The sequence below is a fragment of the Leopardus geoffroyi genome, chromosome E2, assembly GCF_018350155.1.
Source record: "Leopardus geoffroyi isolate Oge1 chromosome E2, O.geoffroyi_Oge1_pat1.0, whole genome shotgun sequence".
Taxonomy (NCBI): Eukaryota; Metazoa; Chordata; class Mammalia; order Carnivora; family Felidae; genus Leopardus; species Leopardus geoffroyi.
The window spans coordinates 18121498-18390743 of record NC_059335.1 but is presented as its reverse complement, the minus strand read 5'-3'; the positions used below and the strand labels follow the sequence as shown (position 1 = coordinate 18390743).

The 269246-nt window shown below is 50.2% G+C and overlaps 13 protein-coding genes, 4 long non-coding RNA genes and 1 pseudogene across 37 annotated transcripts; 10 read left to right on the top strand and 8 right to left on the bottom strand.

Moving 5' to 3' along the window:
- The first annotated feature begins 22434 nt into the window (after nt 1–22434).
- Nucleotides 22435–25031, top strand: LOC123578312. The gene is made up of 2 exons (XR_006702300.1): nt 22435–24114; nt 24822–25031. It is a non-coding gene; the product is annotated as an uncharacterized LOC123578312 (long non-coding RNA).
- Nucleotides 25032–35996: 10965 nt separating this feature from the next.
- LOC123578261 (protein FAM187B-like) lies at nt 35997–40418 on the bottom strand. The gene is made up of 2 exons (XM_045441196.1): nt 39169–40418; nt 35997–36406 (listed from the first exon to the last, which is right to left on the bottom strand). The coding sequence occupies exons 1-2, from the start codon at nt 39936–39938 to the stop codon at nt 36019–36021; spliced, it is 1158 nt and encodes a 385-aa protein (XP_045297152.1). The 5' UTR covers nt 39939–40418; the 3' UTR covers nt 35997–36018.
- A 15701-nt stretch (nt 40419–56119) lies between these two features.
- LOC123578285 (protein FAM187B-like) lies at nt 56120–57409 on the bottom strand. The gene has a single exon (XM_045441236.1). It carries the CDS (start codon nt 56761–56763, stop codon nt 56230–56232), a length of 534 nt encoding a protein of 177 aa, XP_045297192.1. The 5' UTR covers nt 56764–57409; the 3' UTR covers nt 56120–56229.
- Nucleotides 57410–66906: 9497 nt separating this feature from the next.
- LSR (lipolysis stimulated lipoprotein receptor) lies at nt 66907–80719 on the top strand. Of its 3 annotated transcripts, XM_045441060.1 has the most exons (10): nt 66910–67283; nt 68472–68816; nt 74067–74186; nt 75896–75952; nt 76523–76669; nt 78946–79107; nt 79269–79328; nt 79428–79559; nt 79858–80483; nt 80574–80719. In XM_045441060.1, the coding sequence occupies exons 1-10, from the start codon at nt 67175–67177 to the stop codon at nt 80607–80609; spliced, it is 1794 nt and encodes a 597-aa protein (XP_045297016.1). In that variant the 5' UTR covers nt 66910–67174; the 3' UTR covers nt 80610–80719. The 3 variants fall into 3 exon arrangements, with proteins under 3 accessions (XP_045297018.1, XP_045297016.1, XP_045297017.1); XM_045441061.1 differs by lacking the exon at nt 75896–75952 and having other exon boundaries at nt 66913–67283; XM_045441062.1 differs by lacking the exons at nt 75896–75952; nt 76523–76669 and having other exon boundaries at nt 66907–67283.
- Nucleotides 80720–81796: 1077 nt separating this feature from the next.
- USF2 (upstream transcription factor 2, c-fos interacting) lies at nt 81797–91126 on the top strand. Of its 2 annotated transcripts, none has more exons than XM_045441205.1 (10): nt 81797–81957; nt 82222–82268; nt 82379–82497; nt 82633–82752; nt 83255–83405; nt 83529–83616; nt 83908–83966; nt 90002–90096; nt 90250–90378; nt 90473–91126. In XM_045441205.1, the coding sequence occupies exons 1-10, from the start codon at nt 81896–81898 to the stop codon at nt 90560–90562; spliced, it is 960 nt and encodes a 319-aa protein (XP_045297161.1). In that variant the 5' UTR covers nt 81797–81895; the 3' UTR covers nt 90563–91126. The 2 variants fall into 2 exon arrangements, with proteins under 2 accessions (XP_045297161.1, XP_045297160.1); XM_045441204.1 differs by having other exon boundaries at nt 81849–81957; nt 82633–82833.
- Nucleotides 91127–93202: 2076 nt separating this feature from the next.
- Nucleotides 93203–94877, top strand: LOC123578298 (hepcidin antimicrobial peptide). Its single transcript, XM_045441256.1, has 3 exons — nt 93203–93461; nt 94515–94574; nt 94659–94877. Exons 1-3 carry the CDS (start codon nt 93375–93377, stop codon nt 94761–94763), a joined length of 252 nt encoding a protein of 83 aa, XP_045297212.1. The 5' UTR covers nt 93203–93374; the 3' UTR covers nt 94764–94877.
- A 3776-nt stretch (nt 94878–98653) lies between these two features.
- MAG (myelin associated glycoprotein) lies at nt 98654–112606 on the top strand. Of its 3 annotated transcripts, XM_045441054.1 has the most exons (12): nt 98654–98765; nt 100638–100697; nt 101156–101224; nt 101389–101757; nt 103251–103547; nt 103653–103910; nt 105040–105300; nt 109521–109808; nt 110146–110242; nt 111047–111146; nt 111403–111441; nt 112089–112200. In XM_045441054.1, exons 3-11 carry the CDS (start codon nt 101179–101181, stop codon nt 111427–111429), a joined length of 1743 nt encoding a protein of 580 aa, XP_045297010.1. In that variant the 5' UTR covers nt 98654–98765; nt 100638–100697; nt 101156–101178; the 3' UTR covers nt 111430–111441; nt 112089–112200. The 3 variants fall into 3 exon arrangements, with proteins under 3 accessions (XP_045297010.1, XP_045297008.1, XP_045297009.1); XM_045441052.1 differs by lacking the exon at nt 111403–111441 and having other exon boundaries at nt 112089–112606; XM_045441053.1 differs by lacking the exons at nt 98654–98765; nt 111403–111441 and adding an exon at nt 98787–98910 and having other exon boundaries at nt 112089–112606.
- A 15299-nt stretch (nt 112607–127905) lies between these two features.
- Nucleotides 127906–139526, top strand: CD22 (CD22 molecule). Of its 5 annotated transcripts, none has more exons than XM_045440927.1 (15): nt 127910–128097; nt 128273–128314; nt 130563–130693; nt 130839–131216; nt 132163–132456; nt 133566–133832; nt 133961–134224; nt 135250–135507; nt 135717–135980; nt 136058–136321; nt 137594–137690; nt 137835–137910; nt 138081–138205; nt 138384–138468; nt 138749–139526. In XM_045440927.1, exons 3-15 carry the CDS (start codon nt 130585–130587, stop codon nt 138878–138880), a joined length of 2613 nt encoding a protein of 870 aa, XP_045296883.1. In that variant the 5' UTR covers nt 127910–128097; nt 128273–128314; nt 130563–130584; the 3' UTR covers nt 138881–139526. The 5 variants fall into 5 exon arrangements, with proteins under 5 accessions (XP_045296886.1, XP_045296885.1, XP_045296883.1 ...); XM_045440928.1 differs by having other exon boundaries at nt 127916–128097; nt 130563–130618; XM_045440929.1 differs by lacking the exon at nt 133566–133832 and having other exon boundaries at nt 127907–128097.
- Nucleotides 139527–141406: 1880 nt separating this feature from the next.
- FFAR1 (free fatty acid receptor 1) lies at nt 141407–146450 on the top strand. The gene has a single exon (XM_045441210.1). The coding sequence runs from the start codon at nt 143584–143586 to the stop codon at nt 144544–144546; it is 963 nt and encodes a 320-aa protein (XP_045297166.1). The 5' UTR covers nt 141407–143583; the 3' UTR covers nt 144547–146450.
- Nucleotides 146447–149678, top strand: FFAR3 (free fatty acid receptor 3). The gene is given in 3 exon segments (XM_045441206.1): nt 146447–147979; nt 148222–149162; nt 149165–149678. Coding segments are annotated over 2 exon segments (1008 nt in total). The 5' UTR covers nt 146447–147979; nt 148222–148232; the 3' UTR covers nt 149243–149678.
- A 19213-nt stretch (nt 149679–168891) lies between these two features.
- On the bottom strand, nt 168892–176200 carry LOC123578322. The gene is made up of 3 exons (XR_006702311.1): nt 175850–176200; nt 172912–172998; nt 168892–170890 (listed from the first exon to the last, which is right to left on the bottom strand). It is a non-coding gene; the product is annotated as an uncharacterized LOC123578322 (long non-coding RNA).
- Nucleotides 173436–174946, top strand: LOC123578269 (free fatty acid receptor 2-like). Its single transcript, XM_045441209.1, has one exon. It carries the CDS (start codon nt 173633–173635, stop codon nt 174617–174619), a length of 987 nt encoding a protein of 328 aa, XP_045297165.1. The 5' UTR covers nt 173436–173632; the 3' UTR covers nt 174620–174946.
- Nucleotides 176201–199750: 23550 nt separating the features above from the next.
- On the bottom strand, nt 199751–202068 carry LOC123578521 (annotated as a pseudogene).
- A 6173-nt stretch (nt 202069–208241) lies between these two features.
- FFAR2 (free fatty acid receptor 2) lies at nt 208242–211259 on the top strand. 2 transcript variants are annotated; one of them, XM_045441207.1, is made up of 3 exons: nt 208242–208529; nt 208939–209014; nt 209520–211259. In XM_045441207.1, the coding sequence occupies exons 2-3, from the start codon at nt 209010–209012 to the stop codon at nt 210514–210516; spliced, it is 1002 nt and encodes a 333-aa protein (XP_045297163.1). In that variant the 5' UTR covers nt 208242–208529; nt 208939–209009; the 3' UTR covers nt 210517–211259. The 2 variants fall into 2 exon arrangements, with proteins under 2 accessions (XP_045297163.1, XP_045297164.1); XM_045441208.1 differs by lacking the exon at nt 208939–209014 and having other exon boundaries at nt 208392–208529.
- Nucleotides 211260–224961: 13702 nt separating this feature from the next.
- On the bottom strand, nt 224962–228635 carry LOC123578323. The gene is made up of 3 exons (XR_006702312.1): nt 228452–228635; nt 227691–227796; nt 224962–225933 (listed from the first exon to the last, which is right to left on the bottom strand). It is a non-coding gene; the product is annotated as an uncharacterized LOC123578323 (long non-coding RNA).
- A 7952-nt stretch (nt 228636–236587) lies between these two features.
- On the bottom strand, nt 236588–239473 carry LOC123578325. The gene is made up of 2 exons (XR_006702314.1): nt 238969–239473; nt 236588–236905 (listed from the first exon to the last, which is right to left on the bottom strand). It is a non-coding gene; the product is annotated as an uncharacterized LOC123578325 (long non-coding RNA).
- Nucleotides 239474–239907: 434 nt separating this feature from the next.
- LOC123578296 (keratinocyte differentiation associated protein) lies at nt 239908–243007 on the bottom strand. Of its 2 annotated transcripts, XM_045441250.1 has the most exons (6): nt 242873–243007; nt 241444–241482; nt 241302–241343; nt 241092–241136; nt 240352–240399; nt 239908–240072 (listed from the first exon to the last, which is right to left on the bottom strand). In XM_045441250.1, exons 1-6 carry the CDS (start codon nt 242957–242959, stop codon nt 240034–240036), a joined length of 300 nt encoding a protein of 99 aa, XP_045297206.1. In that variant the 5' UTR covers nt 242960–243007; the 3' UTR covers nt 239908–240033. The 2 variants fall into 2 exon arrangements, with proteins under 2 accessions (XP_045297206.1, XP_045297207.1); XM_045441251.1 differs by lacking the exon at nt 241302–241343.
- A 10624-nt stretch (nt 243008–253631) lies between these two features.
- DMKN (dermokine) lies at nt 253632–268354 on the bottom strand. 10 transcript variants are annotated; one of them, XM_045441090.1, is made up of 22 exons: nt 267876–268353; nt 267403–267618; nt 267219–267278; nt 266865–266915; nt 266522–266683; nt 265783–265839; nt 265354–265419; nt 265036–265086; nt 263442–263489; nt 262767–262820; nt 261763–261807; nt 261569–261616; nt 261320–261367; nt 258832–258888; nt 258490–258537; nt 256557–256604; nt 256399–256440; nt 256002–256070; nt 254550–254573; nt 254394–254441; nt 254069–254105; nt 253632–253959 (listed from the first exon to the last, which is right to left on the bottom strand). In XM_045441090.1, the coding sequence occupies exons 1-20, from the start codon at nt 268251–268253 to the stop codon at nt 254394–254396; spliced, it is 1620 nt and encodes a 539-aa protein (XP_045297046.1). In that variant the 5' UTR covers nt 268254–268353; the 3' UTR covers nt 253632–253959; nt 254069–254105. The 10 variants fall into 10 exon arrangements, 9 of the variants coding, with proteins under 9 accessions (XP_045297046.1, XP_045297052.1, XP_045297047.1 ...); XM_045441096.1 differs by lacking the exon at nt 254550–254573 and having other exon boundaries at nt 267876–268354; XM_045441091.1 differs by lacking the exon at nt 254069–254105.
- Between the last annotated feature and the right edge of the window lie 892 nt (nt 268355–269246).

Sequence of the window (269246 nt, the reverse complement as noted above, 5' to 3'; positions counted from 1 at the left end):
AGAAATGCAGAGGAGCAGAGGCAAATTCTTCCTTATCGTCAGGTTCTTGGAATCATTTGCAAAGTCTTAGCCTAGAGTCCACTCCACTAGCCTTTCCAAAAAAGGCTCCTCATTCCCTACATCAAGCTAACCCAGTTTTGCTTGAAACTGACGGTAACAATCTCAGAATCTGGGTAGTTCACGACAGCAAAGGTTTGTTTGCACCCACACCGCGTGTCTATCGTGGGTCGGCTGAGAGCCATGATGTGACCTCAGCTGGTGGAGAAGCCATCAGAAGTAGTTCTGGTTATCAGTGACAGAAAGAAGAGAGAATAAGGTGAGTCACACACTGTCTCTTGTAGCCTCTGCCAGAAAGGACACACATCACTCCTCCTCGCATTCCATCGGCCAGAGCAAATCGCATAGCCACATTTGAGTTCAAGAGGGCAGGAAGCTACAATCTTCTTAGAGAAGGAAGCTGGGTATTGCCGCAAAGGAAATTTATTATCTCACATACCAAGAATTCTGGAAGCAGAAACCATATTCAATGTCAAGAGGCACAAGCCAGAAACAATAGTAGCTTTGAAACAGAGATTTATTTCTCTCTCCCATCGCGGAACTCTGAAGTATGTAGTCCGGTGCTGAAGAAGGGGTTCCTTGGTGTCATAAGGGACTAGGCTTCTCCTGACATAATGCTCTGCCATGCTTAGCATGTGGCTCTAATCCTCAAGATCACAAAATGGCTGCAGGAACCTCACCAAGCATGTCATATTCCCGGGGGAAAAGCAAGAGGAAAAGAAAAAGGTGGGGTTTGGGGAAGGCACCGCTAAGTGAGTTTATGTCTTTTCAAAAGACTTCCCAGGATCTCCTCCCAAAGACTTCTACTTACTTCGCATTGGCCACCTTCTATTTGCAAAAAGTTGGGAAATGTAGTCTTTTAGCGGAGTCCACGACACCCTAAATATCATCATGGAAAACAGTAGCCCCAAGGAATTGGGCGATGTAGTGAGGAGGTTGCTGGGCTTGTCCCAAATTAAGGGTGGGGACTCAAGCTGTTTTTATTCAAATATGAAAGGAAAAGGTAAATCTTTTTTTAAATTTTTAATGTTTATTCATTTTTGAGAGGAAGAGAGAGACAGAGTGCAAGTGGGGGTGGGGCAGAGAGAGAGAGGCAGACAGAATCTGAAGCAGGCTCCAGGCTCCGAGCTCTCAGCACAGAGCCCGAGGTGCGGCTTGAACTCATGAACCTCAAGATCATGACCTAAGCCGAAGTTGGACACTTAACCTACTCACCACCCAGGCGCCCCAGGAAAAGGTAATTCTTAAGACTGGAGTCTGTTGAGACCTCCAGGGGACAGAACACTGAATCTCTGGCTTGGAAAACATATCCCGAAATCTCTCCAACAGCTCTCAAAAAGCTGTTCATCTGCTGCCCCAACCCTTCCTGGCAAAAGACCCCTTTTTCTGTTGTGTGATATCTTAGCTGCAGCCTTCTCCTCCACTCTTACATCAGGGGAGAGACGGCTTGCCAAGAGCTAATGGAATTGCCCTTGTAATGCGGCCAGGCTCCTGAGTACAATATTGACAAGATTCTCGTTCTGGAAGAATTAAGGCCGAATCATGCTAACTGGAAGGAATCTGCTTTCTTCACATGGGACCACATTGTGCTTTTTGGGGGGTGTTGGGAGGGACTTCCAAGGCTTGCTTCAGTGAGGTGTTGCTTCTACTGAGGTTGGTGAGTCGGTGAGCTCCTGCCGGTGGGGAGATTAGACAGGATTTAAAACATCTTGTGAGGTGGCTTTGTGATGTGTCCTTGTTAAATGACGTTTCCTAGCATTCCCCTCCTTGCACGCTTCTGCTTAGGGTGGCCTGCAAGAGAAGTTCTCATCAGAGATTGCTGGGTCGGGGTTGGAGCAGCGGTCATTTTACGGCTTACACTGGCTGTGGCTTATCTGCGACTCGTCTCGTTGGCAGAAGGCAGCCAGGCCTGTCCCGTCTCCCCCTCTGTCAGCTCCCCCAACTCCTGGGCCAGATGGGAGCCTCGCCCTGTGATGGGGTGTCCCGGTGTTGGCAGCACATTGCACCACCAAGATCACAGGCAACGAGGACGGCGTGGGGTTCAGTCCACCCTCATGAACTCCAACTTGCGTTGGTGGGTTCCAGACTGTTCTCGCTCTTCTTGACCTTACACTTCTCTTCCCTTCCTGACTGCCTGCCCAGTGGACTTCTAGTCCAGCGTCAAGCACAGAGACAGCAGCCTTACAGAGACAGCTTAACTAGCTCCCACCATTGTGAAAGGTCAAGTTCCTGGGACAAATTGTGTGTGTGTGTGTGTGTGTGTGTGTGTGTGTGTGTTTTAGTGGTTCTGCTCTGCTGATAACAGAATGTGGTCTAGGAGTGGTTCCAGAAAAGCCGAATCTTAAGGATGAGTTCTGGCTTTTTCTGGAATTGTTTTCCTGATCTAATTAGATTGAAAGGCATCGGTGAGCCTGTTTCCAGTGGTACAGGGGGCACTGAGAGTCCATTGTACGAAGCAGTAAGCAGTCACTCAGATCAGTGCGAGTGGCTTCCGGTATCTGTGGGCAAGCCTCGGGGTGGCCAAGTATTTGCTCCCATAGAACATTTTAGTAAAAATCAGGCGTGTAGTAGTTTCTTGGTTGCCTCTAATGATGCTGGAAAACTCTGGGAAAGAAAATGGGGAGCTCAGACTTTTACATTTTGCCATCTCAAGAGCTGTACAGGGACTTAACAGTTTCTGCGACTGCATGGAAAGAAACTCTTATTTCCCACTGACACAGGGCCAAGAGTTCTAAACGCCAAATCAACGTGAAATCCTGTGGGTGGCCAAATTACAACTCAAATCAAACTTCCAACCCCACGGGGTCTTTTTGTTAATGTTAGAGCATCACACGGGAAGAAACAGGGGCCTGAAAATTGGGATTGAGATATATGAGCAGATTCTTTATATTTTTTATTTTATTTTTTAAAGTTTCTTTTTGAAAGAGAGAGAAAGAGAGCGAGAGCAAGTGTGTGCAAGGGAGGGACAGAGAGAGAGAGAGAGAGAGAGAATCCCAAGCAGGCTCTGTGCTGTCAGTGCAGAGCCTGATGCGGGGCTCAAACTCATGGACGGCGAGTCAAGAAATCAAGAGTCAGATGCTTAACTGACTGAGCCACCAGGGAGCCCTGAGCAAATCCTAATAAGGCTGTCGAGTCTTCTTTGCCCACAGAGTGAGCCTGCACCCCTGCCTGAGGAGGTTAGTCTCCTCCTGCTTGAAGAAACGGTAATGGCCTTCCCTAAGGTAGCTGCCTTCCAAGGGGCCGCTTATCCTCCTACAACCTTTTCTTGCCTCTGAAACCTATACCTAGACTCAAGTCTCAACAGAACCCAAAGGGTGAAGTACAAAATATGACCCATGAGGAGGTCACCAAAACAATTGCCAATTTCCGTTTGCCAATGTGTATCAACAGAAAACCGCAGAATGGGTATGGAAATGATGGGTCATAGGTGTGCTGAATCAAGGTGGTGGCAGAAAATAAAGTTGGATCAGGCCAAATTTATTGATTGCGTCCACTGAGCAGAGATTCTGGATTCCGTGTTTGAACGTACGGGTCTAAGAATATCTCTGCCGGTTTGCTTGGTTTTTTGACTGACATATGTACCCAAAGGTTGCCTGTACTGGGTTAGAATGTCAGAGGTTCTTTGGAGTACCACAGAGCATGAATCAGCAAACCTTTTCTGCAAAAAGCCAGACAGTGTATGTTTTAGGTTTTATAGGTCAGTGTCAGCTTCAACTCTGCCATTATGGCAGAAACGCAGCCAAAGACAATTTGCAAATGAATAAGCAAAAGCATGGCCGTGTCCCAATAAAAGTTTACTTAGGAACACTGAAATCTGAACTTCATATCGTTTGCATGGACCACAAGATATTATTCTTCTTTTGATTTTATTTGAATTAAAAATGTACAAACCATTTTCAGTAGCCTGCGGGCCATACGAAAACACCCTGTACAGTAGGTTCGGTCCCTAGGTTAGAGTTTGCTGACTTCTGTTATAGAGGAAGGTATCCAAAAAGCTTGAGACCTAGAGGACCCTGTGCTAAGTAAAATAAGCCAGACACAGAGAAATAAATATTGCATGACATCACTTATAAGTGGAATCTATAAAAATCAAACTAATAAAAGCAGAGAGTGGAGTGGGGGTTGCCCGAGACAGGGGGATGCGGGAAATGGGGAGAAGTGGGTCAAAGGGCACGAAGTTCCAGTTATACAAGTAAATTCCAGAGATCTAATTGTACAGCTTGGTGACCATAGTTAATAATAGTGTTCTCGGGGCGCCTGGGTGGCGCAGTCGGTTAAGCGTCCGACTTCGGCCAGGTCACGATCTCGCGGTCCGTGAGTTCGAGCCCCGCGTCGGGCTCTGGGCTGATGGCTCAGAGCCTGGAGCCTGTTTCCGATTCTGTGTCTCCCTCTCTCTCTGCCCCTCCCCCGTTCATGCTCTCTCTCTCTGTCCCAAAAATAAATAAACGTTGAAAAACAAAAAAAAAAAAAATTAAAAAAAATAAAATAAAAAAATAATAGTGTTCTCATTACAGTGATACTGGATTTTGCTAAGAGAACAGATCTTAGGTGTTCTTACCACACACACACACACACACACACACACAACTATATGAGGTGATGGAAATGTTAATTAGCTTGATTGTGGAAATCATTTCACGATGTGTACATATATCAAAACAACACACTGTACACCTTAAATATATATAATTTTTATTTATCAATTATACCTCAGTAAAGCCGGGGGAAAACCCACCCAGGCTTAGAAAGATTGGAACACTGAATGGCTTTGTCATTTAAGAGTTGCTTATACACGCACAGTGGGGAGTTAAGGGACCACAGTGACATCACTACCATTAGCTGTCACGTGGCTGTCAAATAAATTTATAAGAAGGAGTCCTAGCATCCTGGAAGAGCTTTATGGCGGCTCTTCTTTGTAAAAAATTCTAGTGGAAATGGCTGTCGTTGAACTGGGATCTTTAAATGCAATAGGCATGATGGAACCCACAGGTGGCAGGGACCCCTGGTGGCACTTGCACACCAAAGATAAGACAGCATGGCTTCCACAGCGGGTAGTGAAGCCAAACCAGTAATGGGAATAGTCTGACTTGCAGAGACCATTGGCATTTACCAGTTTGTCATTGGCTGCCCTAGAAATGAAGCAGGAGGGCAGCCTACTAAAGTCTTGCTCAGTTTGAATCAGTGGATGAGTTCTGGGTCTAGTGAACGAAGTCTAATCCGAATGACCAAAACCTAGGCATGGTGTCTCACTTACTTCCTACACTTGAGCCTTTGATTAAAGGAGAGGCCAGGTTCCTTTGAGCAAGGACCCTGTTCCACTGCCAAAAGTGTATGCTGTTAATCTTTCTCCTAGACTTCTCCAAAGAGACCTGTGGCCGTTTACCAGGCAGCTGTACGCTGGGGAAAAGGAAATAAGCAGATTTTCTAAGGATTACTGGACCCTGGGTGGCCACTGACTCTAGTTCCTGGAATCCCAGGAAGTAGTGTTTCACTAGTCAGAGGGGGGCTATGGAGGTCAGGTGATCAATGGAGTTTGGGGGAAGGCCTAGCTGGTCACTGAACCCACCCTGTGGATACCCAAGTAAATTTGTTCAATGCTTAGCTGCAAAAATTGAATAGACATATTGAGCAATTAGAAGAATTCCAACACTGGTGCCTTGAACCATGGAGTGAGGGATACAATGGTTAGAAAAGCCAAGTGGGAGCCACTAGAGCTCTCTCTACCTATGCAAATACTAAGCCCAAAGCAACACCACATTCCCAGAGAGACTGCAGAGATTGGTGCCTTTGTTAACACTTGGAGGATGCGAGGGTGGTGATTCCCACCACATCCCCATCAACTTGCCTATCTGGCCTGTGCAGAAGACAGAGGGATCAGGGAGAATGACAGTGGATCATCATAAACTTAATCAGGCGGTGGCTCCAATTGCTGCTGTCCCAAATGGGGTTTTGTTGCCGGAGCAATCAATACATCTCCCGGGACCTGTTATACAGGTATTGATCTAGAAAATGCCTTTTTATCCACTATACCTGATTTTAAAAACCATCAGAAGTTTGTTTTCAGCTGGCAAAGCCAGACACGCCTTTACTGTCCCAGCTTAGAGGTAGACCAATGCTCCAGCTCTACATCATAATATGGTCTGGACTGATCTTTGTCACCTTCCTTTTTACACAAGACACCATGCTGGCCCATTACATGGATGATCCTATGAGGATGGGATCTGATGAACAAGAAGTAGCAGCCACTTTAGACACATTGGTAAGACGCTTGCATGCCAAAGAGTGGGAAATAAATCCCACCCACGAAAATTTGTGGCCTATAACTTCAATGAATGCTTTTAGGGTCCAATGATTTGAGGGATGTTGAGATATTCCTTCCTATGTGAAGGAGAAGTTGCTGCCCGTGGCCCCTCCTGACACCGAAAGAGACACACGATGCCTGGGGAGCCTCTGTGGATTTTGGAGTCAACGTATACCTCATTTGGGAATGCTGCTGCAACTCACGTATTGAGTAACCCGAAAAGCCGCCATTTTTGAGTGGGATCCAGAATAAGGGAATGCTCTGCAACGGATTCAGGCTATGATGGTGCTTGAAGTGTCAGTGGTAGATAGGGATGCTGTTTGGCCACTGGCAGCCCCCCTCTAGGTGAGTCACAGTGTAGACCTCTAGGATGTTGGAGCAAAGTCATATCCTTCTCTGAAAATAATTATTCTACCTTTGAGAAATGGCTCTTGGCTTTCTACTGGGCTTTAGTAGAGTCTATCTACTTGAACGCAGACCGCTAAGACACTATGCAAACTGAGCTATGTATCGTGACCTGTTGTATGACCCAAGGAGTCACAAAGTTAGGCATGCGCCACAGCAGCAATCTGCGGGAGTGATTTATACAAGATGGCTCTAGCAGGAGGTGAAGGCACAGGTACTTTGCGTGAGGGAGTTGACCCGATGTCCACATCCCTGCTTCCTGCTTCAATGCCTTCTCTCTCCCAAACCTCAGCTATCGCTAATGGAGAGTTCTCGATGACCAGCTGACTGAGGAAGAAAAAAAATTGTTTTACAAATTGTAAAACTCCGGTTACATAAAACCCTGGTTCACATATAGTTCTGCAGGACATGGAGGCACCGCCCAAAAGTGGGCAGCTGCATTCAATCACTGTAGCCTCCTTCTGGGACACCCTTGAAGGATAAGGGTAATGGAAATTTTCCTAATGGGCAGAAATTTGAGCAGTGCACCTGGTTGCCCATTTTGACCAGAAGGAGAGATGCCCAGAAATATGGATTGATATCAATTCATCAGTTGTGACTAATGGTTTGGCCAGACGGTCAAAGACTGGTTGAAAATGGTTTGTCTAGGGGCGCCTGGGTGGCTCAGTCGGTTAAGTGGCCGACTTCGGCTCAGGTCATGATCTCACGGTCCGTGAGTTCGAGCCCCGCGTCAGGCTCTGTGCTGACAGCTCAGAGCCTGGAGCCTGTTTCGGGTTCTGTGTCTCCCTCTGTCTGACCCTCCCCTGTTCATGCTCTGTCTCTCCCTGCCTCAAAAATAAATAAAAAGTTAAAAAAATTAAAAAAAGAAAATGGTGTGTCTAGATGGTCAGAGACTGCTACAAAGAGGTCTGGGGAAGAGATAAGTAGATAGACCTCTCCAGAGGAGGAAAATAATTGATTCCATGTGAATGCTCGTCAAAGAGTGACCTTAGAAAATAAGATTTTAGGAATATAAGATAACCCATTTGTGTACACCAATCAACCACTTTCCCCAGCCACTCCTGTCATCGCCCAGCCAGTTCATCGACAAGGTAGCCAGGGTGGTAGTCATGGGAGCTGTGCATGAAGCAACAAGAACTTCCACTCACAAAGGCTGATCTGGCTACTGCCACCAATAAGTGCCCAATCTGCCAGCAGCAAAGACCCGCACTGAATCCTGTGACATATCGGGGTATGCCGTGTGCACCACTCCTCAGCAGGATCAGTCAGCTGGACGATGGCAGGTTGGTTTCATTAAAACGCTTCCCTAGGGGCGCCTGGGTGGCGCCGTGGGTTAAGCGTCCGACTTCAGCCAGGTCACGATCTCGCGGTCCGTGAGTTCGAGCCCCGCGTCGGGCTCTGGGCTGATGGCTCAGAGCCTGGAGCCTGTTTCCGATTCTGTGTCTCCCTCTCTCTCTGCCCCTCCCCCGTTCATGCTCTGTCTCTCTCTGTCCCAAAAATAAATAAACGTTGAAAAAAAAAAAATTTAAAACGCTTCCCTCATGGAAAGACAAGCACTTTTTAAAATAACCACATTCTTTTTTTTTTTTTTTTTTTAATTTTTTTTTCAATGTTTATTTATTTTTGGGACAGAGAGAGACAGAGCATGAACGGGGGAGGGGCAGAGAGAGAGGGAGACACAGAATCGGAAACAGGCTCCAGGCTCTGAGCCATCAGCCCAGAGCCTGACGCGGGGCTCGAACTCCCGGACCGCGAGATCGTGACCTGGCTGAAGTCGGACGCTTAACCGACTGCGCCACCCAGGCGCCCCTAAAATAACCACATTCTTGTAATATAATTTACATACCACATCTTTATAGCGTATAAGCTAATGGTTTTTAGTATATTCATAGATACGCCCAACAATCAGTTTTAGAACATTTTCATTGCCCCACAAGGAAACCCCCGGAGAATTCTGGGAAGATGGAAGAGTAGGATCCGCGAGGGATCTGTCTCCCCACCTGGACAACAACTGGACTGGCGGACTCATTTTGGAACTCTGGAGTCTATTGAAAGCTAACAACTTCCAGAGGAAGGCTTGGATACTAGATTGTGGTTGATTTTAGTCAATTTCAGCTCTTAGCAGAGTAGCAGTTCTCCATCAGCCAACCCCAGCCTTGTGGCAGGCAGCCATGAACATGTTCCTGCAGCAGCTTGCATACACCCTGTAGGACCAAAGTGGGCAAAAAGCATCTTGTCCTCCGTTATAGAGGATCAGTGGTCTGATTGCTGATTGCTGCTTCTGATCACAGGGGTGCAGATAAAGAGGCAGGTAGCCATTGGTGTTGCACCTCCCCTCATTGTTCCAGCCTCTTCCTCTTCAGCTGAAGTGACTTCCCAGGAACTTAAAGAGCTGGTGACTTTTTATCCCCACCTTCATTTTTCGTTTTCCCCTTCTGGGAGCTAGATAGTAAAGACTAGGACATTAAAACAACTGCATATACAGGGGAAGGTGCAAGGTCAGAAAAAAACCTCAGAAGACCTTAGGTTTACACCCCAGTCTGATCCTCAACACAGAAACAGCTTACAACAATTAGGAAGAAAGAAAGAAAGAAAGAAAGAAAGAAAGAAAGAAAGAAAGAGAAAGAGGAGAGCCTGGGTGGCTCAGTCAGTTAAGTATCCGACTCTTGGTTTCTGCTCAGATCATGACCTCGTGGCTTCATGGGTTCGAGCCCTGCATCGGGCTCTGCACTGGCAATGCAGAGCCTGCTTGGGATTCTCTCTCTCTCCCTCTCTCTATCCCTCTCTCTCTCCCTCTCTCCCATTTGCACTGTCTCTGTCTCTCTCAAAATGAATAAATAAGCTTTAAAAAAAATAATAAAAGGTATTGGAGGCCTTGTTATTAAGAAAGAAAGAAAGAAAGAAAGAAAGGGAAAGAAACACCAATAAGCAAAAACAATAACAAAAAACAGCAAACCCTGGGGATGAAGAGAATCTGATTTCTAGAGTTACCACATTATTAGTTTTATATGGCCATTTTTCCAAAAAAAAAAAAAAAAATCACAAGGCATACAAAGAAACAAGAATACATGACCCATTCAGAGGAAAAAAATAAAGTAACCAAAACTGTCCCTGAAAATTGTCTGACAGACAGACCTAATAAACACTTTAAGACAACTGCCTTAAAAAAACTCAAACAGCTAAAAGAATATATGGGGAAAGTCAACAAAATGATGTGTGAACAAAATGGAAATATCAATAAGGACAGAAAACCCGAAGAGGAACTTAAAAAAAACTTCTGGAACTAAAATGTGTAAAAGCTGAAATGAAAAACTCACTAGAGGGATTCAATGGCAGATTTGAGCAGACAGAAGAAAGAATCAGTGAATTCAAAGATAGGACGATGGAAATTATTGAGTCTGAGGAATAGAAAGAAAAAAAAATTGAAAGGCAAACAGAACCTAAGTGACCCATGGAACACCATCAGGTGGGCCAATATACATATTGTGGGAGTGTCAGAAGAAGAGAGAAAGGGGTAGAGAGCATATTTGAAGAAATAATGGCTGAAAACTTCCCAACTTTGATGAAAGACATGAATATAAACATCTAAGAATCTCAACTCTAAGTAAAATGAACACTGGAACCCATTATAATCAAACTTTCAAAAGCCAATGAAATGTGCATTGGTGGTATAGTGGTGAGCATAGCTGCCTTCCAGAACCGCAAGGAACAAAAGATGGAATCTTGAAAGCAGCAAGAGAGAAGTGACTTTTCACCTCCTCAATGTGATTATCAGCCGATTTCTCATCAGATACTTAGGAAGACAGAAGGCAGTTGGCTGATATATTCAAAGATATAAAAGAAAAAAAAAAAAACCTGTTAACCAAGAATTCCATATCCAGCAACTGTCTTTCAAAAGTGACAGAAAAATTAAAACATTCTCCTATTAAAATGTAAGCTGAAGGAGTTTATTCCATCACAAGACATGTGTAAGGTCGTCCTGCAGGGTGAAATGAAGACACTAGACAGTGGCTGGAAGCCATATAAGGAAATGAAGATCTCAATAGGTGATAATAAAGATCTCACATGGTGAGATTCTATGCCCAATTCTGACATGTGGGTGTTTTTCCCCCTCACCAAGCAATTCTCCAACAGCAGCTGGGTGTCTTACAATTTCACAATTTTGACACCATCTACTCTGAGATAGTATCAGATTCCACAGCTCAAAGGCTCAGTTTTACCAGACTGCCTTCCTTTCAGATGTCACTCGTAAGCCCAGACTGTTGTCTGTGCTTCTGGCTGACTGGTTATAAATCAGAGGCTCCCATGACCCCCTCCTTGGGTTCAATTAGCTTGCTAGAGTGGCTCGCAGAACTCAGGGAAACAGTTTACTTACTAGATTACTGGTTTATTATAAAAGGATATAACTCAGGAACAGCCAGATAGAAGAGATGCATAGGGCAAGGTATGGGGTAGGGGTGCGATGCTTCCGTGTCCTCTCTGAGTGTGTCAGTCTCCCCAGATGTCCATGCCTCCACCCACCCAGAAGCTCTACGAACCTCATCTTTTGGGGGTTTTATGGAGGCTTCATTACACAGGCAAGTGTGATTAAATCATTGACCGCTGGTGATTAAACTCAACCTTCAGCCTCTTCCCTTCTAAGGAGGTGGGGTGGTAAGACTGAAAGTTCCAAATCTCTAGTCACGTGATTGGCTCCTCTGGCATCATCTCCCATTTCCAAGAATCACCTTATTAACATAACAAAAGACATCTTGATTACTCTGATGCAAGGGTTTTAGGAGTTCTGTGCCAGGAATGGGGATGGAGACCACACATATATTTCTTATTATAAATCCCAATAATGCACATGGGCAATTAAAAAGCTAATATTATTTTCATAATGATTTATAACTGCACTTTTTGTTTTCTATATTATCGGAGAGACATTTTTAAAATTATTATTCTAAAAGCTAGTAGTACGGTGACTTTGGTTTGTAACATCACACTTTGTCTTCTAAATAATTTGAGACTAATTTAAATATTTCATTACAAAAACAGTTAACTAAACATAAAAGAAGACGGTAATGGAGGAAATGAGAGACTAAAAGCTGTAAAACGTGGAAATCAAATAGGAAAGCAGCAGAAGGTAAGTCCCTCCTTACCAAGAATTACTTTAAATGGAAATGAATTAAACTCTCCAATCAAAAGACAGAGAGACAGACAGAATGGATACAAAAAACCATACACCATCTACAAGAGACTCATTTTAGATCCAAAGAAACTTCTCTCTGTGTGGCTGTCAGGTCATGATCTCACAATTCATGGGTTCCAGCCCTGCATCAGGTTCTGTGTTGACAGCCTGGAGCCTGCTTCAGATTCTGTGTCTCCCTCTCTCTCTCTCTTCCCCCATCCCCTGCCCACTCTCTGTCTCTCTGTCTCTCTCTTTCAAAAATAAATAAATGTTAAAAAATTAAAAAAACAAACAAACAAACAAACAAGAAAAATTGCAAATCAACAACCTAACCCTATAACCCAAGGCACTAGAAGGAGAAGAACAAATGAAACCCAAAGCTAGCACAAGGAAGGAAAAATAAAGATTAGGGTAGAGATTAACAAAATAGAGAATAGAAAAGCAATAGTGAAAAACAATGAGATAAAAAGCTGATTCTTTGAACTATAGAGAACAAACTGATGGGTACTAGAGGGAGGTGGGTGGGGGGATGGGTGAAACGGGTGAAGGGGATTAAGAGTACATTTAGAGGGGCCCCTGGGTGGCTCAGTCAGTTAAGCATCCGACTTTAGCTCAGGTCATGATCTCGCGGTTTGTGAGTTCGAGCCCCGCGTCGGGTTCTGTGCTGACCGCTCAGAGCCTGGAGCCTGCTTCGGATTCTGTGTCTCCCTCTCTCTCTGCCACTCCCCTGCTCATGCTCTGTCTCTCTCTGTCTCAAAAATAAATAAAACATTTAGAAAAAAAGTTACACTTAGAGCACTGGGTAATGTATAGAATTGTTGAATCACGATGTTGTACACCTGAAACTAAAATAACGCGGTATTTAACCGTACCGGAATTAAAATTTTTAAAAACTTTTTTTAAAAACCTGATTCTTTGAAAAGACGAATGAAACTGCCAAGACTTTGGCTCAATGGACTAAGAAAAAAAGAGAAAAGACCCAAATTACAAAAACCAGAAATGAAAGTGGTGACATTGCTACTAATTCTACATAAATAAAAAGGATCATGAAAGTGCTGTGGACAATTATATGCCAACAAATTGGATAAGCTGGATGAAATGGACAAATTCCTTGAGACACAAAACTTAACAAAACTAAATCACGAAGAAACAGAAAATCCAAACAGACCTGTAACTAGTATGGAGATTGAATCAGTAATCAAGAAGCTCCCAACAAAGAAAAGTCCCAGATATGATGGCATCACTGGTTAATCCTACCAAATATTTATAGGAAAACTATTACCAACTCTTCTCAAACTTTTCCAAAAAAAAATTGAAGAGAAAAGAGCATGTCCTTACGCATCCTGTGAAGCCAGCATAACCCTGATACCGAAGCCAGACAAAGACACTATAAAAAAAACTAAAGACCAATATTCCTATCAACATGAATGCAAAAATTCTCGACAAAATACGAGCAAACCAAATTCAATACTATATTAAAAGGTTTATAAACGATGACCAGGTGAGATTTATTCCTGGGATGCAAGGATGGTTCAATATATGGAAAATCAATCATGTAATAGATCACATCAACAGAATGATCATCTTAACTGATGCAGAAAAAGCTCTGACAAACTTCAACACTCTTTCACGATTTGAGGAAAAAACACACTCAATAAACTAGGAACACAGGGTAACTTCAGCAGAATAAAGGCCATCGTGAAAAACCCATAGCAGAAATCATATGCAATAGTGAAGACTGGGAGTTTTGCCTGTAAGATCAGGAACAAGGCAAGGCTTTCACCACTTCTGTTCAACACAGTCCTGGAAGTTCTAGCCAGAACAATTAGGCACGAAAAAGAAATTTAAGGCATCCGAATTCAAGATTTCTCTCTGTCTGTACCACAGGCGCTCTGTGTTTTAGACTGTGTTTTAGACCGTGTTGAGTTCAGGTCAGGGGATACATAAGAAAAATAAAATGGTAAACTCACCATTGATTCAGCTGCTTTGGGGGGGGGGGGTTGCTTTTCCTGCCCTCTCCCCCTGTCTCTGTCCTCTCTCCGCAAGCAAAAACAGCTCCCTGCCCTCCGTGGCTTCTCTCTCCCCCATTTCACCTCTCTGCACCACGTAGCTGCCGAGTTCTGTAGTTCGAGTTATATACATTGCGGTGTCAATCCTCGGATCAGTTTTCTAGGTGTGCTAGATGGCTTGGTGTTGGTCTAGCAGCATTTCAGGGACCAGAGAGGCAAAAGAACTTCCATGCTGTTCCGCCATCTTGGCCCCCTCCTCCACTAACCGTTGATTCAAAGCTCACCAGAGATTCATGACCAGACAAGGTGGCTGCTGAGGGCAAATGAATATGGAATGGCATCTTAGTCCATCCAGCTGCTGCAACAAAATACCACAGACAAGGTAGCTTATAAACAATGGAGATTTATTTCTCAAACTTCTAAAGGCTAGACATCCAAGATCAGGGTGCCAGCATTGTTGAGAATGGGTCCTTTTCTGGGTCCAGACTTCTCATTATATCCTCACGTAGTGGAAGGGCCTAGGGAGCTCTCTGGGGTCTCTTTTGTAAGAGTCCCATTCATAAGGGTTCTATCCCTATGACCCTATCTATCACCCTATCCCTATCTGTCAACTCCCAAAGGCCCCACCTCCTAATATCATCATATTGGTCATTCGAATTTCAACATATGAATGGGGGGACCCCAAACTTTCAGGACATAGCAAACGGGTAATGGGAAAGGTAGTTATAAATATAATTATAAATGCCAGAGATGACCAGGTGCAGACATAAGAACTGTAGTAGCTATAAGTATTTCTTTCTTTTTTAAATGTTTATTTATTTCTTTTGAGAGAGAGAGACAGAGAGCAAACAGGGGAGGATCAAAGAGAGAAGGAGACAGACTCCTGTCAGTACAGAGCCCGTTGCGGGGCTTGAACCCACAAACTGTGAGATCATGACCTGAGCTGAAATCAAGAGTCGGATGCTTAACTGACTGAGCCACTGAGCTTTTTCTTCCTTTTTTGAAATGAATATGTTTGTGTGTTTTTTGAAATGAATGTTTGGTGTGTGTGTGTGTGTGTGTGTGTGTGTGTGTGTATCACATATTTTTCTTTTCTTTTCCTCTTTCCCCTTGTTAGCAAGCAGAAGACATGTTCATAGTAGCTAGCTTTATTTCTCAATATGTAAACTGTAAGATATCAAAGGTGTAGAATCGGCTACGAGAAGAATGAACATCGTCCAACAATGAAAAAAAAAGATATTATATCTTTTCCTTAGGAAAAGTTTAGCAAATTTTGAGTTGTAGCTGGCGTAGATGTATACTTTAGTTACAGCGTGACTCTGCTATTCTCTTTATTTGGAGATTAAGTATGGTTTAAGGAGATATGTATGCGCAAGTCGACAAGGAGTAGACTGTGGTGGCTTTGTAATGTATCAACTTGCTTACATTGAACTACATTTTCCAGAATGTCGTCTTTGGAGTGCCAATAAGGCTGAACCCACAGGAGGGATTCTTAAATTTTTTTTTTTTTGATGTTTATTTATTTTTGAGAGAGACAGAGACAGGGTGCGAGTGGGTTAGGGGCAGAGAGAGAGAGGGAGACACAGAATCCGAAGCAGGCTGCAGGCGCTGAGCTGTCAGCACAGAGCCCGATGCGGGGCTCGAACCCACGAACAGCGAGATCATGACCTGAGCCGAAGTCGGATGCTCAACCGACTGAGCCACCCAGGTGCCCAGCAAAGGAGGGATTCTTATGGGAGATTTGGGGCAGGGGGAAGTAGAGGCCACTTAGAGGCTCACACATGCTCTCCTTTATCTGCTGACTCACTCCATTGGTCCTGAAACTTCTCCACCTTCCCCTAGACCCTTCTTCAGCTTCCTAGTTCCTGAGCCAGGTGTGTGTTTAGCTCCAGGACGAAGGGCCCCGGCTCCAGCAGGACACGCGCATCCCCAAGGTCGTCAGAGGCAACAAGACCCAACATGTGCTGAGTCCATCCTCGTGGACTCCAGCTTGTGCCGCCTGCCTCTCTCTGACCTTACATCTGTCTTCCCTTCCTGACTGCCTGCCCGGTGGACTCCAAGTTCCCGTATGAGACTGCTTCACTAGCTCCCCAGATTGCATAAGATCCAGGAACAAGTGCCTTCATAGCTATTTATACATATATCCTGGTGGTTCTGTTTCTCTGGTTGAATCCTGACTGATACACCCACCAAATTCTTGTGACTTCAGAACCAGAGCCTGGAACGTGGGCGTGGACCCTCGGGAGTAGGAGATCTGGCCAGAAGAGAGCTTCTATTAGCCTCTGACTGAAGCTCCCCCTCCCACCCCCGTCCTGCAAAAAGAGATGGCAGGATGGAATTTCACAGGGAAGAGGGGAGGAATGCTAGATTCCATGGCCGGAAGGAAGGGCAATAGCGGGGAGGTTGAGAAGAGAACAGGAGAAAAGATTTCCCTGCAGGCACAGCGGTGCACTCCTAATGTCGTCCTTGGAGCGCCTGGATCCAACTCTGCCTGAAGCTAAGTACATTTGAGTGCACCAATAAGATCCACCTCCTCTGTTGGTGTTCTGTTTAAGTCCGTTCGCAACTGGGGTTCTGACACTTGCCGCAGACTCAACACTAATAAACCGACCCCTCAGTGAAAGAACTTATGCATACTTGCCTCACATCTAACGTGTGTTTGATTTGGGGGAAAATTAAGGAGGCTGGAGACACCATTAACAATGGCAGCTAGGGGCGCCTGGGTGGCTCAGTCGGTTAAACAATGGCAGCTAACCTTACGGAGCGCTTATTATGCACCAGGTACCCTTTAAACGCCACATGTATCTCAATGTCCCCATGAGGAGGCTACCAAAATTGCCCCCAGGTTTCAGATGTGGCGCCGACGGCTTAGGCAGCCACCTCCGGGTTACGCAACAGGCAAGAAGCATCCGTGGGAAAGGGAATGTCAATCCCTTCCTGACAGCAGCGACTGGGAGGACTCCCCAAGAGTGGGAGAGGGAAAGGTTGTATCCTGATTGCACCGGTCCAGGCTAGTTGACCTCTTCTAAGTGCCCCTGTATGGTTGTTTTCATCGTTATCACGATAATGTTATGAATAACGTGACTCACTCGGCCCCGGACCCTCCCAGGTAAGCTGATTCTGTCTGTCCCACGCCAAGACCAGCGGCGCTAAAGCAGCTCCCCGGGCCCTGTGTCTTCTCTGTCATCAACCCCTGGTTTCTTCCACCAGTGCCTGTGGGCTGTTCCAGCTGCTCTCAAAATATATTCCGTGTGTGGGCTGATGAACTCCTTGCTTCATGGTTTGTAAGGAACATCAGTCCAGGGAAATGCTGAGTTCTCCAGGTCTGTTTTTTCTTATCGTGGTCGCATCTGACCCACCAGGGGTTGTGGTGGTGGTTGTTGTTTTTAAGCTTATTTGTTTATTTTGAGAGAGACAGAGAGACCATGAGCAGGGGAGGGGCAGAGAGAGAGAGGAAGAGAGAGAATCCCACGCAAGCTCCATGCTCAATGCAGATCTTGTTTCCAGGCTCAATCTCGTGACTGTGAGATCATGACCTGAGCCGAAATCAAGAATCAGAGGCCTGGGGCGCCTGAGTGGCTCAGTTGGTTAAGTGTCTGACTCTTGATTTCAGGTCAGGTCATGATCTCACGGCGTTCGTGAGTTCCAGCCCTGTGTCAGTCTCTGCTGATGGTGCGGAGCCTGCTTGGGATTCTCTCTCTCTCCCTCACTCTCTCGCTCTCTCTGACCGTCCCCAACTTGCACTGTCTCTGTCTCTCTCAAAAATAAATAAATAAACTTAAAAAAAAAAAAAAAAAAGAGTCAGAGGCTTAACTGACTGAGCCACCCAGCCACCCCCAGAAGTTGACTTTTAAACCCAGTCTATGGGGTGCCTGGGTGGCTTAGTTGGCTAAGCATTTAAGTCTCAGACTTGGCTCAGGTCATGATCTCATAGTTTGTGGGTTCGAGCCCCATGTAGGGTTCTGTGCTGACAGCTCAGAGCCTGGAGCTGCTTCAGATTCTGTGTCTCCCTCTCTCTCTCAAAAATAAGCACTAAAAAAATTAAAAAAAAACCAACAGTCTTCATTAACAAAAGGCACTTCCGGAAGGGGCGGAGTCCTCTTCTGTGCCCCGCAGCTGTGTGCAATCTGTATCCTAAACCTAGTTGCCAGGATCTGAGGGGAGAAAGTGTGAAAGAGGTCATTTACAAGAACATCTCCCTTGCACCGGGGTAGTAGCCTTGTGTGACTCGTGCTTAGGATAAAACCCAAACGCCCCGCCCTGCTGCAGGCCCTGCCTGGCCTGGGCGCCGCACCCGCGGCCCCGTGTCCGTGGCTCCCGCCCTGCTTCCACTTGCCCTGCACTCCAGCTTCAGGCTCGGACTCACCTTCTCTCTCCGCACAAGGCTTTTGCACATGCTCTGCCTTCTCCCTGAAACACTCTTCCCTGCATTCTTTATCTAGTTGAATCCTCACATCCTTCAAGTTTCTGCTCAAATTTCATGTCCCCAGAAAAGCCTTCTGGGAGCCCCTATATGATGTGCTCTCGTGAATTCCTGTACTTTTCCTTCACAGCATTTACATGTTTATATGTGTGTGTGGTTATTTCGGTAAACTGTTCACTCCCTTTGAGAACGTAAGCTCGAAGCACCTGGGTGGTTCAGTGAGTTGAGCATCTGACTTGATTTCAGCTCAGGTCATGATCCCAGGGTCGTGGGATTGAGCCCCACGTTGGGCTCTGCACTGAGCATGGAGCCTGCTTAAGATTTTCTCTCTCTCTCTCTCTCTCTCCCCCCATCCCTCATCTACCCCCTCCCCCGCTCATGGTCTCTCTCTCTCTCTCTCTCTCTGTCCCCCCACCCCTCACCTACCCCTCCCCCGCTCATGGTCTCTCTCTCTCTCTCTCTCTCTCTCTCTAAAAAAAAAAAAAAAAAAGAACGTAAGCTCTGTCCATGCGGGGAACTGACCAGTAGTGTGCTCACAAATGTTTAACGAGCAGCTATATAGGGTGTTCACCTTAAAAGTCAATTATTTTGCCAGCAAAATTGGATTTCTTTGGGAATGGCATAGATTGCAATTTGGAACGTGCAAACAATGGCAGGACCATAGGCAAGTCCAGAGAACAAAGGAGAGGAGTATTATTTTATGGAGAAAAAGGAGGAAGTCGGGAGCCGGTGTTCTGAATGGAAGTCCATCGGAGAAAAGCAAGAGTGATAGTGGTTTCTCATTGGTTGAGCTTCCGAGCGGTCCGTTTTTTAGGGCCTTTAGTTGATCATTCTTTCCTGTTGGGGATTCTTCCATGCGGTCTGTAGGAATTGACAATTCTTCCTGCAATCGACATAGAGCAGTACACCCCCTTCCAGCCTCCCACTGGACTTTAGTAAGGTTTCCTTTTATTGATTTCCAAAGGGGTAAGGTGTGTGTGTAGGGGGGCACTGATTGATAGCTTTTGATGACTGGTGTGGCCTGTCTCAAGCCACCCGTGTGATTTCAACCAAAATTCCTGAAAATTTTAACGATTCCTGCCAACTTGTATCAACCAGCTCCAGCACGCCACTGCAGCTGAAACCCCAGCACCCAGCACACGTTTGTAGAATGAGTGAGTGAATGAATGAATGAATGAATGAATGAATTTAATCCCACAGAAATAGCTTGCCCTATTTGTACCTATCCATGGCACATTCTCATCTGTCCACTGTAGATTTTTTAAAAAGGAAAACTGTGATGTTTTTATCAAGCAAAGTGTATTCAGCATAAAGGAATATTCTTTGGGTACAATCTTCCCATTTTTTCCTGGTGTTAAAACATCCTTTCTTGCACGTAATTAAAGCTTTGCAGACTGTGAGTAGTGACTCATTAGTGGTTCATGAGATCAATTTAGAAGGTCATGACAAGCATTTTTAAAATGAAATTGAGTAGAAGAGAAGAGAAATTCCAAAGTATCAGAATTTGTCTTGGGCTATTAGGAAGTATTGTTTTGGGAAACTTCCGTTGTGAGCATATGTTCATCCTGACTTGTGATGTAAAGTGACTTTTTAGAGTCAAGAAAGTTTGAAAGCCACTGGGATTGAGAGCAATACTTTTTAAAAAAAAAAAAATTGGTAAACTTTACTTTTAAAGCAATTTTAGGTTTGCAGCAAAACTGGGTGAAAAGTACAGAGATTTCCCATAAAACTCCTATGCCCACAGCCCATGCAGGCACAGCCTCCTTCCTGTTATTAACACCTCCCGCCAGAGTGGTCCATTTGTTACGATCAAACCCACAATGACACATCATCACCCAAAGTACATAGTTAACATTACAATTCACTCTTGGTTGTGTACATTCTATGGGTTTGGTCAAATGTATGACACGCCAATCATTGTCTTATCCTACAGAGGAGTTTGACTGCCCTAAAAATCCCCTGTGTTCTGCCATTTCTTTTTATTTTTTTATTTTTTATTTAAAAAAATTTTTTTAACGTTTATTTATTTTTGAGACAGAGAGAGACAGAGCATGAACGGGGGAGGGGCAGAGAGAGAGGGAGACACAGAATCGGAAGCAGGCTCCAGGCTCTGAGCCATCAGCCCAGAGCCTGACGCGGGGCTCGAACCACGGACCGCGAGATCGTGACCTGAGCTGAGGTCGGACACCCAACCGACTGAGCCACCCAGGCGCCCCTGCCATTTCTTTTTAGTGCTGCTCGATGTTTCATTGTCTGGATGGATATACCACAGTTTACTGATCCATTCACCTGCTTAACAACATCTTAGTCATTCCCAAGTTTGGGTAATTGCAAATAGAGCTGTGATAAACATTGGCTGCAGGTGTTTGTGTGGACCCAAGTTTTGACCTCCTTGGGTTAATCACCAAGAAGTGCTCTTCATGGGTCACATGGGAAGAGTAGGTTTAGATTTGTTAGAAACTGAAAAACTGTCTTCCAAAGTGGCTGGACCATTTTGCACTCCCGCCAGCAATGAGTGACAGTTCCTGGTGCTCACATCTTCGCCAGTATTTAGTGATGTCAGTGTTTTGGATTTTGGCCATTCTGATAGGTATGTAGTGGTATCTTGTTTGGATTTACATTTCCCTGATGACACACAATGGTGCACATGTTTTTATACGCTTATTTGCCATCTGTGTATTTTCTTTGCAGAAGTGTCTGTTCAGATCTTTTGCCCATTTTTTTTTATCAGAGCAGTGCTTTTAATTTAGTAGTTTTGTTTTATTTTCCATGTCCTTACTTGCAAAATTTTTCAAAAGCAAGAACACTATATCAATATATCTATATCTATCGATAGATAGATTGATATATATATCAATATCGGACTTCATATTTTTGTGGCACATTTTACCAGTGTCTAAAAAAAAAAAAACAACCCACCGAAGTCTAAACAAAACAAAACAAAACCACCCAGCTTTCCCGAGACCCTGTCTCCCATCCCCCAGTGACCTAAAGGGTTAAGCCCACTGAGCTCTGAGAGATGATAGAGATAGATACTAGATAATTGGTAGATAGATAACCTGTTGATAGATGAGAGAGAGAGAGAGAGGAAGGTGTCTGGCTTGGGGGCCAGGGAACTTCCTGTTCTAGGCTACCCCCCTCCCACTCTTCCCCAATGCCCCTAGTTATAAGTGTTCATCCCAGAGTCGTGGGACCCTTTTTAGTCTAGCTGCCCCCACCTGGTGACAGCATGAGCAGGGCGGGGAGCATCATGGGGCTGACGCTTGCTGTTCCCATCCATCCTACATGCAGGGGACGGCCCTTAGCTGGCCCTTAAGAGCTAAGGTAAGGGTTGGAGGAGGGTTGGAGGTGAAGCTTGACCCAGGCCACTGGCAGTCACATGTCCTGCCAAGAAACCCCTCTAGATTGTAGCTGGCTGAACAAATGACCTTATGAATCAGTTTTCCATCTGCTGCCTGGAGCCCTGCACTAGACACTTTTATCTGCGTGAGTTCATTACGTCTGCACCCCTGCTGTGTGAGCTGCGCCAGCACGCGCATCCCTGATGGGGAGGAGTGATGGGGGGGGGGGAGAAGCGTGGAGGTACTACGGTGAGCCTCAGTTTTCAGAGAACAAGGTCGCACAGCCAGGAAGCCATCGTCACGGCTGGAATCTGAGCACTGGGGAGTCACGTACAGGTAACCGCCGTGCCAGCCCTCTCCCAGAGATTTCACGACAGCCCTAAGGTGCTAATGATAGTCCTATAGTGGCTGACCCTTAGGGGGCACCTGTATGAGCCAAGCTCCATGCCCTCCGAGTGCCTCAGATAGGTTGTCTTCAGAGGACGTGTCTACTGTTACGCCCGCTTTACCGAAGAGGAAATTGAGGCACAGAGAAGGCACAATCACCTTGAAAAGAGCAGACAAGGAGTGCAGCTGAACCTTGAGCCCTCTGAGCACCTAGCCTGTGCCAGGGTGTGTGCTGGGCACCGGGGTGACAGCTGTGACCGCAGCAGCCCCACCAACATGAAAGCCTCAGGGAAAAGGAAGTAAAGCAGGTCCCCGTGACTGGGAAGGAGCTGTGGGGCAGGGGGCTGGTCCCTCAGTTGGGGTGGTCAGGGAGGGCTGCTCGGAGGAGGGGACCTGGCTGAGACCTGAGGGCTAAGAAGGAGCCAGCCTCGCAAAGTTCTTGGGGAAGGGTGTCTCAGGCAGAGGGAACAGCAAGCACAAACAAATGTCTCGAGACGGGAACAAAAATTTGGTGTGTTTGAGGAACAGAAAAAAAGGAAGTGAGAATGAGAAGGGAGAGCAGGAGGGAAGGGTGGGAGGGTGGGGAGGGGAGGGGCAGGGAGAGGGAGAGGAAAACAAGCTTTGGACAGGGGGAGGGTTTCTGGGTGGCCCCAGCAGCCTCAGAAGGGGAGGGAGGGCTGTGGGACGTGGTCTCCAAGGTAGGGTTCACTGTCACCCTCTCCTCCTGGCTCTTGAGGAGTGCATACACCTCTCCCCCTTCCCCACTCAGGCTGTCTGCCCTGTCCTCTTCCCCTGCAGCGTCTACAGTCTGACCCCAGCTCCCCCGTTGCTACAGAGCTCATGGCTTCCTTCTGAGCGGGAAGACAGGGCTCTTGTATATAGTTCCTGCCTGTAGGCGTTCATTCATTAATTCATTTATCCACTCACCCATAAAGTGTTGATTTGTCTCAGCTCTTTTGCTTTTGCAGGTCCCTGTGCCTGGCACATTGTCTTGTATTCCTCAGGGCTCTGCTTCCCATATGGTGCCTCTTCCAAGATGCCTTCCCTGACTACCCCCAGCTAATTTAGCCCGTTATACCCTGTTAGCAACTGTGCTGCTCTTCACGATAAAACAGGATAGGCTGGTGCTCCCAGGGGCTCTCTCTATACGTAAGAGATATATTAGCCCAATGGGCATTCATTTCCCTTCTCGTTTTCTTTTGGGAACCATCCTTTCCTTCTCTCTGTGCAATTTGTTGATGTCAGCCCCATTCCCCAGCTCCACAAATGAGCACATCACCCAGGGAAAGCCAATGAGAGACGGCTGTAGGACTTTTGCTGGAGCTACTGGAACGCTGAGTTTTGTGCTGCCGTGGTTGCTTACCTGGTAGGCTGGCAGGCTGGCACTGCCGGGGGAGGAGAGGGCCTGCCTGAAAACGAAATCCATATCGAGGGAAGAAAAGGTGAAAGAAGGAGAGATGTACAGTCCGGAGATTGTTGGAGCACCTGGATCCAGCCATACCTGAAATCCAAACTCCCTCCCGCTGGACTTTTTCACTGTAAGAATCAGTAAGTTCCCTTGGTGCTTAAGCTAGTTTGGGTTTCCGTAGCCTCCAAGGTAACAAAGCCTCAAAGATATGCAGGCAGCCAAGCTTAGGTACTTTCCCCTTGAGGGATGTGGGCAGGTGTTTCCCTCACTCAGAAGTCACGTCCCCTCTAGAGGCTCCTTTTCTACAAGACCTGAATGTTTGGGGTTCGCTCCACCTGAGGCAAAAAAGCAGAAGCAAAGTGCGAGGCCAGAGGTGGGGTGCCTACAGAAACAGCCATGCGACCAGCAGCAGGAAGTGGGAATCTGCATTATTACTGTGCTAACCCATTTCCCCGCTTCTTGGTGGGCTGAGCCCTGATTGTCTTAGCTTGTTTATTAGCTCTGTCCATGTGTTTCGGGGAGGTGTCTAAGCCAGTCATAGTTCCCCAGTCTCCCGGTCAGTGACTGGTTCTGGAAGGAGCCGTGACTCACTCCTAGACAAGAACATGTGAGGGTAAGTCTGCTGCGAAGTGGTTAGGGGAGGTTTCTGGAGGAAAACGGTTTTGCTCTTAAAAAGTAATGCAAGGGAAAGACGCTTCCCTTTTCTGCCTCCCCCAGAAAGTACGGCGGCGTGGGGAGACACCAACTGATGGTGGGATTTCGTTTTCTCGAACTCTTAGTCTAAAGCAGAATCACAACAGAGTCTGTGTTTGGTTTTGCCCTCCAACCACGTGGGAGAAAAAGGGGGGGGGGCGGTGCTAATAACACTCCCCTGGTTTAACAACAACAAAAAAACACCTCACAAATATTTAGCCTTTTCAAAATCTACACGCCCACTTAAGTATTATTCCCAGGGCAATAAGTTATTAAGTAAGACAAATCAGAATTACAGATTTTGGAAGGTTGGAGCTGCCTTTCACAAGATGTAGCAATCTCTGAAGTCTGTATGGCCTACGAAAAGTATTTGCAAGGGGAGTTTTACGTTGCCGAGGAGTGTCTGATTTTCCGCAGCTGCAAAGAAAGATCATTTTTCTGTTTCTCTTTCTGCAATTTCTTTCACCAGCACTTTGAAGAGCCTATAATCCTCAAAGTCAAGAGCAGGATTTACACGAAGACCCAAGAGCAAACCCGGAGAGGCTAAACACTTAAAATGTAGGGGGGAGACGGGCAGAGTAGGATTTTAGCAAAAGGAAGTATAAGGCTGTTGTGTTCTGCCTCTAGAGGAAATGAAGGCTGGCGCTGTGGCAGCTATGTTGCCACCTTAAGGGAAGACACTGCCCACGTGCCGAGGAATCTTCATCCGACACCGTTGAACGTGAACACCGTTCACAAGAACACCGTTCAACGGGTGGGCTGACCCCTGTACAACCTCCCTACCTTGGTGAGATTAGCTGTTTGGGAAAATAATAAAGGCCTTTAGTTTGGAAGGTATTTGGAATCTCTTGTTCCCTTACCTGCAGCCAGCAGCAGCCTACGTGATACACCCAGTGTGCGTGGTGCACAGGGGGTGGCATGGGAACATCAACAGTATGGCCCGTTCAGTGCCCAGAGCGCTGCCCTCACCAGACACGGTCCTGGCTGTCAGCGTGAGAGCCCCCCCATTCCCTCCCGGCCCAGCCACTGCTGGCATCATAGTGTTGATTATGCTTTCCATATTCTTCAGAGGGGAACAGTCGTTATGTTTTAAACTCTAGCCACCAACCCATAAAGTTTGGTGAAGGTCACTCCCAGAACGTACGTGTCATCGACCCTGATAATTTGACAGTGAAGGTAAAAAAGTATCAGAGCCATGACTGCCTTTGGGGGTGGGGTGAGGATGACCCAAGCAGGTAACTTTGTGGGGTGATGGAACTGTCCTTTGTGTCAATGGGGGTTGGTATGACCCGTCTATGTGCCAGTCAAAACCCAGTAACCTGCGTTGAAGATTTGCACATTTCATTGTATGCAAATTTCACCTCACAAAAGAACCGTGGGGAGCCTGGGTGGGGTGGCTCAGTGGGTTAAGCAGCTGACTTCAGCTCAGGTCATGATCTGAGCCAGTTCAAGCCCCTCGTTGGGCTCTGGGCTGACAGCTCAGAACCTGGAGCCTACTTTACATTCTGTGTCTCCCTCTCTCTGCCCCTCCCCTGCTCATGCTCTGTCTCTCTTTCTCTCCCAAAAATAAATAAACATTAAAAAAAATTTTTTTTAAAGAACCGTAAGGATTGAATTCTAATTAGTGATATGGACGCTGAGCTATTTAGAAGTTAAAAGTGCAGATGTCTGCTTGAAAATACTTCACTTTAACTCATTTAAAAATCCAGCAAAGAAATCATGTGGTTGAATAAATAGAGGATGGACAGATAGGTATGTGATAAAGCACATGTAGAAAATTGTTAACAAGGGGCGCCTGGGTGGCTCAGTCAGTTAAGCGTCCGATTTCGGCTCAGGTCACGATCTCGCAGTTTGTGGGTTGGAGCCCCACGTCGGGATCTGTGCTGACAGCTCGGAGCCTGGAGCTTGCTTCAGATTCTCTCTCTCTACCTCTCCCCCACTCGTGTTCTGTCCCTCTCTCTCTCTCTCAAAAATAAATAACATTAAAAAAAATTTTTTTTAACGTTAACAAGTGTCGAATACAGATGATAGGTGCATGGGAGTCATGGTAAAATTCATTCACCTTCTCTGTAGGTTTGAAAATTCTCATAATTCAATGTTGGGGGGGGGCAGGGAAAGCCTATGGAGAGTCAGGAAATTGAGTCCACTGCTGTGGAAGATGATCAAATCAATGGTGGCTCAGGGCATCTGGGTGGCCCAGTCCGTCAAGAGTCCCATTCTTGTTACTGGCTCAGGTCATGATCTTGCCGTTCTGTGTCAGGCTCTTGATTTCAGCTCAGGTCATGATCTCAGGGTTCCTGAGATCGAGTCCCATAGCGGCTCTCAGCTGACAAGTGCGGAGCCTGCTTGGGATTCTCTCTCGTCCTCTCGCTCTGCCCCTGCCCCACCTCAAAATAAAGAAGTAAACATTTAAAAAAATAATGTCGGCTCAAATCGGGCAGAAGCCTGGATCTTTCTTGGTGACGGCGCCCTTCTCTCCTGCTGGGGGGCCAGCCGAGGGTGTTGTCCTCAGTGGCTCACAGTGGCCAGGTCCAGGGAGGAAAGGCAGGAAGGGGAAATGGAGATCTGTCTGTGGTTGGGACTTACAAAGCTAACAGAGAAACCAAAAGGGATGACAATTATAATAACGACAATAGCCAGCATATACCCTTACGGGAGGCGCGGCCCTCTTCCAAGGGCGTTACGGGGTTCATCCCTGTGACCCTCACGACCTTGTGAGGTAGGTACCTGCTGCTGTTCTCATTTCCGGATGTGGAAGCTGAGGCCCAGGGACGTTGAGCCGAGTCATTATGTCAGGAAGGACATGGCATGAAACGAATCCTCATCCCCCGGGGCAGGAAGTCAATGGCTTTGCGGGTGACACTGACGAATCGAAACCCAGAGGCATAAACATCTTAAGAGATGGGGAGATGGTGACGGAAGGGTGACAGGCCGCCGTGACTACTGCTTGTGTCTGGAGGGAGGAAGTGGAGGAGGGTGGGTGAGGGAGGGGGTGGCAGGCACGGAGGCCACAGCTGCTATGTCAGGAAATGAGGGCTGGGGGCGACTGGGTGGCTCAGTCGGTTGCACATTCCAACTTGGTCTCAGGTCATGATCTCACGGCTCGTGAGTTCGAGCCCCGCGTCGGGCTCTGTGCTGACAGCTCGGAGCCTGGAGCCTGCTTCGGATTCTGTGTCTCCCTCTCTCTCTGCCCCTCCCCTGCTTGCGCTCTGTCTCTCTCTCTGTCTCTCTCAAATATAAACATTAAGTAAATAAATAAATATTTTACAATTTAAAAAAAAAAAGGAAATGAGGCCCGAAGGCGTGAATCTGGGAGTCGGGCAGGTTCTGCGCGTGAGCTCCCCAGTGTCTGCCCGGCTCATTCCCGGGAGCATCCACACCCACTGTTGGTATCCGGGATCGGGGTCATCAAAATCAGCGCCGATGAGCGAGGCCGGTGGAGCCGGACAGCCTGCCTGCAGGGAAGACCCCGGCTGGACGCACCAGACGAGGAGCGGCCCACAGGGGCACAGCCACAGGGGCCTCTCCCAGCATCAGGCCAGTTCTGCAAAAACCACCATCGAAGACAGCAGCACCAGCTGCCGCCACCAACATTCGGAAGCACTTTTCTAGCCAGGCGCTGCTCTATGTGTTACAGGGCCGAGAACTGATTCCAAACTCGGGTTCGGCTGCTCGCCGCTCTAAAGCCAGCACTCGAGACACAAGTGAGGGTGGGAAGGCAAGGTTGCTTTATTCAGGAAGCGGGCAACCCGGGAAGATGGTGGACGATGTCTCAAAACCACCTGCCCTGTCCAGGGGGAGCCGGAGGGTTTTAACGCGGAAGGCACAGGAAGAGGGCAGGGGCTTGCGTGCGGGAGAAGCTGGCGGCCAGGCCATTCGTCGGAGGTCCACGCGGCCCTGAACAGACTCGGCATCAGGGACGGCTGTTTTCAAATGTGGTCATGCCTTCTCTTCTGGGGAGGTGTGGGCCTTCACTTCCCAAGGCCAGCGGTCTGCAAATCTCGAGGAAAGTTCTTAGTTCTTCTACGGAACAAGGGACTTAGGTCCGCCAGCCAGGGGCTCGTGGACTTGAAGCAGGTCACCCCTTAAGACCTGCTGGAGCGCTGTTACGTAAGCACTACACATGCATTGAGTCACTCGATCCTCCCGGCGACAGGGACGGGGAGGGGACCCGGAGGCACAGGGCGGGATCCCATGAAAGGCCGTGGCACCGGGGATCCCCCGGGGGAACCTGCGGCCACGAAGGGTCACTGCAGCGTAACGTTGGTCAAACATCGGCTTGCCCGAACGTGGACAGTTACGTGGCTCACTTCCAGTGCCCTCGGCTTGAATCTCAGCCGCAGGAGCCACATCGGCGCACAAGTGCAGAGCGAGCCACCGTGGAGGAGCCACCGGGCACGCGCCTGCATCGGTAAAATGGCAATAGTAGGAGCACTTTGCAGAGAGTCCACTGAGGCCGGCGAGCTCCTCGTGTGGGGAACTCAGGGCCCCGCTGGCCCTCTCTAAGGCCAGTTAGCGTTAGCGCTGTGATTCTTGCCTTGATAGAAGGTCAGCGAAGGAAGAAGGAAGGAGGGGAAGAAGGCAGGAAAGAGACACGAGAGAAGAGCACATCTTCACATTGAAGGGGAAAGAAGGCAGTGAGGAGGGAGGGGTGGGATGAGGGACAGAAGAAGAAACGTAAAGCGGGTGGAATGTTCCCGAAGGTTCCCACGAACAGCTAAGCTTTGTCCTCAGTGGGGTAGATGGGTCCCGACCACACAGCCGAGCAGGTTTTCTGAGCGGGTTAAGAGTCTTCCTGGGTCCATTTCCAGCTCTGCCATGTCCCAGCTGAGGCGACGAGCAAGTGACCTTCTCTCTCTGCGCCTCAGTTTCCCCGTGCCAGCAGGTTGGGAACCCGAGGAGCCCATGTAGCCAAGCATGCTTGCTGTCTTTGTTAAGGGGCGGGCGGTGACGCCCGGATGCTGCTCATGAGATGTCATTACATTCACCCAGTTCTCAGTCGGCTGACAAATCAAAAGCATATAAATAGCCACGTTCGGTTTCTCATAAATGCATTAAAAAATGACTTGGCGTGACTGTTTTGCAGAGATCTAACGGGTGTCAAGGTCACGGGCTCAGAAGGAACTGCAGCTGCCCGGTGGCACCAGGTGTCATCCCTCTCAGCCCATGCCCTCCTTGGCACAGGCTCACGCCACCACTCCCGGCCCTGGCAAGCCCTGCCCGGTGACTCAGGCCCGGCCACTGCCCGTTTGCCAGGACTCAGCCCTCTGGCCCGGCCTGCATTAGGTCAGTCTGTTCACAAGCGGGTTCCGGGAAGGCTGTGCCAGGCCGTGGGTGGAGGGGAGAGCAGGGAGACACAGACACGGTGAGGGGAAAGACGGGGCTGTCCTGGGGCCCCCCCTCCACCTCCCTTCCTAAAGTTCTCGGAGGCTGACCTCAGCCCTGGCTCAGAAGAGGGACGCTGGGGACAGCAGATACAGCTTCGGGACTCCACTGTCTGGATTCAGTTCCTCGCTGCCCCACACGTGACCTCAGGCTTATTCACCCTATCAGTGCCTCACCTTCCCCATCTGCAAAATGCACATAATAGCAGTGCTACCCCATAGGGTTGCTGGATCTTAATCTCTGTGCCTCAGTTCCCTCATCTGTAAACTGGAGATGATGATGATAACCTCATGGGGTGTGAGGACTAAATAAGTTACCACCTGCCAAGTGCTTAGAACAGTGCCTGGCACACAGTGGGCACTCTGCCGTTGTTTCTGTCGTCGTGAGAGGTATGCTCTCCTTCCACTGCGGTGTAATCCCGGAGCTGCCCTCATCTCTTGGGAAGCATCTGCCTGAGGATTAAGGCAAGGCAGAAAAAAGTGGAGTGAAGACAACGTGGGAGGACATTGTCTGAGCACCTGGATCTAACTGTGCCTGAAGCCGAACTGCTCTTGGACTTCTCCACTCCAAGAGCCAATACACTCCTTCTGAGCTTGAACCACTTTGCCTGGATCTCTGGTACTTGCAGCCAAAGGTGTTCTGACTGATACAGAAGGCTATTGGAGGCTCAAACAACACAGAGGGGAAACACATGGGGTGGTGGGGAAGCTAAGGAAAGGAACACGAGTGATACAGCTGGGAAGAGTTAGTTTCCTCCTCCTGGGTTAGAAGCCCAGCCGTGTTCCTTGCTGCCTACATAAAGCGATTACAGAAAGGATGCAGCCCATCACTCCTCCCTGTATGCATTCTGCCAGTGTGACTTTGCTCCTCTTCCCGTCAAAAGATGGAGTCTGTTTTCTCACGCTTACCATCTGGGCTGACCTTGTAACTTGCCGTGGCCAATAGAACACAGAGAAAGGGATGCTGTGCTACTTCTGAGCTTAGCCTGTGCAGCTTCCGCTCGCTCTCTTGCAGCCTTGCCATGACCTCGTGAACGTGTCCAGGCTAGCCTGCTGCGGGTAGGAGACCGAAGGCTCCCCAGCCAACTGCCACCCAGCCCCCTGAAGCAGAGCCATCTCGCTTCCGGTAGACCGGAAGAACTACCCAGCTGAGCCCAGCCTGCTACCGACCTACAGAATGGAGAGGTAAAGAAATCATCGTTGTATCAAACCGCTGCATTTTGGATGGTTTCTCCTGCAGCAGTAGATAACAGATCTTATTTAATCCAGCCTCGCCCAGGGGTCTTCCCCAAGCCTAACCTTCAAGGCACATGGATGGCAAGCCAAGGCCACTCTGCCCAAGTCCCTGGTCAAATGCTATCTCTGAGCTTGGGCCTCAAAAGGCCCTGCAGCTTCTGTTCACTTTCTCGGACCCTTCCCACCGCCTTGTGGACAAGCCTGGCTCTCTGCCTGCTGGAGGATGAGACCACGTGGAGAGCCCAGCTGCCCCAGCCCACTGTCGGCACCTGGTCCAGCCTGGACGGCCGACTCCTGCACACGTAAGGCACCTCGGCCAAGACTGGAGGGCCAACCCCAGGCCGCTGTTGATCAGAGAAGCACGAATAATCCCCGCTGAGACCCGAACTACCCAGCTGGTCGCTAGACTTGTAAGCAATCATAGACTCTTACTATTTTAAATCCCTGATTTGGGAGGATGTTTTTATTTTGCAGCCGTAATTGATACACTAAGTGTGTATCCGTAGGCAAGTAGATTTACCCTTCTAGCCCTCAGTTTTCTCCTGTGGGGGAAAAAAAATCACTTGGGATGGTCGTGAGGATGCTGTGCGTTCATGATCCTAAAGCTTTTGGCACAGTGCCTGGCAGAGACTAAGCACTCAACTAAGGGAAGTTGTTTTAAAAAGAGGTAAAACGAAGGGCAGACCGCTGACAAACACCCCCTCACTTTGCATCTCCCCGCCTTGTCTGGCCAGCTGTGGCTCATTCCAGAGATGACCAGTGGTCCATAGATTCCCAAGCCTTTTGTCCTTTTTTTTTTTAAATTTTTTTTAACATTTATTTATTTTTGAGACAGAGACAGAGCATGAATGGGGGAGGGGCAGAGAGAGAGGGAGACACAGAATCCGAAACAGGCTCCAGGCTCTGAGCGGTCAGCCCAGAGCCCGATGCGGGGCTCGAACTCACCGACCGCGAGATCATGACCTGAGCCGAAGTCGGCTGCTTAACCGACGGAGCCACCCAGGCGCCCCAAGCCTTTTGTCCTTTAATGTCACCAATGCAGAGATATTGGAGGTAGGGCTGAAAACCTTTGAGAAGGTAGTTTAACACCTAGCACCCCAAGGCCTTCCTGTCCAGGAAAGGTAGCCACACAGTACTCAGAACAAGTTTTGAACGGAGACCTAGGTTCTGATCCAATCGGTGCCATTTTCCTGCCATGTGTCATTGAGCAACCAATGCAACCATTCTGAGCCTCCATTTCATCCCTGTAAAATAGCGATAATTATACTGACCTCCTAGGATTATGGCTCATTGATTTCTTCCTTCAGTCAATTGACACTCTTGCTGTGTTCCAGCTGTTTCAGGAGTAGGAGATACAGTGGGGAAACAACAACAAAAAATATCCCTGACCTCATGGAGCTCTCAGTTCAGTGGGTAAAGAAAAATATTAGCCCAACGGCGACAAAAGCAAGTGAAAAATCGCAGAAGTGACAAGTGTTTTGGAAGGAGAGTGTGTCAGTCAGGATAGGCTGCTTATGCTGTGGTAACAAACATCCCCCAAGCCTTACGGCTTATAATAACAAAAGTTTATTTCTAACTTATGTGCCATGTGTATTGTGGGTCAGCTGGAACTCTGCTCATACCTCGACCCAGGCTGGCAGAACACCCTCCATCTCAAGGGCTATGGGTTCTGCACAGAGGAAAGAGGACTCCAGAGTATTTTGCTCTGGAATTAAGTGCTCTAGCTTAGAAGTGACTTGGATTACTTCTGCCATGATCTCATGGTTCGTGGGTTCGAGCCCCACGTCGGGCTCTGTACTGACAGCTTGGAGTCTGGAGCCTGCTTCAATTCTCTGTCTCCCTCTCTCTCTCTGCCCCTCCCCTGCTCATGCTCTGTCTCTCTCTCAAAAGCAAACATTAAAAAAGAAATTCTTGTTAAAAAGAAAGTATCTGGGGCGCCTGGGTGGCGCAGTTGGTTAAGCGTCCGACTTCAGCCAGGTCACGATCTCGCGGTCCGTGAGTTCGAGCCCCGTATCGGGCTCTGGGCTGATGGCTCAGAGCCTGGAGCCTGTTTCCGATTCTGTGTCTCCCTCTCTCTCTGCCCCTCCCCCGTTCATGCTCTGTCTCTCTCTGTCCCAAAAATAAATAAACGTTGAAAAAAATAAATAAATAAAAAATAAAATTAAAAAGAAAGTATCAGCAAGGAGCTAGGGGGTCTGAACAACTAGATGGAAATTTGAGAACCAAAAAATACTTTAGCCAAAGGAAAAGGCTCACTGGACGGACGGAAGAACCCAGCAGAGAGGACCCAGGTAGGTGACAGCAAACTTGATCAACAGACGTTCTCTGACCTGAAGAGAAGATGGGGGTGGGGGGGGGGGAGGCGGGGAATCAACAGCCTCAGGGACCTGTGGGACAGCAGCAGGTCTAACATCCATGTCCCAGGAGACAAGAGGGGACCATGTGGCTGAGAAAATACTTGCTGAATCTAATCTGGGGACGCGGAAGTGAGGGAGAGCAAGGCCCGAGAGGGGCTCACCTGATGAACGGGCATGGATGGGCCGGTTGCCGCTGTGCCCACCTGAAGGTCAGTGTCACTGAAGAGCCTGAGGGAAGGTGTTGGATGCGCCCCAGACTTGTGGCTCCCACCGCCATCCCTCTTGGGTAAGGATTGCTCCCGGGGGCACCAGCTGCCCAGCTGCCGGCCCGGCTCCTGAGGGGAGGCAACTGTCTGCGTCACCGCTGAAGCTGCAGGGGACCTCAGGGGGACCGGGGGTTATGGGGGGGGCGGGGTGTTTGTTGCCTACCGCTGCGTAACAAATGGCAGTACACTAAGTGGCTTAAAACCACACACGTGCATGACAGCCCAGTGTCCAGGGGTCGGGAGTCCGGACGTGGCTGCCTGGGGTCCTCTGCTCAGTCCAAGTGTCGGTCAGGCTGTGTTCTCATCCGGATGCTCAACGGAAGAACCTGCCTCCGGCCTTACTCAAATTGTTGGCAGAGTTTATTTCCTGGGGACCATGTGACTGAGGCCCGGGCTGTCACCTCAGGTCCTAAAGACTACTTGTGGCTCCTAGAGGCCGCTCACGGTTCGCACCAAGCGGGCTTCCGCGCCATGGCTGCTGACCTCACCTGGCCAGCGAGCCTCTCTCTGCATCCGGGAGGCTAAGACAGGGTCTCATACAACATAACCTCCTCCAGGGGTGACTTTCTGACCCCTTAACAGTAAGAATATGAATGTGGTTAGAAGCAAGTCACCGGTGCCATCCACACTGGACAGGAAGGGGAGCCCCACAAAGCATGGACACCAGGAGGTGAAAATCACTGGGGTCACCTTAGTGTCTGCCTGCTGCCAGGGGACACGGACTGCCTTGGCTGCGGACTGTGGTCCTCAGGCCTGGGGGCAGCCTGTGCTTGGGTCTGGCTGTTCCACCCCCGGCTACCGCGCCATGTGCCACCGCGGGTGCAGGAAACCGGGGGTTCTGGGGAGCTGGTCGGAGGGCCCCAAGGTCTTCCTTCACTCTCCCGTTGCTGGCCCCATCTCAAGTTTGCTGTGTGACCTCAGGCAGGGTGCTTGAGCCCTCTGTGCCTTGATGTCTTCAACTACAAAACGAGGTTTGGAGGCGCCTGGGTGGCTCCGTCGGTTAAGCGTCCGACTTCGGCTCAGGTCACGCTCTCACGGTTCGTGGGTTCGAGCCCCGCGTGGGGCTCTGTGCCGACAGCTCGGGGCCTGGAGCCTGCCTCGGATTCTGGGTCTCCCTCTCTCTCTGCCCCTCCCCCGCTCAAACTCGGTCTCTGTCTCTCAAAAATAAATAAACGTTAAAAAACTATTTCAGGGGCGCCTGGGTGGCGCAGTCGGTTAAGCGTCCGACTTCAGCCAGGTCACGATCTCACGGTCCGTGAGTTCGAGCCCCACGTCAGGCTCTGGGCTGATGTCTCAGAGCCTGGAGCCTGTTTCCGATTCTGTGTCTCCCTCTCTCTCTGCCCCTCCCCCGTTCATGCTCTGTCTCTCTCTGTCCCAAAAATAAATAAACGTTGAAAAAAAAATTAAAAAAACAAAAACAAACAAACAAAAAAAAACTATTTCAAAACAAGGTTCGGAGGAACCCCAGCCTCATGGGTGGCTGGCTGTGAGGACATAAAGTTCATGAAGGGTGTGAGTTCTGATCATGCCAGGAAGTTCACAAATATTTGCCATTACTGTCATCATTATTCTCTGCCTCTGTTTCCCAACGGACCCTGTTTAGTTCTCCACGAATGTCCTCCCGATTCTGCAGGAACCTTTGCGTCTGTGGGCACCGTGTGAAGCCTTAAGTGTTTTGGCAACAGTGTCTGGTAAGCAAGGAGTGAGCTCTGCCCTCTGCTCCGGGGCAGAAGCTCTGTTCTGGAAGTTTCAGATCTGTCCAGTGGGATATCAGGGCAACGAGTTTTACAAGGCATTAATATTTTATTTCTCACTCTAGCACTCTGCGGAACAGTGTATATAATTTCTGGGAACAACTAGGCTTGGTGACTCCCGTGGGTCAGCTGGGCCAGGCCTGGCGCCTTGTCCTGGTAGAACGGGTCTGTCTCTCCTTCTTGGGGCTCTCTCTCCACTGCAAGAGCCAGGAGGGGTGACACAGGTCCGGCGGCCCGGGGCTACGACACTGGGAACACCCTCTGCCTCGGACAGATATGGCTAAGCCTGAAAGCCCTCAGCACATCTGAGGGAGTGCGGGGCAAGGACGACCAAGGAAAGGCAGAGCCCAGTGCGGATCTGCAGGTCGGGGTGTGACCCCCCCCCCCCCGCTACCCCCTCCCATCCTGTCTCAGCCCTTGTCCTCGGGAGAATGCAGTAAGCTGCCTAAGGTGGCTACAGTTTACCAACTCCCAGAGACTCGCCCTGAAAATGGGGAGTTCCATCTCTCCCGTCCTCCCCGTGAAGAACACAAGACTTGAGCCAGGCAACCTGAGCTCAAACTGGAGCGCCCCCACCCCCCACCTTCCAATTACTGGACAGTAGTTGCCTCAGTTTCCTCATCTGTGGGACGGGGATTGCTAAGGGGTTAACAGAGCAGGACCTGGAACAGGGAAGAGCTCATCAGCCTTCGCTGCGGCCACGGGCCTGTTCTGCACCTGCGGGCACCGCCTCTGCCGCCCCCCACCCCCCCGGAAGTGCCTCGGGAAGGACAGTTAAAGTGATGGAGACACAGGAGGCCAAGTGTCCTGGGCACAGAGGGCTTGCTTCATTTCACCAGCAGCACCTGGTCACTGCTTTTGCCCTGGGAAGGGTGGAAGATCTTGAGCAGCACCCCCAGCAGGCCCAGGACCGTGCCCAGCAGCAGCAGCAACTTGAGCCCCTTGAGGATGGAGCTGGCCTTCCCCTCCTGGGTCTTCCCTTTCCCCCGGTGTGGCCCGCCTTCCTCTTCCCTGAGAGTCTCTGCCGTGCCTGGAAAGGGCACGGGGTTGAACCGGGCCACGAGCTCCTGCTGCACGAAGCACTTGTAAATGGCCGGCTGGAAGACCCGCAGTTGCTTGCCGCCGTTGGAAGGTTCCAGGATGGTGTCCAAGTCCTGGCTGGAGAGCTGGCTCTGCCAGGTCAGGGGGATGTTGTCGGCTTCCCAGAGGATGGGCCTGCAAAGGAGGACAAGGTCAGCTGCCGTGGCCCCGGGGGGTACGTGGGGGACTGGTGTCTGAGAGGAGATGGGGACAGCGGCGCCCTCCTCCCTGGGGAACAGCGCACAGGGAGTGCCCTCCAAGAGTGCTACAGAGCAGGGGGAAGGTGGGGACAGGTGTCGGGGAGCTCAGAGCCCACCCCCACTCAATCTGTGACAGGAAAATGCCTCTAGCTCTTCAAGCCTCCCATTGCTCATCTGAAAACCGGGGGGTGTGACTATACCTGCCTCTGAGGGTTACTTGGAGGAATCAGCAAGAACACACCCCCCCACTCCCCCTCCCCCCCGCTTTCCTGGCCGGGCCTCGTTTTCCCCACTCTGTCTCTCACTTAGGCTGCCCCAGCCACATTGGCCTCCTAGGTGGTCCTCCAGCATGCACCTTCCTGCCTCAGGGCCATTGCCCTGGCTGTTCCCTCTGCCTCGAGGGCTGTGCCTCAGCACACAGGGCTGGCTCCCTCATCTCCTTTCAGTGCTGGCAACTTCTCAGCCCGTCGTGACAGAGGAACAGAAAGGAGACCCAACAGACGGCATTGACAGGGCCAGTCATCATGCAAGCGAAAACGAACACCCACTAGAGGGTGGGGCTTTGCATCTGGACAGGCATTTGCCCCTTAGACATCACAATGAGCCCGAGAGGCCGGGGCCACCAAGACCTCTGCACTGAGTTGGATCGTGTCCTCCCCAAATTCGTGTTCTAAACCTCAGGACGTGACCTTCTTTGGAAATTGGGGTATTGCAGATGTAATTAGTGAAGACGAGGTCAGACTGGCGTAAATCCCTGGACCCTAAATGCAATACGACCCGTGTCCTTTTGAGAAAGGGAGAAGAGGGGCGCCTGGGTGGCTCAGTGGGGTAAGCGTCCGACTTTGGCTCAGGTCATGATCTTGCAGTTCATGAGTTCGAGCCCCGCGCTGGGCTCTCTGCCGACTGACAGCCTGGAGCCTGCTTCGGATTCTGCGTCCCCCTCTCTCTCTTTCTCTCCCCCATTCATGCTCTGTCTCTCTGTCTCAAAAATAAACATTAAATAAATTTTAAAAAAAGAAAGGGAGAAGAGACACAGACCCAAACACACAGGGAAAATGCCGAGTGATGACAGGGACAGATGGGGGGCGGGGGGATGCAGCTACAAGCCAGGGAGGGCCAAGGATTGCCTGCCACTCCCAGGAGCTAGGCAGAGGCAGGACAGATTCCACCCAGCATCTCACAGGGCACGTGGCCCTGGTGACGCCTTGGCTTTGGACTTCTGGCCTCCGGAACTGCAAGAGAATACATTTACACTGTTGTAAGCCACCCAGTGTGTGGTACTGTGTTGTGACAGCCTTAGGAAATGAATGCAACCCGCACTCTACAGACAGGGAGACTGAGGCCCAGAGCGACACCACAGGCCCAAAGTCACACAGCTGGAAAAGCGGCAGAGCTGGGATTGGAGCCCAGGTCTGGATGAATCCAGAGTCCAAGATATAAACCTCACAGGAAATGCCACTCTACTCGGCTCCCTTGAGACCCGGCAACTCCAAAAGCCTCTGGGGACCTCCCTTGATTCTTATCTCAGGTTCCCAGTGACTGGCAGCCAGGGACTCCTTGTCTGGCAAGCGGCGTGGAGTGGGTGGCCCAGTCCAGGTAAGAGGAGAGGCTCGTGTGCCCTTTCCTGCACTTCTGAACTGGGTGGCGGGGGAGGGTTATAGGGAGTAGCTGTTACTTTTATACTTAAAGGAGGAAGGGAAAAGGAGGAAGGGACACCATGGAGAGAGGGTGAGAAGGAGAAGAGGTCAGAGGTCACAGCTGGAACAAGGGAAAGCAAACCAGATGGAGGTGGCAGGTTCACACTGACAGAGCCTGTGGCTACAGAGGCCCCAAGGGGTTGCTGGGGCCCCCACCTTGCAAGGGAGGGGCCATCCCTGGCACGCGGGCTGGAGGGCACGGGGACTCTGCAGCCAAGCTTTCAGGATTTAGGGCCACCGTGGATCCCGCCCCCCACCCCCACCCCCGCCCCCAGGCAAGGACTGTGCCTTCTGAGAGCTGCAGCTTCTTCATCTGTAAATGGCCCCCCTGGGGCCCACGGCTCTGGCTCTGGGGCTGGGATGCAGCCCATGGCCAAAGTGCAGGGCTGTGAGTGGTTGTCATTCTTCTCACCAGGGTCATCAGTGCGGGAGGCTTAGGGAAGACAGGCCAAGGGGAGATTTCCCAGGGGCTCCAGGCAGGAATACAAGAACATGAGTGTGCGTTCTGCGAGGCAGACCCTGATGGGTACCCTCCCGGGGCAGCCTCCTCTCCTCGGGGCTCTCTGATCCTCCCCAATGAGCAGAGGTCTCAGGGTCCCACAGCGTTCTGAGCTTCCCCCGGCATAGCCTCATTACTCACGTGGGCTTCTCCCATCCCAGCCCTGACCACCCCGGGCTGTCCACCCCCCACCCCACCCCCAGGCTGGGGGCTTCCGCAGGGGTGTCTGATGAGCGCCACATCCACAGCATGGCCGACCACAGGAGCGGCCACAGAATCGGCCAAGCCCTCCAGAAGGGCCAGCGGTCCTGTTCTACCTGTGTGACTCAATTGTGTGTGGGCGCCAGGGGGCCATTTACCAAAGGCACATCTGAAGAGGCCAGCAGAGAGCAAGCTGACCATGTGGGCCCCCTCCCCTCTGCAGGAATTCATCACGAAGGCTCCCAGCCTGGGGGACCCTGGCTAGGATCCAAGGGCAGGGCTGGTGCCTGTCTCCATCACCTGTAGACAGATCCCAGGGGGCAGGTGAGCCACACGGATCCCGACTCCTCAGTGATCTCAAAGTTGTCAAAGGGGACGTAATCCGACGTCAGTGCCGTGCACGGGACGTGGCAGGCGTCCACCTGCATCTCGGGCCGCATGCGGCTGGACCACACCTTCCTACCTCCCAGATACAGCCAGCAGGGCATGGGTTCCTGCAGGGGCTCCTCGATGTAGCAGTACCCCAGGCGTTTCCGCTCGCCCAGCCCCCCACAGCGGTTACAGTCCTGCCAGGGCTCCCAGCGGGTGAAGACGATCCCTTTGCCACCCAGACTCAGGCTCTCGTTCCTCAGGGGCTTCTGACCCAGTCCCTTGTGTGTTACGTGCAGGGTGCTGACATCCTGGAAGTCAATCTCATACTGTACCACTTGGAGGCCGTCCTTGTCCTGGCAGTGGTAGAAACCCGTCTGGGAGGGCAACGGACTCCGAATGAGAACGCCGCTGTCAGGTATGATTTCTATGTTGGAAGCACGGGAGAGTGTGTGGGACCAGCTGGTCCCGTCTTGCAGGAAGAAGTACCACTGTGACCCAGAAGAGTTGCAGGGCAAGAAGACGTCATTGTCCGAGAGGAGGGCTCTTTGGCATTGTTTCTCGTTGGGACAGCTGAAGGAGACATAGAACCCTGGCAAGGGGACAGCAAAGCTGAGCAGCAGCCACAGGGTGGTTAGCATGGTGGACTGGGACTGTGGCGGTGGGCAGGGCACCCCGCTGGCCATTGTGAAGTCACCCATGAAACCCAGGCCGGCCCTGGGCAGCAGGCTGAATTGTAGCTCACCTCATGGCTATGTGAGGTCACAATCCCCATTTGACTGGTGACAGTTTAACAACTCTATCTAATATCTATTCCAAGCTCTCCACTCTGCTGGGATAGGAGGAAACTTAATTTGTCTATTCAGGATTTTCTCTACCATTCCCTGCTCTGGCATTAACGTGTCACACGTGAACGTTCAACACATTTTTCCTGAACACCTACTATGTTCTGTACGCAATTCTTAGTGCAGGGGGTGGAGAGGTGAATAAATTCTGTCTGGTTACCATTCTTATTTCCTACCCCTCTCCCCCAGCCTCTCCTCCCCAGACATGCTGGCCTCCCTGCCGCCTTCTGAAAACATCAGGCAAGCAAAGGGCTCCTGCCCCAGGATCTTTGCATGTGCTGGTCCCAGACTCTTGCCACAGATATCTGCATGATTCAACTCATCTTCAACAAGCAAATGTTTTTCCCAGTGGTCTCCTTTCCAAACCCTTTCCTAAACTCCTTCTCAGTACTGAAATTAAAAACAATTATTGTGCAGGCTTGATATGCCATTGCTCACTCATTTCACAAGTTTCCTGGATGCCTACCATGTGCCTTATTCTAATCACAGCCCCAAACAGGTTAGACAAAGCCTCTTCCCTCTTGGACTTACCTTCTAGTGGAACAGACAGATAATAAACAAATATATAATACACAACACCAGATACAGTAGATTCTCCTTACTCATGGCGGTTATGTTCTATAAAGTTGCTGAATTAGCAATACTGAACATTGTTTGTAGGAGACATACAGACTTAAGCAAGGTCCTACGAGCCTTTGGCCATAACATTTTCTGGCAACTGCTCAACATATAACTTTGCTATACGTATATTTTTGTTTAAAGGCCTCTTAGTTAATATATATCGTTAATTAATTAACAATGAACTTGTACACAACAGCGCTATTAACTCATGCCTGAACAATGCTTCTCTAACACACGTGTTTTCTTGACAAGACATGTCACAGCCTTCTTGTGCTTAGGGACACTGGCTAACATGTCAGCACTGCCTGGGAGCCATTTTAAATAGTGAGATCATCAACAAAAAGTACAAAAATGCAACAACAAAAAAAGTGGCACTAAGCAGACCATGAAAAGGATACTTGTTAATAGTATGATAGCTGAAACCAGAAGGCAGTGTCTCCCTGTTCAACCTCAGCTGGGAATGTGCATTAAGTGATTCGACTGTTTCACTCCTCTTTGCATGTCCACAAATGACGTTGGAACCACTGTGGGGGTTGACCCAGGGCTACAAATAAATTTTAGCGAGCAGGTGAATTCACAATTATGGAACCCTCAGATGATGAGGAGTAAAGCAGGGGATCGCTTCTCGGCCTTTTGGCTGAGATCAAGTGAAGAGTAAAGCAGGGAAATGGGCATAGAAAGTGAAGAGATGGACGTGAGCGCGAGCTGAGGGAGGTTGGTCAGGCCTGTCTGAACACTCACCGAGGAGGTGAAGTGGCACAAACACCTGAATAAATTGACATAAAGGGCCATGTGGGTATCTGGAGGAAGAATATTCCCAAGAGATGGCTAGACCCTGACATGGCTGCCATATTTAAAGGGTGTAGAGGCCAGAGCGGCTAAGGAGTAGTGGACAAGGAGGAGAGTGGTGAGTGGGTGAGGTCAAAGTTTCATCCAAGTCTTTGCTAAGACATCCTGCCTTCCTCTACCTGGCTCCTTATGACCGGGGGCTCTCTCAGTCGTGTCCCTGTCCCATGTGGAGACCCCTACAGGCTGTGTTTGGCATAAGCTGTACGCGTCGACTCTGGAACTGCTGCTTCCATACCATCTCACCACCACCACCTTCACCACAGGAGTGGGCCACACATCTCCTCTGTTCTCAGATCTATAAAACCATTCAGAGTTTTTGTCTGCTCCCCAGGACCTTCTAAAATCCCTCTGAGACACATTAACAGTCATACTTGTGTTGTTTCCCCTCCAGCTCTCTCCCTCTCTGTCTCCTCAGCCCAGGGGATCTTTTCTAAACACGTAAGCGGGGATATGGGGCCACTGTGAGATAGCCCACTTCCGATTTTCACACGGTCTAGGTGAGAAGTAACAGACTGGCTGGATACAGCCTGAATAAATGTTTTAATTGGCCTCCCTGGTGGAGGGGGTTGGGTATTTAAATCAGTGGCCAACATGTAAAAGCCAAGAGATTTCACATGAGAATCCAGATTCCCTGCTATTCTTTAATAATGTGGGTGGGGTTTCCGCTTACTACTACAACCGAGAAGCTTAGATCAACGCTCTTGCTAATAACAACTGTAGATTTTAAGATAACCATGATTAATATGTTCAGGAGAGGACAAGAAGAGGATTTTGAACCGGTAGAAAAGAATCAAATGGAAATATTAGAACTAAAAAATGAAATTTGTGAAACTGAGGATTCTCTAGAAAGGATAGCAATCTATTAAACACAACAGAAAAGAAGATCAGGGAAATGAAAGATGGGACCACAGAAAAATATCTACACTGAAGTATAAAAAAAAAAAGTGCAAGACACATATAAGACATAGCGAAAAGTTCTAACATTCATGTAAATGGAGACTCAGAAGCAAAGGAGTGACAGGCACATAAGTAATATTTTAAGGTACTGAATGAAAACTTTCCAAAACTGACAAAAAACATCAAGCAACAAATGCAAGATGGCCTTCAAATCCCATACAGGGTAAATATAAATGGAGCCACACCCAGGAACTTTATAGGAAGACACTGCTGAGAAGCAAAGAAGAAATAATAAAGATGGCCAGAGAAAGGGCGCCTGGGTGGCTCAGTCGGCCGGGCGTCTGATTTCAGCTCAGGTCATGATCTCACAGCTCATGAGTTCGAGCCCCACGTTGGGCTCTGTGCTGACAGCCCGGAGCCTGGAGCCTGGAGCCTGCTTCAGATTCTGTGTCTCTGTCTCTCTCTCTGCCCCTCCCTGGCTCATGCTCTCTCTCTCTCTCTCTCTCTCTCTCTCAAAAATAAATATAAAAAATTAAAAAAAAAATGTTTTTAAATGTCCAGAGAAGAAAAAGATACAAACTTTGAAAGTGATAATCCTAAGACCCTACACGGACTTTTAAAAAGAAATGATGGGGAAAAAAAAAAAAAGAAATGATGGAAGCTAGAGGACAATGCAATGCCACCTTCAAAGCACTAGAAGTAAACGACTGCCAATCTAGAATATTCTATATATAGATTTCTATAGACCACAATTAAAATATCTTCTAAAGACGGAGGCAAAAAATAATATTTTCAGATGAAAACTGACAGGATTTACCACAGCAGAGCACACTAAAAGTAATACCAAAGAGAATTCTTCAGGCAGCAGGAAACTGGTCCCAAATGAAAGCAAGGCAACACAGGAATAAAAGCTACCAGAAGAGTAAATATATGGGCAAAATTGAATTAATATTTAGAGTATTTAAAAATAATGTCTTATGGGGTTTAAAATATATTTAAAATAAAAAAATACTACGCACAACAGACGGAAGCATAAATGGAGCTAAAAAGTTATAAGGTCTCCACATTGTCGAGGTAATGGTACAAGTACAAATTTATATTATAATATATTCTAATGAGTGAGAATTAATTTTGTAATCTCTAGCGAAATCATAAAAGAATGCATATCTAATAAGCTAATAGACGGGGAAATGGAATAATTAAAAAATACTGGGCAAAAAAAAATACTTGGTGAATCCAGTACTACGTTGAATAAAAGTGGCAAGAATGGACATCCTTATCTTTCTCTTGACCTTAAGGGGAAAGCTCTCAATTTTTCCCCACTGAATATAATGTTCACTGTGGGTTTTTCATATGTGGCCTTTGTTGAGGGCTTTTATCATGATTGGATGTTGTACTTTGTCAAATGCTTTTTCTGCATCTATTGAAAAGATCATATGGTTTTTATTATTTCTCCAATTAATGTAATGTATCATGTTGATTGATTTACAAATATTGAGCCACCTCTGTATACAAGGAATAAATCCCACCTGATTGTGGCGAACAGGATAGAAAACCCAGAAAAACCCCCACAATTATATGATCACTTGATCATCAAAAAAACAGGAAAGAATATCCAATAGGAAAAAGACACTCTCTTCGATAAATGGTGTTGGGAAAACTGGTCAGCGACATGCAAAAGAATAAAACTGGACCACTTTCTTACACCATACACAAAAATAAACTCAAAATGGATTAAAGACCTGTGTAAGACTGAAACCATAAAAATCTGAGAAGAGAGAATAGGCAATAGTGCCTCTGACATTGGCCTTAGAACGTTTTTCTAGATATGTCTCCTAAAGCAAGGGAAATAAAAGCAAAAATAAACTATTGAGACTACATCAAAACAAAAAGCTTCTACACAACAAAGGAAACAGTCAACAAAACTGAAAGGCAACCTACTGAATAGAAGATATTTGCAAATGACATATCCAATAAAGGGTTAGTATCCAAAATATATAAATAACTGATACAACTCAACACCCAAAAACAAATAATCCAATTAAAAATGGCAAAAAGACATGAACGGACATTTCTCCAAAAGAAGTCATCCGGATAACCAACAGACACATGAAAAGATGCTAATATCACTCATCATCAGGGAAATGCAAATCAAAACTGCAATAAGATATCACCTCACACCTATCAGAATGGCTAAAATAAAAAACCCAAGAAACAGCAAGTGTTGGCAAGGATATGGAGAAAATGAACACCCTTGCACTGTTGGTAGGAATACAAACTGGTGCAGCCACTGTGGAATATGGTATGGAGGTTCCTCAAAATGTTAAAAATAGAACTTCCCTATGATCCAGTAATTGCACTATTGGGTATTCACCCTCAAAATACAAAAATCCTCATTCAAAAAGGTATATGCACCCATATGTTTATAACAGCATTGTTTAAAATAGTCAAATTATGGAAGCAGCCCAAGTGTCCACCAATAGATGAATGCATAAGGAAGATATGATATCTATACAATGGGATGTTATTCAGCCATAAAGAAGAATGAAAGTTTGCCATTTGCAACAACCTGGATGGAGCTAGACAGTATAATGCTAAATGAAATAAGTCAGAGAAAGACAAATTATTTCATTCATATGTGAAATTTAAGAAACAAAACAAATGAGTAAAGGAAAAAAAAAAAAGGAGAGAAAGAGAGAGGAAAACCAAGAAACAGAATCTTAACTATAGAGAACTGATGGTTACCAGACGGGAGGTAGGTGGGGGGATGAGTTAAATAGGTGATGGAGATTAAGGAATGCATTTGTTGTGATAAGCACTGGGTGATGTATAGAACTGTTGAATCACGATATTGTACACCCGAAACTAATATAACATTGTATGTTAACTATATTGGAATGAAAATTTTTAAAAATACTTGGTAAATCCAAAAGTAAAACAAGACAAAAGAGCCAAAGAAGGGACAGAACATGTAACAAGCAAAGAGGAAGATGGTAAACTTAAACCCAACTATATCAGTAATTACATTAAATGTAAATGAACTAAATACTGCAATTAAAAGACAAAGATTTTCACACTGAATACCAAAACAAAAATCTAAATATATACTTTTTTTTAATGTTTATTTTTTTTTAGAGAGAGAGAGAGGCAGAGCACAAGCTGTCGGCGGGTGGTGGGTAGAGAGAGAGGGAGACACAGAATCCGAAGCAGGCTCCAGTCTCTGAGCTGTCAGCACATCACCTGATGCAGGGCTCGAACTCATGAGCCGTGAGATCATACCCGAGCCAAAGTCAGATGCTCAACCAACTGAGTCACCCAGGTGCCCCTAGGTATTTACTTCTTAAGAGATTCATTTTAAGTAAAAAGATATAGAAAAGTTGAAAGTAAAGACATGGAAAAATATCATGCAAACACTAAATAACAGAAAACTGGTATAGTGGCTATACTAATAACAGAAAGTAGACATTAAGGCCAAAAGTATTAATAGAGATTACAAGAGCCATTGTATAAGATGGTCAGTTTGATAGGAAGTTATAATGATCCTAAATTTGTGTGAAACTAAAAATATATGAAGCAAAATCTTATAGCACTAAATGCTGAAATAGACAAATCCACAAGGCAATATGCAAACAAAAATTTAGTAACAATAAAGAATATTTGAGCTATATGATATAAACTTGACTTAATCATATATGTAATGTAGAACACTGCACTCAACTTCAGATCACATATTTTTTCTAATTACATGAAATATTTGGCAAAATCGACCATATTTTGGATCATAAAACAAGTCTCAATAAATGTTAAAGGAACAGAATCACATTTTTGGTCAGTAGAATTAAGTTAGACTCAAATGACAAAAAGATAACAAGAACATCACTAGATATTCGAAATTTGTACAGTGAAATGTCTAAATAACTAATGGATCAAAAGAGAAACCACAATTGAAAATATAAAGTATTTTTAACTGAATGAAGATAAAAATATAACATTAAAACTTGTAAGATGCAAGTAAGTTATACCTAGGGGGAAATTTCCAGCCTAAATACATATTTTGAGGGGGTGGGGGATAAAAACTAGAGATCTAGGCAAGTATCTCAAACACCAGAAATCAATTAGATAGAAAACAAAACCAACACACCAAAGGTTGGTTCTTTAAAAGATGAATGAGATTGATAAAGCCCTAGCAAGATTGATCAAGAAAAAAACAGGAAGAAGGCCTAAATAACAAATACTAGTAATGAAAAAAGAGATATTACTACTTTCAGGCATAAAAAGATAATCAGATGATATTAAAAACAACTTTTGGCCAAAACTTACACAAAAATTTAGGTAAAATGGATAAATTCATTGAAAAGCTTAACGACACTGTCACAAGAAAAATTCTGAACTGTTCTATGTTTACTATGAAAGAAATTGAATTTGTAATTAAAAACCTATGCACAAAATCCTTCTAATCTCAGAAAGATTTATCACTGAATTCTTGCAAACATTTCTTAATGATTAAGAAATGGCATCAATCTTTCAAAATCCCTCCAAAAATATAAAAAGATGAAACACTTCCAAACTTCTATGAGGCCTGCATCACCTTGACACCAAAACCTTATGAGGATATCACCACTAAGGAAAATATCAGGCCAATCTCTTTCATGAACAAGGACACAATATCCTAAACAAAACATTAGCAAATTTCTTCCAATGATAAGTAAAAAGAATAAACATCATGACCACACTGGGTTTATCCCAGGAAGGCAAGCTTGGGTTTACATATGAACATCAATCAATGTAATTCACCATAATAACACAACAAAGGAGAAAACCATATTATCCCCTTATTAGATGCAGAAAAATCATTTGATAAAATTCAACACTCATTCATGGCTCAAAACTCTTGGAAAACTAGGAATAAAAGGGAATTTTACTAATTTGATAGTATTTCTACTAAAAACCTAGAGCACTATTATATTTAATAGTGATAAGCATGTCTGCCATCAACCTCTCCACTCAGCATTTTACTAGAGGTAAGTGAATTTAGCAAAATAATTTGATACAAAGTCATATACAAATACCAAGTATATTTTTACATACCAACAACAGACAATTAGAAGATGAAACTTGGAAGATATAATTTGTCTCTTTAGCTGCCCCTCCAAAGTTGACAGGCACGTGTTTCAGCCCTCCACTCACCCGCACCCCTGCCAAAGCTAATGGATGCACCCAGGCCCTGTGCTCTCCTTCTGTCTCATGAAAGCTGGCCAGTATGCCAACAAACCAGTTGACACAGGGGATTCCCCTTAATTGCCTGGTTCTGGTAGTTGGTTGTGGGGAGGGGGCGTAGGGCTTGTGTTTCTAGGCCCCAGTGGGACTGAAACAATTAGAGAGAGAGTGCGGGTAGGCTACTATCCCTAGGGCACTCTACAGAAGACTGAAACACATCCCAGTCTTCCTGTGAAAAAGACCTATCTACCCATCCTAGAGTTTTGCCACACATCTAGAGGCTATGAAGGAGCTCTCAGAGAATGTAGGCCACGGGGCACCATCTTTGTGTTCTCCCTTGGCCTTACTACAGTTCACTGTCACCTTCCAGAATGGAGCTTATAAACTCATCTGGAGCCCTAATTTTCACATCTGTCACACAAGGGACACCTACAGATCAACTAGTTTAGAAGCCAGCAGGGTTTATAACTGTCATCTCAAAGGACTGTATAAATTGGCAAAATTTAAAAGCTGCTGCCAATCAGCCTGAAACTAGGTGTTGACTGAGATTCCTCCCTTTGAAACACTGAAAATTCTTGGCACACCCTCACCAAATGGGACCAAGCAAGAATAAGTCAGGCTGCTTGGACAATCAAAAAGGTATGAGAGAAAATCAAGAACTAGGGCACAGTTGAATGATAAAGGTTCAGGGGCGCCTGGGTGGCACAGTCAGTTAAGCATCCGACTTCAGCCAGGTCACAATCTCGCGGTCTGTGAGTTTGAGCCCCGCGTCAGGCTCTGGGCTGATGGCTCAGAGCCTGGAGCCTGTTTCCGATTCTGTGTCTTTCTCTCTCTCTGCCCCTCCCCCGTTCATGCTCTGTCTCTCTCTGTCCCAAAAATAAATAAACGTTGAAAAAAAAATTAAAAAAAAAAAAAGAATGATAAAGGTTCATCTCCTACACAAAGTCACAAAGTCATTTCTTCAAGACTGGGAGAGGTAGCTATTTCACCTAAGATCTAGAAACAAACACATAAAGTTGAGCAAGTTGAGGAAACAGAGGAGTTTTTTTCCAAATGAAGGAACAAGATAAAATTTAGAAAAAAAATTAATAAAATGGAGATAAGTAACTTACCCAAGAGAGTAAGAGTTCAAAGTAAGGGTCACAAAACAATACTCAGGAGAAAAATGAATGAACACAGTGAGAACTTCAACAAAAACAAATAAATAAAATCTAAGAAAGTACCAAACAGAAGCCACAGAACTGTAAACAATAACTGAGCTGAAAATGCACAACAGGAGTTCAACAGCAGACTAGATGAAACAGAATAAAGGATCACTGATCTGGAAGACAGGGCAGTGGAACTCACACAAACAGAGCAGCAAAAAGAGGAAAAAAGAATTTTAAAAAGTAAAGATAGCTTAAGGGACCTAGAATACAACATCAAGCAGGATAACATTCACATTATAGGAGACTCAGAAGGAGAAGAGAGAGAGAGAAGGGAGAAGAAAACTTATTTGAATAAATAATGGCTGAAAAATTCCCTAAACTGAAGAAGGAAACATACATTCAGATCCAGGAATCCCAGAGGGTTCCAAAAAAGATGAACTCAAAGAGATCCGTACACCAAGACACATATATAACTAAAATGTCAAGAGATAGAGATAAAGATAACGAGTAAAAGCAGTGAGAGAAAAGCAACTTATTACATACAAGGGAACCCCCATAAGACTATCAGTAGAGTTTTCAGCAGACATGTTGCAGGAAGAAGGAAGTTGGCATAATATATTCAAAATGCTGAAATGAAAAACTTCCAAGCAAAATACTCTACCTGGAAAGGTTATCATTTAGAATTGAAAGAGAAAAAGAATTTTCCAGGCAAACAGAAGCCAAAGAAGTTCATCATCACTAAACCAGCCTTATGAGAAATGTTAAAGGAACTTACATATGCCAAAAACAAAGGACACTAATTAGTAACAAGAAATGTATGAAAGTAAAAATATCACTGGTAAAGATAAATATACAGTAAAGATAATGGATTAATCACAAAGCTAGTGTGAAGGTTAAAAGACAAAATTAGGGGCACCTGGGTACTCAGTCTGTTAAGCATCTGATTCTGGATTTTGGCCCAGGTCATGATCTCACAGTCATGAGATCAGCCCTGTGTTGGGCTCTGCACTGGCTGTGGAGCCTGCTTGGGATTCTCTCCCTCCCTCTCCCTCCACTCCTGGTGCTGCTGCTCGTGCACATGCTTGCAATCAATCAATCAATCAATCAATCAAAACTATACCCACAATAATTAGTTAAGGGATACACAAAAATAAAAAGATGTAAAATGTGACATCAAAAACATAAAACAGAAGGGTGGAAGTAAAAATGTAGAGTTTTAGAATGTGCTCAAACTCAGCTGGCTATCAATTTAAAATAGACTATTATGTATAAGGCCATTATATGTGAGACTCATGGTAACCACAAAACAAAAACCTATAGCAGATACACAAAAGATGAGAAAGGAATCTAATCATAAAACTAAAGAAAGTCACCAAACAACAAGGGAAGAGAGCAAGAGAAGAATAAAGGAATAAAGAGAAACTACAAAACAGCCAGAAACCAATTAATAAAATGGGAATAAGTATATGCCTATTAATAATTACTTTAAATGTAAATTAACTAAATTCTCCAATCAAAAGACATAGAGTGGCTGCATGGATTTAAAAACAAAAAACAAAAAACAAAACCCAGGTCCATTAATATGCTGCCTAAAAGAAACTCACTTCAGATGCAAAATTACACAGAAACTGAAAGTGCTAGAAAAAGATGTTTCATGCAAATGAAAACAAACAAACAAAAGGCTGAAACCTTACTTATATCAGGTAAAATAGACTTTAAAATAAATTCTGTAATTAAAGACAAAGATGGGCATTACATAAAGAATTCAACCCAACAAGCTATAACATCTGTAAACATTAATGCACCCAACACAGAAGCACCTAAATATGTAAAGGAAATATTAACAGGGAGAAACTGATAGCAAAACAATAGTAGGGGACTTTAGTACACTACTTACATCAATGGATAGATCATCCAAACAGAAAATCAATAAGGAAATAACAGCATTAAATGACACATTAGGTAAGATGGACTTAATAGGTATACACAGAACATCCTATCCAAAGCAGTAGATGCACATTATTCTCAAGTGCACATGGAACATTCTCTAAGATAGATCATACATTAGGCCACAAAACAAGTCTCAATAAATTAAAGAAGATTGAAATCATATCAGGCATCTTTTCCAACCCCAATAGTATGAAACTAGAAATCAATTACAAGAAGAAAACTGGAAAAATCACAAATATGTGGAGATTAAACAACATGCTCCTGGACAGCCAATGTGTCAGTAAAGAAATGAAAGGAGAAATCAAAGGATACCTGAGACAAATGAAAATGGAAATACAACATACCATATTCTATGATATAGAAAACGTAGTTCTAAGAGGGAAGTCCATAGTGACACAGACCTCAAGAAACCAGAAAATCTCAAATAAGGAATCTAACTTTACACCCAAAGAAACTAAAATAGAAGAACAAACAAAACCCAAAGTTAGTAGAAGGAAAGAAATAATAAAGGTCAGAGCAGAAATAAATGAAATGGAAACTAAAATGACAATGGAAAAGATCAACATAACTAAGAGTTGGTTCCTTGAAAAGATAAACAAAGTTGGCAAACCTTTAGCTAGACTCACTAAAGGAGAAAGAGAGAGAGGTGGGGAGAAAGGGTCCAAATAAATAAAATCAGACATGAGTGAGGAGAAGTTACAATCAATATCACAAAAATATAAAGGATCATAAGAGGCTACTGTGAATAATTATACATCAACAAATTGGACAACCAAAAAGAAATAGATAAACTTCTAGAAATATAAAATCTTCCAAGACTGAATCATAAAGAAACAGAAAACCCCAAAAGACATTACTAGTATAGAGATTGAATCAGTAATCTAAAACCTCCCAACAAACAAAAGTCCAGGACCAGACAGTTTCACAGGTGAATTCCACCAAACATTCAAAGAAGATTTAATACTTATCCTTCTCAAACTCTTCCAAAAAAATTCAAGAGGAGGCAAACTCATCTTTTTAGACCAGCATCACCCTGATGCCAAAACTAGACAAGGATGCAGAAGAAGAAGAAGGGGAAGAGGAAGAGGAAGAGGAAGGAGGAAGAGAAGGAAGAGAAGGGGGAAGAGGAGGAGGAGGGGGAAGAGGGAAGGAAGGGAGGGAGAAAGAAAGAAGGAAGGAAGGAAGGAAGGAAGGAAGGAAGGAGGGAGGAGAGAGAAGGAAAAAGGAAAGGAAAGAAGGAAGGAAGGTGGAGAGGGAGGGAGGGATGAAAAGAGGAAGGGAGGGAGGGAGGGAGGAAGGGAGGGAGAGAAAGGAAGAAAGGAAAGGAAAGGAAAGGAAAGGAAGGAAAATAATTACAGGCCAACATCCCCAATGAACACAGATGCAGAAATCCTCAAGAAAATATTAGCAAACCAAATTCAACCATACATTAAAAGGCTCATAAGCCATGACCAAGTGAGATTTATTCCAGGAATGCAAGAATGATTCAACATCCACAAATCAGCCAATGAATGTGATACACCGTGTCAACAAAATGAAGGATGAAAGTCATATGATTATCTCAGTAGATATAGAAAAAGCATTTGACAAAATTCAACATCCATTTATAATAAAAATTCTCAAAAGTAGTTATAGAGGGAATGTACATCAACATAACAAAGACCATATATGACAAGCCCACAGTTAACGTTACACTTAATGGTGAAAACCTGGAAGCTTTTCATCTCATGTCAGGAACAAGACAAAGATGCCCACTCTCACCACTTTTATTCAACATAGTACTGGAAATCCTAGACATAGCAATTAGACAAGACAAAGAAATAAGACATCCAACTTGGAAAGGAAGTAGTAAAACGATCACTATTTGTGGACAATATGGTTTTATATGTAGAAAACCCTAAGGACTTCACCAAAAAATTGTTTAAATAAACAAATCCAATAAAGTGGTAGGGTACAAAATCAATGTACAAAAATAAGTTGCCTTTCCATACATCAACTATAGTTAGAAAGAGAAATTAAGATAATGATCTCATTTACAATTACATCAAAAAGAATAAAATACCTAGGAATAAATTTAACCCACAAGGTGAAAGACTTATATACTGAAAACTGTAGTCAATGATGAAAGAAATTGAAGGAGACACCAATACATAGAAAGATATTCTGTGCTCATGAATTGGAAGAATTAATATTATTAAAGTGTCCATATTACCCATATTACCTATAGATTCAAGACAATCCCTATCAAAACTCTGATAGCATACTTTACAGAAATAGAACAAATAATCCTAAAATTTGTATGGAACCCCAAAGACTCCAAATAACCAAAGCAATTTTGAGAAATAACAAAGCTGGAGGCATCACACCCCAAGATTTCAAACTATATTACACAGCTATAATAATCAAAATAGTGTGGAATTAGCATAAAAATAGACACATAGATCAATAGAACAGAACAGAGAACCCAGAAGTAAATTCACACATATATGGTCAATTTATGACAAAGTATCCAAGAATATATAATTAGGAAAGGACAGTCTCTTTAATAAATGGTGTTGGGGGGCGCCTGGGTGGCGCAGTCGGTTAGGCGTCCGACTTCAGCCAGGTCACGATCTCGCGGTCCGTGGGTTCGAGCCCCGCATCAGGCTCTGGGCTGATGGCTCAGAGCCTGGAGCCTGTTTCCGATTCTGTGTCTCCCTCTCTCTCTGCCCCTCCCCCGTTCATGCTCTGTCTCTCTCTGTCCCAAAAATGAATAAACGTTGAAAAAAAAAAATTTAATAAATGGTGTTGGGAAAAACTGGACGCTACACGCAAAGGAATGAAACTAGACCTTCACGTTACATTATACACAAAAATTAACTCAAATGGATTAAATGCTTAAATATAAGACCTGAAACCATAAAACTCCTAGAAGAAAACATAAGCAGTCAGCTCTTTGACATTGGTCTTGGCAACATATCTTTGGATCTGACCCCAAAAGCAATGCCAACAAAAGTAAAAATAAAAAAATGGGACATTAAACTAAAAAGATTCTACACAGCAAAGAAAATCATCAACAAAATGAAAAGGAAACCTACTGAATGGGAGAAAACATTTGAAAATTATTTTTCCAGGAAGGGGTTAATATCCAAAATACATGAAGAACTTATACAACTCAATAGCAAAAACCCAAATCATCAAATTTAAAAATGGACAGAGCATCTGAACACATATTTTTCCAAAGAAGACATATAGCTAACAGGCACATGAACAGGCACAGGCTCAACATCACTCATCATCAGGGAAATTTAAATCAAAACCACAATGAGATATCACATCACACCTGTTAGAACGGCTATTATTTAAAAGATAAGAAATAACAAGTGTTGGTGAGAATGTGGAGAAAAATGAACCCTCAGGTACTGATGGTGGGAATGTAAATTTGTACAGCCACAATGGAAAACGGTTTGGAGGTTCCTCCAAAAATTAAAAATAGAACTACTACATGATCCAGCAAGTCCATTTCTGGGAACTTACCTCAAGAAAATGCAAACGCTGATTTGAAATGATATACACACCCTTATGTTCACTGAAGCATTATTTACAATGACCAAGATACAGAAACAATCTAAATGTCCATCAGTGGATGAATCTTCTTTAGAAGATGGAGTGTAAATTCACGGTGGAATACTACTCAGCCATAAAAAAGAATGGAATATTGACATTTACGACAATATGGGTGGACCTTGAAGGCATTATACTAGGTGAAATAAGTCAGACAGAGAAAGGCAAATACCATGATTTTACTTGTATGTGGAATCTAAAAAACTCAACAAACTAAAATTTATAGAAATAAAAAACAGATTGGTTGCTAGAGGGGAGGAACGTTGAGGAGTGGGTGGAATTAGTGATGGGAGTCAAGAAGTACAAACTTCCAGTTATAAAATAAATAAATCATGGAGATGTAATGTACAACATGGTGACAATGGTCAATAATATTTTATTGCATATTTGAAAGTTATTAAGAGAATAAATCTTAAAAATTCTTATTACAAGAAAAAAATTTTGTAATTTTGTATGATGATGGATGGTAATTAGATTTATCATGGTGATTATTTCACAGTGTATACAAATATCGAATCACTATGTTGTACACCTGAAACTAATATAACATTATATTTCAGTTATACCTCTGTATAGAGGGATGATAATTGAAGAGGGGTTTGAAGAGGGATAATTAAAATAGAAGGTTGTATTAGTTTCAGGTGTACAGCATAATATAATACTGTATATAACATATATTTTATGTATGTTGTACATTATAATAATATGTATAATGTATTTGTTATGTGTATGTATATATATAATATATACCTGTGACTTGAATCAGATCTTAATATCAGGTATATTAAAATTTTGTCAATAGTCAAAACACTGTTTACAACCTTGGATTATTTTATTTCATGTACCAACTTATTAAATCATGCCTTATAAATCCATAAAAAAGACACATTTGTAATTGCATGAAAATCAAGTATTTAGAAATAAATATAATAAAACATGTAAAATCTCTACATTAATAACTGCACATTACTGGGAGAAATTTAACAAACCCTAAATAAAAGAAATATTTATGATGTTAATGGATCAGAAGTCTAAATATTGTAATATATTGATTCTACCCAAATTTATCTTTCAATTCAATGAAGTCCCCATTTATTAAAACATAGGGTTTTGGCGGGGATGGAAACTACAAGCTGATTCCAAAATTTTTATACAAATGGCTAAGACTAATCAAGACAGTCTTGAAGGACGAAGTTGGAAAATCTATACTACCAGATATCATGACTTATTACAAAGGGATAGTGATAAAAATACCACGGCATTGATGCAAGGATGCGTAAACAAATTGTATTCATCAGAGTTCAGTGAGGAGACAGAAACAACACTAGTGATGATGTTGACATGAATATGGGCCAAAGTGCTTGGTCTCTAGGTTTTACATTTGGTCACTCCTGAATATCAGGAGCCTATGAAGGCAGGGACTAAACTTTTTTGGTCACCCCTGTGTCCCCAGTAGCACCCTACCCAGGGCCTGGCTCAGAAGGGGCAAAAGTAGTTCCTAATGAATGAACATCTACCTGAACAAGCCAGTGAAGAGACCCCTTCCTGGACAGACTGACCATGAAGGCTTATGGGTGGGAGACAGAGCCTGCTTTTCCACTGGAAGGCAAACCCCTGGCCCAGGTGGGCTTAGGAAACAAAGCCTAGGTGAGGGTCAGATGCAGGGCTGATGCCCTGGTCCAGTCACCTGTAGATGGAGGCCATGGGGCAGGTAAGCCACATGTTGTTGGTCAACTTGCCCAACTGATATATGTCAAAGATGAAGTATGGCTGGTTGATTTCCTTAACGTGGTCACAGGGTACAAGACAGGCTTCCACCTGCAAATCGGGCCGCATACGGCTGTGTTGTGCCTTCTCCGCTCTCAGAGCCAACAGGGCATGGGTTTTTCCTGGGGCTCCCCAATGTAGCAATACCCCAGGCGTTTCCGCTCACCAGGCCCCCCACAGCGGTTACAGTCCTGCCAGGGCTCCCAGTGGGTGAAGACGAGTACGTGGCCACCCAGTCTCAGGGTCTCATTTTGCAGGGGCTCTTGGCCCAGGCTTTCGTGCGTAACATGCAAGGCGGTGGCATCTTGGAAATCAATCTCATACTCTACCACAAGGGTGTTGTCATTGTCCTGGCAGTGATAGAGGCCTGTCTGGGAGGGCTGAGGGTTGGTCAGTTGAAGGCTGCCCCCAGGCAGTTTCTTTATGTGAGGCATTGAGGAGAGCAGGAAGCGATCTTCCCCTAGAATGGAAGAGAAGTACCAGAGTGCTTTGGGATAGTCACACTGCAGGACGACATCATTGCCTGAGACTAGGGCCTGCTGGCAGAGTCTCTTATAGGCACAACTGATTAATATCTGGGCCCACAGAGTGGGGAGAGAAAGGCTAAGCAGCCACAGGGTGGCCAACATGGTAGCCTGAGACTACAAAAGGATCCTGGGAACCATCTTGGGCATTGTGAAGTCACCCACAGAACTCGGGCATCAGCCCTGGGCAGTAGAATGAAACTTGGTCTGCTGCACTTCTAGGAGTATACAGAAATCACTGGTCTGTACCATTTCTAAAACCCACTGAGTAAACACTGCAAGGGCCTCCTGTCTTATAACTGGGGACGACTGCTTAATTAGCACCAGATCTGCTAATTGAGGTGGGGTGGGGGTGCTTTCTAAATCTTTGTTCCCTGGGCTCCTGTCTCCACTTTCCAGAGAAATATCTTCTTTGCCATTATCATCCTTGGTTACATCTGAGGTGACACTGAAAGAGGTGCCCTCCTTTCCACATGAACAGTTTCCTTGGCCTGCTTCCTGCCTTCCAAAGTTTGGGACCTAAGGATTCTAAAAGGCTCCAGCCAACTCCATTTGCAAAAAAACCCACACCCACAGTTCTGTGCAAGGTGTGCCCCATTTCTTTCCCACTCTCTCCCTCTCTGTCTGTCACTGCAGAGGCACCATATCAGGCATGCATTGGAGCCATAGTCTTCATTTCTCTTTCACTGAGCACTTTTGCCTACCTGGGGGTATCTTAAGGATTTTCTGGGAGTATCTGAATTCATTCAGAGTCTTTTTTTTTTTTTTTTTTTTTTTTTTCAACGTTTATTTATTTTTGGGACAGAGAGAGACAGAGCATGAACGGGGGAGGGGCAGAGAGAGAGGGAGACACAGAATCGGAAACAGGCTCCAGGCTCTGAGCCATCAGCCCAGAGCCCGACGCGGGGCTCGAACTCACGGACCGCGAGATCGTGACCTGGCTGAAGTCGGACGCTTAACCTACTGCGCCACCCAGGCGCCCCTCATTCAGAGTCTTTAACAACGGGTAATAAAGATTTAACTAGCTAATTGGATTTTGCCTCTCAAAGGCCTTCCCAAATTTTGGCCAATTTCAGTGAACTTTCACGCATACTCTTCTGTATTCCAGCTGCTTCCACTAAAGCTGCAAGTTCATGAAGTATATCATTTGCCTTTAAAAGTATCTCAGGCAGGGGTGCCTGGGTGGCTCAGTCTGTTAAGCATCCGACTTCTGGTTTCGGCTCAGGTCATGCTCTCAAGGTTCATGAGTTTGATCCCTGCCTTGGGCTCTACGCTGACAGTGCGGAGCCTTCTTGGGATTCTTTCTCTCCCTCTCTCTGCCCCTCCCATGTGCTCTCTCTCTCTCAAAATAAATAAATAAACCTAAAAAAAAAAAAGTAGCTCAGCCAACAGCCTCCATCCTGCTGGTTTCAAATACATTTCTTGTTCCTTTTGTTGTGTTTGAAGCCAGTGCCATGTGTTTTTATTTTTGGTTACAGCAACACCTCACTCCTGATACTAATTTCTGTATCACTCAAGATAGGCTAGTTGCTTGTACAGCAAATGTAGCAATACCTCAGGCTTACACATCTCAATGACTTACAAAAACAAAGCTTTATTTCTCACTCAAGCTCCACATCCATTGTGGGTTGGTATTATAATCACTCAGGGACCCAGGATGATGGAGCAAAGCCACCTCAAACATTTCCAGTTTCATACCGGAGGAGGAAAAAAGAGGGCTCTGTAGGATTTCACATCCATAATTAAATGCTCTGGACTGAAATGACACCTGTCACTTGCTCACAAACCACTGGCCAGAAACGGTTACATGGTACCACCAGTTCACCAATCCAACAAAGGAAATGGAATTCTACTATGCCCAGAAAACATTTAGTAGAAGGAAGTCAGTTTAGTAGAAGGAAGTCAGTTAAAACATTCAGTAGAAGGAAGTCAGATGACCACAGTTGATAGTTGCCACAAGGAGTGTTCTTTTACATCAGAAAGTTAAAATCATTTGCAAAATCATCCCATCAGATCTCCTAAGGTTCCATTAGCCAAGATTAGGTCCCATGTGCAGACCCAAACCAATCCCTGAGAGAAAAGAGAATTCCCGTGATTGGCTTAAGACAATCAGAATTTGTTTTCTAGGACTGGGGAAGTATAACCCTCTCTGACTACAGAAGTCATTGAAGACAAACAAAATCCGGGCGTTGTATACAGAAGAGATGTAGAAGAGAATGCTTATTTGGGGGGAGTAATTCTATACTATCTAGAAGATCAGAAGAATGCAGTGTAGCTAAAGTGGCAGTCACTCATATGACCTGGGAGAGGCGGAGGACATTTGGTATTTTGTGGCTTGGACAATGTTCCTGTCATGTCTGTTCAAACATGATTATAGCGTGATCTTGTTTTTGTCTTGGTTCATCACAGTCACAGAGAGGCTTTGTGTGATACTAGTATTCTGTTAGATTGTTTCTGTTCAATAGCATACCATGACTTAGCTGTGAGTTACAGGCCACCTCCTAGTGACACCAACACTGTGATTAGTGTCAGGTCAGCGACCAGCTATCAGGGGCTGCTTTTTCTCTTTCTTACAATTTAAGGAACTGCAATGAAGTCTCTTCCTGCAATGGAGGCCTGATCAAATGGCTTTCTCTTTGCAAACCTGTTTCCTCATTTTCAAACAGGGATTTTAATGGTACTGGCAATAAAGGGCACTTATGAAGATTTGATGAGATGTTGTAAATAAAGCGCTCAGCCACTGTTGTTATTGGGGAATGTGCAACAAGGACTTTGCCCTCTAAATATCAAGGTTCTGTGTTCTGACTGCAGATGACTGCTTCTGATCACAGAAGTACAGACACAGAGGCAGGCCACCATTGTTTCGACCCCCGCTGGCTGAAGCAGCTTCCGGGAAATTTAAAAGGGCAGCCTCTGGGCTTTCTCCCCTTTTACCCCTTTTGGAAGCCAGACATTTATGGATTAGGACATTTGCAAGCAACCATACACACAGAATGTAGGGGAATTTAGAAAGTCATTGCATAAATCCAGGGGAAAATGCAAACTCAGAAAAGATCTGAGATGACCCTAAACTTACACTTTGGGCTGATCCCCAGCACAGAGATACCTTAAAACGACAACAACTACCAGCAAGCCCTGGGGAGAGGGGGATATATGATATCCAGAGTTACCACATTATAAGATTCAAATGTCCATTTGAAACAAAAAAAAGTCATAAGGCATTAAAGAAACAGAAAAGTATAGGCCATTCAAAGAAAAAATTATCCCCAAGGAAGCCCAGGTGGCAGACTACTAGACAAAGACTTAAACAATAGTCTTAAAATGTTAAAAGAGCTTAAGAAGACATGGTGAAAAACAGGACAATGATGTATGAACAAAATGAGAATATCAATAGGGAGATCGAAAATATTAAAAATAGAAATTCTGGAGCTGAATAATACAATTACTGAGATGAAAAATTCATTCGAGGAGTTCAAAACAGATGTGAGGAGGCAGAAGACAAAATCAGTGAACTTGAAGATAGGACAACTGACAGTATTGAGTCTGAGGAATAGAAGGGAAGAAGATTGAAGAAGAGTGAACAGAACCTCAGGGACCTATGAAACACCATCAGGCAGACCAACATACGTATTGTTGGACTCCCAGAAGAAGACAGAGAGAAAGCTACTACAAAACTACATTTGAAGAAATATTGGCCAGAAACCTCCCAAGTTTTAAGAAAGACATGAATCTATAAATCAAAGAAGCTCACCAAACTTCAACAGCATTAACCTCAAAAGAGGCATGCCAAGACACATTGTAACCAAACTGGTAAAAGCCAAAGAGAAAGAGACAATCTTGAAAGCAGCAAAAGAGAAGCAACTTGTTACATAAAGTGGTTCCCAGTAAGAGTTTCAGCTGATTTCTTGTCAGAAACCCTGGAGGCCAGAAGGCGATTGGTTGAAATATTCAAAGTTCTGAGAGAAAAGAATTTTTTTCAACCAGGAATTCTATAAGTGGCAAAATCATCCTTCAACAATGAGAGGAAAATTAAAGCATGCCCAGATAAGCAAAAGCTGAGAGATTTTGTTGCCATTAGATCTGCCCTGAAAGAAATGATAAAGGGAGTCCTCCTCATGGAAATGAAAGGATGCTGGACAGTAACCAGAAGCTATAGGAAGAAATAGAGCTCTGCAGCAGAGGTAAATACATGGGCAATTATTAAAGCTAATATTATTATATTAAAATCCACTTTTAATTGTCTACATGACTTAGAAGAAAATCCATAAAAATAATTATTAATCTTTGCTATTGGGAAAACACTTTATGAAGATGTAATTTGAGACACCAATAATGGAAGGAGGTGATAGAGATGTACAGGAGCACAGTTTTTATATGATATTGAAGTTAATTAAGCTGGTATAAATTCAAACTGAAGTGTTATAACTTCAGGAGATTTTATATGCAATGTAGTTCCCAGGGTTACCACAAAGAAAATTGCCATAGGATATATATATATAATTGGAAATGAGAAGGGAGTCAAAACATTTTACTGTAAAAACATGAACTAAACACAGAATAAGGTAGTCATGGAGTAAATGAAAGGCACAAAGAGAAGGCTTTGAGGCATACAGAAAATAAATAGCAAAGTGGCAAAAATAAGTCCCTCCTCATCAGTAATTACTTTAAGTCAAAAGATGGAGATTGGTGGAATAGATAAAGAAAACATGATCCAACCATAGGCTGTCTACAAGAGACTCACTTTAGACTCAAAGACACAAACAGGATGAAAGTGAAAGGATAGAAAAGAATATTCCATGCAAATCATAACCAAAAGAGAGCTGGAATGGCTATGTTAATATCAGACAAATTGAAAGTAGGTTTCAAGAGACAAAGAAAGACAGTACCTATTAATAACAGTTTCAGCACAGCAAGAAACCATAACCTATACATTTATGTACCTTAAAATATGAAGCAAATGTGAACAGAACTGCGCAGAGAAATAGACAGTTCTACAATAATTGTTGGAGGCTTCAATATTCCACTTTCAATAATGGATAGAACAAACAAGTAGTAAGTAAGGAATACAAGACTCGAACAACACAATAAAACAACTAGCACTGACAGACATATACAGAACACTCTACCCAACAACAAATACAAGTATGCATGAGTCATTTTCCAGGATATACCATGTGTTAGGCCACCAACTAAATCTCAGCAGATTTAAAAAAAAAAAAAAAATAGGTATCATACAAACCATCTTCTCTGGTCACAGTGAGCTTAAGTAAGAAATCAATAACAGAAAGAAAAACAGAAAATTTACAACTGTGGAAAATAAACACTCTAAAACAGTGAGTCAAAAGAAATCACAAGGGAAATTAGAAAATACTTAGAGATAAATTAAAATGCAATATACCAAAACTTAAACTAGCAGAAGGAAGGAAATAATGAAAAGTAGACCAGAATGAAATAAAATAGAGACGTGGGGGGAAGAGAAACAATGAAACCAAAAGGTTTTTTTTTAATATCAACAAAAATGACAAACCTTTGGCTAGACTGATAAAACAAAAGATAGAAGACACAAATAACTAAAATCAGAAATGAAAGTGAGGACACTACTACTGGCCTTACAGAAATAAAAAGAATTACAAGAGAATACTAGGAATAACTATCTGCCAAGAAATTAGGTAACCTAGAAGAAATGGACAAATTCCTTGAAACATACATCTACCTAAACTAACTCAAAAAGAAACAGAAAATCTCAACAGACCTATAATAAGTAAAGAGACTGAATCAGTGATCTAAAACCTCCCAGCAAAGAAAAGCCAGGGACAGATGATTTCACAGATTAACAAAACATTTAAAGAAGAATTAACATCAATCCTTCTCAAATTCTTGGGGAAACACTTCATAACTCCTTCTATGTAGCCAACATTACCCTGATACCAAAGCCAGACAAAGACATGGTAAGAAAAGAAAATTACAGTTCATTGTCCCTTATGAATATAGATGCAAAAATCACAAGAAAATATTAGCAATGCAAAACCAACAGCATATTAAAAGATACTAACTAGAATTTATCCAAGAATGTAAGGGGGGTGGTTCAACATAAGAAAACTAATCAAAGTAATACATCACATTAATAGAATGAAAGGAAAAGAAACACATGATTATCTCGATGGAGAAAAGGCATTTGACAAAATCAAATAAACTCCATTGACAAAAACCCTCTGAAAACTAAGAATAGAGGGAAAATTCTCAACCTGATAAAGAGATTTATGGAAATCCACAGCTACATCATACTCAATGGTGAAAGATTGAATATTTTCCTTCTAAGGTCAAGAACAAGACAAGCATGCCTACTTTCACTGCTTCTATTCAATACTAGAAATCCTAACATAGCAATCAGACAAGAAAAAGAAGTAAAAAGGATTCAAATTGGAGAGACATAAAATTACCCCTACTCACAAATGACATGATCCTGTATAGAAAAAGTCCAAGAGAATGCACAAGAAAGCCACCAGAGTTAATAAATAAATGAATTCAAGAAACTTTCAAGGTATAAGACTAACACAAAAGTCAGTTGTGTTTCAATACAACAGCATTAAACAACCAAAGAGGAAATTAAAAAAAAAAACAATTCCATTTAATTTACAGTAGCATCTAAAAGAATTGAATACTTAAGATAAATCTAATCAAGGAAGTGAGAGGTACCTGGGTGGCTTACTTAGTTGAGCGTCTGACTCTTGATTTCAGTTCAGGTCATGACCCCAGGGTCGTGGGATCGAGCCCCATGTTGGGCTCTGCACCGAACATGGAGCCTGCTTAAGATCCTCTCTCTCTCTCTTCTCTCTCTGCTCCTCTCCTCCACTTGTGTGCGGCACACCTGTTCTATCAGATTAAAAAAAAAAAAAAAAAAAAAAAGGAGGTGAAAGACTTGGAAGCTGAAACTATAAAAGATTGTTGGAAGAAGTTAAAGAATATCTAAAGAAATGGAAAGACATTCAGTGTTCATAGATGGGAAGACTTAACATGTCAATACTACCCAGAATGATCTACAGATTCAATGCAATGTCTATCGAAGTTCCAACAGCCTATTTCAAAGAAATAGAAGCAAATCTTCACATTCATATGGAATTTCCCTGAACCTGAATAGCCAAAACAACCTTGGGGAAAAAAAGAACAAAGTCAGAGGAGTAACACTTCAAATCTTACTACAAAGCTACAGAAATTGAAACAGTATGGTACTGTCATAAGGGCAGATATAGAGACCAATGGAATAGAACAGAGAACCCAGAAATAAACCCTCATATATGTGGTCAATTGAGTTTTGACAAAGGTGCCCAAGTCATTCAACGGTTAAAGGACAGTCTTTTCCACAAATGGTGCTGGGAAAACTGGATGACCACATGCAGAAGAATGAAGTTGGGACTCTTACCTTGTACCATGTACAAAAATTAATTCAAAATACATCAAAGATCTAACTTAAGAGCCAAAACTATAAAACTCTTAGAAGAAAATATTGGGAAAAATATTCATGACCTTGGATTTGGCAACAATTTCATGGATGTGACACCAAAAGCGTAAGCAACAAAAGAAAAAAAAAAAACAGATAAACAGAACTGCATCAAATTAAGAACCTTTGTTAAGAACTTAATAGTGTCGGGGCGCCTGGGTGGCGCAGTCGGTTAAACGTCCGACTTCAGCCAGGTCACGATCTCGCAGTCCGTGAGTTCGAGCCCCGCATCAGGCTCTGGGCTGATGGCTCAGAGCCTGGAGCCTGTTTCCGATTCTGTGTCTCCCTCTCTCTCTGCCCCTCCCCCGTTCATACTCTGTCTCTCTCTGTCCCAAAAAAATAAATAAAAACGTTGAAAAAAAAAATTAAAAAAAAAAAAAAAGAACTTAATAGTGTCAAAGACCACTGTTAAGAAAGTGAAAAGACAACCTACAGAATGGGGAAAATACTTGCAGGTTATATATCTGACGAGAGATTGATACTTAGAATGTAGAAAGAGTTTCAACTCAACAACAACACAACCCAATTCAAAAATGGGTAAATATTTGAACAGACATTTCTCCAAAGAAGATGTACAAATGGCCAATAAGTACACGAAAAGGTGCTCACCATCCCTAGTCATTAGGGAAATGGAAAACAAAACTATGATGAGATGCTACTTCACACCAACTAGTATGGCGATAATCGGGAAGATGGGAAATAATAAATGTCAGTGAGGCCGTGGAGAGGTTGGAACCATCCTGGGTTAGTGGTGGGAATGTAAAAGGTGCAGCTGATGTGATCTTGGCAGTTACTCAAGATTAGGAACTACCATATGACCTAGCAATCCTACTCCTGGATATATATCCTAATGAACTGAAAGCAGGTATCTATACACCAATGTTCACAGCAGCATTAGGTACAATAATCAAAAGGTGGAAAAGAACACAAGGGTCGAGCAATAGATAAGTGGACACACAAAATGTGGCATACATTGGATACTTTAAATGGAAGCCATAAAATGGAAGGAAATTTTCGGTGTGATATATCCTATGACATCGACAGACCTTGAAAACATTATGCTTAGTGAATAAGCCAGACATAGAAGGACAAATGTTGTATGATTCCACTTATATGGGTTACTCAGAATAGGCGAGTTTGACAAAGAAAGTAGAGAAAAGGTTACCAGGGGTTGGGGGCAGGTAGGAATGGGGAGTTATGGTTGAATTGATAGAGTTTATTGGGGATGATGAAAAAAGGGTATAGATAGTGGCGATGAGAAGGTAACGCTATGAATGTAATTAATGCCACTGAACTGGACACTTACAAATAGGTTGGGGCACCTCGGTGGCTCTTGATTTTGGCTCAGGTCATGGTCTCTCCATTGGTGGGATCGAGGCCTATGTCAGGCTCCTTGCTGACAGCAAAGGAGCCTGCTTGGGATTCTCTCCCTCTCTCTCTCTCTCTCTCAAAATAAACAACTACACTTTAAAAAATAAATGCAAATGGCTAAAATGGTATGTATATTTTATCACAGATACACAAAAAATAAAGAGGCGAGGGAGGGTTGAAATTTTGTAAGAAATGACCTTTCTGTAGAGCCGTAAAGGAGGCGGAAAGTCAAGTGGCCATCTGCAGGAAGGGGGTTCGGCCAGAGGGAGTAGTACAACAGGTCTGAGTGGGAGTGGGAGAGACACATTCCAGTACCGGGCGGGAGCCCGCGTGGCTGGAGTTGAGTGAGCCTAGAGGAGAGTGGAAGGAGGGGAGGCCAGAGAGAGCTCAGGCCGCGGTAAGTATTTTGGTTTCTTCTGGGAAGGGGAGCCACAGCAAGTTTTTGAACAGCTGTACGTGATCCGACTTGAATTTTAACAGGATGCAGTGGAACAAAACATCCGAGGCCACTGCACCGGCCACCGGCCAGCCAGTGGCCAGTTCGCTACCTTCAGGGAGTCTGTCAGAGTAAGTGCCTAATGCTCCCCAGGAGGCGCTTCCCCGAGCCGCCTTCGGGGGGCAGAAGAGCCGCGCTGAACGCCTCGCGTTCGGGTGCCTCGACACACCCCACCCTCGGGCGCAGGTGGCCCAGACCCTGGGAATCCTTACGCCGAAACCTATCCGTAGTTGCGCGCTTCCGCTCGGCCCTTTAAGAGCGAGCGTGTCCGGAGGCCTAACCTGGGGCGATGGCTGCCCGGGGACTGAACCGCGACTTGGGAAGGGAGGCGGAGAAAACTTCCCAAAAAGAATTCCAACTTTTCCTGGGCCTGATTCCCCTCGGGCGTCCCTAAGAGCGCAGAGCTTCCTTTCCGGAAACTTCACTCGGTTCTTTCAATTATCTAAGTGGAGGGCACAACAGGCCTGCAACGCCTCCGTTCTCCCTGGACGGGAGCCTCCCCCAGCCCAAAGCTCGCTAAGACTCGCCCCTCCCCGCAGGGTGTACCTAGGCGGGTCCATCGCCAGCCGGGCAGAGGGGTGTGGGCAGAGAGGGAACAGGTGCAGGGAGGGACCCGCCCCCCTCAACAGGTGAATCACCCCAGTTAAGCGTCGGTTCTCGTGAGTTACACTCTGCGCGGCTTCGCCAGGGCAGGAGAGGGCCGGACAGGACCCCCAGTCCGCAGGCGCCCTCCCGGCGGGCTGGTCACTTGGTTCCGACCCTCGGGGCCGGAGCGTACCTGGGTCAGCCCACTTCCGGGGAGGGAGGTGGAGGAGCCCCTCCCCACCGCCCACCCCCTGGCCCAGCCCTCTGCTCTCACCCAGTGTACCTGGGCTGATCCATTCCCCAGAGCGCGCAGGGGGTGGAGTGGCTCGGGGAGCCACAGTGGGTCCGGCGAGTTTCTCCCCGAAAGCTGAAGCGTGCTCCTCATCCACGTTATTTCCGCTAATTAAAGTCCTGGAACAGGGCAGGGTGGGCTTGAAATAGAGACAAGGAACGGAAGCGGGAAGGGGAGGAGCAAGCACCCCTCCCAGGCTTGGTGCGCGCCGCGCCCCCTACCCTCTCGGTACCAAGTAGGGGACGCGCGGGCCAGACGCGCCCAGACGGCCGCGATGGCGCCAGTGGCTCGCGGGCTCTCCTGGGGGATGGGCCCTCACCTAGCCTTTCGGGGCTGGGGCGCGGTCGTCTTCGTGTGGCTTTTTCTCAGCACCTTGTACACAGGTATGGAGAGCGGGGCCTCTGGTCGGCGGAGCGGCGGGACGGCACTGTAGAAGGGGGATGGATGGAGTTCTACACAGCCGAGCGGGCTGGAGAGCTGGGGGAGGGGGAGCGCCGAGACTAGGATCTCTGGATCCCCAGGGTCTCGGGAAATCTGGGTGCCAGGGTGAAGGGAATTCCCCATTCGAGCCAAGGAACGCTCCCCCGCCCTAGTTCAGAGATAGCAGGAAGTGAAACTCCCCGGACCGCGAATCCTGGAGCGGCAAGGAGAAGAGGACCTTTTGTGATGTCGGGGTGAAGGACCACCCGATGACTGGCAAAGGCCGGTATGGGGATTTGGGCGCACCCCGAGATTTCTAATTGGGGTAACGGAGAGCGGACACTCGAGGGCTGGATCAGACGCCGCCTGGAGAAAGAGTTCAAGAAACAGAGCCCAGGCTTTGGGTGGATGTAGGACTAGGGACTCCCCAGGCCCCAGCCCCATCCATGTTGCGAAGTATCTGCTTAAGGGTCTGGTGGGATGGACTTACGGACTTGGTGTGAAACCATCTTCTGCTGGCAAGCTTTCACCTGGATCAGATGTTTGGGTGGGGATGTGGAGGGGACTTTATCTTTACCCAAGCACTTTTGGTGTGTTCGTTTGAGATGGATTAGGGTCGGGTGAGGTGGGAGGCTGATGGAGACACTATGGGGGCTTTAGCTACTCCGTGGCAAAAGCGTTCAGTGAAACAACTCCAAAATTCCACTCCCCTCCCTCGCCCCCCAGTCACAAGACCCCATGGAACTTGGAACCTTTAGTGGTTGTTTTTGCAGTAGGGCCTTGAGTGCAGTGGCCTTGGGGTGGTCTTTACGCCTTCCTGCTTAGGCCACAGAGAGAGGTCCTTCCCATGAGAGAATGGCTAAGGGAAGAGGGAGCCAAGGCCACACTCTAGGAAGAGGGATGGACAGGACGTTCCAAGAAATCTGGCTGTGTGACCTTGCACTTGCCACTTTAGCCCCACGGGTCTAGGAAATGGGCATGATTATCTGAGCAGCCTCTCCGGTCCCAGGGATTAAGGAACAATGTGTGCTAGGCATTCTGTAAAACCATTACACTTGCAAGTGTCCCACTGGTGACCAGTGATGTTGCTCAGTCCTGAGGCACTTCCCTGAGCTCACAGAAGCCCTTGCTGACTCTCCCCTTGCCCTCAGCTCCTGCCAGCGCCATCCAGGTGACTGTGTCAGACCCCTACCACGTGGTGATCCTCTTCCAGCCCGTGACCCTGCCCTGCACCTACCAAGCCACCACGACTCCCACGGCACCCATTGTGATCTGGAAGTACAAGTCTTTCTGCCGGGACCGCATCGCCGATGCCTTCTCCCCAGCCAGTGTGGACAACCAGCTCAATGCCCAACTGGCAGCCGGCAACCCAGGCTACAATCCCTACGTGGAGTGCCAGGACAGCATGCGCACTGTCAGGGTTGTAGCCACCAAGCAGGGCAATGCCGTGACCCTGGGAGACTACTACCAGGGCCGAAGGATCACCATCACAGGAAGTATGTTGGGCTGGGCAGGGAAGGGGACGGGGCGGGGCTTGCTTGGGTGGCGGTGTTGGCTCCCTTGTGCCCAACCTGGTGTCGCCCCCCCGGAAGCTCTTGAGCACCAGTGTCTAAAAGGCTTGATGAAGGGAGGGATCCTTCCTTCCATCCATCCATTCATCTGTCTGTGCTTTATTTAACAACAAAGATTTATTGAGCACCTAACGTATACAGGTGCCGTTTGATGCTGGAAGTTCATCAAATCCTTTCCCTTGTGGAGACCACATTCCAGTGAGGGAGACCAATGAGATAACATGTAGTGTCAAGTGCTTGGAACATAAAATTGGGTAATGAAGAGAAGCAGCGGTTCTAGAATGATACTAATACCAGCAACAGTATGTAAAAATGTATATAAGTATGTGCCAAGGCCCTCATCCGGGTTTGTATGGATTAACTCATTTAGACCACACAGTAATTGTGTGAGATTCTATTGTCATTGTATAGAGGTCCAGAGAGGTAAAGCAGCTTACACGGGATCACAGAGCTATGATTCTGAGGCGGCCACTTTGGGTCTCATCTCCAAGCTTGTAATCCCTTTACTTGCCCAGGGTGGTCAGCAAAGGGCTCACCAAGGCGGTAACATGAGTAAGCCGACGGGGTGAGAGATTTTCATGGATAAAGCCTATGACTTGCCAGGCACCTTACATACTTTCTCCTATGCAGTCCTCGTGACCACATTTTACACTCTTGGCTTTGAGGCTCAGAGAGGTTAGAGTGGCTGTCTAGACACACAGCTAAGAAGGAGCTGGAGCTGGGATTTGAACCCAGGCAGACTTCAGAAGCCTGGTCTTTAACCATAATGCTGCCAGCTAATAGGAAATCCCTTTTGGGACTAAGTAAGGAGCAGGTAGGAAGTCATCCATTCATTCTTTCGGTATTTATCGAGCATCTGCTAAATGTTAGGTGCTGATGTAGGTGCTGTGGATGTAAGTGGCGATCAGGACAGCCAAGGTCTCTGTGCTCAAGGAGGTGACATTCTAGTGGGGTGAGACTGGCAGTAAAGCAGAGAAAGAGAATTTCAGGGAGTACTAAGTGCTACAGAGGAAGCCAGCTAGGGCCACCTACTATATGGAATGAGTCAAGGGCGCACCCCTTAAGACGTTTAGTGAGTGTGTTTTTCGAAGGACCAGACCCTAAGGGTGCCTGGGTGGCTCAGTCGGTTAAGCGTCCAACTTGGCCAGGTCATGATCTCACAGTTTGTGAGTTGGAGCCCCCCGCGTCGGGCTCTGTGCTGACAGCTTAGAGCCTGGAGCCTGCTTCGCATTCTGTCTCCCTCTCTCTCTGCCCCTCCCCAGCTCGCACTCTGTCTCTGTCTCTCTCTCTCAAAAATAAATAAACATTAAAATAAGAGATAGAAGGACCAGACCCTAAAGAATCTAGGGGAAGGTGATGGGGCTGTAGTGGGCGAGGGATGAATGCTCAACCCATGTAATGGATTTACCCTTTCACTGTCTTAAATAAGGATTAGAGGTTTAATCTTGGGCATGGGGACAGAGCAGGGAAGGGAGCGTCCCTTTGCAGACCCCGAGAGACCAGGCAGGTCGTGGAGCACACTCCCTCGCTCTGTCTAGACCATGGACAGAAGGCAGGGTTCCAGAGACCCAGTCTGTCAGTCGTGCTTGGGGGAGGGACCCGAACAGCTTGCCCTGACTTTTCATGAGCAGCTCAGCCCAAAGCATCCTGCTGTTCTTGAGGTCAGAGAGCTTCTTGGGGGTTCAACCTGTACAGGCCCCTCCCCTATAACCCAGGGCCGTCTCTGGCCTGGACCAGGCGTGACTACCCAGCAGCCCTGTCCGGATACCGCCAAACTGAGAGTGTCCTTGAAGGCTGGCTGGAATCACGCCTCCTCTGCTGAGGCTGAAACTCCAGAGTGACCCTCAGGCTCTCCTGGGGTAGACACTTCTTGTTCCAGAGGCCTAAGGTGCCTTGACGCGCTCTGTGTCATGTTTGATACAGGCAGTAATGTGTAAATATCCATTGTGTGTATGTCCTCTCAGGAAATCTGGGAGCCGCGGGAGCTTCCTCCATTTCAGCTTTGAGGATGGAGAAAAGCGGACCCCCTTTTGGTGTTCCTAGGGCCACCAGCTGTCCAGGTTTTAACTGGAAGTTGTCCTTGGCAAACCATAATGGTGTGTCCCTCAGCTCAGGGTGCCTCTGGCTACCCCTCCATTCCTCCTTGCTTTGGGTGATGTGGAGCACCGGGATGGGAGCCTTGTTTCTACCTCGCCAGGCTGCCTGGGCACGTGTGCCCCCCCACCACCCCTACCCAGTAGCACTAGAAAGCCCATGGGACCCCTGGGGTGAGGGCTCCTTCTGCCTGATGCAGATAAGGAACCAGAGGCCCAGAGATGTGGAAGAGGTCCTGCTCTGTTCTCAACTGGGAGACCCAGCACCTCCTCCTGGCACCTAAAACAATGAGGGCAATGCCCAGCCCGAGTGATGTCAGGACCACACATAGACCGGGAACAGGGTGCGCCCTGCAGGAAGGAGGTGGGCCTGGGCCTTAGAATTGATCAAAAGCAGCTGGAAAGCCATATTTTGTGTGGGTTTTGAAAACGTTATACAGCCTCAAAGAAAACATTGAGCCTGGGATCCGGCCCAGAGGAGCCAGGGGATTTCAACTCCTGGCCTGTGAACTTTTGCTGTAGCCGGGGGTTCCCATCCACCTCTGCAGCACAGGGTAGGGACCCGCCCCTCAGCTCTGGTTTTGGAGACTTGGTTGGAGTCTGATTTAAGGACACAGGTGGAAAAATGATGGGCCAAGAGGGTGTTCCAGAGAATCAGGAAGATTGGGGAGCACGTACTTCAGCGTTTTATGAGGATTCAGTGAGAATACATGGAAAGGGACCCAGCACAGGAAGAGCTCAATAATCAGTGGCTAGATGTGTGATTGTGGAGGGGAGTTGTGTCCTCTACTCCCTCACAGCTGCTTGGAAGGTCACCTTACGTGTAAGGCTTCCCTGGGCACCCCTTAAATTTACACAACTCCCACCTCTGGCACTTTCCGTCTGCCTTCTCTGGTTGGGTTTCTCCATACTCCTTATCACTATCTGATACGTGGTATATTTAAGTTTATTTGTCTTTCTTTCCCAGTTAGGATCTGAGCTCCTTTAGAGCAGGGATTTATATCTGCTGTAGGTAGTAGTGGTTCTCAAACTTGTCGGTTGTAGGGCCTCTCCACTCTTAAATACTTCAGAGGACTTTGCTTTTATGACTAGCAAACAGAGGAGTTTAAAAACTATTTAAAATATTTAAAACAATAACCAATTTGTTACAGGTTAATATAAATAACGTGCTTTTTTATGGAAAAAGAACCATATTTTCCAAACCCAAGCAAAAACCTTTAACGAAGAGTATGGCATTGTTTTAGTTTTATATTTTTGCACATCTCCTGCAAGTCTGCCCGATGCCCGAGCAGGAGAAGCTGGCTTCTCAGAGCTGCTGCTGCATTCAGTATACTGTGACAGCACAGGCTTTATAGCCTCTGGAAAACTTCCTGGCAACGCACGAGAGATCGAGTGAGAAAGGCAGATAACACCTTAGTATTATTATGATGATAACTTTGACCTCAAGGACACCTCTGAAAAGATCTGGGGGAACCCCGGGGTCTGTAGATCACACTTGGAGGACTACTGCCTTTCTAGCACGCCAGTTGCCTCAGGTGTGTCCGGAACATAGGGTGCATTTGGTGATTATGTGTTGAATATTGAATGAGTGTATCAAGTGCCTATTTGAATACAGCCATGTGCCCAGAATGCTGGAACAGACAGCAGGTGCTAAGGAAGGTGGGCATGAAGAGGGAGGGGGTTCATTTCCAGGTCCTGGCCAAGGCCCCGTGCCAAGCACTGGGGACTCAGTAGTGGCCGAGACAGGCCGGGTTCTGCCTGCATGGAGCCCACATTCCCTTGGGCATGGGGTCACGGAGGGTCGGCCCCTGAGCTGGCTGATACAATTCAGCAGTCAGGTGGAGGTTACGCTTGCAGGATGGACCCGGCCCTGTGAGCGTCTGGGAACCCAGTGCCAGGCAGGTATGGGCCCAGCATCTTGGGGGATGGTGAGGAGGCCAGTGTGTCTGGAGTCTAGTGAGCAAAGGAGAACAGTGGGTTTGAGGCTGGTGTGGTAACCAGTGGCCAGATCTTGCCAAGGGCCTCGTGGGCTGGGGTAAGGTGCTTGGAGGGGCGTAGGAGGACCTCGGCAGGAGGGTTTCCTATAGGCGCCAGGCCTTTTGAAAAAGGAAGAGGGATCAGCTCTTTCATTACTTCATCAGTGGACTGATGCCCTGCTGGGTCCCAGGTGGTGCAGACTGGGGCACACACTTCGTGCCCTCGGGGCCCACATGGGGAAGGGCATTGGGTGTGCGGGTCAGGGAGGTAGGCAGGTCAGCAGGAGCCAGAGAGCCAGAGCAGCTGCGGAGAAAGCGGCCTGGACTCCTGGGGTGGGAGAGGGGGGTGCTCATTTCTGGCCTGTTCCTGTCTCCCATCCTCCAAGGGCCTCCTGGGGAGTCACCCGGGGTCCCACCCCATCCCACGTGGGTGAATGGCCGAAGGGGTTTAACTAATTAGGGCCTGAGGAGTAGGGAGGAAACCGGATGTGCTGAAAGACTTTCATTACCGCTGTAATTGACAGGCTCCTGGCCCGTGTGAGCGTCCCAAGCCCTGGGCCTGACCTGGAATGTGGGGCTGGTGACTCGGGAACTGGGGGCGGCCCTAGTGTCTCTCACAGCCACTCTTTCCCAGGCCTGGGCGGCTCCCAATTCCTGGAATCTGGCCTATTTCTCTGCCTCGCCACCCCAGCCCCCTGCCTCTGGGTCTATCCCAGGCACTATGGTGGTTCTTGTCGGGGGAGTTCCCTTTGCTGTGAGAGGTGGTAAGACAATGGCTATAAATCTGCAGCCCAGGCTCTGGAGTCAGACCATCCAGCTCCACCGCTGACGACTCTTATGACCTGGGTCAGATTAGGTGATCTCGCCAGACCTCTTTTCTCATCTACCGAACAGGAAAGGTTAACAGGACCCACCTCACAGACTAGTTGAAATACCCCGTGTTAAGTAGTTACAACAGAGCCTAAAAAGTAGCACACCCTTGGTACGAGTCATTTACTGTTCCTGTGGTCTGTGTGTAGGCCTGCTGTCTTACCCTCTTTCTGACATGCTCTCGGGGAGGCCCCGATGCCCTCCCCCAAAGCTCCCTCACCTGTCTCCTGTTGCAGATGCTGACCTGACCTTTGACCAGACGGGTTGGGGGGACAGTGGTGTATATTACTGCTCCGTGGTCTCAGCGCAGGACCTCCAGGGGAACAACGAGGCCTATGCAGAGCTCATCGTTCTGGGTGAGTGGGCTTGGGCCCTGCGGGCCCGGGAAGGGGGTGGGAACCGGGACCGGGGCCCCTTCTTCAGCCACTTGTGTATGTCTGCCGTCTGCCCTCCGCCCTCCAGCTCGCTCTCTGGACTCTGTCGCCTGCTTCGCTCTCCCCTCATGGCACCACCAGTCACTGGGGCTTCTCTTTGCCCTGCACCCCAGGCAGGGACCCCTCCCCCCAACAATTCAGATAAGCCAGAGCCACACTGAGAGTGGAGAGCGCTGGGGATTCTACCTCTTCCTGGTCTCCGTTTTTAAAAATCTCGAAATTCTCAGAGTTAATTGGCAGTGAGTGAGGAGGGAAGGCGGTGTGTCTAACTGAGGGAAGGCTGGATCCTGCTGCCATGCGTGGAAGGGACGCTGCCATTAGCCAGATGCTTTGTTACCGGCCAACACATATAGTCATGTGTGGCGCGTGCTATATGTGAGGCGTGTGCTGTACGTGTGGCGCTGCTGGGCTGGACGTTGCCGTCATCACACGTGTGATGCAAGGAAACGCATGTGTGAATGAGCACACACATGATGGGGGACGTGCTCCAGGGTGTTCAGATCACAGCAGAGCTCATGTGTGGGTGACCCAGAGAACGCTGGCCTTTGGTCAAATGCACATTCTACATCAGCATTTCCCAAAATGTAGTGTTAGGACCTGCTTAACGCATTAAACAACTATCGAGGCTCGCAAAGAGTTTTCGTGGACGGTTTTGTGGATTATTACAAATTGAAAGCAGGAGGTTTTTTTAAGCACGAGGCACGTGGGCACCCGATCCATTATCCTCAAAGCGATGAGGTCATCGTCCGGCACGGAGCCTCTGGAAAACCCCTGCGCACCTGCCGGAGATGGGGTGCGAAAAAGGCGAATGATGGCGTGGTGTCATTCTGAGAGTTGTAGCCTCGAGGACAGGACCACTCTTTGGGAACCGCTGGCTTGCGTGCTAGAACCTCCTTGTCGGGGCAGGTGGCACAGAGTATGTGAAGTCTGTTGGGGAGAGTTTGTTGACGCAGAGCTGGTGTGTGGGTGCCCCGGCGGTACGATGCTAGTGGGACACAGAGCAACCGGTGGCACCAGCTGGGCCATGGAATGTGCGTATGGGACAGAGTGTGAAATGAGACGGAACTCAGGGCCACGCTACGATTTTGATGGCCTGTTGGCACTTTTGCCTTCATGGGGCTCTTCCTTCGTATTAAAAATACGTGTTTTATGATTGCATTGCTGTAAATTCATTATTATATATTCAGTGTTACTATATTTTTTTCTTCAGATTTTAAAATAAAATTAAAACATTTTCATGGGCCCTCGGGCACTGTGCCTCCTCTGCCTGATGGAACAGGACTGTCCCTGTCACATGACATGGAGCCCTTTGGGGCGATAGGACCCGTGTATGTGGAAAAGATGGAGTGCCCACACGGAGGTTAAACCTTCAGAACCACGGGACCCTTTGGGGCAAGAGAATTCCCCATGGCATGAGAGAGTGGGTAAATTATGTGGTGGAAGCCTTCTGGAAAATAGCACTCAACTGGTGGGGGGCGCGCGGCAGGAACTGTGTGCCAGGACCCTCCTGGGCTACCAGCCCGTCTGCTTCAGGACACCTTCACCCTGATGAGCCTGGAGCTTGGCTTCAGGGTAGGGGCGGGCTGGGCTGGCCCCTGCCAGCATAATCTGTCTTTCTTTTGTCCCTCCAGGCAGGACCTCGGGGGTGGCAGAGCTCTTACCTGGTTTTCAGGCGGGGCCCATGGAAGGTACGGGGTGGCGCCCCCCCCTCCCCGCCCCCGACACCACTTACCGCTGCTAAGTATTCTCCCCCACCCTAAACACTGCTCTCTGTGGACCCCCACTAACCTCACCTGACTCCAACTCCGTGGCATCAGGTGACCTGGCCCTGGGATTTGGGGTGGGCTGGGCTGGCTGAGCAGGGGCCTGGGGTGCAGGCAGGGGGCTCCTGTTGACTGGTGCCTGCCTAACTCTTCTAGAGACGAGGATCTGGGCAGCTGGCTCTCTGTCCCTTCTCTGAGGCTCCATCCTGTTCTTGCTCCAGCCAGGTCACCCCTCATTATCTGCCTTCCCTGATGAGCCCAGTGCAAGCTCCCTAAATTCAGGACTGGCCTGGGTCGTAGAGGGCGGGCATCCCTCTGCTGCTGCGCCCCGGCGTCTGGCACGGAGAATCCAGCAGGGGGCTGCAACGTCCCCAGCAAGTTTCACAAACAGCTTCGCCCCACCCGTGACTCTGCACTGCCCCGCTGTGCCTGTGTCCGCGTGTCCCCGTGTCCTCCCAGGCCTCCCGCTCATGGCCTTTTCTCCTCCCTCCGCAGACTGGCTATTTGTGGTCGTGGTCTGCTTGGCTGCCTTCCTCGTCTTCCTCCTCCTGGGCATCTGCTGGTGTCAGTGCTGCCCCCACACGTGCTGCTGTTATGTCAGGTGTCCCTGCTGCCCGGAGAAGTGCTGCTGTCCGGAGGCCTGTAAGTGCCCCTCACACGCCCACCCCTGCAGGCCTCTCTCCTGGCTTCCAGGGGAGGAGGTAGCCCTCTGGCCGCTTCCCAGGACACTGTCACTGTTCTGGAGGGTTTGAGCAATCTGGGACAAAGTGGGCCAAGGAGGATCTGCTGTCTTCAATGCTCATTTAGATTTTCACTTATTTGGAGTTGTTTGTTTTGAAAGCATAATTTATGCACATGGTTAAAAAAAAAAAAGGATTCAAATCGTGCAAAATGCCATTCACTGGGAAGAAAAGCTGCCTTGAAAAACAAAATCTGCAATGAAAAAGTAAGACACCAGACAAGGTTTACAGCACTGTATAATTTACAAAATTTTAAAAGCCTACGTCCACAAAAGCACTCTGGGATCGAGGCGGATGCTGTGTTTAAGGCCATCTCTAGCACATCAGAGTAGGTATGGCTGGGGACGGAAGGGGAAAGAGCAAGCGAAATAGGAAGGGGGAAGCAAAGAGAGGGAGTCTCCCTCTTGCCACTGGCCCAGCTCCTCTCCTCAGAGACGTGAGCGCTGCCAGTTCCTTCTAGAGCGTCCAGGTACGGCGGTGCCCCTCCGCACTTCGTGGTGAAGTGGCAGGCGGCTGTTGTGGGCTTAGGCAGGTGGAGATATAAGGCCTGGCTGGACAGGTCACCTGCTTGGAAGCCTAATGAGCCACCTCCCCTTGTGTGTCCGGTACTTAGCGCGGGGCTCAGCCTACAGAAAATGTTCCTCACCCACTAGCTGTCGGACATGTTGCTGTCAGCACTGGTAATGACTAAGGGCCAGGGAGCACCTTGGAGCCCTGGCAGTGAAACTGTGTGACCTCACACAAGCAGCACCGACTCTCCCGGATGGTTTCCTTCTTTGCCAGGTCCCCGCAGAAGGTGTTTGAACATGAAGGGAAGAGTGCGTGTGAGCACCCAGCACAGGGCTGCGGCTCAATCCACACTGGCTAATTTTATGACATTGAACTCGGCAGTGAGCAACCCGGTTCCTCAAAGTATTGCTGCCCTGAGGAAAATCCGCTGCTCTCTGGAGGCTGCTGGCCATCCTGTTTCTCTTGTCATTTTTAGTTGAGAGCTTCGTATTCGGGCAGGGGGTGTTAGCCCACATCACAGGTGATGAGAGATGCCCCCAAACCCCCCTGCCGGGGCTGCATCCAGGTTTGCAATTACCCCACTAACTAAGGCTGGGGCCACAATGGCAAATGCCTGTCCCCAGGCCATGTTCTTTCCATCCTGAGACCCTGATACCTCAGAGAACCCATGAACTCACTGCCAGGGGCCCCGTTCCTTTGGTCCACAACTCCCAGCTAGTAAGAAGTCGGTCCAGTTCCCACGGTTAGTTAGGGAACTGCCAGATCACCTGAGCTACCGAGGGGCTTCTCCTGGGGGTGCTGAGTGCTGAGCTTTCTGTTTCCAAACTGAATCAGAGGAGGGAGCTTTCTGTGCCTCCCATTTCCCTGTCCCAATCCCAGGGAGGAAGCAGCCTCCTGGGGCCCAGTGACTCTGACACAAGAGCAGCCACCAGAACTCAGCCTCTTGCCTGGGGAGGAAGGCAGCAAAGAGGACGTGCCCTTGGGCTGTCCAGCCTAGAATCAGGCGGGGGTAGGGTGGGAGTGGATGTAGCCCTCAGCCACCGGAGGAGGTACTTGGTTCGCTGCTTGGCTCAGGCAAGTGAACGCTGAGGCTCCCACGCTCTTGCCTCAGACTGATTCCCATTGCAGGTGGGCCTGGAGGACCCAGCAGCCATGTGAGGGGAGTGGGCATGGGATTCTTCCCCAGACGATGCATTTTCTGGAATGGTCAAGGGAATACTTGAATCCAGCTAGAGAATCTAGCACATGGGCTTTACCTACAGGGGCTCCTTTGCGCCCTACTGCTCTGTAAGGACACAGGCCCAGGGTGGCCACATCTCCTGACAAGGTGGTTAGAGAGCTGGGATTTTATGTAAAACCTTGTCAAGTGTTGGCAAAGCATCATACAAACGTGCTGGCTTGCCAGATGGGGGCCCCCCATCTGGTAGCACATGCTACCAGTGCACACCCCCTGCCCAAAACCTGTGTGAAGAAACACAAAGGTGGCATGGATTCGACGATGATGTCCTGAGTCTCAGGGACGCTGCAGAAACCAATCCAAGTGCCTAGGGAAGCCCCATGGCTGGGGGATCAGGAAGAAGGTCCAGGCATATGTTCCTCCAGACCCTCTAACACAGCAAAAAGCGGCGTGGCTCCTGGCCACCTTCTCATCTTGTGTGTCCTTCCCAGTGTATGCTGCCGGCAAAGCCGCCACCTCAGGCGTCCCAAGCATCTACGCCCCAAGCACCTATGCTCACCTCTCCCCTGCCAAGACCCCGCCCCCACCAGCCATGATTCCCATGGGCCCCATCTACAATGGGTACCCTGGAGACTTCGACAGGAATAGCTCAGGTGAGGCCTGGGGGAGCCAGGAGCAGCTGGGCAGGGGGTAGGCTGGACATTTGGGTCCTAAGAGGTCTGGGGCTGGAAGAAAGAGGGGATTGGAGGCAGGGGAGAGGAGGCTGGATATGGGTTGCTCCAGGTAGACAGCCACTGACAGTCATCTCCCTCAGTTGGTGGCCACAGCTCCCAGGTACCCCTGCTTCGTGACACAGACAGCAGTGTGACCTCTGGTAAGAACCAACTGTTAAAAGATCGGACATGCCTTTAGGGGAGGGAGCTGGGTCTACATCTGCTCTTCTAAACTGATCACCTCCATCTCCTGCCCTTAGAAGTCCGCAGTGGCTACAGAATTCAGGCCAGCCAGCAGGACGACTCCATGCGGGTCCTGTACTACATGGAAAAAGAGCTGGCCAACTTTGACCCTTCTCGACCTGGTGCCCCCAATGGCCGCGTAGAGCGGGGTGAGTGGGAGCCTTGGGGTTTGAGGGGTTCCTGAGTGGGGAGGGAGAACCAAGTCTCCCTGACACCTGCCCTGTGTATGCTTGTGGCAAATCCTGGGCACAGTCCCTCCTTCCCTGCCACAGCCACAGCCACAGCCACAGCGAGAAGTGTACGGGACCCTGTATGTCAATACTTAAAAAGATGAGAAGTTTAGGGTCTTCTAGAAAGTATATGAGCCAAGTGGGTGACACTGCTGGGCCCTGGAGTTCCTGACCTCCCAGCAGTCAGTGACACACCCCCATCCCCCCTTCCCTACAGCCATGAGTGAAGTCACCTCCCTCCATGAGGACGACTGGAGATCCCGGCCATCCCGGGGTCCTGCCCTTACCCCAATCCGAGATGAAGAATGGAGTCACCACTCCCCTCAGAGTCCCAGGCGGTGGGAGCAAGAGGCCCCCACGGAGCGGCCAGGGAGTGGCTGGGGGGCCGGGCGGCCCCGTGCACGATCTGTGGATGCTCTGGATGACCTTACCCGGCCAAGCTCTGCTGAATCTGGGAGGAGGTCTCCCCCAAGTAGGGGGAGGAGAGGCCAAGCATATGGACCTCCCAGAAGCCGAAGCCGGGATGATCTCTATGACCAAGATGACCCAAGGGAATTTCCACACTCCCGGGATCCCCACTATGATGACTTCAGGTCTAGAGACCGCCCTTATGCTGACCCTAGGTCCCGCTACCACCGCTCCCGGGACCCTCGGGAAGATAGCTCCAGGTCTGGGGACCCCCAATATGATGGGCGGCTATTGGAAGAGGCCTTGAGGAAAAAGGGGCCAGCTGAGAGGAGGAGACCTTACAGGGAGGAAGATGAGGAGGCCTACTACCCTCCAGCGCCTCCCCCTTACTCTGAGACCGACTCCCAGGCTTCACGAGAGAGGAGGCTTAAGAAGGTGAGTGAACAGCCCTCCCTGGCTTTAAGACCCTTCCTGGACTCTCCTCCAGAGTCCCCAGCTCACACCCTCTTTTTTTCTCCCTTGCAGAACTTGGCCCTGAGTCGAGAAAGTTTAGTCGTCTGATCTCACGTTTTGTATGTACCTTTTGTACTGTTTTTGTTTTTTGTTTTTTAATTTGAGGGACTATTGATTATCTTGCCCTCCTAAGTCTAATAAAACTTATCATTACAAGGCCTGTGTCTAGAGGGAAGTGTTTGTTTTGCTGCACGAAGTGGGTAGCCGGGGAGCTGCTGCGTCTGTGTGTGCGTGCCTGCGAGTGTGCAAAAGGCCAAGTGTCCAGTTTTCTCTCAGGACTTGCCTCCTGGGCCGGGAGGAAAGAACCGGGTCTGCCTTCCTCCCCAGGCCAGGAGTACGTGCCCCACGCAGGCTCCGCCTGGCCTTGCGTGCGCGCCCCGGCCCCGCCCAGGCGTGCGCATGCGCCCCAGTCCTCCGCCTTCGCGCACCTCCGCCCGGCCGCCGGGAGCGCGCGTGCGCGCTCCTCTCCCCTTCAACCCCGTTCACCTCCCCGCCCCCCCCCCCCCCCGACCTACTTTACTTCTCCAAACCCCGCAGCCTGCCTCGTCCCGGGCGACCAGAGCCCCTCCTCCGGGTCCCCTGGCGTTCCATCTGGGCCCGCGTTCCACCGGGCGGCCTGTCGGCGGGTGCCAGGCGGAGGCGGCGACGGCGACCTCGCGCCCCGCCGAGACCCGGGCCCGCGCGCGCCCGCCCGCCATCCGAGACACACAGCGCGCGCGCTCCCCGGGGGCTGCCCTCCCCCCGCGCGCGTCGGCCCCGGGCTCGCGCCGCCGCCGCCGCCGCCGCTGCCGCCGCCGCCGCGCGCGCGCAGCTCAAGTAAAGGAGGAAAAAAAGGGGGAAAAAATAGAAAGCAGCGGCGGCTGCAGCAGCGATCCGCCGCCGGACTGGGCCAGGCCGGGCGGCGGACGCGCGAGCCGGCGATCCAGGGGAGAGGCGGCAGCCATCCAGGGCGGGCCGGGTTAAAAAAAAAGTCGCGGCGGCGGCGGCGGCTGCTCAGGGAAGGAGGCCTGAGGGCCGCGTGCAGCGGGCGGGGGGCGGCCGCGCTGCGTCCCGGAGCCGGGAGCCGCCGGGAGCCGGAGGGCGGGCGGGCGGAGGCGGCGGCGGCGGCTGCAGGAGCAGCGGCGGCGGCGGCGGCGGCGGCATCTCCTCCTCACATGACCCCACTGTTTGTCCCCGTGATCAGCGCGAGCGGCTCCCGTGTCTCCTCCGTCCCCTCCTGCCGCGCGGCGTGAGCGCCGGCTCGGGGCCCCCCCGGCCGCCCGCCCCCTCCCCTCCCTCCCCTCCCCTCCCCTCCCCCCCCCGGGCCCCGCGCCCCCCCCGCCCCCACCCCCCCCATGGACATGCTGGACCCGGGTCTGGATCCCGCTGCCTCGGCCACCGCTGCTGCCGCCGCCAGGTAAGAATGCCGGACCGGTCCGTGCCCCCGCGCGCCCCGGTCCCGGCCCTTCGGCCTGGCGACCGGGCCGCCATGATCCCGAGCGGCCGCCGGGCCCAGCTCAAAATGGAGGCCGCGAGGGAGGGGGGCCCCGCGCTAATACCCTGGGTTCCGGGTCCTAGCGGTATCCCAGCTCCAGACCGGGCTGGGCGGGACGGGGGCCGTGCACCTGGGCAAAGGGGCGGGGGCGGCCCTGACCCCCTCTCCTTCCCGTCCTCCTTGCAGTCACGACAAGGGACCCGAGGCAGAGGAGGGCGTCGAGCTGCAGGAAGGTGAGTACTCGAGGGGCCCACCGGGTCTGCGGCCTGAGCCCGGGGAGGGGACTGGGGGCGCCTAGGCCGCGTGACCACTGACCATCCCCCCCCCCCCTCCCCGACCGCAGGCGGGGACGGCCCTGGGGCGGAGGAGCAGACGGCGGTGGCCATCGCCAGCGTCCAGCAGGCGGCGTTTGGCGACCACAACATCCAGTACCAGTTCCGCACAGAGAATAATGGAGGACAGGTGAGGCTCCGGGCCGGGAGCCCGCGGGCAAGTGGAGTGCTGAGCTGAGGGTCCAGAGGGCGAGCTGGGAGGGGCTCGGACCTGGCCCCTGCCGGGACCCTAGAACCCATCTCGCCGCTTTGCTGCCCCCTGCAGGTGACGTACCGCGTAGTCCAGGTGACTGATGGTCAGCTGGATGGCCAGGGCGACACGGCTGGCGCCGTCAGCGTTGTGTCTACGGCTGCCTTCGCTGGGGGTCAGCAGGCTGTGACCCAGGTGGGTGTGGATGGGGCAGCCCAACGTCCTGGCCCCACTGCTGCATCTGTGCCCCCAGGTCCCGCAGCACCCTTCCCACTGGTAGGTGCCCACAACCCCTGGGGGGATGGAGAGGGGACAGTAACTCTCTTCTTGGGGATCCCCAGGGAGTGGGGCAGGTGGGACACAGATGCTGCCTTTAGACCCATTGCGTTGTGTGGGTCATATCCCTGTTCTGCAAGGTGAAATTTGGGTCAGGAGTTTTGAAATGTCATTTTTTGTTGTTGTTTTCTGTAAAAGGGGGATGAGAGTAACAGGAAAGACTCTTAGAGGTAAAAATGAATCAACCCATCAGGTGATCACTGAGTATCTGCTGAGTTCCGGGGCTAGGAGACAGAGTGGAGTGGCACACAGGGGTTTTCCGTTCGCCATAGAATGCAGTGAATGTCAGACACAGCAACACGGAAGCGGGTTGGGGAACAAAGATGGCTAAGGGTGGCCTCTGTGTCCTCCTACTCCCCAGGCCGTAATCCAAAATCCCTTCAGCAATGGCGGCAGCCCTGCAGCTGAGGCTGTCAGTGGGGAGGCACGCTTTGCCTATTTCCCAGCATCCAGTGTGGGAGATACCACAGCTGTATCCGTACAGACCACAGACCAGAGCTTGCAGGCCGGAGGTAAAGGGAGGAAGGGGCCAGGGCGGAAGGCAGGGGAGGCAGCAGGCCTAGCAGGGAGGGAAGCCCCCTAACCAGTTCTCACTGCCCCCCCAGTTTTTGCACTAACCCCTGCTTTCGCTGCAGGCCAGTTCTATGTCATGATGACGCCACAGGACGTGCTTCAGACAGGAACACAGAGGACAATTGCACCTCGGACACACCCCTACTCCCCGTACGTGCAGGAGACCTGTTCCCAGGAGCAGGGGACCCTGGGAGGGCCTGGTGTGAGAGGGCCAAAGGAAGGGAAGGTTTTCTGGAATGGGAGCCAGGCAGTTGAGCACACGGCAGGCAGTCAGTATGTGTTTTTGGTCTGTTTCTGCTTCTTGAGTATAAGGGAATTACCGTTTTTCTATTTCTGCATAAGAGTTTATTTTACACAGCTGATTCTCAAGTCTGTCTCTTTAGTAGATGTTTAGGCAAACGGTACCTGAGATAATACGTGCCCGTCTTTTTCCTTTTCTAGGAAAATTGACGGAACCAGAACACCACGGGATGAAAGAAGGAGGGCCCAGCACAACGAAGGTAAGGCCGGGGTGGAGTTTCTGGGTCTCACGGGCACGGCCAGGCCTGGTGCTTGGTGTCACAGATCAGCGACGTGCTAGAAGTGCACAAAAGGTGTTCGTTGAATGCCGGAAGAGTAGAAACGGGTGGAAGTTCGTTGTCAGGAACAGACAGGCAGGAGGTGTGAATTGGAATGTGTTTTGTCATCTTGGTTAGTGATCTCAAATTAATGGTCAGCATCTGAAATGGCGTGTTTCACATTCACATACGGATTTCCTGCCTGTTGAAAACTCGAGTTGATTTGATGCCCCTAGAACTATCTTTCCATTGGTGGCTGTCATTGACCTCAAGTCCCTCATTCCCCTGCCTACCTGACTTCCAGAAGCTGTGCCTCTGGCTGGCCAAGGCTGGGGCATCGTGTCTTTTGTAAACACCAAAGCCCACCCTACGGTCATTTTGGCCCTTCATGATGTCCCCTAGTTCCCCACCCCGAGCCCTGCCTGCCCCCAGTCCGTAGCCACTGTCGTGGACGTGGTCACATGCAAGTCCAGGGGAACATTTATGTCTTGACGGTTGTCTCTCAGCAAATGTTTCCTGAAGGTGGATTCTGGGCTGGGTGGCAAGCACGCCCCCCCCCCCCCCCCCCCCCCCCCCCCCCCCCGCCCCGTGCCAGATCTGGAGCCCGGTCTGCAGTGTCAAGGAGGCTGGACGGAGTTCGGGCTGGTTTCTTCCCCAGAGAGATGGCCTTTAGGAGTGCGTGTCAGGCAGAGGGCAACGCAGGCTGGAGGGCAGGCAGAGTGGTGTGCAGCTGCTTCGGGGAGTGTTGGTGTGGTCATAGCAGAGGTTCCATGCGGAGTGCTTGGGGGTGGGGGACCGGGGAGGACTAAGGAGGGCCTTGAATGTCAGGCGAGGCCCTGAGAGTCCCCATGGTGTTCAGCTGGGTTTGGACCTTTGTACCTGTGATCAGAGCAGCTCATTGAGCTTGGTGTTGAGCATATCTGTACCACGTATGTGCCTGTGTTTTAGGCCCTCGGGTACAGTGGATGATAGAACAGATGAGGTCTTGGCTCTCCCGGTGTCCGTTCTGGTGGGAGAGACAGAAGTCACCCAAAGCTGCGGTGTGCCGTGAGGTAGTGCAAATCACGACAAGGAACATGAAGCTGCATGGGAGGTTGGAGGGTAACGGAGACAGCGTGCTCCGTAGGCCCCTCTGAGAGGTGACATTTGAGCAGAGGCCTGAATGGGCCGGCCAGGTGCCTGAGGATGCTTAAGAGCAGACGCCCAGGCCGAAGCCAGAACAGACTTGGTGTGTTTGAAGAACAGCAGGAGGCCGAGAAGGAAAGAGGAAGTTGGAGTTTCAGGAGGGCCGTCCGGGACCGGGGTCACGCAGGGCCTTGTAAGAGGCCCTCCCAGCATCCCTGCTTCCGGGTTTTTATTCCAGCCAGCAGAGGGGTTTGTGTATGGACACTGGATGGCAAGGGTGATGGGACACCGGGGGCTGGGAGCATAGGAGGTAATTGCAGATGTGGACTCGGGATAGGACAGGGTATGAGGTAGGGGAGCGCGTTGGGGAGATGATTTTAAGGCTGGAGAGTCAGGGCTTCACGGTGGCATCAGGTCACTTTGTAGAGAAGGGGCAGGTCTGAGCTTGGTTTGGGCTGCGGTGTGTCTGAGGGGCCTCCAGTAGGATCCCAGGCAGTCGTGGCCCTGCTACTTACTGGCTGCCTGACGCGAGGCTGCTTCTCAGTGTCTGTGCCTATTCGGTGTTGTGTAGAATGGTGCCCGCGCGGCTCCCCCGGACACTCATGGTGACTTCAGCCAGTACAGACACATGAGCCCCCCCCCCCCAGCAGCGCGGTGTGCCGCCTGGTAAGGCTGCACCAGTGACTCGGGGATACCATCCAGCCACCCTCCACCCCACTCGTCACTCTCTGCCTCTCACTAGGTTGGTCTAGCTGCAAAGTCGTGAATCTTTCTCGTCCTACGAAAAACCGTCTCTCTCATAACCCTGTCTTTCTCCAGCTGCATCCTGTTCTCTCCTGACCTGCACAGTATTTGACCCACCCTCTGCCCATCCTCCCTGTACCCTTGGCAGTCTGGCTCATTTCTCTACCAAAAGACGTCCATCTAAGGTCACTCAGGATGACCTCATTGCCAAATCCACTGGCTTCCTTTCCTGTCTGTGCTCCAAGCATCTGACCCTGCCTGTTCTCCTACTTTCGGGAATGTTCCCTTCTGCTCTACCCGCTCTGGTTTTTCTGCACTCTCTGCTTTTCCTTCCCAGCCTGTTCCTCAGAGCACAGCATCCCAATAGCTCTGGGAAGCATGTTTACGGTCTCTATCTCCAGGGCTGTCCTCTCAAGGTTCTGAACAAGTGGGTCAGAGGGAGGCCCAGGAATCTGTATTTCAACAAGTTACCCAGGTGATTCTTCCCATTGGGCAGGGTTGGGAAACTGCTTTGACTGATGGTTTCCCTTGAGGTCTCGCCCCTCTTCTGTTGGCCTCAGGAGAGTTGAAACATAAGACCCAGGGATGGTCAATATCCCCAAAGCCTTATCCCCTATTGTAGGTGTCGATCGTTTCGCCAGAAAAGAGTATGTGACTTGGACAAGATGAGAACCACTCTTCAGTGTCCTCCCAGCACCCCCGCCAACGCCCCAGCCCTGGCTGTGTGCCAAGCTGTCTCTATTCCATTCTTCTCTCTTGATCTCCAGACCCATAGTTTGAGCTGCCCATTCAAAATCTTCATTTCTGGATGTCCTAGAGACCCCCTCGTACTCAACTTGTCCAAAACAGAGCCTGCCGTCTCCCCTCCCCAAAGGCTCCCAGGCAGCATTTCTCTTTCCAGAGCGGCACAAAGCTCCCCTGTGCTAATTACCCAAGCTGGAACCGAATGCCAGGGCCACTGTCCACTCTGCCCCCTTCTCCTTCCCTCATGTCTGCGAACCCTGAGATCCTGTGCCAAAGCGGACTTCAAATCAGATTCTCTTTCTCCTTTTTCCCTCTTTTCCCCCGTTTCTTGGAACCACAGGAGCCTGTCTCCAGGCCCCACGGGAAACTGGGTCCTGCGGGTCCTGCCTGAGGGTGGCCCGTGCAGCGCCAGCCCACTGCAGCCATGTCAGACTTTGGGTCCCCTGTTGCCCGGATCCTCTGAGGAGCCAGAAATCCAGATCTCTGTGTGAAATCTGGTTTTTAAATGCCGGATGGGATTGATTTTTTTTATTTCATTAGTTCCTACTCTTAATGTTGTTAATTCGTTCCATCTATTTACTTTGGATTTAATTTGTTTGGGGGTTTTTCCCTAGCCTTTTAAGATGATTTAAACCTTTCTTTTTTCCTAGCATAGGCCCTTCTGGTTGCAAATTTCACTCCACTGCTGCTTCGGCTGCATCCCATTTGGATACATTGGTTTTCATTATCGTTCAGTTTAAAATATTTTCCAGTTTTCCTTACGATTTCTTCTTAACTTACAATCGTGTGCGTTTTCTGGGTAATTTGTTTGTTTCTGATTTCTAGTTTAGTTCTGTTCTCATTAGAAACATACTCTTATTATATAATTTCAGTGCCCTGAAATTTGTCGAGCCTTACTTTATGGTCCTGAACGTGGTCTGTCTTGTGAAAGTTTGCATGTGCACTTGAAGAGAATGTATCTGCTGCTGTTGTGTGGAGTGTTTCCTCGGTCAGCAAGGTCAAGTTGGCTGACACTGCTCAGGTTTTCTGTGCTGACTTTTTTGTCTATGTGTTGTGTCAGTTACTGAGAGAGGAGCGTTAGCGTCTCCAATTGTATCTGTGAATTTGCCCATTTCTGCCCCCAGTCCTGGCAGGTTTTTCTCCTGAATTGTTTTCAACGTTGTATGGGCGTAACTTCCGTAGAACGGATGTGGCCTTGGTGTTAACGGTCTTCCACCATTTTAAATGTGCCAAGATGGTCTTCCTGAGCCACAGGCCTGACCACCTCACCACCTGCTTGATGAAGGGGCCTACACTCAAGGGCCTGGGCCCATAAACAGGGCATTCAAGGCCTTACAACCTGGCCTTTCCTACACCCTGCCCCACCGTATCTGCCCCCGCCCCCCCAAGTATTGCCATGTCGCCATTTCTGAATTTTTCACACCTGTCTGCCTAATGCCCCTGTCCTCAGAAACCAGCCCAAATGTTCCCTCTCCAAGTCTTTTCTCTAAAGGACCACCACGCCCCACCCCCATGCAGAGATCGTTGCCTCACGCTGGCATTCCCCAGGCCCTCGGTACGATCCTCGATGCCAGCACATCCACGGTGTCAGTACCCCCCGCTGACACACATCTCAGGGATGCTGTGGGCACCAGCAGGGCAGAGATGGAGTCCACCGTAGACTCTGGCCTCGCAGGGCACCCCGCACACGGTAGGGCAAGCAGGACGATTTAAAGAAGGAAACGCAAACTGGAAAAGCTGTGCCTGGCCCCCCATCCCTGCCCCCTGGTGGCTGGAAGGGAGGAGTCCACGTGAGGTAGGGCCGCTGCACGGTGCCCAGGCTCGAGCTCGGGCTCGAGCTCGCCAGGCTGCGCGAGGGGAGACAAGGAAGCGGAGGAGCCACCTGCTGTGGAGTGGAGCGCGCTGCGGGGGGCGGGGGGCGGGGGGCGGGGGCGGCGCCGCCAGGCCCGGGCTGGACTCTGGGCTCCGCTGTGGTCCTTTGGCCACAGAGTTCCCAGACCATGGGACACGGCCGTCCTCTCCCTGGGACCCAGCTATTGTGCACTCACGCCAGAGCCAGGGTGGGGCAAAGCGCGGTGCCGGGCACGTTCTCAGCAAGGCGTTGGGGAACTCTCGTGGAAAGACGGGAGAGTCCATGTAGGAGGGCGTCCTCACCCAGGCTACGGTGGGGAGCACTCGGACATGGAGAAAGGCTGGTTGGCAGTGAGCAGACAAAGCCAAGAGCCGGCGGTGGGATTTGCCTGTTCGTGGCCGGGCGTGTTCTTTGAGAGAACAGCAGGGTCAAGGGGAGGAACCAGCCTCAGAGGCTGTGAGGAGTAAGGGGCGTGATTCCGGCCCACCCTCCTTTCTCACTCCCCCCCCCCCCCCCGACCCCCTCTGTAAACTCCTGTCAGCACCGCCCAGCCTGGAGACCATACTCCTTTGCCTTCCTCTCCAAATCCCTCCTCCAGGCTTCATCTCCTCAGCAAACACCGACTGCTTTTGTCTGTGGTCTGTCCTGGCAGGAGGGATGAGGGTGTGTGATAGTTGTGGGTTGACGGAGGCTTTCTTGTGTGTCCACACCAGTGCCTAGTATTGTGCTTGGAAAGTAAGGAAGATTCTGGCACAGCTTTGCTTCGGGAGGCCCTGAAGTGGGGTCTCGGGCTTCAGCGCAGGCCACCCCCAGGCAGCTGTTAGAAGGCCCTGAAGTGAGCCAGAGGGAGGAACTGGAGAGAAGGCGCGGGCCCCAGCTGAATGGGGTAGCTGCCACTCAAGTCAGCTGACAGCTTGGGTGAGGTTGCCCAGTTTGATAGAGTAAAAATCACGAATCTGGAGTTTTTCAGGTGAAACCTTCCATTAGTTTGCCAGCCCTGGCCTTCGAGGTAGGGTTCACATCCTTTGCAGGCCCCTGCGAGCCGCTCATGCCAGCTGGGGGGGCTTGGGACTCGCTGCCAGGGCTCTGGAGAAGGATTTTAGCCGGGGGTGGGATATGGTCGGACTGATTGCAGAGATGAAGAGAAAACAAAATTACAGAGCCCAAAGCTCTAGGGAGTATGGAAAAATCAAACGCCCCTGCTCTGGGGGACCCGCGAGGGGTACTTGGGTCCCGTGTAAAGGAGCTCTGGCCCATTCTTGCCTCCCAGGCACACAAGCCACAACTCCATTTCTCAAGATGCCAACTATTACGTGAAATTTCTGAATTTGAATCTTGGCTCAGATTTTTAGAATCTGCCGGGCGGGGGGGCGGGTGGGTAGAGGGGAGACTCTGTTCCTCTTGAGAAGCGGGGCGCGGGTGCCTGCGTTCGGGTCTCGGAACATCAGCGTCAGGGAGTGAGCCGCCCGAAGCTCCGCTGGCACGGCCGTGGACACTGCTGTTGCTCTTACAGTGGAGCGGAGGCGGAGGGACAAGATCAACAACTGGATCGTCCAGCTTTCAAAAATCATTCCAGATTGTAATGCGGACAACAGCAAGACGGGAGCGGTGAGTGCCCCCCGGCCCTCCAGCTCCCCGCGCTGCCGTGGGCCAGGCCCCCAGCCCCTGCCACGAAGTCTGCCTGACCTGGCCCCCGGGCACAGGCCCTGTCCCGGGTGAGCCGGGGGGCGGCGCTCACCGGCGCTCTCGCCCACCCCCCAGAGTAAAGGAGGGATCCTGTCAAAGGCCTGTGACTACATCCGGGAGCTGCGCCAGACCAACCAGCGCATGCAGGAGACCTTCAAGGAGGCCGAGAGGCTGCAGATGGACAATGAGCTCCTGAGGCAGCAGGTGAGGGCCGGGCCGGGCCGGGGCCGGCGGGGGGGAGCCGGGGCAGGGGCGGGGAGCCAGCCCCTGGCTCCTCGTGCCCTGTCGTGTGTGCCAGATCGAGGAGCTGAAGAACGAGAACGCCGTGCTTCGTGCCCAGCTGCAGCAGCACAACCTGGAGATGGTGGGCGAGAGCACGCGGCAGTGACACCCGCCCCGCCGCGCGGCGGGGGCTCCTCCGGCCGCCGCCGCCCCTTCCCCAGCCCTTAGCACAGAGAGGGACAGACGCCCCTCCCCCAGCTGCGTTTTTTTATAGTAGATTTTTAACAAAACGGGGAGAAATAATGCATTTCTGTGGATAAGCGCCCACCGCTCTCCTCAACTTGGGAAATGATCTCCTCCCTCCCCCTCCTGTCTGTCTCCCTCCTCCGGCCCCCACGGAGCCCCAGCACTTCTAGTGGTCTCGTCTGGAGGCAAGAGGGAGGAGGACGGAGCCCTGCCGTATCCCGCTGCCTCCTTGGTCTCTAGAGGTACTGAGACAGGGTGCTTTCGGGAAGGAGGGGAGACTTTAGGGGGGGCCAGCCCCGGGGCCTGGACCTAAGCAGGGAGGCCATGTCCCACCCCACCTCTTGTTTCTGGATCCCTGCTCCCCTTTGAGTGTGTGTGTGTGTTTTAATTTTCTTTATGGAAAAGTGGACAAAAAAATAGAGAGAGAGAGAGAGAGAGAGGTATTTAACTGCAATAAACTGGCCCCATGTGGCCCCGCCTTGTCTGTTTGTGTATGTGTCCATCTCGGGTTTGGGGAGGGGGGCCTGGGGTCTGCAGAACTCCATGTTGTGTTCGTGGCTGTGTGCCCATCCCTGCCATCCTGTACCCCCTGGTACCCAGTCTGTCGGCTGGATGGTGGAGAAATTAAGGAACGGATATCCTCTTTGAGGCCCCAGGTGTGCATATGTGGTGTGAAGGCAGGAGGTGCCAGGGTCAAGGACACGTCCCATGTTTTTGGAGGACAGGCTGGGGTCTCTCCTGTCATCCGTTCTAAAAATAGGACTGGCTCCTGACCCTGCCCTTAGGGGTTGAAGCCCTCCCCTCTGCACCAGCCAATGGTGGGGCCTGGCCTTGAGCCCCCCACCCCCAGGAAGGGCAGATGGCCAGGAAGCCAGGCTTGGCCCGTCAGCCTGTCGCCTCACACTGTGGCTCTGGCGCCTGTACTGTGACCCCTGCCCCGGCTGATGACGAAACCTGGCCTGAGCGGAGACGCGGCGATGCCTGGCGGTGCCGGGGGACGCTGCCATGTCTCCCTGTGGGTGGCCGCGCAGCCCTTGACTCCGCTTCGGCCCCACCCCCCACGCCGCTCCAGGGAGCCGGGCCTGCCAGCCTCGTCACCTCGCCGAGCTCTCCGGTCCCATCCTGAATGTTCCTACCCGGTGTTCCCTCTGACAACCCCGTCCCCTCCACCGAGTGAAGGCGTGTGGGACAGGAAGAGCCTAACGTGGACCGAATCGGGGGGCAGGTGGCAGGGAGCAGCCTTCGCCTCCCGGCCCCCACACGCCCCACTTTTGTGGTTTTGAGTGGACCTCAGCGGCAGCTCAGACCCGGAAAGGGTGTCCGTTCCTTGGCAGCGTCGTCTGTAGGCTCTTCTGCCGGAGTTGACCCTGAACGGTCCTAGAGTGAGTCAGGGAGGCGGCATGGCTAAAGGCCTGTCTGCCGAGTCAAGGTTGGTAGTTCCCAGGGCCGTATGCCCGCAAAGACGGCCCAAGTGAGTAGGAGGAAGGTGGCCCCAGGCAGGCAGCCCAGGCTCATCTCCATCCGGTGACATGCTGGAGGACCAGCTCGCCCAAAAAAGGCCCAGCTGTGCAGCATCGGCCACCGTCTGTGGTTTGGCTGCTCCCACCGCAGCCGGTTTCAAGGTGCCAGGGTGATGTCCCGCGGCAGAGCTGGGATGAGATGCGCACCCTTCGCTCCGTGGAGCCGGTGTGAGCCGGGTCTAGCACGTCCCACCGTGGCCTGTGCTCGTGGGGAGGCAGGAAGGCCAAATGGTGAGAGCACGGGCCCCAGAGTCCGGCCGCTCAGGCTGGCCTAGCTCTTCTGACCAGGTGCGCTTGGGCACTGCCCCGAGTCCGCCCTCGGTTCCCCCTACAGAATGAAGAAAAGCAGCCTTGGGGTGGCCGTGGGCTCCTAGGAGGGAGCAGGGCCTGGGAAGCTAGGCCGCCGGGACCGGTGGCTAAGAAGGCAACGAGGGCCCCAAAGCACAGAGCAGAGCCCGACATGGGGCAGGCGGGAGCTGCGGGGGGCGGGCGGCAGAGGCTGAATGCAAAAGTGGGTCAGTACATCTGCTGGCGCATAGGATGCAGGCGTCTGATGGCAGCCGTTACTATCACTGCTGTCTCGTGGCCCAAAATTCTCGGGGACGTTCTGCAGATACATTTCCCAAGATTCAGAAAACCACATGCCTGCTGGGGGCTGGAGCCGACACAGATTCTGCCTGCGTCTGGCCACCCCAGCGTTTCCTGCCAGAACCCGTGCACGTGTGAAGACCGCCTGAAGCGGTAGGAATTCTGCTGGACACCCAAGGGGACCATAGTGACAGCCGGCCTCCCTGTGGATGAGGATATCGGGAAAGGGTGGAGAATAAGAGGTCACCTTCCTCCTACTCATCGAACTGTTCAACTTTGGGGGCAAAAGGAATTTTTTCTGAAGTCAACAGGGTGATGATGCTGTGTCAGGGAAAGTGTCTCCTAGGTGGCTGGCTAGAGGCGTGGGTCTGTGGCCCCGTCTGCCCCACCCCCTGGACACACCTCCGCTGGCTCAGGGTGACATAACACTGTTCCCTGTCGCTCTGTTCCCGCTTATCTCCCGTCTTGTCGGCGCCACCACCTTCTTGGAAATGAGTTGGGACAAAGGGGAGGGGGCTTAGTACCCCCGCCTCCCCCAGAAGGGCCCATAAAAGGAGCTGAAACGGGACCCCAGACACCACAGCAAGTCCCAAACCCGACAGCGGGACACAGCCAGACAACACGATGGCACTGAGCACACAGGTCCAGGCCGCCTGCCTCCTGCTCCTCCTCCTGGCCAGCCTGGCCAGTGGCTCAGCTCTCCGGCAAGAGGTGAGAGCCCAGGGGGCCTGGGCCCGGCACGGTGGCCGGGACCGGAGAGCCAGGCCCTGGGTGGTGGGGGGACTGCTGAGGGCAGCTGGTCCCCTTAGCACTGGGCAGAGCTCGGGGCAGGGACCAGGGTGGGGACGGCCGGCCGCCTGAAGTACAGAGATCGTGGCCTGAGGATCGGACTGGGGGCCCGAACTAGTTCCACACAGAGCACCTGCTCTGTGACATGTCCTTTTCTAGTCAGTGGGGATCACGCAGTGAACAAGGTAGATGAGAGAAGAGTTTTGCTCTCGTGGAGCTTACGTCCCGGCCGGGGAATTCATCTGTGAACAATTAAAACATAACCAGGATAACTGTCTTGTCAATGGGATCCTGAATAACAGAAGATGGTGATGGCAGCAGAGTGGCCACGAGGGGTGAGGGGAGGACTTCCGACGGACCAGGGGCCGGGAGTCGAGCGGGATGGTTTGTGAGAAATGAAATTCGACCTGGGACTGGGTGACCCGGACCCTAAGAGAAGGGGGCGGTAAGCGAAGCCCCGGGCAGAGGGCAGACGGGTGTCCGAGGATCGGAGGCTGTAGTAAGTGGAGAGGACGCTGCTTGGAGAGGAGACTGAGGGGCGGACTCCAAGTACTGACTTTCCTCCGCCTGTGAGCGCAGCTCTGCAGGCTAGTTTCTTTTAGCACACGCGCAGGCACTGGGGAGAGGGGCGGAGGGAGAGACTCTCGAGCGGGCGCCACGCTTTTAATCCGACCGATAAGGCGTGAGGAACGAACGGGATGGACGGGGCGAGACGCAGGGAGACTTGCTACAGGCGGGGGTGGCATCCAGGCCAGGGAGGGTGATGTCCCCAAGAAGAGAGAGAGGGAGACGGATCCGGGATGTCTGCAGGAAGAGCTGCCCGAGGGCGGGGGAGAAAAGGCCAGACAGCAAGGCCACTCCTGGGATACCAGCTGAGCCCCAGGACACTGACCACGCGGGGAGAAGCTGGTCTTTGGGGGCGAGTCTGAGAGCTCCACGTCCCCACCACCCTCACCACCCCTTCTGCTCTCACAGACGGGCCAGCTCACAGACCTCCAACCCCAGGACACAGCAGCAGCCGAGGCGGGCTTGAAGGTGAGAGCACCTGCGAGTCCCTTCGGAGCCTCCCCGTCCCTTCCCTGCGCCCAAGCTCCGCTCACTCTCCCTTCCTCCCCGCAGCCCGCGCTCCAGAGGCTAAGGAGGCGAGACACCCACTTCCCCATCTGCATGTTCTGCTGCGGCTGCTGTAAAAAAGCCAAGTGTGGGTTGTGCTGCAAGACGTAGAGCCTCCCCAGCCTGCCCCCGGACCTCCCTCCCCCCCGTATTTATTCCTGCTGCCCCCTGACTCTCAGTGAATGGACTTGGAATAAAATGGCCCGTTCTGTCTGTTGTTTTCCATCCCAGAGTGTCTGTTGCCCTTTCTCCCTGCCCAAGGCCAATGCCAGAGGCTGGTTCTGGCCCCTGTCTCGTAAGGGCCGGTACTCTGTGGGGTGTACGGGGTTCGTGCGTGCTGGGTTTGGCAAGGAGGCTTGGTGAAGGAAGTTTCTTCCCTGTTCTTCCCTCCCTTCCCCTCTTCAGAGGACCTAGAATTTACATTGCTACAGCAGGGGCTGGAAGTGAAGCCAAGTTCTTCTCCATGAAGTCTTCTTGAAACAGGGGTTACAACTTCAGATTCCCCACAAGGGTTCTCAGAGCAAGGTCTGGGGACTCCTCGCAGGGCTCCACAAGGTGGAAACTACGAAAACGTCACTTGTTTCTTTCTTTCACCTTCTTTGCGTCCCGGGCGCACAAGCTCTGTGACATGGGATGACCCCATGGCTCTGACGATAATGAGCTGTGCACTCGTGTGCCCCCGTGCTTTAAAAGCGCCCCAGTCTCGATTTCTCATACATTGAGCAGCCATAGATACCACCCATGTAAACAAGAGTTGTTTTGGAGTCCTCGGAGATTTTGCAGAGTAGAAAGGGATTCTGACACCAAAGAGTTTGAGAAAAACCGACGACCTTGCGGACAGGCACGGCGAACAAGTGAGGGGTGGTGGGTTTGTCTCAGAGGAGCACGTGGGAGGCTCTGTGATCTCAGTAAGGACACACGGCATGTGACCCACGTGGGAGAACGCCGTCCACCTCCATGAGGAACTGAGTTCCCTCCCGTTGTTCTTGGGACCATATCCCCCTCGCTTTATCCCATTTCCCCACTGATAGAAACAGAGAAGATGCATTTCACTATCTTCCCAGCCTCTGAGAAAACATCAGCGCTAGCATGGTGATAAGGGGCCGTGGCCATTTGGGCCCAATGTTTCGTATCCATGGGGAGGCCCAGGTATCCAACAGGGGACCGGGAGATGGCTGTTGCGCCCAAAGATGGGCCAAACATGGCGAAATCTTCTTTTCGAGAGAAGGTGGCCATGCTTATTTTTATGTGAAATTTCCTGATTTTTTAAATATTGGCAGCTGATGAAAGGGATTTTATTTTTTGTAGACAACACTCTGTGAGCCCAACTAAATCCAGCCAGGGAGCCAGATCGGTCCTGTACATCGCCACCCTCTACCTTCTGCCTTGGAAGCCGTGAGAGGCTCGCCCTCTGGGAGTGATTTCCCTGAATGGAGACCGAAGGGTGGGAAGAGGAAGGTGAGGTAGACAGCTTAGTCTCCCATTAGCTGCAGGATCTCACAGGCGTCTTCTCTCCACGGAAACCCCGCCTCCTCCTCTGAAAAAGGAGAAGCGTCTCTAGGCTTCGGTTCATCGGGTGATTTAGCTGCTCACGAGTCATGAGTTGAACTGTGTCCACCCCCCGCCACATTTAATTTTTTTTTAATGTTTATTTATTTTTGAGAGAGAGAGAGAGAGAGAGAGAGAGAGAGAGAGAAACTGAGCGCAAGCGTGGGAGGGGCAGAGAGAGAGGGAGGCACAGAATGGGAAGCAGGCTCTAGGTTCTGAGCTGTCAGCACAGAGCCCGACTCAGGGCTCCAACTCACGAATCACGAGATGATGACCTGAGCCGAAGTCGGACACTTAACCGACTGAGCCACCCAGGCACCACCCCCCCCACCCCCACATTTAAATGTTGAAGTCCTAAGTCCCAGGATTGTGACCCGATTTGGAAATAGGGTCTCTTTAGAGATAATCAAGTTAAAATGAGGTCAGTAGGGTGGACCCTAATCCAATAGGGCTAGTGTCCTTATGAAAAGCAGGGATTTGGACACAGAGGCCTGTACACAGGAAGAACGCCATGCGAACATGAAGACCGTCACCTAGGAGCCAAGGAGAGAAGCCTCGAGCAGATCCTTCCCCCCAGCGCCCAGGGTCGAGCCTGCCAACATCTTGACGTCAGACTGCAGCCTCCAGCCCCGGGAGACAATCAATTTCTGTTTTTTGAGCCACCCGGCATGCGGTGCTCTGTCACAGTAGCCCTACCACACCTGCCTGGTTTGGAAGGCTCGGCCGGATCAGAGCGGCGGCTCCCCCTTTAGACACTCTCAGGCTCCCCAGCGCCCCACCCTCCTGTGGCCTGGGGACCCAGGACTGCAGATCTCAGCCTAGTGGCCAGGGCTCTCTGTGGAGGCACCTGCCTATGCATCCTACCCGCCCCATGAGACAGCCTCCGGTGCACGCCTAAAGAGGAGCTGAACCCCCAAACGGCACAGGCACGCGACCCCAACGGGGTTGGTGTTGAGGCTGAAGGCTGTGACATACGAGTAGCCCAGGATCTCAGTGTCCCCCTCCGAAGCCCAGGCACCGGGCCCCTCTCTTCTCCGGGACCCAGGCGTTCAAGCCCCACCCCACTCTCAATGGGCCTTTGTCCCTGTCTGGGAAAGGCACGGGCAGAGTCTGACATCATGAAGCCTGAGGTGGGGGTGGGACTCCCCCTCCCCCTCTATCCAGCTTTCTCTGACTCCACACGCCTGGGTCTGAGGGATTTCCCTGCCCCTCACCCTCCCCACCCTGGCCGAGTTCTCCCTTGGGAGAAAGGACCTCCCCTCTCCCCACAAACTGCTCTGGCCTGAATGAGGACTGAGGATGCGCCAGTGTGACTGAACAGCTCCTGGTCAAACCATCACTACGCTTAATCGCAGCATCACCAGCTCCCTCCGCCCGTCCCTCCCCGTACAAGCACCTTGCAGAGGTCATGACCAAGGAGGAGGATCGCTGTGGAATCTGGAATCTGCACACAGAGGGTCCTCACCCAGCTCATAGAGTAAACAGAGCCCCCGATAAGCCCCTTTGTGCACCAGGCGCTGTTCTATGGGACAGAGGATGAACTAGACAGACAGGTAGAAACCCTGCCCTCTGGGAGCTCCTGTGCCGGCGCGGGAGGAGCGCACCCAGAGCGCGGCGGGCAAGGGTGCGGAGGGCTCTGGAAGGACAGGGCAGCGTTTGAATGGAGGGGCCCGGCTTGGTGAGACGGGCAGGGCAGGCTTCCAGAGGAAGTGGTGTCCGAGCCGGGAGCCGACAGAGGGCACAGGCTGCGGCCAGTGGCCGAGTGGGGAGCGGGATGGGGTGGGGAGACCTGTCCGGGAGGAAGGAACAGGTAAGTGCAAAGGTCTCCGGGCAGAAGGTGCCGCTGGGTATTTGAGCAACACATTCGTGCACCTGCTCTGTGGTTAGGAAGCTTAACTCTGTGCCAGGAGCCATTCTACAAACAGGACAGACGGAATAAGCAGGCAAAGCCCTCGTCGTTCTGGAGGCCAAGTTCTCATGAGAGGAGACAGTCAAACCATACGGTAATTTGTGATAGCAAGAAGAGCCTGGAAGACAGACCAGGATGTGGGCACCCAACCTGACCCTGGGAAGTGATTCAAGAGAGGGTGGAGGTGACGCTGAAGCCAAGAGCGGGCAGGTCCCGCCTGCTCCTGCTCACACCCTCTGTGGCCTCTTGGGACTGAGGTTATACCTGTTCTTGCCACGGACGTTCCCTAGACACTGAGGACAAGGCCTCCTGTTAGCCTGAGACTTCCAGGGATATCAGAAGGCCCTCTCAGGGACCCAGAACCAGGGTGATGGAGGAGGGGGGACAAGTGAGGCCGCTGCCCCCCCCCGCCCCGTCCCCTCCAGGAAGGAGCTAGTAGAACCCAGGCGTCAGGCTGCCCAGTTCCAGCGGTGGTGACAAGGGCCCCTTTGTGCCCCCCTCCCTCGGGGGCAGGGAGGAGCTGGGCCCTGGAGGCAGGCGGCCCCTGGCACCCGGGGGGAGGGGACGGGCTGGCAAGTGGGGGCCCGGACCCTGGGAGGCCAGGGGACTGTGAGCTGGGCCGGTGGAGCCGAGGGCGCAGAAGCAAGAGCATCCAAGTGAGTACCGCCGCCAAGAGGGGCCAGCGATGAGGTGGAGGGCAGAGGACCGGGACTGAGGGGGCGGCGAGGGGCGCCCAGAAGCACGCGCCAAGGCCAGGTGCTCCGGGCCGTGGATGGTCACCGGCAACTGCCGCCAGTTTAGGTTGGAGCAGGGTGCGGGTCAGAACTGCTTTGGGGAGGGGCTGGGACCGCAGCAGGGACAGTGACCGGGCTTAGGGAAGAAACCAGAGAGAAAGAACAAAGGGCCCCCTCAGCATCCCCACGGTGGACGTTGTGCAGGAACGGCCGCCCGAGGGCTCCTAAGGTGCGGTGGGAGTGTCTGAGGCTGGATGAGGAACAGAAGGATGGGCGGGAGATCAGACACCTGCATCCCGCTGTCTGCGAGGGCGTGAGGGCGGTGGGCCGTGAGCGAGCAAGTTCTAGCACCCGGCACCTGACAGGTGCGTGTGTGTGTGTGTGTGTGTGTGTGTGTGTGTGCACGTGCACGCACACACACGCTGCCCCTGGGTCCGCCTGGATCTGCATCAGCCTTCCTCAGCCTTGTTTTCGTTACACCCCACTAAGGAAAAATTGTAGACCTGGTTTTCCTAATCCCACTCCCACCAAGCAGATACACCATATGCATGTTTATGCACTGCGGCCCTTTCGAGACTCACACTGCATCGGAACCTCTAAGACTTTTCTGGCCCACACCCCAGGAACCAAGTTTTACCCCCCGTGTAAAATAGGTGGCCTACAAGCTTGTTTCACAAGTCGGCCCGGGGCCTGGGGCTGGGCCTCACCTGTGTCTATCTCCTGTGCCTTCCTGTCGCATGTGCAGCGGTGGCATCAGCCACGTGGCCATCAGCGCGCGTCTGGGCGGGTCTGTCCTCAGCCACACCTCATCGTGTGCGCAGGTCTGTGGGTCTTTGTGAGCCTGGCCCGCAGGCGGGTCCACGCGCGTGCCTGAATGCCGTGCCCACGCCAGCCCAGGTGGACACGTGCAGCGGACACGAGGCGGGGCAATGCAGCATGCTTCTGTGACTGTGTGTGTGCCGGCGCGTTCTGCGGGCGCGGGGGTCTCGGTGCCTGTCTGCGGGTGCAGGGCCCTGACCGGGGTGCGCCCGAGTCCCCGCTGTGTGAGCCTGCTCCTTCTGGTCGGGTCTGGATCTGTCACTTTTCATACCGGCCCTTGCATGTGTCTGACTGTGCATGCGTCTGTGTCCGTGGGAAGAAGGGCGGTGGAGGCCAGGAAAGGCAGCCACTTGGAAACCTTGGCTTCGACCCTGAGGCAACCCACAGAGCCGCCGGGTGCCAGGGACTCACTGACTCCCAACCCCTGGTCCCGCCTGGTCCTGCTCAGAGCCCAGCCAGGAGTGCCGGACTCTTCTCCCATCCCACCTACCCGAGAAGCCCCCCGGGATGAGGCACCCTCACCCTGAGCGAACAGGGCTCTTTTGTAACCGGTCCTGGCCTCTGTTGAGGGTGGGGGACACCAGGGGCCGTCTGTGGGGTGGGAGAGGGCGGCAGGAATTCCCGCGGCATGCCGGGAATGCTGATGCCGTGAAACCCAGTCATTGATGGGCCAGGTCCCTGCCTGCCACCCCCAGGCCTCAGCCGTGGGACATCTGCTCCCTCACCCTACTCACCACCCTGCCTGCCTCCCCCCCCCCACCCCAATGCTCTGCCGCTCCCCCTTTCCTCCCCAGAGTTCTTTGCCATCACAGCTTGGGGTGGGCCGTGGCCACAGAGTAGCTGCCGGGCCGTGTGGGAGGGTCCCAAGCATCCACAGGCCACAGAGCCCACAAGGGCAGCCTTACGGCGGGTCGCCACTCAGAGCGGACCCTGAAAGAGGGTGGCAGGGGGACACTTGTCTGACTCTCGTTCCAGGTTGGCTGGCTGACCGCTTCAAGTGAGACCCGAAGACATTCCCAACTCAGGGAGACGGAGGTGAGGGGCGGGGTTCCAACTTCTCTTTCCCCCTGGCTTCCCCCGCTTCCCGCCGCTGGCCCAGCCCTGGCTCTGTCCTTACTTTCTCGAGGTGCCCACGGGCACGAGGACAAGGAGGCTAATTATCAGGGCGGTTCGGTGGTGAAGTCTGCAGACCCAGAGCTAGGCAGACAGGGCTTGAATCCTAACTCTGCCACTTGCCGGGCTGTGTGGCCTTGGGCAGGTTACTTAACCTCTCTGGACCTCAGCTATAAAGTGTGGGTTATAATCGCACCTCCCTCAAAGAGATCACATGAATTAATATCACGGAGTAAAGCGCTGAAGCCTCGTACGCGGTCAATGCCATAGAAATGTTTGCAACTACAGACCATAATAATACCAGCAGCAGCTAACACCTGAACAGGCCCCTTCCTGAAGCCTTAATAGAAGCAACCCTCACCACCACCTCCCCTTTCCAGCTGTTGCTCGCTTGCCGTACAAAATGATATTCCTCACGACACTGCCTCTGTTTTGGATTATGATTTCAGGTACGAGGTAGGGGTGCTGGGGGTCCTGGGGCCCTGAGCAGGCTGGCGTTGTCTCTGTGGGCCCCTGGAGCCCTCAGGGCGGTGGAAGGCGACGGGAGTGGGGGCGGGGGCGGGGAGTCAGGGAGGACGTGTCCCTCGGCCTCAGTGGTCCCGCTTGCCTGCAGCCTCCCGAGGGGGTCACTGGGGTGCCTGGATGCCCTCGTCCATCTCTGCCTTCGAGGGTACGTGCGTCTCCATCCCCTGCCGCTTCGACTTCCCCGACGAGCTGCGGCCGGCGGTCGTGCATGGCGTCTGGTACTTCAACAGCCCCTACCCGAAAAACTACCCCCCCGTGGTCTTCAAGTCTCGAACCCAAGTCGTGCACGAGAGCTTCCAGGGCCGCAGCCGCCTCCTGGGGGACCTGGGCATGCGCAACTGCACCCTGCTGCTCAGCAGCCTCAGCCCGGAGCTGGGCGGCAAGTACTACTTCCGCGGGGACCTCGGGGGCTACAACCAGTACACCTTCTCTGAGCACAGTGTTCTGGACATCATCAGTGAGTCCCCGGAGGGTGCGCGGGTGCTGCGGGCTGGGGCGGTGCACAAAGTCTTCCCCGGGACCTCTCCAGGGAGGTCCGGGCTGGCAGGTCCAGGGACTTCTCGGTCTGGCTGGGGGAAGGGGTGCAAACCCCAACGCCCACACAGGCCAGGCGGACGACAGCAGACTAAGGCCCCGGATAGTCTTATTGCCGTCAGAGGAATATGAGCACTCTTCCTCTTCTGGAGACAACTCGGAGAAAAGCAGCGGGGCCCAGGGGTTCGGGGTGAGGCCTCTGGATGGATCCCTGTGTCAGCTGGGTGACGGGGGGCAAATTACTTAACTTCTCTGGGCTGTGCTTTCCTCTTCTGTAAGACGGGGATGGCAACAGCACTTAGAGCTCAACGAGTGAAGAGTTATGGGTGCTCAGAGCAGCGCCTGGCACAGGGGACCCTGCTCTGGGTAGCTGGTGATCCGGGAGAATGCACAGATACCGCTCCCAGACGATCTGAATTGTAAGAGAAACCAGAACTGTGTGTTTTTTCCGTGTAATCTCCCGATTCCTAAACATTGGCTGCTGATTCAGATTTTTTTTTTTTTTTTTTAATCCTAAATTTAGGCCAAATAAAATGCAGTTCTGGGCCAGATTTGGCAATCAGAGTAGGGCACGCTGCCTAATGTCTGAGAGGCCCTGTAGCATGGAGCCCTTAGATTCGGATTTCCCATCAGCACGGAGCTAAATGAGCCAGATCACAGCCGTGATGCAGAAAGAGACCCCACTGGCACAGCCAGACACGGACACACCTGCAGGACATACAACACACACAGACGCACACACGGAAAATAAACCAAAGAAAACACGGGAAAGGAGAGAAGGGTTTTTTTTTTTTTATGTTTATTATTTATTTTTGAGAGAGAGACAGAGTGGGAGTGGGAGAGGGTCAGAGAGAGGGAGACAGAATCCCAAGCAGGCTCCAGGCTCTGAGCTGTCAACACAGAGCCCGACGCAGGGCTGGAACCCACGAACGGGGAGATCATGACCTGAGCTGAAGTCAGATGCTTAATGGACTGAGCCACCCAGAGAGAAGTTTCTTAGGGGATACAATGTCATAGCCGGAGCATAGATTATGAAGCCAGAGTGACAGGGTCTGAAGTTCAGTTTCACTCCACACTAGCTGTGGTCTCAGTAGAATTCCTCATCTCAAAAATCAGCAAACTAATATTACTCACTTAACTAGCATGGCTGGGAGGACTGGCAAGTCAAACTGGTGTCATGTACTCAGGACATTATAGCATTCTTTTCATTATTGCACACCTGTGGTTCATTGTGGAGGACCTCTGGGTGACAGGTAACCGGGAGGAGAGAGGGTCGTAGGGAATTCCGTCTCCAAGGATGGGGAGGCAACCAGGTACCGAGAATGAAGCGGGACAAGGTAGAGGTGGCCCGTGGCCCGATGCTGCCTCCTCAGCCCTCCCTCCTGCCCCGGCCCCCACCACCCCTGTCTCATCTAGACACCCCCAACATCGTGGTCCCCCCGGAGGTGGTGGCAGGCGCGGAAGTCGAGGTCAGCTGCGTGGTGCCTGACAACTGCCCAGAGCTGCGCCCGGAGCTGAGCTGGCTGGGCCACGAAGGGCTGGGGGAGCCCACCGTGCTGGGTCGGCTGCGCGAGGACGAGGGCACGTGGGTGCAGGTGTCGCTGCTACACTTCGTGCCCACTAGGGAGGCCAACGGCCACCGGCTGGGCTGCCAGGCCTCCTTCCCCAACACCACTCTGCAGTTCGAGGGCTACGCCAGCCTGGACGTCAAGTGTGAGCCTGGGGGCGGGGCTGGGGCGGGGGGGGGGGGGTGGTCAGGGCCGGGGGTGGGGTCTGCGGCCCCAGCCCCCTGACCCCACACTGTGTCCCCGGCCTCAGACCCCCCGGTGATCGTGGAGATGAATGCCTCGGTGGAGGCCATCGAGGGCTCGCATGTCAGCCTGCTCTGTGGGGCTGACAGCAACCCGCTGCCGCTGCTGACGTGGATGCGGGACGGCACGGTGCTCCGGGAAGCCGTGGCCGAGAGCCTGTTCCTGGATCTGGAAGAGGTGACCCCCGCGGAGGACGGCGTCTACGCCTGCCTGGCAGAGAACGCCTATGGCCAGGAGAACCGCACCGTGGGGCTCAGCGTCATGTGTGAGTCTCCTGCACGCGCCAGCACCGGCCCCGGGGGCAGAGAGGTTAGGGGAAACCGGCCTCACGCAGGGCCGCAGGGCCGCTGGAGTCGGGGGGCCGGGCCTGGCCCCCTCCAGGCCATAAACAAGGTGGAGGTGGAGATGGAGAGGAGGGCATCAGGTCGAGGCGTTCCCGCCTGCTTCCCAAAGTATCTGGCGAACACCTACTGTGACCACTCTCATCCCTGGGACAAGGTGGGGGACAGATGGAGCCCCGCCCCCCGGGGAAGCCTGTTAAACTCAGCTTCCTGCCCACAGCCTTGGCTGCTCTGGGAGTAGATCTTGGCCCTGGAAATCTGCATTTCAAGATGAGCCCCATTGCAGTTCTAGTGGGAGGGATGAGGGGATCCCCGACCTCACCCAGCCCCTTGCCTACACCGTGTGTATTGTGGAGTCCATGGGGAGGGGCTGGTCAGATGAGGTTCTTTGTTAGGAACCAAGGAGAGGTCATTCATTCATTCACAAATATTTATTGAGGCAACATGCCCAGGGCTGTGGATAATAATAATGACAGCTACAGCCAAGATTTACTCAGAGTGCTTCACACAAATACTCTGCCCCCAGGCATCCCCACGGCTGGCTCTGACCTACCTCTTCTAGACCCAGGGAGGCCCTCCCTCACCATCCCAGTTAAAACTGTAACTCCCTGATTTCCCATTACATTAATTTTTCTCCAAAGCAGTTATCCCCATCTTGCCTCCTATATGTTTATTTACTTACATAGGGTCTACTCACGTGGTTGGAAATCTTCATTTTCCCTTGTTCAGGTTACAGGAGTGCCTGCCACTTAGGTTCCCAGTGGCTCCTGCGAGGTTGGGACTCTCATTAAGCTCCTTTTCCAGAGGCTTGGAGATGTTAGGAGATGGGTCCACTCACAGCTGGGAAGGGGCAGAGCTGAGGTTCAAACACAAGTACTCTGGCTGCAGAGCCCGTGTTGATGCAAACAGGACAAACCAGGACAGGGGTCACCCGAGCCACCCTGAGCTGGTGCGCTCAGGTCAGGGTGGATGGGGTCACGTTGGGGCTGGGAGTTGGCTGGCAGAAGAGGCACCCTTGGCTTCTGACCATCGGCCCCCTGTCCTGCCCCCCAGATGCACCCCGGAAGCCGATGGTGAACGGGACAATGGTGGCCGTGGAGGGGGAGACGGTCTCCATCTTGTGCTCCACACAGAGCAACCCGGATCCTATTCTCACCATCTTCAAGGAGAAGCAGATTCTGGCCACGGTCATCTACGAGAGCGAGCTGCAGCTGGAACTACCTGCCGTCACGCCTGAGGATGACGGAGAGTACTGGTGTGTGGCTGAGAACCAGTACGGCCAGAGGGCCACCACCTTCAACCTATCCGTGGAGTGTGAGTACCCGCCCCCCCCCCCTTCCCCTGCTGACTTGATCTTGACTTCCGGCTGGACTTGACCTCCTTCACCTTCCCTGCCTTGGTGGATGGTTCGGTGGGGGTACCTGGATTACTGGAAAGCATCCGTGCCTCCCAACCCGGGGTCAGCTTTGCACCAGCAGGTGAGAATGGGGAAGGTAGGGAAGCCGAATCCACAGCAAGAAATTAAAAGTCCCCCCTGAGAGTACTGTGTTCTCACATCCTGGGGCGTGCTTGTCACCAAAGAGATTTCTGGATCGTGTGGCCTTTTGCGTTCAACAGTAATCACGGCCTCTGACCCCTGTGTTGCATTGCTGGGTACCAGGCGTTGCTGGAAGCTCTGTACAGGGATCCGCTCGTTTCATCCACATGACATTCCCATGAGGGAGGTTCTAGTCCTGTCTCCAGTTTCTGGAGAAGCAAACTGAAGCCCAGAGAGGTTATGCCACTTCCCCAAAGTCACACAGCCAGAAAACGGTGCAAATCCAGGCAGACTGGCTCCACTTTTCCGTCCTGCCATAGTTGACTTCATCCTCTGTTATTACATCAGAATACATTGATCAGACAGTTGTGCTGTGCAAAGGGCAGCGTGGCTCTGTGGGATGTGGGGGAGGGGACCAAGAGGGCACCAAGCTTTATTATCAGATACAGTGTAGCCAGAGAGGTGGGGTGGATGCACATAGAAAGCTAACTGTCTTCGAAATGAAACTCCTCATTCCACTGGCAAGCAGCACCTCTCCCGACATCACCACCAACAGCCCTACCCCCACCCTGGCACGGGGCCGCCATTCAGGGCCGAGGCTCCCAAGTCAACGTTTCCGCTCCCTCTCCTGCCGCGACTACCTCTGGAGTGTCATCTCCATATTTCCATCTGCTTCGTTTTTAGCTCCGGCCTGGCCCTCTGACACTAGTCTCCAGACTTTTCCGCTCCTGGCCTCCGTGACTCCCCCTACCGTGGTCCCCACCACACAGGTTTGCCGGAAGGCACTGAGCACAATCCATCCTCAATCAGTACGTGGTAGATACAGATTAGTTCTGGAGGGCCACCTTCTGTGGCAGAGGGGCGGCCACACAGGCTCGGCTGGCCTTTCACCTCTGCGCACATTCTCTGCCCGCAGCGTCCGAGGTGATCGCGTGTTGTGGGGTCCTCTGCTTTCTCCACGCTTGCCCTCCTGGGCCCAGCTTCCTCCTGCTGCTACGCCCCCTTTCCCTGTCACACCCCAAGCCAGCGGATCTTAGGTTTTAGAGGCGGAGAGCCCCCTGAGAATCTGAAGGAAGCCGCGGAACGTGCACACCACCCCATCTCACATACGTTTGTAGTCACAGACCCCTGTGCAGTAAGAGTGGCCAGCGGTCATGAACGGTCTGCTCTGGGCAGGATTCTAACTTCCGCGGTGTTACTTTGCTGAGCCTTTGTGGCCACCCTGTGAAGCACGTATGTGCTATCATCATCTCCTCTTTGAGGGAGGAGAAAACCAAGGTCAGCATCCCCCAAGACCATGCAGCTAGGAAGGTTGTGTAGAGCCAGGATCCTTCTGGACTCTCGTCTGCCTCTGCTCTCAAACCCGTGGCGGCTTCGCGTCCCCACAGCCCTGGGGACCCAAGGACTTGCTTAATCTGGCTCGTTCTGATAACAAACACATTGGGAGTGGAAGGCCTTCAATCTGCTGGAGTTGAGAAGCAGCTGTGCCCCCCCCCCCACCTGCCCCCACCACACCTACTGAGCCCTTTAGGCTTCCCCGAGGCCCCTTTCTGTTCCCGAAGGCTTTGTCCTGTAGCACCGGGGGTTTCGTGCTCACTGACAATGGCGGGTGCTCCTAGTGCGGGTTTCCTGGGGTTTCCCGCTGGCCTGCTGATCCCAGGGCCAGCTCGGCGTGGGACACGCCGGCGGTGCTCGCCTCCCCTGAGTGTTTGTGGGCGGGGACCAGTCTGAGCCGTCGGCACACATTGACCTATTTTGGTGTCACAACAACACGTGATGGTGAGGGACTGTTCCTCACCCCGGTTTCACAGAAGGAGACTGAAGTGTGAGCTGGTCGGCGTCCCAGCTCTGTCCCCACCTTGCTGCATGGTCCCGGCCAAGGGACTCCACCTTTGCTGCGCCCCTCCGCTGAAAACTGGGTATGAGGGCAGTAGCTGAGCCCAGAGAAGGTTGTGAAGACTGTGGAGGTTAGTGAGCCCCCCACAGTGCCCCTCGCCTGACATGTCATGTGCTCCGGAAGGCCGAGGCATCGCTTCCGGCTAATCTCTCCCTCGGACTCCAGGCTGGATGCCCGCCCGGCCTTTCCTGCCACCAAGGCTTTGCTCATACGCTCCCTCTGCCGGGATGGTTCTGTTGATCTCCTCCTAAATCCTCGGGAGCATCGCGCTCGTGAGCCCGCCTTCAGAGTTCTCGTAGCTCCTTTCGAATAAGGACCAATACTCCTGTTTGCACAGATGAAAACTCCATCCTGGAGACCCAGGGAGGCTGAATGGCCTGATTGGGGCAGAGCTGGGCTTCCGGCTGGGCTTCCAGAACTCCCCGCTCTTTGTGGAACTTGGGGTCTGCGTAAGGTCAGTCAGGGTTTTCTAGGCGTCCCGGGCTGCCCGCAAAGCTGCGGAGACGCTGAGCACGTACGGGCAGAGTGGCGGGAGGCTGGCGTCGAGCACAGCGGCGCAGTCGTGCATGAAACGTTTTTTTAAAAAATGTGATAGTTCAGGTTTGTCATTGTTAATGTACCCTGTGGTGTATTAACTCGTTAACGCTGCGGCAAGCACAGTGCCTGTCTGCCTGGGCAAAATTTGGGCCATACGTGTTTAATTTACTAGATTTAGATGCATGAACACATTGAGGTTCCAGCTGGAATCATCTCTAGTTTGAGTCCGGTCACGTGACACCTGGTCCATCACTGTGACTTGCTTTTTTTTTTTTTTTTTTTTCCTGGAAATTGAAACTAAGTGGGGGAATTGATGGGCGAAGAGTCTTTTGCCCACGTGTAAGCGGGTTTTGGTCGGGACTGAGACCCAGAGCTCAGTCTAGAGTGAGCGGACTCTGGTGCCGGATTCTTCAGGAGGGAAAAAGAACTTGGCAACATTCAGGGGCCCCTGGGTGGCTCAGTCAGTTAAGCATCCGACTTCGGCTCAGGTCATGGTCTCACGGTTTGTGAGTTCAAGCCCCGTGTCGGGCTCTGGGCTGTCAATGCAGAGCCTGCTTCAGATCCTCTGTCTCCCTCTCTCTACTCCTCCTCCAGCCTCTCTCTCCCTCTCTCTCTCTGTCTCTCAAAAATAAATAAACATAAAAAAATAAAATAAAAAGCAACATTCAAGTTAACTAACTTGGATTTAAATTTTAAAAAAGCAACATTTGAGATCCTATTATAAGATCATATTTTGGAAAATGAAAGAAACAACAACAAAAAAACCGGACCAGTCCCATTTTTGTAATACAAATGGCAGCAACGGGAAGCTCAACACAATGATCTTGGGGGGAGGATGGGGGCCGGTGCCAGTGGCAGTGGGGGGCCCCCAAGGGAGGGATGGTCAGGATGCGAGGGGTTTCTAGCGATCAGCAGGGGCATCTATAGTTCCTGCCAGTGTTCACAGAGCTCGGCTGCGTGAAAGGCACGGTCTAAGTGTGGGGACAGAGTGGAGGCCAAGCGAGAGACTGTCCTGATGGAAGTAAGAGACCAGCCAAATTGATCATCTAACATGGGTAGGGGTAAGTGCCAGGGAGCAGACCCAAACTTGCCGGCAATGCATAGTCAGGGAGGTGAGGTGCGGTTTCCGTGAGTGGTAGGAGAGAGAGGCGTCGTCATCTGAGCAGAGCAGGGGACTGAGTTCAGCCGACGTCAGGGAAGTGTTCCAGGCTGAGGGGGAAACGCAAAGACCCTGAGGTGGGAAAAAGCTCCATGAACTTTAAAAAACAGCGAGGAGGCCGGTGCGACTGGGAAGGAGCCATGGCGAGAGAAGATTAGTGCGGCTGGGTCCTGCGGGGGCCTTGCAAGACCCGGAAATGAATTTGGATGTCACTGTAAGTGACATGGGGGAGGGGGGTTCATCATGATCTCATTTGTGTTTTGCAAGGTGAACGAAGAGAGGGTGCAAGTGGTTCTGCAAAGGGGGAAATACAGCTCATCTCTGACGCGGCCGCCGCTCTCCTTGGCCCTCAGCCTCTGGGGGGCCTCTGGTCCCCTGAGTCCTGGTCTTTCTTGCCCCCGCAGTCGCCCCTGTGATCCTGCTGGAGTCCCACTGTGCAGCGGCCCGGGACACGGTGCAGTGCCTGTGCGTGGTGAAATCCAACCCCGAACCGTCCGTGGCCTTCGAGCTGCCCTCACGCAACGTGACCGTGAACGAGACCGAGCGAGAGTTCGTGTACTCGGAGCGCAGCGGCCTCCTGCTCACCAGCATCCTCACGCTGCGGGGACAGGCCCAGGCCCCGCCCCGGGTCATCTGCACCTCCCGCAACCTCTACGGCACCAAGAGCCTGGAGCTGCCCTTCCAGGGAGCCCGTGAGTGGTGCGGGCCGGGGCCGGGAGCCACGGGGGTGGAGGGGGCTCCTCTTGGATCCACACTGCCCTCCCCAAGGCCGACCGAGCACGCGGCTTGATCAGGTGGTAAGGGTGCCCTTCCCGGGTGATACAGAGGGGCTGTCCTGAGTCTGCCTGTGCTCTCCTGGGTCCGCTCCTGGGCCCTCCGGCAGCTAAGCCCTCCAGGCCAGTCAGGGCGAGGACACCCCAGCTGTATAAATGTTTTCACTATCACCTCTGCCCCAGCCTGGCTCCTAAGAACCCGGGTGTCCTCACTACCACCAGCAACCCTGAGGGGGCCTGGGTCTTCTGTCCTCAGACCGCCTGATGTGGGCCAAGATCGGCCCCGTGGGAGCCGTGGTCGCCTTTGCCATCCTAATCGCCATCGTCTGCTACATCACCCAGACGCGGAGAAAGTGAGTGGCCTGCCGGGGCTCATCTGGGCGTGGGGAGTCTTCCCCGGGCTAGGGAGGTAGGGAGGTCAGTTAGAGGCTGCGGGGGGGCGGGGGGAGGGGGGCGAGGGAGGCCTCCCTGTCTGTGTGTGGGAGGGCAGTTCTGCTCTGAGAATGTTCCGAAGGATGGAGGAGAGAGACTCCCGCCAACACGAGCCACCACCATTCAGGGCGCGCCGGTGCCTGGGAGGGCACTTTCCCCTGATGCGTCCCTGTCCCCTGCGTTCTCTGCTATGGCCTCCTGCCCTCTAGGAGCCCTCCTCCTCCTGAGCAAGCCTCAGCGTGATGGGGGAATGCCAGCTACCCCTGGCTCGCAACCATGGGGTCGGCCCCAGGTGGTTCCAGGGCCCTGGCGATCCCACACCTCATTTCTGGCAACAGAAACACTCCCGGCCCCAAACCACGCCCCCCTGCCACAACGGTGCTGTTTCTCTCTGCCTTGTGGCACACGCACGTCAGCTCCCCTGAGAGCAGACTAATCTTTCTGCACCACATCCTGGCAGCAAGAGGGTGTGACGGGGCCAGGGAAGAACCCCTAGAAGCCAGACCGGGGTCCTGAAAAGTGGCAGGGACCAGGTGGAGGGATGGGCAGTGGGGGACAGGAAGAGGCTGGTCATTCTGAAGAGGCTGTCTGCCCCATCTCAGAGAGAAGGCTGGAAACAACTCTGGGGTCCCTTGAGTGAAACTCCTAAGGTGGATGGGGTGCAGAAATGGAAGGGAGAGGGAGGCCTGGGACTCCCCCTGGGGCTGACATGTCCTGCCCTGCAGAAAGAACGTGACAGAGAGCCCCAGCTTCTCGGCGGGGGACAACCCCCCGGTCCTGTTCAGCAGCGACTTCCGCATCTCTGGGGCACCAGAGAAGTATGAGGTGAGGGCCTGTGGCTCCAGCTTAGCTGGAGTACCTGGGTGCCAGGGACACGGAGGGTCTGGGAGAGCCTGGGGGGCCGAGGGGCAGCAGGGAGGCTGGCCCCTCAGAAGGGGCAGGGAGAAAGTGAGGAGGGCTGGCTGCACCTGGGCTGGGCAGGGCGCTCGGGCTGAGGCCGTGAAGGGGGCCGAGGGGCTCCGCTGAGGGCAGCCCCCATCCTCCCCACCCGGGTCTGTGACTGCATTTCCTTCTCCAATAGTCCAGAGAGGTCTCTACCCTGGAATGAGCGCCCCAGGAGGTAGGTTCCGGGGGCCTCAGTGTGCCCGCCTCTGGGCCCTTGTCGGGCCGTGGGGTTGGCGTGCATGTGTGTGCGTTCTCGTCAGGCATCCAGGACGGCTCCTGGTCAAGTCCGGCCCTGCCCGGCACTCCTGGCCTCGTCTATTCTGTCCTGTTGCTGCTCCCTTCTGTCTGTGGCCGCTGTCCCGTGTCTGTGTCCAACGGGTGGGGGCGGGGACGGGGCACACGACAGGGAAGCCGAAGTCACACCTGCAGGATCTCGCAGACTGCGGTGGGGAGCCTCACCAGACCCACACATAGGGGAAGGACGCACTGAGCCAGGCATTTGCAAATATTTGGAAAGGTGGGATCCCGACCAGGTGGCTTTGATCTGGGCAGATGCTATGGGTTGACTTGCATGCCCCTCAAATCCCTACGTTGAAGAGGGCTTCCCGGAGACACTGAATTTGTAGGTGACTTTCGGGCTCAGCAAGGAGGAGGTGGTTGTGCGTCAGGGCACCTGTGGGGGCGAAGGCCCCAGGGTGGGACGAGAAAGGAGGTTCACGTGGGGCTTTGGGACTCAACTCTGGGGCCGTGCAGGCGCAAGTAACCGCAGCCTCTGGAAAAGGCGGAACGAGGGCCTCCTAAACGGGCTGGTTCTATTCCTAGAGCGAGAGGCGACTGGGATCTGAGAGGAGGCTGCTGGGCCTTCGGGGGGAACCCCCAGAGCTGGACCTGAGCTATTCTCACTCGGACCTGGGAAAACGGCCCACCAAGGACAGCTACACCCTGACGGAGGAGCTGGCCGAGTATGCTGAAATCCGTGTCAAGTGAGGGGGTGGGGGCAGCCCGTGTGGCCACCCCTCCCTCGGGACCCTCACCGGCCCCTACTGGCTATGGGCTCCCTTGCTCCCCAGAGCGGTGAGGGCTGGGGCAGGAAAGGGATGGGGCAGGTGACGGTGAGGTCCTGGGGGCCCGGCCTCCCCTCCTTCCCAGCTGCCCCCACCCTGCCAGCACCCACCCCGCACTGTGGCTCCTCTCTAACCTCCTTTAACCTCATCTGTCCAGAGGGGAGCTCCGTCTGTCTGTCCGTGTTATTTATTGCTGCCCCTTGCCTGGTCTCCTGCCCCCACACCCGGCCCCAGGGCCTGTACAGAGGGACATGAAATAAATGCCCTGAATCCAAATACCTATCTAGATACTGATGACTCTTTTAAAAATTTCTTTTTAAACTTTATTTATTTATGTTGAGAGAGAGAGAGACATTGTGAGTGGGGGAGGGGTGGGGGGGGAGGAGAGAGAGAATCCCAAGCAGGCACTGCACTGTCAGCACAGAGCCCCACACGGGGCTCGAACTCACAGAACTGCGATATGGTGCCCTGAACAGAAACCGAGATTTGGACACTTAACCGACTGAGCCACCCGGGCCCCCCGATCCTGATGATTTCTGATCCACCCTAGGCGAGCCTACCATGGCCCTCCTTGCCCTCTGCAAGGCCCCGTGTGGCAACGTGGGCCCAGGAATTCTAGCCCTGAGCCCAGGCCAACTGCCCTGAAGCCGCTCCCACTCGGGGCTGGCAGCTGTGAGCTGAGTCTGGCCCCTTCACTCACTCCCATTCCCTCCTGTGCTCTGCTGGGCAGGGTGACCGCAGGTCGGGGTGACCGCAGATCTTACCGTCTCGTAAGCCTGTGTTGGTTTGACTGCCTTCCCCCCACATTCGTGCCACAGTCTGTAGCTTCAGCCTCTCCCACCCCACTCATTTGGTTCAAGAAACATTAATTAGGCACCAGCTGTGTACCAAGCCCTGTCAAGAAGCTCAGGCTATCGTGGGAAGGGATAGGACAACCCTGTGAAGGTAAGAACGCTGCGGCTCCGAGAAGCCAGGTGATTTCCCCAGGGTCCCAGGGCTAGGAAATGGAGTGGCCAGGCCCTGGACTCAGTTCTTCGTTTTCCATAACCCCTGTTGGGAACGTGAAGAGGTTAATTGATCTCCACTTACCTTCCCTAACAAGTAGGACAGTGGCTCTCACAATGGTCCCTGTACCAGCGGCATAAGCGTCCCCTGGGAACCTGTCAGAAAGGCACATTCTCAACGTTTATTTATTTTTGGGACAGAGAGAGACAGAGCATGAACGGGGGAGGGGCAGAGAGAGAGGGAGACACAGAATCGGAAACAGGCTCCAGGCTCTGAGCCATCAGCCCAGAGCCCGACGCGGGGCTCGAACTCACGGACCGCGAGATGGTGACCTGGCTGAAGTCGGACGCTTAACCGACTGCGCCACCCAGGCGCCCCTAGAAAGGCACATTCTCAAGGCCCCTTGTCAGTCTGCAGGAACTAAAAGCTCGGGGGTAGGGGGCGGCAGTCTGTGTTTTGACGAGTCCTCCGGGTGATTCTGAGGCATCGATGTTTGGGAGCCTAGGGGAGCCGAGGCACGAAGGTTAAATCACGTCCTTGAGGTCCCCCAGCTGGTGACTGCACAGCCCCAACCTGAGCCCAGAGCCGGGCTCCCGCCACTGTGCGCTCCGCCATCTTGAAGCAACGGGGGCTCACGGGACGGAAGGTGCTGAGGGAGCGGGGAGGACAGGGCCGCAATTGGGCCGCGGGCCCTGGGCCGGACTGTTCTCCCTGCTCTTTGAAGAAGGCAGAGGGTACCACAGAGGCCAAAGTCAAGGCTGAGAGGCGGGACTAACCAAACCGTGTCGGGAGGGAAAGTGATGAGGCCGCCTCCGGCTAGGATGGCGAGTCCACTTGCGGGAGCAAGAAGGGGCTGTGGGTGGTCGCGGGGCTGTGAGCAGTGGGGAGGGGACGGACCCCAGGCCTAGCCCGAGCCCCTTCCTCCCGGAGCCCTCTTGGTCCGGTAGAGAGAAGGACGTTGAACAAATGACCTCACACGTGATGCCCGACTGCCACCGATGACGCCTGCTCCCAAGGGAAGTGCAAGGGGGGCTTTTAGAGCCCGGGACGGAAGTGTGCCTCGGGGTCTCAGGGGTCGGGGGAAGCGTCCCGATGACAGGAAAGTCTCACAGGAACAAGGCGTGTGAAGGCCCCCCAAGTGGGAACATATTTGGCAAGATCCCGGGAGCCGAGAGGAAGGACGGAGAGCGGCGGAGGATGAGGCAGAGAATCGTGGGGACTTCACAGGAGCCACGGGGGAAGTTCCGAGCAGATCTCCTGCGCAACGCAGGGACCCCACCCTGACGCACCTGTCCTCTGACGACAGACTCTGGCTCCGGCAGGTCTGGGCTGATAGGAAGGCCCCTAAGGACTTCGCCCCGAGGAGCAGAGCAGTGTCAATAATGAGGGACTCCGGTAACCCTGTGCTGCCCAAAGGGCCGCCCGAGTGCCATGTTGGGGAGCAACTTCTACATTAATACTGATGTTTCATTCGGCATGGATCGGAACAAAAGGAAAGCGACACGCCAAACTGGTGATTGGGTTGTTTTTTTGTTTTTCGTCTGTTTTTTAACAAAAGCTTAGGATGAGGCTGTTTAAAAAATAGTCAAGTGGGGGTGCCTGGGTAGCTCAGTCAATTTAAGCATCCAACTCTTTCTTGATTTTGGTTCAGGTCATGATCTCACAGTTTCGTGAGATCAAGTCCCGCATCAGGCTCTGTGCTGAGGGTGGAGCCTGCTTAAGATTCTCTCTCTCTCTCTCTCTCTCTCTCTCTCTCTCTCCCTCTGCTTCTCTCCCCCACTCATGCTGCTCGTTCTCTCTCTTTCTAAAATAACTTAAAACAGTCAAGTGAATTGATTTAAAGAGATGTATGAAATAAAGGACAGACAGAACAAAAGTCCTGAAGGTCATAGGCAGACCTCTAAAGTTTACGGAAAACGAAGTGATCTGATACAAAGACCGTCTCTTAGGAAGGACTAACATTCAGTGATGACACACAAGGACTGGAATTCGGGATATCACACTCCACCCCTCTCCTAGACTCCCCCCAGAATTCATCTCCTCCATTGACACGTGGTTCCTGAGCACCTATTATGTGTCTACTAAGCATCTACTAAGCACCTATGCTGGGCTCCAGGGATATCACAGTGACCAAGAAGAAACTCCCTCTGACCTCACGAGGCTGACACTCCGTGGAAGAGACAGATGACAATCAGTCAAACAAGTGCTGGTTGGGGAGTGGGTGTGCTAAGAAGGAAAGCAAGCACGATTGGACAGAATATGCTGTGTAGGGCTGCCATCTTGGAAAGAGGTCATTTGAGTAGAGAGAAGGAAGTGAGGGAGGGGATTCTGGTCATTTGTGGAGGATGTGGATCCAGGGAAAAGCCAAGATCAGGTGCAAAGGCTCAGGGTGGGAATGTACGCGTTATGTTTAGGAACCAGAAGGAAACCAGCATGCCTGGGGGCGGGGGGTGGTTGGTGAGCTGGAACAGTTCCCCAAGGAAGCCTGATCACAGGCTTTATAGGACGGTTAGGACTTGGTCTTTTACTCAGAGTGATCTGGGTTGTCACTGGAGGATTATACACAGAAGCATATTAAGGAGGGGCTGAGGTTTCTAAGACCCCACTGTGGGAACAATGAACCCAGCTGATGGGCAGCTGTGGGCAGAGGGCTCAGGAGGCCAAGAGAGAGGAAGTGGAGACAGTGAGAGGGGACAGGTCAAGACCTCTGTTGTAAAAGGAAATGATGGAGCTTGCTAGTGCTGGAGGAGACGGAGAGAGAGGGGTTCCAGACAGCCTCTTCCTCAGCCACCGAAGACGGTGGAAGGAACAAGCTTGTGGAGAACACAAGTGTGCCCTACTCCAGCCGCATCAATAGGAAAGGCTGATGGCAGCCCTCCCTTGGGAAATTACAAGCCGAGGAAGAGTCAGAACCTATGACATGGTGACTTAGAGACATGGGGACAGAGGCACAGGATGACGTCTGGCTAGGCCAGCGTAGAGGTGAGCAGGTCTCATGTTGGCAGGGACAGCCACCGCGTGTAGGAAGGAAGACGCCCAGGCACCGGGCCAGGGTCATGACAACAGGCATCTCCTTTTCCTCTTCTCCTACCAACTCCCAGGTTCCTCCTGGCTGAAAACAACCCATCCCTGGCAGCCCCCAGTCCTATCCTGAGGACAGTGCCTGTGGCAGGCAGCTTGTCATCCTCATCAGTGAAAGGGCTCCAGGCCAGAGCCTCCTTCCCTGGGTTTTCTTCCCCACCCTCCACGCTGTCAACTCCAGCCTGTTCCCCGGACAGGAGGAGACAACCTCAGCCTCACAGGCCTCCCGGGCAGGGCAGCAGGCAAGCAGAAGACCCACCCCCAGAGTCTGGTCTGCCTGGAGTAGCTCCCCTGGGGAATGGGAGGAAAAAAAATAGTTTGGTCTCAAAGGGTCTCTCTGTCAAGCCCCATCTCCAGGTCACCCATGGAGTGTTGGTCAAGCAGAGCGAGTGACAATATCCATAATAATAACAGCTCACTTTTACAGCACATTCATTTCATGACAGCCACTGTGTGAAGCACTAGATGTGCCTGTGATTTCTCACAGCACACCCATGAGGTCAGTTCTGCCAATATCATCATCTCCTTTAGAAGGGAAACTGCGGGATGTCACAACTGATAATTGACAGCACTTGGATTTGAAACCAGGTCTGTTTACCACATGCTTGTCATAAGGCGCTCACACAGCTGAGTCCATCACACGGGTGACCTCACTAAACCTGTGAGGAAGGCGCGATCACTATCCTCATCTTATGGTCCTGGGGAGGGGGCTCCGAGGGGGCACATGGCCAGGTGGGGAGTGGTAGCCCAGGGCTCACGGTAGCACCTAGTTGCCTGGCTCCACTGCTTTCCCAGAGGGGATGTGACCCAAAGTGCTGGCCATCCACCATAAAAGGAGAGGCACATCACCCAATGTCAATTACAGGAAGAATTGTCAATTACAAGCCCCATTGGAAGAATCATCAACAGGAAGGAATCACTGATAAATACAGAAAGTATTTAGAACACTTGGCCACCCAAAATGGAGACTATCTACCTCTTTGGAAGGAAAGTTGGAAAGAAGAGTAAAGGCACCAAAGTCATAGAGTTCTGCTTCCACCCTGGCCTTCTCCATAAGCCTTTGGTCTCCAGAAACCGAGGCACATCTGTGAGTCTACTGCCCAGTTTCCTCCTGTTACAAGACTGTGAGCGATGCCTGGAGTTAGGCCAGCAGAGGTCTCAGGCACTCCTTCTTTCTAGGTGATGATTAGGGATTTAAGTCCCCAGTGGGTCCCTGCCAGAGACCTTTGGGACCCTGTTCCCCAGCTGGAGCCCCCATTGAGATTGCTGGGGACTTTAATTTTTATTCTGAAATAATTATAGAATCACAGGAAGTTGCAAAAATAGAACTTTTTATTTTGAAATAATTATAGATTCACAGGAAGTTGCACAGATAAAACAGAGGTCTTGTGTGCCCATATTTTACACAATTATGGTACAGTATCAAAACCAAGAGTGTGACATTAGTAGAGTGTGTGTATACAGTTCCGAGTCCTTTTATCACATGTCTAGATGTATGTGGCTATCGCTGCAATCAAGATCCAGAATTACTCCCTTACCACAAGGCTTTCCCTTGTAGTCATGCCCACTTCCCTTTGCCCCTGGCAACCAGTAATCTGTTTTCCATCTCTATCATTTTGTCATTTTATTTGGTCTGTTACATAAAAGGAATCATATGGTACATGACCTGTTGAGGTTGAGGTTTCCTTTTTTTCTTAGTACGATGTCCTTCAGAATCATCCAAACTGTGTGTGTCAATACCTTGTTCTCTGCTATTACTACTCCATGGTATGGATGGATCACAATTTAAGCATTCACCTACATGACCTGCTGGTTCTTGCCAGTTTTTGGCTATTATAAAGAAAGCTGCCATGAACAACTGTGTTAAGGTTTTTGTGTGGACATAAGTTTTCATTTCTTGGGGATAAACACCTAGGAATGCAATTGCTAAGTCATATGGTGGTGCGTTTTGTTCATTTTTCCAAGAAACTCACCACCTATTTCCCAGAGTGGCTTCACCATTTTACATTCCCACCAGCAATGTGTGAATGATCCAGTTTCACTGTATCATCACCCGCACATGGTATTGTTATTATTTTTTATTTTGGCTGTTCTAATAGGTATGTAGTGATATCTTACCAGGGTCTTGATTTACATTTCACTGATGGCCAGTGATGTTGAACATCTTTTTATGCGCTTATTTGCCATCTGTGAAATGTTTCCCTTCAGTGAAACATCTCTTCATGACTTTTGCCCGTTTTCTAGTTGCCTGTTTGATCCACTTACTTAAAGTGTATACTTCAGCGGTTTTATGCATATTCACAGAGGTGTGCAACCTTCACCACAATCAATTTTAAAATGTTTTATTTTAAGTAAACTCCACACCACATGTGGGGCTCAAACTCATGACCGAGATATCAAGAGTTGTATGCTTTACCAACTGAGCCAACCAGGCACCCCCAACCACAATCAATATTAGAACATTTCATCAACCCCCAAATAAACCCATGTCTATTAGCAGTCACCCCCCATTTCCTCTCAGCCCTAGGCAATCACTAAATACTTTACATCTCTATAGATTTTCCTTTTCTAGACACTCCATATAAATGGAATCATACAACATGTGGTCTTTTGTGATCAGCTTTTTTCACTTAATGTTTCCATCTTCACCCATGTGGTAGCATCTATCAGTACTTTATTTCTTTTTATTGCCAAATATGTCATTGTATGGATACACCATATTTTCTTTATTCATTCATCACTTGATGGACACCTGGGTTGTTCCTACTTTTTGGCTCTGATGAATAATGTCGCTACAAATATTTGTGTTCAAATTTCTGGATGGATATGTTTTACTCTTGGGTATACACCAAGGAGTAGAAGTGCAGAATTATATGGTAATTCTATGTTTAACATGAGGAACTGTTTTGAGATTGTTTTCCAAAGTGGCTGGACAATTTTATACTCCTACTAGAAATATATAAAAGATTCAGTTACTGCACATCCCTTCTAGCATTTGATATTGCCACTATGTTTAATTTCAGCTAAGAGATGTGTGGTAGTATTACCTCATTGTGATCTTAATTTGCATTTCTCTAAAGGTCAGTGATTGCTGACCATTTTTTATACGATTGTCTTTGGTGAAATGTCTCCTCGTGTCTTTTGCCCGTTGTGAAAATTAATAGAAGGAAGCCTCACTAAAATGGAGCAGGCTAGAAAGGGGAGCCATACCACTCAATTACAGGAAGAACTGTCAATTACAGACCCCAAAAGAAGAATCATCAACAGGAAAGAATCCTCAAGTACAGGGCCCAACAGGGGAAAGAAGCACATTGCATCTCCTGCAAGAAATCAATCACCCCTGCAACTCAGCCAGTGAGAAACTGTCATCACCCTGGACTTGGGCTTTTCTCCAATGGACTTGCATTCCAAACAACACCTTTTAACTTCCTCCTTGTCCATAAAATAATGTTCCTTTCCTTTGCTGGACTTGCCTATACAATTGCATGTCCCAAATTGCAATTTTCTGTTATTCCTGAATAAACTAATTTTTGCTGGTAAAATAACTTCCTGGTTTATTTTGAGGATTAACACCATCTTCTAATTTGATTGAGTTTTTTTTTTATTGAGTTTTTTAATGTTGAGCTTTTATATGTGTGTGTGTGTGTAATTATATACATATATATATATATTCTAGATATGCAAATATTTTCTTCTAGTCTGTAGTTGGTCTTTTCCTTGTCTTAACAAGGTCTTTCACAGAGCAAAACAAAAGCAAAAACAAACACAAATTTTTAATTTTGATGAAATCCAATTTATAGATCATGACCTGAGCTGAAATCGAGAGTCAGATACCTGGGCGGTTCTGTTGGTTAAGTGTTCAACTTCGACACAGGTCATGATGTCATGGCTCATGTGTCTCCCTCTATCAGCCCTTCCCCTGCATGCTTGCTCTCTCTCTCTCTCTCTCTCACTCAAAAATAAACATTAAAAAAAAAAAAGGTCAGACGCTTAACCAAATGAGCCACTCAGGTGCCCCTCCATGTTACCTTCTAAAAGTGTTTTAGTTTTATGTTTCACATACAAATCTATAATCCACTTTAATTTTTGTACAAAGTGTGAAGTTTGGGTTGAGGTTCATGTTTTGCTTATGGATGTAACCAATCTCTCCACCAACATTTGTTGAAAGACTATGTTTCTTCCATTGGATTGCTTTTGCTCCTTTATAAAAAAATTAGTTGGCCATCCTTGTTTGGGGTCATTTCCGGGTTCTTTAGTCCATTTATCTATGTATTTATTCCCCCCACCAATACCACACAGTTTTGATTACTGCACATTACTTTATAATAAGCTTTGAAATCGGGGTAGAGTGACCACCCCTTTATTCTTTTTTTTCAGAAATGTTTCCTATTCTAGTTCTCTGTCTTTCTACATAAACTTTAGAATAATCTTGTCTAGGAGCACCTGGATGGCTCAGTCGGTTAAGTGTCCAACTCTTGATTTTGGCTCAGGTCATGATCTCACAGTTTGTGAGATCGAACCCTGCATTGGGCTCTGCACTGACAGCACGGAGCCTGCTTGGGATTCTCTCCCTCTCTCTCTGTTCCCCTACCCTGCTCATGCTTTCTCTCTCTCTCTCAAAATAAACAAACATTAGAAAAAAGAATAATTTTGTCTATAGCTACAAAAATTTTTTCTGGGATTTTGAAAGTAATTGCATTGAATCTGTTTAATCAATTTGAGGAGAATTGACATCTTTATCATGTTTAATCTTCTGATTCATGAATATAGTATTTACTTTGGTCTTCTTTTATTTTTTTCAGCAGTGTTTTGTCATTTTCAGTATACAAGTCTTATATATGTCTTGTTAGATTTATTACATCTAGTTATGTCTTTTTAAAAAGCCATTATAAATGGAATTGTATTTTACATTTCAGTTTCCACATGATTATTGTCAGTATTAAAAAAGTGAGTAAATGACTAATATTTGTGTTAATTTTGTATTCTGCAACCTTGCTGAATTTCCAGTACTGTATTCAGTAGAGTGGTGATTGTAGACACCTTAGGGTGGAAATATTCAGTCTTATAGTGTTGATAGGCCAATTTTAGTTTTTTTAAGTTAGTTGCAGATTATCAAGTGGAGGAATTTCCTGTCTATTCCTAGTTCTCAGAGAGTTTTTATTGTGAATGGGTGTTGGATCTTGTCAAAATTTTCCGCAACAATTTATATGATCATGTGATTTTTCTTCTTTATCCTGTTAATATAAGATTACATTGTTTGATTCTCAAATACTGAACCAGCCTTGCATCCCTCAGATAATCTCCATTTGGTCATAGTATATAGTTCTTTTTACATATTGCTGAATTCTATCTGCTAATATTCTGATAAAATGTTTTGCCTCTATATTCATGAGGAATATTGGTCTGTAGTTTTTCTTTGCATTGTCTTTGTCTTTTTGTTTGTTTGTTTCAGGGTAATACTGGCTTCTCAGAATAAGCTGAGAAGTGTTCCCTCTACTGTTTTCTGGATATTATGTAGAATTGGTGTTACTTCTTTACACATTGGGTAGAATTCTCCAGTAAAGCCATGTGTGCCTGGAGATTTCTTTTTCATGTTTTAAATTATCTCAGTAGTTATAGGGCTCTACAAATTACCTAACTGACATCTGGAGGGGTGTGGTAGTTTTTACTTTTTGAGGAATTGATCCACTTAATCTAAGTTTTGAAATTTATGTGCATAGAGTTGTTCATAGTATTCTCTTATTACCTTTTTGATGTCTGCAGGACCTGTAGTGGTATCCCATTTCATTATTTTTTTTAAGTTTATTTCTTTATTTTGAGAGAGAGAGAGAGAGAGAGAGAGAGAGAGAGAGAGAGAGGGAGAGCACGCTTGTGTGAGCACTTAAAGCAAGGTAGGGACACAGAGAGGAAGAGAGAATCCCAAGCAACCCAGGGCTTGATCCCACGAACCATGAGATCATGACCTGAGCCAAAATCAAGATTCAGCCACTTAACCGACTGAGCCACCCAGGTGCCCCCATGCCCCATTCATTCTTAATGTTAGCAATTTGTCGTCTCTCTCTTTTTTTGTCAGCCTTGCTAGAGATTTGTCAATTTTATTGGTCTTTTCAGTGAAACAGATATTTAATTTTCTCTATTATTTCTGTGTTTTCAGTCTCATTGATTTCTGCCTTTATGTATATTATTTCCTTCCTTATGCTTGCTTTGGGCTTATTTTTCTCTTATTTTCTAGCTTCTGGAGATGGAGAGTTTTATTACTGATTTGAGACTTTTCTTCTTTTAATGTAACCCTTTAGTTCTATAAATTTACCTCCTGTGCTTAGCTGTGTACCACAGAATTTGATAAGTTTTATTTTCGTTTTCTTTCAGTTCAATGTATTTTTTATATTTCCCTTGAGATTTCCTCCTTGACACATATATTATTTAGAAGTGTGCTGTTTAGTTTCCAAGTCTTCAGAGATTTTTCTGTTATTAATTTTTAGTTTGATTCTATTATGGTTAGAGAATGTACTCTACAAGATTTCAATTATTTCAAAGTTTCTAAGTCTTGTTGTATAGCTCTAAATTTAGTTTATCTTGGCATACGTTCCATGGATCCTTGAAAAGAATGTGTATTACATCATTTGAGCATCAACTAGATCCTGTTGGTTGATGGTGTTCTTGAGTTCTTATATATCCTTGCTGATTCTAATGTCTAGTTGCTCTATCATTTGTTGAGGGAGGGATGCTAAAGTTTCTAACTATAACTGTGGCTTTGTCTATTTCTCCTTTCATTTCTATTGGTTTTTGTTTCATGTATTTTTTAGCTGTGTTGTTTGGTACACACACATTTAGCATTGTTATGTCTTCTTGGTGGATTGACCCTTTCCTTATAACATCCCTCCCTAGCTTTGGTCATTTTCTTTGTTCTGAAGTCTACTTTTCTTAAATTAAGATATAACTGACATACAACATTAGTTTCAAGTGTACAACATGATTTAATATTTATATATATTGTGAAATGATCACCACAATAAGTCTAGTTAACATCCATCATCACCACACACAGTTATAATTTTTTTCTTTTAAGATCTACTCTCTTAGAAATTTTCAAATATAGCAGTATTATTAACTATAGTCACTATGCCATATATTACACCCCAAGACTTATTTTATAACTGGAAGTCGGCACCTTTTGACCACCTTCACCCCTTTTGACCACCTCCCCATCCTCTGCCTCTGGCAACCACCAATCTGTTCTCTGTATCTACAAGTTCATTTTGTTTGTTTTTTAGATTCCACATATAAGGGAGTTAAGGCAGTGTTTGTCTTTCTGTTTGACTTATTTCACTTAGCATAGTGCCTTTAAGGTCCATCCATGTTGTCACAAATGGCAAAATTTCCTTCTTTCTTATGGCCGAGTAATATTCCATTGTATATACACACATCACATTTTCCTTATCCATTCATTCACTGATGCACACTTAGGAGGCTTCTATGTCTTAGGTATTGTAAATAATACTGCAGTGAACTTGGAGGTGCCATATCTTTTTGAATTAGTGTTTTCATTTCCTTCAGATAAATACCCCAGAAGTGGAATTGCTCATACATAATGGTAGTTCTATTTTTAATTGTTTTGAAGAACTCTACTTTCTTTTGATTAATTTACATCATTTTATTTTCAACTTGCCTGTCTAATTACATTTGAAGTTATTTTCTTATGACAGCATATAGTTGGGTCATTTTTTTAACTCATTCTGTCAATCTCTGTCTTCATTTGTGTATTTACACCACTTACATTTATTTATTTTTTTTTTTAAAGACTTTTACTTCTTTTTTTTTTTTTTTTCGTTTTTATTTATTTTTGAGACAGAGAGAGACAGAGCATGAACGGGGGAGGGGCAGAGAGAGAGGGAGACACAGAATCGGAAACAGGCTCCAGGCTCTGAGCCATCAGCCCAGAGCCCAACGCGGGGCTCGAACTCACGGACCGCGAGATCGTGACCTGGCTGAAGTCGGACGCTTAACCGACTGCGCCACCCAGGCACCCCTACACCACTTACATTTAATGTAATTACTTACATGGTAAGGCCTAAGCCTGTCATTTTATTTTTATTTTATTTTTGTTCTCTCAATTTTTAATTTCTTTGTTTTCTTTTTTCCTACCTTCATGTAGGTCTCTTGAACAATTTTTAAAATTCCATTTTGATTTATCTATAGTGTTTTAAAAAAAATTTTTTTTTTCAATGTTTATTTATTTTTGGGACAGAGAGAGACAGAGCATGAACGGGGGAGGGGCAGAGAGAGAGGGAGACACAGAATCGGAAACAGGCTCCAGGCTCTGAGCCATCAGCCCAGAGCCTGACGCGGGGCTCGAACTCACGGACCGCGAGATCGTGACCTGGCTGAAGTCGGACGCTCAACCGACTGCGCCACCCAGGCGCCCCATCTATAGTGTTTTTTAATATATCACTTTGTATAGTGTTTTAGTGGTTGATCTAAGCATTACATTATATAGAACTTATCAAAGTCTACTGGTTTCAAAATTTTACCAGCTCAAGTGAAGTATAGAAACTTTACCTCCTTTACATCCTTTTACCCTTTCCCATTTATAATTATCTTAAATATTTCTTCTACAGACACTGAGAACGGCATTACACAGTGTTATAGATTTTGCTTTGCCAGACATAATTTAGAAAACTCAAGAAGAGAAGGAAAGTCCTTTGTATTTACCCATAGGTTTGCTCTTTCCATTTTCTTTCCTCCTTTCTGGTGTTCCAAAATTTCTTTAAAAAAAAATTCATTTTCTTTCAAGGGCGCCTGGGTGGCTCAGTCAGGTGAGCGTCCAACTTCGGCTCAGGTCATGATCTCATGGTTCATGAGTTTGAGCCCCGCGTTGGTCTCTGGAACCTGCTTCAGATTCTGTGTCTCCCCATCTCTGCCTCTTCCCTGTTCGTGCTCTGTCTCTCTCTCTCTCTCTCTCAAAAAAAAAAAAAGTTAAAAAAATGTTTAAATAATTTTCTTTCTGTTTAGAAGATTCCCTTATAGCCACTCTTCTAGGGTCTCTGTTGGTTAAAAATTGTTAGTTTTCCTTCATCTGAGAATGTCTTGATTTCCCCTTCATTCCTGAAGGATAGATATACATTTCTGGGTTGATAGTTCTTTCCTTTCAGTATCTAAGAGATGCTGTTTCACTTTCGTAACACCTTTCTTATCACCTTATCACCTTTTTGATACAAAATCTACTGTCATTTGGATCGGTTTTCTCCCTGTAGGTAATGCGTCATTTCTCTGTGGTTGCTTTCAAGATTTTTTCTTTGTCTAATTTTTGTAAGTTTGACTAGTGTGTGTCTTGACATGGATTTCTTTGGGATAATCTTGTTTGGGATTCACTCAGCTTCTTGAATCTGTAGATAATATGGTTTTTGTTTGTTTTGTCAAATTAGGAACATTTCAGCCATTATTTCTTCAAATATTTTCTCAGGCTCACCCTCTTTCTCCTCTCCTGAGACTACAATGACATGAATGTTAGATCTTTTGTTATACTAGCCACACATGTCCTTGAGGCTCTGTTCTTCTTCTTTTTTTTTTTTTTTTTCTTCAGTTTGTTCTGTTTTTCAAATTGGGTAATTTCTAATGTTCCATGTTCCATTCTGTTGTTGAGCTCATTCATTAGGGCTTTTAATTTCAGTTATTGTATTTTTTAGTTCTAAAATTTCCTTTTGATTCTTTATTATTTCTTTGCTGACACTCTATTTTTTTCAATAGGTTTCAAACATGTTTGTAATTGCTCACTGAAGCATTTTTATGATGGCTGTTTTAAAATCCTTGTTAGATAATTCCAACATCTGTGTCATCTTGGTGTTTGTGTCTGTTGATTATCTTTTTGCATTCAGTTTGAGAACTTCCTGGTTCTTAGTAGGCTGAGTGATTTTCAAATGAAACCAGGACATTTTGGGTATTATTTATAGGACTGGATCTTATTTAAATCAGTGTTTTAGCAAGCTTCCCCTGACACTGTTCCAGTGAAGTGAACAGGGGCACTGCTTCATTATTGCCAAATGGGGGTAGAAGTTCAGGTTCTCCACTCAGCCTCTCTTGACAGCTGGTGTGTGTGTGTGTGTGTGTGTGTGTGTGTGTGTGTGTGGTTTTCTCACTGCTGGGCAGGGGTGAAAGATCAGGTTCCCCATTATGCATCCATTAATACCATCTTGACTGGGACAGGGAGGGGGTACATCATTATTGCTCTCCACATGGCTTTCATGCAGATTCCACAGAAGTTGGGCTTATGATCACTGAGTGATGGTGAAAGTCCTGATTCTCCCCTAGACCTCCTCTTACACCACTCCAATGAGGAGTATGATGTCTCATCACAGGGTGGGGTTGGATGTTCAGGCTGCCCATGTGGTTTCTACTGACACTGTGGGGAGAAAGAGCCCAGAGGGGCTGGAGGGCCCAGCCCCACACTCAGCCTCCTCTGGCACCACTCAGATGTGGTATGGGGGCGTGGCCTGGCAAGCGTGAAAGTCTAGGGTCCCACTCAGCCTTTGCTGTCAGGGGTAGAAGTGAAGCAGCAGGTTTTTCTGTGACATTTCGCTGGAGTAGAGCAGTTACTGCATGAAAGATTTCTGTCTTTCTGGGCTGCCCCTTTCTTGGTTCTTTAGCTAGAAGAGCAGAGTTTTGCTGGAACTTTTTTTTTTTTTTTTTTTTTTTTTGTCTGTGCTCATTGTCATTTCCAGTTGCTTGCTTCTTCAGTATTCAGTCTGGTATAGATGAAGCGAAGAGAAAACTCAGAGAATTCATGGTCATATCATTCCTCAGGTCCCAAGGTCCCTAACCAGTGTGCCTTCTCTCAATCTTTCAGTGTCTTCTTATGCTTATTTTATAATATCCAGAGTTTTTAATTGTTCTTAGCAGAAGAAATAGGGAAGAATATACCTTCCCATAACATTACTGTCTTTTGAATAAGTTGTTCCTTTTCTGTTTCTTTTTTTGTTTGTTTTTTAAATGTTTATTTATTTTGGGGAGAGAGAGGGACACAGAATCCAAAGCAGGTTCCAGGCTCTGAGCTGTCAGCACAGAGCCCAACTCGGGGCTCAAATTCATGAACCATGAGATCATGACCTGAGCCAAAGTCAGATGCTTAACCGACTGAGCCACCCAGAAGCCCCTCCCCTTTTCTGTTCCTTTCTCAGTGGCTGGTAGTCAGTACAGTTTGATGATACCAGGGTGAAGATTTCTCAGAGACTTCCCTGACCATCTGCAGGATTTGAATGGCTTTGCCTGATGTCTGGGTCTGGTCTCCAGACACAGACTAGAAGCCTGATGAAAGTGGTAAGTTTCTAGTCTCAAGACTTGCCCATTCAAGAACACTCCATGAAAGTTATCTTTTTTCCTTTTGATACTGTGAGCTCTTCCCTCAACCCTCGGGAGCTGCTGGAGCATCGGTGTAAGTGATCAGATTTCCCGACCATTCTGGCCTTTGGAGAGAAACTAATAGGAATGAGAATAACTGGATGGTGTCACTAAACTACCAACACTTTCATATTGCCTTGTGCCTTTTTCAGCAGGCTGGCGGTTCTAATCTGCTTGGCTTAAATTATCAGCATTTCCTGAGAGCTGGATAGAGAGGAAGTTGTGGAGGGACTAGCTCTGAAACTATCTGATGTAGAAACTCCATACACCGAACCTAAAAACTGACCGTAGGTACTCGAGTGTTCCTTTCAAGCTGATTCCAAGCCCAAGTTGCCCTCATGGCCTCTTTTCCCCGCTCCCCACTTCACCATGCCTCTTGGTTGCCCTGAGAGTCACACAGGGGCAGGGGGTGGGGCCAAGGAGGGTGAAAATCCTTCGCTGTGCTTCCCCTTTCACTCTCAGATGCTGCCAAGGTCCCTGAAGAGGGAAGACACGAGGAAACAGGTAAAAATTATTTTGCTCTCTTTTGCATTCAGCATGCCGGCACGGAGCAGCTGCTGTGTGCCAGGCACAGTTCTTGGGGCTGGGAGCACAGCGGGGACCCCCCCCTTACCCATGTATCAACAGGATGTAGACCCCCATCTTTGAGCATGCCCTCTGATGGGCTTGTGGAGTCTTCTGAGAATAGGATGGGTCACCAGATGCCCAGGAGGGAAGAATGGACTCAGGGAGGCGGGCTCTGAGATCCTGCAAGGCCCTCAGCAGGCCTATGTCGAGCAGGCCACCATGGGTCTGGGTAGCATGGCCTTGTCCTGAGCCTTTGTGCCTATTGTCCCCAGCCTCCACGCCCCACCCTGTCTCAGCAGCCTTCCGATTCCAGGTCTAAGGTCCCACTTCTTATGTCCCAGCGACTGCCTGGAGCTGCCGGGGGCAAGCACGTAGCTCTGCTCTGAGAAGTGCCCTCTCCCCCTCATCCTGGTGTTCTCAAGGCATTCCCCCATGAAGGTGCGGCTGGCGGCTGGCGGCAGAAGGGGCACAATGGTCCGGCTACTGGAGGCTGGTCTTTGCCCCAGAGAATGGAATCTAGCCCTTGCCACAGCTCTTGTGGAAACCCAAAGGGGACCCGCAGCGCATCCCTCAAAACGCTGACCCTGCAGCCCTGCCGAATTTCTCACGGGAAATGTAAAATCGGTTCCATGGCTAAAGAAGCGTGGGCGACGTACTGCACCGTACTGTGCTCTGGCCCCCGTGTCGGCAGATGTGTGATGCACACACAGCTGATTATAAGGGACCAAAAAGACCCACGGTAAAGAATTCTGTTTACCTTCTTCGCCCAGCTTTTCTCAAGTGGACGTGGCCTTGAAGGTGTTTTTGCGTGTAGCTCTGTTAGCACCTGCAGAGCTGGTGTCACTTCTACCTGGAGAGTCTGTCCCAGTTCAGACCCCTCACCCCTAACCCGAGCCCGAGCCCCGGCCAGGCCAGCACAGATACTACGCCTGGGGACAGACCCCTTCTTCCTGCTCAGCAAGCAGCCTAGCTTCCCCCACGCCTCCGGGTACCAACCACCCAACAGCATTTGGCATGAGCCATGCAGCCTGAGGAGATAAACAGCCCCAGGGGGTGAGGGGTGTTTGATGCGTGGGAAATGTTGGCAGGGCAGGTGGGAGGGGTGCAGGTCTGCCCTGAGACCGGAGACACACTCTGTCACACATCCTGCTAACCCCAGAGGGACCAGCACGGAGGGGCCTAGTCATGCAAATTGGGGCTTAAATTTAACTCTATGTAAATGTAACTCTATGTAAAAGTCTAATAAGGTGGCACACAAACTCACTGATCAGAGAGGGACAGATGCGCAGGGCTGCAAACTGGGGGCCCTTGGACTGCCTTCAGCCCGCAGACTGGCCAGCACCGTGTTTGCTTGTTTGTTTGTTGATGAAAGCAGGACATTTCACAGGAAAATCCAGCTTATTTCTCTTAAAGCACTGGAAGATCAGGCAGTGCTGAGCTCACATTCCCACTTGGCCAACAATTGGTTGGGACCGGGACAGTCATTGTCTTTACCCAAGGCATGACCTTTGTTCCCACCTGGTTGATTTATGTTTTCTACCCAGCCCCCAGGGGTATCTGAGTGGGACCCTTGGACCACATTCTCCAAAGTCCTTCCAGACCCCTCTAAATGCTCTCCTGGCATCACACTTAATTATTAGTTTTAGAGTTATTTTGCTCCTGGTCTTTAAAAATCAAGTTTTGATCATGGCTCTCCCCCATATAAGAACCTTCACTAGTTGCCTCAAGGTGAGCTTCAAGTTACCCCACGCCTGGAATTCAAGGCACTCAGGAGTCTGGTGCCACTCAAAGCCTGAGAGCTGGGCAGGAAGTTTGTAAAATTATGGATGGATGGATGGATGGATGGATGGATGGATGGATAGAAGGATAAACGGATGGATGGATGGATAGAAGGATGGATGGATGGATGGATGGATAGAAGGATGGATGGAAGGATGGATGGAAGAAAGGAAGGAGGGCTAGAAAGAGAGACAGGCTAGTCTTATAGAGTTCTTAGGCTGAGAGAATAGACATGACATACCCACAAAAGGCCCCATGAACATCCAGAATTCACATCCTGCAAGGCAAGCAGACATGGTTCTCCTGGGATCAGGGAAGAGGGGTTGGAGTTTGGTGGGTGAGTAAGAAAAGCCATCTGAAAGAAGCAAGTGACCAGATGGCTCAAAGACAACTCTTCCCGGCCCAGGCTCCTGCCCAGACACAGCACCATGCATCTCCTCGGCCCCTCGTTCCTGCTCCTTGGTAAGGACTGTGGCCTAGGCTTGGGTTCTGGGAGTCTGTGGGAGCTAGAGGAGGAGGAAAGCTCTGGAACAAAGAGTAAGTGTTGGGGAGGAGGGGACAGGCAGGGTATGTGTGTGTTTACCTTCCTCTCTCCCTCTGTCTTTAGAGGGGATTCTTTATTCATTTGAAAGCTCTTTATGCCCCCTCAATAATGTTTTTTGATCACTGTGGTGGGTTCCAGAATACTTGGCCTTCTCTGACTCATCTCAATGGAGGTTTGAGCACCCCCACACCCTCTACACCTGGGATGGGGCCTGCGTCTGGATTCCCTGTGACTACAAAATTCCAGGGAGTAGACAAATGCTGGAAAACCTGACCCTGTACCACAACTATCACTATGACGAGACCCGCAAGGCCTTCAGTGGGACCATCCTGTACGATACCGCGAAGGCTGGGAAGACTCTGCCTCACCGGGAGAGGGTTCAATTCCTGGGAGACAAAAAGTCCAACTGCACCATACACATCCACCCTGTGTCCGTCAATGACAGTGGCTGGCTTGGGCTGAGAGTGACAACGAAGAATGACAAATGGATGGAGAAAATAGACCTCAACGTCTCTGGTAAGGCCCTGGGGGATGGGGTTCTCTGCCTCGGTTTCGGGCAAGAAGGGAGGTGGAAAACACCCAGCCCCTGGGACAGGGGTGGCAAGCCAGGCTGGAGGTGCCAGTGAGTGAGCGGGCAGCACAAGATAATGGGGCTGGGGTTGGGGCTGGGGCCAGAGCTCTGGTCTCCCCTCGGGCCTCCCACCTGCCACTCAACGCCCGCCCATTCCGGAATCCGGGTTCCAGGTGGCCTGATTTTTGACAAGAAGATGGAAATGTGGATTTTCAAGCAAAATCTCCCAATGCCTTAATGTTGCTGATTAATTCTAATTAGGCCTTCGTGGCTAAATGAGACACATGTAGGGGATGAATCAAGCACGGGCCCGGGGCCTCCACCCCACAGCCTGTGTCTTCCGTGGTGGTGGGGGAGGTGGGGGGGGGGGTCTAAGCAGCTACACGGGGGTGAGAGCTGTGGTTTCAGACCTGTCGTCTCAGGGTGGCCCAGCCCCGGGGAGAGCCGGAGACACACAGGCCCACTAACGGCACCCACTGAAGGAACGCCACGCTGGAGGTCTCCAGTGTGGAGGCCATTACAAACGCAGGCTTGTTGGCAAAGCCAAGAAAGGCGTGGGGACCTAAACCGGTTAACATTCATTTGGGATGGGGGAGCCATGTCAAAAATGTTTAGTGAGCAAACATCAGGGAGGGGGCACGAGGTACGTATGAAATAGAATACGGGATTCCTCAGGCGCGGCGGCATTCACAAGAGAGAGTGCTTCCGCCGAGCAAAAGTGATTCAAAGCACAGAAAGGCGGCCGGGAGAGAGGTGCAGAGGCCGAAGGGACCGGCGAGGGGCTCCTGAGGGGTTACCTGGGGCTGGGGGTGTGTAAAGGCAGGTGTGCGAGGTTGGCACACGGGCCCTCGCTCTCCCAGGCCCCCAGCATGGCCCCCTACTCTTTTGCAGAGACGCCTCTCTCACCTCACATCCAGCTCCCTCCAGAAATCCAGGAGTTCCAGGAAGTCACTCTGACCTGCTCGCTGAATTTCTCCTGTCCTGGGTACCAGATCCAGCTGAAGTGGTCCCTGGAGGAGCATGCTGTCACCTCCACCCTCCTGACCACCAAGACCGTGTCCACACAGAGCAAGCTCACCTTCCAGCCGCAGTGGACTCACCACGGCAAGAATCTTTCCTGCCAGCTCTGGGACCCCCGAGCAGGGCGGATACTCTCCGAGGAAAGCGTGGGGCTGGATGTGAAGCGTGAGTGTCCCCCAGGGCCCCCCGGGGAAGGACGAGGGTCTTGTCTCTTCTCTTCCGGCCCTCGAGGGCACCAAGGGTGCCAGGCACCTACACAGAAGGAAACAGGCATCAGGGCTGCATGCTCTCCACACCCCCCTCCAGCCCCCGACACCTCCCCCCCCCCCCCCCCCCCGTTATCAAGCCCCAGTGTTTCAGGGAACGGATTCATCTTAGCATCTGCTTTGGTCTATCTAACAGAATAAAATACTTGAATATCCTCGAGCCATGACAGGAAGTTGAGATCACGTGGTTACACGGGAGGGGGAGGTGGTGGGCGGGGTAAGAGGCGGTTTCACATCATTGTTCGTGCCTCATTCATTCATTCATCCAATAAATATTTACTGGGTGCCTCCCAGGTGCCAGGCCCTGTTCTGGCGGTGAGCAAACTTCTTGCCCACTTGGAGCTAGCATGGCAGTGGGGAAGACAAACAGGAAACAGAGTAACAAAGAAACAGAGAACTTAACTGTAGGCAGGGATGAGTGTAGTGGGGGAAAATAAAGCCAGGCAAGGGCAGAGGGAGGGAGGGATAGAGGCTTCTCTGAGGAAGGTGAACCTGAGGGAAGGGAAAGACTGGGGCACGCAGATGTTTATTTGCGAGAAGATTCCAGAAAGAGGAAAGAGCGAGGACGAGGGCCTCGAGGTAGGAGCTCGGTGGGCCTGCGACAGAGCAGGGGGCCCAGCGGGAAGAAAGGAGGGCCAAGGGCAGATCTCACGGGCTGCCGCAGGGTTTGGGGTTGTATTCTGAGCGTGGAATCCACGCAATGGTTTCAAGCAGGGGAGTAACAAAGTCCGAGCGACAGTGTTAGGAAGGCTGCTGGTTGCCCGGTGACTAGAACTTTGGAGAGCCGGGGGCGTGCATAAAGCAGAGACAAGTTAGGAGTCTGTGAGAGTCACCTGGATGCTGGGGCCAGCCCACCCCCCGTGGACGAGGGTCACGCGAGTGGCCGCACACACGCACATACTACGTTTAACTGCCGCTTTATCAGAATCAAAGCCCTGCAACTTCCCACCACGATACACCCTCTGAGAGGTCCCACCCCCTCTCCCACTGCGCCCCCTGCTCCTCTAGATGCCCCAAAGTTGAAGATTGAGGCCACCCCCAGAGAAGCCATCGTAACAGAGGGAGAGTCTGTGACCATGACGTGCCAGGTCCTCAGCAGCAACCCCAGCTACCACAATATAGCCTGGCTCAAGGATGGGACCCCGCTGAGGGAGCAGGAGACACTCACGCTGAATCTGTCCACTGTGACCAAGGAGATGAGTGGAAAGTACCAGTGTGAGGCCTCCAATGAAATAGGCTCAAGACAGTCGGAAGAAGTGGACCTTCAAGTATATTGTGAGCCTCCTGGGAGCTGGGAGGGGGGCAGGCAGGGAGTTAGCAGGGGGTGGAACCAAGGCCCTCGAGAGGTGAGCAAGGGAGGCCCTGGCTCACCTCCCTCCTCTGCCTCTGCGGGCTTTTTCCAGATGCTCCGGAATCTTCCAGGGTTGAGATCCTCCCCTCACCAGCTAAGGAGGGAAATAAAGTACAGATGACTTGTGTGTCACCGGCCAATCCTCCTCCAACAAATTACACCTGGTATCACGATAAGAAACAAGTACCCGGAAGGACAAGCAAGACCTTCCAGATCCCAGCGGTCCTCCTCGGGCACGCTGGGTATTATTCCTGCTTGGCCGAAAACAGCCTTGGTACTGGACAAGTTGGCGGGGAAGCTGAGTTAGATGTCCAGTGTGAGTAGTCATAGGGCTTCTGGGTTCTAGAGGGAGAAGGAGGAAGGGAAATGGAGCACAGGGGATTCCTGGGTCCTCGAACGGGCAGCAAGCAGAGGCCGGGGTCTCTCAATGTGTAAGCCCCTGGGGTGGGTGCCTCGCTGTCGTCCCCGGTGGTACACGCAGCACCAGAACAGGGTCTGGCTCGCGGTAGGTGCTCGGTAGATGTTTGTCGAATGAACGAAAGCAAGATGCCGGGGCCCCATGTGGGACGCGGAGACTCGGCATCACGAGGCAGTGGCTGAGCCCCAGGAGGGGCCTGATGTGTCGGAGGAGAACTGGAGCAAAATGTCTCGTTACCTCCCCATCGGAGGTCGGACCCTGTTTAACACAGTGAATCGTGTCAGTGAGTCGAGCCCAGGACAGAGAGGATCCATAGGTTTGATCCTCGGACCCTGGGATGTCAGAGTCTGAGCCAGATACTCTGATGGGGATGCTCCAATCCCAAACATCTAGACAGCGTGTGACCCAGCGGCAGCGGTGTTTACTAACCATTTGCTCTGCCCTGGCTGCTTCAGCTCATTTCGTCCTCGCCATGATCCTACAAGGTTACGTACTCTTAGGACCCCACCTGATGGATAAGCAAACTGAGTCCCACGGCCCACGATCACTCAGCTCTAAGTCACGGCGTCTGCCAGTCTGGCTCCAGAGCTGTGCTTCTCCCCCAGTGAACGCCCGCACCGCAGCGAACTGACTCTGTGCCCCCGGCCCACGCGGAGGCCCGCAAACGGCGCGCCTCTGTCTCCCACGCACCACGCGTTCTCTGCTGGAGCTCTGCTCTGAACATCATCCTGCCTCAAACCGGGGCCAGGCCAAATGGCCGGGGTTTCTGTCCTCACACAGATGCAAGAGGGAAGCACAAGGCTTCCTTTGGTTAATTTAGGAACTGTGTGAATGCGGGGGAGGGGTGGGGGAGAGGGAGGCGCCGGGAAAGGTAGTGACGGACCGCTGACTTTCCCTCGCCCATCTCTCTGGCTTTCTCCCAGATCCTCCCAAGGAGGTAACCACAGTGATTCAAAACCCCACACCGATTCGAGAAGGAGACAATGTGACCCTGTCCTGTAACTACAATTCCAGTAATCCCGAAGTTACCCGATACGAATGGAACTTCCAAGGCTCCTGGAAAAAACCATTACGCGAGGTGCTGATAATCGAGAAAGTTTCCTGGGACGCCAGACCAATCTCCTGTGCAGCCTGCAACCAGTGGTGTTCGTGGGCTCCCTCTGTCAGCCTGGATGTCCTGTGTGAGTGAGCGGGCAAGGGGATCGGAGAGGTGGGCCAGCTGGGGTATGGGCTCTAAGGGGGAGGGGACTGGGGCCCGGGCCAGAACCTTCACAGAGAACTGAGGGCTGAACGTCTGGCCTCAGGGCCCAGGGGAGAGGAAGTCCTGGGGACAAGAAGAAGGAAAGGGGCCCAAGAGGTCAGCCTGACCCTTGAGGCCCTTGCTCTCCAGATGCCCCAAGAGATGTCAGGGTCCAGCAGATCAGCCCCCCTTCTGACATTCACTCCGGGCACCGAGTCCTCCTTGGATGTAACTTCTCAAGTAGCCGCCCCAGAGACGTCCGCTTCTTCTGGAAGAAAAACGGAATCTTTCTGAAGGAGGGAAGAGAACTGACCTTTGACGCCATCTCTCCAGAAGACGCTGGCAATTACAACTGCTTGGTCAACAACTCCGTAGGACAGACCATGTCGGAGGCCAGGATCCTCCAAGTGCTGTGTGAGTGGCTGGAGCTGGCGACAGACAGAACAGCAGGTGGCCGGTTACCTGGATCCTGATTTCGCTTCTCCTTATAGATGCACCGAGGAGGCTGCGTGTGTCCATCGGCCCAAAGGACGAAGTGATGGAGGGGAAGAAGGCAGTCCTGACATGTGAGGGCGACGCCAACCCTCCCATCTTCCAGTATAGCTGGTTTGACTGGAAAAACCAAAACCTCCAGCATTATGATCAGATGCTGAGATTGGATCCCGTGAAGGTCCAGCACTCAGGAGCCTATCGGTGCCAGGCCATCAACCGGCTGGGCATGGGCCAGTCGACCCCCAGCACCCTCACTGTCTACTGTAAGGCTCCTTCCCTCTTCTTCTCTGACCCCTCTTTCTCCTTCCTTCCCCCGCCCCCGTCCTGGGGGGCAGTCTGGTGCGTCACTCCCAGGCACCCCCCTTGCCCCCCCCCCACACTCACCTTTCTTCCCCCCTTCTCCCCGTCACTCCTGACTCTCTCTAGGAGGGCTCCCTCTCAGGCTGCCCCCCGCCTTCCAGACACCCTGAGCTCTTACTGGGTCCCTCTCTGTCTCTCTCTGTCTCCCCCTTGATAGGCTGCTTCTTTTTATCTTTTGGGATTTTAGCTTTTTTTTTTTTTTTTTTAAGACAAGGTAAAACTAAAACAGCACGAGGGGGTAAATGGTAGCAAGACCCCTCTCCCTTCTTTCTCCCTGAGAACTCGACCCTCTCCCTGAAGGCCCTCACTCCCGGCGGCTGGTTGCTTCTCTTCACAGGGCTGTTCTACACGCGCAAGACGCTTAAGTAGATCTAGGCCTATACACCCTTCGTCACGCAAATCGTGAGAGAGCCCACACATTGCCCTGGATGTTCTTTTGTTTCCCCACGTAACAATACCACTTGGAGACTGTTCTCTACCCGCGCATGTACAGGGTGTCTGAAGGGTCTGGAAACAATAGGGAAGATATTTAATTTGTTTGTTGTGCTTTTGCAGATTAAACTTGGAGCCATGGTTTTAAATTTAGAGGATCATGCCCTGCAAAGCTGGATGCTGAAGGGAGACAGCCTGAGCAGTGTTATTTGGAAATGCAGCGTACTGTATAAAAACCTGTTTCTGGGGTCTCCGCTTTGCAGACACCCCGGAGACCTGCCTCTTTCCTTCAGGGCTGCCTTGTCAGTGTATTCCCATGCATGGAAGCGCTCAGTGCCTTCCCTACGGCCTTGTGTCGTCTCCGGCTCTGGGCTCCCAGGAAGGACAGTGGCAGGATAAATTTCTACATGGCGTTGCTACGTCAAAGAACAAGTGATTTTACGTTCTGATAAGTAAGGCCAAGCGGTAGCCTTTACTGCGTACTCTGTGTGTGCACCTGTGTCTGTCACAAGACAGGTGTTTCCCAGGAGAGTCAGCCCTTTCCTCCTCATGGGGCCCAGAAGGCAGGGACTGGCTTCTCCCTTCCTCTGCATCACGTCCCCTGCGTGTGGAAGGGGAGTCTGGAAGGCAAGGACAGTGGCCATGCAGAGAGGTTGAGGATTCCTTCCAGGCGGATGCTGCAGGCCAGAGGTTATCTGAGAGATGCAGTGTCACCAACTCATGGTCGCCCTTCCCCCCACCAGACAGCCCAGAGACCATCGGCAGGCGAGTGGCCGTGGGAGTGGGGTTCTGCCTGGCCGCCCTCCTCCTGGCCTTCTGGGGAGTCAAGCTTCAGAAAAGGTGAGCAACTCCCAAGGCCCGTCTCTCCCTGATTCCTTCCCTGGAGTGACTCCCGTTAGCCATCCTGTCGACCCCGCATGCCCGACTCCACGGGGTCCTGTTCCCATCCCCCTGAGCCTCACCGAGCGGGATTTTGTTTCTTAGCTGGAAGAAGATACGGAGCCAGCAGGGGCTCCAGGAAAATTCCAGTGGGCAGAGCTTCTTTGTGAGGAATAAAAAGGTAGGACATGGGAGAAAGATGAAATGGAGGGCAGACCTGAAATTCAAGCGGAGACAAAGTGAAGATGGGATGCAAGGAGCACCGTGGGGAGGTGTGGGGGTCAGAGGTCAGGGGAGGGGGTCTTGGTGGAGAATGGAGTGGTGAGAGCCGAGGCCCCGTCTCTCTCCCAGGTTCGAAGGGCCCCGCTCTCCGAAGACCCTCACTCCCTGGGGTGCTACAATCCGGTGATGGAAGATGCCATCAGTTACGCGACTTTGCGCTTTCCTGTCGGTGATGCTGACGCACCAATAACTGGGTACTGAGTGAGGGTCCTGGGAGGGAGGAATGGCTCGTGTCCTTTCTGCCCTCTTTGTGCCCGGCGCGGGAGCCGGGCCCTCCTCCGGGGTGCTCTCAGGGTCTAAGGGAGCTGGAAGTAGGAGGGGAGTTCGTGCAAAATACTTCATCTGCGGCCATCCACCTGCCCTCCCTCTCAGAGATGCAGGGACCCCAGAGACAGAGGGACCTTCCCCAAACAGGGACGACACGGTCACTTACTCCGTGGTGCAGAAGCATCGAGTGGTAAGAGGGCGGGGCTGTGGAAGGTGAGGGTGGGGGAGGGCGGGGGACCTGGCCTCAGCTGTGACTCCCAGGAGGGAGGGACTCAGTGGCCTCAGTGGGGGCCAGGGCTGCTGGTGGGAGGGGTGCTCAGGCACAGGTGTCAGAGCCAGGGCAGCGCCTCCCAGTCGGAGACGTGTGGACAGGAGGACCCCCAGGTGGAGCCAAGGAGAGGACAGGCAGGGAATGCAGACCGGGGGGCTGGCGACCGGGAGGCCACCCTTACACCCCATGGCTTTTGCAGGGAGACTATGAGAACGTGGTTCCAGAGAGTCCGGAAGACGAGGGGATACATTACTCCGAGCTGGTTCATCTTGGGATTGGGGAGCGGCCTCTGGCCCAGGAAATGGTGGAATACGTGACCCTCAAGCACTGAGGAGCCAAACCCGCCGAAGCAGAGGCACCAGGGGACTGCAGGGGCCAGGCCCCACCCCTGCTGCTCAGCAGGCCCCAGCCTCCCCTCCACACACACGCGCAGGCACACTCGCAGGGTTACTGAAACCCCAGCCAGTGCACAGAACCTCGTGCGTCGCCCAGAGAAAGCCTTCCTTCTCAACGCTGGGGACCCTGGCCCTCCCAAAGGCCTGCTCCTGGCCCACTCTCCTTTCCACCCAGAAAGTCATCTAAACACCTAGCCTGCACCGTACAGCGCCCCCCCCCCACCCCTCCCCCGCCGTCTGCCACCACCCATCCCCGGCTGGCTGTGTCCCTGCTGGGGTCGGCTTGTTACTATAATTTTTTCTTCCCCTCTCCATCCCTTTGGCCCCCTTACCCTTGCTCTGAAATTCCCCTCACTAATTCTATGCCTCTGGGGCAAAGCCCAGGGAAGGAGGGACAGAAATGAGGGAGAAAGACTTGCCGGCCTGCTGGTTGCTCCTCCACGTGTCAGCGAGGCATTCCACGTGGAGAGGATTACGCTGCTGAGCCCCACGCCTCAGGGGTCTTGTGGTCTGAGACACACGCTGGTGTGGACAGACGTGTCACAAACACAGAGCTGCACAATAAAAACAGCTCGGATACCACTTCAAAGAACCCGTGCCTGTGGAGTCAGGGCGAGGATGAGGAGATGAAGAGGGCGTCACGGGGCCTGGGGAGAAGGCAAAGGAGTCAAGGTAACCTCAGGACCGAATCAGCGGATTGGGGAGTCTGTTGTCTTGTTGCAAACGGTACACTGGCCCAGCCGGCAGACAAGTGCGAGTCTGAGTCTTGACTCTTCTGCTTGCCCAGCTGAGTGATCTTGGGCAAGTTCACCAAGTTTATCTGAGTCTCAGTTTCCTCATCTGTAAAATGGAGGTGCCACTACCTACCGTGCAGGCGGTTCAAGGGAGGAAGTGAAAGGGGCACCTGGGTGGCTCGGTCGGTTAAGGGTCCAACTTCGGCTCAGGTCACGATCTCTCGGTTCGTGGGTCCAAGCCCCGCATAGGGCTCCGTGCTGCTGGATTGGACCCTGGAGCCTGCTTCAGATTCTGTGTCTCCCTCTCTCTCGGCCCCTCCCCCAGTCGTGCGCACGCTCTCTCTCTCTCTCTCTCTCCAAAATAAACAAACTTAAAAAAAAGAGAGAGAGAGGAAGTGAGGTACAATCATACGTATGCTGGAGTCACATTATAAGAAACTTACCACAATAGCCAAAAGTCCCTAAAAAACCAAATTCCCATCTTGTTTGCATCTCTTGAAGAATGTAAGAAGGGGAAGCCAATTCATCACTCACAGCTGTTCTCAAAAGTGACCCTGCCAAGTTCGGTCAACAGCCACAGTTGCCCAAGAACTTCTCGAAGGCCAGTCGCCTTGAGAAACCTCACGACGTTTCTTTCACCTAGCGTCACTGCCGCCAGTTCCCTATTATGTTCCCGAATTCTGACTTTTCCAGTTAGGTCCTTCCAGCTTCCCCTCCGCTTCTCACTTCCGACCTTTCTCTGCCTGTTCTTCTAGAAGCAGAACCAGGTGTCTAATCAGTCAGCAAGAAGATGCAAACTCCTGGCCTGTGGTGGGTGCTCCAAAAGTTCCACCTTCCTTCCCTGCCCTGCCTTCCCATCCGCTCAATACCAGAATGTTCTCTGAGGAGATGTTCTTTTTTTTTTTTTTTAATGTTTATTTATTTTTAAATTTTTTTTTTCAACATTTTTTATTATTTATTTTTGGGACAGAGAGAGACAGAGCATGAACGGGGGAGGGGCAGAGAGAGAGGGAGACACAGAATCGGAAACAGGCTCCAGGCTCTGAGCCATCAGCCCAGAGCCCTACGCGGGGCTCGAACTCACGGACCGCGAGATCGTGACCTGGCTGAAGTCGGACGCTTAAACGACTGCGCCACCCAGGCGCCCCTAATGTTTATTTATTTTGAAAGAGCGAGCGAGAGAGAAAGTGTGAATGGGGGGGAGGGGCACAGAGAGAGAGAGAGAGAGAGAGAGAGAGAGAGAATCCCAAGCAGGATCAATCTCACGACCTTGAGATCATGACCTGAGGGGAAATCAAGAGTCAGATGCTTAACTGAGCCACCCAGGTGCCCCTGAGAAAGACCACGTTCTGGTCATCCTTGAAGTTACGGCACAATGAGGCACTGATTTCCCCCATCAACTCACTTTGTCCCCAGTGTGATTTCTCGTGAGCCCCGTTAGCATTTCTGGAGGAAGGAGAGACTGCAAGAATTATTTAAGTGAGAGGGTTTCTGTATCAAGAATGAGGTCCGGTATCATTCAACCATTCAACCATTTATTCAGCAAATATTTACTGAGCACCTGTCAATGCATCCAACACAGACCAGTTATTGGGGGACAAAAAAGATACGACATCACCCTAATCTTGGGATCTCTAATCTAGGGTGCCCAACAGGTTTTAGGGCAGGGTCCCCTCAAAGGACTAAAGGTGGCCCTGAACCTGAGGAGGCCTGTACAGGCTCCCTGGCAACCAGCGGGTGTCTCCTCATTCCGTCCGAGTCCGGCGGCTGACGGAAACCTACTTCGTGGCCAGCTGACTGAGAGACGTGGCTGTCACCAGGCGGTGCTGAGGTGTGCATGGCAGGTGACCAGGAAGCTCTGAAGCCGGGACTCCAGGATCCAGGCGGCCCTCCACCCAGCCCCGGGCCTCACTGTCCTCCCAGGGCCCAGACAACTGGTCACTCGTTCAGTTACCGAGCCCCTACTATGTACGGGTCAAGCAGTGGACGAGGCAGACAGACATCTTGACCCTCACTGACCGACGTGCCAGCAGAGGAGCTAGCGAATCTGATGTCGCAGGGTCTTGAGTGCTAGAATTAACACAAGATGAAGGCAGAGAGCCTGGAGCAGGGGAGGGGCCCATGTGGAGAGGGTCCGAGGAATGCCCTCCTCAGAGGCGATGCGGGCAGAGACCCGAACCGCCAGGTGGGCAGGGCCGGAGTAGAGCTCTTGATAATCCCACGTCTCCCTTCACGCCCTGCTTTCCTCCTCTCCAAAGGCTTGTCACGGGAGAGGAAATGGCCCTCCTTCTGATTTTTCCTTGGTTCTGTCAGCTCCCCAAAGACAAAATAATAAACAACAGGTGGCAAATTCTTCTACACCCCCAGGGAGGTGCTGGACCACATATGTAGGACGCGGATGGGAGGCGTTAGTGACTGAAGTCCGGAAAGGGAATCCGATCATTTCTGTGGAGGCGATTGCCAGGGGGAGGCTCACGCCATCCAGGCCTTAGTGAGTGCCGCCCAGGGTCCCTCCCAGTGCCCCAGAGACAGGCAGTGTGGGGACCGCAGTCCAGCACTTCAGCACCACCAAATGAGGCTCGTCCCTTGCCTGTCCTCCTCCCCGCTCCTGCCAACGTCAGAAGAAAGGGTCAGAAACTACAGTCATCAAGCCAGAAGGGAAAGGAGAGGGAAAACAGAGAAGCTCTCTCCTCCCAAAATGTGCCCACGGCCTGTGTGGGTCCAGGGAGGGCAGAGGAAACACCTTGAAATAATTACTTCATTTTCCCGCATATCAGTCCCCAGACACGGTGTGGGCCACCAAAGTTTTTATCTACGAGTGAGCCCAAAAGGCTGGGGCCTGCCCACGGGCTCACCCAGGAGGAGAGAAGCCAGCGCCCACAGCGGGTCTGAACAAGCCGTGGTCTGGTCGTACCTCAACAACCCTGCTCCTTTAAGGGACTAGCTACACACTCCTCACACTGCCTAGAAAAAGCCCTCATTGCTGTCCCCTTCCTGTGTCTGCATCAGCTGTTTGGACCCTCACCTCCTGGCTTCAGCTCCTGCCTGAGATGCCCCATTAGCTGCTCAGCCAGGCTGCTGGTGCCTCAGGCTAATGGCCCTGCCACCCCGCCCTCCTCTCCCTTCCGGCTCACTGCCCATCCTGGACACCCTCCCTCAGGCCATCGAGGGGGACTCCTGAGCCTCAGAGACATCTGGCAGCACCAAGAGGTGAGTCCCTCTTTCTGTGGCTCCTCTCCCCACGGCGGTTATTCCCCAGACCCCCCAGTTTACCTGCTTAGGATGCTCCCTGAGGTTGGTCAAGGTCATTCTCTGTGGCACTCATGGGACCCGACTTGCCCTGGCTCTGCCCTGGCGCCCCGCCTCGCCTGCCCTTTACCACAGGCTTCACCTTACCCAAATCCTGACACCCCCCCCCCCCCACTCCACTGTCTGCAGGGCAGGCTCTCCACGGTCCTGGGGGGTGTGGGGGGCAGCTGCTTCTCTTCCCAGGGAATTAGGGGAGAGGGGTGGACTCAGGAGACTTAGTCCTAGGAAAAACACACACACACGGTGGGACCCGGCTCTAATTTTCTACCCTTTCTCTCCCCAGTCTCAGAAATCAGGAGGCTCTCCCTCCGATGGGACCTGCACGCTTCCATGGTGTTTTAAGAGAGGATACGGTGGGAAGAAAGCAGAGGACTGAGGGCTAGTGGGCCTTGCTCCTCACTCGGGCTCACCTGCTAACTGGAGCCGCTTCTCTCCGTGGGCCTCCCTCATTGAGACAGTTGATATCTCACAGGACGGCTTCTAATACCCTAGCAGTCTGTGATCCCAGGAGCCCCCGATCCCCCCACCCCTCCACGGGCCTAGCCGAGGCTGGGGAGCGAGTGGAGGTCAGGAGCGTGGAGGCCAGCCCCGGCCCCATGGACCTGCCCCCGCAGCTCTCCTTCGCCCTCTACGTGGCCGCCTTTGCACTGGGCTTCCCACTCAACGCCCTGGCCATTGGGGGCGCCGTGTCCCATGCCCGGCTCCGCCTCACCCCCAGCCTTGTCTATGCCCTCCACCTAGGCTGCTCTGACCTCCTGCTGGCAGCCTCTCTGCCCCTGAAGGCGGTGGAGGCCCTGGCCTTGGGCGCCTGGCCTCTGCCGGCCTCGCTCTGTCCTGCCTTTGCCCTGGCCCACTTTGCTCCGCTCTATGCTGGCGGGGGCTTCCTGGCTGCCTTGAGTGTCGGCCGCTACCTGGGGGCTGCCTTCCCCTTGGGGTACCAAGCTGCCCGGAGGCCGCGTTATTCCTGGGGTGTGTGTGTGGCCATATGGGCCCTTGTCCTCTGTCACCTGGGGCTGGTCTTTGGGTTGGAGGCTCCAGGAGGCTGGACGGACGATACCAACAGCTCCCTGGGCATCAACACGCCAGTGAACGGCTCTCCGGTCTGCCTGGAGGCCTGGGACCCGGCCTCAGCGGGCCCTGCTCGCCTCAGCCTTTCTCTCCTTCTCTTCTTCCTCCCCCTGACCATCACAGCCTTCTGTTACGTGGGCTGCCTCCGGGCACTGGCCCGGTCAGGCCTGAGCCACAGACGGAAGCTGAGGGCAGCCTGGGTGGCCGGCGGGGCTCTGCTCACACTGCTGCTCTGCTTAGGGCCTTACAACGCCTCCAACGTGGCTGCCTTCCTGCACCCCGACACGGGGGGCCGCTGGCGGAAACTGGGGCTCATCACGGGCGCCTGGAGTGTGGTGCTCAACCCGTTGGTGACTGGCTACCTGGGAGGGGGTGCCGGCCGGGCGACAAGTGTGGCAAGAACGAAAGGAGGGACATCCCAGAAGCAGCAGCCGCCGCTGGAGAGAAGGGGCATGGAGCAGGGGAGGCCGGCTGCTTCCGCAGGCCCCTGATGGGGACTGCGCCGAAGGAACTGCAGGGCGGCCTTGCCTGGAAGCACCCTTGGAACCGCTTATGGGAAGAACTGAGCCTGGCCGAAGACCACATCCCAGTGGAGGGAAGACGGAGGCCAGGGACCAGGTCACAGGAGGAAGGTAGGCTTGCCTCCGCATACATCGGCGTGACTCCCCACCTCTGCCTGTCCCTCTCCTCCTCGCGCCCACCTGCCAATGCTGTAGAAATTCTCTTCCAGTCTAGAGGAAATGCCACACTGATGATACGTTCGGGGGGATGCTGTTCCCCAAACATCTCCTAGGAAAGAATATTTTAATTTCTGAACAAGAGAAGAGGCAGGAGGCAAGATACTGACACTGTTATGCCGTTTGGCACTCACAAGAGGGCAGCACTGGAACTGTGAACAGGAAGTTGGTAGGAAAAGACGCCTCCGCAGGGAGAGAAAATACTAGAGAAAATACACACCACGAAGAGTCCCTAACAAATAGAGTCTCTGATATGGGACAGTCACCACGGCGAGTGCTTTACAAGTGTTGTCCCATTTCATACTCACACAATCCTTTGATTTGGCTACGCAGCTGCCGTACAGATGGGCAGGTTGTTCACTGCACGAGAGTGCCAGGCAGACGGACAAACATCGACTAAAGTCTAGCCTGTGCTGTGCTCACCGATCCATGTGCCCGGCATGGGACTACTTCCACCCAGAGGAAGGAGCACGTTATTCTAATTTGAACAAAGATATCACCCACTCCTCAAGCAGGGCGCCTCGGTGGAGGGCGCTACCGCCTGGAGTGGGGTGCCTTTTCCTAATTTGTACAAAGGCGTCCCTTAAGTTAGCTATGGTCCCGGAGCCAAGTATTATTATCATCTTCATTTTTGCAGCATTAAGGAATTTTCCCGAGGCTCTACAGCAAGGAAGGGGTGGACGCGTGATGCGATCCTTCAAGGCAGGACCCCCGAGGGTCAGGGGACATATGAAAGAACTTGAGGTATCGGTGTGAACGCCCGTCCTTGTGGTCCGCTTCGCAAAGGCAAACGGTGGCACCCTGAACCCGTGAGAGCAGGGAGAGGAGAGTGGTCATGGAGGAGACAAACATCTGGGCACCTGCTCTGATGAGGCAAGATGCGGGAAGCAGACTTGTTCCTCTAAAGGCGATCACGCCGTGAGCATAGCCTATGCCACAGAACGGGTAGCTACATGCCTGGTGTGCACGCGCTGGTTTATACAAGCTACCTCTTTTTATGCTTCGGTGTCGACAAGGGCAAGGGATTTCATTTGCTCATCTGCCCCCAGCACCTTAGAAGGGAGCTTGGCACGTAGTAGCAGGTTCTCAGGAAGTGTTTGCCGAACGAATGAATGCTCGCAAGAGCCTTCCAAAGAAAATTTCATTATCTGTTTTACGTGAAAACAGACCAGAGAAGTTACATAACTTGCCCGGGGCTCCGCAGAAGCAAGAAACAAGTTTATTCCCTGCACAGCGGTGACAGCAGAGAATTTCAGTAAAAGCCCGAACTCCTGAGCACAAGCGGCCTCACTGCCCCTTCCCATAAAGCCAGGGACGCTCTCTCCCACCGCTATGGAGCTCCAGCTGGTGCTGGGCCATTTGTTCCAGAGAATTGTGCCTCCTCCATTTGGCGGTGGAATTTAGTTCCTCCCGAGGGTCCATGACGCCCCACGTGATCCGCCCCCCAGCACCCTCGTGACCCCCACCCCGTCAGCCCTAAGCCTTCTAGAGGCCCCCCCCCAGCAGATTAGCCTGTGCACCCGCCTTTCTGTTTGCCTGAAGGGCCTCCCCAGTGGTTCTCTGCCTCTGTTAGTCTGTCCTACCCTCCTACCACTCAATCCCCTTAGACCTCACCACCACCAGACCCACGGCAGCAACATCTTTGTTTTGCTCACCATTTTTAACGACTTACTTGAGATAAAATTTACGTATCATAAAATTCACCCATTTCAAGTGTACACGTCAAGGGTTTTTAGTACACTGACTAAGGCTTGCAACCATCACTATAATCCAGGTTAGAACACGGTCGTCACCCCAGTAAGAGCCCTCCTGCTCGTTTACAGCTGATTCCATTTCCCCCTACGTCCCCAGGCAACCGGCAATCTACTTTCTACCTTCTGTCTCCATAAAGTCGCCTATCTTGGACAATTCATATAAATGGAAACATACGATATATGGTCTTTTATGTCTGGCTTGTTTCACGTGGCATAATGTTTTTGAGCTTCACCCATATTCTGGGCGTTTCATTCCCTCCTATTGCCAAAGAGTATTCCATCGCGTGGATATGCCACATGGTGGATCCGTTCGCCAGCTGATGGGCCCCCAGGGGATGTTTCTACTTTGGGGCCATTATGAACATTGCTTAAGTAGATACCTATTAGTGGAGCTGGGTCACTTGGTAGATTTCCGCGAACTGTTTCAAGAAACTGCTTCCCAAAGGCACCCTACAATTTTATATTTTTACCAGCAAAGTATGAGGACTCTCATTCCTCCACATCCTCCCCACCACTTGGTATTATCTAATTTTTTGCTTATGGCCATCCCAGCGGGTACAGAATGGTATCTCATTATGTTCCATAAATATTTGAATGAATACATAAAGAAGAAGTCTCTGAAGCTGGACAGAGCTTCAGTTTGAACCCTGCTGGTGATGCTTAACAGGCTGCAGCAGTGAGTCACCTCCCCACTGTGAGGCGAAGGGCAGGTTGGCGATGCCCTCAGAAGCAGAGTGCCTGCCACGGATTACGTGCCCCCTCAATCATCATTATCATTATTAGTGCTGTTGTTATTCCCATCACCCCAGAGACAAGCCCACACCCATGACTGCGATGTTGGCAGCTAACATCTGTTAGTACTTACCATAACATGCCCGCTTCCCTTCTCAGCACTCGACAGGCAGTAGCGATGCCTTAGTCTAACAAAACCCTACGAAATTGGTACTGTGATTATCCCTGCTTTGCAGACGAGAAAGCAGAGATCGAGAGTTTGGGTCACTTGCCCCAAATCCCAGAGTTAGTGACGGAGCCGGCATCGCACCCGGGCTCTGGCTCCGGAGCACGGGCCCTCCATCACTGCGTCGTGCTTCCTGCCCTTACAAGGCAAGTTGGACGACCGCCATTCCAGAGAAGCAGATACAATTCAAGTGGAGGATCAGGGAGGGGAAGATGAGGTCGGCTCGGGGCTGGGTAGCGCATCCCCTCCGAGGCAGCCGGAGAGCACGGAGAGCACGCCGCGGTGGAATTTGCTCCTCATTTTGCATACTCACGCGGCGCTGGTGATGGAGCAAAAGGCATCTTTTGTGCGATTGCCCAACGGTGAATGAGATCATCTGTCTTTATCAGTTCTGCCAGATAAATAGCTAACTATATTTCTCTAGAGGAGCCGGCGAGGTGCTGGGGCAAAAGCAGTTGGGTTCTCAAATAAGCAGGTGAGCACGGGGCTCTGGGGGGTCTGGAGGGGGAGCCTCGGCGCTTGCTTTTCTCGGGGAAGGGACAGGCGACAGGGTATGACCGGGAAGACAGGCAGGCTGACGCTGCTGAGGAAAGCATCAGGGGGGCGATGAGGGAGTTGGGGCGGTGGCAGTGTTCCCTGCCAACGGTCGAGATGCCGTCGGCATGGGGCACCAAGGTCCCCACCCAGACTGCCACCTCCGTCCGCCTCTTTCTCCAGTGGCCATCACCATGGACCCCAGCCCGGACCGGTCCTTCTCCCCCGGCAATCACTGGCTCTACTTCTCCGTGTACCTCTTCACCTTCCTCGTGGGGCTCCCCCTCAACCTGGCGGCCCTGGTGATCTTCGTGGGCAAGCTGCGGCGCCGCCCGGTGGCTGTGGACGTGCTCTTGCTCAACCTGACGCTCTCAGACCTGCTCCTGCTGCTCTTCCTGCCCTTCCGCATGGTGGAGGCGGCCAACGGCATGCGCTGGCCCCTGCCCTTCCTCTTCTGCCCCCTCTCCGGATCCCTCTTCTTCACCACCATCTACCTCACCTCCCTCTTCCTGGCAGCCGTGAGCGTCGAACGCTTCCTCAGCGTGGCCTACCCGCTGTGGTACAAGGCCCGGCCGAGGCCGGGGCAGGCCGGCCTGGTCAGCGGGGCCTGCTGGCTCCTGGCTGCCGCTCACTGCAGCGTGGTCTACGTGATGGAATTCTCCGGGGAGGCCACCAACGGCACCTGCTACCTGGAGTTCCAGAAGGACCAGCTGGCGATTCTCCTGCCCGTCAGGCTGGAGATGGCTGTGGTCCTTTTCGGGGTGCCCCTGCTCATCACCATCTACTGCTACAGCCACCTGGTGTGGGTGCTCAGCAGAGGCACCAACCACCGGCGGCGGAGGAGGGTGGTTGGGCTCGTGGTGGCCACTCTGCTCAACTTCCTCGTCTGCTTTGGGCCCTACAACGTGTCCCACGTCGTGGGCTACATCCAGGGTGAAAGCCCGGCGTGGAGAAGTTACGTGCTGCTCCTCAGCACCTTGAACTCCTGCGTCGACCCGCTTGTCTATTACTTTTCATCCTCTGGGTTTCAGGCTGACTTTCAGGGGCTGCTGAGGAGGCTGACGGGGGCCTGGGGCCCTTGGAGGCAGGAGGACAGCATGCAACTGAAGGACAAGAATGAGGAGGGGGGCAGCCGGGGGAGCTGTCCAACGTAGAGAACAGGAGGGAGACTCCTGGAGGGCTGCGGAGCAGGCTGGGCTGCTGAGGGGCCTGGCGGGGGCTCTCGTAGCTCAAGTCGGGCAGGACCGGGGAGCAGGGGGCTGGGGACTGACGTGACTGAGCACCAGGCTGTGCTCACCCAAGCCCGGCTCTCGGTCTCACCCAACTGCCCTCGCTTCCCATCCCCTGACCCCTAGGGATTCAGCCCTGGGAATCAGGCACCAGAGGCAGGCACCAGAGAAGCGGGAGACCCCACGGCCAGCTCCTGGGCTTTCCTTAAGGTGACGGAGGAGGAATCGACAGCAGTGACGAAGGCCTGAGAGACGTGCCAGGCAGTGGAAGAAGCCACCCTTCAGAGCTGTTCCTACCCAGCAGGGTGAGAGTGGGGACACAGGCCAGGCTTCAGGGAGCATCCTGCTCTCACAGAAGGTTCCCATTGTTCAGTAAATTCAGACTTTTAGGGACATTTATGAAAAATTACAGTAGAAAAATTACCAATAAATTTGGTAGCAAGCAAAAAAGAACGGTCTTTCTTTATTCTTTTTTTTTTTTTTGCTTATGCTGTATCTGCATCAGGTGGGATTGATGGACGGAAGGATAAAACACCCAGACTCCGGAGGGAAAGGGCTAAACCATAGGATGCCTAGATGTCGGGAGAGGATCCAGGTTGGAGGCATAAAAATACCAGCTCACTTAGGGGAAGGACTTGGCCTGACCCATTATCTTCTTCGATAACTCTGTGGCAGGTACTGTTATTAAATGAGCAAGTGAGAATAACTCACTTTACACACGAGGGAATGGGCCCAGGCAGGTGAAGCCTTCTACCTGAGATCCTACAGCCAGTAAGTGACTGAAGCAGGACTGGAGGCTGGAATTAGCCGACTCGGAGTCCCGTGCCCCTCACCCACTCTGCTCTCCTGACTCCAGCTGCGTATCATCCGTATGATGCCATATGGATGATGCCTAGTCTGGCTTCCAGAGCCAGTGAGCCAGTGTGGCCGGGACAAATGTAAACAGGCCACGAGGAAAACTGGAACTACATGCAAAGCAGCTCAGCTCTCTGCGTCGCTAAGTCCTCTTCCCCTATTCTTTATTAGAAACCCACTTGAAAAAATAAATTAGTCAGCACAGTTGACTTCAAAGATAGATGCATACTCTTAGCTATTTTTAGCGAGATGTGACCATTTAGTAAGTTTGCCTTTCTCCCTGAGGAGTGGTGCATGAGAAACAGTCGGTTAGAGCCTCCTCGCCCAGCAAGGCAACCAGAGACACGTGAGCACGTGTTGGCGCTCACTTGGCCTTAATTCAGAAACATTTGTTGTGCCCACAGTGTGCAGGTGGCTGGGCTGAGAACCGTGTGCAGGTGGCTGGGCTGAGAACGGCAAGGACTTTTAATATTAGCGTCTGCTCTCTTGCTGGGGTTAAGGTCGCTGGAGAATGAGGGCTGGCTGTGGGTGAGGGATTGGGTTTCGGGTGGAAGGAGAGAGCCATCATCTCGGGGCAGAGATGAAGGCCTGAGCTGTCTCTCTGACCTGTGACTCATCTTCTGTCCCAAGGAACTCAGTCCCTGGTGGAAGCTAAAAAGTTAATATAAATATGAGTCTACGTGGTTCAGAAAGGGAACAAGGGTGACAGGGAGTCCTGCGACTCCAAAACTGGTAACAAGGACCCAACTGGGGACAAAAAGGAGTTGGAAACTCCACATTCTAGAGAGAGCCGTGGACAATAGGAGCCGGACCATTTTCTCAGGGTTTATCATGAAGAATAAGAGGCAGCTTAGAGGGCTTTGCTGCTTCCAACCATCACCCAGCACTACCCCCTCCCCAGGCCGTATAAGCAAAAGGCTAGGGGTGGGTGGGGAGGGTGAAAAGTCATCAGACGCTGGGGCCATTGTCTGGGTGGTGGTGAGGGGACTGCGGTAGTGTTTTCCAGATTTTGCAGAAGCCAAGGGAAAGGGCTGTTCAGGGAAGAATGGAAGGTGTATCCTGGGACTAAAGCAGAGAAACGAGACTGGCAGACAGAGGGCGTGGGAGCACGTGTGTGAGTGACGAGCATCGTGCCCTCTCACCGGTTGGCAGAGCAAGCATGTGGGGGGCCGCCGGGGGAGGTGGAAATTCTGGGGATGCCAGAAGAGGTCAAGCCAGCTTGGATCTCCCAAGACAGCGGTCAGAAGAACACAGTTCTAGCTGCAAAAGAGAGCCAGTAATTGGGCACCTGACTCACAATGGACACCAAAAGCTACTCAATATTTAGCTACAGCACTGTTTCTCAAACTTCTTTGTATCTCTGTCTTCTCAAGGAGCCTTTTTGGATATTTTTTCCTATTCAGCACCTTACTCTTCCCTGCCAGTGAAACTTTAATACAACAGACACACTCTATACCTACTCCTGTGTGTGCATGGCCCTTTGGAAAGCCACAAACCATTGCTTCCTTGGAACTAATTTTCGCCTCTCTGGGGGGCAATGTTGGCCCTGCTGAGAATCCATGAGCTAGAGGACCCATCCCACAGAGTGATAAAGCCTGTCTCACTCAACTGTAGCCCCGTAGCCCCACGAGGTGAAGTTTATTATCCTTCTGGAGCAAAGGAGACCCCATTCCAGAGGAAGCATGGGCGTCTCACAAGAGAAGAGACAGGGCTAGTGTAGAATTTGGGGTAAGGGGACTGTTTAGGTGAAGTTTCAGTGAAGCAGTGCTTGCCAGGCTCTGAGCTAAGCAGGCCTGTATGCAAAGAGGTCAATTTCAGGCCTGGGCTGAGAAGCGGACTCAGGGTCCTGTTCCTTTGGAAAATATGAGTAAACAATAAAGGTAGGATTTTTGTCTGAAAACTCGTTGTCTGAAGCTCTGGGGGTTGAAAAGCTTTTGCTGCTCAGATCCTCCTAGCAGCAGAGGGATACTCCATTCTCACTGAAAGGATTTCAAACAGCCAAGTTTCTGACAGTCTGTGATTTTAGAGAACAAGGTTTCTCAGCAATATAACTTGGCTAGTTAACAAAACAAATTTTTAGGGGCTTCTGGTAGCTCAGTCAGTTAAGTGTCTCACTCTTGATTTCAGCTCAGGTCACGATCTTACGGCTTATGAGTTCGAGCCCTACATTGGGCTCTGTGCTGACAGTGCAAAGCCTGTTTGGGACTCTCTCTTTCTCCCTCTCTCTCTCTCTCTGCCCCTCCCTTGCTTGTGCTCTCTCTCTCAAAATAAATAAATAAACTTAAAAAACAAACAAACAGGTTTTTAAAGGTTTACAAAAGGAACTCATTGATGGCCATGATGGAGGAGGAGATTTTCCCTTTTAGAAGGAAGGGTTCCCCCTTCAGCAAGCCCTAGGGCAGCACAACCCAGAAGGGTAGGAGGAAGGGTAGACTTGCCTCATCCCTGCCACAGGTTCCCAAGGCCATAGGTTAAGGCTTAGCTTATAGGACAGAGAGAGGAGGCCAGAAGTTTTAAATCTCCAAGTGTGGCCAGAAACCTACTCACAAAATCATTAAGAAACTGGCAGGGACAGGTCAATACAGGCAGGACAGTTCAATACAAAGCAGTGAGTAGTTCACCTGCTACAGGCTTGTGCCACAACAAGTCAGACTATTTATAAACCAATTCCCCATCAGAGGAGGGCAGAGGGGCAAGCAGGAAGCAGAGAGGAAGCTGGGTATACGGGAAGGCAGGCTGACTTGATGCCTTTTCCTGAGTTAAATACATCACCGGTGACCAGAGTCTTTGGGTATTTTAGCAAGTGACCTCTCAGCCTGTGAATGCGCCCAGCAGGGCAAGGGAAGCTGTGATACAAAGCAGGAGAGGTAAATCTGCTTCATGTGGATGCTGGGAGGGGGTGCAAAAAGTAGGCCAGGTCCGGGTTGGGAGGGAGGAATAGATGGGGTGAGCAAGAATCCTGGGATTCTGGAAAATTAGTTGCAACAATCATCCAAAAGCAGGAAGCAGAGTGGCAATAAAAGAAAGAATGTGAAAGAAGCCAGGTTGTAAATTCTGGGAGAGGAGAATTAGAAGTGGGACGCAGAGTTTGCAATGGAGGAAACAAGTAAAGTGAAATAGTGTGAGAAAGCGCTCAACTCTTTACCTTCCTCTCTCTGATATGACCTCTCTGGTAAAAAAAAAAAAAAAAAAAAAAAAAAAAAAAAAAAAAAAAAAAAAAACCAAGTTATTACAGGCATCTGTGGCCCCTAAAACTCTGCAAAGTCTTCTGACTTCCTTTTAAAGTCAGTTCTGAAAAACCATCCAGATGGAGGGAGATCACGGCACCAAGATGGCAGCCTGTGATCTCGGAAGAGGATACTGAGATCACACTCCAGAAAAAGAATGGGATAGAAGAAATGAAGTCTGAGAAACCTGGTGGTGGTGGGATGGTGCGCAGAGTTCACCCCCCATGGAAGCGTGGAGCGAGGGAAGAGTAAATATTGCGGAAGACGGAATGGGGTATTTTTGGAAGGGAGGTGATTTTAACTGAATTTAGACTCATTTCACTGAATTTGGACAACCAAATCAAGGATCTCCTGTTGCAGATCCCCCAGCCCCAGGGGTCAATTTGTAAATGGCACTGACCACACCATTCTTGTTCCCATTTATTGGTGACTGCTCTCAGGCAGAACACACAATGACCCAATTCTAGCCAGAAAAATTCTAGCTCTCAGGAAGAACACACAATGACCCAATTTTAGCCAGTAAGAGGTCTGCTGGGGGGTCTTCGGGAAACCATATTGAAAGAGATAGATGGGTGAAGAGCTACCCTCTCGCTTCCTGGTTTGGAAACTTTTATGTGAGGATGTGATACTTGGAATTGCAGCAGCCATTTGGGGGCCATCATGCCACAAACTTGAGGAAGAATGCTAACAAGCTAAAGGTGGTGGAGGAGAAGGACAAAAAGGCCTTGCTGAATTGGGACCCCCACATCCACACTCACTGTTAATAAACATTCCTATAGCTGACTCACCATTAGCCAGATAGCCGCTAACTTGCAGCCAAATGCATCTTAACTGTAATGGATAAGCCTCTGTCTAAGCATCCTATATCCTATATCCTGTCACCACTTGGTGACATCTTCTCTTCCTCTACATTATTTTATGATGCTGGAATCTCTAAATTCTATTTGCTTTGAAGGAGCTATGAAATCCTAGTGTTTATCCTACCTATTCTAGCTGGGCTCAAAGGAGATTTCTCCAGTCAGTAGCTCTGGCACCAAGATGTCAGGACTCACCTCATTCGAAGGCTCTAAACAGCTAACAGGCTGGGGCTGTATGGACATATTACAAAATGAAAAACACACCTACTGGATGGGACCCTTTTTGAGGTTGAGGAGCATCTGACTGATGGTCTGGGCTGTAAGCTCCTCTCCTTTTATTGATAAAAATTCCCATGCTTGGATGTAAGACCTAAATATGAGACAGAAAACCATGAAAACCCTAGAGGAGAAAGCAGGCAAAAACCTCTTTGACCTCGGGTGCAGCAACTTCTTACTAGACAGGTCTCCAGAGGCAAGGGAAACAAAAGCAAAAATGAACTATTGGGACCTCATCAAGATCAAAACCTTCTGCACAGCAAAGGAAACAATCAACAAAACTAAAAGGCAACTGATGGAATGGGAGAAGATATTTGCAAATGACATATTAAATAAATAAAAGGCTAGTAGCCAAAATCTATAAAGAACTTGTCAAACTCAACACCCAAAAAACAAATAATCCAGTGAAGAAATGGCCAAAAGACATGAACAGACACTTTTCCAAAGAAGACATCCAGATAGCTAACAGACACATGAGAAGATGTTCAACATCACTCATCATCAGGGAAATACAAATCAAAACCAAAATGAGTTACCACCTCTCACTTGTCAGAATGGCTAAAATGAACAACTCAGGAAACAACAGATGTTGGCAAGGATATGGAGAAAGGGGAACACTTTTGCACTGTTGGTGGGAACGCAAACTGGTGCAGCTGCTCTGGAAAACAGTGTGGGGGTTCCTCAAAAAATTAAAAATAGAACTACCCTATGACCCAGCAATAGCACTACTAGGAATTTATCCAAAGGATACAGGAGTGCTGACTCATAGGGGCACGTGTACTCCAATGTTTATAGCAGCACTTTCAACAACAGCCAAATTATGGAAAGAGCCCAAATGTCCATCACCTGATGAATGGATAAAGAAGATGTGGTTTATATATACAATGGAATACTACTTGGCAATGAGAAAGAATGTAATTCTGCCATTTGCAACAACATGGATGGAACTGGAGGGTATTATGCTAAGTGACATAAGTCAGTGAGAGAAAAAGATAGCCTATGTTTTCACTCATATGTGGAATTTGAGAAACTTAACAGAAGACCATGGGGGAAAGGAAGGGGAAAAAATAGTTTCAAACAGAGAGGGAGGCAAACCATAAGAGACTCTTAAATACAGAGAACAAACTGAAGGTTGATGGGGGGGAGTGCGGGGCAGAGGGGAAAATGGGTGATGGGCATTGAGGAGGGCACGTCTTGGGATGAGCACTGGGTGTTGTATGTAAGCGATGAATCACGGGAATCTACTCCCGAAGCCAAGAGCACACTGTTGCACACTCTATATTCGCTAACTTGACAATAAATTATATAAAAATAAATAAATAAAATAACCAAGAAAAAAATTCCCGTGCTTATTATGGGACATAGATTGCCATGGAAACAAGAGAGTGTTGAATGAATGGGGATGGGGATCGTGAGCGATGTCCTGTGGAAGGACACTTGGCCCCGATCGGTGTTCTTAGAAACAGGAGAGCTACCCAGTCTTCCTGCCTGTGGAGTCACTGTACCACAGGTAATGGCTACATGAAGATGAGGAGATGATTTCCTGGATATCTAATTCACCACTTAACCATTTATGCCCACAATTAGGGGCTTGCTGCTTACCGTGTCCCTGCACCCCCCTCCCCTTTCTGGTAATTGTTTCCTAGTGGTTCTTGGTGCGTAGAGCACAAACCTCCTCTTCCCAACACCCTAGAAACCGCCTTCAAAATAACTCATTGTTTGTTTATCCTTCGGAAAACAATCAAATTATATGCTGTGAATCAAAAGGTCAGCTGGAAAAGATGTAAACAGGAAAGTTCACTGCAGAGCGAACTGAACAAACAGGCCAGCAAGCTTGGGCCCCGGGTGGGGGTAGTGGCAGCGCTCGCTGCTGTTGTTGCACGCCAACCGGACCCCAGCCAGCCTGGTGAGGCATCCGGCCCGGCTCCGGGACCAGAGAGACGCACAAGGGCTTTGGAGGCATCACTTCTGACCTCACAACCCGGCGATGTCTTCCTAGGTGTCACTCAGGAGGATGAGAGCAACCCCATGAACGCAGACTGTACAGAAATATTCACGGCAGCTTTGATCATAATAGCCCCATTCGGGAAATGGTGCAGGTGACCATCAAAAGCGAAAGGATGCGGGGCCACCTGGGTGGCTCAGTCGGTTAAGCGTCTGACTTCGGCTCAGGTCATGATCTTGTGGTTCACGGGTTCAAGCCCCCGCGTTGGGGTCTGTGCCAACAGCTCAGAGCCTGGAGCTTGCTTCCAATTCTGTGCCTCCGTCTCTCTCTGCCCCTCCCCTGCTCGTGCTCTGTCTCTCTCTCTCTCTCAAAAATAAACATTAAAAAAAAATTTGTTTTAAAAACAGAATGGATGTAAAAAACTGTGATGAAGCCATGCAACGGCATACCCCTAGGCAATAAAAGTTAACACACTGCTGGCAAAGGTGACCACACAGCCTCTGACTCTGACACTGTGATTTATCATAAAAAATGTATTTGGTCTTCAGCCAAGGATTATAGTTGTCCAGCGGTGGCCCATTCCTGCCACAGAGCTCCTAAAAGCTTTGGGATTTCCTGAGCGATGAGAACAACGAAGCTGTCTTTTGTTATGTGGCGGTGACTCTTGGACCCCCACCTAAAAAGTGGGGGCTAGGTGCCAGAGGAACCAACTGAGGGCTTAGAGGGTTGGTATTTTCAGTCCTGACCTTCTGACTTCTGGAGACAGGGGGAGGCGCTGGAGGTTGAATCAGTCCCAATGGCCTATGTAATCAATGAATCAATTGCGCCCGTGTAATGAAGCCTCCATACGAACTCAAACGAGCGGGGCTCAGAATGCTTCCACTTGGTGAACATGTGGAGATTTGGGGAGAGCGGAGCACTAGGAGAGGGTATGGAAGCTTCACACGCCTCCCCCATCTCATGCTTCGCTCTATGTGTCTCTTCCATCTGGCTGTCCCTGGGTCATGGCCTTTTAGAACTGATGGGCGATCTCGTATGTAAAATGTATCTGTGAGTTCTGTGAACCGCTCCAGCAAATTCACTGAACCCAAAAAGGGGCTCATGGTTACCTCGAACTGTAGCCAGTGTGTCAGAAGCACAGGTGACAGCTTGGACCAGCAATTGGTGTCTGACATGGCGGGGGAGGGCGTGGGGGTAGGGTAGTCTTGTAGGACCGAGCCCCTTGAGCTGTGGAATGTGACACTAACTCTAGGGAGAGTTAAGTTGCATCGCAAGACACCCAGCTGGTATCTAGAGAATTGCTTGGTGGTGTGGGGGAAGCCACCCCCCCCACCTGGTTCAGAATTGGTCCCAGAACCCCTGTACTGAGAGAAAGCAGATCAGTGGTTGCCAGGAGCCATGGAGGAGAAGGGGGAAGGATGAATGGGGAAGATGCCAGAGGGACATTTGAGAGTGATGGAAGTGTTCTAGAATTTGACTGGGGTAGGGGGTTACAGAGATTTCTACGTTTGTCAAAACCTCTTGAACTGTGTGCTTAAAATGGCTGCATTTTTATTGCGTGTAAATTTAGCCTCTCTAAAAATAGTTGATTAAAAAAAGTCACGTCACCTCGCCTCTCTGTGTCACCTCATATTATAGGTGTACACAACGTCGGCGATAAACCTTCCCACATTTCAAAAAGCCACGCAGGTCTCTGCTTTTGCTGTGCCCTTCTGCAGACGTGACTGCTGTAATACGGGCACCCAGGTTACAGGAAAGGGCAGAAACCATGGTGCAAGCATGTGATCGGTGGCAACCAGCTCTTATCTGGGTGCTGGAGACCCACACGGTCTATGGCCAACTGGGGAATGCACAGCTCGTCAGAACTCAACTTCTGTCTTGTCACCAAGAAGGGCTGTGGGCTCAGGGCTGCCATACCTTCCGCTTCTCCCAGCTGAAAACCCAGCTGTTACTGCTGTTTTGTGAAATCTTACCCTTTTTTTTAAGCTGATGAAACGTTAAAGTGTTGTGTGTGGTGAAAAAGAGGCGGGCCTGAGGGCTGTGATCTGGTTCTCAGGCTTCCAGTGTGGCCCCTGCAGCGGTGGACACCGAGGAGGGTTCAGATACTGGGAATGGGTGACGGAAGAAGCAGGAGGAAGTGTCATTTTGCCACAAGTGCAGCTCAGAGATAACTTTGCCCGGATCCGATGGCAAACAGCTGCAGAGATCTGCTGACTTTCTCAAATCGGTCTTAGCATTTCCAAGTCCCTGCCCCGGCCAGCAGCCCTGCTCTAAAGCTACCCGCCACCCCGCCCTCTCAAGGGAGGTCTCTGGCGGACACAGGCAGGGCAGAGCAGAGGCGCCCACGGAGGAGCTCCCACAATCCCTGGGGGCCTCTATCTCAACCCTGGCTCCTCCTCCCGCTCCCATGCTCTGGTAGGCATTGTTCTGGAAGGCTGTCCCCTTTTGCTCTGGCTCGCCACCCTCTCTCCCCAGGTGTTCTAATCCAAGACGACGGCTTTAACCATTGATGACTCCCAAATTTCCATCTCCAGCCCCAGACTCTTGTGCGCCCAACTCTGAACATCTCAACTTCACACGTCCGAACTGAGCTCTTCATTCCCTTCCCCACATCCGAACCCCCACCCCAGCCTAGGCCACCCCGGGGAGTGGCAACACCATCCACCTACCTGCCCCTGCCAGAAACCCAGGAATCTTTTTTTTTTTTTAAAGGTTTCTTTTTTTTTTTTTTTTTTTTTTTTTTTAAATGATCATACAATAAAAAGGAACTTTTTCAGGGAGGACTAAACAGTTCTGTGAATTTTAACACTCATGGATTCCTGTAACCACCACCACGATCAAGATAAACAACAGTTATAGTCACTTCTTCCCCTGGCTCCTAACCACCGACAACCACAGGTCTATCGTATTTATCTCTTCAAAAACGACACCTAAATGGAAGCATCCAGTCTTTACCCTTTTGACACTTTCTTCTTCCACTCAGCAAAAGGTCTCTGAAATTCACCCCGGTTACCGTGAGCATCACGGTTTGTTTCCTTTTAGTGCTAAGTGGTTCGTTCCACTGTCTGGCTACATCACCATTTGCTTATCTGTGCACCCACTGAAGGACACTTGGCTTCTTTCAGTTCAGGACAGTCATGGATAGAGCTGCGCTAAACATTCACGCACTGGTTTTCTGTGTGGACTCGAGTTTTCACTTCTCTGGGTCAAATATCCAGGAGAGGGATGGCTGAGTCATCTGGTAGTTGAATGTTTCACTTTTAAAGATACCTTCCACCTGTTTGCTGTCGGTTGTACCGCTCTGCATTCCTTCCAGCCATAGAAGAGACTCAGCGCTCCGCCTCCTTGTGGCACCTGGTGGCCCTGGTGGCCGTTTGGACAGGGGTACAGTGGTCAGAAAGCCATTCTTAGAAGGCAACTATGCGCACCACTATCCCACCAACGCCCAACAGCCATTCTTGACGCCCACTCTCTTACTGCCCACACGCAATTCATCATCGAGTCCTACTGCGTCTATCTCCAGAATGTGTCTGGCACCAACCTGCTTCTCTCCAATGCATAGCAACTAGGATCTCTCACCTGGACTCCAAAAGCTTCCAACCTGGCTTTTCTACTTGTCCTCATCCTCGTTGGTTCATATCACAGCCCGGGGGGGCCTTTGAAGAACATAATTGGATCGTGTCATTGTCCACTGTCCATTCCTATCCTCTCTTCCTGGCTTCCAGGCCCTGTGCCATCTGTCCCTGCCTCTCCCGGTCTCTAAGCCCTTGGGGACTCATCCTACTTTCATCGACATCACTCTGCTGGCCTGGCCTCGAGCAGCCAAGCTCTCAGTCTCTGCACACAGTTTCTCCTCTGCTTGACCTGGCTGGGTCACCTCTTCTTTCAGGTTTTCTTGCCAACGTCACTTTAGAGAGGCCTTCCCTGATCACCCAATCTCACGTAACCCTCACCACTTGACATTATCCCACACTGCGCCATGACAGTTTGATTTGCGTATTTGGCTGTTCATTTTTTTAGTATGTGGCTCCTCCCTGTACACTGGGAAGCCCTTGTCAGCAGTCACCATGTCTGTTTCATTTGTTCTGTATACCCAAGTGCCTAAGACAGTATCTAACACAGAATAGGCATTTGGTATTTGATAAATAAATGAATGAATAAGAAAAAGTATCTCTAATTTTCCACTGTTATAAATAATGCTACAAGGAACATCCTTTTCCATAAATGTCAGTGCATTTATACATTTTGTAAGAGGTGCCGCTGTATTACATGGTACATGCATTTGATATTTTAAATATTGACAAATTACCTTCCCCAGATGAATCAACTCTGTCGCCAACCGTCTGTAGGAGGCTCCATACCTCTGCAACAAGGGGAAAGATCACATTGTAGCTTTTTTTTAAGTTGGCATTTAAAATTCAGTAACTCGGTGTATTAGGGTCCTCCAGAGAAAGAGCCCATAGGATGTGTGTATGCGTGGAAAGAGATTTATCTAAGAAATTGGCTCATGTGACTGTGGTGGTTTGTGAGCCCAAAATCTGATGGAGGAGGCTGGCAGGCTGCAGACTCAGGTCCAAAAAGTTGCAGTTCAAGTCCAAAGGTAGTCTGGTGCTGGGAGACAAGGAGGAGTCAATGTGGCAAATGAAATATGAAGGCAGTCTGCTGGAGAACTCCCTCCTGCTCAGGGAAGGCCAGCCTTCTATTCAGGTCTTCAACTGATTGGAGGGAAATCTGCTTCACTCAAAGTCTACCAATGTAAATGTAAGTCTCATCCAAAAGTATCCTCACAGAAACATCTAGAATAACATTTGACCAAATACATGGGCACTGTGGCCCAGCCACGCTCATACATAAAATTAAGCATCCCCTCTGTACTATTTTACCTTTAATTTCTCTTATAAAAAGTGAGGTAGTAGGGGCGCCTGGGTGGCGCAGTCGGTTAAGCGTCCGACTTCAGCCAGGTCACGATCTCGCGGTCCGTGAGTTTGAGCCCCGCGTCGGGCTCTGGGCTGATGGCTCAGAGCCTGGAGCCTGTTTCCGATTCTGTGTCTCCCTCTCTCTCTGCCCCTCCCCCGTTCATGCTCTGTCTCTCTCTGTCCCAAAAAAAAATAAATAAACATTGAAAAAAAAAAAATGCCTCTAAAAAGTGAGGTAGCAGGGTGCCTGGGTGGCTCAGTTGGTTAAGCATCTGACTTTTGATTTGGGCTCAGGTCATGATCTCACAGTTAATGATTTTGAGCCCCATGTCAGGCTCCATGCTGACCTGTTTGGGATTCTCTCTCTCTGCCCCATTCTGGCTTGCGCGTGTGCATGCATGCATGCTCTCTCTCTCGAAATAAGTAAATAAACTTAAAAAAAATGAGGTAGCAAATATTTGCATATTGAATATAGTCATTTATCTTTTTTCCTATAGTTGCCTTTTTCTTATTAGTTTGCAGGATATTTGCATATCTCTGAATGTTTGCATTTACAAATGCTTTTTCAGTTTTATATGTAGAAAGATGGGGTCTTTTACTTTGTTAGTAACTTTTCCCATAGCTTTATATTTTTATGTACTAAAGTTTATCATTACTTCCATGACTTCTACATTTATGTCATGCTAGAAAAAAAGCCTTCTCAATTGCAAGGCTTAAAAACGATCTTATATAATACCTATACAACTTCTATAGTTTTAAAAGATATATCTGATCTTCAGCATAGCTGGATTTTACTTTTATTGTCAAGTTGTAACTCTTTCAAACGTATGCTCAACTATCCCAACATGATTTACTGAATAGCCCATTCCCTCCCACTGATGCGAAATGGGTTTGGATCACTTAATTAGAAAGAATCCTTCACATGTAATCAGTACAATACATCACATTGTAATCAACTGCAATACATCGTAAACAATAAGACGTCATCATTTTTACCCATCCTATTAGCAAAAAATATTAAAGATTCAAAATATCCACTATTGGAGAAGGTGCACAGAAATGGGTACCCTCATACATGGTTGGTAGGAACGTAAATTACTGAACATTTTCAGGAAGGTAATACATAAATAGCTATCAAAAATTTTAAAGAACATCTCTTTGACCCAGGAGTTCTATCAATTATATATCTAAAAATCCATCTAACCAGGGGCGCCTGGGTGGCTCAGTTGATTAAGTGTCCGACTTTGGTGCAGGTCATGATCTCGTGTTTCAAGCCTGGTTCAAAATCCGTCTCCCTCTCTCCATGCCCCTCCCCCGCTTGCACTCTGTCTCTCTGTCTCTCTCTCTTTCTCTCTCTCAAAAGTAAATAAACATTGGGGCGCCTGGGTGGTGCAGTCGGTTAAGCGTCCGACTTCAGCCAGGTCACGATCTCGCGGTCCGTGAGTTCGAGCCCCGCGTCGGGCTCTGGGCTGACGGCTCAGAGCCTGGAGCCTGTTTCCGATTCTGTGTCTCCCTCTCTCTCTGCCCCTCCCCCGTTCATGCTCTGTCTCTCTCTCTCCCAAAAATAAATAAAAACGTTGAAAAAAAAATTTTTTAAAGTAAATAAACATTAAAAAAAATTTTAATACATGTAACGAAAATACATGTATTTAGATAGATAGATAGACAGCCAGACACACATTTACTGAAGCACTGTTTGTCATTACAAAAGAACTGAAAACTTCAATAATGTGACAGTTCATCAGACATATTAAATAGTGAAAAATGAAGTTTCAAAGCAATATGCATGGTATTACTCCATCTATGCAATTTTTAAAACTTTACATTTCTATATGTACATATATGGATATAAACAGATTGCCCCTAGAAAGGAAGAAGTGCATTGGAGAAGTGAAGTAGCAATTTCACATTTCACTTCTGTATTGTTGAATCCTTTGACAAGAAGGATATATTCTTGCATGATTATGTAAGCTTTTAAAATTTAAAAAAAAAAAAAAAATAGTGGAGGAACATTCACCACCTTGATTCTGACCAAGCTGGAACACAGAATAGGGCACAGAAGTTTCAGGTGCTTGCAAAAACAGACACATAGATCAGTGGCACAGAATACAAAACCCAGAAATGGACCTGCAAATGTATGGCCAACTAATCTTCAACAAAGGAGGAAAGAATATCCAAGACAGTCTCTTCAGCAAACGGTGTTGGAGAAACTGGACAGTGACAGGCAGAAGAATGAACCTGCACCACTTTCTTACTTACACAAAAAATAAACTTTTAATTTTAATTAGGCTTACACCATGCACAAAAAATAAACTCAAAATGGATGAAAGACCTAAATGTGAGACAGGAAACCATCAAAACCCTAGAGGAGAAAGCAGGCAACAACCTCTTTGACCTCGGGTGCAGCAACTTCTTACTAGACAGGTCTCCAGAGGCAAGGGAAACAAAAGCAAAAATGAACTATTGGGACCTCATCAAGATCAAAACCTTCTGCACAGCAAAGGAAACAATCAACAAAACTAAAAGGCAACTGATGGAATGGGAGAAGATATTTGCAAATGACATATTAAATAAATAAAAGGCTAGTAGCCAAAATCTATAAAGAACTTGTCAAACTCAACACCCAAAAAACAAATAATCCAGTGAAGAAATGGCCAAAAGACATGAACAGACACTTTTCCAAAGAAGACATCCAGATAGCTAACAGACACATGAGAAGATGTTCAACATCACTCATCATCAGGGAAATACAAATCAAAACCAAAATGAGTTACCACCTCTCACTTGTCAGAATGGCTAAAATGAACAACTCAGGAAACAACAGATGTTGGTGAGGATGTGGAGAAAGGGGAACACTTTTGCACTGCTGGTGGGAACGCAAACTGGCGCAGCTGTTTTGGAAAGCAGTGTGGGGGTTCCTCAAAATATTAAAAATAGAGTTACCTTACAACCCAGCAATGGCATGACTAGGTATTTATCCATAGGATATGAAAATGTTGATTCGAAGGGGCACATGCGCCCAAATGTTCACAGCAGCGTTATCAACAATAGCCAAATTATGGAAAAAGCCCAAATGTCCATCACCTGATGAATGGATACAGAAGATGTGGTGTGTGTGTGTGCATTGTGTGTGTATATATATGTGTGTGTGTGTGTGTGTGTGTGTGTGTGTGTGTGTATTTATTTGAAAGATATATATATATTTGACATATATATATTTGATAAATATACACATATATATACATACATACACACACACACACACATTTATAGTGATCAAAAAGAATGAAATCTTGCCATTTGCAACAATGTGGATGGAGCTAGAGTGTATTATTCTACGCAAAGTCAGTCAGCCAGAGAAAGATAAATATCATATGATTTCACTCTTAAGTGGAACTTAAGAAATAAAACAGATGAACATAGGGGAAGGGAAGGAAAAATAAGATAAAAACAGGGAGCGGGAGAAAATATAGGAGACTCTGAAATATAGAGAACAAACAGAGGGTTACTGGAGGGGTTGTGGGGGGGGGGATGGGCTAAATGGGCAAGGGGCATTAAGGAATCTACTCCTGAAACCATTGTTGCACTATATGCTAACTTGGATGTAAATTTAAAATTAATTAATTAATTAAAAACATAATAAAAAAATAAAATCCAGAATGGAGGGGCCTGTACTCAAAAGTATCTGACCCCCTACCCTGGTTAGTCCTGGTATATACTAATATATTCAGTGAATTACTTTAAAAAAAAGTTAGCTTAGGGGTGGGGGGATGGGCAAAATGGGTGAAGGGGAATGGGAGGGACAGGATTCCAGCTAAGGAATCAATAAGTCGTGGGGATAAAAGCCACAGCACAAGGAACAGAGTCAATGATATCATACTAGCGATGCATTGGGATAGACCGAAGCTATACTTGTGGTGAACACAGAATAATATACAAACTTGGGGAATCGCTACGTTGTACATCCGAAAGTAATGTAACGTTGTGTGTCAACCATATGCAACTAAAATACATAGTAAAATGAAAATTAACGCGGTAACTTAGAAAAAAGATCAACAGATACCAAGTGCCACCACATCCCCATCTAATGGAAGGTGTTAGACCATCCACACAGACTCTGGAAACCGGTTTTATCAGCCCTGGTTCAAGGCCCACGTCTAGACCAGATACAAGGAACTGGGACGTGGAAGAGGAGACTCTGAAAACTTTCTGGAAAGCTGTGAGTGTACCGTGTTCTGACTCCAGTGGGAAGACAACGGGGAGCTTCCTGCTCGCACATAATGCACAACAGATGGGCTTGAAGACAGCCACCGGCAGGGCTTGACATGTCCCTGAAGTTTAGAGGACGCGAAGGCTGGTGCCAGAAGCTTGCTGGGAAAAATCAAACCAGGACAAGCGGCCACACTGGCGGTGAGCTGCTGTCCTACTGACAATGGTACGGTCCACGGTCCCCTTGGACCAAAGGGGGACCCTCTGCTGGCGAGCCAGTCTAGTCATTTCATGAATGACCCCACCCAAGAGTCAGCCCGGAGGCCCAGTGAGGTCCCACAGAGAGGAGGCCCAGGAGCAGAGACCGGACTGAGTGACCGGGCGGAGGAGGCACTCACATCCAAAGGAAACGCAGAGAAAGGTTCCAGCTGGGAGGTCCAAGAACCCGCAAAGGGTCTCCACTGGAGACCGAGTCAGCACTAGACACGTCCCGCCCAGAGGGCATCAGCCCCAGCTCATAACCGTACCAGGCCAGCTAGACATTCCCGGCCCCTCCTGCATCCTCTCTGCCCACGGGGAGCGGCCGAAAGCTGTAGCTAACGAGTAGGAGAGCACAGGAGACCAGACGGAGCCAAGAAAGAGAAATCCCACCGCGCCAGGCCCTTCCTCTGCAGGCTGTCAGTCGGCGACATTGCAGAGCCGGGAGGGAGAAGTGCTCCCCGGAACAGAATTGGGAACTTCGATATTACACCGGGCTGGAGCTACGTGATCATTCCACAGACCGGACTCTTACCGTCTAAGAGTACCCACAGGAGCCAGGGCCCTCGAGAAGTCGTGCTACCACAGGACGAAGGGTTGTGGGGGAAGAAACGAAGTTAGGGTTTACTGGCATCTGTCAAGTCCCGCTCTCTCCATAATGCGGCTATATCCCATTTGAGATGGCCTCAGGGTGCAGAATTCACCTCCTCGGAATTCTGCATCAGCACAACAGGTAGGGTAGTTCTTGCCTCTTGTAGAAGCAGATTTCTCTTCAGTGCAGGGAGGGGCTGCTGCCCGAGGGCAGCACCTGTGCTCTGAGCCAGGCAGGCCCGCCCATCCGCTGGTACCAGGCTCACCCCGGTGCCTGCCTGCAGGGCATCTGGCCCCGGGCCCATTTACTCTTAGGACATGATCCCCAGGTGAGGTTAAACACACAGTCACACAAATATCTTGACAGGACCTAGCTTTTAAACCCATGGCTCATTTCTGGTTCTACACTTCACCCACACTGTCAAAAAGCAGGCAGAGAAAATCCTACAACTATTTTGTGAATAGTACAGTCCCGTTTCTTATTTCATGGTAAGAGGCTGCTCTACCATTACAACCCCATTTGAGAATATCGTCACTTTTTTTTTTCTTCATATACTGGGAACTTCAAAAATGGAAGTGGTCTAGGCTGTCCTGACCGCTGAGGGGCCCTGCTGTAAGAACACTGAGCATCCTTCAGTTCCCCAGCACCTGACTCCCTTCCCGTGTTTAGGGAACTGCCCATGTCTGAATCTTTAGTCTTGGTGGGAAGCAGAGCCTGGCTCCCACCAGAGAAGCTGATAACGCTGGGACCTTGTTTTCTGGGCATCTCTCCTGTGTTTAGCTAATCAGGTTCAGCTGCCCAAACTCAGAATCTGAGGCTACAAAGTGGTACAAAGAAGGAAGGCGGCAGGGAATTGCTCCCGGCGGTGGCAGCAGTGATGGCAAATAGAATGTGACTCTAGGGCCACAGCGTGTGCGGGTTTGAAGGGGAGGGGCTCCTGTGCCCTCACTGGACTGGGTTGGGTGGCATAACTTTTAACGTGGTCCTGACTGCACAGCTCCCTTTATTCTCCAAGCTTCATTCTCCAGCCTTCCTGGCAGATCTCTGAGCTACCCAACATGTTATCATATCATCTCTAAATTAGCAGAGTTGGCTTCTGTTGCTGCAATTAAGAGCCATCACTGAGACACTGTCCAGAACGGTGATTATGGGCTAAGAGAGCCTGCATCCTATTGAGTGATGTGAAACCCATTAGTAATCAGTAAAATGGGAATGCATTAAAACAGCAAACAGACACTGCTTGATAGCCATTCAACTGGCAAAAATCCAGAAGCTGGATAATGCCAAGTATGGGTGGGGACGGGTGGGGATCCAATGGCCAGGAGGCCCGTAGCTCTGTCCTCTTCCTTTTTTATGTCTACCTTGGTCCTATCCACTCTCCCACCTGGGGCAGCCCAACAGAAGAGAAGGCTCTGGCTGGGTGGTGTGGGATGTACTCTATCACGTACAGGACCGTCTCTGCTTAATCACAGGTGTTTGTGTGACACACAGCACAGCTCGTGAAGAATGCTCAGTAAATGTTAGCTGTGGATGTTTTCTCTTGCTTTTAATTTTTTTTTTTTTTTAAGATCACACACACCCAGAAAAAAGTTTTTTGGTTTTTTTAAATGTTTTTATTTTGAGAGAGACAGAGAGTGTGTGCATATGCGCGCGCGCGCACACACACACACACGCGCGTGCATGCGAGTGGGGGAGGGGCAGAGAGAGGGGGAGAGTGAGAATCCCAAGCAGGCTCCACGCTGTCTGTGCAGAGCCCAATATGGGGCTCGATCTCATGATCTAACAGCACAAAAGGATCTACACAGAAAAGTCTCCCTCCCATCCCAACACCCAGTTCTCCTTTCCAGAGACAAACCACGGCTCATGCGTGTCCCGTCCCCCATCTACACTCACCCGGCATCCAGAAGGATCCCTCTCCCAGTCCCCTTGCTGCCGCTCCGGCCTGCCTGGCCTCTCCCAACACACTGGCTTCCCTCGGGGCTTGCCGTCCCTGTGTCCGGAACACCACGACAGTCTCACACCTCATTCTCCTCTTCCTTGTGGGTCTCTGCTCAAACATGACCTCCTCTGAGAGGTCTTCGCAGACTCGCCCTCTGTCTTCCTTCTCGACAGACTCGAGTCTGTCTTCCTTCTTAGCCCCAGTCCAACCCCCGGCTTATGCTACGATCCATCTGCAGACTGCCTTGCACCAACGGAATGTCAGCTCCGCGAAGCAAGGCCTGTTCGCTGCTGATTCCCCAGCACTGGCGAGGGTGGTAGCATGGGGGCTGCTCAGGAAACCCTCGCTCAGTGAATGTGTGGGCGTGTGTCCCCTTCTCTCGTGCAACTCGCCATTCCTACGACATGCTTTTTCCTTTTAACAATATATCTCGCAGTTTGATCTACGCTGGCATATGCAGATCTGCCTGGTTACCTGTAGCAGGTGCATGGCAGGTCTACCGACTGGGTGCTCCATGGCTTTTACTCGATCAGATCCCTACTGACGGATACAAGTTGTTCCCAGTCTTTTATTATCACAGAACAAACAGACAAAGAACACTGTGAGGATGTGCTTCATGCACACGGGAAAGTACATCCATTTAATAAACTCATAGATGTCAGCGTGTTGGACCAGATGGTATGGGGTTTTTCATTCTGAAAGGCATCAGCAAATCGCACCCTCCAGAGAAGTGTCCCAAGTAACGAGGGGAGAGAGAGGAGCAGGAGATGAGGTCAGAGAGTGACAGGGACAGGAAGCCAACACAGTAGAGCCTGCAGGCCACGGTAAGGACTGTGGCATCGACAAGAGATGGGGAGGTCACGGGGTTTTGAGTAGAGGAGGGATGTGACTACTTAGGTTCTAACAGGACCATTCTGGTCGCCGTGTGGAGAACAGACTGAAGGGGCAACAGGAGTGGCAGGGGGATCAGACAGGAGGAGATCGTTCAGGGACACAGGCGAGCGATGGGGATGACAGCATGAACCAGGGTGGCAGCGGAGGGTGTGGTCAGTGGTGAGACTGGGGATATATTGTGAAGAGACAGCGGAAGACGTCTGCTCACAGAATAAATGGCAGAGGAAGAGAAGAATCACAGCTCTGTCTCGGGGTTTTGGTCTGAGTCACTGGAAGGATGGGGTGGCAAACCTGTGTACCCTGGGGCCCCACTCCCGAGACGTGGGAAGCCAGGGCACGCAGAGGCAGCAGCCGGCGGAGGGGGTGGCGGCCGGAAAACCTTAATTTCCTAACAGATGGAGGTTTCTCCATCTTCGACTGTGGCTCCAAGGGGTGCAGCTGAACGGCAGTGGGCTGAGCTGTCCAGGGGGCTGGCTCAAGAGCAAGTACGGCAGTGACTACCTTGAACCCTGCTCCCTGGATGGGCCCATGTCCCTCCCTTCCCTTCCCTCCCCTTCCCCTGGTGGCGCATGCCACTGAGCGTGTGACTGGACACCACTGTTCCTTAGCCTCTTAAAATGTTTCCCAGAGACTTCATGTTCAGCGCCCCCCTCTCTGGCCTTTCCCCAATCTGTTGGTGCTGATGCTGAAGAGGACAGTGATGAAGACACAGTGATGTGTGTTAGGAGGAACAAGAAGGGGGCTGTCAGCTTCTGCCTGGCTAGGGCAGCTTATCGGGACACACCAAAGAGCAAGAGAGGGAGATAAGATCAACGGATGCAGATGTGACAGCTGTCTGTCCTCTGAGGTCGAACAACTCCAGATGACAGTCAGCACTCTCTAACTCCCTCCTGGGCCCTCTCACCGCCGCCCACAGGCTGAGCGGCCTGACCTGGCTTCTGCACCCAGCCACCCTGGCCTCCTTTCGGTTCCTCTGACACAGCAAGTCTGTTCCCGCTGCAGGGCTCTGGTGCTTGCTGTCCCCTCTACCTGCAACGCTCTACCCATGGCTGGCTCCTCTCCTCCGTGTGAACATCCCTGCTTAGCCCAGGCCTTTCCTGACAGCTCTCTCCCCCAAAAGCCCCACACCAGCCTCCCTCTTGATTTCCCTTTCTGCTTCCTTCCTTCACTTGAAATTCCCTGGATGGTTTCCCTGATTACTGTCTGTCCCATTCGCCCGTGTCCGCAGCGTCTAGAGCAGGGTCTGCACGGAGCAAGGGCTCAGGGCGTCTGACGACTGGGGGTGTGGTGATGTGAAAGGTGAGGCACGTGGAGGAAGCCCACGTGCCAATCAGCCGTGAGCAGCCTGGGCAACGCTTCACTGAAGGAAAGTAGGGATGCTGCGTGGCCCGCCTCCGTGACGTGGCTGTGTGTGAGGTCCACGGAGCCTGCTGGTTCTCTCAAACAGTTTGGTCTGCACTCCCCTTTCTACCCCGGTGACCCTGGGACCTGAGCACCAAGGACGTCCCAACACTGCTGGCTTGGGTGACAGAACGGAGATAAAAGGGAAGACAAAAAGTGCAGGTTCTGACCTCCTTGTCGCTTGTGTCGGCAGCTGGCAAGCTCTTATGGGCACCCCCAGCTCTTGTCCTTTCACTCCACAGTTACGCAAGTGCCTGTGACATGCAAGGAATTGTACATTGGTTTTTTTTCTATGGACAAACTTCAAAACAGTCCCTTGCGGAAGAGCCAATCTTACCTAGACGCCACCCCAACATCCCATGGGAAGGCCAACATCCCAAGGGTGGGCTAACAGACTCCCGTGGTCTCCCGTGGTGCTAGCACCTGCTAATAGATTCTTCAGCTCTGTTCTGACTGGGGAATCAGCTCCTTGGGGACAGGGGTGGAGAAAGGAGGACCCTCCCCTGGCATTTTAGGATGAGAGCAGCCTTATGTGGCAGCACTCTTCACCTTTCCAGTAAGTTTCTGTCGCTCAATCAAATGCAGACAGCAACATGGTACAAATTAATTTGGTAGAGAGTAAAAGATAATTATGTTCCCTTTGCCCATGTGTATCAAGCATCAAAACCAATTCCTGAATGCCCATTTTAGGACAGGTACAGTGTAGGTTAGGGAAGGCCAGCCTACAGGAACATAGAGAGATCACTTGGGGACCAACGTGGGGAGTGATAGGCAATAAGAGATGCTTTCTGGGGGGCGCCTGGGTGGCTCAGTCATTTAAGCATCCAACTTCGGCTCAGGTCACGATCTCACAGTTTGTGAGTTCTAGCCCTGCATCGGGCTCTGTGCTGACAGCTCGGAGCCTAGAGCCTGCTTTGGATTCTGTGTCTCCCTCTCTCTCTCTCTCTGCCCCTCCCCCACTTGCAGTCTGCCTTTCTCTCTCTCTCTCTCTCTCTCAAAAATAAATAAATATTTTAAAAAATTAAAAGGATAAAAAAAGGAAGGGACCTGATGGGCCAGAGGAAGTCAGACAATGCTTAGGACACTAATGAGTTTCAGAAGAGCCTCCTAGAAAGAGAACAGGAAACTGATTATGTCAGGGGCCTTGAGAGAAAAGATGGGGAAGGAAAGGGTGCAGAAAGAGTGGAAGGAGCAGGAAGAGGCCACGTGTTCAAAACTGGAATAATTTCCCAAGCAAAGGAAAACAGAATTGATTACTTGAAACGGGGAAAGAGGAGGAAGCCCAAAAGAAGAGGTGTGATCTGGATTCTGGGAGAAATAAGTTTGGTGGGGACAGAATTTGGTGGGGGATCCAGAGGGTCAAACTGCCTTGGGAAGAGCTCGGCTACTGACCTTCCTCTCTTTGACCATGTGACTCATCCAGGTATAAAAGTCTCGTGTTTGTGGAAGAGAAAAAGGTGGTCCAGTTAGACAAAGTTCTTCCTGCTCCTGAGACCCGACAAATTTGAAAAGCCATCCGACTGTCTCCAGGAAAAGGCAAGACACCCAACTTTGCTTGTGCTCAGGGAAGAGGTCATTGGGATCACAAGCCCACAAAGGGATGGGACAGAAGGAAGGAGTGAGTGTAGATAAACTTATGAAGGGGGGGGGCAGAGTATGGAGTTTACTCTCCGAGGAGACAGGACGAGAGGTCAGAGAGATGGGAAAGGGGCCAGGACAAGTCAAATGGCGAGCTGGTGGTGCTGGTGGGGGCCGGGTGCAGGTGAGAGGGGTGGGAAAACGAAAAGTGAGCTCAGCCCCAACTAGATGGCAATGACCCTGTTCACCTGGCCCTCTACCTCAGATGCTCTGATCTGGGAACGTGATACCTAGATGGGACACCAGTAACATGCTAGCAGTAACAGGTTGAGGACTCAAGTTTTATTTTAAATGTCTCCCTTCTAGTGATAAATAAGAGATTAAACGTTATACTCGATCGACATAAAACTCACATACATGTGCTTTCTTCAGGCAGTGAGAAAGGGTGCATTTGCAGGTAGCAGGCTGGGAATTGTGGTACTTCTAGAGAAATCATGGTTATCTGTGATACGAGGACCTAAGTGATTTTCCCAGTCATGTGACTGACAGGAGGCATGGCCGGGGCTGGGATCCTGCCGACCTGGCCCAGCTCAGATCCCTCCCATCCCTAGCCCTTCCCCCCACCCCGCCCCAAAACCTACAGGTTTTCTTTGAAGGGCTCAGCGTGGAATCAAGAAGCTGGGTGTCTGGGACTCACCTCGGGCTCAACATGCCCATCCCTCAGGCCTGACCAAATTCTCATTTGCAGGGGTGAAGCTGAGAGTCTTCTGTTCAAGCCCAAAGACTTGGGGAGGGAAAAGAAAGAGAAAAGAGGCAAATATAAAGAAAGAAACCACAACCAGGCTGAGCAAAATTTGGAGAAACTCGGAGACAGCCTCAGGCTTAGTCCCTCCAGGTAATGAAGCAGCTGTTTCCTTCCCCTCTGTTCATACAGACATTCATTTATCAACAGATAGTGTTGAGCACCTACTATGCACCAGGCACAGTCCCAGGTCCTAGGACACAGTGGTGAACAAGACAGATGAGCTCACTGCCCTCACAAAGGGGCCTTTCTAGTGGGGACCTGGAGACCTCAGAACTTTTCCTGTGGGAACTTCTAAGACATCACAACGTTTAGGAGACTAATCATGCTTCCTTTCTTCCGTCCTGTCCTCCCTCCCTCCCCTCCCCACCTCTCCTCTCCTTTCTTTTCCTCTTCTTCCTTCCAGAAGTAATTGTGCAAGGGAGCAAGGAGGCCTTCTTTCTCCCTGATGCACAGGAAGCAGAGCAGTGCTCAGTTTTGAAGGGTCAGCCACAACCACTCAGCAAGGCAGGGAGAGGAGACGCACTGAGGCTGACAATGGAGTCACCTTGGTTTGGGGCTGGGAAGCCCATGGTCAGAGAGGATTCTGACTTCATTTTCTGTCTCTTCAGGAAGGATGGCCCCGAGTCCCCACAGCCTGGGACTTCTCTTTGTCTACCTAATGTATTTTCTCATTGGTCTCCCTGCCAACCTCCCGGCCCTGCGGGCCTTCGTGGGGCGGGTCCGCCAGCCTCACCCTGCGCCCGTCCACATCCTCCTGCTCAGCCTGACGCTGGCGGACCTCCTGCTGCTGCTGCTGCTGCCCTTCAAGATGATTGAGGCCGCCTACGATTTCTGGCCCTTGGGGGATGTCCTCTGCGCCCTCACTGCTTACGGCTTCTACAGCAGCATCTACTACAGCACGTGGCTCCTGGCGGGCATCAGCATCGAGTGCTACCGCAGCGTGGCTTTCCCCGTGCAGTACAAGCAGTCCCGTCAACCCGTGTATGGAGTGATCGCCTCTCTGGTCTCCTGCCTCTTGTCCTTCGGACGCTGCAGCATTGTGATCATCGTCCATTACTTACCAGCCAACAAGGTTGGGGGTGAGGCCAACGGCCTCCCTCTCTGCTATGACAACTTCACCCAAGAGCAACTGGCCATATTGCTTCCTGTGCGGCTAGAGCTGTGTCTCACCCTCTTCCTCATCCCCATGCTGGTCACCATCTTCTGCTACTGGCGCTTTGTGCGTATCATGCTCTCCAGACCCCAAGTGGGGACGCGGAAGCGCTGGAGGGCGGTGGCGCTGGCCGCCGTGACCCTCTTCAACTTCCTGGTCTGCTTTGGGCCCTACAATGTGTCTCACGTGGTGGGGTTCTTAGAGGGAAAAAGTGAACAATGGCGGGTGTACGCTGTGTTGCTCAGTGCTCTCAATGCTTGCATCGACCCCTTGGTTTTCTATTTCTCCTCCTCAGTTATGCGCAAAGCCTTGGATAGGAGGCTACGGAGTCTGCAGAGCTGGGCTGCCTCGTTGGCAGGGCGCTGCAGGAGAAAAGCTGGAGAAGCCGCCGCAGAGAGAGGAGATGAGAGTTTGGGTATGGCCAATGTCGGCTTCACAGGAGACTAACTCTGCCAGCTCGGGGAAACATTTTGCGGGGAGGGCTCCAAACGGGGAACAGTGAAACAGAACTGGGGTGAGTTCACCTGTGCCTAGCTTAAGAGGCACAGAAGAGCAGTAGACCTCTCAAATCCAACTCATCCACTGGGTCGGTGCTTTTGTTTTGTTTCCTGGCAGTTATGACATTTCCTTATTTGTGGCCGGCACTGCCTCCTGGTCAGCCACAGCCCTTTTATCCTTGGAATTCTCTCCCCATTCAGTAGCTATATGATGGTAGCATTCCTTCAGCCGGTGCAAAGCTTTTTGCTCGATCCTTGGCCCTGACTCGGCGGGGCGGGAGGGTGCTCCACGCTCCAGGTCTGAACGTCTAGCACAGGCAGGAGTCTGGAGAGTCAGACAGGATCCTGCCATGGGAGCCCGGAGGTCTAGCCCCCCAGCCAAAGCGGTTGCTGGCTCAAGTCTATGAAATGGGCAAGAAAAGAAACAGGCCTTGAGGGAAGAGTCAGCTCTGGTGTGAAGAAACTCGGGTCAGGATACTCTTCAGTAGTTCTGCCCTATTTTCAGTCTCCAACACTGTGTATGTGTGTCTTCTTTTTTGCGTCATCTATCTTGCCAGAAGTCTGTTGAAACTCATCTTTTCAAAAGCCCAAGGCCTTCTCTGGTATTTATCTATGCTTTCTATTTCATCAGTGTTGGGTTGTTCCCTTCCTCCTACTTTATGGAGTCTTTTCAGTTGCTCACTTGCTAACGTATTTCAAGTTGACATTCATTCATCTTTAACCTCTGTTCTTTGCTATCGCAAGCATGTAAGACTATGAAGTACAGTGTCAGTGGGATGCTACAAGTCTGCATTTGCATAATTTTCACTATTTTAAGTTCTAATAGGCCCTAATTTCCACAGGATTTTTTCCCTTGGACTCAAGTTTAGACATTTTCTTTATTTTCACAAATTCTTCTTGATCCTTCTGTTATTTGTTCCTACCCAAATGGCACTGTGGCCAGAGAATACGCTTTGAATGGTTCCAACTCTTTGAAATTTGTTGAGAACTGCTTTTGGGCCTGGAATATTGTCAATCTAACGTTCCAGGTGTGACAAGAACATAGATCCTGCAATCGTCAGGCGCATGTTGTCTCTGCACACCTTAGCTCAAATTTGTTCATCTGTGATGTTTGAATCCTTACAACCATTATTTACTTTTGCTCTATTTGATCTACCAGTTACATGGAGAGGTGTGTTACCTGCTCCTCCGTGATGGTGAACTTGTCTACTTCTCCTCGTAGTTCTGTCTTCCTGCTAAAATGAAATGTTGGTCATTCCTTTTGCCTTAAAATTTATTTGGTCTGATATAAATATAGCCACACCAACTTGTTTTCGTGGTTAGTATTTTCCCAGTACATCACTGTCCATCCTTTTACTTTCCGACTTTCTATATCCTTAGGTCAGGTGCATCTTTTACAAGCAATATATACGGTGGCTGGATGTTTTGTATGTAATATGGCCTGACAATTCAACCGTATTGGTCTTTTACCTGTATTGTTTTATTCATTTATACTTATATAAAAATAATTTCCAATATGCTCGGATTTATTTCTGCCCCATCTTATTTTTTTTTAATTAAAAAAAAATTTTATGTTTATTTATTTTTGAGAGAGAGAGAGATAAGAGTGCAAGCAGGGAAGGGGCAGAGAGAGAAGGAGACACAGAATCTGAAGTAAGATCCAGGCTCTGAGCTGTCAGCACAGAGCCTGATGTGGGGCTCAAACCCACCAGCTGTGAGATCATGGCCTGAGCCAAAGTCGGATGCTTAACTGACTGACCATCCCAGGTGCCCCTGCCCCATCTTATTTTTAAACACTTGCATGGAAGTGTACCCACATACTGAAATATACACTCATACTGCGAATGGCCTAATAGTAATTGTAATAGTCAGATGAATTATCACAGTGAACACAGACATTTAAGAAAAAAAAAAAAAATGAAACGCCTACCATCTTGTTTTGTGCTATTTTCTTCACCTTCTAATATTTCCTTTTTCTCTCTTCTTGCCTTCCTTTGGGATTAAGTTTTTTTTATTTCTTTTCATTTCTCATATCATTCTCATATTTGTTTCTCATATCACTGAATTGGAAATCATATACTCTGTGTTTAGTATTTTAGTGGTTATTTTAGATGTTTTAACATGTTAAGGGTTCCTTAGTTGGTTCCTCTCTCCCCTTCTTCCTTCTTCCCTTGGTGTTCTAGACAGCATTCAACTATGTGACTCCTATACAGCAGTTTTCAAAGTGTGGCCTATAGACCCCTGGGGTCCCAGAACTTCTCTGGGATCTGAGGAGTCCAAACTACTTTCATAATTATATTAAGATGCTAATTGCCTTTTTCGCTCCCATCCTTCCACGAATGAATGCACAGTGGAGTTTTTCAGCAGCTACCTGACATGTGATAGGATAACAGCTTTGCGAATAGAGCTGCCTTCTGTGAAGCTTGAGGTCTAAAGAGGTCTGCAAAAATGTAAAACAGTGCCACTCTTCTCCCTAGGATTTTTTCTTTTGAGAATATAGTTATTTTCATGAAAGTATGTCTTTATATTAACATGTAATGGTTTTCTGATTATTTTTAAATAAATTAATACATATTTAAAATGTTGTGTTTTGGGGCACCCAGGTGGCTCAGTCACTGAAGCGTCTGACCAGCTCAGGTCATGATCTCGCGGTTTGTGAGTTTGAGCTCCATATCGGGCTCTGTGCTGACAGCTGAGAGCCTGAAGACTGCTTCAAATTCTGTGTCTCCCTCTCTCTCTGCCCCTCCCCTGCTCACACTCTCTCTCAAAAATAAACAAACATTAAAAAAGTAAAATGTCCTCTGTTTTAACTTCTAATGTGGTATATGTCAATGGCTGGAACATAACACTTTAAAAAGCTCTTTGGGGTCCCTAGTAATTTTAAAGAGTATAAAGGGATCCTGCGATGAACAAGTTTGAGAACTGCTGATCTAGTGTGCCAAGGAGGCCTCCGCGGGTTCTGCTGGATGCCACTGCACGTCTAGAAAAACAGTGTGCTTCCTGGTGTATCGGCACTGAATGATTCACAACTTCATAAAGTTTCATGCCACTTAAACTTTTGGAGATGTGAGTTTAAAGTCTGCCTGGCCAAATGCAAAGCTTTTTGATGTTTTAAATGGGAGATGCAAAAACCAGAACCACCCTGTCATGAGCTAAAAGAGTAAAAGACCGGCCTAGATGGGTCGGATACAGCTGCCCTGCACAGAACTGTGCGCTCGCCACTTTATGCTAGTCAAGAGTCTTGTTCCAAAGGTCCTTTGAACTGGCGTTTTCTTCTTGTTCCGTGGATGAGGATCACTTCATCTGCACTTAGGTGGTGGTATGCTGATCCAAACTACAGGTAGGGTTCCTTCTCTTGAAAGTTGGACATGGGGCGCCTGGGTGGCGCAGTCGGTTAAGCGTCCAACTTCAGCCAGGTCACGATCTCGCGGTCCGTGAGTTCGAGCCCCGCGTCAGGCTCTGGGCTGATGGCTCAGAGCCTGGAGCCTGTTTCCGATTCTGTGTCTCCCTCTCTCTCTGCCCCTCCCCCGTTCATGCTCTGTCTCTCTCTGTCCCAAAAATAAATAAACGTTGAAAAAAAAAAAAAAAGAAAGTTGGACAAACCGGAAATCTCCATACTAATTATATTTGGCCTACGGCATCCTGAAAAAACCTGCACGTTTGATTTTCATCAGCAGAGATCAAAGACAGCTTGTTGGGACAAAAGTTATGAACATACTGAGTGTGCTTTATTTTTGGCGGGGGGGGGGGGGGTGCTTCACAAAGCCCCAGTAACAGCCCCAGTTTGGCCGCCGGGGTCCTCGGTAACAGGTAGTTCATACAGCCTAAGTTCAGGGCTACTCCCGTCGCACCTCCTGGGAAATCCATGGTTCCTGGAGCGTGGTGTTAAGGAGGAAAAACAAAGGCTGGAAGATACCATTAGCAGAGTCTCCTCGGCCCTCTCTGGTTTCCAAGTTGAGGGTGGTGAGGGCAAACTTCCACTGGAAAGGGACTTTGGCATGAAATCAGGTCACTTGGTTTATGTAAATGTAGGGGACAGCTTTCTCTTCGAGCTGGGCTCAAGAAACCACACCCCTAGTGAGCACCTCACAATCGCTGAAGGCATGACTTTTTGACAGTAACAACAATAAACTGCACACTGTTTGTAGTTTACGTTACATTAAGTAAGTATTATTTGGCAAAGACAAAATGATATTAAACGTGCTTTCAATCCATCTACTCCATCCTATTTGCAAAACACCTGCGATGCTCCCAGCTCACTTGGCAACGTCTACGCCCCCGCCCCGACTTGGGTGGGGAGCTGATGGCTTACGGGACGTCTACTGAGAGCCCTACTCAGGCATTTCCAGTATCACTCCCACGAGGAAGCCCCATTACCCGGGAAAGGGTGCAGAGTGATAAGAGGCAAGTGGCGAAGGGCAAACTGTTTGTTGGACTCGAAGATTCCAGCTTTATCACAACACGCTCTGCAATCCCTTTTCAAAAGTGAGCTGGCAATTCAAGGTGGACATTTGTTGCTCTGGCCTTCTTGGCTTCCCCCTTCAGTGGCGACAGCACCGCTCCCACGCCACCCCCAACCGTGATGTCTGGTGGAGCTCGCTTCACCCCCTCCTTCATACTCTGGGGTAGAGGTGTGACCCAGGGCCAGGGCGAGCCATCAGCAGAGCCCATCTGACCACAGTGATGGTTCACACCCGAGCATGTGACTCAACCCGGGCCAAGGAAAGCTAGCCGGGCCCTTCTCTTTTAACCATTTAGGAGAAAGAACCCCTTCTTCCACTGAACTCACCTTGGGAGAATGCTGGCTTCAGGGGCCACTTTGAGGAGAGATGCTGAGGTCAACTAGAAAGAAAGCAGTCCACGCATTTGAAATCCCAAAGCAAGACATACTCTGGGGTTATTCAGATCTGAAAACCAAAAATTCTCCCTCTTTAAGAGCTTAAGCCAGTTTGAACTGGGTTGTCAGTCGCTCGCAACCAAAAGACATATCATTCCTCAATTGCTCACAGTGGCGATCAGTCTTTCTTCAATTGTTTTAAAAATTCAAATCAAAAGTTTAAGTGTGAAAACTTAAAAACATAACAAATATGCATATACCCATCATGCAGAGTAAATGCTTGTTACCAATCATATTTCTTCATATTTTAAAACATTTTGTTTTCAAGCAATCTCTATGCCCAATGTGGGGCTCGAACTTACAACCCCAAGATCAACAGTCCCATGTTCTGACTGAGCCAGCCAGGTGCACCAATATTTCTTCAGATTTTTTTTTAATGTTTATTTATTTTGGAGAGAGAGAGAGACAGAGAGACAGAGAGAGAGAGAGAGAGAGAGAGAGAGAGAGAGAGGGAATGAGAGTGTGCGTGCATGGGGAAGGGGCAGAGAGAGAGCAGGTTCCAGACTCTGATCTCTCAGCACAGAGCCAGATGCAGGGCTCAAACCCACAAACCATGAGATTAGGACCCATGAGATTATAACCTGAGCCAAAGTTGGACATTCAACTGACTGCAACACCCAGGCACCCCACATTTCTTCAGATTTTTTAAGTTGATGTTCCCATTATGTTTCTCTCTCACTGAATTTCCTCTCTTCTTCGCCAGAAGCAGTATTATTTTGGAATTGAAGTGTATCTTTCTGGTCCACGGACATGTCCATGAAATGTACCTGAGCCCACAAACATAGTTTAGTATTCTCTTCTGTGTGTGTGTGTTTTTTTTTATGTCCACAAATATCATATGGTCATCCTGTGACTTGCTATTTTCCTTCCAAATCATGTCTTTGATACCCACGCCTCTGACATTCATCACTGAAGCTTAGGGCTCTCATTCATTTCTTTGTCTGCTGAGTAAAATGCCATCCTGTTTAAAAGCGGTTTCAGGGGCGCCTGGGTGGCGCAGTCGGTTAAGCGTCCGACTTCAGCCAGGTCACGATCTCGCAGTCCGTGAGTTCGAGCCCCGCGTCGGGCTCTGGGCTGATGGCTCAGAGCCTGGAGCCTGTTTCCGATTCTGTGTCTCCCTCTCTCTCTGCCCCTCCCCCGTTCATGCTCTGTCTCTCTCTGTCCCAAAAAAATAAATAAACGTTGAAAAAAAAATTAAAAAAAAAAATAATAAAAGCGGTTTCATGTTTTCCATTCCACTAGTTATAAACATTTGGATAATCTATTTTTCACCAGCATAACAATGCTGCTTTGGACATCCCTGTGCATGCCTCCTCGTACACATGTGGGAAAATTCCTCGAAGCAGAGAACCACTGGGTGGCATGGAATGTGCATTTTCAGTTTTAGCAGAAGCCACCGAGACCAGCCCTGCAGCGAGTCTGGCCCTGGAGTGGACACAAGGTGATGAGTGGGAGGGAAAGGGCTAGGCACGTGCTACCTGCCAACAGAGAAAGGGGTTCCGGTGAGGCCCGAGACCTGCAAAGCAACCTCATGGACATACACACGGACCCTGTGGGGCCCTGTGGGGCAGACAGCCTCTCCAGGACTCTAGGGATAAAAGAGTGGCCCGTCTCCCCATTCCTCACCTTTCCTAACCCAATCCGGACTCTTGTGACCATTCAACAAAAGCATAAAGGTAAAACGACACAACTAACGCAGCCGAGAGGGGTTTTCCCCCACTGTGTAGTTTATGCAGAAAGCGCACCCGGCCTGCGGAGAAAAGGGGGCTGGAGGCGAGCGCAGATGGACAATGGAGCGAAGGGAAGATAGATAAGACGCTGGAATCCTGAGGATGAGAATGCAGCCCCTGCTGGCCCTGGGCCCTGGGCCAAGACCAGATGCAGCTCCTGTGGAGTGGGAAAGCACAACCTGCCACTCATTCATGTGTCTGTGTCCAATGGCTTCCAAGCAAACCGGGGCTGCCCCGGATCTATATGGCTTATGCAGACGAGAGGTGAGAAGGCAGAGGTGGTGCAGAGGAAGGGCACGGGGACACGGGGAGACACGATCAGAGGTGCTGCCTGCAGACGTGATGGGCTGTGTAAGGCCCCACTTTCTTCTTGGGTGCTCATGTGTCCGGGGACTCTAGAGAGGTTTTGTGAGGCAGGGCTGAAGACTAACCGATTCAACAAGATCCTCACTAGGGGCAACTGACCAAACAAGGAACACAGCCAGGGGCAGGGATGGGAGTACGTGAGAAAGCTGGCCACACGCAAGTTCATTTGGCATAAGCAGCCCAGAGACAGGGATGTAAAACAGGTTTCCTGAACTATGAAAGCAGAACAAAATCTGAAAGAATAATCAACGCTTGAGATCTAGAGATGGCCAACGAGAGTTTTGGGGAAAACAATGAGGGCTGAGTGGCCTGATAGCTCAACTCCTGACCTTCCTCTTCCTGACCCACAGCAAGTTCAAGTTCAAATGCTCTTGGCTCCTAGGGGACCCTGAGATGACAGAAGTACCTGCCTCTGCACCTTCTCCCATGAGTTGGTAAACGTCCATGGCAGCCTGATCTCCAAGATCAGTCTGCCTGGGAACGGGCTCAGGTTAGTTCAAAGTACCTAGCAATCCTAGGAGAAGGCACCCTGAAATCTGACCCAGAAAAGGAAATGTATAGAGGCCCAAGTGACCACAGGGTCACAGCCAGGGAGTAAGGTGAGGAGTTCATTCCCAAAGTAGGGGTGAGGCCAGAATGATAAGAGACCAAGAAAACTGAGCAGGGACTCGAGGTAAGGTGGCAGAGGGATCATGTAAGTTGAGGTGGGGGGAGTGGGGGGGGACACCAAGCAGAACCGGTCTTCCTCTTCAGACTAGAAAAAGGCCTGTATTCGATCGGCCTAGGCTGTACCAGGCCTCCCCTCTGTGCTGGCCCCACTTCCTGGGTGGTGACCTGGGGTTTTGCCAGCATCCATTCTTCCTTCTTCTGGTAGCAGTATTCCAATTTTCCCTTAGTCAACCACTTCTTTTCCACTGTCAGTCCATGTGGCATGGGGCAAGAGGCAAAAGGCCAGCCCCGACCCAACCGCAAGGGGAGGACACATTACCCAGACAGGTCCGTGTCCAGATCAGTCCGTCCAGAGTCAGTCATTTCTAGTCTCTTCTAGAGTGTCAAATCTAGAATGATTTGGAAAGAAGCATACTGTTTCCACGGGGTGGTTAGGCTGGTAAAATGTAATCCTGGAGCTTGTGGGAGCCATCTTCACCAGCGCTCTCAGGCCAGAGAGGGCCTGCCTGAGAAAGAAGCTGGTGTAGGAATCCAGAACTGAGACACGGAGACAGATGACGACAGTTTCATTTACGCACCTGGATCTGGCCGTTCCCAAAGCCACTTTGCCCCAGACTCTTTAATTACATAGCAAATAAATTCTCTTTTTTGCTTCATCAGCTGGGACAACGTTCTGTCCCCTAGAAGCAAGACATTAGGACAAACAGTTGATACACGATTTGTCGTTAACAATAAAGAATAGGTGCTTCTGAATTGTATCTTTTACGATATTTTAAAAACAAATCAGAACAGATTCAAGGCTACCTGTACAATTTCACCAATTCGTTTGCATTCTGACATGCAAAGATGAGAGTCAGGGCCCCCGGGATGGGGATGGGACATAGCTCTGGGCATGCCGGTGACTGCCTTCTCTGTTCCAATAAGTCAGACGCCTAGTTAACAATCCCTTAAATCAGGAGAAGTGTGGTCTACATTTGCAAAAGTGCTTCCACACGTATCATCACACGAGTTAGAAGACAGTGAAGCTGGTTTCTTATGCCCCCTTCAAAAGCAAGGACCCTAAGAGAGTCCGGAGAGGCTAAATGCCTTCCTCAGAGATACACGGCCGGTCAGTGGCGACGCCTGGACCAGAATCTATGTTGGTCCCCTGGTTCCAGCGCTCCTTCGCTTCCACCAGCTTCCTCAAAAGCCAGTATCTGGTGTGTGGGACTCAGGGACAGCAGTTGGGAGGAAAGTCCCGGCTCGCTCCCTGGGGGACGCTCTCACAAGGGCTTTGAGGGAACAGAGAACAGAAACCGCGTGGTTGAGGCTGGGAAGACTCGGCTCTAGGAAGATTCCCGACTACATCTTTTCCGTCAGGGGTTTATATCCCTCTTTCTGGCCATCTAACACCACCGAACGCCCTTCCTGGGGGTCCGTGCCCGCCCAAGGTAGAAGCGGAAACTTGCTCTGCAGGAGCCTTCTCGCATCTAGGGCGCAGGCACGTGGCCTATTCACACGCACAGGAGGGCACGGCGCTGCCAAGCTGTGGGGTGAAGGTGCGGGTGTGGTGTGCACGCAGCCGTTCCGGGGAGGGTGGCGGCACACACGGGCGGCTCCGAGGGCATAATCCGGCACGACCTCCACGTCTGCTTCTCCGGCTCCCCGGGGGATTCCAAGAGCCGCCTCCTGTCCTTGAAAAAGAAGGTTCCTTTCTGCCTCAACTAGCGAGAGGGCTGTCTGCTGTCTGCACCGAGAAGGCCGACCGTCCTCTTCGTCTACATCTTGTCCGTGCCATCGGTCCCTCTGCCAACGTCCTGGCCACGTGTGACCTCCCGGGAAGAACGAGGCCCTGCCCTGCTCCACCCACGGCCTCCTGCAGTGGCAACTGCCACTACTCGACACGGTCAGGCTGTGGCCAGCGGTCCACGCCTTCGTCGGTTCTGGCTTCGTGGCATGTGGCACGTGGGAGCGGGGCTGTCCCTGTGGGAGATGGGCTGCTGTGCCAGCCCACATCTTGCCCCTACAACTGGGCTGCCCTGTGCTCCTAGGGCCGCAACAAATGAATGTGACGGCCTCCATTTCTCTGTGAGAATTTTGTCCAACAGCAGCTGGGTGTGGTGCAAGAACGCCGAAGGACTAAATGCCAGGATCTTGGGACTCTACCTGCATTTCCGGGGTGGTGGTGGGGTTGGGGGGGGACAGGAAACATTATCGAGTACTTCCTGCTCTAAATGTTTCCTATGCTCTAAACCGCTATGCCAGCTCTCCCAAAAGGCTCTCATTGCAGGGCCTCAGGAAGGCTTGTCCAGGGAGACAGACACGGGCCTGCACCCTCACTTGTCCGTCATTCATTCCTTCACTCAACTGCATCGATGGGGTACCTACTCCAGGGCAGGCCTTGCTCAAGCTGTAGAAAACACGACGGTGAACAAGACAGAGAAGCTACCAGCTCTCACGAAGGGCATCTTCCGGAAGGCACTTGAGTTGAGGAACACCGGTATGCCCCCTCGGGCCGGGCATTTGGGCTCCCCGGAAACAACACGGTACTTCAGACTGATTACTCTGTGACCAAACTAATAAAAGACCTGAGGCAGCTAACAATGTCATTTTGACAAGTGTGGCTTCCTCCTCCCTGTTTCTGGGCCAAGCAGTGGTAAGAGGTAGCAAATAAAAAAATAGTTGTTTGTTTAACCTGCAAGTGTGTCTAATTATTAAGCAAACGAGAAGTTCTTACTGGAACAATGTAAAACCAAGCCTGTGACCTGTGCACCAGGAACTATTGATGAACAAAGGGTAAATAAAGACCTTCCCGTCTGGGTAAAGCACAGTGAAGACAGACTACCGTAATAAGGAGGAGAGGGGCCTTCTGTAGGTGGAGTTGCCATGCAAGGAACCTGTGAGGAGGAAGGAAGTGATCAGTCATTGATTCTCTGCTGTTGACACGGCCCATCTTGGTGACAGCCTGACCCCGGAGCAGAACCAGAGGAGGCCGAGGCAGCTCCAATCCTGCCCCTTCATTAAGGAGCCTGAAGGCTTCCTTTTGGAGGCTGTCAGTCCCCTGCCCAACAAAAAATCAGAATAAGGCAAGGTCCCCAGGTGGCTGAATGTGCTCTGGGAAAGGACTGTGGGTGGCATGGGACGGAAGGAATCAGGACAGCGCCACACTGCTGGGGACAGGGCGAGAGCTTCCCCTCCAGGGCACAGACAGACAGGGAAGGGAGAGATCACAGAGAGAGTGCAGGGGTAGAGAGACAGCAGCATGCTGAACTGGGCTGGAATGGGGGCGGGTGGCCGGAACAGATCAGGTCACGGCCACAATACTGCCCGCTGGAACTTCTGACTCAGATGCTGTCGACATTCTCTCTCATGGGCAAGAGAGGGATTGGCAGCAGTCACGGCTGGAATGTTTTGGGGAGTCTGTTTAGCATGTCAGCATAATCAGTCCCATGTGTGGCCACTGGAAAAAAGTTGAGAATTGTTCCCACAAAGAGTTTAGTTGTCTGGTGACAATTTACAGTAGAGAAATAGCTGCAGTTCTGCAAAGTGTCTTCACCTAAGTAACCTCGTTTCTTCCCCCCAAACAATCCTGCTCTATTCACGGAGGGCTACGACCACAACAAAGCCCAGAGAGGTGACGTGACTCCCCAGAGCCATGCAGCTGATCAGGACACAGCCCTCGTGGGAATCCAGGCTGCCTTCCGAGCTGCCTGGCTGACATCCCCTTTTGGGAGGTTTTGGAGGGGACGAGGCCAGAAGGCATTCAGAGTGGTCAGCCGGCTCCCCTCCTGCCTGTGGTCCCTGTCTCCACAACGGAGCCTTATAGTTCCGTGTGAACGCCAGCTGTCCAGAACAGAACTGTGAACTTGAACAACCCCAAAACGGCCACTGGACCCACTCCTCCTATGTGACAGCAGCTCTCAAACCCTGGCATGCACCAAAATCTCCTGACAGACTGGTTAAAACACAGATCACAGGGTCCCATCCCCGCAGTCTCTGACAGAGCAGGTCTGGGGTAGGTGGTCAAGAACGTGCATTTCTAACAAGTTCCCAGGTGCATTTCTAACAAGTTCCTGCTGGCATAGGGGCCACACTTTGAGGACCACTGATCTGGGATGTAACGGGCATCTTCCCCTCCTGGAGGTGGAGAGAGGTTATGAGACTCTGGAATCCTTATGAGGAGACTTCTTCAGGTAGAGAAGAAGAAAGGATGAGCGGGCGAGGTGGAGACCTCAGCAGAGACCTAAGGAGCTGCTCTGCCAAGAGGCACACGATAGGAAACCCAGTGAAGAGGGAAGCAGCAAGATGAGGTCAAAGCAAGTCGGGAGGAGCTTGTGAGACACGGAGCAGAGGACAGAAGGCTGGGACCAGGCTAACATTCACTTTAGTTACCAAAGAGCACTATCACAACCGTCCTGCAGTAGGACTTACTTACGGGATTTTTAAAAAACTGGGGCGCCTGGGTGGCTCAGTCGGTTAAACATCCGACTTCAGCTCAGGTCACGATCTCGCGGTCCGTGAGTTCGAGCCCCACGTCGGGCTCTGGGCTGATGGCTCAGAGCCTGGAGCCTGCTTCCGATTCTGTGTCTCCCTCTCTCTCTGCCCCTCCCCCGTTCATGCTCTGTCTCTTTGTCTCAAAAATAAATAAACGTTAAAAAAAATTTTTTTTTAATTAAAAGAAAAAATCAACATTTTTCAGGGTGCGCCTGGGTGGCTCAGTCAGTGAAACATCTAACTCTTGGTTTCGGCTCAGGTCACGATCTTGGCAGTTCGTGAGTTCTAGCCCTGCGTCGGGCTCTGTGCTCAAAGTGTGGAGCCTGCTGGGGATTCTGCCTTCCTCTCTCTCTGCACCTCCCCTACTTGCTCTCTCTCTCTTTCAAAAATAAATAAATAAATATTTTAAAAAACTCTTTTAAAAAATTGACATTTTTCTCACATATCATTTAGCCTAACCCTAACCAAAAACAAAATAATGATAGTAACAGCAGCCAACACTTACAAGTGCTTGCCACGTGCCAAACGTGCTCATACACGCATACGTTTACACACGTGCACACACGCATGTGCACGCATACACACACACAGCCCTTCCAATCCTCACGACATCCCTAAAAGGTCAATATATCATTATCCCCATTCTACAAATGAAGAAACTGAGGCCTGGATAAGGTAACCCTGCCCAATGTTACACACACGACGCACAGCGGGGCCAGGATTCCAACCCGCGTGGCTGGGTCCACAGTCCACGCTCCTAACCCCCGAAATGAGGGCTTCAGGGGTGTAACTAAAGGCTAGGTAACTTGCCAAAGGACACAGAGCAAGCAATGGGATGGACACCGACACACGACTATGAATACGACTCTCACACCTGAGTGTTAAACACTGGCACACGTGGGCTGTGGCTGGTGACGGTCACCAGGGGGTGCTAGGCTGGGATGGCACCAGGGAGAGGAACCTGGAATTAGCCTGAATGAATCCTGGAGACGACCCCTGCTGCGAGTTGGGCGTGAGATGCCCATCCTGACTTCTCCGTACCCCTCAGCCCTTAGTAAAAATAACCCCAAAGCTGACTTTCACTGGTATCATGAAAACAACTGTTTCTGATTTTGTCTTTCAAATGCAAAAGTGTATGAAATAAGCTTTTTCAAAGTACTTACTCCATCCCATCCCGCACCCTGTCTCCCCAAACAGCCCCCAACCAAAACCTTTGCTCTTCAGAGAGACTGAGGGCGCAGGTCAGCCACACGGTATCAGACGGATGGCTGGGACAGAGGAAGGAAGTGAGGCCAGCGGGTGGAAAGCAGGGAAACTCAGCTTTGCCCCACTTGGTTCCTCCCACACCAGAAACTCTCCCTCCTCTTCCTGCTTATCCAGGCTTAACACCTGGAGAGGAATGGTCTAGGAAGCCCCCCATCCCCACTCAACCCGCCCCCCCCCCCGACACACACACACATACACACAACCACAGACAGCAAGGAGGTACCAGCAGGGATCTGAGGATCATGGGAACCACTGTGGCCTGATACTTGACTTCTGCTCCAGAATTGAGATTCCTCGGTAACATTCAGAGGCTGTGGCCTGTTCTGCGTGGGCCAGGGCGGGCAGGAATGAAGGCGAGACAACTCAGGGAGGGGCATCTGGTTGTGGCTCAGTCAGCTGAACATCCGACTCTTGATTTTGGCTCAGGTCATGATCTCACACTTCATGAGTTCAAGCCCGGCATCAGGCTCTGCATGGACAGTGTGGAGCCTGCTTGGGATTCTCTCTCCATCTCTCTCTGCGCCTCCCCTGCTCATGTGTGCTCTCTCTCTCAAAATAAATAAATAAATAAACATTAAGAAAAAGTTAAAGAAAAAAGACTCAGGGGGAAAAGCAGCACTCTCCCTTCCCAACACTTTCTTGCAGGGGAAGTTTGTGTCATTCACACAAATCTAGAAAAGTCAGAGTTTAGAGTTTTAGAAAACTCTAAAAGTGGGCATCTGGGTGGCTCAGTCAGTTAAGCATCTGACTCTTGATTTCAGCTCAGGTCATGATCCCATGGTTCATAGGGTCAAGCCCCACATCTGGCTCTGTGCTGACAGTGCAGAGTCTGCTTAGGATTCTCTCTCCCTCTCTCCCTGCCCCTCCCCCCCCCACTCTCTCTCTCAAAATAAATAAATAAACATTAAAAAAATTCTAAAAGTAAAATGATGCAAAGGAAGTGAGGCAACAGACACAGCGAGCAGTCTCTTCCCTTCTGCTCCTACTATCTGGAAAGTGGGCCCGTGTGGGAGGACAGTGAAGCCTGCACAGAGAGAACGGAGGGGTAAGAGAGAGATGTGAGGTCCCTACAGAGGATCCTGCATCAGGAGGCCTCCCCGACCTCCCCGAAAGCCAGGGGAAGAGTGAAGCTTTGACAGACAGGAGCAAGACACTCTTGCACTCCAACAGGTAACCAGAGGGGGTCTTCAAAAACCATAAATCAGATTTCACTTCTCTGCCCAAAACCCTTCCATGGTTTCCTATTACTTTGAACATAAAGTCTGACTCTGCCCGTTGGGACTACAGACCCCTGCACGATGGGCTTGTCCTGCCCCAGCCATGCTGTTCTCCTTTCAGTTCCTCCACCACACCGTGCTCTGCGCTGCCCCTGGGCCTTTGCACAAACTGTCTTGTCTACCCAGAGTGCTCTTCCTCCGGCTCTTCACCTGGAGAGCTCCTTCAGGCCTCTCCTCAATGCCACTCCTTCAGGGAACACTTCCTTGCCACTCCCAGCACCTCCCTCTCATCCCAGGTAATTCTATTACATCATCCTGTTTTATCTCCTTCAAGGAAAGTGCCATGACAAAAAATACCTTCGATGTTTATGGATATACTCTTCTGTCCTCCTTGCCCCCACTACCAGGTAAAGTCCACGAAGGCAAGGGCCGTGTCTGTCTTGTTTGCTCCTCTATCCCCGTCTGTTCGTGGGGAGATGGGATGCATGACCTGGTCGTCACCCTGCCCTCACTTGCCTAATCCAAGAGACTTTTGGGACTTTCCGAGGAGCCTAGGGCTGTCCTGGGCCTGCAAAGTTCAGAGGGAGATGACTGGAGAGAAGACAGGAGGTGGCAGAGAACATGTGTGGGAGCAAGAGCGGAGCTGGATTCCCCCAAACAGCGGTGGGCTCTGTGAGGCCACGTGGCCGCGGAACACTTTTCTGGGCAGGCGGGGGGCCCTTGGACCTGAAAACCAGTGGTTCCCAATTTCTACAAAATGTGCTCTGCTGACCAGGGAATGCCGAGTGATGCAAAACCAGAGAGGAAACTGCTCTGGCTGGACCGTGCCAGGAAGGGAACAGGAACTTGACAAACTTGACATTGTCCAGGGTGGGGGTGGAGAGGAAGGGAGGTGAAGAAAGACCAGGAGGAAAAGGTCAGCTGGCGACCTGAAAGAGGCCTCCAAAAGAGAAAGTATGGGCTGCGTGGATCCTGGATGTAAAAAGGGGCCTGGGAGAACAGTCAGAACGTAGATTTGGAGAGATCGATCAGATTCGCAGGGGCAGAGATGTGGAGAGAAGCAAAGAGGGCCCCACCGCCTCAGCAAGGCCCCGCGAGGGCTCTTCCCCTCTGACACCTGACGCCTTGGATGGGAGGGCTCTGCGGCCCAGTAGAGAACAGCCATGGAGGTGTTTGCAGGCCTGCGCCCTCCGCCCGAAGCCCCGACACCTTCCTGGGGGGGTGGGGGGGCACCGTGGGAGCTACCCCACTGTTTGCGTCTGGGGAGGGGAGGGGGGTGCTGGAGCACACGCCACAGAAGCACCGAGACTGCTGGAGGACTCAGTGGAGGGTGCCTCTCTTGGGACCAGTGTGATGAGCATCAGCAGGGCAGAAAAGCAAACGGGGTCTGGAGGTGAACGCGGGCAGATGCTTACACAGGGGCCAGGCCGCACAGGAGCCCCAGGTGGGTTGGTCCATCCCTAGCCAGGCCAGGAGCGTCTTGGCCCATCCGGTCCTCTAACTCAGCGGTTCTCAAAAAAGTGTTGAGACACACTGGTGTGTGGCAACCAGAGGCAAGAAATGCAGGTCAACGGTTCATAGTAATATTGAAAGGACCAGGGTTTGTGGGTTTAAGTAAACAAAGAAATGAGCGGATACAAGGTAAGCCGCTCTAATGTCACTGCCAGTTACAAGTGCTCCATCACTTTCTGGAGTAAGCAAAAAGGGGGAACATCACGGTGCAGGCTGGAAATTGCACTGGACCTGAGCACAGCGGTCCTGACACAGAACTCCTTCCTTCGGGGCTCTGGGAACGTGCCTTTCCCACCTCACTTCCTGGGGTTGAGCAGGGCTGACCCAAGCCCTCGGCTACAGCGGCAGGCGTGTGCGGCCGGCCAAACCACTCTGAGCCTGCAGGCCCGGCCGAGAGATCTCTCGGCCGGGGCCTCTGGACGAGAGACGCTCTCCGCACAGGCTGTAACCCTATGCTGCCAAAGGCCACTGTGCAGAACGGTCCCACTGAGGCAAGAGTCACCCACCCCCTCTCTTCCCGAGTTCACCCTTCTCAGGGGAGCCCAAGAGGCCTCTGGGGGAGAAAGACAGAACGGGGCGCAGGTACAACTCACAGATAGTTGTGCCCGTTAGCTCCCGACTTCACGTGGCGGGAGGGCACTTCTGAAACTTCAAAATCCTGCAAGAACACATCTTATCCATCAAGAGTAGAAGTGGAAAGTCGGAAGCGTCGAGGAGAGGAATCAGGGAGAGTGAAGAGTCAGTCCCTCCTGAGACACAGGATGGGGAATTGGACAAGTAGAATCTTTACCCCATCAAGGAACTCCACTAATGGTTCTACTAGGGAGTGGGAGAGGAGGCACCAACAGATGTTTCAAAAAAGCAAATGGGAGACTAATAAACAAAAAGCAGAAGCGGATCCATGAATCCGGAGAACAAACTGATGGCTGCCAGAGGGAAGGGGGGGGGGGGACGGGCAAAATGGGTGAAAGGGAGTGGGAGATACAGGCTTCCGGATGCGGGATGAGTAAGTCATGGGGACGAAAGGTGCGGCAGAGAGAATACAGTCAGTGGGCTTGTAACAGCGCTGTGTGGTGACAGAAGGTAGCTGCATCTGTGGTGAGCACAGCAGAACATCTAGACTTGTCCGATCACTACGCTCTACACCCAAAACTAATGTAACGCTGTGTGTCAACAATACTTCAATTATAAACAAACAAACAAACAAACAAGGCAAATGGTTCAAGTTCAGTCGGTTAAATGTGAGGAAAGGGAACATAAAATCAGGGAGGTGCCTTATCCTAATTTTTTTTCTTTAACTCAAGCAGGACTTTCTCAGAGAGCCTCACCTGATTCCACAATTCTCGTCATCTATGATGAGTCTGGCAACTTCATTCACATCCCTGGCCGAATGCTGCCGGACCTGCCGCTTCCACCCTTTCAAGGCAGCTGAGGCCTTGCCTCCTGGCCCAGTTCAGATGCCTCTGACAAAGGAAAGCTTTGCCTTTGCCTGGTCTTGCCTCTGTTTCCAGAGCAGCATGCTCTGTGGCCCACAGATCTTGGCTGGACTCACATGGAAGGATATGGCAGGGCAGCTTTCCCGGCCAACTGGTCTCCCTCTGTCCGCCATGTGGGCAGCTGGGCTCCCTGCTCCTGTCTCCCAGTGCTGTGGTTGAGTTCTTTCACTGGGAGATGAATGGCACTTGTGTCAAAGCAAATGCAAATATAGATAATGTAAGACTTGCCCACAGATAGCTGCCTGGGATGCTAATAGAATGCCCGCATCTGATTTTGTGTTCCCAGGACAAAACTGACCTCTGCAACTGGTCTGAATTATATTGATCCAACCCCAGGGACCGTGGAACGAGACAGTAGTGTGGCTAATGGCAATTCTCTGCGTGGTACATTCTTTCCCATGTGCTGAGGTCTTCCCTGAGAACAAGGCCCGACGGGATGGCGTAAGTGGAGATGTGCTCTTCTTTAGGCATCTGTCAGGCCTTTGGGGACGTGATGCAAAGGCTGCAGAATTGGGGGAGAGAGGGCTCATCTGCAAAAGCTGTACAACTCCAATTTGGAAAAGATTACTGGTTTCTTCATTTAGTAAAAAAGTCTGATTTTTACCAGTGCACTCAACCCAGCTGAAAGGCTGCTTCCCAGCCTTCTTTACGGTCAGGTGTGGTCATTAGACTAAGTGCTTGCCAGTGAGTTATTAGCAGAAGTGTTGTGTGGAACTTCTAAGAAGTCTAAGAAATTGAGAAGAAGTGAATGTTTCTTCTTCCCTTCCTCTTATTCTGCTTCCAGGAACACAGATGTGATGGCTGGGGCTTCAGCTTCCATTATGGACCATGAAGACAAAGGCTACTACTCTAGGATTAGTAGGGCAGACAGCTAGAAGAGAATGGGTCTTTTTGAAGTCTTCCTGAGGCTGTCAAAGACAATCCTGGGTGCCCTGGACTACAAATCTCCAGGCTGCTTTTATATGACAGAGGAATATAATTCTGTCTTATTTACAAGCTATTACTTAGAGTTATTCTATTACACACAGTATAATCCAGTCCCAACTGACTGGAGTTTCAGCTTACATCAACTTCACACAAACTAAAAATTCTGTGTTCAGTTTTGGATGACGTTTTAAGAGGAAGGTTTTCAAAATGGAATCAGAACAATTTAAGAGGCAAAGGAGAGCAGTAATATTACAAAAGCAACCATTAATTTGGCCTTCTTCTCCCTCCCTTTTGTTCCTCTGTATCCATCGTGTTTTCCTTCCAAGATTTATGATGGTTAATATCCCTCTCTTAGCGGTAGAAATTGGAGTAGTGGTTATCTCAGAGACGGGAGGCTTGCTCTCTGAGCAGGGGCACAAAGGGGTCTTATAGGACATTGAAAATGTTCTGTATCTTGACCTACGTGATAGTTATACAAACACATACATAAGTTGATGGTTATCAGTTGCATCTTTAAGATTAGTAGGCTTTATTGTATATAAATTACACTTCCATAAAAGCAATTTATAAAAGTCCTTTCTCAACTCCCACACCTTTTTTTTGGAGCTTTTAAGAAATATTTACTATTGAGATATAGTTGACATACAGTGTTATATTAGTCGCAGGTGTACAACATAGCGACTTCATAACTATACACTAGTCAGTGCTTCCCACGGTAAGGGTAGTTACCACCCGTCACTGCACAACATTTTTACCATATTATTAACTATATTCCCTGTGCTGTACTTTTCATCTCCGTGACTTGTTTATGAGGGGAAGTTTGTACCTCTTAATCCTTTTATCTATTTCACCGACCCACCCCCACACCTCACTCCCCTCTGGCAACCCCCGTTTGTCCTCTGCACGAGTCTGTATCTGTTTGGTTGGTTGTTTTAGATTCTACGTATAAGTGACATCATGTGGCATTTCCTTTTCTCTGTCTGACTTATTTCACTTAGCATAACACCCTCTAGGTCCATTCTTTTCTATGCCTGAGTAACATTTCATTGCACATGTATACCACGTCTTTATCCATTCATCTATCATTGGATACTCGGGTTGCTTCCTTATCTTGGCTATTATAAATAATGCTTCAGTAAACACAGGGGATGCATATATCTGTCTGAACTAGTGTTTTCATTTTCTTCGGGTAAATACCCAGTAGTGGAAATACTAGATCATAGGATATTTCTATTTATAATTTCTTGAGGAATCTCCACAGTTTTCCACAGTGGTGGCACCAATGTGCACTCCCACCAACGTGCACGGGGGATCCTTTTTCTCCACATCCTCCCCCAACGCTTCCTTGTCTTTTTAACACCAGCCGTTCTAACTGGTGTGAAGTGATATCTCATTGTGGTTGTGTTTTGAATCTCCCTGATGATTAGTGATATTGAGCATCTTTTTATGTACCTGTTGGTCTTCTGTATGCCTTCTTTGGAAAAGTGTCTATTCAGGTATCTGCCCATTTTTTTTTTTTAATTTTTTTTTTCAACGTTTATTTACTTTTGGGACAGAGAGAGACAGAGCATGAACGGGGGAGGGGCAGAGAGAGAGGAAGACACAGAATCGGAAACAGGCTCCAGGCTCTGAGCCATCAGCTTGACGCGGGGCTCGAACTCACAGACCGCGAGATCGTGACCTGGCTGAAGTTGGACGCTTAACCGACTGCGCCACCCAGGCGCCCCGGTATCTGCCCATTTTTTAATTAGATTGTTGGTTGGTTGGTTGGTTGGTTGGTTGGTGGTGAGTTGTCTAAGTTCTTTATGTATCGTGGATATTAATCTTTTATCAAATACATCATTTGCAAATATCTTCACCCATGCAGTAAGTTGCCTTTTTGTTTTGTTGATGGTTTCCTTTGTTGTGCAAAAGCTTTTTATTTTGGTGTATTTCTAATATTCTAATAGTTTATTTTTGCTTTTCTCTCCCTCACCTGAAGAGACATATCCATAAATATGTTGCTAAGAGTGATGTCCAAGAGATTACTGCCTAGATTTTACTTTAGGATTTTTATGGTTCCAGGTCTCACATTGAGATCTTTAATCCATTTTGAGTTTATTTTTGTGTATGCTGTACAAAAGTGGTCCAGTTTCATTCTTTTGCATGTAGCTGTCCAGTTTTCCCAGCACCTCTTGTTGAAGAAACTATCTTTTACTCATTGTATATTTTTGCCTCCTCTGTTGTAGGGGGATTGACCATATAAGTATAGATATATTTCTGGACACTCTATCCTATTCCACTGATCTATGTGTCTATTTTTGTGGCAGTGTCATGCTGTTTTGATTAGTATAGCTTTGTAGTCTATTGTGAAATATGGGATCGTGGTACCTCCAGCTTTGTTCTTTCTCAAGGTTGCTTTGGCTCTTCGGGGTCTTTTGTGGTTCCATACAGATTTTAGGATCATTTGTTCTAGTTCTGTGAAAAATACTATCGGTATTTTGATAGAGATTGCATTGAATCTGTAAAATCATATGCCTCTGTATGTCATCACAGATATTTTAGTCTTAGAAGTATTTTTCCTCCCTATTATGTACTATTCAAGATTTCTATAATTTTGACATTCTCCCCTTCCTCTTTACCCAGTTTTGTCAGATCGGGAAAAGGCCCAGTTAATATTCACTTTCCCAGAAACCCTTGCAGCCAGGGGTTGTCATGAGATACAGCGCTAGCCAATGAGAAATAAGAAGTCTGCTAAGGAGGGCTTCTAGAGAAGCTATCATTTTCTTGGTTACAAAAAGGGATAGATTTGGGCGATGATGATATGTCAACGTAGGTTCATCATTGTAACAAATGGAACACAGGTCGGGGATGTGGATAATGGGGGAGGCTGTGCATGTGTCAGGGATACGGGGACTCTCCATGGCTTCTGCTCAGTCTTGCTGTGGACCTGTTTTACAGAATAAAGTCACTCAGTCATTCAGCTCACATGTCCTTTACTCCTTATACTCTCCACCTCCTATTTGCTCAAAATGTAGATGCTTTTCTTAAGGTCATGAAGCAAAAAGTCAAATCTAGGGATGGTGAAGCAGAAAGCTAAAGCCCGGGTTGTTGAGGACTGCGTCTGAGAAGCTGCACCAGCCTCGTGGCCTTCATGCACCCCTGTTTCCTTCATGCGACAGGAGAAGGAGAAAATGTATGTGTTTAAGCCTCTGTGGTTTGGGTTTCCAGGTTCATTAGAGATCTAAGGCTTTTAGCTTTGTCCGTGGCAAGGACACAGGGGAGTCTTAGGTGCTGATTCGCTGTGGCTTCCTATTCCAGCAGAGCAAGGGCCCAGGGGGGAAAGAGGGAAGCACTGAACACGAAGACCCGGTCTGTGTGCTCCTCGCCCTACCTCTCTTCACAAAAGCCTCACTGGGGGCGCCTGGGGGGCGCAGTCGGTTAAGCGTCCGACTTCAGCCAGGTCACGATCTCGCGGTCCGTGAGTTCGAGCCCCGCGTCGGGCTCTGGGCTGATGGCTCAGAGCCTGGAGCCTGTTTCCGATTCTGTGTCTCCCTCTCTCTCTGCCCCTCCCCCGTTCATGCTCTGTCTCTCTCTGTCCCAAAAATAAATAAACGTTGAAAAAAAAAAAAATTAAAAAAAAACAAAAAAAACACAAAAGCCTCACTGCTCGCTGAGGGATCTGAATTCCTCTGGCCACCGAAGGAGCTGGCGGCGGGGGGGGGGGGGGGGGGGGGGGGGGGTGACTCAACATGTAGATTTTAGTTCATATAAACTTTTCGGAGAGCTGGTAGTAAAGTATTACGTCAACTGCACTGCTGTTTCTCAATCTATTTTTAACCAATTTCCGTTTCTGATAAACACAAACTGTACTTTCTATAGTCTGTGTTAAGAAAATCAGGGCTTTCCCTTCTGGAAAACTACAATTTTCAAACCACATGTACTACCGCTTTCCCCACCCAGGAATTTCTGACACTTTCCCCCATGCCTCTTGAGATTCTCTGGTGAAATCTGAGTTTCCTAAGATTCTGCAAACTGGACAGAAACCCTGGCAGTTCCCATGATGCCACACCTGGTGGGGCCAGGGGGTGGGGGGACAAGGTGCATACGGGACAGAAGCAGGTAAAGGGGAGGAAAGCAGAGGAAAGGCTGGGCTGGAAAAGGAACAGAGCACCGGTTTCACCCTGAGCTGGCTTGACTCCTGCAGGATCAGCCAGCACCTGACTGCAACCACATCACAGCTTCACTGAGGAAACCTGTAACACTTCCACCGCTAAAGACTCTCTGCCCTTCCTCCTTGGCTCATGGTCAACACTGAAAGGCAGTCCAAGCTAACAGCCAGCTGCCTTCTGCTGTTTCAAAGGAGGCCTAAGCCGCTGAAAGCTACCTGGAGGTCTGGGCTGGAAGCTGCATGTAGCCAAGGGGACCGAGGGTGGGGAGATTATTAGTCCTGTTCTTGGTCTGAAGGTCAGTTTTACAGGGACAGCAGACAGAGAAGTGGGGTGGGGGAGAAAGGTCAGACAGCCTCTTCAAGATTCTATAAATAAAGGAACAGTCTCCTCCCAAGTTCCTAGTCCTGTTTCACTATCAAATCCAGATCCTTATAAACATGCATGCTCATAAATACTAAATGCCAGTGAATTCCATAGAGAGCAACAGTAGACGATATTTCCCCCTATTCTCTGTGTATCCAAAGTGGTTAAATACAGGGAGGAAGGGAGGGGTTAAACATGACAGCCCCTGGGATCTGGGGTTAGAGCATGAACTAGAACACGTGGAAGGGATCCCAGGGAACTAGGGTGGAAGGTCATTCCGTCATGGGTTCAGGGAAAGAGTGAAGGCCCAATGGCAGGAAGCCTGGTGACCATGCAGACACTTTAAGGGAAGCAGATGACATGATCTTATACCCTTGCCTATGCCCTCGTACCCTCCTGTGTGGGATTTCTACGACTTCTACAGGCTGCTGGGAGAGATAGATGGTTCTAACCTGGATCCTCCTAGCACAGGGGGAGCAGAGTCCAGCAGTGAAGACCATGGACTCCTGAGCCAGACTGTCCGGCTCCCAAGCTCAGAGTTCAGCTCTTCCATTTACCAGCTGTCTGACTTTAGGCAAATTTTTTAACCCCCACCCCCATACCTCAGTTTTCTCATCTATAAAATGCGGATGAGTGTGCCAAACTCATAGAATTTTTTTATTGCCTATATTCCCTATGCTGTACTTTTCACCCCCGTGGCTTATTTATTTTATAACTGGATGCTGTACCTCTTAATCCCCTTCAACCTATTTCGTCCGTCCCCACACTTCCTCTCCTCTCTGGCAACCACCAGTTTATTCTGTTTATGAGTCTGTTTCACAGAACGTTTTCAGGATTAATGAGTTCATCTTTACAAAGCTCTTAGCATAGTGCCTGACACACAGTATCAGAATGGGCAGTAAATGCTGGGGATGGTGTACTCATTTCCTGTGTCTGCTATAACAAATTGTCACAAACACAGTGGCTTAACACCACAGAAATTTAGTCTCTGATAGTTCTGGAGGTCAGAAATCCAAAACCAGTATGGTGGTCTAAGGAAAACCTATTCCCTGCCTCTTCCATCACCTGGTGGCACTGGCATTCCTTGGCTTGTGGTCTCATCACTCCAGTCTCTGCCTTGGTGATCCTGTCATCTTCCCCTCTTCTGTCTGTCTGAAATCTCCCTCTGCCTCCTTCTCATAAGAATATCTGTGATCGGGGCGCCTGAGTGGCTTAGTTGATTAAATGTCTGACTTCGGCTCAGGTCATGATCCCGTGGTTCATGAGTTTGAGCCCTGCGTCAGGCTCTGTGCTGACAGCGTGGAGCCTGGAGCCTGCTTCGGATTCTGTGTCTCCCTCTCTCTCTCTGCCCCTCCCCTGCTCGTGCTCGCTCGCTCTCTCTCCTCTCTCTAAAAAAATAAATAAACATTAAAAAAAAAAAAAGAGTATCCCTGATGACCTTTGAGGACCACACAGGTTATGCAGCATAACCTCCCCACCATAAGATTCTTCGTCATACCCGCAAAGTTCTTTCTCCCCATGTAAGGTGACATTCATAGGTTCCAGGGATTAAGACACGCATATCTTTTAGGGGGACCGTTATTCAGCCACCACAGCTGGTATTATTGGCCAGAGGCCTGGAGTCTGATTAACAGCAAGCAGGTGGACCGAGTAAAGGAAGGAGAGGTCTCTGCAGAGGGAGGTCAGGGTATGGTTACCAGCAGTGGGTGGCAAAATCCACGATGCCCACTAAGGAATCCAAAAGGGGCAGGACTGAAGAATACTCCTGAGATGCTAGTTCTGGGCTGCACCTTCTTGTTCCTCCCCTTCAGTGGAGCACCGGCACTGGGGATGTGGGGGGCAAGGCTGCAGAACCGGAGGACACTGCTTTTCTTTTTTAACTTTTTTAAAATTTACTTTGAGAGAGAGGCAGATCGTAAGTGGGGGAGGGACAGAGAGAGGGGGAAACACAGAATCTGAAGCAGGCTCCGGGCTCCCAGCTGTCAGCACAGAGGCCGACGTGGGTCTTGAACTCATGACCCATAGATCACGACCTGAGCCGAAGTCGGATGCTTAACCAACTGAGCCACCCAGGCACTCCCTCATAGGCACACATTTTCAATTTTCAGGTGTTTATTTTATAAAAGTTTATATGGCAATACCAGAGACAGCACCAGAACAGGCACTTAATACACACTCACCGACAAGATTAAATACGTTAACAGAGAAATACAAACAAAACTGGATCAGCAATCAAGTTTAGAAGGCAATGAACTCTCCCAAAAGAAGGAAGACATTCAGTGTAAGAGTACAGAACGCTTAGGGCAGGGAAAATCAAATCTACAGACTTAAAACCCATGGTAGAGTTAATGTTTGGGAGAAACTTAGAATTACAACTCCTTTCGTGATCTCCAACAGGATAGTGCAGATTCTCAGGATAACTAAGAAAACATCACTGATATCCTTTCCATTCACAATTGGGAGAGAAACCACTGTGCGCACGACAGGGTCACCTCCCAGGCTTCATGTATCACAAGAATTATTGTGTCTAGTGTGTGGGCGGCCGCTAATTCTTCTGTTTTAGCCACGCTCCCTGAAAAACTCTTATTAAACTTCCTGCTAAAAGAGCAGCAACATCAACAGCTAGAGCCATTCCACGATAGAAAATCAGTTGCTTCACTGTCAAAACATCCCCAACGGTGGCCACCGCATACCGGTTGTTTTCTTCTATTACCCTTAGCTGGGTCTGGCTCTCTGATCTGACGATATGATATCAGGTAAAATCGCTCCATCGGTGACTTCTTTTTCCAACACAGGCAGATCTGTTGGTGTGGCGTGGTCTCTTTGATCCCTTTCACCCCAGCTCGAACCTGTGCCTGCTCTGCGACTCTCTTCCAGTTTGTCCTCCAGACGAGCACCAGACAGAAAAGGGCTTGAAAGAAGACACAGACTATCAATCCAGACCAGAGACCTATTATCCCAAGTTTTGCGGCAAACACCAGAGATACTCCGATGGGAAAACCAAACACATGATAACCGATGGCGTTCACGATAGCACCAATCTTCTGTTTTCCTATACCTCGTAGGATTCCACCACAGGTGCCTGCAAGGGCATCAAATAGATGAAAAGGGAGCAAAAATAGGCATCACTTGGCTCACAAGGTAAAATAATAGCTCTGTCTCTGGTAAATATATAGGCAATCACATCCTTCATCGCCGAAAGTAAAATGCCCACGACGAGAGTACAGACACCCGCACACAGGAGAACGGTGATGCTAGAGTCCCGAGCCTGCTCGGCATTCCCTGCCCCCAGAGCCTTGCCCACTCGGACACTGGCCACCACACCAAAGCCAAGGGGCACCCTGTAGGCTACAGAGGCCAGTTCGTAAATGATGGCCTGGGCCCCGAGCTCTGTCACGCTAATCAGTCCTGCAAGGAAAGTTCCGATCTCAAAGGTCCACTATTCAGTGCACACCATGAACATACTGGGGACAGCCAGCTGGATGTAGGAGCCCCATTCTTGGAAACAGTCCCAAGTCCACCCTCTCCAGGTACTGATGTGGATTTTTTCCCACCACATGTACAGGAGAAGGAGAGCACACAAGAGGAACTGGGAAGTGCCGTCTGCCCAGGCAGATCCTACCACTCCAAGGTCCAGGGCATAGAGCAGGAGGGCATTCATGCCCACATTGATCACATTTGCTGCAATCCCAGTGATCACCTGAGGCATGATGATGCCCTGACTTTGCAAATATCTTGTCTGCAGCTGAAACAGGAACGCTGCAGGAAGAGCACGAATGAAAATCATCACATAAATCTGGGCTATCCTGGAGACTTCGGGTTCTTGTTTTAAGAGCAGGAGGATACGGTCCGTATTGATGAAGATGGCCCAGCAAGGAAAGCAACACAGCATCAAGATGAGGATTCCTCTTTGGAGTGTGATTCCCCACGCGTTTTAGGTTCTTGCCTCTGAAGGACTGAGACATCAGCCTGTCACAAGCGGAGGCCAAGCCAGTCCCAACTGAAATCCCAATAACATTCACCACCGATACCGCAAGAGTAACGGCATCCAGCTTGACTTTGCCCAGATGCCCACAGAAGATGGAACTGACGACGCTCATCAGGAAGATCATCAACTGGGCCAGGAACAACCGAGCCCGCGAGGGCCACCAGAGCGGCTGCCTCCTGCCGCACGTCGGCTCCACAGGCAGCCGTGCCAGCGAGGGGCGTCGGGGCGGCACGGTGCCTTCCCGGGGCACGGCGGCGACGGCGGCTGCAGGGTGGAGGACACTGCTCTTGACCTGAATCACGGGAAAGGCCGGACAAGCAGCATCTAAAAGACGATAGGGGCATCTGGGCGGCTGAGTCAGTCAAACATCTGACTCTTGATCTCAGTTCAGGTCATGATCTCATGGTACATGAGTTTGAGCCCCACGTCAGGTTCTGTGCTGACAGTGAGGAGCCTGCTTGGGATTCTCTCTCCCTCCCTCTCTCTGCCCCTCCCCCACTCACGCTCGCGCTGTCTCTCTCTCTCTCTCTCTCAAAATAAATAAATAAATAAACATTAAAAAAAGAGATATTTAAAAGAGGGTGCAAGCGGGGAAGGGCAATACGCAAACCAATGGGGGGGTGAAATGTGCCAGCACAGGACAGCAATGAGATCTCAAAGTCTACTTGGATATACTGGTCTAGAATCATCTTCTTTCTCACTCCCCCGGAGAGCTCCATTTCTCTCTGGTGTCCTGTAGCTCTTCCCACAGTGTTATTTTATCTTAAGTTGCAGACCCCAAATCCACTGATCTCTGCCTGCACTGCCACATTCTCCTGAATGCCTGCCATCACCGGTCCTCCCCTGGATGGCCCCGACCACTTCTATTCTCTCTCCACTTCCGACGTCATCCCTCTGGAGACCATGCAGATCATTCCTCACACAGCAGCGCACACATCCTACATCTCATCACATCACTCTCCTCTCACGGCCCACAAGTGACTTCCTACTGCTTACGGATGGAATCCCAAGTCCTTACTAACACCCGTCTGGTCTTCCACGGTCACGGCTCTAGCTTACCATGCTCCAGTCACACCAACCTCTCTGCCTCCCTCCTCCACTGCCCATGAACGTGCGCGTACGTGCGCGCGCGCACGCACGCGCGCACACACACACACACGTGCTTTCTGCCTTCCTGCACCATCTGCCAGCTCCCCCGCCCAGACCCCTCCTCTGCTGGAGTCTCACAGTGGCCAGCCCCAGAATCCGGCTCAACCTCTCAGGTGTCGGCTAACAGTAACTGCAGAGATGGCCTCCCCGAAGCCTCTGGCCAAGGGAGTCCCTGCCACGCGGTGACCACTGCCATCGCCCCGTTTCACTTCCTTCACAGTGTCTCTCTCTGCATAAAGACTCCCGTGGCACATATGCTCACAATCTCTATGCTCTAGCATGTAACCACCCTCCGGGAGTGTGGGACCGTGTTTATCTTTTTGACCCTGTGCTTGGCACAGATCCCACCACATCCTAGAGAGCAGGCACATTTTCATTGAACGAATGAATGAAACAACAGCTCTTCATTTACCGTTAGTGCCTTCCCCTTCCCTTTTGAATATTTTATACCCATACCTCCCTCATATTTGCTAAGCAGGATCTATGTCATAAAGACACATTAGCTTGAATTATCAATACTGGTGATGAGGAAAGATCCAGGCACCTGCCCGCAAAAGTAACGGGAGTGCCTTAATCTACAAAAGAGCTCGCAAGTGATTCCCGGCTGGGATTTCTTATGACGGTCCCAGAAGAAGCTAAAATGAGGCAACTGCAAACAAGTAACTCAGAGCTTGTGAAAATGGATTTCTCTCCATTCCAATTCTTCCGCTTATCCATCCACACATCATCCAAGAAATAATTATCAAGTGTCCAATATGTGCCAGGCTCTATGCCAGACCCTGGGGATACAATGGTGACAAAAACAGCCATGTTCCCTGCCTTCACAGATAGTTTCACAAGGGAGATGGACACTAAGCAAATCCTCACATGATAAACGTATTATAACAAACTGAGATACACACGTGCTGTGAAGGAATTGTAAAAGATGCTACGAGGGCAACAAATAATTAGAAAATAAAGTCTTAAAAATTCAACTTGTAAGAGCACCAAAAATAGCTAAGAATCAATGCAAGAAATGACGTGTAAAACCTCTCTGCTGAATATGAGGAAACACTGCTGAGAGAAATTCGACACCTAAAGAAATGGAGATATGTCATGTTTCCTGGATTGACAGGCCCGGTGTGATTCCAATGTCGACAGTTCCAAATTGATCTATGCCTTCAACACAGTCCCAGTCAGAACTCCAGCAGGCTTTTTCGTAGAAACTGATTTCTCTGGAAATGCAAATGACCTGGAAGAGCCCAAGCAATCTTAGAAAACAACATGAAGTTAGAGGATTTACACTTCCTGATTCCAAGGCTTCTTATAAAACTACAGTCATCGAGACGGTGGGAGATGGTAAAAGGAAAGACATTAAGGATTGCTAGAACAGAAGAAAGGTTTAAGAAACAGACCCACTCAGATACAATCAATTCGTTCTCAGTAAAGATACCGAGGAAATTCAACAGGATGTGGCGCTGGATAGGTAGGTAAGGATTTCTTAGAACATGAGAGCACAAAACGTAAGAGGAAAACAAAGTAAGCTAGACTTTGTCAAAATTCAAAATTGTTTTGTTCTTCAAGAGACCATTAAGAAAATGGAAACACAAGGCATACAGTGGGAAAAAATATAATACCCATAATCTAACAGATGACCAGTACCCGGAACATCAAAAAGAGGCACAACGTCAACAGTCATCAGGGAAAAGCGAATTAAAACCACAACGAGATACCAGGGCCTGTAATCAGAATGCCTAAAACTTAAGACCAACACCTATCAAGGGGCTGGTGATGCTGTGGAACAGCTGGAATGCCCGTACATTGCTGGCAGGGATAACAATGGTACAGCCACTTTGGAAAACTGGCAGTTTCTTAAGAAGTTGAACAAGAAGTTGACCATACAGCCTAGCCAATATACTTCTAGGTATCTGCCCAAGAGAACTGAAAGTACATATTTGCACCAAGATCTAAACAACAATGTACATATAGCAGCTTTATTCACACTAGCCAAACACTGAAAAACAAAAAAATACTCAAATGTCTAGCAACAGGTGAATGGATAAATAAAATATGAAATATCCATGAAACAGAATACTATTCAGCAACAGTGCTCTGAGAACATGTACTAAGAGAATCTAACTGCACCTAGGAGGTCAGGGAGGGCTTTCTTAAGAAGGAAGCGGGCATCTGAAAGAAGGCTGGGGACTGACTGGGAAGGAGGACTGGGTCATAAGAAATAGAGCGCTGCAGGCAAAGGCTGGGTCATGAGCCCCCGGCAGAGGGAAGGTGGCACGTTTATGGAAACAAGAGACCGTCTTGCAGAGATAGCAAGGAGAGAGAAGAGACATATGAGTTTAGGCTGGAAGTTGGCAAGGGCCATGCCGAGCAGGCCTTATAGGCCTTGTTAAGGGTTTTGACGTTGGGGCGCTTAAGTGGCTCAGCTGGTTGAGTGCCAGACTTCAGCTTAGGTCATGATCTTGCAGTTCGTGAGTTTGAGCCCCGGGTCAGGCTCTGTGCTGACAGCCCAGAGCCTGGAGGCTGCTTAGGATTCTGTGTCTCCCTCTCTCTCTCTCTCTGCCCTCCCCTGTTTGTGCTTTGTCTCTTTCTCTCTCTCAAAAACAAATAAACATTAAAGACATTTGTTTTAAAGAGTTTTGATGTTTATCCTCAAGGCAATAAGAAACCTCAGAAAGGATTTTAAACAAGAGGGTGATATAAGTGGCTTGATATTTTTAAAATATCCCACTAACTACAGTATGGAGAACTGTCAGGATGTGAGCGGCAGGGAAGGAGCTGGTCATGGCCCCTGCCAACCTCCTGGTAATAGACTCCGGCTTACACTGACGATGGAGACGGAGAGAGACGGACGCCTTCAATGGGCTCCGAGAAGTGTGGGACTGCATTCAGGGGATAAGGAAGAAGACGGTGTTGAGACGGACTCCAAGATTATGGCTCAGGGGATGGAATGGGAAGAGATCCCATGCCCCAACAGGGAGAATGCTGGAAGAAGGCCTAACTTGTTGGGGAAGGTCAGCTCTGGACACACTCAATTTGAGATGCCCGGGAGACATTTGAATGACAGTGTCTCTCAGGCATTTGGACATGTGGATGTGAAGGCTCACAGAAGCCCTGGATAGAGATTTAAAACGGGCTTTTGTGAAGATCGTAACCGACACTACAGAAATGCATGCAACAGGCCGAAGAGCTACACAGGACCAGGATGAGAGAGCGCCTGAAGCCAAGTCTTAAGGGACTCGAACATTTAGAGGACAATCAGGGAATGGTGGGCCGGTGAAGGAAAGTAAGAAGTGACCTGAGCAAAGTCAGGGAAACCAGAAGAGCATAACATATGAGAATTCACGGAAAGAGAATGTTTCAAGAAGGCTATGGAAACTGTGTGGAAGGCTAATAAAATAGGAAGAAAATGTCCACTGAATTTAGTTGCATGGAGGTCACTGCCAATCGTAGGATGAGCAGGTCCTATGGAACAACAGAGGTATAACCCAGATTCGAGGGGATGGGGGAGGGCGCTGATTGAGGAATAAGGAAGTAGAGAAAGTGATTATACATAAATTTTAGATACCGGGCCCAACTTCCTATTCTGACAAGCTGGGCTGTAATAATGATGAAAGAAAGATGAACTTGGGAGACATTGTGAAAGACATGGTTTTTGTGAAAGCAGTCCTTGAATTCGGCCTCAGAGGTTGCATTTCCTTTTCATGTGACATAGATGGGTGTTGTGAGTCATGAGCCCCAAGTTTCCTTTATTTTGTTACCTTCATAACTACCCCAAACGTGGAGGAGGGGGTTCAGTGGGGCCTCGCCAACACAGGTGACAGGGTGCAGTGACATGAGAACAGGCACAGGCAGGGGACGGACGGGCCAAGGTAAAGCGGCAGTCCTACTCAACATCTGTGTTCAGGAAGTCTCTGCTTTGCCATTAAATCCAGATCCTCATGAATATTTATAGAAAATCATAAAAGCAAAATGATACAAATAAATTTGGGAGCAAGCACAGATGGCAAAACAGAGGCCCCTTCCCTACCTCAAGAGGAAAATAAGTTCGGGCTTGGTTTCCTCCGTGTGTGTATCTGGACAGGGCTTTGAAGAGCTTCTAGAGGGGCTACACAGACAGGGGGGTAGGGGATGAGGAAAGGACAAGGGTGGCGCAGAGGTCAGGTGCAGCCCACAGGGAGAGGGAACACGTGGGGGGAAAGACACCGAGCCTGGGCACGGCTTCCCTGTAAAAGGGACATCAGGCCTCCTGAATCCCTGACACTCCCCCAAGTCAGACGGCATGTCGGTGGCCTCAGCCTCCGGATATTTTACCAAGTGGCTCAGTCGCTCGGACGCTGCCAGCAGGCTTCCACTCATGGGTACCCATTAAGTGCTAAGCACTGGCTCCTCTGCTTTATATATGCTAGCTCATCCACGCCTCACGGAAATCCTGAGATGGAAGTATTCCCATCCACACTTGACTGAAAAGGAAGTTAAAGTTCAGAAATTTATCTGCCCCACCGGCACCCTGATGTTTATAGCAGCACTATCAACAATAGCCAAAGTATGGAAAGAGCCCAACTGTCCATCGATGCATGAATGGATAAAGAAGATGTGGGGTGTGTGTGTGTGTGTGTGTGTGTGTGTGTACACATATACACACAATGGAGTATTACTCGGCAATCCAAAAGAATGAAATCTTGCATTTGCAACTACATGGATGGAACTAGAGGGTATTATGCTAAGCGAAATTAGTCAGAAAGACAAATGTCGTATGACTTCACTCATAGGAGGACTCTAAGATACCAAACAGATGAACATCAGGGAAGGGAAGCAAAAATAATATAAAAACAGGGAGGGAGACAAAACATAAGAGACTCTTAAATACAGAGAACAGCGTTGCTGGAGGGGTTGAGGGAGGGGGGATGGGCTAAATGGGTGAGGGGCGCTAAGGAATCTACTCCTGAAATCATTGTTGCACTATATGCTAACTAACTCGGATGTAAATTAAAAAACAAATTAACTATTAAAAAAAAAAAAAGAAATTTACCTGCCCCAAGGTCACAGCGGAGGGACTTGGGTTTGAGCCCACATCTGCATGACTCTATATCCCACACTATTTCCACGAGAGTAAGACGCAGGCTAGGCGAAACCAATCTGTCTCAATCAAGAGGGCAAGAGAGACCTGTTGTGGGCAGAGGACAGGAGACCATACAGGGGGAAAAAAAAATTGAAGAATGAAAGAACGTAGGAAACTTCTTTTCTGAAAATGAGAAGAATCACAGAAGAAATTGCCTAGAAAAGAGAAGATAAGATCATCTGACTTGAGAAATGGGAAAAATGCCTGGGATTGAAAAAAGAATTCAGGACCTAGGGACAGAGAATCTGGGTTTGGCAGGCAGAGTGAGGGTCTCTGGGGGGCGGGGAACGAAGATGCTGGCGGCGGGTGCCCATCCTTCAGGTTTGAGAGGAGACAGTGCTCAATTATTGACCTTCCCCTCTCCAGTCACATGACTCACGCTAGTATAAAAGCTTTCTACCAGCAGGTTCCTTACAATTTTTTTTTCCTGTGTGAAATGGGCAGTAGCAGTGGCTAAAGCCCTGTTCCTCTTTCCCAGAAGCTTTCAGACTTTCCTTCAGGACTAATCCCAAGAAGCCACCTATCTGGACTGCAGACAAGGCAAGCAGCTAACCCAGTGCTTGTGCTATGGGCAGTAATGCCAGGATCTGGATTGGAGGGGGAGATGCTGGGGGGCTGATGCAAGTCTGTGAGGAACTGGGAGACAGGAGCCAGTGTAGGTGGGATCAAGGAAACAGGCCGGGACATCAAGCCCAGAGAGGGAGGATGGAGGGGCCGGGCTGCATATGGGCAGCGAGGGTTACAAGCCAAATGGAAACTGAGTTGACCCCGTTAAGAGTTCTTCTGTTTATAGTCAAAACACCGGGCTCTGAAGCCAGTTGCTACCTGTGGGCTTTCCTGAATGTTCTCTAGAGTCTTTTAGGGGGCAAGCCCCAAAAGACAGCACTGGCTCACCCTTCCTCCCCTCTGTCCCTCCCTACATATCACTAGCTTCCTTTTTCCAATGCAGTCCCAGAGTCCGGTATAGGTCAGGAGAGGAAAAGGTGGAGGAGAATCTGTGTTCTGCAAAAGGAGAGGAAAATGAGGTAGGGAGATGGGCTGGGGCCGGGCACCTGCTTCCTGGGCATGTGGCAGGGTCCTGTGGCAAGCCGGCACTGGGTCTCAAGGCCTGGGTTTGTTTTCCTGGCATGGGTGCTCCTGACAGACGGCTCACAGCTCTCTCCCGTGAGATGCCTTTGTGAGATGCCTTTCCCTCCGCAGGCCTCTGATTAAGGGACCGAAGGAAAGTTACGAACTGATAACAGTAACTTCCTGTATCTGTGAGGAGAGGAGAAAGCCAAGGGTTGGTCCCCCCCCAGAGACACATGATGGCGAACGTAATAACTCCTGCTTAATATCCCGCCCCAGGCAAAGTCAATAATTGCTCTGGGCTGTCCTGGCAGGTGGTGTAAGCAAAGCAGTGGTGGCAACAGAAAGGTCTGGCCTGGGAGGCAGAGTGCGGCAGGGAGGATGTCCGCGGCCTGAACCAGGCGAGGGTCCGTGGGCTGTGAGTGGCACCTCCTGACCCTGCCTTTTTCCGTCCTCTTCCAGAGCAACCATGACAAACTGGCGCAGCTCCGTCATCCTCACGGCCTACATCGTCATCTTCCTCACCGGTCTCCCTGCCAACCTCCTGGCCCTGCGGGCCTTCGTGGGGCGGGTCCGCCAGCCTCACCCTGCGCCCGTCCACATCCTCCTGCTCAGCCTGACGCTGGCGGACCTCCTGCTGCTGCTGCTGCTGCCCTTCAAGATGGTTGAGGCCGCCTATAACTTCCGCTGGCATCTGTCCGAGCTGCTCTGCGCCCTCACGGGTTTCGGCTTCTACAGCAGCATCTACTGCAGCACGTGGCTCCTGGCGGGCATCAGCATCGAGCGCTACCTGGGAGTGGCTTTCCCCGTGCAGTACAAGCTGTCCCGCAAGCCTGTGTACGGAGTGATTGCTGCCGTGGTCGCCTGGGTCATGTCCTTTGGTCACTGCACCATCGTGATCATTGGTCAGTACCTGAACTCAACCCAGCAGACCGCAAACACGAATGGAATCACTTGCTATGAGAACTTCACCGAAGCGCAGCTGAACGTGGTGCTTCCGGTGCGGCTGGAGCTGTGCCTCTTCCTCTTCTTCGTCCCCATGGTGATCACCATCTTCTGCTACTGGCGCTTTGTGTGGATCATGCTCACCCAGCCCCACGTGGGGGCCCAGAGGCGGCGCAGAGCTGTGGGGCTGGCTGTTGTGACCCTCCTTAATTTCCTGGTGTGCTTCGGGCCTTACAACATATCCCACCTGGTGGGGTATTACACGAAGAAAAGCCCCCCGTGGCGGGTCGAAGCCGTGGTGTTCAGTTCCCTCAATGCCAGTCTGGACCCCCTGCTCTTCTACTTCTCTTCATCGGCTGTGCGCAGAGCCTTTGGGAAAGGGCTGCAGATACTGCGACATCAGGGCTCCTCCCTGTTGGGACGCAAAGGCAGAGAGACAGCGGAGGGGGCGAGTGGGGACAGGGGTGTGAGTCAAGCCGAGGGAGCGCCGAGTTCCGACTTCACTACAGACTAGGGGGATCCTGGACCTTTGGAGGCACTCTGGGTTACCTAAGAATTGAGCAGGCTGGGAGAGTGGGAGCACGGGTCAGGAATCCTCAGCCCCGATCCACTACTGGGGCTGTGAAAACCTCTCTCAGCAGCTTGCTGTCCCCTCCTGACTGAAGTTTCCAGCCCAAAGGAGCGCAGCTCTGTGACAAAAAGAAGAAATGGTTAGGCACAGAAGCACCATCAGACCAGGGTTTCGGAAGCAACGTAGCTAATACAAATCCAGTCCCTGTGACGTAGCCGGCAGCTGGGGATGACCGGGCTCAAACGGAGTCCTTAAAGCAATCTTGCTATAAGCTTTGAACAACACCTAGACGCCCGTCTAGCTGTGGATACTGGAAAGAAGCCAACGGGAAAGAGGTGGATGAGAATACCAAATGAGGTCAAAGAAGACTCAGGAAGGTTATAAGCCAAGGGGGGGCGGGGATTAAGAGGGAGGACTGGAGACTCAGGACTCTGATGATCTAGGTTTGCACTGTATCTATCGCTTCCACTTGCTGCTTTGTAAGTATGCTCCAGTCGCCTTCGTGTGTGTATCTTGTCTCCCTGCGTCAAACCTGCCGGAGGTCTGGGTCTTGTCTTCCCCGCCCGTGGCACCCCACACGGGTCAGGACGCAGCCTGGCACCCATCAGTCAGAGGTCAACACTGGCGAGCCCAGGAGCAGACAACCTGGCCTGGCAGACTGAAAATAAAGACGGTAAAACTCTGCAGCGAGTGTCCACAGTTTTTGTACTTTTCTGCAAGGCTGGGGTGGGCGAAAATGCGATGAAGAAGCACAGTCAGCAGCACGGGGGGAAGGGGATGCATGGGAAACCACAGAAATGGCTGAAGGTCAGGATGTAATGAGCAGAGTGACTGTCGGGGCGGGTGGGATCCCGTTTTAGATTTGGTGAATGGAGACGGGACCTAGAAAGAGGATGTGAGGTGAATCCTGACTTCATGTTATCAGCTGCATCTCAGGGGCCTAAAACACATAACCCTCCGGCTTAGAAGCCTGCAGAGTTTTCCTACTGTCACGAGTTCTCCTCCAGCAACTCCTATCCTATCATTCTATTACCTACTTTGTATCCTCTCTCCCTGCCCAATCCCACCTTCCTAACTCATCTCTCCCCAAGAAGGAGCCCTGGCCCACTGTCTCTGGTTAACTGATCCCAGCCCCAGCCTGGCGGACGGCAACAGAGGCTCTACATCAGAACTGTACGAAGAGGTACAAAAATAGTACACGCCCCCCCAGTCCCCCACCCCATGCCAATCTCCTGACTCTTTGAGGGTGGGGCAGCAGATGAGCCTTTAAAAGCCCCCCAGTTGGGGCGCCTGGGTGGCGCAGTCGGTTAAGCGTCCGACTTCAGCCAGGTCACGATCTCGCGGTCGGTGAGTTTGAGCCCCGCGTCAGGCTCTGGGCTGATGGCTCAGAGCCTGGAGCCTGTTTCCGATTCTGTGTCTCCCTCTCTCTCTGCCTCTCCCCCGTTCATGCTCTGTCTCTCTCTGTCCCAAAAAAATAAATAAACGTTGAAAAAAAAAAATTAAAGAAAAAAAATTAAAAAAAAATAAAAATAAAAAAAATAAAAGCCCCCCAGTGATTACTCTAGGCAGCTCGGGAAAGGAATCCCTGGCCTCACTCAGGGGCCCAATCTGTCCAAGAAAATATTCTTCAGAGAGACCCTTCCTATTTGTAAGTCCCTCTCGCCACAACTCCATACTCCCTTATCTTCTGATTGCTTACTTTTCCCACTGTTATAAAACCCCACTCAAAATTCACTTTCTCCAGAAAGACTTCCCTTCTAATTCCCACCCAACTGAGCTCCATTTCTGTTTTCCTTCCTCAAACACCACTGGACTGCTGTAAAAGCCCCAGCTTCACGGTCGCTTCTACTTACTAAGCTGTCCTTGGGCAAGTCCTGACCTCTAGCCTCCCTTTCCAAACCATAATCATGAGGATGATGTATGCCTGCCAGGGTTATTCTGAAATTCCAGTGAGACTGTGTCTATAAAGTTGCTGAGAAATTTTACAGTATCACTTAGCTCTAAGAGACCAAACAAAACAAAACACCAATATGCCCCAACTTAAAAGAAATAAGGTAAGTAAAAATTAGAAATGATGGAAATCGTATATTAGGTAGGTAACCATATAGGATGGTTTAACAGTAATGTGTGAGAAAAAAAATCTGGGATTTTTCTGCTGACTGTACATCTGGGATGTATTACACCTTCCGAAAAAGCTTATTTGATTTGGGGTGGCATTAAAAGAAATAGAGTCGAAACAAGCCAAGACTAATCCCATTTCACTGAGGTCTTAATCAGTAGCATGTTCAGCACCTGAGCTACACATTATTTTTTTAAGACATTAACTCAGGAGTGCCTGGCTGGCTCAGTCAGTAGAGCATGAGACTCTTGATCTCGGGGTCGTGAGTTTGAGCCCCATGTTGGGTATAGAGATTACTTAAAAATAAAATCTTAAAAAAAAAAAAAAAAAAGACACTAACTCAGGGAATCAAGCCCAGAAGAACTAGCCAAAATGTTTTGGAGAGTTGAAACCATATGACGTTGATGATTGAATAAATGCCAGCCACTATTCCAGAGAAGTAGCCTAAGATGATGGAGGGAATTTTCGAAGGTCAACAAGTGAAAGAGAGTTTAAGTCCAGGTCTGCCTTTCTCCAAAGCACCTGCTTTTTCGTTGACTCAAGAGAAGCAAGTAAGAGAATGTTAGATATGTGGCTGAACCAAGGTGAGGTCCAGCTCATGGAAGACACATTCTGTGTAGCTCACGGGGGAAGAACAAGGATCACAGGCAGAAGAAGCAGGGAGCTGCATCTCAAACAGTCAGGGCTGTTTAAAATGGAACTGAGCTAGGGGTGCCTGGGTGGCTCAGTTGGTTAAGCATCAGCTCAGGTTATGATCTCACAGTTCATTAAGTTCAAGCCCCACGTCAGGCTCTGTGCTGACAGCTCAGAGCCTGGAGCCTGCTTTGGATTCTGTGTCTTCCTCTCTCTCTGCTCCTTCCTCATTCATGTGCTTGTGCTCTCTCTCTCTCTCTCAAAAATAAACACTTCAAAAAAAATTTTTTTAATGGAACTGAGCTAACTCAACAAGGTAGTCACCCCCCAGTTCCAGAAATACTGAAGTGGAAAACAGAAAATACCTATCCTGGAACATTGAGGAAACGGACACATCTGGTAAGAGCTGAACCAGTTAACTGTCAAACCCTTTCCTGCTCAGAGATTCCCAGGGTTTCAGACACAGGCTGCTCTCGCCAATCACAGAAGCGCAAGAAAATCTCTGGTCTGAGATTTTCGGGGTGAACCTTTTGCTGCTCACTAACACGTCTTTGATCTGCATGAAGTCATATGATATATAGCACATTTCTTCCCTGGGAAATTAATAGCTCATTTGTCCAACAAATATGTATGGGTTACCTAGTAGAAGCCAGATACTTTTCCAAGGGCTGGAGATGCAGAGTGTATAAGAGACAAGGTACCTGACCTCTCGGGGCTTCCATTCCAGTGGGGAAAGACAGTCAATAAGCAAGTAAACAAATAAGCAAGGAAATTTCAAAATGTGCAACTGGTTTTTACAACTGGACTAAAATAGAAACGTGGGGGAAAGTACAATGAGAGGTTAAGGGAGTTTCGAAGATTCTCCTGAGTCAGTGATATTCAGCTGAGAACTGAATGATGAGAAGGAGTTGCCATACAAAGGCCCATGGAAAGAACATTCTAGAAATAGGAACTGCTGATGCAAAGGGAGGGAGGCGGGAGAAAACCTTAGCTTCTCAAAGGCTGAAAGAGGGTCAGTGTGGGGCTAGAGCAATGTTCTGCAAATGTAGGCATGGAGAGTTTGCTAAAGCACAGATTACTGTCCTCCCTCCCCACAGTTGCAGAATCAGTAGGTCTGGGATGGGACCCAAGAATCTACCTCGAACAGTCCCAGGTGATACTGACGCTGGTGGTCAGTGACCACTTTTTGAGAACCACTGGGCTGGCATACAGCGACCTGGGGAGAGAGCCATACAAGATGAAGCCGAGGAGGTCAGCAGGGACCAGACCACGCCAATCTTTTAGGCCACAAATAGTCTGAATTTATTCTAAGAGCTTTGGAGACCATTCAAAGGTTCTAAACAAAAAAGCAGAATGGTCTGATTTCCATTTTAAGACAATCACTCTGATATCTGTGCCTACCACTGAAGGGAGATGGTTGTTAGGAACAAGGAGATAACGCACAGGACAGATCTAAGAACCATAACATACTACAGCGAGCATGCGGGGTTTTCACCCGACTGGTAGCTCCCTGAAAGTGGGGGCTGTGCCTTCTACCATTAGAACTGTCCAAGGACCAAATAGCCAGGAGGAGGCCCCCATAAGTTATCACGCATCCACCTGACAAATGCGTGCGCCTCATGTGTGCTAGAAAATTTTTAAAACAACTAGGTTGGGGGATTTGTTGGCAGTGGAGTGGGTAAGAGCAGGGTGGAGGACGGTGAAGCCCTGATTTGTAGCACTTGCCAACTTCTGTTGGGCCGATTTCTACCAACATGGAGATGCCGAACACAGGTCTGGCAAGTGATGTTAATGAGCAGTTCTTGCAAGCACATCACTGGATATACCTCCCGGCACATATGCTCAACTGGCAGACAGATCACGTCCTATTTGAGAAAACAATCTCTCTCCCTGGCTACATATAGTACAGGGCTCTGGCACAGGGACTTCTCAATAATAAACACTAGCTGAATGTGGCTGGCTGGACCCGATCCAAGAGGATCTGGGTGGCTGGTTAGATTGTGAGACTCCCGAGTCCCCTGTAGGATGACAGATGGGTAAACAGAAATATTAGTGCCTGGTTAATGAATAACACAGACAGCAGCCTAGAGCCGCTACCAGGAAACCAGGGTGGAGGGAGCTGGCTCAGCCTGACCAGGGGGCCCGACCAGCAGGAAAAGGGAACCTGGCATCAACTATTTCACTTCCTCTTTCTGGAAAAGACGCCGTTGTGCCCCTTCCTCAGAAATTCTCATCTGACCAGAGCCAGAGCTGTAGGATTCTGTGGTGATCACCGTGGTCCAAGGGAGCAGGGGAGCGCGGCTGGGAGGGTCTGAAGGAAAACACAGCCAAGATGCCACAACTGCCTTCAATTCGCCTGCCCCTTGGCTCCAGGTTGTTGTCAGTTCTCCTTTTTATCAGCTTTCTCTACCTCCTGTGGTTAAGTACTTCTGCCCCATTTTTTTTCTTTTCATTATTTTTCTCTAGTCACAGGAAATGAGGACATTTCTCATCTACAAATTGCACATTCAACCAGGAAATTGGGCCAAAGATCTCTAAGTCCGCCACAGTGCCTGCCCAGTAACCCACTTGGCAAAAATTTGAAGGTCTGCGGAGATAGGAGACGGGAGGTCCTGTGGGGGGGGGGGGGGGCCGGGGGGGGCCGGGGGCCATAGTGAGCCGTCCACCAGCAGCTTACCCAAGCCCTGGTGTAGTCTCAGGCTCCTTCTCTCCAGCCACTCTCCCCTGGCATCTGGCAGGCCGAACTACAATCAGCCTCAAGGAGACGGTGTTAGGAAAGTAAATATACTACTTTCAAATCTAGATGTTTGAAAAAGCCGATATGCAGGTACAATAGTCTAGAGTCTCTAAAGTGCCACAGCAGACATTACATCATTCGGCTTTCCGTGGGTGTAGGCATTTGTTGATCCACAAGCGTTTACCGAGGCTTACTATGTGCTCGGGCCCTGTTCCAGGTGCTAAAAACACAGCAGTGAATGAGGATGAGATCCCTGACCTCATGCAGCTCATATTCCAGTGGGAGAGCAGACAAGAAAACCAATAAACAGACACTTGGGGGCAGTGCTAAGATCTGTGAAGACACTAAGAGTCAGGGGACTAGGTGGCTACTTTTGAATGAGTGGCTTGGAAAGGCCTCTTGAAAGTGACATCTGAGGGACACCTGAGTGGCTCAGCTGGTTAAGTGTCTGACTCTTGATTTTGGTTCAGGTCATGGCTCACGGTTTATGAGATCGAGCCCCACATCAAGCTCCATGCTGGGTATGGAGCCTGCTTAAGATTCATTCTCTTTCTCCCTCTCTCACTCTCTCCCTCTGCCTCTACCCCACTCACACACTAGCATGCATGCTCTCTCAAAATAAAATAAAATTAAGTTGGGGCGCCTGGGTGGCGCAGTCGGTTAAGCGTCCGACTTCAGCCAGGTCACGATCTCGCGGTCCGTGAGTTCGAACCCCGCGTCGGGCTCTGGGCTGATGACTCAGAGCCTGGAGCCTGTTTCCGATTCTGTGTCTCCCTCTCTCTCTGCCCCTCCCCCGTTCATGCTCTGTCTCTCTCTGTCCCAAAAATAAATAAACGTTGAAAAAAAAAAATAAATTAAAAAAATAAAAAATAAAAAATAAAAATAATAAAATTAAATAAAATTAAGTTAAATTAAAAAAAAGGAGAGAGACATTTGAGTTGCAACCAGAATGGAAAGAAGGAATCATGCATACCAAGAATTGGCAGGGGAAACGGGGAGGGGGCAACAGAGGGGGAACCTTCCAAGCAAAGGGTTCAAAGCAGGTACAAGCCTTGAACAAGCCAAACTTGCACAAAAGAAAAGGCCAGGGTTGGGGCGCCTGGGTGGCTCAGTCAGTTAAGCGGCCGACTTCAGCTCAGGTCATGATCTCGCGGTCCGTTAGTTCGAGCCCCGCGTCGGGCTCTGGGCTGATGGCTCAGAGCCTGCAGCCTGCTTCCGATTCTGTGTCTCCCTCTCTCTCTGCCCCTCCCCCGTTCATGCTCTGTCTCTCTCTGTCTCAAAAATAAATAAAACGTTAAAAAAAAAAAATTTTTTTTTAAATAAAGGAAAGGCCAGGGTGACTGGAGCTCAGTGGTGGCTGGAAGATCGAGAAAGGGTCAGATCATAGGCGTTCTCAAAGGTTTAGGATAAGAAGCACAGCAGATACCTTCCACCTACTTAACAACAAGAAAAGCCGAGGCCCAGAGCTTTTTAAAGTGCCATGTGCCAATCCTCATCAGAATGGTTTTCTGACCCCAGACTCCCTCTCAAAAGGAGCCGCACACGCTCTTCACTCTCTCAACCTGACACCTCATTGCAGAAGAGAAAGGTGGGCAGAAACGTGATTCGTGCTGTGGGCAGCTTTGGGGTACAGAAAGTTGGGGAGGGAGGGAGAGATTGGCAAGGTGCTGCGGAAAGAAAGGAACCAGAGGTGGAACAAGACACCCCAGGGTGACAGCACAGCACAGACCGGTGTGGAAGAGGCTTCCAGGAGGGAGCCGTGGCCGAGCAGAGGTGGGCTGCCCAGCAGGAGGTGGAGGTAACCATGAGCCGTCCCACGCTGTCCCCGTGTCCACTGACCTAGAGCAGAAATGGCGTGAGGACAAAATCATGGCACTTTGGGGCATCATAGAAAGCCTCAGGTCCAACGATTCTCAACCCAGGCTGCACTCTGAGCCACCCGAGAAGCTTCTGAAAAATGCCAGTGCATCTGAGTATTTTATTTTGTTAAAGCCCCCCAGGTGCTTGAGAAGCTGGGAGGGTTGAGAAGTGATGTCTGGTCCTGATCCTCTGCTGGGCCAGTCAGAGGGGGTTCTGGGAAGGCAGCAGGGAGGGCACAGTGACTGGTTTTGAACCCAGGCTTCCGCTGTGCATCTGGACTCCTCCGGGCTTTAGTTTTCTAACTGAAAAACAATGGGGGGTGGGGCGCCTGGGTGGCGCAGTCGGTTAAGCGTCCGACTTCAGCCAGGTCACGATCTCGCGGTCCGTGGGTTCGAGCCCCGCGTCAGGCTCTGGGCTGATGGCTCAGGGCCTGGAGCCTGTTTCCGATTCTGTGTCTCCCTCTCTCTCTGCCCCTCCCCCGTTCATGCTCTGTCTCTCTCTGTCCCAAAAATAAATAAACGTTGAAAAAAAAAAAAAAAAAAAAAAAGAAAAACAATGGGGCTAACACACTTAAATCATCACACTACTGTGAGGACTGAATGAGTTTAACACTGTACATGCAAACACTTCGAACGGCGTCTCACACCTGTGGATGTTCACGCACGTTTACACAAGGCCGTCTTTCTATAAAATTTTTTTTTTTCAACCTTTATTTATTTTTGGGACAGAGAGAGACAGAGCATGAACGGGGGAGGGGCAGAGAGAGAGGGAGACACAGAATCGGAAACAGGCTCCAGGCTCTGAGCCATCAGCCCAGAGCCCGATACGGGGCTCGAACTCACGGACCGCGAGATCGTGACCTGGCTGAAGTCGGACGCTTAACCGACTGCGGCACCCAGGCGCCCCTCTATACTTCTTTTTTTAATATCAGGTTTGATCTGTTAACTTCCCCCGATAGCAGATGAAGATTTAACTCTCTCCAATACATGAACACACACACACCTCCCCACTCAGTATCCCAATTACATCATAACTGTGTTACAATACTCAACGCTCACATTATTGTGACTATGTAAATAGTGGAGTTCTATAGTACACTATCATTATTCTTCTACTCTGAACACATTTTCCCATCCTGTAGAATTAATAATTGCCTTATTTTTCATTTGCTTGCTTTTCTATATACCCCAACTCTTTGCCAATGGTCTTCTTTCTCCCCTTCCGAGACCTTCGGTGGTATTAGCAAGATATGGATTTCATTTTCTTGAAGAAATCTCTCCCAGAACTTTCTGACCTGCTCCCGTCTGGATGGGTGGCATTTTTTGCCAGGTGTACAGCCGGCCCCTGGATGCTCTTGAGAGGCTTTTTGCTTCTCTGCTCTAGTTTCTCTTCCTTGGTTTATGTCCTCTAACAGCTTCTGAGAAAGTAAATGTTTTGAGGGGAGCCTGGGTGGCTCAGTTGGTTAAGCGTCCAACTTTGGCTCAGGTCATGATCTCACGATTTATGAGTTTGAGCCCCGTGTCAGGCTCAGTGCTGACAGCTCGGAGCCTGGAGCCCTGCTTCGGATTCTGTGTCTCCCTCTCTTGCTGCCCTTCCCCCGCTCGTGCTCTGTCCCTCTCAAAAATAAATAAAACGTTAAAAAAAAATTTTTTTAAGGAAGTAAATATTTTGGGACTCTGCACGTCAGAAATTATTCTATCTTTGTGCTTCATTGGTAAGGATGACGTGGGAATTCTAGATTGGAAATAATTTTTGTTCAGAATTTTCAAGGCATCACGATACTGCCTTCTAGCTTCTGGTCTTATTGAAAATTCCTGATTCCTTGATCCCTTGTTTGTGGCCTTTGTCTCATTGGAAACCTCTAGGGCCTTATGCTTCTCACAAGTGTTTTAAAATTTCATTCTTTTGTGCAGGCACTCAATGGGCTCTTTTCATCTGCAAAATAATATCCTTCCGTTGGGGAATTTCTCTTAACACATTTTGTGATTATTTCCTTGCCTTCATTTTCTCTCTTCTCTCTTTCTGGCACTCCTATTATTTGGGGCATACTGGACCTCCTAGACTGGCCCACTAATCTTCCCTTCTCTCCTATTTACCATCTCTCCACTTTTTTGCTCTACCTTCAGTGAGATTTCTGCAAGTTTATCTTCCAGTCCTTCTATTTAATCTTTCCTTTTTGCTATCCGTTTTCACTTCCAAGCATTCTCTTTTATTCTTGATCTTGTTTCATGGTTGTAATATCCACTCTGATCTTTTTGAGGAATTTTCGTCTCCCTGCTCTAAGTTGCCTTGTTGGCATGGGTCTCTATTCCTTTATCTTACAAGTTTTCATCAGCTATCTGGTAATTCTTGCTTGTCTTAAAGGGAAAGAAGGGAACTAATTTTTTTGAGGTATATGAAAAGTACAAAAAGTTAATATGACATGATTCCAGGGTTTGCTTTAAAAACAGAAAAGAGGGGCGCCTGGGTGGCTCAGTCGGTTGAGCGTCCGACTTCAGCTCAGGTCATGATCTCACAGTTCGTGGGTTCGAGCCCCGCATCAGGCTGTGTGCTGACCACTTGCTCAGAGCCTGGAGCCTGCTTCCGATTCTGTGTCTCCTTGTCTCTCTGCCCCTCCCCTGCTCACGCTGTGTCTCACTCTGTTTCTCAAAAATAAATAAATGTAAAATAAATAAATAAATAAACAAATAAATAAAAACAGAAAAGAAAGGAGCACCTAGGTGGCTCAGTCAATTAAGCAAGGTCCGACTATTGACCTCAGATCAGGTCTTAATCTCAGGGTTGTGAGTTCATACCCTGCATTGGGCTCTGCACTAGGTGTGAAGCCTACTAAAAACACACACAGGAAAAAGGGAAGGGGAGGGAAGAGAAGGGGAGAGGAGGGGAGGGGAGGGGAGGGGAGGGGAGGGGAGGGAAGGGAAGGGAAGGGAAGGGAAAGGAAAGGAAAGGAAAGGAAAGGAAAGGAAAGGAAAGGAAAGGAAAAGAAGAGGAATGGAAGAAGCCACTATGGTAAAATCTCAAAAACTGTTGCATCTGGGTGATGGATAAATTAGGTTCTATTGTACTCTTCCCTCTACTTATGATGTTTGAAAACAGTCAAAGTACCAATGTAATTGTTGATGGGATTTGGTTCCTTAAGGGCTGTGAAACTGAGGGCCTCTGTTCCTCACTGGCTATGGGCTGGAGGTCTCCCTCAGTTCCTTACCATGTGGGCCTCTCCACAGAGCAGCTGGCTTCCACCATAGCAAACAGGCAAGAAAGCAAGAGAAGACAAGACAGAAAGCAGCCTTCTTATAAACCTAATCATCAACATGATCTTCTGCCATTTTCTACTCAGCCCATTCTCAAAGGGAGAGAGAATTACCCAAGAGTGAATACCACAGGGTGAGATCACTGGGGCCATCTTGGAGGCTGCCTTCCACAGATACTAAATAATGAATGGAAGTTGTGAGCACATGAATTAGGCTTCACTGTAGGATGATTCTGCTGGGTCATCCAGTTGGGGAACTTCCAATGTCAACTTAGGGTTTTTCTTCTTGGGCTGATCAAATTTCCCAGAAAAACAAACAAGCCTTCTAATCTCCTTCCTGGAGGATGAAAGTTGGACTATCAGTCAGTTAGAAGCCAAATAGAGAAGAGGGCATCCATCATTCCTTTAATCTCCTTTTGACATGCTGGTACCTCTTCCAAGTATGTCTGGTGTCCCAGGTTCCAAAGATCCTCTGTATTATCCTCTCCAGAGAATAAACTGTAGGTCTTTTCCTGGGTGAGGGGCAGTTACCTCATATCAGAGAACTGAGGAGGAAATCCGGGGATTTTTTCCATAAATTTTCAACCAGTCTCCCTGACATTAGTGTGCTTTCACCTTCATTTCCAGAGGTGCCTGTTGCTATTCATTCATGAGCTTTATGCGGACTGTGCAGTAAAAACTTGGTCGAGTCCTGGATTTTCCCACTAGTGGCTTAGGATTCAACTTCCACGAGTCTACTACATTTCCAGTTACCACTCATTCATCTGCTTTCCAGCTTCCAAACCTTTGTTAGCATTACATCCTCTATTGTTCTCCCTGCCCTTATGGCTTTAGAGCCTTTCTAAAAGATCCCCTTACTGTCTTTGTAGTGTGATTTCAGGAGGGAGCCAAAGGGGCTGTGTGTGCTCAATCCACCATCATTAGCCTCAGGTACCTCTTTACTATTATTTGTTTACTTTTTTGTTGTCTGTCTCCCCTCTTGAATGTAAGTTCCAGGAGAACTTGTCTATTTCATTCACCTATGCATCCCCGGAACCACCGACACAGGTAGATGTTCAACAAATGACTGAATCAATTTGCCAAAGAAGAAATCTTGCTACTCTCTATCAAAAAGTTGGTAGCAGACCCATGGCTCCTGGTTTCCCATCCAGCGCCCTTCCTGCCACAGCATGTGTGGGATGTAAGTCATTTTGCTAACTAATGATACCTAACAGGTTACAAAGTGCTTTACATGTTATAAGGTGGTTTCAGAATGTTATCTCACTTGATCTTGACCATAGCCCAAGCCAGATAGAAAAAGGATTATTACTGGCCCTAACATAGTTATGACCCTTGCCAAGAACTATCGTATGCCAAAGAAATCACCAACCTTGTTCCTGACCTTTCACCTTGTGCCCACTGCCATTTGTCTGGCCTTTTCCATAATTTCCTCTGCAAGTGGAACTCTTAAGGCCTGTCTTCTCTCAAGGAAATGGTCCTCAAAGACCAGGACCAGTTCCCTCATAAAGAAGGAAACAGGTACACACATGGGTAAGTAATTCAAAGGCTTCTGAGCAAAAAGGATGTCTGAGTTTTGTGACATCATTAGAGCAGAAGAAAAGAAAAGTGGGACTCTCCAAATTCCTAGAGCATAGAGAAGAGGTTGGTACCGGGAGGGTGCTTATATGCTAGAAGGAGAGGGAAGAAGTCCCAGAATTAAAGAGCAGTATAGGTATGGTGGGGAAAGAGTGGGATGGAAATAACCATCTACCATAACCAGCAGACTCTCATAAAATTAAAATAAAGTTAAATAAAGTTAAAATAAAAAATAAAATAAAAAGTGGGGAGCCTGGGTGGCTCAGTCGGTTGACCGTCCAACTTTTTGGCTCAGGTCATCATCTCGCCATTCCCAAGTTTGAGCCCTGTGCCAGGCTCTGTGCTGACATCTCAGAGCCTGAAGCCTGTTTCAGATTCTCTGTCTCCCTCTCTCTCTGCCTTCTCCTGCTCATGCACTGTCTCTCTCAAAAATAAACAAACATTAAAAAAAAAAAAAAGTAATGAAAATCTATAACATAATCACAAAGCCAGTTAGAAAATATTCCAGACAGCAGGTCTTATAAAACAATGACATCAAGACCTTGAGATCGAGACTGGCTTGGACTCTGGAGAATCTGAACTCTGCCTGAGGACCCCAGGGAAAAGTGAAAGCAGGTACAAGGGCCCCTTGAGGGAAACACGACACAACCTCAGAAGGCCGCACCATGTCCCAAAGGCACAGGGCACAGAGGTAAGAGGCTGTAAAGAACCCCTCACTTCCCCTGTGCTAGATGTCGTCCTCTTTTGGAAAGTGCCTGCCATCTCCTGGGTGGATAAGGTTACTACCTACCTCCAGAGCCCGGGAGAGCCCTGGCACCACAGAGGCTGTGGCCTTGCTAATGACTCACAGGCAGGCAGGCAGGCATCCCTCAAAAGCAAAAGTTTAGGGACGAGGAGTTGCTAAGCCTGTGACTAATCAAGTCTTGGTGTGGAAAGAGGTGCAAGGCACCTTATTAAGCTACAAAAGCAGTTGCAGGAGAGTGCACAGCAAACGGCATTATCTATGATCTTTAAATATACAGGTATACCTCAGAGATGCTTTGGCTTGAGTTCCAGACCACCGCAATAAAGGACGTCAAATGAATTTTTTGGCTTCCCAGTCTATTTAAAGGAATACTGTAAGTTTATTAAGTGTGCAATAGCATTATGTCTAAAAAAAAAAAAAAAGCAATGTACATATCTTCATTAAAACCTACTGTGTTGCTAAAAAACGCTAACCGTCATCTGAGCTTTTAGTGAGTCATCATCACCGATCACGGGTCACCATAACAAATATAATAATAAAGAAAATGTTTGAAATATTGCAAGAAATACCAAAATGTGACACAGAGACACAAAGTCTGCACGTGCTGTTGGAAAAATGGCGCCGATGGACTTGCTCGACACAGGGTTGCCACAAACCTTCAATTTGTAAAAATAAACGCAGTTATCTTCAATGTGCAAAAAGACAACACACAAATGAAGCATGCCTGCACGTAGTAAAGCAGCTAAGTGTTCGGAGACCTTCGCACACGCAGACGGCACTGATCTTTCAGCACACACTATTCAGCTCCTCACCAAAGCACACCGGTGATGAGGTTTTTGGGGGCGATGGGGAGGTTTTCGTGGGGATGGTCCAGAGCGGAAGGCCAAGAAAGAATTCTTGAAGATGTCTTTGGTGCAAAAATGTGATTTTATTAAAGCACGGGGACAGGACCCACGGGCAGAAATATACTATAAAGTTGGGAAGGTAAAGTCAAATGGGAGGCCTCCAGAAGGACTTTGATATGCTAAAGAGGACTCCTAAGATACTTGAGGCCTTGCTGTTGTCAAGCTAAGGTTCTTTTCCCTCTAGTAAGGCATTAACATTATGACGGCAGGGGGTTCCTGGAGAAATGTTCTACTCTGAATTTGCCTCAAGTATTTGTCAATGGGCAGCAGGTTATGAGGAAATTTAATTTTCTACCATTTCCTTCTTGCCTTTGTTCCTCATATCACTATGAAGGGGTGACGTTGGGGTTTTGGGAAACTGAGTCTACAGGTTTCTGGAGATTAGGCAGTTGATAAGATTGCCTTTTTCTTGTCATTTACTAAGATATTTACAAACTGATGGAGACTCAGGTCCTGCAGGACTGTGATCTCTATCAATTAACCATTTGCTTTCTTTCCTTTCCTTTGTCCTTGGGCAGCCAGAAGTGCCTAAGGAATGTCACAAACATCCCACTTGACCGGAGGGGGGCGGGGGTGCTAGCTTGTTTTTTGCCTTCAGCCTGCCTTATGCTCATCACCGGCACTGCCATGACTTTTCCCCTTATAGAAAGGGAAACTGAGACTCAAGAGTGATCATTAAAGAACTTGCCAGCCACCTCACAGTAAGTGGCAGGGGTAGGACTAGAACCTGGGCCTATGTGACTCTGGAATCTGAACTCTCAGCCGTTCTCGTTTTTGGCCTCCTCAAGAAGAGCATGTCCACGCATGCACACAGGCGTGTGTGTGTGTGTGTGTGTGTGTGTGTGTGTGTATAATTCTGAAAGCGATGCAACAGTCAACAGTGGTTACTTAAGGAATTAGGGGAAAGGGAAGTAAGTCAACTTGCATTCTGCTACTAAACAATTCTGTACTGTTTACGTTTTTTCAATGGCTATGTATGATTTTATAACAAAAATATAAAGTCTTATTTTAAGTAATAATTCTGCTCCCCAAACAGCCACAGAAAAGAAAATTCAAGTTAGTCTAGCATTTAGGCCCTGTTTACTGAGCAATTACTATGTCCTAGGCTGAATGACTATGTCCTATGGACTTCGCATTCATGACTTCACTGAATTCTCACAACCAGGTCTAGAAGGAGGGCACTGTCATTCAGCCCCTTTACAGAAAAGGAACCTGAGGTTCAGGGATGTAAACTGATCTTATCAAGGTCACATAACAATGCAGGGACTCAGCTCAGGTCTGACTGGTTTCAGACCCCATGTTTCTACCTACTCCGTATGCTGGTCACACAGGAATGATCACGACGACGATAATAGCAATTTAAGTGCTTACCGTGGGCCAGACCCATGCTCTTCATGCATGAGGTCATCAAATCTCCAAGGCAACCTCAATTTTACAGATGAGGAAACTGAAGCCACTTATTTGTCCAGGGTCACCCAGCAGAATTGGGACTGGAATCCAAATCACCATACATGTGTCCACCCAGAAGAGGCAGAGCTAAAAATAAAACAAAAGTACTTACTTGCAATTCAGGGAGCACAGATTCCATCCCTCCTCTGGGAACAAAAGTCAAGGGTTTCTACAGACAAGAGGGAATGCTTATACACATTGTTTACAAAGAATTTTGATTGGTTTTGGTAACAAAAAACTAATCTTCACTGCATATAATTGGTTGCTAAGGCTGTCACGAAGCAAAGTCTCTTACTGTTGCAGGTGTTCAGGCTGAGTCCTTGGAATATTTGTTGTTTGGCCCAGTTCAAATGCTCACTGTTTCACAGGTGAGGACAGGCATAAGGCACATCTTAATGGCCTCCCGGCTCCATTTTAAAACTCCCTGACATAAGGGGTTTCATTGCACCTATCACACACGACGTTGGCATCCACCCAGCTGCTCGAACCAAACACTCAGTAGTTATCCTGACTCCTTCCTTTCTTTCCTTTCCCTCCCCCTGTCTAGTTTCGCTTGGTTCTAGCTTCTGGAAGATAGGAGCTCGCTTCTCCCTGTCCAGCTACCTCAGCCCAGGTGGAAGCCAAGGCCAACTGGACAAGGGAGCCTAAGGCAAGCTGATAGCAGCAAACCACCCCGCCCCCCCAAGGTGGGATGTGTGTGATATTCCTCAGGCCCTTCTGGCTGCCCAAGAACAAAGAAAAGGACAGAAAACAAATGGTTAAACTGATAGAGTCTCCAAGTTTACAGTAATCTCATCAATTGCCTCAGCTCCAAGAACTCCCTACTATCTTAAGAAAGCCTTGCTAGAGGGAAAAACCACCTTAGCTTGACAATACCTAGGCCTCCAGTAATCTGTAAATCCTCTTTAGCACAGGAAAATCCTTTTAAGAAACTTTCTCTTGCCTTTGCCTCCCCCAACCTCACAGTATATAAGCAGTCACTCTGCACAACCCCACTGCAGCTCTTCCTGCCCACGGGTCCTGTCCCCGTGCTTTAATAAAATCACCTTTTTGCACCAAAGACGTCTTCCAGAATTCTTTCTCGGCCATCAGCTCCAAACCCCACCATCACCCCAGAACCCCATCAAACTCTCGACTGGGCCGTTGCGAAGGACTTTGCACTGATCTCCATGCTGCCCTTCCTTCCTCTTGACCCCTATCCCATTTACTCTCTACACTGAGGTCGACATGGTCTTTTTCAAATCTCTGCCTAAATAACCTCTCGTGCAGTCTTTCTCAGGGTCCTGGGAGAGAAATAAGCCGTGTGGAGAATGGTATGTGGGATTGTTTTCTCAATTTTCCTAAGGATGATACTATCTAACACCATTTTCTAATAAGATAGATGACCTAATTCATTGCATGTAATGGATGCCTTGGGAGTGTTTGGGCTTGATTCTCTGCAAGAACTGGGTGGAGAAGGCTGCAAAAGCTTCTTGTCCTATTTCAAGTATCAGCGCCCACTAGGCCCTTGTGACCTACAGGACACCACATTTCCACCTCTGCAGGCTCATTTCCTACTACCTTTTTTCGTGAGAACAAGAGCTCTCCTCCATTTCTCAATTATAGAAGCCTCATTCCTGCTATAGGACTTTTGCACAGTCTGTTCCCACTGCCTGGAGCTTCTGCCCCAGGCCTTCCAGGGTCAGCTCCCCCTGTTAGTCATTCAGGCCTCAGGCTCAAATGCTACCAGCACAAAGAAGCCTAGAGACAATGACAATCCTTGCTATTCCATTGCCCTTGTTTTCTTTCTTTCACAGCACGCACTTCCCCTGGTCTGAAAGTGCCTTCTTTCTATATTCACTTACCTAATGTGTGTCTCCCCAGTTCGAGCTGAGTGCCACGGGGCAGTTCCATTTTATTCAGGGCTGCATCCTCGATAACCACTGGAAAGCTTTTTCACAGGAAACCAATCTGCAAAAAATACGTTCAGAGAATTTATCAGATATTTTATTAGGTGCCAGTCACTGGGCTCGGAGCTTTGCAAGGCGTCCCATCCACCCAGCACTGTCCAAAGAAAATATAATGTAAGCTATTTCCAATTTTCTAATAACCACATTAAAAGAGAAAAGAAACAGATGGAATTAACATGAATGTATATTTAATCTAACATGTTTAAAGTATTATCATCTCAACATGTAAGGGATTTTAACAGATTTTGTTAAGTTGTTTTTTGGTTTCAGGTTTTTTGTTTTGTTTTGAGAGAGAGCGTATGAGCAGAGGAGGGACAAAGAGAGAGGCAGAGAAGGAGGATCCCAAGCAGGCTCTGCACTATCAGTGCAGAGCCAGACGCGGGGCTTGAACCCACGAACGATGAGAGCGTGACCCGAGCCGAGATGGAGTCCGATGCTTAACGGACTAGGCCACCCAGGTGCCCCAAAAACCTGCAAGGGATTTTAAAAGAGAGAAAACATTTTTGTACTCCTCCTCCATCCCTCCTCCTCTCTGCCTTCTAGGTCATGAGGAGCTCTGCCCTGCCTCAAAGTTTAGGGGCTGGCAGGCTCCCACTTCAGGACGGATCCCCAGTGTCCCCCCAAATGGCGTCTCAGCTTTCCCTCCTTTTCTGTACCTCTCGGTGCGCACGGGCCCTCCAGGACCTGTATTGTGAGAAAGTGGGGAGGCAGCCCTCGAGTGGGGCCTGAAGATGCCTTCCTGCACAGACGCAGAACCCAAACAGGTGTGACTCGGGACCAGGGACGCGCTGCCAGGCCAGCAGCCGTCTTACCCGGAAACGAGTAGGAAAGCGCCAAAGAAGGGACGCCAGCCTTGGAGCATGCGCAGGTTAGCACCAACCCGGAAGTGCGCGGGCGGGGCGCACGGAGAAGTCCCTGCTGACAAGAAGCGCAGATCGCAAAGCTCGAGGCTCAAGCCTTTCAGCAGGGGGAACGGAGGAGGAGGTCGTGTTGGTGTCTACAGCTGAGGTGAGACCGGAGGTTGACTTCTCCGCTGCGGGTTTAAGAACTCTAAGTTTGGGCCTTAAGCGGGGGTTTAACCCCTGAGCAGGATCTTTGCGGGGAGGGCGCTGGACCTCAGGGATTCTCTGAGATCAGGAAAGACTTCGTGGGGGTGCTTCTTTGGAGTATATCGACAAAGGAAGCAATGCCAAAGGAAACTTTGTTACAAACATTGTGCCACGTTTTAGATTTACCTTGAACGAATTCTGCAAAAGTCTACGTAGGGCAGTATGATCGTGAAGACGGTTTTAGTTCTAAGAAATAACAAGGTGGCCTGGTAATGGGACGTAGTTTTGTAGTTGTACGTGAGTGAGACCTCGATTTCTCAATCCGGTCAGGCTGCTTCTCCAAATAATCTCATTTGGAGATAATATAAGGAGTCCAAAGTTAGTCTTCCTGTCTCCTACTTCCATGGCGGGGGGGCGGGGGGGGACACCAGATGTTCTGTTAGGAATTAGCGAGGAGGGCTGTCCTGAGAACAAGTTGTAAGCGGGTTGGGAATCCGATCGTTGGAGGCCCTGAAATATCTTTTTATCAGGTCAGCAGCGCTGGAGGGACATTGATCCCTGCTGCTACATTAGGAATGAGTGATGTGGAATGAGGTGTGCCATGGTAGGGGAGGGTCTCTGACCCAGTGTGTCACGGGGACACTGTGACCACACATCCTGTCAGGAATGCAGGGAAGGGAGGTTCTTGCTGTGGGAGGTGTTTGAGCCATTATGGCAGGGCCAGGATTGTGGATCGTGTGGAACCTTGGGGGGGCGCCTGTCAGCAAAAACAGGTGAAGGAAGTTATTGTTTGGCAGTGTCCAAGGAGGCTTGATTGCACATGCCCAGATGTAGGCATAGGCAAATTTTTTCCCAGTAGCCAAATTTTGAAAAAGTAAGAAGAAACAGGTGAAATTGATTTTAATGTATTTTATTCAATGCAATAGATCCAAAATATTGCTTCAGTAAGTAATATAAAAAATATTAGTGAGGGACTTCTATTCTTTTTTTTTTCTTCTAATGTCTACAATGCAGTGTATGTGTTTTCTGCGTATGTGTATGAGCTGTGCGGTCCGTATCTCAGTTATGGTTAATCACATTTCAGGTGCTCTGTAGCCACATGTGGCCTGTCGCTACTGCATTGGAGAGTGCAACTCCAATAGAAATAGAACACGTCGTGGAAGACGTCCTTAGTAATGACAGATGCTATCGCAAAAAAAAAAGACCAAAAAGGCAAGTGATGCTTTAGGTAGGGTGGGTCAGGCTGGGAAGACCTCAGCGAGGACTGAGGGAAGTGAGCCATCAGGGCAAGGAAAGATTGAGTCGTGCAGGCACAGTGAGCAAGCTTGGCCTATTCGAAGAGCTCCAGGGAGACCGAACGGCTGCACCAAAGTAAGCAAGGGAGTGGGGGGAGGTAGGAGATGAGTATCATGGTAAAGTCTATCGGGTTTTATGCTGAAATCATGGGAAACCATTGGAGGGTCGAAAGTGGAAAGGTGGCCCAATCTGATTTAACATTCAATTAGATTTAACATTCTAAAAAGGGGCTTTCAGAACTCCTGGGAAGTGACTAGGTATCCCATAGGTGATGGAGGGGCTGGTAAGAGGGTAGATGGCATGGCTGAAATGGCTTTGGGCAGATGGAAATAAGGTGGCTTTACTGTTGCAGTTGTAAAATATTTTTTTTAATGTTCATTTATTGGGCAGGGGGAGGGGCAGAGAGAGAGGGAGGGAGGGAATCTGTGCCGTCAGGACAGAGCCCCACGTGGGGCTCAATCTCATCAACTGAGCCAAAATCAAGAGTTAGGTGCTTGGGGCACCTGGGTGGCTCAGTCGGTTGAGCGGCCGACTTCGGCTCAGGTCATGATCTCACAGTTTGTGAGTTCGAGCCCCGTGTCGGGCTCTGTGCTGACAGCTTGGAGCCTGCTGCTGATTCTGTGTCTCCCTCTCTCTCTGCCCCTCCCCCACTCATGCTCTGTCTCTGTCTCAGAAATAAATAAACATTAAAAAAAATTTAAAAAGTTGGATGCTTAACTGATGAGCCACTCAGGCACCCCCCCTTTTTTTTTACATTTTATTTTATTTTATTTTATTTATCTGTTTATTTGAGAGATAGTGTGTGTGCATGAGTGGGGGAGAGGGGCTGAAGGAGAGGGGGAGAGAGAGAGAGAGAGAGACAGAATCTTAAGCAGGCTCCATACTTAGCATGGAGTTCAACGCAGGGCTCGATCCCACGACCCTGGGATCATGACCTGAGCCGAAATCAAGAGGTGGACACTCAACCACCTGAGCCACCCAGGCACCCCTTAAATATTTGGTTATGAACTATTTCAAACATTCATAAAAATATGACAAACCATACTAACAAAGCCTGGTGTTAGCTTTTTTTTTTCCCCTTAGCTTTATCCATTTTAACATTTTGCATAACCTGTCTGCTTCAGACTTGTTTTAAGAACTAAAACCTTGGGGCGCCTGGGTGGCTCAGTCGGTTAAGCGTCCGACTCCAGCTCAGGTCACGATCTCGCGGTCCGTGGGTTCGAGCCCCGCGTCGGGCTCTGGGCTGATGATGGCCCAGAGCCTGGAGCCTGCTTCCGATTCTGTGTCTCCCTCTCTCTCTGACCCTCCCCCGTTCATGCTCTGTCTCTCTCTCAAAAATAAATAGACGTTAAAAAAATTAAAAAAAAAAAAAAAAAAAAAAAAGAACTAAAACCTTATAGGGCACCCGGCTGGCTGGTTGGTAGAGCATGTGACTCTTGATCTCAGGGTTGTGAGCTTGAGCCCTACGTTGGATGTAGAGATTGCCTGAAGAGTAAAATATTTAAAAAGATGGAAAGAACTAAAACATTACAGACAGAGATAGAGCCCTGGTTGTACCTTCCTTGATCCTATTTTCTTCCCTCCCCCGAGGTAACACCATCCTCGTGTTAATGAAGATCTTTCCCATCTATTTTTTTTTGCACTTTTACTGCAAATGGATATACCCACAAACATGTTTTTTAAGCTTTAAATGGCTTCACACTGTGGGTATCATTTTATGACTTGGTTTTTTTTCACTTAACATTATGTTTTTCAGACTGAGCCTGCTTGAGACCTGTAGCTCTATCTGATTTTTACTGCCAGATACCTACCGCTCCACTGGGTGGATATACCACATTGTCGTTTTTCCATTCTCTTCTTGACGGACGGTTTGGTAGTTTCCACCTTTGAGCTCCTGCAAACGCTGTTACTGTGAAAATCATGATACACACAAGACTGTCACGCACATATCCACAACTTTGGACCTCAGTGTTGGTTTTGTCATTCAGGACTTTGATGAGAAGCTTCAGTAACAGCAAGTTAAACCCAACCATGCTTTGCCCCTTTGAGTTTTACTTTCCTTTCTGTAAAATGGACATGATAACGGTACTGCATAAAGTCATAAGAATTAAAGAAGAACATGAATGGAAAGCACTCAACACAGTGTCTTACACGTGGCGGGCGTCAATACCTGGGGGCTTTTTCTGTCTTACGGAGACAGGAAATTCAAATGGTTAAAAGGTCTTTGGAGTCTTAACAACTGGGTGTGAAACCCGGCTCTGCTGTCACTTCCCGGGCTTCTGAGCTTCCATTTCTTCACCTGTTAGAAGAAAGCAAATGAATGCAGTTGTCAGCATCCGTTCTCCAAACAGGAATCTGTCTGGGTCGTGATCGGACTGGAGTTGTATAGCAGAATAATAACAGCTGCCGTTCCCTATTGTGAATAAAACTGGGCCAATCTGTATTGTTTCTGAACTCCTAGTAGGTACCCGTATTATTCTTGTCCAGCAACATCTTATATGGAACCCCAGCATATAAAGCAAATGAAGTTAGAACTACCACAGTTAAAGCAGGGATAATATCATAGGTGTGTGCGGGTTTAATCCTGGCTCTGCCGGGTACTGGCTGTGTGAGCCTAAACAAATGATCTCTCTGAGATTCAGTTTCTTCATTTGTAAGATGGGGAAATGATGCCAACCTAATAGCGTTGTTATGTGGCTCAACTGAGGTAATATATGCAAAGCACTTGGCATAAAGCCTGGCTTGTGATAAGAACCGAGTAAGGGTGGCTGTCGCAGTTGTGGCTGTGGCTGTGGCTGTGACCACCTTCGCTGACCACAGGGTGGAGTGGAGATCTCTCAGCCTTGCATCGGTGCCCTCCATCGTCTGGCCCAACCTGCATTTCTAGTCTTCAACACCTACACTGCAGCCAAGTTGAATTACAACGTCCCGTCTAGGATCTGGCACTGCTGGGTCTGGGCGTATGCTCTGCCCGCTGAGGGGACCATCCTCTGTCCTCTCCCTGGCTCCAAAAGAATGAACGTATGCTTTTTAAAACTTTTATCATGGAAAATTTCCGAATGTACAAAAGTTAGAAAAGCTAGTATAATGAACCCTCGTGTAGTCACCACTCAGCTCCAGGTTTACCAACCTTGTTTCCTACATGCACCCCAACATCCTCGCCCCACTAGATTAGATCCCAAGCAGTTTATCGTGTCACCTGTAAATTCACCATTACGTATCTCTAAGGGAAAGATGCTTCTTAAAAAACATAACTACAGGGGCGCCTGGGTGGCTCAGTCAGTTTAGCGCCCAACTTCGGCTCAGGTCATGATCTCACGGTTTGTGAGTTGGAGCCCCACATCAGGCTGTGTGCTGACAGCTCAGAGCCTGGAGCCTGCTTCGGATTCTGTGTCTGTCTCTCTCTACTCCTCCCCTGCTCCCATTCTCTCTCTCTCTCTCAAAAATAATAATAAAAAACATAACTACAATACCATTTCATGTTTGAAAGAGATGAATAATTTCTCAGTATCAATCTGTCACTGTTAAGTTTTTATCATCTCATAGATCTTTTTTTTTTTTTTTTTTTGGTTGATTTGTTCAAATCAGGATACCAGTAAGATCTATACATTGCATTTACAGATGTGCTCCTTAAATCTGTTACCTTTTTTTTTTTTTTAACGCTTATTTATTATTGAGAGACAGAGAAACAGAGTGTAAGCAGGGGAGAGGTAAAGAGAGGGGGAGACAGAGTCTGAAGTAGGGTCCAGAGCCCGACGCGGGGCTCGAACTCACAAACTGCGAGATCATGACCTGAGCCGAAGTCAGTCGCTTAACCGACTGAGCCAACCAGGTGCCCCAAATTTGTTTTTATGTTTAAGTTCCTTCCCCCCTCTCTTTCCCCCTCTTTTTTTTTTTTTACTGAAGAAACTGAGTTATTACTAGGCCTTTGGAATTTCCCATGGGAAATGCAGGCAGCAGGGGGAAGGGGGTTGGCTAATTTTTTTGCCCCTGCAGACTGGTAGTTAGATCTAGATTCCAGAGGTTTCGTCAGATTTGGGGGGTGACTTTTGGCAAGAACTTCCCAGTGGTGATCTGCCCCTTCTATCAGATCTGCAGGGGCCGGCCTCCTTTACCATAGTCTTGTAGGATCAATCCACTGGTTCACAGGTTGTCAGCCTGACCTCACCCCTTTAGAGTGCCCCGTCAGACTTTCACCTGGTGGGTTTTAGCAGTCATTGACATCAGCCTCAATCCACTATTAAGTTTTGCAAAAATGGTAACATTATAATTCCATTATTCCATTTGCATTTATTAGCTGCAAATCTTTGTATAAGAAAAATTGTTGGTTTGCCCTGAGGTACATTTATACAAGACAGAGAATAAACGCTTCATCTATTCCCTTTGTTTATCAGTTCTCAAAATAATGATTTGGTCCCTGGCAGCCTCTAAAGGTAGCCACAGAATTTATTGTTGTTGTTGTTTATATTTTTTATTTTTTAAGTTTTTAAATTCCCATTAGTTAACATTAGAGTATTATATTAGTTGCAGGTGTACAATTTAATGATTCATCACTTACATACGTCACCCAGTGCTTATCACAAGTGCACTTCTGTTTTTAAAATTTTTTTAATGTTTATTTATTTTTGTTAGTGTGGTTTGTCATATTTTGATGAATGTTTGAAATAGTTCATAATCAAATATTTAAGGGGTGCCTGGGTGGCTCAGGTGGTTGAGTGTCCACCTCTTGATTTCGGCTCAGGTCATGATCCCAGGGTCGTGGGATCGAGCCCCACGTTGGACTCCATGCTGAGCATGGAGTGTAAACAGGGAAGGGGCAGACAGAGAGAGGGACAGAGGATCTGAAGCGGGCTCTCTGCTGACAGCAGATGTGGGGCTCGAACTCACAAACTGAGAGGTCATGACCTGAGCTGAAGTCGGACACTGAACCCACTGAGCCCCATGGATGCCCCACAAGTGCACTTCTGAATCCCCATCGCCCCTCCAACCCACCTCTCCTCTGGCAACCATCAGTTTGTGCTCCATAGCTAAGAGTCTGTTTCTTGGTTTGCCTCTCTCTTTTTCTCCCCACTATGATCATTTGTTTCTTAAATTCTACATATGGGTGAAATCAAATTGTAGTTTTTTAGTCCCATTGTGAATGCCCAGCTCAAACGTAACTTCCCCTAGTTTTTTTACCCTGACTCAAAAGGAATTTCTCCCTTTTGCTGAATTTAAACACTCTTTTCTAGTGGTTTCCAGCACTTTCTATATGTGTACTTCCTTTATCTTCAGCCAGATCATAAGCTCCTTGAAGACATTTCTACACAGCACTTAACCTGATGCATCAGGCAGTGCTTCTCAAACTTTACTGTACATATGAACCATGAGGCGGGGGCGGGGGGGGGGTCTTGTTAAAATGCATATTCTGATTCATCAGCTGTGAGGTGGGCTGAGATTCTGAATGTCTCACAAGCCAGGTGATGCTGATGCTGCTGGTCCAAGGACCACACTAACAAAGAGGTATGGGAAATTGATTTCATTGATTCGGTAAGAAGTGCACAGTCTGGGCTAGTTCATGGGCCGGGCCCTGTTACCTGAATGCTATTTTTTTTTAATGTTTATTTATTTTTTTATTTTTTTTTTTAAACTTTTTTTTTTTTTTCAACGTTTATTTATTTTTGGGACAGAGACAGAGCATGAACGGGGGAGGAGCAGAGAGAGAGGGAGACACAGAATCGGAAGCAGGCTCCAGGCTCTGAGCCATCAGCCCAGAGCCTGACGTGGGGCTCGAACTCACGGACAGCGAGATCGTGACCTGGCTGAAGTCGGACGCTTAACCGACTGCGCCACCCAGGCGCACCTTAAATGTTTATTTTTGAGAGAGAGAGAGAGAGAGAGCCTGGGGGAGGTGCAGAGAGAGAAGGAGACAGAATCCTAAGCAGGCTCCGCGTTGTCATTGCTATCACAGCAGGCTCAATCCCATGAACTGTGAAATCATAACCTGAGCTGAAGTCGGACACTTAACCTACTGAGCCACCCAGGCGCGCCAGGCCCTGTTTCCTGAAAACGCAAAGGGTTCTTAGAGAGTTTTAGTTCTTTAACATATTTTTTTTTTTTAGAATTTTTTTTTAACGTCTATTTATTTTTGAGACAGAGAGAGACAGAGCATGAACAGGGGAGGGGCAGAGAGAGAGGGAGACACAGAATCCGAAACGGGCTCCAGGCTCTGAGCTGTCAGCACAGAGCCCGACATGGGGCTCGAACTCACGGATCGTGAGATCATGACCTGAGCCGAAGTCGGACACTCAACCGACTGAGCCACCCAGGCGCCCCTTTAACATATTATTTTAAATATGTTTAAGAGTGCACAGAGTTAAAAGTGAGTTTGGTTTTGGTTTTGGTTTTTTGTTTTTTCATAAAATCCAGAAGGACTCAGAGTGAAAGTACATCAGTCCCCAGAGGTGATCGCTGTTACTTCTTGAGTTTTATTCTAGAGATATCTTATGCATGTTGGAACATGTATTTGTACTGTCTTTTATGAACATACTATTCACACTTCTCTGTTGCTTTCTTTTTTCCTTTTACTCTATCTTAGAAATTGTTCCATATCTCAACATATGTCTCTGCATCGTGTTTAGTGGGTGGCATAGTTTCTACCCAAGATGCTCTTGTTTGGATGACGTATACAGTGAAGTGCGACTATGTCCTGGCTTCTTCCTCATCCTACACATTCCATAGAAAGTAGGGGGTCTTGTCTTCCATTCTTTGAATCCTCTGAATCACCTGGCCAGGGGTGGTATATTTTTGTCAGTTTCATTTGATCTAGAATACCTCCATCAATCGTTTACACAAACATGTAGACACTTCTTTTTTTTCCCTTAGGATTCCAGTCCTCTTAGAATTAAATTATCGCTTTACTCTGTATTCCCTTAGCACTCACAAGTTACTCAAAGATAATCTCTTGTTTTCGTAGCATCTTACTGTGAAATACTGTATACGTAAGTGTGTATAAAATGTATATTGACAGAGCTCAGGCCATGTTACCCCAAAATATGGTGCCTTGGCATAGTGAACATTTCAAGCTGAAATAATTTGAGAAAATAGATGCAGGAAGGACTCTCTGACCTTCCCCTGAAGCAGACCCCTCACGTGACAAGTACCTTCCCTATACCCTGAGGAAAGGATCATCTTTATCTCCAAGATGGAGTCCCCCACAAGAGGAATCTGAATGAACACGCCTTGCTAAGTTTTCCTCGTTTGCCTAAGTTTGCCACGCTGACTTTATACCCCTTCATCCTATCGCATTTTTTCCATGACTCCACTCTTCATCAAACCCGGCACAAAAACAGCGTTAACTACATCTTCAGGCCTTCATTTCCTTATGAAGGCTCCTGTGTCATGTCAAATTTGTATTAAATAAATGTGTATGCCTTCCTCTTGTTAATCTGTCTTTTGTTACAGAGACCTAGCCAAGACCTAGAAGGGTAGAATGAAAAGGAATTTCTCCTCCCCTACAGTATATTTAAGGAAAAAATAAAAACACGAATAGTGTCACCACCCCCCTCCAGGTGCCCCTCCCCTACCACAGGATGGTCTCTCCCTCTAAGGAGATGTGCTGATTTGACATTAATCATTCTCCGGCTTTCCTTTTCTCAGTGCTCCTGAAGCTACAGTGCATCAGAATCATCTAGAGGGCTTGATAAAACACAGATCGCTGTGCCCTCCCCCCAGTTTCTGATCTAATAGGTATGGGGTGGGCCCAAGTTTTGCATTTCTCAAAAGTTCCCAGGTAATGCTGATGCTGCCGATCCCAGCAGGTCTACACCTGGAGAACTACTGCTTTAGCTCAAAAACGCTCTCGACTTGTGTGTGATGACTCTTGGCCTCCCCTAAAACCCAGCCACTCAGTACATGCATCTTAAGGACCTCCCCTCCTCCCTCCTCTACTCTCATTCCTATCACCCGAATTCCGAGCATTCAGTCTTTGCTAAATATTTCAAAGGATTGTGGCATTTGAGCAGCCTCCATTTTTTTTTCTTTTCTGTTGATGATCCCATTTATAAGTTGCATCTCATTTATGCGTGTGTCTATTATTGTTCGTTAGCCAACAGGAAGGATAGAAGCAACATTCACATGTCTTACTTGTCTTGTCTGGAAGCTCTTTGTAAACAGGAACCAAGTGATGGGGTTCAGAACGTGCCACCCCCTGAAATAACACTGCTGTTTAAGCTGAAGGCGATTGAGAAACAGCAGATGCAGGAAGGACTCTCTTGCCCTTTCTACCTAAAAGCAGGTCATAAAATTGTCCTTGAGAAAGGTGCCCTGCCCGTACCAGGAAGAGAAGAACGTTCTTATCAGCAGAGACCTGGAGTCAACTCCAGTCTGTATAAACAAAGCTACTAAAATAACCCTTACCTTCCATTCGTTTCCCCCATTTATTTCCTAATCACTATCCCACAGCATATTACCCGCAGTCCAAGCCCCTTTGGTCACATCCCCACAACTTGTCATTCTTCGTGCAAAAAGGTATATGAGTTTTTGGGCCTAATGGCTCCTTTGAGTCTTCATTTTCCTTCCGAAGCCTCCTGTATAATACATGTGTAAAAATACATCAAATAACTTTGTATGCTTTTCTCCCGTTAATCTGTCTTCCGTCAGTTTAGTTCTCAGGCCAGCCAGAGAATTGCGGAGGGAAAAAGGAAGTTTTAGCTTCCCCCCACATTTAATTTCCCTTTGTAGTCCACTTCCACAAGTAGGCTACAGGCCACAGTTTGCAAGCTCAGTAGCTTGTATAGGCCAAAAGGCAATGTAAGTCAGTGAAACTCGCAAAGTGGAATTTTACTGACCTGGAGACCATGTCCTGTAAAGAGGGCAGCTGTTAAACTTTGACTTAAGCCCATCACAAGTCCATTGCTCTCTGATTTTCTGTTTTCAAGAGAAACCAGAATTAATCCCAACTAATTCAACATTTTAAGGACACAGAGCAGACAGAGATTCCATGCAGAATACGTATGCAGAACTGAAATGGAAGCCATTCCGTGTTTCAAGACCTTTGCAGTCAGTGGTTGGGTGGATGATTGGGGAGTGAGTAAATAATGATTCTGGGTCATTGCGGCAGCTCCTTACGGGAATGGAAGGAAGACGTCACTGTTGAGTACCTACTGTATGCCCAGCCCTGTGCAAGGGGCTTTACACACCTTATCTCTTTTGACTTTCATAACAACGCCACAGGGTAGTTATTATCATCCTTGTTTACGTCCACACTCGTTCCACAGATAAAGAAGTGGAGATTTAGAAAGCCACAGGGTCACATCACTAGTTTTCTTTATTTATAGGTTATAACCTAGTTACCTAATTCTTTAAAAAAAAAAAAAAAAAAAAAAGGATCTTAGATGAGCTCATATGATTCCCGCTGTGTCCTGAGCCTTGGCTTCCAGATGGCTCTATTATACCCAGTTGCCACCACCAAAGGAATCAGGTTCTCAGAAGGCAGTTGGGGGAGGGCACCAGTGGTTCCGGAAGCAGGTTTGATTCCTTGCTAAGATTCTGGGGATCTTAGCAAGCGACTGGCAGCCTCATGCTCCTCAAGTATGTCAGCCAGTCCTGAGGAGCTAGGACACACGGTGTCTCTTGCCATCCTGCTAAGCCCTTCCCACCTCCTCCTTCATCACTGCCTACTACCCTCTCAGAATTCAAGACTTCTGCCTCCCAGTCTTGGAGTCTACTTCACCCTGATTCCCTCCTAGAGCCCAGTGGGATAAGGACAGATGCACACACAGGAGCTGTCAGGTTGGAAAACATTTTATTGGTGTCGCTGAGCCCGGAGAGAGTGATTACAAGATGGTGATCAGATCCCACACTGAGCCCCTCCTCCAGTGGGTGTCAGCAGTGCTGGGTCTTGAGGGGAACAGTCACTGGGCGTCGGGAGTTGCACTCCTCAAACCCTTCAGCTGGAGGGGGAGAGGGTATGGTCAGACTGGGGACCCTCGGGTGCGGGGAGCTGGAGTCCCCCTGAAGCCCAGGACGGGGCAGGGCAGGGGGCGGGGGGCAGCGATGGAAGGGAATCTCCACCCTGATCTCAGGTCTTATTCTCTAAAGACAGTAGCTGAGATTTCCCTCAGCTTTAGTGACAGAAAGATTTATCTTGTTACCTGTCCGCCCTTCCTCCCAGATGTCTGCTGCTTCCCTCACCACCGACTTCTATCCTCCTAGTGCCCACCACCTCTTACCTTTGGAAAGGCATCCCAGTTGAGGAAAGGAAGTTTCCTTTTGATAGACTAAGAGAGAAAAGAAAGAACGAGACTGATGTGTTACAGGTCAGGGGAACGTGGATCCGTAAACGCTCAGTGAACGAGCTGTCTGTAGTGGCCATGGTGTTCTCGTTCTATAATTCTAGGAAGAGCTGCTATTCCCTGAGCCCTTGTTCCGCGCCTGCCTTATACTGACTGCTCTGCAGGCATGCGTTCATTTGGGCTGCACAGCTACCTTTTGAGGGAGGCACTGTCACGCCCTCATCACAGGTGAGGAAGCTGAGGCTCAGAGACCAGGTATCTGGGGGGGGGGGGGGGGGGGGGACATAGCAAGTGTGAGCAGAGTCTCACGACACAGCCTCTAAAGCCCACCCTGTGGCGGACTTTGCCTTCTAAGTGTGGGCAAGGCCCCCCAACTTAGGACCTCCGTTTCCTCGTAGATGGTATGTGGGTTCAAAGAAACTCTTGGCTGATTAAGTTCTGCCTCCTCTGGAACTGTCTTTATGGCCCTGCTCCCCCCCTGCCTCGTGCGGAAAAGAACGTGGCCATGTCAGCCTCCCGAAGAAACTTTCTCCCGACGGGCAACATTCGAGCAGGGCAATTACTCCCTCCTGGAACTCAGGAAAAACCCAAAAGGGCTATTATTACTAGAACGTGTTGACCCCACCCTAGAAAGCCTGTGAACGGTCAAGGAGAGGAAGGGGTGCCCACGCTCTTACCTCAAAGAGGGCATGCCAGTTCAGGAATTCATCGGGCTTAAAAGCCTGTGGAGACAGACCAGAAGAGGATCAGTTTCAGGGGAGGACAGAGCTCAGCCCCTGGCCCCCTAAGAAAGGTGAGGGGTCCACAGTGGCTTTACAAGCCCTCTACCAAGCCATTGATCTTCATGCTGTGGGTATCGGGGGGCAGCACTGGAGAATGGTACTTACAGCACGCAACTTGTCGATGTTCAAGAACTGAGCGTTAAAGTTCTAGGCAGAGAGACGGGGCATTGTGAGGGTGGCTAAGGAGCGTGAGGAGGAGGGCACAGACTCACGCTGGGGGCGGGGAGGGGGGAAGCAGGATGTTTACCTCAGGGCCTGCCGCATAATCACCGATGGTGGTTTCTTCCTGGAAAGTGAAGGGGAAAAAGCCTACTGATCACGTAAGGGCAAGTCCTCGTCCCCAGACCCTCTCTGCCAGCCCAGCCCTCCTCCACAGGTGGGTCCCCGAGCCGACAGCCCGTTCTCCTCCGTGGGGCTCAGATAACCTGTTCTGTTCCAGTAAGACAGATGGTGGACGGATGAGCAAGGCGGCGAGAAGGGATGGGAGAGTGGCGTGGGCGAGGAGCTAAAGCCCAGGCCTACACCCGTGGCAGGCAGCAGGTGCAAAGGGTGGGGAAGAGACGACTCCTCCCAGGAAGACTGAGCTAGTGTTGCCGTGCAGTTGACTCGGGCTGCTCTCGAGACACCTCTGCTCGGCCCGCAGAGCCAGGTGGGGGAGGTTAGCACACAGGTAGGAGCCAGGCCGCCCAGGTGCCCTGCCTGCCTCTAACTGATGGAGGTTGGTTTGCTTGGTGACTTTATTGCCACCAAAGTCGGAGTCACCATTTCCCTTCCCCATGCAGACACTCCCCCAGACCTCAGAGCATCCCATCTTGCCACTTGCCCTGCTTTAGTTGTCCGGCTTCATTGTCCCTTACTTCTTCCTTCCCGTGACAGAGGCCACAAACGGGTACCCTACAGGCTAGACCCAAATGTTTAGCGCTTACAGGAGGTTGGCCTGTTTTGTTTTTGTTTTTTAATTTGGATAAAACGTGTTTAATTAGTAAGAATACCCAAATCAAATTCCCGGTGTCCCCCTGAAAATTTTAAAACTCTGGCCACACCAGGTGCAGTTTCCTGCTTAGCCACAGCCAGATGGACTGTCCCTTTTTCCACTGGGTGGGTTCCCTCCACCTCCCCTGGGGCCCCGCCAGCCTGCCTGCTCACCGACTTCACTTGCTTGGGTCCCAAGCAGTTGTGCCCATGACCCCATCTTAGACTTTTAAATTCAGCACACTCTCCCCCAACCTTGGGAGAAGATGGGGAGAGAGGGGCCTCCAGTTCCTCCTGGCTGGAGACTGCAGCCTAGGGATCCTTGCTATGGCCTGGGCTCCAGAGACAGGAGGAAGCTTCCAGTTTCCCGGAAGACATTCCCTGGGAGACCAACAGAACGCAGGTGAGGCTGAGCCCAGACGACCAACATCAGCCCCTGTCTCCTCCCAGGATTCAGTTGTCCAGCCTCCGCCCATCCTCTCTCCACCCCTTCCAGAAATAAAGCACATCCATCTACATGTCTTCCTGGGGATACTTTGTCTCCCTTCCTGCTGTCTTCCCTTCCTCAGAGCCCCTGCTTTGCATTCAAAGCAAAGATCGTGTCCCACGTAAGAGCCACGCATCCAGTAGAGCGTACAGGTAAAGAAACCGAGGACTGAGGGAGCGAATAGGTAAGAACAAGAGAATCCAGGCGCCGCGCTCACCTCGGAAGTACCCAGGGAGGCACCCTGAGCAGAGTGGAGCGCCACGAGCGAGAGAAGAACCACAGCAGGAAGGACTGGGACCTTCATGGTGTCAGGTTTGGGGTGCTCTGAGGCGGGGCCTCACTGCTTGCCCTTTATATTCCCGGGAAGGTGGATATGAGCAGAAATGGGGTCCCCACCCCACTGACTCACCCCCAGATCCCGTCGCCCGCCCCCGGGGCTCTGGGAGCGGGAGGTGTAGACTGTTCCCCACTTATCTTGGATTTCTCAATTCACATTCTGCCCCAGGCACTAGGAAGGTGAGATGGCAATGGGGTGCTTCATGCAAAGGGAGCTGGGATGGAGACAGGTTGAACCTGTCCCTCCAAGGGATTGGCAGTGTCACCCAAGCAGCCTCTCCTTTTGCCTTTGTCTCTTTCCCTTACATCCTTCATTCTGCTCTTATAATTCAGGCTTTTTCCCACCCTACCCAATTCTGTATAAACCCCTCAGATGGCACCGAAGGCCTTTCGTGCTCTGGCCTCAACCTGCCTCTCCAACTTTGCATATGACCCCACATTCTGGCCAGACTGGACTCCCTGCCACATCTGCCCTTCTTTGTCCTCCAACCATCTTGCCAAGCTCTTGCTTATCCTAAAATGCCCTTCTGTCGTCTCTACTTCTCAGAACCTGACCTCCATCTTGGGTGAAGCTTCCCTGATTTTTCCCATCATCCCTCACTGCCCTCCCCAACCCTCCCCATACCCTTCCCTTCTTGGGATTGCCACGGCAATTCATCTGTTTCTCGCTCAGGTCGTGAGTTCCGAGAACTCTATCTCAATCACCCTTAGACGGCCCTCCGCCGTGCCTTCCACAGAGTGCGGGCGGAGCCAGCACCTGTTAGATTGGATATGTTAGGGATCAGGCATCCTTCCACCAAGTACGCTTTCCTCCTTTATCCGTCATCCAGCTGCCCGTCTCGAATTCTCGGGTCTTCAGAGACATGACTGTCTTGAGCTAAGAAAACAAAGAATAGAGAACACAGGGGGAAAGAAAACAACACAAAACACAAAGCACGTCTTAAAGATACCCACTCGGAGATAAGAGCTAGATCCTGAACTTTGAGTGCCTTCTCCATTTCAGTGGGCTCACCCCACCCCCCTGCCCCGCTCCCCAGCTCGGCAGCTGCATCGCCTCTAAGTGACAAAATATCCTAATCAAGCCACCTTCTCTACTGTGAGGTTCAGGTGGCCCAGCCAGTTCCTGGTGTAATGGGGAGGTGTCGGGACATAGCCTGACCATAGCAAGACCTTATTTAAGAGCAAGCTTCTTCACCCTAACCTGGTGCGGTGCGCATGGATGGCAGGCCTGGTGTAAAGGGGCTAGATGGCACTCACAAACGATCTTTAGGAACCCCAGAGGCTGGCGCTTCGGTTCAGTTCCCATGCTGCCCCCCCACACCCCATTCTCGGCCCCTCTGTAGCCTCAGGAAGCCTCCTCTGTTTGTTTTGTTTTTTTTAATGTTTGATTATTTTTGAGAGGGAGAGGGAGACAGAGTGTGAGAGGGGGAGGGGGCAGCGAGAGAGGGAGACAAAGAATCCGAAGCAGGCTCCAGGCTCCCAGCTATCAGCACGGAGCCCGACGCAGGGCTCGAACTCACAGACCGTGAGATCGTAACCTGAGCCAGAGTCGGATGCCCAACGGACTGAGCCACCCAGATGGCCCTCCTCTATTTTTATAATAGCACATCCCCCTTTGCAGAGCCACCTGAAGAGACAGAGCTTGAGGAACGCTCACTGAGCACGGGTGACCAGGTGGCAGTGGCTGCTGGAGGGGACAAGTGAGAAAGTGACTGGGGTGGGTGGAGCACCTCCCAAAAGGTTTTCTGGAGGACACAGGTTTTTATGTGTAATGAATTCTTACTAATTAATTAACAGTGACTGAAGGAGCTTATTAGCCACCAACGGGTCAGCAGAGGGTGAACGAACTCCAGGGGCGGAGGGAAGGAAAGGCACACAAAGGGGAACTGATACCGTGTAACCCACCCCCGGTTAGGCCCAGCTAATGGAGGAATGCTTCGGCCCCGCAGATCCAAAGCAGCAGAGGATCCAAACACATCGCCCGTTGGGCTCTAGACTTCTTTTGTAACAAGTTGACTTGCCGATATTCTCCTCCCCACCTCATGCTAATGCTGCTAATAATGTTAGCCAACGTGCGATGTCTTGTGGGGCGGCAGGCCCGGTGGTGCTAAGTGCCCCAAATGAATGAGCTCGTTGAAACGGCACAGCGATTCTGTGAGGCAGGTACTATAATTATCCACATTCTACAGGCAGGGGCACCGCAGCACGTACAGGTTAAGTAACTTAGCCCCGGCCACACGGCCGGTGCCTGGCGAGGCCAGCATGAGAACCCCGGGATTCCGGGGCCTGCCCCGTAGTGCCCCTTTGCTGGACTGTGGAGTAGTGTCCTACAGGGGGCCCCGGCCAGCCCACGTGGCACCTGGCACGAATTAGACCCGTTTGGAAAGTTGGGGGGCAGGTTGCACGTAACCCCCGCCAGTGCCCCAGGTGTCCTTTGGCGGCATGTAGCCGGCACAGCCATAAAGAGCAGCTCCAAGCATACGTGCATTCATTTCAGTGAGTTAACCTGTCAACACCGTTGACAAAATGGAGACAGAAAATTAAGAGATGAGTGGCCCTTGGGGAGCCTCGGTGGCTCAGTCGGGTAAGCGTCTGACTTCGGCTCAGGTCATGATCTCGTGGTCCGTGAGTTCAAACCCTGCTCGGGCTCTGTGCTGACAGCTCAGAGCCTGGAGCCTGCTTCGGATTCTTCGTCTCCCTCTCTCTGCCCCTCCCCTGTTAATGCTCTCTCTCTCTCTCTCATAAACAAATAAACATTAAAATATATATATATATATGGGGCGCCTGGGTGGCGCAGTCGGTTAAGCGTCCAACTTCAGCCAGGTCACGATCTCGCGGTCCGTGAGTTCGAGCCCCGCGTCAGGCTCTGGGCTGATGGCTCAGAGCCTGGAGCCTGTTTCCGATTCTGTGTCTCCCTCTCTCTCTGCCCCTCCCCCGTTCATGCTCTGTCTCTCTCTGTCCCAAAAATAAACGTTGAAAAAAAAAATTAAAAAAAAAAATAATAAAAATAAAAAAAATATATATATATATATATAATTTAAAAAAGAGATTAATGACCCTCGACAAGCATATGCCCCAAAATGAACCTACGACTGCCCTCAGACTCCAGGTGCCTCTTGTAGTAGGAGACTTTGCCTTACCAAGTGTGCCTTTTTTTTTTTTTCTAATATTGACTAATACTGGGGAGAGTACGAGTGGGGGGAGGGGTGGAGAGAGGGGGACAGAGGATCCTAAGTGGGCTGTGCACGGACAGGCCGTCAGCACAGAGCCTGAGGTGGGGCTCACACTCACGAACCACGAGATCATGACCCGAGCCAAAGTCAGACGTTCAACCGACTGAGCCCCCCAGGCAACCCCGAGCGTGTATTTACAGACCACCTGTTAGTTCCAGTCGCGGCTTTACAGTTCCGTGTTTACAGTCAGGTACTTTTGTGTCATGCCTCCGAGCACAGTGTGCACAGCCAGAACAATCCTGGCTGGCTGGGCTGCTTTGCTTCCATCTGGTACCTTCCTGCTGGATCTTCAAGGACAATTTTGACCTTAACGTGATTTATGCTGTAAGCGCTAGCTTTAGAATCTAGTGTCCCTATTCTGCCTCAGTGGGTTTGTGTTCCCCGCGAGTGCCCAGTGTCCGACGGTTGGGCAAGTGGGAGAATGGAGGGATAAGGGATCCTCACTGTCCTGGCGGTTTGGGTCACGGGCGGCAGGAGAGTCGCCGGATTTCAGCGTCGCTTTGGATGCATCACGTAGGGTTAATGGCGTCAGGCAGAGTCAGTCACATGGGCTGTGTGTCAACCCATCTCCAAGTCCAGCTGAGCTTCTAGCTCCTTCTCTGAGAATACCAGTAAACCCCTATTTTCCCACAGGCCTTCCCCCACCCCACCCCGAATCTGCCAGAACTTGAGTGTGGGTAGGAGGCGAGGCCCAGCCCTGATTGCTACATTACAGACACACCTAGGGGCTGGGAGCCAGCCTCCTGGGTTCAGAGAGGGAATACGGGATTTGAAGGGATGCACACTGGGCCCTTGGGACCTTGGTGAACACCCAGGTGAAAAGCCTAGAATCTTTGAAGAGAAAGGGGGTCGGGGTGTGGGGTAATGGGAGGCAGAATTCAGGACATCCCCGTCCCTTCCTCTCCTGTGCCTCTACCAATGTTACTATCACACCCAACGAAGCAGCCACGTTGCCCAGCAGGTCTGGTTTCTTCCTTTGCCGCCCACCTTTTGTCCCTATGTACCCTTTGCTTATGAAGCTTCTCCCAGGAAGACTTCCTGGATTGATCCCACTTAATTCTGATCCCTCCTTCCATTCTGTAGTTGGCGAATACTTACTGAGCAGCCACTTTGGGCCTCAGCGCTGGGAATTCAAGATGGATAAGATAGATAGATACCTGTCCTGTGGAACTTATCATGATCTGTGGACGGATCATAATCTAATAAAAAAAAAATTAAGAAACTTCAGAGAGTGACAAGTTCCGGGAGGAAAATACAACAGGGGTGATGTGACAGCACTTGGGGTAGGTGTCCCTGGTTCAGCTGGCTACGGGAGGGCGTTTGAATGTAGACCGAAAGCAGTTAAGGCTCCAGTCTTCCGAAGATCTTGAGCTCCAGGGACTGGTATTCCCCGCGAGCTTCTCGCAGCCGGTCCGGGTTGACAGGGGAGAGGGAGGCCAGAGCCAGATCACCCCAAGCCATGGTGAGGAGTTGGGATTTCATTCTAGGGCTACTGAAAAAAACTTGTGGAGGATTCTGAGCCTGGATCCTTCCTGGTTGTCATGGGAGAATGGATTTTAGGGGGGAAAAATGAAAGTCAAGGGCTATGTCAAGAAGTTACTTTCAGGGGCGCCTGGGTGGCTCAGTCGGTTAAGCGTCTGACTTTGGCTCAGGTCATGATGTCACGGTTCGTGAGTTCGAGCCCCTCGTCAGGCTCTGTGCTGATGCCTTGGAGCCTGGAGCCTGCTTCAGATTCTGTGTCTCCTCTCTCTCCGTTCCTCCCCCGCATGTGCTCTGTCTCTGTCTCTGTCTCTGTCTCTCTCTGTCTCTGTCTCTCTCTCTCTCTCTCAAAAATAAATAAACATTTGGGGCACCTGGGTGGCTCAGTCAGTTAAGCGTCTGACTTTGGCTCAGGTCATGATCTCCCGGTTCGGTTCGTGAGTTTAAGCCCCGCGTCCAGCTCTATGCTGACAGCGCAGAGCCTGGAGCCTGCTTCAGATTCTGTGTCTCCCTCTCTCTCTGCCCCTCCCCTGCTCTCACTGTGTGTATCTTTCTCAAAAATAAATAAAACATTAAAAAAAATTTTTTAATAAACATTTTTTTTCTTAATTTTAAAACGGAGCTACTGCAAAGACCCAGGAAGGAGAAAGGTCTCTCCTTTTATTAGATACGTTTAACCGACTGAGCCACCCATGCACCCCTTAGAATGTCCTTTACGTTAGAGGGCCTTTGCCTCCTTCCAGTGGCACTTTAAATGCTTTTTTTTTTTTTTAAGTTTATTTATTTTGAGAGAGAGCGCAGGGGAGGGGGAGAGAGAGACGGACACAGAGAATCCCAAGCAGGTTCCACACTGTCCACACAGAGCCCGACGTTTGGCTCAATCCCACGAACTGTGAGATCATGACCTGAGCTAAAATCAAGAGTTGGACGCTTAACTGACTGAGCCACCCAGGCGCCCTGACACTTTAAAGGGCTGTTCTCAGCAGGCCTTGGACCAGGAACACCCCGAGAGTCTAGAACCATGTTGACCACCTCGGCTTCTCCCTCCATCCCTCAGGGGCTGGCTCCAGGAGACCAGAGTTCCAGCTCTCTCCATCCATCACCCTCACTCCAGGCAGCCACCTGTCGGTCAGCCGAATTGAGCGACTGCGCTGGGAGAGCTGGGTTCGCCCCCCTGTGGCTTCCACGAGGTACTGCAAGTCCCTCCCTACAGAGCTGAAATCCACACCTTGGAGACATTGCAGGTTGGGTTCCAGATCAGGCACTAAAGCAAACAGAGCGATAAAGTGAGTCCGAGGAATTGTTTGGTTTCCCGGTGCACGTAAACATTATGTTTACACTATACTATAGTCAATTAGGTGTGCAATAGCATTATGCCTTTAAAAAACAATGTACATGTCTTAATTTAAAAAAAAAAAAAAACTTTATGCTGGGGCTCCTGGGTGGCCCAGTCAGTTAAGCATCTGACCTCGGCTCAGGTTATGATCTCACAGTTTGTGAGTTCAAGCCCCGCCTCGGGCTCTGGGCTAAAAACAGCTCAGAGCCTAAATCTGCTTCAGATTCTCTCTTCCTCTCTCTCTCTCTCCCCCTCCCCCACTCGCTCTCTCTCTCTCTCTCAAAAATAAATCAAAAATGTTTTTAAAAACTTTTTAAAAATACTTTATTGTTAAAAAATGCTGGGGGCCGCCTGGGTGGCGCAGTCGGTTAGGCGTCCGACTTCAGCCAGGTCACGATCTCGCGGTCCGTGAGTTCGAGCCCCGCGTCAGGCTCTGGGCTGATGGCTCAGAGCCTGGAGCCTGTTTCCGATTCTGTGTCTCCCTCTCTCTCTGCCCCTCCCCCGTTCATGCTCTGTCTCTCTCTGTCCCAAAAATGAATAAACGTTGAAAAAAAAAAAAAATGCTAACCATCATCTGAGCTTTCGACAAGGTATAATCTTTTTGCCAGTGGAGGGTGTCGCTTCCATGTCCACGGGGGTGGTTGCTGAAGGTTGGGATGATTGTGGCAATTTCTTTTTTTTTTTTTTTTTAACGTTTATTTATTTTTGAGACAGGGAGAGACAGCATGAACGGGGGAGGGGCAGAGAGAGAGGGAGACACAGAATCGGAAACAGGCTCCAGGCTCTGAGCCATCAGCCCAGAGCCTGACGCGGGGCTCGAACTCACAGACCGCGAGATCATGACCTGAGCCGCAGTCGGATGCCTAACTGACTGAGCCACCCAGGCGCCCCTTTTGTGGCAATTTCTTAAGACAACACTGAAGTTTTCTGCATTCATTGATCCTTCCTTTCATGAACGATTTCTCTGTAGCACGTGATGCTGTTTGCTAGCATTTTACCCACAGTAGGACTTCTTTCAGAATTGGAGGCCGTCTTCTCAAACCCTGCCGCTGCTTTATCAGCTAAGTATGGAATATTCTAAATCCTTTGTTGTCGTTTCAACCATCTTCACAGCATCTTCACCAAGAGTAGACTTCATCTCAAGAAACTGCTTTCTTTCTTTCTTTTTTTTTTTTTTTTTATGAGTTTATTTATTTATTTTGAGAGAGAGCGTGCAGAGCGGGAGAGAGAATCCCAAGCAGGCTCTGAACTATAAGAACAGAGCCCGACCAGGGGCTCGATCCCACAAACCGCGAGATCAAGAGTCGGACACTTAACTGACCGAGCCACCCAGGTGCCCCAAGAATCTGCTGTCTTTGCTTATTCCTAAGAAGCACCTCCTCATCCCTTCGGTGTGGTCATGACATTGCAGCAACGGGGTCCTGTCTCCAGCCTCCACTCCTTGCTGTTTCCACCAAATCCACTATTACTTCCTCCACTGGAATCTTGAGCCCCTCAAAGTCATCCACGATGGTTGGAAGTCGAAAATCCTGTTCATGTTGCTATTTTGACCTCTTCCCTTGAATCACGAATGTTCTCAAAAAAATTTTTTTAATGTTTATTTATTTTTGAGACAGAGAGAGACAGAGCACGAACAGGGGAGGGTCAGAGAGAGAGAGGGAGACACAGAATCTGAAGCAGGCTCCAGTCTCTGAGCTGTCAGCACAGAGCCTGACATGGGGCTCGAACTCACAGACTGAGATCATGGCCTGAGCTGAAGTCAGACGCTCAACCAATGGAGCCACCCAGGCACCCCTCGAGGAACTAGCATTTAAAAAAAGTCTTTTTTTAATGCTTATTTATTTTTGAGAGAGAGAGCGTGTGCAAGTGGGGGAGGGCAGAGAGAGAGAGGGAGGGAGACACAGAATCAGAAGCAGGCTCCAGGTTCCGAGCTGTCAGCACAGAGCCCGACACGGGGCTCAAACCCACGGACTATGAGATCATGACCTGAGTTGAAGTCGGACACTTAACCAACTGAGCCACCCAGGCACCCCAAATCACGAATGTTCTTAATGCATCTGGAATGATGAATCTCTTCCAAAAGGTTTTCAATGTATTTTGCCCAGATCCATCAGAGGATCCACGATCTATGGCAACTATAGTCTTACAAAATGTATTTCTTAAATAATATTACTCGAAAGTCAGAATTACTCCTTGATCCATGGGCTGCAGAAGGGATATTGTGTTGGCAGACATGAAAACCTCATGAATCTCATTACACATCCCATCAGAGCTCCTGGGTGATCAGGTGAATTGTCAGTGAGCAGTAATACTTTGAAAGGAATCTTTTTTTTTTTTTTTTCTGAGCGGTAGGTCTCAGCACTGGGCCTAAAGTATTCAGTAAACCATGTCGCAAACAGACATGCTGCCATCCTGCCTTGTTCCCTCTACGGAGCACAGGCAGAGTAGATGGAGGAGAATTCTCACGGGCCCCAGGATTTTCAGAATGGTCAATGAGCAGTGGCTTCGACTTAAAGTCGCCAGCTGCGTTCGCCCCCAGTAAGAGAGTCAGCCAGTCCTTTGAAGCTTTCAAGCCAGGCGTTGACCTCTCTCCAGCTCAGGAAGCCCTAGACGGCATCTCCTTCCAAGAGAAGGCTGTTTCACCTACACTGAGAATGCGTTAAGTGTATCCACGTTCATGAATGATCTTAGCTAGACCTTCTGGAGAATGTGCTGCAGCTTCTACATCAGCACGTGCTACTTCACCTTGCACTTGTGTGTCAAGGTTTCTTTCCTTAAAGCTCATGCGCCAACCCCTGCCAGCTTCAAACTATTCCACATCTTCCCCACCTCTCTCAGCCTTCACAGAACTGAAGAGAATTGAAGAGAATGCTCTGAATGAGGCTTTGGCTTAAGGGAATGCCGTGGCTGGTTTGATCTTCTGCCCAGACCACTCCGGCTTTCTCCACATCAGCAACAAGGCTGTCTGCTTTCTTGTTCACATCCTCACTAAAGTAGCACTTTTCGTTTCCTTCAAGAACGTTTGTTTCGCGTTCACAAATGGCCAACTGGCGTAAGAGCCTGTCTTGGCTTTTACCTTCCTCGCTAGGCTGAATCATTTCCAGCTTTCGATTTCAAGTGAGAGAGACTCTTCCTTTCACTCGGACACTCAGGGGCCCATGTGGGGTTATTAATTGGCCTAATTTCAATATTGTTGTGTCTCAGGGAAGAGAGAGGCCCAAGGAGGGGAGAGAGACAGGGGAACGGCCGTCAGTGGGGTACATGCATGACATTTACGGCTTAAGTTTGCCGTCTTATAGGGGTGACGCCAATGGTACCTGCCCCACAATATTACAGCAGTAACGTCAAACATAGCGATCACAGACCGCCGAAACAAATATAATAATGACGAAGTTTGAAATATTTCGAGCATTACCAAAATGTAATGCAGAGACACCAAGTGAGCAAATGCTATCGGAAAAAGTGGCGCCAATAGACTCGCTTGAGGTGGGGTTGCCACGAACCTTCGAGTTGTAAAAAATGTAACAGCCACCAAGCGCGATCAGATGAGGTATGTCTGTATAAAGCAGTAGCCCCCAAATCAGGACAAACGTGAAAATAGGAATAGTCCTCGTCTTTCTCTCAGCCAGATGGCTTTGATCAAGACAGGTTCCCCATGTCCATTTTGGGCCGGGTTTCTTTTCTTTATTCATCAACTATTTGAGGCCTCGCCTGTGCCAGGCCCTGTGGTCAGTGCGGGGGCGAAACAATAACCGAGGCAGTCGGACCATGCACTCAGGGAACTTGGGATCTTGGAGGTGGCCGGGGGGCGGGGGGGTGTCCCCAAGGCTGGCAGGGAGCTTCCTGTCCTTCTTTTACTTCCTGGGTCCCTGCAGGAATGTGGGAGATGATTGGTGGGGACTCCCTAATTGGGGCACATTCTACAGCCTGGATGAGACTTTGGCTCAGAGACTCTGAGTACAGACTCTCCGGCCGTGTCTGCAGAGCTCATAGGCTTGTGATAAGCCTGGCCTCCGCCTGCACCAAGGACCTCTGCCTGTTTCCTTGGTACGTTAATGCAGTAGAAGTTTCCACCACCCCCTCTGCCTCCCAGAGACACAGAGCTAAAGCACTGGGAATGAGCCTCCTGCCCACAACTTCCTAAGCACACGACCTCATCCACACCTCAGTGTGCTTACAAGGCAGACGAGGCCTTGTGTTTACGAGGCATATGCTCTGCTAGGCCCCTGGCCCCTATTCTTGCCCCCTTCCTGACCCTCTGGGACTGGCCTCCTCTCTTGAAAAGCTCTTTACCCCGACCTCCTGATGTGAATCGCTTCCGTGTTGCCTTTTCAGGCTAGCAAAACACCTGTGAGTTCCTCACCTTCAGGGGCACAGCATTCGGACGCAGACTGGGCAAAGATGATTTTTTACAGACGGAGAAACTGAGGCACAGTGGTATCAGCTAGCTACTGCTTGTCAGTAGCCCCACCCCACCCCCCCATTTGGTATGCCACTGTCGGCGGGAAGCCACGTCGTCTACCCCTACATCACTTCCATCCTCCCTGGTCCCGGCCACCAGCACAACATTAAAGAACACAGTGTGAGAAATCTTAGGGAAACAAGATTCGGGTTTTATTTCCATAAAGAAACTCAGGAGGAGAAGGAACTTCTTCTGAAGAACTGTCACACCGACTTCAGGTCACAAAACGGAGTAGGTGAAGAAAAGTGGCGGGTTTATCTGATGAAGTTGCTGGTCACGGAGACCCCACAGTGCGGTTGCAAGATACAAGGGACAGACTTGGTCCCCAACCTGGAAAAAACAGGTGTCAGCACCTAGACCAAGCCTGACACAGGGAGGGGAGAGCTAGGAACGGGCCCGGTCGGGCTCCTCGAAGACTGACGTTTTTCGGGGCCTCGGTCACAACTGGAAATAATCTTCTAAAAAAGAAAAGAGCAAAAACGGTAGCCCGTGGCTACTCCGGAATCTGCTGAAACCAGGTGTCCCTTCATCCAGTCTCGGTGCTCCCGAAATCTCACGGCGTCCCACCTGTCTCGCCTGCGGGTCCCCTCGCTCTTGCTCCTCCCTGAAACAGATTTTGTGGTTCTGCCCAGGTCATCTCGTACCACCTCCGCCCTGGCGACTCACTTCCTCCGCACCTGTCACCCCAGACCCTCCCTCAACCTCTCCTCGTGTCAGGCCCGCACTCGGCACTCAGAGGGTGCTCCCGTTTCCTTATGAGTCTTCCTCCACAGGCCACACGAGGGGCTCCTCCTCAGTGCCCGTGGAGCTTCCACGCAAAACAAAGCAGATGCCGGGGCCTCAGTGCACCCCGGGGGTGACCGTGGCTTGTGCGGCTCGCTCGGATACTCACCTACCAGAACTTCACCCACCGCAGCAGGCCAGGCTGCACCTGGGAAGCCTGCGGGACAAGGAGAACGTCTGAGTGGACGTCACCCTGTCTCCTGCACACCCTCTGGCCTCAGACCCTTTGTCTCAAGAGCCACGTTTTCCCCGCCCTGGTACTCACCGAGGAAGAAGGCGTGGCTACCCCCTGTAAAGAGAAGATCAGAGGAGATGATGGGGGCGCCACAGGGCCCTCCGTGTCCTCGGCCTCGTCCTCAGGGCTCAGGAGGGACCCCAGGGCAGGGGAGGGCGCAGACCAAGATCTTGGCAAAGGTCCTTGGGTCTGACTGTGGACGTTCAGCCCACGGACTTTTTTTCAAAGCGGACTCATCAGCCTCAGCACATCTGACCCAAGATGACCATACGCCGGCCAGGCAGACTGAAAGGTGGGTGCCCCCTACCGCTGGGCGGGTGGAAATTGGCGAGTGGGCACCCACGGGCAGCGCTGGCTGCTTCCAGTCAGTAGGTGACTTCTGATCTCTCAGTAGAAGTCCAGGCCCCGAGGGCAGGGGCTTCCTCTTTCTGAGAGATGGAGGGGAATAGGGCCTGTTTTTTTTCACCAGCCTAATTAGTACTTAGCATATTCATTTACTGAGTCTGTAAGATGGCTTTCCTTGTAACTGAATGAAACAAAATTCTCAGGGTTGTTTTTTGTTATTTTTTGAGAGAACAGTTTCTATTTTTGTTATCTATTTTGAGAGAGCGAGTGTGCACGAGAGAATCCCAAGTAGGCTCCACACTGTCAGCACAGAGCCCGAGGTGGGGCTCGAACTCACAAACTGTGAGATCATGACCTGAGCTGAAACCAAGTCAGACGCTTAACAGACTGAGCCACCCAGGGGCCCCTTCTCAGGGTTTGTTTGTGTGTTTGTTTGTTTCCTATTACTTCTTTTGTGGAATGAAACATTAATTTTCCCACCAGCCAAAAGTTTCTGGGCAAGCCCCCCCGCCCCCAACCCGCCCAAGTGCTGGTGTGCCTTCCTCTCCCCCCACCCTCCACGAAATCAGCAAAGAGGTGGAGGAAACAGACACTAAAAGCAAAGGCTGCTGGGGCGCCTGGGAGGCTCAGTCAATTAAGCGTCCGACTTCGGCTCAGGTCATGATCTCACGGTCTGTGGGTTCGAGCCCCACGTCGGGCTCTGTGCTGACAGCTCGGAGCCCGGAGCCTGCTTTGGATTCTGTGTCTCCCTCCCTCTCTGCCCCTCCCCCGCTCACACTCTTATCTCTCTCTCAAAAATAAACAAACGTTAAAAAAAAAAAAAAAAAAGCAAAGGCTGCTCCTTTTCCTGTGTGTCATGTGACTTTTATATCCCTCTTTGAGAGGATATTCATTCCCAGTTTTCTCCTCCGCCTGCAATGCAGCCACTGCTACCTTGTAACCTTTTCCGAGGGGGTGCGTGTGAAGAACACCGAATGTTCCGTGGAAGATTCCGTGTTCTTCGCACCCATCGCTTCCAAAGTGCTCTCAGGGAGCCCGAGTCTCCTCGCAGACAAGACTTTCAAAACAAACAGGATTCGGCCTCAGCTAAACCTGGCAGCCACCCCAGTGAGGAAACGGGGCACTTGGGAGCCTTACCTTAGAGGGGAGCTTGGCTGAGTACTGCCCACCAGAAGGAGTAGGGTGTGCCTGCTGGTTATAGTTGTGCTGCGGAAAGAAAACCAGAGAGTGGGGAGGAGGGCGGGGGCGGGGGGGAGAAAGAGGGGGGAGGGCATTCTGCTGTGGAATAAACACCCCACCTCCCTGCCTGGGCCAGAGCTGTCCCCGGGCCCCTGCCTCCTTGTGTCATGCGTTCTTTTCTATAGAATCTCCTCGGGCCAGCCAGAGCCCGCAGCCTCACCTCACTTTGCGGTCGTCTCCAGAATGGCCCTGCCTCCTCCTTCCCGGTACCTCTCCCAGCTCCTCAAGTGTCGCTTAGGAGATGAGGGCAGGACACCAAGGCCTGAACCCGGCGGTCCAGTGACGGATGTCTTACCTTAGAAGTTACGGCTGCCACCTCTTGCCATCCCGTTCCAGACTGAGAAAACGACAGAATGGGGGTGGGAAGGAGAGAGGGTTTCAGATTGGCCAGCGCTGAGAACAAGACCGAGAGGGACCAAGGGCCGTCGAAGGCAGGTAAAAGGGCGGACTCACCTGACCGGCGCCGCCCGACCTCTTCTGGAGCGATGACGCATCGGCGCCCTGGAAGGGAGAGGGAGCCACAGTTAGGGTGGCCTCGTCCACGGTCCTTCCGGCCCTGCCAGAGTCGAGCCTGCTGCCCAGGCTCGGCCCTCGTGCCGGAGCACCCACCCCCGCCCACCCCACCGCACCCCTGTCCATGGTCCGTGATCAGCGCTACCTACAGAGAAGGCAGGGAGCCCGGAGGAAACTGATGGCCCCGATAGATACAGGACAGGTTTCCACACTGAGTGTGGGGGAGCGAGGCAGCACCACCCCCACCGTGCAGCTGGGGCTGAGGCAGACTGGCCCGGGACTGAGCAGGGCTGATGGCAAACGAGCGGTGCCCACACCGGCTTCCTTGGGGCAGGCGCGCACCTCAGCCCAGCCCACGTTCTGCCAAAACCAAGCCCTGCTCCTTCCTTGGGCCCCGTAATCCCTGTTCACAAACGCTATTCCCACAGGGTTCCTGGAAGGACGGGCTCTTACCCTCAGCACATGGAGGCAAAGCGGGGTGATTAGATTAGCTCTGGGCCAGAGAGAAAGGGGAGAAACACAAGGAAGCCCGCGAAGCCAGGTGAGGCACAGGTGCGCGGCCGTCTCCCCTCCACAGTCAAGGCGAGAGGAGAATTCTCAGCGGGAGGAGAGGAGATTGGTTTCTGCGACCATCCCTTCTCCACCTGGAGCCCCCACTCTCACCTGCCCCCACACAGGGTTAGGATGTTCCTCCTCTCACCTGACTCCCCTTGATTTTTCGCCCCACTCTTAGCCCCAACATTGAGGTCACAAACTGCTTGACCACAGGCCTCCAGAAAGTTTTTGCTTGCTCTGCATTTTTAAATTAAGTTAATTGCAAACAACTAGCAATCAGATTTCCGGGACGCCTGGGTGGCTCAGTCAGTTGAGTGTCAGACCCCTGATTGTGGCTCAGGTCATGATCCCAGGGTCGTGGGATTGAGCCCCTCGTTGGGCTCTGTGTTGAGCATGGAGCCTGCTTAGGACTCTCTCTCTCTCTCTCTCTCTCTCTCTCTCTCCCGCTCTGCCCCTGTGCCCTACTCGTGCTCTCTCTCTTCCTCTGCCCTGCTCTCACTCTCTCTCTCTAAAATAAAAAAAATAGAAATAAATTAAAATAAAAATCAGATTTCCATCAAATGGCATGGCACACTGGCCATCCCTGAGCACATGGCTGTTCACAGCCGAAGGGCTTTGACCTCCCCCCTCGCATGGCCCCGTCTGCCCAGCCTCACTTGCCTGGCCCACACGCGTGAGTGAGTGCACCTTTGCCTCAGTGCCCAAAGGCTCTCGGCCATACAGAATCAAGGTATGGCCTCCTGCAGGACCCAGAGGTCCCGCCCATCCTTCCCAGAACCCAGATATTCAGACCCACTGCACCTGCTTGCACTTGACCATGACCTGACCTTCTCCCCCTGTGCCCCCTGTTTTCTTTCAGCTTTCCTCCCTAAAGCCCCCTTTCCAGTGAAAAGAGTTGACCCCAGCTCCAGGCCCCTGCCTCTTCCCCACCTCGTGTCCCCGCCACCTGCGCACCCTGCAGTACCCACCCAGCTGTGGCTCCCCCTGAGCCAGGCCACACCCAGCAGGAAAAGCAGCAGAGCAGAGACAGTGGCTGGCTTCATGTTCCTGGGCCTGTGGAGGCCCCAGCCCTGGGCCTCAGCTTTTATCGGCGGGAGGACCGCCCACCCTACTCCTTCTCCAGTGACTCACAGCTTCTCCCTCCCAACCCACCCCCACTCAGCGTTGCAGAAAGGGAGGAGAGTGGGAAGGGAGGGAGGCACCCTCCGTCAGCAGGGAGGGTGAACAACAGGGACCGAGTCTACACGTCACTGCCCAGGGCCTAGATCCCGCGTCCCCAGAGCTGAGCACCCGACCCCAAAGGTTCTGCCACCCTTACCTCGATAATTGCTTTCCAGTTCAGGAAAGGGGTGTTGTGTTTGAAATCCTGGAGGGAGGAGAAGAGGTGAGTGGGCCTCAGCCGGGAGTGCTGCAGCTTGGTGGGAAGTTGGGGGCTGATGTGCAGGAATGGGTTTTGGAGGCTGGGTGTGGTTCGGGGGTTAGATGAAAATAAGCACAGGGGAGTTTGAGGGTGTTGGCGCTTCTGGTATTTGGGTGAGATTACTATCTCAAAAGTGAAAAGAGGGTGAATTTTGTGACAGTGGGCTGGAGCTGGAGGGAGGTGGCGACGGGAAGAGATGACCAGGATCCCCAATTCTTTGAAAAGTGAGAGGTCTCCTACCTCCCAGAGTCGGCTGAAGTAGAGGAGGGCCCGCGTGCTGGGGGACGGGACTTGGCCCTGTAGAGGAAAGGCGGGGTGCAGGTTAGCACGGAGCCCGGCCCCCTGCTCACCTAGGCCCCTGTTCCCGCTACCACCGCTGCTCGGTCTTCAGAATTTCATCGCGACTAAGGTTTGAGGGAAGCCGGGTGTCTTCGGGGACACCAGAAAATGGCTTTTGGAAGCAGAGGGAGAGAAAGGCTAGCTCTTGGGCGCCACTAACCAGCTCCCCTCCCCAGGCGCATACCGCATGCTCTTGACTATCCCTGTTCCCCCAGCCTCTGCCAGAACTCAGGACCTCAGGACCAGGACCTGTCCCCAGAGCTTCCTGCCTTTTTACCTTCCCTTCCGCCTCCAGCCCATTTCCCAAAGCTGAGAGCTGCACTTTGATCCTTCCAGACACCCCCCTCCCGCACCCTGGGGAACAACAGTGGAGACGTAAGAAAGGAGCAGAGACCAGGAGTGTGGGGCAGCTAAGGTTTATTTCGAGGGTAAGGGTTGAGATTAACGGTGGGATAGCGATGTTTTAAGAAGGGATGGGAGGGGGGCTCCCATCCATCTGGTAGCTCCTTGTCTGGAGGTCACGGGGTGCGAAAGCTCCTCTGGTCCTGGGCAGAGAAATAAGTTCTAAGAGGGAGCTCAGGGAATAGGAATCAGGCCGTAGTGGGCCAAGTCGGGGGTGGATCGGGCCTCCGCTGCTGAAATCCGCAGGGATCTTTTTGCCCACGGCTGTCATCCAGTCAAATCTGGATATTCCAGTTGGGCTTGAAAACCTCCTACGTGCCAAGAACTGTTACGTATATTCTCCTTGTCGTCACTGGTCAGTCTGGCCCTCCTTGGGAAGGAGATGGGCTCTCTGTTCTCTTCTCTGCCCATCTCTGTCCTGCCCTTCTTCCTAGACCTGCTCCTGGGGAAGCCGCCCCAGATGGATCCTGCCTAACTGTGAGCGCTCTCCTTTTACCGGCCCCCTAGATGTGCAAGAATGTCGACTGCCTTCCAGGACCCGGGGAAGTATGAGCATGTGCCTCTGGGCCTAAGTTCCCCATGAGAGGGGTTGGGGGTTGGGGCGGGGGGCTGTTTCTCTATAAAACAGAAACAGTCCATTTGCTCCTGCGGTTCATCCAAACCAGAACCGCGCTGCCGCTGGGACCTTCTGCCTCCTGTATCTTTCACTGTCCCACCTTATTCCCCAGGGGGCAGACTTGGACTTGCTGAGGGCGGGGCTCTGTCCTCGCCTCCCTGCCTACCGCCACCGCCACCTCGCCACCTCGGTTCCCCTGCCAGTTTTAGAGGTTAAGGGGCCCTCGTCTTGTTTCTGTTGTGTTACAGGTCAGGGACTCAGAGACTGTGACAGGCAGGGGCCTGTGGCTGCTGGAGAACAAGCCCCTCCCACCCACCCCCCACCCCCCCCCCCACAAGAAGCAGTGGCCACTCAGCTCTTGTCTCTGGGAGCTCGAGGAAAGAGGGGCCCCGCGTTGCCACATTTTTCAAGAGAAGCCGGAATTCCAAGTCATTTTGTAAAATCTCTCAGTTTTTAAACTTTGGCAACTAGTTCATAATGCTTTAAAAAAAAAAAAAAAAAAAAAAAAAAGTATAGATCACCGGGCACCTGGGTGGCTCAGTCGGCTAAGCGTCCGACTCTTGATTTTGGCTCAGGTCGTGATCTCATGGTTGGTGAGATCCAGCCCCACATTGGGCTCCATGCTGAGTGTGGAGCCTGCTTGGGATTCTCCCTCTCCCTCTCTCTCTGCTCTTGCCCCGCTCACGCTCTCACGCGCGCGCACGCGAGCACTCTCTCTCTCGAAATAAACATTTAATTAAAAAAAAAAAAAGTGGATCAAACAAAGCACACCGGCTCGACCGTCGTTTGCAAATTCTGCCTTTGGTATTTGTGTGGGTTGTTTATCTGCCTCTGCTATTCGGGTGTCAAATCAACCTGCCAGGGGGTCCCCTGAATGTGGAAGGCGTGGGCAGGGAGGAAGCAGAAGGGGGTTCAGGGCCCGAAGCGCCTCCTAAGATCACGCGGGCCCGGAGCCCAGCACGCCTGGCCCCTAGCAGGCACCTGGTACACACTCCCTCCTCTCTCAGCCTGCAATCCTCCCTCCTGGTCCTCCCGACTAAGGTGCAGTCCGCCGCCTACCCGGCCTCTGCGGCCTCTCCGGTTTCCCAAGGACTAGGCCTCTTCGCACTCCCCTTAACCTTCCAGGTCTCGAAGGGGAAACTGAGCTTCAGAGAAGCTCAAGCTTCCCTCTGCTTGAGACCCGAAAGAGGCACTCCCTCATCCCCGACTCCCAGCCCACCCCTCTGTCCTTCCTCGTCATTCCTGTCCCTCTTTTTAAGCACTGGACAAAACGCTCCCTTAGTGGCCACCATCATCTCCCCAGGTCCCCACACCTCTTCTCCAGTCCCCTCTCCCCTGGGGATCGCAATGGCATAGCCTTCCAGCCCTTACCTTGTTTATGGCATCCCAGTTAATGAAACCCAGCTTGGATTTAAAATTCTGCAGAGGAAAAAAAAAAAAAAAGAAAGAAAATGGCAAATTGGGTCATAATGCAATTGGCTCAGGGCCTCGGGGCAGGAGAGGTCAAGGTCCACCACTGACAGGGCGTTTGGTTATGGAAAGAGGATTTCAGCCTGCGGGGCAGAGGGACAGGGGTTTGCCTTGCCAACAGAGTGAGCAGAGCCACCTGGCCGAACTCACCTTCCAGAAAGTGTCGAAGTTGAAGAGCCCAGGAGATGTCTGAGAGTTCTAAGGCATCGGGGAGAAATGGGATGAGAGTGGGAAGCCGGCTTGTGAGCCAGAGGCAGGGGCAGGCGCTCTGGGGCTCAGGAGGGGACCCGTGGGTTGCCTGACACCACGGTCCGGACCCAAGGTGGGGTGATGCCTCCACTCACCAAGGTATTGATCCCACTGACAGCTTCACCACCGGACCCTTGCCACTGGGTAGGAAGGGGGACTGATTTTCAAAGCCTGTGCCTCCGGTCACGCGTGCCACCTGGCCACCTGCTCCTGGCTCACCACCTCTGCCTTGGCTCAAGCTCTGTGTACTCTCTGTAAAGCCACCCTCTCTTCTTTTTCACACAGCAGCTAGGAAGCCCCCCTTCCTGGACTATTTGCCACTTCCTAGAATAATCCTGCCCAGTCCCTTGAATCATATTCATACTCTGACTCTGCCCGCCACCCCCACCCCCACCCCCGCATAGCCTGCCCCCAAAACACTGCTGGTATGTGACGTGTGATCCACCAGGCGCCTAGCACGGTGCCTTAACCTGCCGCGTTCCTGCGTGGAGATGTCTCCACTGTACAGATAAGGAAACTAAAGGCAGAGCCGTCGGCAGCTTGCCTCAGGATCTGTCTCCTTGTTGGCCTCCAGGGTCCAGATTCTGAACCACCTTAGTGGTCGCAGAAAGTTCTGCAGTGACTCAGGCGGTGGTGGGGGGGTGGTGAGCAAGTTTGCTCGCTTTGCTGGCCCCATTTGACCCAAGAGGAGGCCCCGGCTCAGAGAGGTCAACTGACCGGTCTGAAGATGCACAGATGACAGGTGGTACAGCTGTCATTTGAACCCCCAACTACTACCTCAAAATTCACTGCCTTTCCACTCGTCAACACTGCCTTCTTAAGTACGGTTCCCAAATACAGCCCCTTGACCCCTCTGTTCCTTCCGGCTATGCTTCCCCTCACGGTGATAACGTGGCTCTGACGGCCATTCAAAGGAAGGAGAGAATGAATGAATGGAGGAGACAGGGATCCCAGGCCCCCGTCTGGTCTCCTGACAGTTACCCGCCACAGACTCAGAGTAGCAGCGAGAAGACACTGACGCTTCCATTTCTTTTCCCGGTCCCTTAGCACTCTGTCCCCACCCCCCACCATCCCTTCTCGGAAAGCTGTCCCTGCTCACCTGATAATTGCCTTGGGAGCCCCCAACGAGGTGACTGCCTTCTTTGCTTATTTCCTGGGGAGACAGAAAATGGAGAAGAGTCGGTGGGGAAGCAGGGAAGATGCGGGACGAGAGGGCAGGAGAGCAGAATGTGGGCAAGGGTCTCCTGAATCAGGGGACTGGAGATTTCCCGGGACCCCCAGAGAGGCTCTTCTCCCCGGGCAGCTCCGTCTTCCCTGGAAAATCTTGCCTCAACTTCTTGTCGACCGGGCTATTGCGCACTTACGGTACTTAACAGGTGACATAACCACCTCTTTCTGTTCATGTCTGCAAACTGCCCAAAATCCACCAGGAAGGGTCCTTGCCATCAAAGTATCTGAATTATCCTCTGGTTTTGAGGTGGAAGCCAGCCAGACCGTTGGGCTGATGTTTTGCTTTGGTCAGAAGGGTGACACTAGCTGGAGAGTCAGTGGGAGCCGAGGAGGCCCGGAAGTAGCCTGGCTTGTCTCCTCCTGAGTGAGAGGTAGGCGCCTCCAGACCCCCACTCCTCGGGACTAAGATGAATTCCCAGGGCCAAGGTCAAGACAGGGCTGCGACGTGAGACTATCTGCCCTGTTGGTATCACTACTGCAGAGGTGATCACCATCCCGTTCTCCTGCCACCAGTCTCTACTCTCAAGGCCTGTCATCTCCTTACCCTGATGTCACCAGAGCTGCCGGGCCCTCCCTGTCCTCCTTGGAAGCCCTGAAGGATGAGACACGAAACACAGGTCATTGTTTTAGATCTTGGGTCCATCCCTGCAAATGTTGGTGCCGATTTAATACAATTCTACTGTAAACGCTCATGGGATTCTCTTTTGGAACATGTCAAAATAATCCTGGAATTCATCTGGGAGAGTAAGTGTCTAAGAATAGGTGAGAAAACACTGGAAAAGACAGGCAGCAAGGGAGGACCTGTACTGGTAGATATTCATGTGCCATAAAGAAAGCAGTGCCCAGCACAGATGAGCCTGTTTAACCAAGTAGAGCTCCCTAGGCGCCTGGGTGGCTCAGTCGGTTAAGCATCCGACTTCAGTTCAGGCCATGATCTCATGGTTCATGGGTTCGAGCCCCTCATCGGGCCCTGTGCTGACAGCTCAGAGCCCGGAGCCCGCTTCAGATTCTGTGTCTCCCTCTCTCTCTGCCCTTCCCCCACCTATGCTCTGCGTCTCTCTCCCCTCCCCCACTCACACTTTCTCCCTCAAAATAAATAAATAGACTTAAAAAAAAAAAAAAAGTACAACCCCCACAGAAGCTCTCCCAAAATATGAAGGTATTTACAAGCAGCATTTTTACATCGGTGGTAGAAATAATTCAGTGCACACAGCTGGGAACACCAGTTCGGTATTCGAGGGGTGTAAGGGGGACAGTTATACCTCACTGGTTCCCTCCCTTCTGTTTTTATCTGATTTTCCCCTCATAAGAGAGCACACAGCTCTGATCCAAAGTGTGGGTTAAGTCCAGCTGATCTGAGGAGCTGGACTAGATTGTATACAGCAAAGTCAAGTCCAGATGGATTAGAGAGTTAAATAGAAACAATGAAATTATAGAAGTAGTCCTAGAAGAAAAGAAAAGCCTTTGTGTTCTCAAGAGCAGAAACCATAGAAGAAAAGACTGATATGTTTGACTACATATTTAAGACTTTGCTACATAAAAAACTAGAGACAGAATTCAGGCTGGGAGCTTTTCTGACACCTGTCTACCCATCGAGGTTAGTATCTCTAATATCCGAAGAGCCTGTTATTCAGGGAGCCTTCTCCCCGATGGTCGGCCGCGCTCGCACCAGCCACGGTCGAGCCCCATCTGCTTTGCCCAGAACCTGATAGAAACCAGAATCTCAGCCCCACCCCAGGCCTGCTGACTCAGAACCTGCATTTTCACAAGAACCGTAGGTGATTGGTGGGGACCTTAGCGTAACACTTCCTCTTGTCAGTGCTGCAGGTGCTGACAGAAAGCCCAGATTTCCAGAATAACCAGGAGGGAAGCGCACGCTTTCGACACACGGTTTCCAACGCTGTCAAAGAGGTCACGGGACTCTGTTTGTTGGCCAGGTGGGTGTTGGTCATTTGAAATGATGACGTTTCTAAAAGGACTGGTTTCTATGTGATTTTTCACCGCCCCATCCATGGTATAAAGTGAGGCACACCACGTGGGGATTTGCCATTCGTTATTATTTTGGAGATTCGGTTTCTTTCCCACAGACGGAGTTGGGGCTGAGCAGGGGTGGGCACAGTCCCAAGTTTGGCTCTTACCTGACCCCCAGATCCTCCAGACACGCGGACTTCATTCCCTGGGTTGTCACACTGAGAGAGAGAGAGAGAGAGAGAGAGAGAGAGAGAGAGAGAAGGCTTTCTCTCTGTTGCCACCTGGAAACCAACCCCAGCCCCCAAACTGCAGCATGTTACCCCCAAGGCTAGCCCACACCCACCCCCCAGCAGCGCACCCCCTCTCAGCTCTGGCCGTCGCTCTCCCAACTCTCCCGTCATGCGAGGGGCCTCGGCACCCCGTTTTCCCTCCCATCCGGGGAAAGGAGGGAGATCTGTGCAGGTGTGCGCGCAGCGGACACTCACCTCGGGTTTATTTCCACCACCGCTTCCGCCGCCACTGCTACCCGAGGAAGAGCCAGAACTGTGTCCCTACGAGGGAAAGCAAGAGTCCATGCAGGGTCTCCGAAGCACTCAGCCAGAACCAGATCGTTTCCAGGGTGTTATGATTCTCTTTACTCCCCTGTCCCCAACCTCCATCTCTTCCCATCTTCAGCTAGCCAGTCACCGAGGGAAGTTATTCGGAGCACAAAGGTCCGTGTGGCCAAGTGTATTTGGAAATGTGGGCCAGTTTGGGGATTCCGAGCTCTTGTCTCCTCTTCCCTCCCCCACCCCACAGGCCAGAAGTGAAGAGCCTTGACCCTGGCACCCAGGGGCTCCTGTCCTCCTGACTCTCCTCCTCCCCCCTTCTCCTGGAACCTGGAAAGGGGAAGGGACCCCTAGATCCATAATTACCTGGGAGCCTGAGTAGCTGCTTTGATCAAAATTCCTAGAATTTTCTAAGGGACGGTCCTAGATGGGGAAGCAGGTAGTACAAGGAGCAGTAAATTACAGCAGTTTACGTGGCCTGGCTCGTCCTAGTCACCTCCCTCTTGTGGCCTGACACACCTTTCCCAGATATCTAAGGAAGCTGATGGTGCTCCCCACGGCAGACCCCTCCGTGGGAGAGCCCATGCTGAGCCCATGGTCCCCTCCTGGCCCCTCACCCCTTTTGTAGGGGCCCCACATGTCCCATATGTATCAGTGTCATCTACACCACAGCCCCATAAATGTCCTCTCTCCAAGTGTGCGACAGGCTTGCCCCTGTTCCCCGGGGAGCTTCCCAAGCAGGTGTCCTGTTTTCCCATGTCCACCCCTCTCTTTCCGTCTGCCACCCCCGTCTCTTGTCAGATCTGCCCCAGTGGACACTGGCACAGCAGTGGGTGAGACAGGAGGTGGCACCCCACCCGCGTGGAGCGGAAGACACGGGAGCCCCGTGAGCTGGCAGCAGGCAGGGCACCCCTTGTGGGGACCTAGAGGGTGTGTGTAAGGAACCCCGCCTGCTGGGGCCGGGAAGGTGGGGTGCAGGGGCCGAGGGGCCCAGGACGGGGCCACAGTGACGCCAGCGTTCGGGAAGACCTTGGAGGCTGTCTCCTCCGCAGGGACCGCCGGGGTCCGGGCTGCACCTTTGCCTTCAAGGGGGAGCAGGACTCACCCAGCTGGGCCCATAATTGCTGCCACCGTTGCCACCACTGCTGCCACCACTGCTGCCACCGCCGCTGCCACCGCCGCTGCCACCGCCGCTGCCACCGCCGCTGCTACCACTGCTGCCACCGCCGCTGCCACCGCTGCTGCCACCGCCGCTGCCACCGCTTCCCTGAGGGGCAGAAAGAGACCAGAGTGAGAATCAGAGTCGAGAACATCAGGATCATTTGCTCCCCTCCCCCTCGCCCTCCCCCTCTTGCTCGGGCACATTCCCTGCACCGTCTCAGGGGAGCAGAGACTCCATCGTCCGCTGTGCAAAATGCCCCCAGCCGCCCAGTCGCCTGTCCCCTTACCCCGGAGTTGCCAGAGCTTCCGCCTGAGCCGGACGGCGGGGGGTTGGTGCACTGCAGGGGAGAGTTTCCAGACCTCAGTCAGAGCCCCTGACCTCGCGGCCGGCCGGGCTCTCCCGCTTCCTGTGGCTTGGCCCCTTTCCCCACGTGTTTCTCCCCCACGCCCCGTCCCACTCCCCTCCCCTCCCCTCCTCCTGGTCACCTGGCCCGGCCCGTCTCTTCCCTGTCCAAGCTGCCTTGTACCTCAGTCCGCTCCCCCCACCCCGCCCCAATCCTTCTTTCTTTCCTCTTCAATTCGCCTCCTTTCTGTCCCACGCACCCGAACACCCTCTGCTTTGCCCACACCTGTCCCCTCACCTCTGTGTGTGAGTTGCTGCTGCCTCTCACTGAGCCGTACCCGGGCTGGACCACGGTCCCCTGCGGAGAGGGGCAGGCTGAGCGGGGGACTGATGGGGACTGACCGGCAGATGAGGGAGGCGTGGGGACTGTGGGCTCGAAGGGCGGGAGGTGGCGCGCATCAGGGCTGGGGTGGTTACCGTACCTGAGCGTGGGGCTCCAAGTTCAAAGATCCTCCATTGGCTCCTTGGCTCCAGGCGCCTCCCTGAGAGTGGGTTCCGAAGCTGCCATCTGAACCCCCGGGGTATCCCTGGCCCCAAGGAGTCCCCGGGCCTCCAGGATTGCCCTGGCTGTGGCCTCCAAAGCCACCCTGGGAGCCAAAGATGCCATGGCCTCCAGATGGAGGCTGGCCATCGGTTCCCTGCAAGAGCAACGCGCCCACACTAAGTGTGCGTGACCATCCGCCTGGTGACAGGGGAGGGCGGGACGAAGGCCGAGGCAGGGGGACGGAGACCCCGAGGCGGCAGAGGAAGGCCGCATCACGTGGAGGGAAACCACCGCGGACAGCCACAAGTAAGAGACCTTCCTTCCCATGGGTCACCCTTCCAACCCACTCCAAGACTCTCAACCCGGGGGCCCATGGCCTCCCATTTCCACACCCAGCTTCCCGCTACTCACCCAAGCACCGTTGCCGCCAGGCACGCCCTGCCAGGAGCCGTGAACCGCATCTCCTCCGCGGCGAATGATGTTCTCAGCCTGCCTGCCTGCCTCACCCCCAGGGTTCCCAAGGACGCGGGCTGCCTCCTCCACGCCACGGCTCGTGGCCCCCCTGCTTGCAGAGCCGGCGGTCCCTCCGGTCCCTTCGCCAGCAGCCTCTTCGACTCCTTGGCTGATGGCATCTCCCACCCCCTTTCCAATGGCGTCTCCCATCCCGTGTCCCACGGCCTCCTCGACAGCTGCTCCCGCACCCTCCCCTTCTTTCGGCAACGGGCCAGCCCCCCCGCTGCCCAGGCACAGGGCCAGCAGGAGGCAGGCCAGGGAGCCCTGCAACCTCATCTCTGCCTCACTCCTTCTCTCCCTCCTGCCTTCTTCCCACCCGAGTTTATTTCTCTCTGCCCCGTCTCCTCCTCCCTGCTGCGTGGCCTCCTCTGTTCTCTTCTTCCTTCGGACTTCTCCCTCCCTCTAGGTGTGCAGCCTTCTCCCTCCTTTCCCAGACTCCCCTGCCTTCCCAGAGTCCTCCTCCCTGCCTCTACTCCTTATACTGCAGCTTGGGAGAAGGTGGCAGGGCTGGGCAGCCCTGTGTCCCTCCCTCGTGACTCAGGGCCAGCCACCGATAGGGTAATGAGCTGTAATTGTGAGTCCGAGAATCTGTGTTGAAACAGAGAGGGAGCCCAAGCATCAGGGAGGGAGGGAGACATGGGATGAGGCAGGTGCAAAAGTGTTCCGATTTCCCAACCTTAGGAATTTGGGGCGCAGGGTGGGGATGGGGGCATCCGAGGAGACAGGTGGTTGGCGTCTCCTAGAGGTGGTGGGATGGAGGGGACTTAGGAGAGAGGAACCACAGCCAGGACCCAACCAGGGAGGCCAGCGTAGGAACCCAGTGGGGCGGGACCCACTAGGTGGAAGCCAGCCTGGGTCAGGGGCACCAGGATGAGAAGCAGGTGCCCTTTCTTGGCCTTGCTGCCTTGGTTTTGGTGGCCTTTGTCTCTCCTACCTGTCTTCCCGCCCATGCTGTCACCTAAAGGTGACTGTCCTCACCTTCTCCCGTACCTTCCAGCCCGCAGAGGGCCTGGGAGCTGTGAGACTGCCCTCAGTGGGGACCCCGGGTGCCGGGGAAGGAAGTGGCCAGCCCCAGAGCGGTCACCAGGGCGTCTCAGCACTCGGGCTGCTCTTGGCTGAGAAAGCTGGGTGCGGAGCAGGGGAGCTGGGCGGGCCAGCCACCCCCAGGGAATGAGTGGGAGGAAGCAGCTGACCCAGGCACCCATCCTGTTTACCTGGCCCACTGGGGGCACGTGTGTGAGCTCACAGCCTCCTGGGAGGCCTGGACTG

Coding starts and splice junctions, on each gene's coding strand:
- LOC123578261 (XM_045441196.1), bottom strand. CDS start 39,938: ATGGGTGACTTCACAATGGCCAGCGGGGTGCCCTGCCCACCGCCACAG. Junction 36,407..39,168: donor CCCCTGGGATCTGTCTACAG/GTGATGGAGACA, acceptor CCTCCTTTGCAG/GCCCATCCTCTGGGAAGCCG.
- LOC123578285 (XM_045441236.1), bottom strand. CDS start 56,763: ATGTTGGCCACCCTGTGGCTGCTTAGCCTTTCTCTCCCCACTCTGTGG.
- LSR (XM_045441060.1), top strand. CDS start 67,175: ATGGCGCCAGTGGCTCGCGGGCTCTCCTGGGGGATGGGCCCTCACCTA. Junction 75,953..76,522: donor TCAGGCGGGGCCCATGGAAG/GTACGGGGTGGC, acceptor CTCCCTCCGCAG/ACTGGCTATTTGTGGTCGTG. Junction 79,329..79,427: donor AGACAGCAGTGTGACCTCTG/GTAAGAACCAAC, acceptor TCCTGCCCTTAG/AAGTCCGCAGTGGCTACAGA.
- USF2 (XM_045441204.1), top strand. CDS start 81,896: ATGGACATGCTGGACCCGGGTCTGGATCCCGCTGCCTCGGCCACCGCT. Junction 82,834..83,254: donor CCGCAGCACCCTTCCCACTG/GTAGGTGCCCAC, acceptor CCTACTCCCCAG/GCCGTAATCCAAAATCCCTT. Junction 90,379..90,472: donor ATGAGCTCCTGAGGCAGCAG/GTGAGGGCCGGG, acceptor CGTGTGTGCCAG/ATCGAGGAGCTGAAGAACGA.
- LOC123578298 (XM_045441256.1), top strand. CDS start 93,375: ATGGCACTGAGCACACAGGTCCAGGCCGCCTGCCTCCTGCTCCTCCTC. Junction 93,462..94,514: donor GCTCAGCTCTCCGGCAAGAG/GTGAGAGCCCAG, acceptor CTGCTCTCACAG/ACGGGCCAGCTCACAGACCT. Junction 94,575..94,658: donor CAGCCGAGGCGGGCTTGAAG/GTGAGAGCACCT, acceptor TCCTCCCCGCAG/CCCGCGCTCCAGAGGCTAAG.
- MAG (XM_045441052.1), top strand. CDS start 101,179: ATGATATTCCTCACGACACTGCCTCTGTTTTGGATTATGATTTCAG. Junction 103,548..103,652: donor CGCCAGCCTGGACGTCAAGT/GTGAGCCTGGGG, acceptor CCCCGGCCTCAG/ACCCCCCGGTGATCGTGGAG. Junction 105,301..109,520: donor CTTCAACCTATCCGTGGAGT/GTGAGTACCCGC, acceptor TTGCCCCCGCAG/TCGCCCCTGTGATCCTGCTG.
- CD22 (XM_045440927.1), top strand. CDS start 130,585: ATGCATCTCCTCGGCCCCTCGTTCCTGCTCCTTGGTAAGGACTGTGGC. Junction 130,694..130,838: donor GGAAAGCTCTGGAACAAAGA/GTAAGTGTTGGG, acceptor GGTGGGTTCCAG/AATACTTGGCCTTCTCTGAC. Junction 137,691..137,834: donor GGAGTCAAGCTTCAGAAAAG/GTGAGCAACTCC, acceptor TTTGTTTCTTAG/CTGGAAGAAGATACGGAGCC.
- FFAR1 (XM_045441210.1), top strand. CDS start 143,584: ATGGACCTGCCCCCGCAGCTCTCCTTCGCCCTCTACGTGGCCGCCTTT.
- LOC123578269 (XM_045441209.1), top strand. CDS start 173,633: ATGGCCCCGAGTCCCCACAGCCTGGGACTTCTCTTTGTCTACCTAATG.
- LOC123578296 (XM_045441250.1), bottom strand. CDS start 242,959: ATGAAGGTCCCAGTCCTTCCTGCTGTGGTTCTTCTCTCGCTCGTGGCG. Junction 241,344..241,443: donor ATTATGCGGCAGGCCCTGAG/GTAAACATCCTG, acceptor CTCTCTGCCTAG/AACTTTAACGCTCAGTTCTT. Junction 241,137..241,301: donor ACATCGACAAGTTGCGTGCT/GTAAGTACCATT, acceptor CTGTCTCCACAG/GCTTTTAAGCCCGATGAATT.
- DMKN (XM_045441090.1), bottom strand. CDS start 268,253: ATGAGGTTGCAGGGCTCCCTGGCCTGCCTCCTGCTGGCCCTGTGCCTG. Junction 265,420..265,782: donor GCAGCTACTCAGGCTCCCAG/GTAATTATGGAT, acceptor TTTCCCTCGTAG/GGACACAGTTCTGGCTCTTC. Junction 262,821..263,441: donor GCAGCTCTGGTGACATCAGG/GTAAGGAGATGA, acceptor CTGTCTCCCCAG/GAAATAAGCAAAGAAGGCAG.